The 236975-nt window shown below is 41.9% G+C and overlaps 9 protein-coding genes and 2 pseudogenes across 10 annotated transcripts in view; 4 read left to right on the plus strand and 7 right to left on the minus strand.

Annotated features, from left to right (window-relative positions):
* nedd8 (NEDD8 ubiquitin like modifier) overlaps positions 1-3016 on the plus strand; it is a 3223-nt gene extending 207 nt beyond the window's left edge. The window contains exons 1-4 of the mRNA XM_061030788.1: positions 1-39; positions 134-181; positions 305-387; positions 1275-3016. The exon at positions 1-39 is cut by the window's left edge and continues 207 nt beyond it. Of these exons, the coding sequence (XP_060886771.1) occupies positions 22-39; positions 134-181; positions 305-387; positions 1275-1401 (276 nt within the window). The 5' untranslated portion in view covers positions 1-21 and the 3' untranslated portion in view covers positions 1402-3016. The remainder of the gene's footprint in view (positions 40-133; positions 182-304; positions 388-1274) is intronic.
* Positions 3017-3699: 683 nt separating this feature from the next.
* On the minus strand, positions 3700-24735 carry slc7a8a (solute carrier family 7 member 8a). The gene is made up of 11 exons (XM_061030781.1): positions 23920-24735; positions 17742-17946; positions 14306-14457; positions 9452-9577; positions 8675-8828; positions 8192-8315; positions 7950-8053; positions 7331-7427; positions 7087-7236; positions 6223-6400; positions 3700-5817 (listed from the first exon to the last, which is right to left on the minus strand). The coding sequence occupies exons 1-11, from the start codon at positions 24056-24058 to the stop codon at positions 5663-5665; spliced, it is 1584 nt and encodes a 527-aa protein (XP_060886764.1). The 5' UTR covers positions 24059-24735; the 3' UTR covers positions 3700-5662.
* A 20522-nt stretch (positions 24736-45257) lies between these two features.
* svep1 (sushi, von Willebrand factor type A, EGF and pentraxin domain containing 1) lies at positions 45258-131797 on the plus strand. The gene is made up of 49 exons (XM_061031582.1): positions 45258-46330; positions 70372-70627; positions 71982-72158; positions 88624-88782; positions 90135-90314; positions 92524-92703; positions 94936-95130; positions 97401-97519; positions 97681-97810; positions 99291-99401; positions 102617-102748; positions 102946-103137; positions 103281-103402; positions 103699-103804; positions 103885-104088; positions 104184-104417; positions 104512-104673; positions 104777-104938; positions 105245-105406; positions 106348-106436; positions 106714-106810; positions 107010-107123; positions 107438-107551; positions 107640-107841; positions 108030-108187; positions 108553-108751; positions 108867-109042; positions 109153-109277; positions 109361-109490; positions 109675-109845; positions 110102-110275; positions 110393-110512; positions 110620-110796; positions 114089-114173; positions 114291-114482; positions 114905-115072; positions 115892-116564; positions 117414-120151; positions 120906-121140; positions 121504-121659; positions 122303-122366; positions 123601-123774; positions 123865-124041; positions 124742-124912; positions 126577-126747; positions 127954-128049; positions 128972-129067; positions 130737-130830; positions 131533-131797. The coding sequence occupies exons 1-49, from the start codon at positions 45779-45781 to the stop codon at positions 131561-131563; spliced, it is 10902 nt and encodes a 3633-aa protein (XP_060887565.1). The 5' UTR covers positions 45258-45778; the 3' UTR covers positions 131564-131797.
* A 103-nt stretch (positions 131798-131900) lies between these two features.
* Positions 131901-137605, minus strand: LOC132958629 (thioredoxin-like). The gene is made up of 5 exons (XM_061031585.1): positions 137148-137605; positions 135390-135494; positions 134817-134882; positions 132590-132655; positions 131901-132251 (listed from the first exon to the last, which is right to left on the minus strand). The coding sequence occupies exons 1-5, from the start codon at positions 137169-137171 to the stop codon at positions 132186-132188; spliced, it is 327 nt and encodes a 108-aa protein (XP_060887568.1). The 5' UTR covers positions 137172-137605; the 3' UTR covers positions 131901-132185.
* Positions 137606-141074: 3469 nt separating this feature from the next.
* LOC132958930 (uncharacterized) lies at positions 141075-144585 on the minus strand (annotated as a pseudogene).
* Positions 144586-147056: 2471 nt separating this feature from the next.
* On the minus strand, positions 147057-152513 carry LOC132958374 (thioredoxin-like). Its single transcript, XM_061031124.1, has 5 exons — positions 152332-152513; positions 150546-150650; positions 149973-150038; positions 147746-147811; positions 147057-147407 (listed from the first exon to the last, which is right to left on the minus strand). Exons 1-5 carry the CDS (start codon positions 152353-152355, stop codon positions 147342-147344), a joined length of 327 nt encoding a protein of 108 aa, XP_060887107.1. The 5' UTR covers positions 152356-152513; the 3' UTR covers positions 147057-147341.
* A 3748-nt stretch (positions 152514-156261) lies between these two features.
* LOC132958931 (uncharacterized) lies at positions 156262-159769 on the minus strand (annotated as a pseudogene).
* Positions 159770-162271: 2502 nt separating this feature from the next.
* Positions 162272-166868, minus strand: LOC132958145 (thioredoxin-like). Its single transcript, XM_061030775.1, has 5 exons — positions 166713-166868; positions 164792-164896; positions 164220-164285; positions 162937-163002; positions 162272-162598 (listed from the first exon to the last, which is right to left on the minus strand). The coding sequence occupies exons 1-5, from the start codon at positions 166734-166736 to the stop codon at positions 162533-162535; spliced, it is 327 nt and encodes a 108-aa protein (XP_060886758.1). The 5' UTR covers positions 166737-166868; the 3' UTR covers positions 162272-162532.
* Positions 166869-168334: 1466 nt separating this feature from the next.
* LOC132958144 (prostaglandin reductase 1-like) lies at positions 168335-172902 on the minus strand. 2 transcript variants are annotated; one of them, XM_061030774.1, is made up of 9 exons: positions 172764-172902; positions 172010-172134; positions 171880-171925; positions 171718-171777; positions 171173-171340; positions 169931-170204; positions 169745-169850; positions 169205-169323; positions 168335-169115 (listed from the first exon to the last, which is right to left on the minus strand). In XM_061030774.1, exons 2-9 carry the CDS (start codon positions 172113-172115, stop codon positions 169005-169007), a joined length of 990 nt encoding a protein of 329 aa, XP_060886757.1. In that variant the 5' UTR covers positions 172116-172134; positions 172764-172902; the 3' UTR covers positions 168335-169004. The 2 variants fall into 2 exon arrangements, with proteins under 2 accessions (XP_060886757.1, XP_060886756.1); XM_061030773.1 differs by having other exon boundaries at positions 171880-172134.
* A 719-nt stretch (positions 172903-173621) lies between these two features.
* Positions 173622-178017, plus strand: haus3 (HAUS augmin-like complex, subunit 3). The gene is made up of 5 exons (XM_061031887.1): positions 173622-175231; positions 175340-175549; positions 176032-176264; positions 176527-176812; positions 177776-178017. The coding sequence occupies exons 1-5, from the start codon at positions 174206-174208 to the stop codon at positions 178001-178003; spliced, it is 1983 nt and encodes a 660-aa protein (XP_060887870.1). The 5' UTR covers positions 173622-174205; the 3' UTR covers positions 178004-178017.
* A 150-nt stretch (positions 178018-178167) lies between these two features.
* poln (polymerase (DNA directed) nu) lies at positions 178168-231925 on the plus strand. Its single transcript, XM_061032009.1, has 24 exons — positions 178168-178707; positions 180519-180585; positions 184700-185467; positions 185801-185964; positions 186069-186181; positions 186700-186836; positions 187089-187157; positions 187253-187313; positions 187426-187490; positions 191487-191570; positions 191817-191912; positions 192166-192222; positions 192903-192959; positions 194315-194380; positions 202411-202468; positions 205378-205455; positions 212333-212444; positions 215574-215656; positions 222807-222938; positions 228034-228144; positions 228931-229009; positions 229432-229499; positions 229822-229883; positions 230330-231925. The coding sequence occupies exons 1-24, from the start codon at positions 178553-178555 to the stop codon at positions 230420-230422; spliced, it is 2835 nt and encodes a 944-aa protein (XP_060887992.1). The 5' UTR covers positions 178168-178552; the 3' UTR covers positions 230423-231925.
* Positions 231926-236975: the final 5050 nt, after the last annotated feature.

Raw genomic sequence — 236975 nt, forward strand, 5'->3', positions numbered from 1 at the left:
GATAAAGGAACACCAAGAAAGATGCTTATTAAAGTAAAGGTAACGTAAAGCAAGTATATATGCTGAACACTTATCATTGAAACCAGCCTGAAGTAAAACAAAAAATAACCTGAAAATGTTTTTATTGTCTCAGACCCTCACAGGAAAAGAGATAGAGATTGACATAGAGCCCACAGATAAGGTAGAGTATAATATTTTATATTTATTGCATGTCTGCTTTCTTTAAGTTCATTTAACCAATGTTTTTTATTTTTTATTTTTTATTTTTTTATTTTTATTTTTTTTTACAAATATTTCCATCCAGGTGGAGCGGATTAAAGAGAGAGTGGAGGAGAAAGAAGGGATCCCTCCGCAGCAGCAGAGGTTGATCTACAGTGGGAAACAGATGTAAGTAAATGTAGGATTTTCCAGAATACATATAGCTTAAAACACAAGAAACATAAAAAAAAAAAAAAAAAAACACTCAAAAAATATTTTAAAAAACTTTTTTTTTCTGCTATCATTTGCATATAATCAATCAATCAATCAAACTTTATTTATATAGCACCTTTCAGACAAATTAAATTGCAGTTCAAAGTGCTTAACAAGAGTGCAGAAAAGTTGTTGACAAAAAGTAGTTTATAAAATCATTGAGAGACTAATGCACACCATTATTTTAGTTTTTTATTAGTTTCTTTTGTCTTACAGTTCGCGTGTGGGGTTTTGGTACGTTCTCTCCCACACCACTAATGTTCACAGTCATTTCTGTATCTACCTGCTGTGGATGTTTTGGTTCAAATGTGTCGTTGTGCCGTCTAATTGCAATGTGAACATGCATCCAAGAAAAATCAATAAAAATATTTTTTTAAATTGAGAGACTAATGCACACCAATAAGAATTAAAAAATAAAATATATATGTATAAAAATAAAATGCAATAAAATACAACACATAAAAGCAACAAGATATTAAAATAAATACACAAGAGGAAAATATTTAAAATTGTAGTAGGATAAAAAAGACAATACAGTAATGTTAAGATTTGAATTGATATAAAACACTATATAAAAGCCAGACTGAATAAATGAGTTTTAAGACGGCGTTTTAAAAATCTCAATATTCTGGGCTCCTCTCAGACCCTCAGGAAGGTTGTTTGAACGTTTTTTATGCAGGATCTGCACCAGAATAACCTCTTGTGTCAGATGATTTTTAATTTAACTGGTATGGCTTTCTGTTTTTCAGAGCAGTGATTCATGCTTTCTCGCACGTTCTCACCCATTTTGTCTCTATTCTCAGGAACGATGAGAAAACTGCGGCAGACTACAAAATCCAAGGAGGCTCCGTTCTCCATCTGGTACTAGCTCTGCGAGGAGGGCGGGCTCCCCACTTTCCCAGAAGTCTGTGCTCAGAGCCGGCTGTGTAGCCATTACTTGAAAACATGCCTTTTGCCTTTTTTTCGGATGCCTACAGGAAGCAGATACGCCGAAGACACACAGTTTACAAGGCTGCTGAGTCGCATCTTGGCACTGTTGGGTTACACTGAGCCGTTGGTAGAAAGAGTTAGATCAGGTTCTGCTTGCTTAAGCCACTTTTTCTACTGTTGGCTTGAAACACTCCCCTCCCTATGTAACACTGCCCTACAGAGACTTTTTGTGTTTAAGCTTCCATGGCAGAAAGGTCACAGTTACTGTCTGAAAGATTGACAACAAAATAGTTGTTGGAGAAGTTACTGTAGGGCACTCAAGCCACTCTGTCTTTTGACGGTTTCGCAAGTGAGCACAGAGGTTGTCTTTGCTCCCCTGATCATCAATCAGAGATAACTGTAGCTCAAAAAAGACCCTTTAGACACCAACCCTTTAATTTAAGTCTTTGCTGTCAGAGTCTTTTCAGTTTCTTCTTTCTATTCTTTACAAATTACTCCAATTAAGGCGTAGGCTACTAACATTGAATGAGCGTCCATGTATCTCAGTTTGATGTGTAAAAGATGGACAAGTGCTTATTTAAAAAAAGATGGTCGACATTCGCAATAATGAAGTATTAACTTGCTGTGTGAAACTTTGATGTGAAGATTGATACCACACACACATTTGTATGAGAAATGCTGATGGCTATGTACAGCCTGGCTAGTTGAGAAGCTAAGAAGCTAAATCCTCTTTGACACCGCTTATAAACTTCACTTATTAAGAATTTAAATCGTGTTTGTTTATCTGTATGAAAACCAAAGTTTGAATTACATTTGGTAGCTTTACAGACATATTTTGGCTTCACAAATATTCAGTGGAGACTCCTGGATGTTATTGATCCCAGCCAGGAAATATGCCGCCTTCCATATTTTCTCAGAGTCGTAATTACGTCTTCAGGGGGCGTTGCAGTCGACACTTCTGCAAGGGAACTCGGAATTTCCGACTTCCGAGTTCCCAGTCGGAAAAAAAAAGTAGGCCGGGTTCAGATCCAAGACGGCTGCTAGGTGCATCGAAAGGGATGTTTTAAGCAGCTAAGTCGTCTTTTTGTGTAATTAAATCAATCAGAACGATGGTATCGTGCAAGTTCTCTCTGTGGAGGTGTTTTCATGTTATTGTCGGTCAGAAACTATCACAGTGTTATCGTCTGGTATTAGCTAACAAAACAAAGGTTCTCCTGGAGGCGTCCCGTGTTGCTTTTTTTCCGACTTGCAACTGGAACGCAGTAAACTCGGGTGTGACGTCATTCCCAGTTCCGAGGTTATGCCGCGTTCCATTTACCTCGGAACTCGGAATTTCCGACTTCCGAGGTAAATGGAACGCGGCATAACCTCGGAACTGGGAATGACGTCAGAATACACGCTATGCAAGAAGAGCGACGGTGTACATTATTATTATTATAAATGCGTTGTTTAATTTCTTATGAATTAAATTAATTCATAACGTTTTGATTTTGTGCCAACCGCACGTGCTACTGTTCTGAAGACGAGAGATAAGCCTGCTGTGGATCACCCTCGATGTGTACTTAATGCCGTGGGTCATTGTGTCGCTACAATAAAATTGAAGCTCATGACGAAACCGACTCACTTTTGCTGATCTGTGTTCCTCATTAAATGTCTAAATGTTTTGTGTACAGTTGCACAAAAGAGGCACAAAATAGATCCACTTATGCATCTCCTTTTAATTCTTGTCACACACTCACCACCAATATGTACATTTACATTTTTACACAGAAAGAGATGAGAGTTTGGCTTTCTGTTTAGTACGTACACAGCATTAGAGACTATTGTGTACACACAATGATATACCAGCATGGTCAGATTACTTCAGTACTGTAATGTTTAGCAAGGAGAAAAGTCACTCACAGTAGATTAATGATAAACATGGTGGCTGACAGCATTGTTTCCAACATATTTAAGGCCTGTTTTGGTCTGCATTAAAGCAAGAAATGAAGCTTATAAGAGAAACTCAAGCAGCTCGAAAGAAACAAAACACACCAGCAAAGTTGAACTTTTAGATTTCTGGTATAGTGCACAGGCGGGAAAATCCGTTTTTTTTTTGTCTCATCTGTTTAAAGTCAAACTTAGCAGAAAAACCTATTCTACAAAAACAGTTGTTTTATAAATCAGAGGTGGACACATCTTTAGGCCTAAGTTAGCAAAAGTCATGGGGAAAATGTCTTCTCATTATTTAACAGTCATAACAAGAATGACATTCATTGACAGGATCGCACATTGAATAAAAGAAAAAGACAAGGTGTACTTGTTTTAAATATATATTTGAATGAGGCCCTGAAGTACAGATGCAAACATTAGTCAGTGGTTTTTATTAACTGTGAGACAAAATACAGTCTGTCATGATGTGAGTATCTACACAATAACCTTACAGGCACAAATAAACAATCACTGTACTCATAAGACATCCAAGACACCCTGTTCTCCTTAACGTTTGACAAGAGAAACCTAAACAATACTGGCCTTTCTTCATGATACTTTCTTAAAGATTATCAGGGGCTAGCTTCTTGTATCGAGTCTCCTGAGGAAATAAATCTGTAAACGCACCGCCTACAGACTTTTAGCAGAGAGGCAAATCAGTCGGATGAGTTGAGTTTTCATTGCCCAGAGGTTTAAGGTAGTGTGTGTCAGGAGAAGGCAGTGGGGATGCCCTGAGACACCCTGAGATTATAGAAAGACACAAGAGTACACAGTGTGTGTGTGTGTGTGCAGGAGTGCTGTTATGACCACATACAGCATACATGATGTAGATACATTACTTTAAACAGATGACACAATGGATTCATTCATGGGTGCATGTTCAGTTTTTCTTGCTGGTGCCTCTACTAACATTGCACTAAAATCTCTTCTTGTGAAATTGATGAATAAACTTTTTTTTTTCTTTAAAAGTAAAGCTCTATTTTTTTTCCTAAATTAGTGAAAAAAAAAAAAAAATCAAACACAGCTAGATGGCAAGATACACAACTGTTACTCACACAGGCATTCACACATGTCGGTGCAGGGGTTTGCACTTTTTCAATGCAAATGTGGTGAAATCTGTCACGTCTTGCCGATTTTATCCTCTCTATAGTCATTTATGTTCTTGCAGTTCAAACCGTTTGCTCAAGTGTAGTGTCCTTACAAGTATCCATAACTCAAAGTTTGCAATAAAAACACACACTTTTTTTTTTTTGTTGCTTCCATAAACATTAAAAACTGCTTCAAAAGTACAAGGACTTTGCTCCACGCAAGACAAGACAGAGCTGCCACAGCACCAAAATACAGAAAGTATTCTAATTAAGGCAATTAACAATGAGACTGTGCACCTTCCAGAGATACAAAGCTCAGATCACACATCCGCTTCAGGTGTACACCTCTGTGGGTTGCAAGAATAAAAAAAAAAAAAAAAAAAAAAATGCCCAGATGTAAATGATATTGAATAGAAAAAAAAATATCAACAAAATTAGAATTAACATATTTAAAAACTAAAATAACACCAAAGGCAAATGATATAAACAATTATGACAATTATGTATTTATATATATAAAAAAAAGAGGAACATTTCGGAATCACAGTCACGGTCAAAACAAAACACACTCTTAAGTGTGCTTCAAGGACATGAAATGACTTGATCTGGATGTGATTCTCTGCCTCGACCAATCAAAATACAGCTTTGGTGTTGAATGGATGAAACGTTTTACAACAACAACGAATGAAAAAAAAAAAAAAAAGGAGAAAAAAAATGTTTGCGCAGCCATCACAGTAAGAGTCCTTTAATAAAAATAAAAATAAAAATAATACTAAAAAAAGTTGACGCTCTTACAGCAGGAGTGTGCAGGGAATGTGTGGCAGGAGAGGGATTATGACGACGATGATGATGAAGAGTAAATGGTCAAATGTGTTTGTTTTAGCATGTTCGAGGATCTTTGAAGCTGCTGCCCTTTTCGTCGCAAACTCGAAAGACCTCAAATAAAAAAACATTTCAAGGTCCTATTACTCTAAACATCTCACGCTAAATATTTGGCACAGAAGATGATTGATAAAAGGCTCAGATCTAAATAAAAACATCAGAGACAAAGTTTGGGTGCACAGGTGTTGATCAGCAAATCCACTTTGATATGTTTGCAGGTGTGTTTTGAGTGTGCGCGCCAAACAGGTGCGACCACACATGGCTGTTTTCTTTTTTTTTTTTTTTGGGGGGGGGGGGGGGGGGGTGAAAAGATGTGCGTTTTAGCAGTCCGCTGATTTATGGTTTTCTCCGTCCTCCTTGGACAGAGGAGACCTTGCTTCCTTCATTTCCTCTCCTTCCTCTGCGCTTTCACTGCTACTTCCCATGGCGGGGTAAACCACCACACAGAACTTCTGGCCCAGGTACGTCATCTTATCTGGAAGGATAAAGAAAGAGGGAAGTTTAGGCCGTGCTGTTAATTAATTTTGTATTTAGTAGTCTGATTCTTGGGAACATTGCTTGATTATTTTGCTATCTCAAGACAAAGCTAGTTTTCCCACCAAAAATGAGGCCAAGGTTTACATAGCTGGATAGCTTAGCTTAACTTAGTTTAACAAAAGGGATCAGGGTGGTGGGGGGGTGGTTCGTTTTAAAATATGCTTACCAGCAAGAAAAGCAAATGGCAGACATATTTTTAACCTTTGCACTGTTACCTAACTCTGCTAATATTCTTTATGCTAAGCTAAGCTATGTCTATCTCTCGGTAAGGCAGTAAATATACCACACCCTGAACTTCAATCAAAATGTCAAATATAATCAAACTTGTCATGAGCCAACTTACCAACAAAGGCATCGAAGCAATGTGGCTTGTTGTCCCAGTAGACTCCCAGGAAATAAACGGGAACGCCGGTCAGCATGATGGCCAGGCCGATGCCACACACCACGGGTTCGGAGTAAAGGGAGAAGATAAGCAGGAAGGCCCAGAAGATGAGGTAAATAACCGGCCAAATCAGGCTGATCTGGAGAGAGAACAAATCAACAACGCATTACAATCACGCAGAGAGGGGGATATGAATGTGAGGCAGTAATTATTAAATTGATCCTTTTCCATTTTATTAGTCTTTACTGTCTGACAGTTCACCCTTCCCAACACTAGAGGGCAGTTATAGAGAAGTTTATGGCTTAATGACTAAAATAAAGCAGAATTACTGCATAGTGTGAGTTTCTTCTTTCACTTGGGACTATTTTTAAGTCACAGTTTTAAACTACCAGGGTCCATAGAATCTGTTTTTTGGACCGGTTTACTTTAAAGACACGGCTTTACGTTCAAACATCAGCACCCGTTCTTTATTTAAACATTATAAGACAAGACGTTCATGACACTTAGAAAGCAGTTTGAAAGCTTGATTCAACAGAAGAAAAAAAAGAACTCAATTATTTGGATGATATCACATAGTTTGAAGTTATTATGAAATCAGTTTTCTGCTTGTGTCATAAATAATTAAAATGATCTATTCCCAAAGGAAGCGGTAAATCACTAAGAAATGACAAAAGTAAAGATTAAATATTTGCTCAAACTGCTGAGAAAGGAATAAGCCACATGCTGAGAGTTTAGGACTATGATGCATGTTTGCCTAATACAAGCAATAAAGTAATTGATGTCCTGGTACAAAAAAAGTCAATTTGAATCAAGAGATAAACAAACCTTGATTGGTCGGTGCATATCGGGCTGTTTGATGCGCAGCACGATCTGCCCGGCGACAGTGACTCCATAGAAGAGGTAGTTGATGAAGCCCACGTAGTTGATGAGAGTGTACATGTCGCTGGTGCACAGCATGAGCAGGGTGGACAGGCACTGAGGAGGAGGAGGAGGAAGAAGAAGAGGACGCTCAGAGGTGGAGTTTGAGGACGTGAATAAAAATGGATGTGTCTGAGGGAGAAATACTCACAGTGAAGAGAAGAGCAGGGATGGGCGTGCAGCGTTTGACGTGAATCATGGCCAGCAGGCTGGGCAGGTGGCCCTCTCTGGCTCCAGCAAAGAACAATCTGCGGGAGGACATTGCAGTTAAAGCTCGCATATGATTTCATTGATTTCTAATGGTTATTAATAATCTTCACTTTTACTAGAGGCATTCCCATTTAGATACTCCCTCTATTCGATATACTGAGAATTCCCCAAAACGCTGTTATGACAGAGGAAGTCAGTGGCTTGCTCCAATTCAGGGATGTTGCGGATCAAGTGCGGCACCTTTTGGACTGTTCCAACAACTGTGACACTGAACATGTTGTGTTCTTTCAAACAGGCCAATGAACATGAACTCTGAACCTCAACTTTCTTTTGTAAAAATAAATCTTTTCCAAGTAGATTTTTCAAGTTGAGCTCCCGTTAGTACATGTTTTTTTTTTCCCCCACTCTATCACTTAAATAAGCAGCAGAAAATGAAATCAGTATTATAAGTGACTAACAGCTTGTTGGGTGTATTTGAGTTTGATTTCTTTCTGGTTGGTAGGAAAACTCTTAAGACAGACCTGTAAAGTCGTTTTCACTTATCTAGTTGCACGACTTACCGTGAGGAGGTGAAGAGGGAACCGTTGACTCCTCCGAAGGTGGAGAGAGCCACAGAGATGGGCATGATCCACGACATGACTCCCAGCAGCTTCTGACCAAACGTCTGGGGGTGGAGGAGACAGGAGAGGGCGGACGATAGGTTAGACTTCACAAGAGCATTGACCGATGCGGTCACTAGAGGGCGACAGAGTCCTTCCACCAACGTGCGTTTGTTTGTGCGCGAGACTGATGTCACACTCACCACGGCAACAGCATTGGAGGCGAGCAGCTCCTGAGGACTCATGGCCGTGACGTAAGCGATGTTGGCGAAGACGTAAACGAAGGTGACGAGGGGGATGGAGATGTAGATGGCACGAGGGAGGTTCCTGGAAGAAGATTTAAAGAAAGGAAATTAAAAACCTGTACCTCACGGGGAGATTGGTAAATTGAAACCAAGGTTATTAAAAAATGAAGGCGCGTTAGGAAGAACAGGAAATTAAGAAATAAAGCGTTTTATAGCACAAGAAATGCTTCTGGGTCAGCGGCCATGAACTTAGAATGAAAGTAAGAATTTCTCCCTTGCTGGGTTAAATAAACATCAGGAGGCTTTCAGCAAAAGGATCAGGGATTAGACCTGGGAAGCCGAGTCGATATGTTACAGCTTAATACTGAAATAGCAGCTTTAAAAAAAAAATAAAAGTCAGTCAGTTTACACAAATATTTCCAGAGAGTCATTTTTTCTTACACGTAGGGGTCCACCAGCTCCTCTGTGACGTAGTTCAGGAAGTTCCACCCTCCGTAGGCAAAGGAGCCTTGTAGGAAGGCTAAGGCTATCAAACCCACATCGTAGTCCTGGAAGGGCTCAAAGGCATTGGCCGGCTCCAACCAGTAGTACTCTCCTACAGGTGGAGAAGAAAGAGCAAGCCATTAGGTGACGTTTTGCATAGTCGTCGTATAAAATCTCAGCGTCTTTTTACCCCTCATGTCGTTGTTGTCGTCGTTGTTGCTGTGAGGGGTAAACAAAAAACGGTTTCCACTCAAGTCTGGGCTTCCTCCGTCTGGAAACCATCTTCTTAACGAGCCCATAAACGAGTCGTAAGAGTCACGCCGCTTAAATCCTAAAGTTATGTGACTTACTCTGAAAATCCACTGAAAAATCCGCTGGGGTTCGTTATCCTTTGTTGTCACATATTTCCTGAAATCCCCTCTCCCTTACTGTTTGCACTGAGTTAATACTTTCCCCTTATGTATGACCCAAAAAGTCTCCGAGCAAAAACCACTAAAAACCCCTTCATGTACCTTGAAACGCTCACACAGAAATCCCTATTTTGTTGTCTCAGGGGCCCCACTCATTGTGGCCCCTGAGACAACTGGCCCTCAGCCATGTTGTGACAGTGAACCCACGCAGGCGTGCTGAAATGAGCAATGTGTGGGCCCCCAGAAACTCACTGACCCGACGATGTCCGCAGTGGCCCGGGTTTAAAAAAAGTCCATTCTCCAGAAACCACCGGATCAAACGTACCTTTGCAGATCTGCACAAAGCCCATGATGATGATGAGGGCGAGGGCCAGGAGCTTGCCGGCGGTGAAAATGTCCTGCACCCTGGTCGCCCACCTCACACTGGAGCAGTTCACCCATGTCAGCAGCACTAGACACACAAAAAAAAGACACAGAATTAGCGCTTGATTGTACACCTTGAAAATCCAATCTTAAGCCTGACGTGGTAATATCTTTGGAGGTGTTGCGCGTTGCAGTTTGTGCTGACTGTGCTGAAACGGTTGGAGACGATTCAGCCACAGAGAGAGATTAAAGGTTTATGTTTTTATTGTTCCAAATGAAGTGTCCTTGCATTGTCTGGTGGATTATGTCTTAACAGAAGAAGAAGAAGAAGGAGGAGGAGGAGGAGTAATAAACCTTATTACTGTCATCGCATGATGAACCTGTTTGACACCAGAATTCCGGTCAAAGTCTCTGAAGTTTTTCCTCAATGGAGAGTGGAACTGATCTCAGGTCAGCGGATGGAGGGAGATGAAAAAGCTGAACGCACAACGTGACGTGTCTTAACGCCTTTGACGATCCGCTGCGAACTTTGACTCCGCTGCATGCTTCGTCCCATAGACCTTCAAACCGTTATCTCAAACACCTCGTGTCAAACATGCAGAGGTTATCTTTTCTTCTGAGCTACTGAAGGTAAACGATATTCAGTATCTTTTCAAATGTGTCCTCTATCAATACTTCCTACAGTGTTACGTAACAGGAAGAAAAATTTAAATGAATTAAAACACCAGAACAAAGTTTGATATGCATCTCGACTCGAGGCAGACCTTAGGCGGACAAAGTTAATGGATTTGATCTGTGCTGCTGGGTACGACAGGGCCAGTGGGTTCAGGGCCAATAGGGTGCCATTAACCAATTACCCAGTTTGACACATTAAATAACTCTGAGCTGGGCTGCGGGGAGCCGAGGCGCACGCACAGACGAGCCGTCGCTGTCGTGCAGATGTTTTTGTGATGTGGGTGCGTGGGTGTTTTGAAGGGGGCAGAAGAGGGAAAAAGTCGTGACTTAAAACTCCCTCCGGAAACAAACCAACGAAAGCAGACGGGGGAAGAGTTGTGGCGAGGGAGAGAGCTACACTACCAACTAAGAAAAAAAAACAGGAAATGAGAAAGCACGCACGCAGTAGATCAGCTTATGATTTGGTTTGATACACAGGCACAATTACATAACCTACAACTGGACCGACCAACAGAGTTGTTTTAGGAACCAGGAACAGCACATGTGTACCCTCCGCTTTGACTGACAGGCTTCAAGTAAACACCTGAGGAAACATTCTAAGAATTGGAAGGGCTGCAGGGCCGCTCAGCTGTCTGTAAGCTGAGTATACAAAATGTGTCTGTGTGTGTGTGTGTGGGGAAACTTGCTGAGTTAACTATGAGCCTGCTGGAAAAAACATGACTGAGTTATGACCTCGCCCTCCGCCATCTGTAGGAAGAGACGGACCCCAGGGAGAGATCCCTCACACAAGCTCACATGTTTTTGTAACTGTACACCTTGGAAAACCTTTACAGTTCTTAAAAAACCCAGTCAAGAACTGGCTGCGTCTAGTTTCACTGTCTAGAAATCTCTGAACTGAAAACAAATAAGGCTATTTCCTGCACGCTATCAGGCCAAATTTAGGGAAACCACAAACGCAGACAAACAAGGATGACATCACAGTTATGGGGAAACAGCTAACCTCTCACCCACTTTTTCGCCCCCAAACAACAACAGCAGCCAAACAAGGATGAAAGTCTATTAAAAAGGTTTTCTGCCTCACAACATGTGTGCGACTGACTGACACATACAAACAAAAAAAAAAAAAAAAAGAAATCCTTGCTGTGCTCGCTCAGCCAGTCTGAGTCACTTCACTTCAAACAAAGAACCTGGGCGAGAAACGGCTGGCAAAACATTAGCGTATTTTACCTCAGGGCGTTCATCATGGAGGTGGGACAAAATAAAAAGCATGTAACTCGATGTAGCTCATATTTAATAATTATTTATTTTACTAATTCCAAACAATGACGACAACGCTAAGAAGCCTTGAGGGTGCCAAGGTTGTGCCACTTCCTAAACTTCAATGCCAAGTCTGATGAAGAGGACGTTTGTCCATCATTCCTTTTGTGTGATGCTGAGCAGGATGACGAAATATTTCATCGTAAAATAAAAAGTAGGTTGATGCGTTTTTGGGCTAAACTAGACCAAAAAAAAACAAAAACGCTTCAATACGAGCTAACCTATAAACAACCCCACTTAAGGAATAGAGGAGACTTTGTATTTTGACTGAATGAAACACCTGAAGACAAGGCCATTAAAGCTCTTTGCCATTTTAATCTCTGCAGAACTGAACAGATTTCATCGTATCTTCCACAGGTTTTTGGTCTATCTGAAAGGTTTACATACATTAAGCTTTACCCCCTCGCTAAATTCATTGACTGTAATGTAAAGTAGCTATCAGAGTAGGATTCCGATGACTCATTCAATCTCTGCCCGACTGACTGACATAACGTGTTTGTCAGCAGTAGTTGATCTCTTGGTTCACTGAGTACAAATGTGGTATTACTGCACATTCCTTCTTAAAGTGGGGTTTCCATATTGTGAAATCATACGGGGTAGGCGACTGAGGCCAGCTGCTCGCGGAACGTCCTCCACAGGGAGTAAAAAAAAAAAAAAAAAGGACATGGAGGCAAAAAGTAAGCACTGCCATTTTTAAACCTTTCTACTCATGAATAGTGACAAAAAAGTGACAGAAAATATTAGTAAAAGCTAAAACTCCAGCTGCTAATGTTTTTCTATTTTTCGTTGTCGATGTTTTGTAGAAAAAAAAACAGTTTCCATTTTTAACTCAGAGGAAATAATTGATTCATAAAAGTCTAAAGCACTTAAAGGAATATCACATTTAGCATTCAGAAATGGTTTAAAAGATGACTTAAAGATGTCATTCATTATTAGTTCATAAAAAAGTATTTACTATCGCACTACCGTTTCAAGCAGTGATTGCGGAATACTTTTGGAGATCTCCAACTTAGATGTTATTTGACGGGTCAGATGAGGGTATCGACAGAGGATAGTCTTGTTTTGAAATCCTACACAGGCTAAGCACTCGCACACACACACAATACACACAGTCTTCTCCCGCTCCGTCTGAAGACTACCTGCAGTATTTTGCCCGTGTGTGTGAACTTTGTCGAGGGATTCAATTCAATCACTGTCAAGTCAACGGCGACACATTTATCCATTCATCTTGTCTCACATTCACTGCCTAGAGCTACACTTCTTTAGCCGCTTTGCTAACTCTTTCTCTTCTGTTTCTTCAAACTGACTGAGGGTTAAAAAAAAAAAGCAGACGGACTAGAGGAGAGAAACTGGGTCAGAGAGTGACATAAACTGGATAAATCCAGTCAGAAATTGAACTTACTTAAATAGCTTTCATGATGTAAACAACAAAGTAATGCTGCTGCTTAAAGGTTAGCACACAATGACCTGTACAGTATGCAAGCTACTTTGACAGTCCAGCAACAAACCTTTAACATGTTTCTCTTTTTTTACAGTGTATTCTTGGATTTGTGAGGTCAGTCTTTCAATATTTGAGCAGGTCTCAACCTGGTTTCCACAAGCACACTACTTTTTGCTGTATTTCTTGAGGTTGTCGGCGTGAATTCATCAGTCAGAGCTCTTAGACCGTTTACCTGTGACGTGTTTATTTTTAAGTTGAGCTTTTTTGCTTTCTTGCTCATTGTCATACGAGAAGATGAATTCCACTCTCGTGTATAGGCTAATCATTAAGCTAGAAACGAGCAGCCTTATCTTAGCTTAGCGTAGATCAGCAATTAGCAATAGCCTACTTGAAAAACGAGGAACAGCCAGAGCAGGGTCGTTTCAAACAGTAAAAAGCACCTCTTAGCTTAAATCAAATTTTTTAAGGTCTATTAACTGTATTAATACTGAAATGTCAAAACAACAATATGAAAATCTTATGGTTGGCTAACTTCCTGCAGTCCGACGTAAAACCCTCGAAAAACTCTGAATTGTTTTTTTTGGTCTCTTTAGTGTTTTACGTCTTGAACAAATGAGTCGAGTTAATTTGTAATCTTCAGAGGTGCTGAAAGGTGGACTGTTTATTTTTGGACATAGGCTTGTCTAACTATGGTTCTAATCTTTTTGGCAAGTTAAGCTAGCAGCCAAGTGAAGCTAGCTAACTTTTATCTTTCAGTGGAAACACAAGAACGTTGTTATCAGTTTTCTCTTTTTCTAAGACTTATTTTTTGCTTTCAATATTACTGTAGAGGACAATCGATAGAGTAGGACAGAGTGGGGAATAATGTGGCAAAGTGCCAAGGGTCTGAATCTATAGCCTCTGTAGATGGGGCATGCAATAAAACCGCTAAGCTATCTGGTGCTCCGTTAGTCTTCTCTTCTAACTTGGGTTATTAAATAGGCACATTTCTAAAAGGTCAAATTACACCCTTATTAGGTCTCTCTTCTTCAGTTTTCCTTTGAGGGGAAAAGTTAGGACAAATAAAGAGAAGAGAGAGAGAGAGAGAGAGAGAGAACCCCTAAGGGATGCATGAACTTCGTTTTTCTGACATGTTGAAATTCCTATGATAAGTATTCCTGTCATAGTCCTGACACACAGCGAATACTGGTTTAACAGGTAGCCTATCACACAAAACAAGCACTTTGTTTGTTTACTTACTTATGTTGACTTGCAAATTTCTATAAATCTAGCAAAGATGTGTGGAGAAGAACTTTTGAAACGAGGGAGACGTTTCAAAGTAAAAGTGCTAAGCTTTGAGTTTACTGTCATTGTGGACACATTGGTGTCAAATGTGTCACTCACAGAGGCAGACAGCAGCCAGCAGACGCAGGCCGCTCTCCGGCGGGAAGCAGGTCGGGAACAGAGGCTGCAGAACGTAGTTGGAAAAGGTCAGCGCGATCACGGCCTGGTTGGTTGGGTAGATCACCAACACGGCGATCCAGAGACGAAGGAACCTAAAGACACAAAGGAGGAAAAAAACACAGATCTATTTCAAGCTTTTTAATCTCAACTTTAATTATGTGTCAAAAAAAAGCTTGAAGAACATTTGATAAGTTGAATAGTTGTCAACAGATATGGACAAATCAATTTCTAGACAAACTCTAAAAAGGGCAAAAAAGGGAATCCACGTGCTGTTAGAGGTTTACTAAAATTGAAACTTGATTCAAGTTTCAGTTCTGTTGTGCAGTTTTCTGGTAAATTACGCAAATCTGTGATCCACTGCAGAAGTTCGTTTTATGTCAGAGCAAGAAGAACTTCCGTTGAGATATTTTCCAGGTTTGATTGAACATGTTTTAAAATCCTGGGCCTTCATTTAAAAGCGGGTATAAAACGTATTCTGATACTTCTTTCAACTGTGATGTGTTTTTAACCTTTCTTTGGAACAATTTTGTATTAAAGTTGTTGTTTTTTTTGCCTTTCAGGGCTTCTGTAGCAAATCTTTTGAAGGTTTATTCAGACGAAGCAGTTATTAAAATAAAATAAAAAGTCCACTACAGTCTACACAAATGAAATTTCAGTTGTGGTTTAACTGAGGTGACTCATGCAATGACAGCATGGAGCTCCATGAGTCATCTAAGTGGCAACATTATACAAATATTAGTCAGCTTCCTTCTTTAATTCCTGATAGCAAGCTTTCTTTGTATTTTTTTGGGGGGATTTTTTCTCTGTAAGAAAGATCTTCTCTTGTCTCCAAGAGAAGATCTTTATCAACATTCATATCAGAAGCCAACATTTCATTGCCTCCAGACAGCAGCTGAGACTGATGGATGATCTTTAATAAAGGGCCTTTATTAATTTTGGCTCATGAGTCTACGCAAGAAAAAAACAAAAAGATCCACAAATAGGAATCAAGCAGGCAACGTCTCAAAGTAGTGGAGATGACTCACACACACTGATGACATAGATGGTGACTGGCGCTCAATAAACAGATTAATGTTTGGGGGGGGGGGGGGGGGTGATGAAGGAGAGCAAGAGGGTTTTAGCAGCAGAGACTGAGCAAGTGGTTTTTCCATGAAATTCTGTGAAAGCTTACAGAGGGATCATTACACCTGACTGCACTAATGGGATTGCGTCTCTGGAATGTGTGTGTGTGTGTGTGTGTGTGTGTGTGTGTGTGTGTGTGTGTGTGTAATGTAAAAAATGTGGTTTCAAATGTAGTCTGATAAAGAAACCAATTAAGTTTTCTATCAGAAAAGACAAAGAATTAAAGCACATATTTACATTTCAGTGTTTGGAACCAGGTCATTTGTTCTTGATTGCAAAATTGGTTCAACTTGGATTAAGAAATGTACAGAATATATCAGTTGGCGTTCTTAGATACAAAACTCAGTGGAGCCTGTGGTATCTATAGTAGTCTATATACCACACAGTATGGGTGTAACACAGTCCTCATTAGTCTGACATAACAAAAAGCCTTTGTGCAGAAACACTGTCCATTCAAGCTGTCTTTGAGCAAACATATTTGCAAGTGCTTCCCTTTGGCTCGCTTTCGTCCAGCTGCGACAAGGGGATGCAAGTATTACAGTCGATGCAGTTATCGACTTAAACGCACATGCTAACACAACACGCCCCCTTAAACACATACACATAGGGATAAAAGGAGCAGGCCAACAACAACAAACACACCTTGAATGCGGATTATTTATCCTAGACAGAGGGCACAGGGAGACGTCGTGGCCCCCGACACTTCTAAAGCTGTGAACTACAAAGTCTCTGGAGGTAAAACTTCATTGATGTGTATTGAGAGCCCGTACAAAGGGACGAAAACAATCAATGGCTGTTTTGTCTGGGTGAATTCCTCTCCCAAAATATCCTGATAATACGTATCCTTGTGATAGTTGAAAAAAACAATGGTCTAATCTGTGTTTACAGTCCGGGCAAAAAGGCACTGTGTGTGAAATCGACGCTAACAAACGATATTGTTTTGAGGGAAATGACCCTAGTGTGGTTCCCAAGCATTTACTGTAAGCACATTTACCTTAAAGCTGACCATTTACAGACGTACAGACGAATGGGAAAAGGCGTTGAGCTGAGAGGAAACTTAGACCGTTGAACCCCCCCCCCCCCCCCCCCCCCCCCCCCCCCCCCCCCCCACAGCTTCCTGACATTTGTAACTCTTTCTGAAACTGTACTGCGGTTGTGGGATCAGTGGCCATGTGCTTCACAATACAGTATAACTAAGTAACTTTCTACCCTCAGTGGTCCATGGCTATATAAGGAACTTCCTGTTACAAAAAGCTAATTGAAAATCAATCCAAATTGTATGACCGTATGCAACAATAATTAGCAAGTGGATAAAGTTTTGAAACTTTCAGTTTGGTTTGTTTTAGGCGCAAAAACAACTTGGTTACATTTGGGGAAAGGGTTCAGATTTGGATTTCTATCAGTCCTTCCACCAGTACAGTCGTGTTCCTAACATGGGAGCATTACGCTAGCTAACAAACTTCTACCAGAAGAGTCCAATGTTTGTTTGACCAATCCAACTCTCCACCACGCCAAGAAGACGTTTGTGCAATTAATGCTAAATCTACAGATGTCAATGCCACATCAAACACTAAGCTGGAGGACAGATTGCAGAACTGACGATAGAGGGGTGTGCAGCCACTGTCCAAACTGCCGTATTTGATTAGTTAGGACTGTGAACAAGCTGATTAAATACATCTTATTTCAGTGCTTAAGTACTTTGTCACATGAAATGTGGCTTACATAGGCTGGCCCATCCAACAGGATAAAGAGAACTATCCAGACATGTTGGTATGCTCGCCCTAATCCATGTCAAATTATCTTTGACTGTTTCAGAGGCCCCTTCTTCTAGAAAACTGGGTCATGTACTTATTAGAAAGCACTTCTGAACTGGGCTTAACTTGGAGAACCTCAGTGACCAAAGAGTGAGTTCAAATGTCTGTTTTAGATCAGACACAAAATGCATTCAATAAAAGCTTTGATAGTCTGAAAGATTGAACTCAAAATGTTTTTAAAAGACATAGCAGAAGCGAAAAAAAAGGCTGAGTGAGAAACTGCTCAATCAACAAAGCTCCACCTTTGCTCGAAAACCACAAACACATGCTAGTTTCCTGGAAATGGCACATATTCAGTCAGGTTTTCCCCTTTTGAAAAACGGCTTTTCATTGTTGAATGTCAGTCTCCGTTGATGTAATTTGATTACTGACTCAAAACACCCCTCTTCACTGTATGCAGATGACTGAGTGTCTTATATGAATGTTGAGTGCTCACTCACCCTGCCAGCCCACCAAAGATGTCCTTGACATAAGAGTAGTCACCCCCAGACTTGGGGATGGTGACACCCAGCTCAGCGTAGCACAGCGCTCCGATGGCAGTGATGACACCTGTGACGATCCAGACAATCAGGGCCACGCCCACAGAGCTGGCATTCTCCAGCACCCCCTTCGGACTGACGAAGATACCTGAGCCGATGATGTTACCTGTGGGACAGAAGAGGTGTCAGATTGAGGAGGAGGGTTTTGGTAGCATTTTTAGTCATAATGTTTATGAGTGAATAAACTGAATTTGAAGCAATGGATGTCTTCTTTTTTTATTGCATTTAAAGGGATATTCTACCAGTATGTCATTATAAACACATCGCACTCGTCTTAAAACATTATCACCAAGTATAAAAGTGCTAAAAATGAACAAAAACCTACTTACAAATTGAGCAAAATATTGGAGAATACATTTCTTCGGGATATTTTATCTGTACAGTAAGTACTGAGTTAGAACAGAGTGGATATTAGCCTAGCTTAGCATAAAACAGGCTGAAACAGCTAGCCTTGTACATGAATTTGAGTCTACCAACAACTCTGAAGCTCACAAATTTACTCCAGGAATATGCATGTTGTAGCTATTACTTGATGGTAATGAACGACCTAAAGCTGTTCAGCCTTCTCTTGGCAAAAGTTGTCGTAAAATTTGTAGTAGGGCAGTCAAATCTTCCAACTTGGATAGTCCTTAAAGTTTGCTACATCTCTGTTTGTAGTGCCTTTATTTTGGTTTGTTCACTTTTAATAGTTAATAAGGGACTTCTTCTAACAGCATTGAGGGCAGACAGACAAAATGACCAGGGAAGAAGAACGAGTTCATGAGTAGACGGTGAGACTTGAAGAGGAAGAATAAGAGAACAGCAATGAATCAGGGGAACCTCTAATCTGCTGACTCTGCAAAGACAAGACTTATGAGCAAATGAAGCAAGAGAGCGAGCGGGGTGAAAGAGTGCAACAAGGGAGGAGGTATGAGAGGTAGGGGTGGGGGGGGGGGTAGGGTGGGGGAGAATAATGCCCTGACAGGTTCAATAAGCATCAGAGTGCCAGGCGGTTTACACAGGAGGTAAAAGATGGAGGGACGGACGATTGAGTCCTGGTCCAACATAAAGAAGATGCTCCTTTTTGATGAGGCCCCGACAAAGTAGAGTTCAGAAGTCAGGAGCCTGTGATCAGATCCAGTAGGCTGGGTTGACTCAACAGCCAATAAAGATGGCACTATAGGGTCGAAGGTTGAAGGTTTTCAATCATAACATGATGATAGGCTTGGTGACATTTCACAGTACAAAAGTCAAAGGTATAAATGATAATGTTTCTGCCAATGAACGACAATATTTAACTTGCAGCTATTTGTGGAGCTAGGCGCATTATGTGGCTACATGCTAGTGGTCTATTGCATCTCGTGTGAAGTTTTAACTTGGTCTAGCAACTTTTGTCGGTTTCTTTTCCTTGCAAGTTCAATATCTTTTATCTTCTCTTTTTCTATTGGTTAAACTTTTCACAACTCATGTTCAAACTGGGATCAGAAACATTACAAATGGACTTCAGAACTATAAAATGATGATCGAAACTACTGCGAGGGACTTCCCGTTTGTCATGATTTTGTGGACAAAAGTGGTACATTTGTTCTCTCTGCTGATTTTGTCCTTTACATGTTTCAGTCATGTTTTCTAAAAAAAATAATTGCCATGAAAAGTGTCAAACAAAAAGTCTGTTTCAGTAGCACGCAGTTAATCAATTTGACTGACACCTCCCCCCCGACAGCAGCTTTAGACATTACAAATCAGTACAAATATCTATCTTGTGACTGATGGACTCGCCTGCATTTGTAGGTCATAGAGAGGTATTAATATTTGTTCTACTTTAAGAACATCAATAAGCATCACGTGCAGGACACGATAGGAGCTTGTGTAACTCCAGTTAAAGGTAAAAGGTATAAAAACTCGACAACATCATACTCCTGATTACGTTGACATTTTTATGGCTGCAGCGGTCTTCACTGTGTGACCTTACAAGGGACCTGTGGGGGGGGGGGGGGGGTAGGCAATGCACTGACTCAGCCCTTCTACAGTACAAACTCCCTGATGTGCTTCTGCAAGAACAAGTTTTAACCACTTTGCAGAAACAAATAAAGGGAACCTGTTGCTGCTGGATGCGTTAAATGTGTTTTTGAAGGGTGGGGGAGCAAATGTGCACACTTGCATGTTGTGCGCTCCTGTCATGTGCACCGTTGCACAGTGTGTGAGACATGCTGACTAACATGGAATCTCCTCATGTTTCCTGTTCAGTTTTCACATCCTTTAGTCTCCACACAGGCCAAGAGGGAAACATGACTATGTCAAAACGCTGTCACTCTCTCTCTTGACCTTCATCCGAGCCCAGCTGCATGTTCGAAACAACTATTAGAACTAAAGACCAAACTGCGGCACCACTTGAGGTCAAATCTGTCCGTGTGTCTTTGAGAAATTTCCGGACAGAAACGTACTCTCTGCAGGCCTCGAGCCGCTTTTGTCGCAAGATACTTTGATTTGCTCCTTTGTTGTTGGATTGTTGTTTCAGAGCGGAAGAGGCTTGGTTTCAGGCATGCTCTTTCTCTTCCTCTATGACTTTGTTTACCTAACGCTGGTCGAGGCTCAACTGGAAGCTTCACAGAATTTAATTTTAATATCTCATTAAAGCTATTTTTATGGCCTATTTCAGACTAGTTTTAAATGAACTAAAAATCAGTTTTATTTATGATTAAATCTGCATATTATTTAGTTGCTTAATTAAATGTAAAAATGTTAGAAAACAGCAGAAAAAATGTCAGGCTGCATAACCAACATTTACCTGACAGACTGAACCAATAAGAGACATGACACGCTGTGTTTTTTGTCAATGCCTCCATGACTCTACTCACACCAGCAGTAGCAGCGGACGGGATATTAACGAGCTCTTTGTGTGTGTTTTTTTTTTTTGCAGCATTATGATATAACGCTAATCAGCCTTTAAAAAAGCCTTCAAGATTAGTTCTTGCATTTCCTCTCTGCTGTAAATCTCTGTTCAAACAGCCGACAAGCCGAGGCAAGCTGCTGCTTGGCCCACAACCAGACCCTCACAGACCCTGCAGGCCCCTGTGTGCTTCTGTAAATGGAGTGTTAGTTATTATTACACCAAGGTAATTCAAGAAAGAGGAGGAAGCAAAAAACTAAAAACGAACATTAAGTCTGCTAGCTAGTGATTTGGCCTTTGGGGTTAGAGTCATGAATACTTTGATGAAATGAAACTGAGCTTATTATTAATTAATTTATCAAAGTCGGTCTGATACCTTTCTTCCTTTTTGATTCATATTAGAAAAACCTAAACTTGAATATTATCCGTTACTGTATAAATAGAATTCAAGTGGTAGTTTTACATTTATATCTCGGCTGTGGGCATCGCTCCTTACCTTGTATGGGTGTGATATGATCGCTGTCTTGGTTGTGCATCCTAAACTAGCTCAGATGTTCTAACCTTACAACAAGCTGAGCCTCCATCCGTCTGTTGTCCTTTGACCTTTACATTGACTGGAGAACTTGCTTAAACAGGATTGCATTCCAGGCAGTATTGGGGGCATTTTCAACGCATGATTCAAAAAGTATCCCAACATTTCTCATCAATTCAAGCTCAATTTTGTTACGCAACATGATGACATTTCAAATAAGAGTTCACTTGAGACATGGCTAAGCTGGGTTAGGTTTTAGGGTTCGGACGGGGCTTCTTCCAAGTGGCCAAAAGTAAACCTCTAATCGCAATTCCTGCCTATTATGTTTAGCTCTACGGTACAATGGCCCAAAAAACTGTAAGCCCCCCCCCCCCCCCCCCAACACACAAACACACACTCCCCGCCTTTTATGTGGAAACCCAGTGGGGCATTTTTCCCAGGAAAGGATCAGACGAGTCACCTGAGCTAACGTCTTCCTCACACATGACATGTGACAAGGACGAAAAAAAAGAGGCTCGAGGCCAAGAGCAGTCTGGTGACTTAGCGGAGATGTTGTGTACTCTGGACGGCCATAAAACTCTCCCTTAATATGGCCGAACATGTTTTTTAATCAGTGAATGGCTAGAGATCAATAAAGTGATTAAATCATCTGAATATTGCAACACAGAAATGATCAAAGGTAGGGCTGCAGAGGAAAGATTAACAGTATCTGTGGGTTTAAATGAGGCATTTTATAGCTCTTTAACGACTTGTCGATAATATATTTGCAATCATATCAGAGGATAATCATTTATTAAAGCTTCTTCTTCTGTGGTAAAACGGCAGGATGAAGGGAGATTACAACGTTGTAGTGCCAAGGTTGCTCCTTATCTCTCCCTGTTTTCTCTCTCTCTCTCTTTTAGGTCTTGGGAGTTCCCACACTCTCACTCACTCTTTTTTTTCCTCCTGTTACCGTGGAAACAACCCCTCCTCTCTCTCTCTCTCTCTCTCTCCCTCTGTCTTCTGCTCAGCCCTGTGAAGGTCAACACTGAGACCACACGCTCGGCCGTGCCCACCTGGTGCAACCTGGGCCACATTCATCTCAATGTTCGTATCCATCGATTGATCCGTCGCCTGATGGTGTTTGGTGTCTGTGATGAATGGTAAACAGTCGCTCTCTGAAACTCTGCTGCTGCGCTTGTGTCACACGGATAAGGTCTTAAAGGCAAAATGAACTCTTTTTTTTTATATGCAATTAATCTAAATAATCTACTAGATTGTTTGCAGACAGGTTAATTGCAATTATCTTGATTATTGATTATAATAATAAATAATAAATATTGCTTTTTTGGAGCTTCTCCAATCTGAAGATTTGCAGTTTTTCTTTGTCTTATGTGAGATTATGTTAGTTGCACAAGATGAGTGATTTAAAGTCAGGCTTTTGGAAATGATAAAATACATTTTTTACTCTCTTCTAGCGACCAAAATGTCCATTATATCAATCAGGTAATTAAACAGTCTTCAAAATAGCTGTTGGCTGCAGCTTTGATTAGAATACAACCAGCGTCTTGGCCTCTTCTGATATACCAGTTTTACATTTGCTGTCTTTTTAAACTTTCTGTACGAGACCATATAGATAAAAGAAGCATTTATTTTCTATTTAAAGTATAAAAATGACACAATTTCCTTAAAGAGTTGCACAAGCACATGTCTGTAATATAAGCTCCTGTCTAACTCATTCCATATATGTAAGTAACTCATCTCAACTACCTAATTAAAGATGTTCAAAAACTAAATTTAGGCTAGCCAAGTAAAAAAGGACAGTCTATTTTGGTTCTTTAAAACTGAGGCAATGGACTTTCAGGCTAATCAGTTTTCTTCTACTACAGCAAACAAGCTGTTTTGTCATCCTGTCCAATAATATATTACGACTAATTATTTCATAAAATGATTAAAAAGGGGTCTTTAACCAGGTCTTTGATGGCACCCATGTCTATAAAAATTATGCAATCAAAGAGTAGAGTAAGTCATGAGTCCACATGTTGCCAGCCAGCCACCTCACTGAGTCCAGGTCAGTCATGTGACCGAACAGCCTGCTCTGAATGGACTAATCCTCAGACATGAGTAAATGTGACGACATCTTCATCCTCACTATCATCAGAACTGGCCATGCTGCAATGATGAAAGCCTGGCTGATGAAAGACTGCAGACGGGTGTGTGCTCCTTTTTAGGATGTCATAACATGTGTATCCAATTTTTAAAAAAAAGAACACACCTTTGTAACACCCTAGTTAATCCCGGTGTTCAGAACTGTGTGAAAATGTGTTTTTATCTTAAACTTGATGTAAAGTTTGGTTAAATATGACAGATAAGGTCCCTGAACCTTTGTTCAAATACAAAAGTTAGATTTTTAAGCTCCCAAATCTGACATAAATATGAAGTGAATGGTGAAGACTTATCCTAATGGAGCTCTTAAACTATCCATCCCTCCTGTTCCTGCATATTTCACCTCTATTTCTCCTCTCCTGTCACTCAAACACACCTTCATACTTTCTGAGACGCATTCAGGAACTGTAGAATATTTGAAAGGCACAGACCGTAGAGAGGGAAATTTGAACGCCTATATGAACCGTTTTGGGTGATTTAAAGACAAATGGTGGCTGATAGTCTGTGGTATAAATGACAGTAAAACGACTTACCAACAATAATACCACAGGCGCTTACGAGCCCGATCTCCTTCTTGAGCGCAACACCTCCTCCTCCAGACTCCTTCTCCCCGTCGGCAGCATCCTTTGCAGACCCCGACGTGCTGCTACGCTGTCTGGCACCGTCTGTCATCGTGATGGCTGGACTTCACTTGTTTTATTTCGGTTGTGTTTCTATCTTTGTCTTTCTCACAGCACCTGATGCCGGCAGAGCGCTCAGTCACCTTTGAGCGTAAAAAAAAAAACCACGTTCACTGAAACGTGGAGTCCTTTCTCTGAATGGGGAAGTTGATTGTAGTTGCGCTGTCAGTGGTCTGTGACCATGAGGTTTGGCAAAAAAATGTAAGGAATTCAAAACAATACAACAGCAGCTAAGGTTTTGCTTGTGCGTAAAGATTGTCCGTATGGGTGCGTAAAAGGTGCAAAATCCCCTCTGCGGCTTTAACTGTAACGTATCGTCAACTGCCGGTGACACAGGTGGTGCCTCACGTCACAAGCTACGCAAATATCAAGTCCGATAGTGGGGCGAGAAGCGCATATTCCATCGGCCTTCATTCAACGTTAAAAAGTAAAAAGAAATGACTTGGTCCTTTATGCTGCTTCTAAAAAGTGAGCAGCAAAAAACAGCAACCAAAGAAAAAAAAAAAAAAGCTCTCACTGCTTCTTTGTTCCAGGTGTGAGAAGAAGAGACAAAAACATCCTCTCCAAAAGCAGAAAAGTGCACTCAAATTAAAAAGTCGCCCAGGTCCGCTCAATATATCGGACCTGTGTTTGGCTTGCAGCTATCGGTGGTTGTGTTTAAATAAATACATGTTCTCCCTCTTATGAGTACAGTAGCCACGCCCTCTTTCTTCCCCTTCCTCCTCCTCCCATGCAGAGCTTGTTTTCTTCCTTCAAAAGACCCTCCCTTTTTCTCTCCTTTACCCCAACCATCAGCTGTTTTTTTTTTTGTTTTTTTTAAAGATTTTTACTCCTGCTGATTCCCCCACACACCTTCCACTCACCAAAATCCTTCAATTTGTAAACAACCCTGCCTTCATTTTTGTGTGTTTTTTCACCTTTTCTGTCACTACTACTACAATTTTTTGACAATCATCTGTAGTCTCTTGCGCTCACGTGCAGGCACAGAGGCTCTCGCTCATTCACACTTATTATTCAGGATGTAGCAGAAGCAGGTGTCTAAATTTAGCCCCTCAAACCAGACCACACTCAACATGATGCAAGACTGCTGATGTGTTTCCATTCTGTAAGCGTATGGTCCCATTACGCAGGATATAAAAAAGGATTCCTATCCCACGCCTGTAGCTGTGGCTTTTTAGCAACACACCCTGCATAGAGCCAAACAAATCTATAAGAAAGAGCTTCTATCTATTGTTGTTTATTGACAATTGTTGTGCAAATTCAATATTGGCACCCTGGAGGTTTTACTTGTGGGCATGCAGGTATTTTTTCGTGCCCTTTGTTCATGATGAAAGCTGAAACCGAGCAGTGAAATTATTTCACACTCAGGTTTTGGTGGTTCAGTCTAACCCTCGTTACTTCCTTAAATCGCTAAAGTGACAGTTTCTTTTGGCTTTGAAGTTGGATTTGCAGGGAAAGAGAAGATGTTATTTCCTTTTTTTCAGAAATGTACAGCAAAAGGATGAAAGTAAAACAGGGACTGCTTTTACAAAACGGAATAACATGCAGACATGCAAAAGAACCAACAGATGGCTCTTTTACTGTTTCAACTCATACCTAATCTGATTGTATTTAGTCTATATTGTATTACCCATTTATATCTGAATTTGATGTATATCTTTCTTCTCTATGCTTGTGTATGAATGACCCATTCTAATCCTGTTCATGTCATGTTTGTTTACACACAGACAATGACAGGAAACTTGCATACTGCCCTGACATTAAGGAGCTGAATTTCTTCTAATAAATAAAATGACTGACAGCATTACGAGTCAGTATTTCCTTCAGAAGGTTCAGTGTTATGTTCAAGGAAGCTGCAGCTGCACAGACGCTTGCAGGGAAGTGTCAAAAACATTTTGCTGTTTTGGCTTCAGATTAATCCGAAAGACCCCCATGCTTCCTCAAAAACTGTTGCCTCATGATACACAGCGCCGAACAAATGCCAAACGAGTGACGCAACTTTAATCTCTCCAAAACTGAGCGTTCCAGTTTTTGTGCTTTGCTGAGTGGACACAACAACAAAGTCACCTGAATCACCCCGACTGACTCTAAAATACCGCTCGCTATGCTTGTGTTTCCTTTAGTCCTTCCACCTCTGACCCAGATTCTTGTCTTCGACTCTCTGTACTCTCCCTCTCTCTGAATGGTTTGAGTTCTGCGGCGTAGAAATGGCTCTAAATGTACTCATCAGTCAGTGAAGCGCAGGACGGGGTACACATTGCGGCGACACACCGCTCACTCGTAGTGCACGTGCTTGACAATTAGGAAACAGGTCAGTGGGCCAGTTTGTTGACACTTTCGGGGCACACATCACCTATCTGGAACATTTTTTAAGCCTGGTGTTGGTGTCTCGTTGTCGTGCATTAACCTCCTTTGAATGCTTCTTTACTGTAACCACAATCATAACTTCTTTTTGTTTCCTGGTTCATAGATCTGGCCTTCACTGACATCTGAAATACGGTTTCCTTCCATTGACATGATCAATCAACTATCAGGATGGCTTTACGATCAAACACAATGACCCTTCAAACAGCTTCCTTTAATCATTGTTTACATGATTAGATTTCTACTAAGTGCATCATTTCTAAAAACAAGACGATTGCTATGCTTAAATAATTACCAGGTAATAGTAAGAGGTAATAAAGCACACCGCGTCATGCTAGCGATTAAATGCTAATGTATTAATTTCCAGTCCCCCAATCCTCACTCACTGTCATTCATTCAGTTGAATGTTGTTTGAAGTCATTTCCACACTTGCATGTACTAAAACAACGGTGGGTGTTGTTGTATATTTTACAAGTATGTATTAATTTAGCCCATTTGTTGAGCTAAAGTTCCTACGTGCCTTTGTTTTAGTTCACACATCTCCCGGGGAAAACCTGCTGATCACTTTTCAAGCTAACGTACCAAAAATGCTAACTACAGTTCTAGCACAAGCGCCTAGCCATGCCTTCACAACGTTTTTAAACTTGAAGATTACTACCTAAAATGTTTGATATTTTGCTCTCATTATTTTTCTAATAGGAAGAGACATGCTAGTAAATTCACTGCTAACACCTTGACATTATCAGAATCAGAAAGTCGATAAATTATCGCTAGCAGAACATGCACGCTAGCATTTAAGGCTTCATTTGGGAATATTACGAACATTATTTCCAATTAGCACAGGTCAGGGGTATGTACTTCTCTGATTTTTGAATGTGTCATGTGGCCCGAAAGCACTTAACAGATTAAAGAAGGGGAAAGTGTTGGCAGAGGAAACCAGGTATTCCAATCAATTAATGACTGGCACCGTGTTGGTTAGATGTGTGTGTTTCCAGGTGCTTCTGTTCCTGTGTTTGTGTGTTTGATTAGCTCACTGGACCATTAGAGTAAAGAGATAAGACTCAGAGTTATGTGCCAAAGCCCTGAAGACAAAGACCAGAATTCAGAGGGAAAATGGACAGGGAGGAAAAAGCGAAACAAAAGAAACGTAACTGAACGTTGTTTGGTCATTTTTCTCTGATCTTCATCCCATTGGGTTTAAAATAAGCAGCATTTGAAGCTAAAGAACTGACTTCCTGTTTTAATTTAGGGCGTTTACATCCCCATCAGATGGAATATCAATATGTTGTTACCATTTAGCGAGGCTAACAAGCTAGCTAGGCCCAGTTATTTGGCTGTTAGTTTCTCATTTCACCACTTTGAACTGGTATGAAGTGTCATGATTTGGTTTCTTATTTTCAGAGTTTAGGTTTTCTTGTTGTTTTTAGTTCTCATTCTTGTCTGATGGTGTTGTTTCCCTTGTGTGTTTCCTAGGTTAGTGTTTCATGTGTTATTTTTGTAACTTCATATCCGAGTGTTTCTTTATGTTCTAGTGTGTTTTGTTTCATTCTTGAGTTCTGTGTGTCTTCAGTGTTTCATGTATTTTATTTTGTAGTTGTCCTCAGTGTTGTGTCCATTCCTTCCTCTGTGTGTTTCCCTCCAGTGTGATTGTCTTCACCTGTGTCATTAGTCTCACCTGTGTTTGATTACCCCTGTGTCTATTTAGTCTCTGTGTTTCTTCCCTCCTGTGTCAGTTCATTGTATGTTAGTTGGAATGTCAGTTTTTGCTCGTGCTCCTCCGTGGCTCCCTGTTTTTGATCCCCGTGTTTTTCGTTGGACTTTTGAAATTAAGTTTTGTTGCCTTTGGCCTTTTTGTTTAATTAAATATTTTTGGTTTCTGCACTTGGGTCCACCTCCGTTGTTTTCCAACCGTCCGTAACAATGAGGTATCTAAAAAAAAGTTTTAATATTGTACCAACATTCTTGGCAGGAACTTAAAAAGGTGAAAAACCAAGGCGCTCCTCTGGTAAAAGAAAGGCCTTTATCCAAACGGCTATGTTAACAACAAAGCTGAGTCATAACCCAGCGCACCAATTGCCTTCTTCCTCAAGTTGAGTTGCATGGCTTCATGTCGTTTTGTATCAGAAAATATTGTATTACTGTCTTATATTTTACTCTTAAGGCCTTATGAGCAATAATAGCAAGCAACTAGCATGCTAGCTTGTAAAACGAAGCTGTGCCTTCCATGACAATCTAGTTTTTGCCTCGTAAAAATCTAGTTTGACTTTTGTGCTGATCTTTACAACCTTTATTCTTGGCCACTGTCCTTAAACTGCAATGTCACAAATCAACTCCTTATTGTATATTTTAGTTGCAAGTATCCTGAAATATGAAGCTGAAAGTCATCATATTAACCTTGTACTCATTGGGGCATTTAAGATTTAAGTGCATGAGTTCAAATCAAAAATGGTCTCCAGCACAAACAGCATTCAGAAAGTACTCGTGTATGAAGGAATATTCGGCCATAGGCTTCACGAGTCAACATAAAGGTTTGTGGGAAATTGCTAAGGACGTACAAATGAAATGAAGAGGAGTAAGACGAGTGGTTTTCTGAGGAGACGGTCGAGGAATGGCGGCGAAGTCTGAACTTCAGAGGTATGTCCTGAGTCAGCCGTTACTAGTATTTTATCACCGTTGAAAGTTGACCCTGGTCGTCTTCCTCCGATAGCGCTGCACACTTCTGCACGACTGTGTGTGGAGGACGAACGCGTGGAACATCATCCATAACCGTAAACACATTAGACTTTGTCATTCTTCGTCTGTGGTGAAAACATTTAAATCCCTTAAATTAGATTTTCCTAAAAAGACAGATTTAACGACGGGACCTCGCTCACACACATTCCACCTGGGCATGATGTAATCATCCTAAACATAGAGGACACACACATAACATAACATATGTCCGCACACACGAATACACACCCCCCGTGGCAGGTGACAGATCGGCTGGGGAAAGGCATGGAGATTCTCCAGATAAGGCTGTTAATGAGTGACCCTGCTGTTTCAGGTTGTTTGCTGCTCAGTGGCTGGAAAATTGGAACAATAACACGCAAACACAGAGGTAATGGCTGTGGAGCTGGGAGGACAGACTACAGGGAGATGGAGGATCAGACCATAACACTAATAGCAAAGGCTGGATCACAGAAGCACTTTTTAAAATGAGTGACCATGTAAGGGCAGAACCAGTTATCTAGACTGATTATGTGTGTTGTAGACATCTAAATGTATCTATAAGACCCAAACTGAGCTCAGAGAAATGCTTAATAGATCTATTGAATGGCATAACCAGTGTTCACAAGTGTAATAAAGACATGTTGGCTTCTTCTCAGGATCTGACACGTCCTTTCCAACAGATAAAAAAAAACAAAGCAATGGCTTGAATTAATAAGCAACAATTGCACATGTATGCCTTTTTTTTTTTTTTTCTCCCCATATCTTCAGATGAGTAAATTGAAACCACTCTCATGTCTGCCCACTTAAAACAATCCAGTCTTTTAGCCTAGCTTAGCATAGCAAGACTGGAACTGTACGGACACTGCTGGCCTCCTTCAGTCCAAAAGCAACAGAAGATGCCCACCAGAAGCTTTAAAGTCTATGAATAAAAACTAATTACGTTGTTGTTTTATTTACTTAAAAAGCTTAAAGTTTAATCACGACTGTTTCGTGAGAAGCTCCCAGGAGGTTAGTGTGACTGACTCTTAAAGTACAGCATGTTAGACGGCAACTTGATGTTTTTACTCTTTGTTTTTTAACAAGTAAAGACGAATTAAAGAAACGAGATACGCTGTATTGATCAGTGAGCTTAGAAGGAGGTGGAAATAAAATGATGTCACTATCTGGACAAAGCCAGGCTAACTGTTTCCACTATTTTTCTACCTGCAGGCTAAGCTAGGCTAACTGGCAGCCGGGGGTTGTTGTGCGCTCACTGGACAGACACAAGAGCGGTATCAATCTTCATATGATTAGAACAAAACAAGCCTCTTGTATTTTTGCCAAATAGTAGCTCTGCTGTTTTTTTAAAGATTTCTTTTTTGGGGGCTTTTTGTGCCTTTAATGGATAGAGTCTGAAACCAGGGAGAGAGAGAGTGGGGAACGACATGCGGGAGGGAGGCCACGGGCGGGGGGGGGCGAGCCCGGGCCGCCCGCTTAAGACAACAGCCTCCATACATGGGGCGCGCGCACTAACCACTGCGCCACCAGCGCCCCAGCTCTGCTGTTTTTTAAGATCTTGGAACCTAATATTAAAAGGTCTTGGAGACAATTTTTTAAAAATATAAATGTAATTTTCGCTTAAAATGTTCAATAGCTTTGGGAAAAGGAAGTCGTAACGTCAAACTAACATTTCAGTCCCGGCAGAAGTGACAAGAATAAGAGCGGACATCGCAGATACATGTCGTCTGCTCATCTAAGTTCACTGAGGCTGTAGGTGTTGGAGTGTGCAGCTGACTGAAACAGTAGCACGATGTACTGATTCCACGTTTTGAACGCCACACTAGTCTGCACAAATGTTTCTTATAGTATAAGCCTCTATCAGATTTATTCTTTCTTTACAAGCACTACTTTCATCCTGATTGATATTTACCATGTTTAGAGGGTTAAAATCTTTAATTCTCACTCGTGATTATACAACAAAAAGTTATTTTAAGTCGTTTCTGCATCATGTAATGTAATCTGACATTCAGTCATAAAACCTTACTTTAATGGCTCTGAGCCTTGAGACTCTCACTTTGGTCTTATTCAGCAGAAGCCAATTAAAAGAGAGATGAAAGAGGATAGATTATTGCTAGTAAAAACAGGTAGTGACACACCCACAGAGTGTGGGGAGAAAGCAGGAAGAACTTTGTTTAATAACCGGCCTGATAAACGGAGAGTACAGAGCCTGGAAGTGAGCCAGAACAGTTAGAGTTTACCTCACTGAGCCGACTCGTCTGTACACATGTCACAACAGAAAGTTAATTTTCAACATGGAGTACATTGAAGTTACCTTTTGCCTCAGAATACGGAGTAGAGAAAATGACCACTGTGATGTGATTGGAAGTGTTTTTTTTTGTATCAGAAAGAAACGCAAATGTGTTTTCTTCCAAACCGAAGACAATAAAGTGTTAAACACAAGAAGTGTTGTTGAGAAGTGTGTCAGCTCGCATGTGTCATATACCACCGCATCACGATTATCTTTAGTGTCTCAAGCAAATTGGTGAAATCAAAGTCTGAGTGACAAATTTAGTTGAAGGTATTCAATGTTTTTTGAGCAGAGACTTCTGTTACACTCCCGGTGATAAACTGCATCCACAACTTTATCCTTAAATCAATCGTAAAGAATGAGTCATAAAATAATCACCTCATGTTCAGTGTATATGAGTAGAAACCGTAGCTTTTAAGACATAAACTGTTCTCTAATATCAGGCTATTAACATGTATTTTTCTGATGTGTTGATCATTTCAACTTTTTATCTCATAATTATTTTGAGAGAGAGTGGGGAATGACATGCAGGAAAGGAGGTACAGGTTGGATTCAAACCCCAGCTGCCAGCTTTAAGGACTCTGACTATACTACTGTACATGAAATGCACAAACTAACCACTAGGCCACCTAATCACTTGGCCACCTAGTGGTTAGTTTTGACTTTGAATCTACTACAAACAACTTTTAACAGGTAGGTTTTGGATGTTTATTTTGAATCATTTTCCTTTGACTGGTGAAATTCACATTTCACACATTGACAAAGAATGCAGCCCTTGATGTTTTGGCTTCTTGTGAAAGAAAGAAAGAAAGAAAGAAAAAGATCCCCCTATTATGCAAATAAAACCCTGGACCCCTCCCCTTTTCCTGATACCTCAGATTATTTCCTGCGATTCCAAATTAGATTTTTTTTCTTCTCAATATTAGAGACTTCAATTTTCCACATGTCCAAATGTAGTTTTGTTCAAGTGAAACCAGCAGAATGAAGACAAAGACTGAGAATCAGAACACAAGAGGCTAATCATCGGGTGATTGGATGATGTGCAAACAGCTGATAATTACTGCTGTTACTTAGCTATAATAATAGCTTCACATTGATGAAAGAGTCTTTACCTCTGTGATGGTTTTAATGGGATAATATAACCTGTTAATGGAGGCTAATCTTAAATGTCTTTTATGATGTATTCAGGGTATTGTTCTTATGTTATTTCATTTATCAGTCATTGCTCTTTGTTGATTGATCATGGTTTCCTCTGGTTACAGTAAATGTTATTCTCCACCTTCACTTCAAGAAAAATGATCCTGTCTGTAATTTGATCGTGCTCCAGTGTTGCTAGGAGAACAAAGACGTCTCAGAGTTAAAACCCTGCACGTTGGCATAAGGCGATCAACCAGGAGCACAAGTTAAAACCAGCTTTTCTTGGGATAATACCTCAGGGAGAAGGAGGAGAAGGAGGTGGAGGAGGAGGCGTATCTGTTATGTCATTACCCCCAAATAAAAAAAAAGTTGTTGTCTATCTGGGGAAACATTGTGTAACAATTTAATAGAAAACATGCAAACAGCTCTTTGTTTTTCTGGGGCAGAGACTGCAACACTTTTGCACGTTTCCAGCTGCGCTCATGTGTGAAACAGGGCAACACATGCCACTTAATACTTGAACATTTTAACTGTTTACTTGTTTTGTTTTGTCTTGTTTCTGCTTTGCATATTGTCACCAAATAAGGAGCAGAAAGATGACGCCTGTGCAACGGAGTCAACGCCCTTTTTTTTTTTTCAATAAAATCTCCAAGACTTCCGGTCCCGAGCACATGTTCATTCACAGACATGTGTGCGCGTAATGTGACAGAACCTTCACTCAGTCCCGTTATAGCTATGAACACTTCAGTTAGAGAAACATAAGCTGGGGTTGCCCAATGGCAGAGGAAGGAGGGGGAAGTCTGTATATATATATAGAGAGAGAGAGAGATGGATGGTGCTAAAAGAGGGGGGAAAAAAAGTCATTTTCTGACCTCTGCAAGAAAGAGAGGAATGTGTGAAATTACAGTAAAGGTTGAAGAGGGGTGAAGAGAGGAGCAAACGGGCGGTGGTGAGAAGGGATAGAAGAGGAGAGGAGTGACAGAAGGGGGTGTGTGAGCGTGGGGCGTGGAGAAGGTAATAGGAGCCGTGTGTTTATGTCCTAAAAAAACGTACGAGTTCTCGGGACAATGTGTTCAAAAACACATGCGGAGATCAAGACCCAAACAAACTTACTCATTCTCCTGACGTTCCTGAAGTGAGCATCTTCCAGCTGTAAACACAGGAAATAAAGACGACTGTTCTGTTCATTCACATGAGGTCTGGGCTGCATCATTTCTCCTTTCAGGTCCAAAAATGATCATGAAGTGTAAAGTGCTCAATTTATGTGTTGTTTTGTGTTTTTTCTTTATTGCAAATGTCTGCACCAGTTGTTCTGCGTTCTCTCACTTTGAGTCATGCACTTGTTGAAACTCATCTTTTAAGGGGGAAAAATACAATCTGACAGTTTTCTGAGGGTTTTTGTAGAGATGCACTGATCCACTTTTTTAAAGTTCTGCTCCCGATACTGATTCAGATATTTTTGTCGTCATAACTAATAGCACAAAGCTGTAGTAAACCCGGCATTGCATGCAAACAGGAAGCATGCAACAAATGTCAGGTTTTCAAAGTGAATCTCTGAAACTGAACAGTAGAAGGAGCTGTTCCATCTCGTCTGAACATCGTCACGGAGACGATTTGTGGACACATCTTAGAGGTGAGTCTGAACGTCTATAAAGTGAGAGTGTGCTAGCTGAGAATGTTTAAAGTGACCGATTATCTTTCTTGATCGGTTATGTGGATTGAGGCCGTCAGTGCGATATCAGATACGTAAGTTATGTCAATATCGGACCCGATACCAATATAGAAGATTTTTTGGTCCACTGCACAGGCATTTCTTTATTTCTATACTTATTCAATTGTATAAAGGAAGCTACACAACTCAATACTTTCAAGTACAAAAATGCATCCTATAGTTGAGTTTCCATTTTCCATTCAACTGTCAACCGAAACATCGAAGCAACCTTTTGAAATGTCGTAATTTGTTACACGGCTGAGTCATCAGTAATTTGAGTTAAATTCTAATTACATTTGAAAACAGCTTTTCAAATGTGACAATTCAAAATGCATTTTAACAAGCTACAGTCATGAATGTGAAAGGGTTTGCTTGTAGTGAACCCAACTCTGCAGCTCCCTCGACTGTGCAGTGTTCTAGCGTCTTTCAGCTCTTTGTTTTGGTTAATGCGGCCCAGAAGTCGTCTGTTTTGATTCACAGGTTATTATTCTTTTAGATGGTAGCTAATAAACCTGCTGTATGCTACCCGTGACCACAGACATAACAGCCAAAGTTAGCCACTAGTTGGATATCATAGAGAAGCTATTTGCAGCTAAAGAGCTCGATCTTTCCCTCAGGAGCTGGTGGAGACCAAAATTAGAGGCAAAAGGGAAAAACACTATAATGTCCATCTCTCAAATCTTCAAATAGGCAACTTGCTACTGACTGTTTTTGCGAATGGATTTTGCTATGAGACCGTGATGTGTAAATATTGTGTTTGAATGATGTTGCTGCCCCCTAGTGGCAAGAAAAAAAAATAAACGCAGCTCTAATGGTGTGAACGTTCATCCGCGTTAAGTTTTTCCACATTTGGAAAAACTAAACGCAGTGTAGTGAAGACTCGAACATCATCCGACAACCTTGATGTACGCACAGGAAGACTTGCCAGTCAAAACAATAACCCGCCAAAATAAAAGCACACTGGATTAAAGGCAACAGAATCTGGTGTCACCTGGGACATCGGTTGCCAGTTTTGTTTCTGTGGTTGTAATGCTTGTTGTTGATTCTCGTATTTGGTGGTGAGGTTATTATCGTGTAGTTAAAAGTCTTATTTATAGGGATGATGATGATGAACAGCGTTAGGGCTATTTTAGGGTTTATTTTGCTAATGTGTTCAGCTGCTTCTATTTATGGCTCGTTATCATTTTGTTGTTCATTCCTTTGGGAAATCCGCCACTCATCTACTCACGTGTATCCTGATGAACTCGTTTGGGGGCGACAGCTGCTCTAAATAAACAGACGTTTCAACACAATCATGTGTCATTTGCAATTTTCTTGTCTTTTTCTAAAAACTTGAGCCTTGTCTGAGCCTCGTCTGCGCCTTGTCTTATCAGGAGGTCACACCTTTTAAAAATAAATAAAACACTCTGCAGCTGTCACACTTCCGTCTCTCTCATCCGGCTCTTTGTTTACCCAGATCTGCAATATCCCTGTTGACTTTAAAGATCAATAAAATCACTTTTGCACTGGACAAAGGACACAACTTAATATAAGGGTCATGCAAACAAATACTTCAATTTGTATGCCACAAATGCCTGTGCACGTTTTTTTTAACTAACTACACAGATTTCTCAATTAAGTGTATTTTTTTTCCACAGATATTCTCCAAAGAAAGCAGCACTCAGCCTATGAGGGAAACAAGTGATTTGATGTGTGCAGTAATCTTGATCAGCTGAGTCAGCAGCTGAGTGTGTCACAGCAGTTTTGTGTGTGTGTGTGTGTGTGTGTGTGTGTGTGTGTGTGTGTGTGTGTGTGTGTGTGTGTGTGTGTGTGTGTGCTCTCATAGCTCCTCGACCCTGAAAACAGCTTCCTCTTTCAGGGAGAACTGAGAACGACTTGTACAGATAAAAACATAGGGTGTATTTTCACACGAAGAAGCACGTAGAGGGTCTTGTGTTCATGTTTCTCATGTTTCCAGCTCCTGTCTGACTGTCTGACTGGACGAGGCTATCTTTTATAAATCTGGCTAAATCCAGTTCACGCTGCTTTAAGAAACAGCCTCCTCAGCTTACCCGCTATACCACTCCTCCCACCTTATCTATCTGATGTCATCTCCCCCCTTTTTCTGTTTGATTGTTCAGTTTCTCCGCTGTACTGCTCCATGTTCCTTCATTACAACTCTCTTTAACCTGTTAGCGGTTACCTGTCGTAACCAGTTGACTGATTGTTTTTGTCTCTCCCTTGGGCGTGTACGGTTTGGTTCAGTGTGTTAAGCGATCCTGTGGCTTGTGGTAGAGGCTGATAGTTTTGATCTGCTGGTTCAATTATTAATGTTGTTAACAATTTCGGATTGTAAAAATAAACCTTTTTCTTGAAATGATTTAACCTGACTGGTTGATTTATGTTCGACTCCCTGTAAAACGGGTCATTAATTTAGGGGTCGTAACAGTCTTCTTTCTCATTTCTTCCTTCTACTTTTCTGCATCATCTCCTTTTTTTAAATTCTGATTGTTTTCTACTTGATTCCATAAAAAAAAAAAAATAAATAAAAAAATCTCCCTTTTCTTTGAAGATTTGAAGGATGAAAAGACAGCAGCAAGTCAAAAACAGAAAAAAAGTTTGAACAGTTTAAGCTTTATATGTGTGGTGTGTATCTGCAATTATTTGGTCCAGTTTGGTTAAGAACAGTTTGCTACCTTATGTTACGGTAAACCCTGATCTTGCTTGCGTTTTCACAGCCACCTGTAAGCGAAGTGCAAGCCGGATGGCGATAGCCGCGTCAGCTATGTAATAGTGTGACATAGCAGAGCGTAGCCCGCCAATTAATTCTACGCAGAAGAAGAGCCCAACCCAGTAAACAAAGAGAGACAATGTAGGACGTCCACCAGAGGTCTGCACCTAAGGTTGTCCATGGGGCAGTGGTAGTTTAAAGCTTTGGTCAGATAACAGGCATCTTAGCATTTAGCCGTTAACCAGCTAATATTACTTTAAAGTCTTTATATGTGATTTTTCACACTTAAATGTAATAGAAATCAAGTATATCCTCTGAAAATAACTCTGTGAGTCATGACTGTCTACAATGGGAGTCCCACTGTCTGTGATGTTTTCAGAGTCCTATCTTCAGTTTGTTTACATCGCCAGGACGGCCGGCTGACTCCTCCCCTCACGTATAAAAATTGTTTAATTGAGGGATTAGAGAAAAGAAGAATAACATACTGTACTCACTGCTTAACTGTGTTTCTAGATCACGCTCATTTCAGGTACATTTACATGCAGTGTGAAGATACGAGCACAATAAAGATCACTAGCATTAGCATGCTAACCCACAATGCAACTGAGTTGTTTTGGTTTCATGCTGGTGCTCAAGGGGTGACATCTGCTGGATCAAAAGATCGCATATAAAGCCTTTAATCTAGTGACTTAAAAGTGCCTTTAATTGTTTTACATGGAAATATTGATGGTTTATTGTTAATGTTAGCTGTACTCAAGCTGTTGTGACTCATTATTAAATATGTTGTTTTACTTAAAAAGGTTTCAAATTTACAAACAACTTTTTACAAATCACATTTAAGCGAACATCAAAAATGTGAAGAAAAACAGCCTTACCTGGACGTTCTTTTGAGTTCCTTTGGTTAAAAACAGGACTGCAGTAAGTCTGAGGTTGAGGGGGGATGCTGTCGCTTGTATTTGTATGTTTTTGTGTTTGCTTCTCTCTCCGTGTGTACAATATGATGTATCACTCTTGTGGAGGTGTGGAATCTCACACTCTCCTTCTTTGTGGACATTTCCCACGATGACACTTCACTCAAGTCTCCAAAACACTCAGGCCTCATGGTATGTATACGTGTGTGTGTGTGTGTGTGTGTGTGTGTGTGTGTGTGTTTTGGTGTAGATGTGGGCATTTAACGGCCCTATTCATTAATTACACAATCACCCCCAAAAGCTAAGGACAACGCTCCCGTTTTCACATCTGCTGACACCTTTGTGGTTGATGCCTGAAAATGAAAGGTTATAATACGTGTTTGCATGCCTGAGCGCCTGTTTTGAATGCAAATATCTCGACATTTGCATGCTTTAATTAGTTTTCAGGTTTTGTTTCGTTTGATGACTGAGTGATTGATTACTTGCTTGGGGTGATTTTTAAAGAATGATGGCCACTGATTGAATCTTTGTGGATGCATAATGATGCATCCACAAAGATTACCCTTGGTAACATGTCAACAAGAACTGTCACTTTTTCAACAATATGAAATATAGCCTAGTCGTTTTTTGTTTACTGATTCTAATCTGGTATCAATCAAAACTTGCGTCTATTTCACAGGTGGACTGTCTTTTTGATTTGGTACAGCTGCAGATTGTGATGTCGCTGTGTGAGGTTATTTGGTAAAGCATGATAAATCTCAGAGTGCGTGTGGTCGATCTTTCTGCCTCAAGGACGTCGCTTTTCTGGCAGCCGGGTTGGACGAATAAAATATTTATGTGGCGTGCGAGTGAGTGTAGCCCAGGCTATGAATAGTTCCAGCCAAACATAAAAGCATTAGTTTTCCCTACACAGCTTCACGTCTCTCCCACAAACACACACAGATGTAAATTCATAGCTTCACTGACTTACGGGATGCACGCTGCATTCTGATCATGGAGGCGTATTGATATTCTGGATGACTCTGCAGAAGGTCACGTTCGATACAAGCTGCAGTCTGTTTCTCCGTTAGGCCCGATCGTCGATGTCATTCTGTGGAGATTTATGAATTGGAAAAGCTATTAAAGGAGCATTTACGCAAAATGTAAATTCAAGCAGATATCAATCAAGCCTGTAGAGTAAGACACAAATTAAAGAGGTGCTCTCACAGATCTGTGCTGCTGTTTTGGTCAGAGAACCTGAGAATGAAGCAGTGAAGAAGGCTTCTAAAAAGGTGCAAAGGGCGTCACAGGACAAGTAATGAATTACCGCCTTGTGGTAGTCTGTCAAAGCAAACAAGTAAAGCTGCAATTTAAATCATGTGTTTCAAATAGAAAGACAGGGCTATACTACAAACAAAAGTGTCATATGTAAGCCTTCAATGAACAGGAGAGGTTGCACCACAATAATTCACTCTTTTTTTTCAGCAGAGCAGAGTTCAAGTGGACATAAATGCAAAAGTTGAAACAGTCCTCGAGGCATTCTTGAAACATCACTTTCAAAAGAGCAGTATTGATGGACAACCAGAAATATAATAAAGCATGCAATCGTTAATGCTGCTATGCTGAAAAATAAACATATAAAACAACAACCGAAAGAATCCCTTAGATCCAATCAAGCACCTGTTCTCCCCCTGTACACCTTCACATCCTGCTTTGCAAATTCTTTATTAGACAATCTTTATTATGGTAGATATTGAGCTCTGCAGGGGAACAGTGATATACCTGATATACCAAAGACCACCGCCAAAGACATGCAGGGTTAAAAACTCTTACAAAAAAAAGTGCTTTGACAGCTGCTGACATTATTTATATATATATTATATATATATTTATTTATCAACTAGAGCAGAACTTCTGGAGTGGATGTTAGAGCTGTCGTAAGTCCTTTACTGCATGTACTCACACTAAGACGCCAACTAACAACCACAAACACCTCAAAAAGACACTGCAGGAAATCATTCTAAATATCTATCTTCTATCTATCTGAGGATAGGGGTGCAAGGCATCAATGAAGGTATGGGGAAGGGTATCAAAATATATCATAATTTAAATGTATTTTTGTCTGCAGGTCTTTGTAACTAACATAAGTCAAGTATTTAATGTGTCCCCCCCCCCCCCCCCCCCCCCCCCCCCCAGTAAAACGTAATCCATCAATCCGCACAAATGTTGATACTAGTGCGACACCTACTGGCCGGATGTAAACATAGCATCCACAAGGCGTTTGTGGTGTAATGACATGCAGCCGCCTGCAGAGGGCAGAGTAACACAACTCTGCAGCACCGTGTGGCCTGCTACTAATGCAGACATTTGGAGAATAAACTCCTGTAAGTGAGTTTTTAATTTAACTTTTATACTCGTAGGAAGAACGAGTTAAACCATCAAAAAGGGTGAGGTTTCTCATTCGTCGCTCTCTGGCAACTGAACAGGCTTTGAAGAGTTTATCTCCATTACCCTGGCGGTGCTAATTAAGCTATAAAACGGTTTAATGCGGTGAAAGACGGAAAGCTTCGTTGTTTTCGGGCTATGGTGGATCATTTTGGTCGTTTAAAGCTACTTGTAACAGTCCCAAAATGATGGCATTAGCCTTGAAATAATTAAATTCATTTCGCTTGCTGTTAAATTTACCCTAAAATGTATATCCCATTTATTTTCCTGCCAGGTAAGTTTGCAAGCAGGTAATTAAAGGAACACTATGAGAACTGGCCACGTAGCGTTAATGTGTGTAACAAATCTGTTTAAAACATACATGTTTGTACAGGTTAAAGTCAGGAGGCAAATGTTTGAGCTCAAAACTCATAATTACCTGCAGTAGAGTGCACCTGTGCGTTCTCTCGCAAGTACTCCTGGGAAATGAAGTTTACCTTCGTAGTTCCCTTGATGAAAATACATAGGATGTTTGATTAATACGTAAAGTGTAACACAAAATGAGCATGAATCAAAACAAAATGTATTCAGGAAATTAGTATATTTGAGTACTTCATTTTTTTATTATTGATTAATCTGTTTGATAATAATATAGTCTATTCACTGTATGCCTTAAAATCGTTTTTAAAAAGCCAATGTGTGATCTTCAATTGTCTCTAATAGTCTGACCAGGAGCCCCTTATAAAATTGCATTGAAATAAAGATGATGAAAAAACCTAGACAATTGCATTAATACCACATCCACGCGTTCAAGGACAAATCGACGTACAGTATTAGCATTTATCAGCAGTCATAAGGCGGTAAATAAATATTATTATAAAGCATAGAACCTCTAACAAACACAGCAATGAACGCTACATAATTAACATTTATTTCACATGATGTTGAGAGCCTGAAAATTCTTTCTTTTCTTCCTTTTAACCTGATTCCAGATCAGACGGAGCCCAGGAGGAATTTACTGGAAAGGTCATCCTCCCGGTGAGATATGGGCTTCATCCTTCAGGCCAGAAATGCAAGACGAGGAATGTGTTGTCACCTGCAGCTACTGTATCTGGTTGCTCGGGGAAAAGTTTACAGACAGGTGAGAGAACAGGTGTGAGGGAAGAAATGTAATATGTTGATATTCTGTAGTCTTTTTTTCCTGTGAGGTTTTTTGCCTTTACAGAGGAAGAAAAGACGTGAATAGAGAGGATGAGTACAAAGTGTCTTAACCTCCCAGTTACATAATACAATTCCAATTCCAGATACCGTTTAGACTTTAATCTGCCATTTATGTTTGTGTCCTGTCCCAGTATTTATTTTTCTTGTGTGTACGTTTGTGGACATTTGCAAATATAGCATGTGAAACTTTGCACACATCCCACGTCCTGTGCTCGCACGCTCCCCCACAGATCCTTAAAAAGTCTTAATTTTTGTTTTTGAAAGTCTGCGTCTAAAAAAAGGGGCCTTAAATTGTCTGGAATTTTAGAAAGGCAGGCATTAAATTTGATCTGCGGCCGACTAAATTGGCATAATGTCTGCTTATTTGTCCGGTTTTTGTTGTGTTTTGTTTAGCCTTGTGTCTCTCAACGATGTCAATTTCCACCGCTTTATTTGGATTATAGAAGCTTTTGACTCTGGTGAATAGGTGGCTGCATGCTCTGACCGGCCTCACTGGATATATTTAACTCTTATGAAGCAAAGAGGGAAGTGTCTCTGATGGGGTTTTGTTGGTCACCTACTTTTTTTTTTTTTTTTAGTTATAAAAGGACATAAAAGTAAAACCTGCACTCAAGCCTTGTTTAGGATATTTCAGTTGTATCCTTTTGCTTGAATATTCACTGTGACCAACACAAAACCCCCTCCTCCCCCCATCACCGCACACTCCAAATCCTCCTCTCCATCCTTTCCCCCCCCCCCCCCCCCCCCTGTCTCCCCTGGGACCCCCACGAATGTCTGCTGAGAGGTCTCTAGTGCCAAAAAGCAGGAAGTCACAGCTGTGCTCATCCCCCTTTCAGCATGTGTGAGAGTGAGCAAGTGTGTTATTGTCCCCCCTCGTCTGTATCCGTGCAAAGATCTGGGTCAGAATGTGTGTGTGTGTGTGTGTGTGTGTGTTTTCTATCTCTAAACGTCTGTGTATTGTGTCTCCGTCTGTTTATCTGGCCAGTATGATGCTGGTTTCTATTCCCACCTCTTTGCTGCACAAGTTTCCAGTGCCGTTAAATGAAAGCCGGGCTTATACAGCCTAATAAACACTCTGTGTGCCTGAGCTCTGTGTCATTGTGGCTTACAGTATACGACTGGCTGCACTGGTGGAAAGACACACACACACACACACACACACACACACACACACACACACACACACACACACACACACACACACACACACACACACACACACACACACACACACACACACACACACACACACACACACACACACACTCACTCGCACAAAGTCAAGTTTATACTTTTTTATGGTTTTTGTCACTTCTTCTTTACTTCTTCATTTCACCACTTTCTCTCCAATTTTGTTCTGAATCTGTTTGTTTTGTTTGGATTCTCTCTTTCTAAGTCAATCAGTGAATTGTCAGAAATATCACTGGCAACTATTCTGACATCGGTTGTTCATTTTTTAAGAATGTTTTTTAATTTGTATTTCTTTCAAAAACCGACTTCTGAGGATTCGCTGCATTTCTCTCTCTTTAATGCGCTTGTTCATTTCATGTTTTTGTTTCTTGGACTAACAATGCATTTGAAGGCATCACTTATAGGCTCTAGTAGACTTTTTTTAATTACACATGCAACAGCGTTTGATCAGTTGTCAACCTTTAATGTGATGTTTAGCTTTTAGAGGCACAAATTCCAGACTGTTGATAGTCTAAACAACTTATCGATTAATCTCATTTCAGCAAATTAAACAAAGACGAAATGATCATTCACTGCGGCTTTAGGGATTTTAATAGAAGTGAATATTGAGGAGGCATCGCTTGCTGTGCAGGTCGTGTGTGCACCCCATGTACAGAGGCTAAAGTCCTCAAATGCGGACGGCCCGGGTTCGAAACCTGCATGTTATTCATCACTCTCTCTCCCTGATTTTTGACTCTATCCACTGTCAGGTCTCTAAAATTAAGACATAGAGAGAACAAAAATAAATCTAATTAAAAAAAAGAAGAAGTGGATATTGCCTCTTTGTTTTACACAAAAAGCCAGTTCTGTAGTTCCTTGAACCTGCATTCTGTCTTATAGCCACCAGGGGGAGACTCCACTGGTTGCAAAAAAGTACATTTTGCAGATTGAATGAAAGGAGTGAAAAAATGACTCCACTTCTCAGTTGATTTATTACCTCAATAACTTTTCATAATCATTTTTTGTGGTCTCAATATTTACTTTAAGTTTTCTTCAACACTGCATAATGGTCCATTTTTGAGTTAAATGACACTAAAGGAAGGCGTACCTGTGATTCACAACCAGGATAGAGACATAGCAAGGTGTACCAACTCTGTTGCTCAAATGTGGTTACTTGTGGCTTGATAGACTAACAAAATGTCAGTGTCCAAAATATCACTTTTTTTTTAGTTGCATCCCAAATTTCTAACTTTGCAGCAACTCTATCTATTAAAGCGAGAGTGGAGAAAGGAAGGCGTTTAAAGATATGATTTTCTTAGTTTATCTCAGAAGGAAATTCCTAGCTTGCACCTCACCTCAGCACCGCCCAACAACATCTTTTGGATGAATTTGAACATCCGCTACAGTTGTTTAACTTCAGTGTAAGACCTCTCAGATGCTAATAGTTAAAGAAAGTCAGGTGCTTTCCCTCATTTGCTCAGGGAAGCTTACAGTTTAAAGGATATTGGAAGGAGATTGTATCATTTAAAAAACAGGTGGCATCCAAAAGTAATGTTTTTGTGTGCGTTGCTTTTTTCTTTTCCTTCTTCTTTTCTGCTGCTCCTTGTGCAGCCAGCTCTCTGCTGTAAATCTGCGGCCTCTGGTCTCAACAGGCGCAGTGTGCCTCTGTAACACCGGCTGCCTTTGTTTTGGTTACAGATAAAAATCAGCGAAGGAAAACACGACAGCGGAGCGAGAAGGAGAAAGAGGGAGAGGCTGTAAGAGTCTCAGAAAGACCAGGCTGTGAACGAGTGTGTGCCATTCCCCCGTGGTGCAGGAGGAAATAGACAAAAGTGAGTAGGGACGATCTTCCCTCCTCTTTTTTTTATTTTTTTTTATAACTTGAATAAGATACACGCTGAGAAAAAAGAGAGGGGAGGAGGGAGAGGAAATGATAGCTCCAAAAAAAAAAGAGTGATGATTTGGCAAAGCATGCTCTCAACTGCTTCCTCACTGCGAAAGAAAGATTGACATGTCAGTCACTCCAAACTTTTGATTTATGTCTTAAGTCATGTCTCGTCTGATTGATCTCTTCTGCCCTCTCCTCCCTTTATCCCACCTTTAATTCACCCTGACGGCACCTTACATGCATGCTGTGTTTGTGCACATGTGGACATATGGAGTCAATCACACCGCCTGTTGTTTGTGTTTTCTTTGGGAATGTTGACAAGTTGACAGGCAAGGCGCTTCACTGACATCTGACAGGAGAGACGCACAGATACAGGGAGGAAGGAGAGGGGAGGGGGGGCGGGGGGGGGGTAGAGACACTGAACAAGATAGGAGGAGGAGAGGGGGGAGGTGAGAGAAAAAGAGGTGGAGAGATGAAGAGGGGGAAAAAAAAAATGACTTCACGTCCCCGAGACCGGACTGCCCCCTTTTTTCCCCTCAGCCTCTCTCTGTCTCTCAACTTTTTTCCCTCCCTCCTCCTCCCCCTTCTCCTCCTCCTCCTCCTCCTCTGTGTGTTTTTTTTTTTTTTAAATGATTTGGGGATAAGAGGGGAACAAGCATTCAGAGCTTGGCCGACGGTGCAGGCAGGCAGGAGCGTCACACAGGGGCAGCACACTGGGACTGAAGAGGACTGAAGAGGCTTGGGATTTTATTTGGATCTGATGCACTAGAAGAGTTACTAACGGACAGAAGAGGCAGGAAGAAAAGAAAAAAAGAAGAAGAGAAAGGGCATTTAGATTAATGTGAGATTTTAAACAATACACTTACACAGACACGCTGTACAAAAAGAAAGAGAAAAGCCAGATGCACTGAAATGTTTTTGTAGAAAAAGGAAGGCAGACTAAACATTTTTCCAGGCGGCGATTGGAGTTTTCTTCCACTTCAGAGCGACAGAGGCACATTTTGACCGAAAAGAGAAGAATCCTCGTCTTCATCCAGCAATGCTTTTGAGAAACTCTGAACTAAACTGTTGCTGTCTCCCATCCTGGAAGCAGACGCAGGCGTAGGACACAGTTACATTTTTCTGAAAAGAGGATCCACATTGTCCAATTTTTTTCTGCAAAGTCCCGTGAAGCGCAGGTGCTGTGCTGACTGTCACCATGTTTTCTTTAAGGTTCTGTTTAAAACCATCATGGACTACTTGCCTTTTGGCGCTGTGCCTCCTGGATGTATGGATCTCAGCCTCGCCTGCCCAGCAATCCCAACCCAAGCAGAAGCCCCGTCGGACCAGGCAGATGTCACCTCTAGCCACCACCTCCTCATCAGCAGCCGGCAACCTGTCGGAGAGCGCGGAGAGCAAAGTGGAGCGCCTCGGCCAGGAGTTCAAGAGGAACGTCCGCGAGCTGCGAGAAAAGAGCTCCTGCTTGGACATGGTCTTCCTGGTGGACGAGTCGTCCAGTGTGGGGGCCAACAACTTCCTGAGGGAGCTGCGGTTTGTGAGCAAGATGCTGTCCGACTTCCCCGTCGCGCCGGAGAACACGCGCGTCGCGCTGGTCACCTTTTCTTCCAAGACCCATGTGGTGACGAGGGTGGACCACATCTCGGCGCCCAAACCCGACCAGCACAAGTGTTCCCTGTTCAACCGGGAGATCCCTGCCATCAACTACAGAGGAGGCGGCACCTACACGAAAGGAGCCTTCCAGAGAGCAGCGGTGAGTCAGACATAAATCAACATTTGTATTTAATCTCATCTTCTTTTTTCCAAAATAGCTCTTCTGTCTCTTTTTCTTTCTGCGCTTGCTTTTTTGGAAACCTTTGTTGTAAGTGTGAGTCAGTCAGTTAGTCTGCATCCTGCTGTGTGTGTGCAGGGAGTGATTGCAGCTTAGTAAGGCTGATGGTAATGATGCCCTGCGTGGCCCTTGCTGCTGCTGCCGCCGCCGCCGCTGCTACTGCTTCCTCTAAATTACACACCAGCAGATAGTGAGGGGAAGCCGCTTGCCGGGCTAATTGTCGAGGAGTTTCCAGTGATAAAAATACCGTCAAGAGCGAGCACACGTATGCACAAGCACAGACACACACACACACACAGTAGGTAACAGTAGGTGTGTAGCGAGACACACACGTCAAGTGGAGACTTTCTAGTTGGTCTGTGGACTGTGGGCAGTGTGTGTTAAGATGAAGCTCGCCTTGTGTTTCCGATTGGGTTTTCTCCATGCTCCTCCCATGTGTGTGTAACCGTAGTGTTTTCAAACAGAAGCCTTTTGGATTGTATGTGTGAATTTGTTTGGGAGGCAGGTATTCGGGGTGGTTTGTGGGATTACAGGAGGTCAGCATGTTAGCTTGTTTATGGTTTGTTTGATTTGTGCAGCCTGACACCCAGCAGCACACACACACACACACACACACACACACACACACACACACACACACACACACACACACTGAGGACATATGGCACAGTTCATCCGTCAAGTCCAAACAGCCCAGCTGTTGGAGCCGTGTTGGTGGTATAGAGACCGGTCCTGTGTAAACACACCGCCTCGGCTCAGGCCTCAGAGGGGCTCTCGGTCCCGAGTGTTAGTTTGGATAGTACAGGATTCAGGTGCGTTTGAAAAACTGCAGCCTGTTTGTACGCTTAGCTTCTGGGAATTTTCAGTCTGCCGGTTGTTGTTGCATCAACACAGCTGAAGGAATAAACAGAAAACTGTACAAAATGCTGATGTTTGGATTGGGTGCACTAGAGTCAGAAATGTTCTCTGTCTGGATCACGGGATGTAACACATGATGGTTGTATGAATAGCTAAGTTTGTTGCTGGGTAACCCCAACATCAACTCCTTTATGTCGGTGGTGTGGTCGATGAAGGGAGACAAAGACACTGTTGGCAGTATTAGTCTTTAGACATCAGTTTAAACAGATCTTTAAGCAGGTAGACACGCTTTAATGGCAATGCAAATCCATTCATGCACATAGTCAATGTTTGAGTCTCAGACAGGCAGTAAGAGACGTGAGCACGCCCGCTTAATGTTGCCGCTATTTGCTGAAACTTTGAGAGGGGAGAATACAATTTTACCTGACTGCTGGACAACACTGACACCCGCTGTGGCGCAAGGAGGAGGCGGCGGTGCTCTTTGGTCAGTGACCGTGTGAGACGCTGGCTCTGCTCTTGAGTTTCAGAACACATGCACATGCAGAAGAGCGCAGGACTTAACCTGAGCTGTTGTCAGTCTCAATAACTATTTAATGCTACTTCAACCTTTTTATGAAATGACAGGATAGGTTGAGTAATCGATGTTTCCTCATGTGTGCAACACAATCAAACAGCTGTGTTTTAACCGGTGATGACGGTATGGCAAAAATCCATGTTGTTGCAGAATGTGATACTGGCGCTGACATTGAAACGGGTTAACCGCCAACCAAGACTGATTTATCTGGGATGTAAAAATGCATCTCAATACCATTAAAAAAAAACACACACATTTTAAAAATTTTAATCGGTGAGAAAAATATTGCGATACTCTTTTTTTTTTTTTAACCAGCAGAGGGCGCTAACTGTTTGGCCGAAGATTTTTAGGGGACAGAAGTGATGTCTTTTTTCAAAGCGGGGGTGTAGGAGCCTATTTTGTATTTTAATTTTCAGAGAGACTAGAGATGTATTTATACATATTTATAAATGAATTGACTTCAAACCGACGAAAATCGAATCAATTCCTACCCAGTATGATGACACAAATAGTGTCGTTAGTTGATCAGCAGCTTAATCTGTGCATTTCTACTTCGTAATTGGTGTAAATATGGTCTTAGAAATGAGTTTGGCTGCAGGTTTAAATGTAATATATTGATATATCTATCTCACTTTGACGTCACAGTGCTAACTGTCCATGAACGTGCGTCTCAACATAAATCACATCAGCCTACTTTTATAGATAAAAGAGTGGGTTAGTTGAGTTTTGGCAGGTTTACCCTTCAATCTATCCCTGTTTTAAGCTAACAGCCTTTGGACCATATCCTCAGGCTTAGCGCTGAAAGCTTGGCCCTGAGGACAGGTTTTCAGCTCGCCCTCCTCTTTTAAGTGCTGATAAGGAGGCCGCTGGCTGCGTCCCAGCTGCTAAAGACTCCAACAATACAGAGAAAAGGCTTCCTGGGGGAACTTTAGTGGCTTATCGTCATTCACAAACACTCTAAATGTTTTGGGTGATTTATCAAGTGATGTAGTCGTCTGAAGCAGCCAAAGTTGGCTTTCGAAAAAGACGCAGGGTGCACTCCTTTTAGGGCCCTGAAGTTGGCTCTGAAACATTGTTATTGACTCATTGTCTGATTAAAATTAAGGTTAAAATGCAATTCACTAATCTTAGCCAACAAACACTCCTGTATTTCCTTTCCAGTGTGGCATCTGCATGGTGAGAGTCAGACTCGAGCCGTGTATGAGTAATGGGAAAGCTACGTGCAGCCTACACACAGCTGAGATCTTTTGGAAAGATAGATGAGCCTAACAGACTCAGACCGTGTACCGGTTGTCCAGAAACCAGCCCGACACCTGATGGATTCAGTCTGACGTTGGCTGGTTAGACACATGATCAAGGGAGTAATGTTAAAATATTAAAAAACAGCCCCTGAATGTGATTTATCGCCTGATTTCTGTTTTTTTTTTTTTTTATCCTCTGTCTGAATCTTACTGGAAAGAGAAAAATGGAATTTGTGGTCTCTTTCCATTAGCTGTATGAAGGAGGGGTCAGTTAACACTGATCTACAAGGCACATATCCTCCTGTCATCACGCACCCACTGACCTGTAGGAAAGTGTAAGTGAGGGATGAATTGGAAATTTGCAGCATGTGTGTGCGTGCTTGTAATTAGCGAATTAACGCCTGTGCCCGAACACGTGCAACGGTGTATCCATCTAATGCTTCTGGGGGGAAAAAGAGTGTTGGAGATGCCTGTTTGGTGTGTGCGACTGTGAACATGTGAAATAGAGACAGGGAAAGTTAGAGAGAGAGAGAGAGAGAGAGAGAGAGAGAGAGAGAGAGGGAGGGTAATTGATAATTGCGGTGTAATAACAATAATAATAATGCGATATTTTATTCCCTTGGCTGCTCTTGGCTGTTGTAAGTGCTGCAGAAAGCTGGGATCCATTAAGAGAGACATTTTTCCACCAGCCGTGCATGTAGAGACAGGGCTGTCCTCCAGCACTCTTCATCTCTGTCTGCTTCTCTGCTGTCTGTCTGTCTGCCCGGCTGTCTCTCTTTTCACCTCTGCAGCGTTTATATCCGTGCGGCGAGTGAATAGCCAAATGAGTCACATTTCAATTGTGAGGCTCTCTCTTTAGGTGTTGTCAGACCAAAAGGAAAGCAGCTTTTTTAGCTTTACACACAAATGAGGACAAAGACTTCTATGTGATAGGAATTTAAACCTATAAAACCCTGTTCTTGTATGTGCTGAAGAAGAAAATCAATCAATCCTGCTGAGAAATTCAGGTTTCACTCTGCCGCCAGAGCTTTATTTTCACCTTGTTCTTGGAGTCCTATCATTTTTTCCACTTGTATGCACTAAATGTGATTGATGATTGACATTGGAGTAGCTTGACAGATGTTCTAATGTAGCAAACTTTTGTGATCTGGCATAACCGGACAAATTTGCAGGAGTGAGGTACTTTGGGTTCTCTGAAAGTACCTAAAACTGGCAGACACAGCTTCCTAGAATTTTTCAAAAACCACTTCAGATATGAATAAATTCTCCAAAGCTTATAAAGACTAACAGCTGCTAATAAACTAATATATATATATAATAATATATCCTTCAAGTTAAAGACACATTTCTGCCTTTTGCATGCAATAAGTAGAAAAAAAAGATAGATTATACTATTGTATTGTAAATATGTGATGCGGGTCCTCTTTATCTTGTCATCACTGATAAAAGCCAGTTCATCATTCTGTCTTACTGTAATCCTGCAGCGATGGTTAATGTCAAACACCATGATCATATTAAGAGTGCAGACTGCTGTCTTTCCTCAAAATCACCCACACTTGATAACCTTTTAAATGGTGACGTCACTCGAGCCACAGTCGTTTTCCAGGACTTTACAGACTACCGACTACTCAGTAAACCCTTTCAGACCCCTTGAGGAATAACATCTCTGCTGTACCTCAGACGGAGGTCGCCCTGAATCATATTTCTTTTCTCTCTCTCTCTCGCCTAACTGTGACTGCCCTGAAAAAAGTTGATCCATTTTCCTGCTCTCTTTAACTCACATTTGATTTATTTTCCATGCATTTGACTTTTACATGACCAAAATGTCTTCGAGGCACTGTGGCTCAAATCCTTTGATTTGATTCTGTTGGTTTACTAGTAATCTTGTTGTTCCAAGAATTATGGCTTTTTCCATTGTTGAATTTATTATAGTTGGCCTTTGTTACGAGTACAGGGAGAGAAACGTCTGCATGTGTTATAGCCAGCTAAAAATCCCCCCATCCGTTTTTTTTTTTTTTCTTCATCTCACCAGACTTCATCGTGAAGATTCGCCTCTGTGTTGCCAGACAATAACCCCTGTTGCTCTCTGCAGGCCGGCCCCACTTTATCAGAGAAGCACTAAACTTGACTGTGCGGCATCACGGTGTCACTCTGTCTTTAAGGTTGCATAAGAAACAGACAAATGGGCAGCGTGATGACGAGAGTAGGGGGGGGGGGGGGGGGGGGGGGGGGGGGGAGAGAGATTGAAGAATGAGGGGGAAAAAAAGTTGTTGAGGAATTGATAGAAAGAATGCGGCTCTTGCACAGGGTAATGTTTATACCTGATTGTCGGTTATAGGGTCTGCCTGTATCTGGGTCAAGTTTGCTGACCGTAGCCACTTCATGAAAGAAGCTTTCTGCTAAGACAACCAGTGTGTTTCTAGGACTGAAATCTTGTTGGACCAGCAGGTGTTTTCCCAATAAGCAAACTTGATTAAGAGTCCTAATTTATCAAGTTAAGTGTACAAACAGTCCAAGCTTATGTTTCAGAGGAGAACACTCGTCAATCACAATCATATTGTCGATGCAGACTTTCCCTATTGAGTTTTTTCCAAACCACAATAAGTGGATCATGTGTTGAGGTTTTCTGAGGCCTCTGTCTCATTCCTCTGGTCAATTCAGTTTCTTCCATTCGTCCCATTTTTTTTTTTTTTTTTTTTGTTGCCTGTCATCACTCTCTCCTCCTGAGCTGCAGACCTCCCCCAGTGCAGTGTCAGGCAGGGGAATGTCACTGTCCTCCGCTTTGACGCAATTCCGCCAAAATATGCTGCATTGTTTTTCAAAACATCGCCTGTTAGATTAAATGAGGCGTGTGGAAGTTGGTCTGTGGACAGACAGAGATCATGTACTGTACATACTTTCTGTGTGAAGTGCATTATCACACACACTCACATGTACACGGGATGCTGTTGTCTGAGTTTTTAACCAGTAATGAGAAGTACAATAGTTAAATTAAGGCTGAAAATGAAAAACTTTCCGTCACTTAATGCTGGAAAGTCATGTCTACAGAAGGTCATTTTTTAGGGTTCTTTTCATATTTACTTGCTGAAGTGTTTTTCATTCTGTTGGCTGAGTCACAGGGCAGGTTTTAAACAAGCCATCACTGTTGTACTGGATTCTTACCAAAACTAAGTTCTAGCTGAGCTCTCATTTTTAACAACATTGGGAGTTACACCGTAGAGGAATGTCGTGGAGGGTAAGCTGGAGCTCCCTTCTCCGTTCTGTTCTCCCCTTAAAATAGAAGCAAGTTAAAGACTGCTGCACGAAAAGAAAAAGGGAGGACGACTAATATTCACTGAAACACAACTGTAGTGAAGAAATGCACCGCAACAAATGAAAGCAAGGTGCACATCTTTGATCCCGTCCCGGTAGGCTGAGCCCAGTCGTGATAAGCAGATAAGAAAAGTCTCTGTTTCCTGTCTGCGCTATACTGCCACTTCCCAGCATCTCACCCTTAATCATTTCCTCCCCCTCAGTCCGTCTGCTTCTGCCCCCTCCGCAGTATCAGAAGGTCTCCGAGACAGGAGGATTGGGCAGACTCACCTACCAGCCAGAACGGCCCTGATAAAGACGGAGGCCAGACAGCAGCGTTTGTAACATTTGCAACATTTCTGAGTCGTTGTATATGGCAACTCATCTATCTAAAGAGTTATTTATGGGGAAAGCTGTATCCCCCCAAATAATCAAATGTAGAGCAAATCAAGAGCCACCGAAGTTTGTCACCGAAGAGGAAATAACCCACTTGCTGGTGCAACGTACACAGATCTCAGTCCCCAAAAACACACTGGCTGTCTGCGCAGAAAGCTGCTTTTATTAAGATTATTAAGTTATTACGTGGTAACACAGTCGACAGCACAACCAGGCCTGAAGGTGTCCAAAGAAATCTTTAGTTTAGCATGAAAGAGAAAAGTCAGAGCAGAAAAAATAATAATGTGTCACGGGATATGTTCCTTCCCCAAAGTATCTTAATAATCATCATGCAGATTTATTCCGAGAGTGACTGGAGGAATCTCGACCCCCAGGTTAGAAACCACTGAGTGAGACCAAAAGCAGCTGGAAATGAGGATTGCAGTAGTTTTCGCTCTGGTTTACAAAACCTTAAGTGCTTCTTGTATTTCTGTTTCTTCCTAAGCTCTTTTCTTAAACACATAGTTTTCTAGATGACTGTACTTATTAAGGATTTGACTTTATTACATGGTGTATTGGTGTTGGAAAGCAGGTTCCTCCTGAGGCTCCACGGGTTTTCATTTGGTTTTATATACATAGATGATGATGGATTTAAAATCTTGTAAGCAGATCTCTTAATATGACTTGAACAGTGGCTGTAACAAGCTCCGCTCTCATGGCTTCAAATCAGAATGTAACCGGAACAACCTTTTTAATCCAAATAATCTGATATTGTGTGTCTACGAGTCCACACACACACACACACACACACCATCACACACACTTAACTGGACGCTCACCTGGCGCCGGTGCTTAGGGTGTAGTCGGAGAGCTTTTCAGACCTTGTCATGGTGATTGAGACAATAGACTCAACATGACTGTGTGTGTTTTGGGTGTAAGAGGAACAAACGCCTCAGTCTCCGGTGCTGCTCCTCTGGGCCTCTTCGTGCTGACAAATATTCTCCTTTCTCCTCTTTCATAACTCGTGTCTGTCCATCAAACTCAAGCGTGCTGCACTGAGGCTTTGTGGAGCGTTTTGTCAGTATTAACTTCATTAAGACGTCTCCTTGGAGAGAAGAGGAAACTGTAGCAGTTTGACTGCTCATGCAAAAAAAAAAAAACGCTAAAACATTTTTCAAACATTTCCATAGTCCAGATTTCTTGCTAAAACTATGAATGGAAGCTGGCGTGCTCACAGCGTGTCGGGTAATGGGTAGTACGAGGTGCGCTGTAGTACGGACAAAAGAGAAACCCTTTTGTTAGGTGAAGGTGTTTCTCCTGTAAATGTTCAACGATGAAAACGTGACACAGACCGTGGAATAGTTTAGTTTAGTTTATTCGGCCAAGGTCAGACAACATCAACAGAACACAAATGGCTTTCATTGTTAACCGTCTTGCTTATATTCTGTTAGCATGCACAGCCTACAAACTCCTTTCTATTAGGCTAGAAAGAAGACAGTGCCTGTACTTGAAACTGTCAGACATGTACATTTCTTCAACCTCACAAAGTCACATTTTCCTTTTCAGCTCACAACACACACTTGGCTCCTCTCCAAATAACCGTCTGCTGCTCAGATAGGTGTCTAACACACACTGTATGTATTACAGCTACACAGACCTACCTAAAAGAAGAATCACCCTAAAATAGTGGACAGATTTAAAATAATATCTCCGCACAAAATTACCAAAATGAATGAATTAATGAAAATTCATACTAACACACTTGCATATTTAATCATCTATGACGTCAAAGTGCATGCAGCCCGTCCTAATGTGGTGAAACTCTGGCTCACTGTGTCTAATTGTACTGACAGTATTTTCCTTTGTTACTTAATGGTTCCTTCTCTCGTCACACTCTGCTCACCCCTGCCCTCCCGCCTGAAATGGATACCGAATATTTTCCAGAAACAGGGGCCTACTTTCCGACCTCTGGACGTTTGGAAGGACCCCGAGGCCTCCTTATTGACTAGCTCACACTTACGCAGACGTCTCACACACACACACACACACACACACACACACAACTTAGCATGCAAGCTGGCCTGATGCAACTGACCTCAAGCTGCAAGCAGAAGGAAACATAATCGACATTTGTTTTAAAGCAGACTACAAACTCGATTGTTTGTATAAACAGATGAGTCTCAGCTGATCCGTCTGTTCTGTGAAAGCTGAATGATGACTGAGAACCCTTTGAATTCTGACTGTCACAGACTTGTAACAGGAAGTGTTGACAGACAGCAAGGTACGGCAGAGATATGTGGCCTTAGAGGTCAGCTGGGTTCAGCGGTCATGCCAAAGCTGTCTTATGCATTGGAAGCTAAACATGGTCCAAATACATGCAAAATAAAAAATGTTAAGAAAGTTCTCCTTCAAATAGCAGTTTGTCTCATCTTCCCCGACAGATGCAGCTTATTTTGTAGAAAAGTAATTAAAAAGTAATTAAAAATTGCAGATTATGCTGTCTGTTAATGGACCTTTTGTCAACCAACAGCCTCAGCTCGGAAAATGCTCTAAATAGCTCCACAATATGTTTCAATCCCTTTGTCCCAAATTGTTTTGTAATAGACTTTCCAAACTCTGGATATCTCATCTGAAACAAAAACCCTTCAATATGACTGAGTAGAGGCTTTTCTTTTCTTTTTCTTTTTTGTAGACCACTCAGAGGTCACTGTTTCCCTCCAACAACTCTCCAAGCATCCTGCTCCCATCTGTATTCACAACTGGAGACACAGACTTGGCCATGTAACGTCTTTTTATATCCTTCCTCATCCTCTTTAGATCTTTTTTTAGGAGATCAGCAGTCTTTCCACTTCAGGAAACCCCAACGAGTCCAAAACAAATGTAGGGAAACCCAAGTTTCTAATCCATGTCCCTGCCAACAAATGTCCAGGAGTTGATTTGTTTGGAGGATAGCAAACTGGCGTGATGTGGTTTCACACAATAACACCTCATTTTGACCAATTTAATCTTTGCATGTTTGATAAAATGCATTTAGCTGAGGTGCAAAAAAAAACAACCTTTTTGAGACCAGCAAACGGAGCCAAAAGCTGCCAAAACAGATTGACAGGAATAGGCTTGCTTGTTTGCATCCATATGTGAAATAGTTTCCATATCAGTGTTTGTTCCGTTATCCTAGACTGTGCCGAAAGGTTGTAAATTACTGCTCTTTCTGCTGATAAAGCACTTGGCCTCTTTAAAAGCTGCTGAGTTAGGCATCTTTCCGATCACAGTTTGAATCAAACAGTCTGCATTCCAGTGTCTCTGTTTTTCCTCAGGGCCAGGTGATCCCTCCATCTGTCTATTTCATGTCTTTCCGTTTTGTCTCCGCTTCTTCCTCCACCTTATTTTTTCCTCCCACGAGGGTACGCAGCCGTGTTTTTAAGCAGACGTCGGTGTTTGCAGTATGTGCCGCTTTGGATGCTGCTGACGGTGTCTCATTTTGGCCTGAAGCTAAAGCTGGTGTGAATAAAAAAACTGGGCTTTGTTACGGCCCAAACCAGCGAGTCCCGTTTGGAATTTAAACAGAGTTCAGATCATTTTAACATGTGTTACTGTCGTGCATGTGTTCCTAAATGATCCCTTTGGTTTCTCTCAATACAGATTCTGATACCAATAGGTAAAGCCTTGACCCAACTTTTTCGTTGCCAAGACATTATTGCGTACATCCTGTGCACGGTTATGTCCATTAATGCAATGTTTTGCAAATTTCACTTTCACTTTTTACACCTTTCTCAGATTTAGACAATTGCAGTTCTCTCTGCTACTCCCCCCACCCCCAATGAAAACGAACAGAGAACTCTCTTAATTCCCCGCCAGCCTCGACGTCATCTTTTGTTAATGTTTTGATTGATAGCCCCCTGGTGGCCGGATCTATGTACTGTGCGTTTAACTCTTTGACAGGACATCAGAGAATTGTGCAAACGACTGAAGACTTCAACGCAACATTAAACAAGTTGGTCTTTAGCTTTGCTTTAAATAGCTCCACCCAATGTGCTTTTCCAATGCCAAAGGTAGACTGTGCCACAATGAAAAAACCTGTTCACCAAACGTCTTCTTTCTGACCTTGGGGACACTCAAAGGACCGGTCCCGTGCAGACCTTGAAAAACTCAAGACATGATACTTGTGTACATGTTCTTAGAGCCATTTTCTGCATCCAACCAAAGAACCACAGTGATGTATGCCTGAAGATCGAAACACACCCAGATTTTTTCACTTTTATTGCACCACAACCCAACCCCCGGGACAATCATTCAACCAGACTCTCAGAGGAAATGACTGTTGAACTGCGGTTGTGGATTCTAATTGATCAGAATCCGCTTGATAACTGTACATAAGGATGTGGGATTAGCGCTGCATTGTATTGTTGGAACTTGAGAGAAGAAATGGAAGTGGTGCATATTTTACATGTTTCACACCAATGTCTCGTTCCTTAAGGAATGTCTTTCTCTCAAGGTTTCTCCAGATTTCTTGCATTAGGAGTCGGATAATTCACCAGAGAGGAAATGACCACGCTCCACTTCATCTTTCAACCCAGTCCTGACAGAAATGAGTCTCTTGCTACTTGCTACTCTTCAGTCATAATTATCCACTGCACCTTTTTTCACTCCTTTTAGACAAATTGGGATTTGGATTGAGCTCAGCACTCAGGTGCCTTCAGAGGTCAGTCTTTACACCTCCCAGCTGTGTAAAACACAGATGTCCGTAAACCCCCATAACGCACACATCTGTAATCTTAGACCTTTCCACTCCGGCCCTATATGCAGGCTCCTCACTGTCATTTTTTGTGCATTACCCCAACACTATACTGTCCCCCTGAGATGAGGATTTCATTTTAATTGCCGCAGAGAGGAGAAATGTGCAAGTCCTGGTTCTGTCATAAAAAATCTGATCTACTAAAAAGAGGAGTCTCTAGGAGCTGCTGCTAGCTCATAAAGGAGGATTTAACTAATTCAGCCTCTGTTGGGAAAATCGTAACAGCACAAACACTTGCAAATACATCCATCCTGCTATGTGCACTGTGCAGATTAAGTGAGCCTAAACCTAATTTAGCAGACTTTTTCGCTTCCTTATTCATTGGTGATCAGCTGTTAACAGGTGGTGCATTACTTCCCCGAGCATGAAACTTTCTATCAGTTTTGTAAAATAGGGAAATGCATCATCTTGACAATTCAGTTTTGTGTGACATTAACAAAAATTGCTTCGAGCTGACTTCAAGAAGTGATCGAGATGATCTTCCTGTTGGTGGCTCACCTCACGATGTGCGTCTCCAACTTTTTATTATTTTGCATTTTTTAAGTTTCATCTACTGTCAGTGATCTAATGCATTATAACCCTGCTGCCTATTCTCGTATGCTTACCATTTATCTTCATTTCTCTTGGTAATGTTGACGCTCAGTCTGTGATGGTGTAAACCAATTTGTCAAAACATAATGAGCTGACATTTATTCAAGTGAAAATCATTGGTATGCCGTCTTTAACTGTTTGATGCAAAACTAAAGTGTCTCCAGCTTTGCTCTCTGTGGTCAAACTACACATGTGGCTATAAGCACACTTTCCTACACACATCAAGCCAACACTCCTCACACTCTGTTCTTTCCACTCGGTGTGTATTCACACAAACACACACACGAACACAGATTTCCTCCGTACTTAAAATACTACTCAGAGATTGATAGGTGCTGCTGACACCAGCCGAACACGTGTGTGTGTGTGTGTGTGTGTGTGTGTGTGTGTGTGTCAGTGTGTGTGTGCGTGAGTTTGAGAAGGCGATAAATGAAAGCTGTAGGGGGTGAGGTGTTGAGGTGGAGAGGTACGGACGGGAAATATGTGATTCAGAAAAGAGTGGGGAAGGGCTTTGAAGAATCATTCTCTGTCGTCAGGGTCAAAGGTGAGGGGGGCGTCAGCAAGGACAGGAAGTGACTGTCAGCAGCTTTAGTGGCCTGCCATGAAACTCCACGATCAGTTATGAATGTCATTAAAAACTGGTTTCTGTGATCTCACTGGAAACGTGTTTCCACCAGAGTACTGTGTCTTGGAAGACTTCTTCCGAGGATCAAATGATGCAAGTTTCTTGTTGCTAATTTTGATCTTGACATTATTTTATCATTTTAAAGTTGACATGATCCCTCTACAGCAGACTGAGTCATTCAGTTGATAATGATATGCTCATGTAATAACAATAACGAGCAGTTTTAGTTGTTCTAATAACTATTAACTTAAAAACAAAGTTTAAAACTTGACATTCAAGCTTGGAAGCAGCAGTTGACAAAACTTCCTTCACAAAAAGTCCATTTAGTTGCAGTTTTAGAGCTTTTGATGCTTCAAATATATTTTAAAAGAACTTGCTGCATTACTATATGTGTGTCGATTAGAGGTGAGCAAAAGCTACAAGATGGATTCAATTGCTTTAAAAGTCAAGTTTTAACTTTCAAACCTAATTTGTTTTCACTTGTGATTATATTTGTGCTAAGCCAGCCGTTCCACAGCTAAACAATAAACCTGTTCTTTATTGGACTAAACTGGTACTGAGAGTAAATATTAAGCTAAAACAGTCCTGTTATTTTTACCACGCTGGCGTTTCCATTTGCCTCTAATATTAAAAGATGACGATGCAAAACCGTCAACTTTCAATTTTTTGCTACAAATGCAAAAATGTTTTAAATGCTCTTGTGTTCACAAAGCAAGTTGTAGACCACAGCTTTGCAATGGAAGACACAAATCGCTCAAATTTGTCAGCGTTCGTATTTACCTTGGCATCTTGAGATTAAGATTGACCAAAAGTCTCGTACATTGGCACCTCGGAAAACCAAAAGTATTTCCAAGAGCCAGCAGTGGCCAACTAAATAACAGCTTTTTTTATGGACTAAGGCATGTAGGTCTATTAGTAAACCACTTGCCATGTTGCGGTTTCTGTTTGGGAGCGCCAGATTCCATTTGCTTGTTTTCTTTGGTGACTGAGTGTATGTGTTTGTCTCCGTTTGTGTGAATGACTAGAAGAAGGTAATTGGTATATGTATGTAAACCCACAAACATGCCAACTTCCTGTTTTGTTTGTTTGCTTTTTATGCGATTTTATTCACATTCTTCGGGTCTTGTTGTGCAAGACTGTCGATTCTGCAGGTATTAGTCATGTTTCCAGCCTCAGAATGAGAGCCTGTTCAAGGTAGTCAGCCAAATATATAGAGACAAATACTAGCGCACTTTAACCTCATCCCGTCATGTTTGATATTCAGCAAGAAACCCGTCCCCAAGAAATAGATGCAGACCATCCAAAGAAATGTCCAGAGGAGAACACAATACCATTCAAGCACAAATAGTTTCAATTCAGGTTATCCAAACAATAAAAGCAGGCGTTTCCAAGCAACAGCATATTTGTATGTGTATTTTTGTTTTCTTGGAGAACAAGTGAGTGCAACAGTGTCTTTAGTTCCACATTTCTTTGATTTACTGTGAGGATCTTTGTAGAAATCCATGGCAACTCGGGCAGAGTCTGCATACAATGTTAAGCAATATTATGTGATCTCCTTTGAATTATCCCCTAGCTTGTGATTCCTCCCCATTAAGGGACAAGTCCAGAACAAACAGGAGAATCAATAAATTGAAAACCCTTCGTGAAACTGTACTACAAACATAGATGTCTCTCCGATTCCCTGCGCTATTAGAGGAAATATCCACCTACAGCTTGTGCCAAGACAAACAGACCCCCCCCCCCCCCCCCCCTCCCCCTCTGTAGGAGAAGAAATAAGAGGACAGAAAGAGGGGAACATGAGGGAAAACAGCAACAACCGTCAACATAACAAAGGAAAGTCTGTCTCCGCAGTGTGGTCGGCGCTAAGTCTGGACAACATGGGATACATTTTCACGGATGCTTAAAGCCAGCGACAGTCCCCAAATCATTCCCTGCGTGTAAGCACTTTCAACACGCCAGTCAGGAGTCAAGAAAAAGCATCAAACTCAACCACACTGTTGCCTTTGTTTATTTCAAAATGAAAGCTCGGCCTTGGAGATGGTGCTGTGGCTGCTGAGGTAATGATCTCATGACTCTCACTAAGATGACATAACTTGTGGGATTCTCTCCATTCCTTAACCTAATTCTTTTAAAATCTGATTTTTTTTTTTACGTCACTTGTAGATCAAATCAATTCAACCACAATACAGTTTAGTGGCAGACAGTTTTCCAGCTGTAAGAAAACTAAAAGTCGGTATCAGGGTTTGTTTCACTGAAGCTGAGCAGCAGCCTCAGTAGACAGACACTCAACAAGAAACCTCTCACTGCCTACTCCTGGTTAAATCTTAAAGTCATTATATTTTACATTCTGTCTCTCTGGTTGCTCCTATAAGCTAAAAAGACAGATAAATACTCCATATTTGAAGACTGTAGGCACAACCCCATATATATATTTCCAACACTTCAACAAACACAGCCGTGAAACTGGGCAGCTTTTTCTCAAAAACATTGGTTTTGTTGAAAGATGTTGAATATAACCAAGAAGACTTTTGTACACATTTGTGCGTAAAGTGCTTTTACATGAGTGGAATTGAAAGCCTTTATTGTCACTGTATGACAGGATACAATGAAATTAAGAGCGCTGCCACTGATTGGATCATAGGCGTTAGAAGGTCACACTTTGACACAGTGTTGAAAACATTTGCACAGACAAGCGCATTCCATACAAAGAGCACGTTCATTGTAATCCCATAAAAAAAAAAGCACATACTGTAAAGGACGCACTCATGTTAGCAGCAACCACATCACACTTAAAATATAATTACATAAAGTGCCAGAGTCAAAGTGTCGGTAGATTTAGTGCACACAGTCCCAGGTAGTTATTTTGTATTCTGATTAAGAAGCGTTCTCAGATCTGGTCCAATATCAAACAGGTTCTTTCTTGGCCCATATTCACAATTTCACCAAGTTACATGCGTTCAGCATACTTTTATCACAAATACATTCCAATAAATAACATAATCCTGGAAAATGCAGATTGATGATGCAAAGGTTTGAATAAGAGCTGAGAGCGCCATTTGAAGAAAAAGTGTGTGTTGAACCGGGGATGCTGTACCGAACAGTTCAGTATTATATTAGCCGTTTTCACATCTGCACTCCGGATAATATCTAGATATTTACAGGAGGACTTCTCCGGAGATTCTCCCGATCTAGTCGTTCACGTATGCTCCTCACAGCGGGAGACTTTCCCTGTCAGAGGGGAGGGGGGGCGGGGGATTTCCTGAGGTAAGACATGACGTAAAAAAAAAACGTAGCGGCCGAAGCAACAGAGTCCGCTACACAACGTTATAATGAGAATATTTGCCTTTATATCAATGCTATGTGTAATCCAATGGAATGACAACATCCACAAAAGAGAGGAGAACAACATGCTGACGAACAGAAAACAGAATGCAGACGTTTATTAACGTGCATGGAGATCGTAGTGGTCGCGTGCAGACACTTTAGCCGGTCATTGTATATAAACGTCATTCTCTTTTCATTGGCTCGAGTTGAAAATCTCCGGAGTATATTCGGCCGCGTTCAGACATCAGCTCACTCGGATTTTCTGCGGATAAAATACTAGGGGTCTGGCCGGAGAAACTCTGGGTAAAGTCCGCGCGAAAAATGCGTCTGTTTGCGTTCACACATAGCCTAAAGAACCTCCGGGTAGACAAATCTCCGGAGTTTTTCCAGGAGATTTCCGTACGTGTGAAAAGGGTTAATGAGAATTGTTACATCACTTTACATACATGTTGAATACCGTCTACAATCACGAAGAGCGAATTGAATTACGTCACTTAAATACTTTAAATGTCAAACACATGCTGCAACCATATAAACTAAAAGTGATAAATTAAAAAAAGGGAAGATACATGACATGAGGCAGATTGCCAAGCCAGGCTGACCCCATAATCGTCCAACTGGCACCCAGGCCCGTAACTGCTCCCGTTATTCATCCCCCCACTCAATCAAACCGGCTCACGCCGTCCAATTACCCAGAATGCTGTGTCCGATTGGAACATGGTCAGTGCCTAAAGTGTTTCTCTCAGCACTTCGTTCCGCCTGAGACCAGCGGGGGGATAATTGAATGAGTTTCTCATTTGCCAGCCAAGATAGCCTTTCCCCTTGGCATTACATTGTGGAATCAGCTTTCTCTCTTTCTCCCCGAGTCTTTCCTCCTCCTCTCGTCGCTACTGTTTCAGTTGTTGAGTTTGATGAATGGTGTTGTGACAGAAACCTTCAGGCGAACACACACAGCCGTCCACCCTACCGTGTCTGGCAATTAAACGACTGTCCTCACTCTCTTCTCCGACAGTTTGGATGCCTTTTTTTGCACTCCTCTGTCAAACTGGGCTCAGTTTGGGCCTGCCGACAAATCCACATTACACAGGCAGGCTTAAGTGAAGACTTTTAAATCATTAGGTAGGGGTAAGTACGTCAGTAGTTGCCAAATTGGGAGCACTTTCCTGTAATGGCTCTCTGTTCTAGGAAAAATTTTCCATCCCTAAAATTTTGCCAGTTTTACCCCAGACAGGTTAACAATTATCCATGTAGTCTTTATGAAACTTGAAAAACACCATTTGTGGGTTTGGAGCCTCTCCTTTAAGCACAATAATTGCACTTTAAACACAGTGATTGATGAGGGATCCTCCTTTAAAATGTTCTGATTTTAGGTTCTACTCTCTCTCTACAGTACAGACACCTAAACATCACAATTTATCTTGTATTGGACATGTTGTGGGAATGTAGGATTAGTCAAAAGCTTGATTTATACTCTTAATTTACACCAAAACTGTGATTCCTACACCATAACCTGATGTGGACTCATGGTGTTACCACATTACCACAATGCCTACAGTACCATAGCAGCTTTCATTTGTCTGGTTGGCTTGTTAGCATTGAAAGGAAACTGTGCTTCTTTGCAGCCACAGCTACCTGCTATAGCATATTGGCTTCCACCGGAGGCTAAACCTTAAATGGTGATGGTCACTCTCAGTCTGTACAAGGATACTGTGCATGCATGTTTCTGCTATACAGTGAACATAAAAGTTACTATTTTAAACTGAGCTTCAACTTCAGCACAATAGTGTGATTGCAAAGTGACATCAGTTTACAAATGTACGAACAATGTATGCCGCTTGCATAGGCCAGGACAAAGGCTCTTCATAGAGTCGACACATGTAAATAATCAGTAAACGTATGCGCTGATGGATGCATTCAACTTTAAGACCAAACACAAACTGTCGCAAATAAATCAATATGTCCATTAAGGTCCTTCTCTGAAACTCCTTCATGCTCCAGATAGAAGAAAGAAAGTCTAACCCTCCCATGATATGAAAGCTACCAATTAACCCTTAAAAGTTTTGGACTTTAACAAATCTTGACATCCAGTATAATAAATTGTTCTTGGACAGATGTGTCCACATGCCACACTTAAACAGCCATGTTTTTCTTCCCCAACACATGACGACATAGATTTTATGACTTGGAAGCGAAACTTACAAGTATCGGTTGCAGAATCAGATCCAGTAGTTTTACAGCTGTCTGGTTTATGACTCCTGCATACATTTTTGCAGAGTCTCGGTTTAATTGCAACACGTGACTGCGGCTGGACAACAGCAGGCTTGTGTTGGTGCGATGGAGAAGAAATTTACAATGGACACTTTTGTTATCAGCAAATTGCTAATACAAAACATACCTCCAATTTTTTTTTAAACGATGGAAACAAGCCTTCACCTTAATTATTCTGCCAAAAAAATGGACTGTATTGCCAACATCTCTCTTTGAAACATAAAAAAAGCCGACAGGTTGGGTTTTTCAACTTTTAATCTGAAGGCAACGTTTTTGGCAGTCGATTCACCAGAGTCAGGGATTTTTGAAACTTGCTTTAACACGACAATCTACTTTGCCAATAAAAAAAAAAAAAAAAAAATGACAGGACATTCATGAGATGGACTGTCTGCTGCATCTGAGGCAATTTTCAAGTCCCTACAAGTTGATTTGCATACCACACAGTCACGATCTGTGACTAACTGGCAGAAAGGAAAGACATGAATCTCAAAAAAACTTAAAGAGCTTTAATAACCGCTCAGGGTGAAGTAGACATGATATGCAGAACACAGGCGGGAACGTGTAAGCGTAGTCGTTAGCATGCTGGGTGGCCCTCGTGGAAACTGGTCTCCTCGCTCTTACTGTGTCCGTCTCGAGGCTACCCAGTGAGCAACATACTGTAAGTGCATGGAAAGTTTGTGTGAAGTGAAGTTAGCGAGGCAGAGATGATGTGGCAGTATGTGAGAAGTGTGGAACAAATTGAGTCAAAGCTTGAAGGCAAACCAGTTCAAGAAGATACATGTGCCTTACATGTGCTCTCAAGTCCAAACAACTCTGCATTTGTTTGCCTTCAAAATTGGATTGAACCGCAATTTTGAAAGAATTATATAATCTGAATCAGAGCCTTTTTATTAGGTAACAAAAGCTGTGCTACTCTCATGAGGCACATATTCATATTTGTGGGACAAAAGATTTTGGCATATAACTGATTTCAAGCAGGAAACAAATGATCTTTTCAAGTGACCTAGTTAATCTCAAATATCCAAAGTATGTGTCCCTGAGATGTTGCGCAATATCCAAGAGTTGAGTCTAGTGTCTGGGACTGTGTGTTTCTGTGTGCCTGTTGTTCTGTTGGGCCCCTACAGAGTTATTGCTGTTATTCTTACCACCCAGGCCAAGAGCAGATAGCCTGTCATAATAAACACTCTCGCTTCCGACAGACAGGGAGAGTGCTTTTCCCGAACGGATGCAGTTGGATTGCAATTTTTTTTTTTTTTTTTTAGATCCACTGAGGAATGGCTTGCGAATTAAAGATTTCTTTGGAAGGTAGATCTTCAGGATGTGATAAACCATTGAAGAGAATAACAGACAGGCGTGTTTATCTGAGATCCTGTCTCGTAAAGGCTAGTGCTGATGGCCTGTGAGCGTTTTTAGATGGTTAGCTGTTTTAACCGGGATCCTAATCTTTTACTGTTCCGTTCGGATTACCAGCGTCCTCTGGACATGAGCAGAACTTAATGTAAGTTGCATGTAGGAAACCAAGATGGAATTTAATCAAACAGAAATGAGACAAATATGTTGCTTAATAAAAGTGTATGAAAAGCATCTGGACTGTTTCATCACCATTTCACCCAGAAGCCAATTTCCCTCTAAAGACTTGTGTTTGTTTAGATGCTTAAACGCTGCACTCATGTATCTGTGTAAGTTTGGCAAATCAAAAAAAAATAAATAGGGAATCTGTCAATAATTTAATTATAAACTACCAGTGTCAGATCTGGAAAATCCAATGGGACACCAGGCCACCATGTCGACAGTTACGGTAGCATTAGACGATAGCATCAAACTACATCTTAATTAATATTAAATAATATGACTAACATGAATATACGGATAATGCGACTACTGTCCTACTCTAAGGAAGTGCATTTCTTTACAGATGGATTATAAAAACCTTATAGAAGACTGCATTTCATATCACAACTGACAAATCTCTGAGAGCAACGAGCAGCTTGTTCAGAGATGAGATTGATGACCAGCTAACTTTTAAGGGTTCAAGTAGCCTCGATTGCCTGGTCATGTCGATTTGCCCCGTACAACATCAGGATGATCAGACCTTACCTGTCAGAACACGCTACACAGCTCCCGGTACAGGCTCTTGTGATATCACGCATCGACTACTCCTACAGGTCTTCCTACATGCACTATCAAACCTCTGCAGATGATACAAAATGCAGCAGCACGACTGGTCTTCAACCTTCCTAAAAGAGCACATGTCACTCCGCTGTTCATCTCCTTACACTGGCTCCCAGTTACTGCTCGCATCAAATTTAAAACTCTGCTGCTCGCTTACAAAACAGCAACAAAAACGTCTCCTCCTTACTTTAACTCTCTCATCCAGGTCTACACTCCCTCCCGCCCACTACGCTCTGCTAATGAAAGGCGTCTGATCCAACCTTCACAACAGGGTCCTAAGACGCTGACTAGACTCTTCTCCTCTGTCGCCCCCCGGTGGTGGAAGGAAGAGTCCCTCTGCACCTTTAAGAAAAAGCTAAAGACCCAGCTCTTTCACGAATACCTACTAACTTAATGATGATGGTCTCCATATCATTGATGATGATGATGGTTGTGACGATTGTTTTTGTTTGATAACGACGACTTATAAGATGGTTTCTATACTGATTAGAGCTCTCAAGAACTGCAGTCAATGTTGTGCTTTGCCTCTGGTCACTTCCTGTCAGCACCTGTGTGTCCAATCAGACTCAAAGCTGATCGTTTGCTCTTACTGACATTGTTCCCTTTTTTTCTAGATCCTTGCTTGTGTTGTTCTTACTCTCTGATGTACGTCTCTTTGGATAAAAGCGTCTGCTAGGTGAATTGTAGAATTGTAGAAATCTGACATCAAGTTTAAAAGCATTTAAATAGTGCAATTAAATCAACTTGTGAAAAGAGAAGGAAGTTGTAGATAAGTGTAGAAAAACTGTTAACATTGACTCATACCTTTACTTTCATACTTCTTTTCTCAAAGTGGATTAAAAACAACAACAGCAGCTTAACTCGGTGCCAGGTGGGTTTCGGGCTGTGATCAAAGTCACAGGAGATGCTGATGGGCGATGTGGTGGAGTTGTGGGGGGAGTTCCTCATTGAGCATTCAGAATAGCTGCCATGCATATATAAGCCTTTGATTAACAGCTGGGGTACCTTGGCACCATCTTTAGCCCCTGAAGGTGTGGAAAGGTTTCCTACTCCCTTCTGCCAAATGCAACGAGGTGCCTCTTTTGAAGTTCTAATCACACACACATCTGTTTGGAGACGACAGAAAAAAAAAAGGGAACCGGAGTTTTCATCTCTTGTGGACTGAAGGTTTTATTTTTATTGTTTATTTATATTGGTGAGGAAATACGAGTATGAGTCAGGTACATGCGGCATTTGTTTTAGAAGCCAGTTCAAATGTGTTTCTGCTTCTAATTTGGTAAAATAATTAAATCTGTTTCTTTCTAAATGTTTCAAAATTCTTCATCACCTTTCCCATTTTTTCCCCCCAAGGACACCATAAAAAAAAAAAACAGGATCATGTGTATCCTAGCAGAACATTTTTGGACTTCCAAAGATAGATAGAGAAAGAGAAAGAAAGTATCTGCTGCATTCGTTTGTAGCTCTACTGTATGAAGAGTCACTTTGCATAATGCTGGTCTCTTAGTCCCTCTTTTTTGCTTGTTGCCAAAATTCAAGGCGTTCTGGATCAGCGAGAGATTCCCTGCTCTCATTTCTAATCCTTCCAGGCCTGTTGGTCCCCGCGCTATCACCGCTGCTCTGACAGATATCAACAGTTCCAAACCATTTGCGCTTTAACTGTCCCATTGCTGCCGGCTTACCATCTCCTCTTTTGGACACACGGTTGCTTTAAAGACGTTCCGCCAAGTGCGTAATTGAAGAAATGCGTGGAAAATACGGTGTAGAGAAAGAGACAAACAGCTGGTCAAGGTGTGCTCAGAGAAATGTAAGCATTGATTTCTGTACACTGCGTTTAGCCTCATCTCTGTTGTTTGGTTTTGCGGTAATTGTCAATAAGTTTGCTTTAGGGTTTCCTGGAATTAAATGTAGCACACATTAGGAAACCATACTTCTTCATGCTTGTCTCAATGTGTGCCCTGATTGGCTAGCAGCAACAAGGCAGATTCAGGGCTTAATTTGCTCTCATCCCACACATGTTTTTTTTTTTAAATAAACACTTTTGATCAGATAATTGGTTTTGCAGCCTAAACTTAATTACATTTATAATGATTCCATCATAAATCACTCTAAATGTTTTATTTTTTCTCATGCATTTTCCTGCAGCCAATATTAGCAACCTGATTGTTTTAATTACCAATAAGGTGCATGCAGAGTGCACGCAGAGTTACACTAAAGGGCAGCCCCTTCCCACACTCTGGCTGCTATGGTCGCCTTTATGTTAGTACTCTGACCTAAAGTATGTACAGGCCATTCGGGAGGGTGTCATTAGTGGGCATGCCTGCGTATGCTCCGATTGGTGGCATCTCGGCGGTTGCTAACAGAAGCCACTGACTCATGGGTAACGCAGAAACCACCGTGGCCCAAAAGCACTTTGAGCAGACGCCTAATAAAAGACCTAAAAACACCCGGAAACACTCACACATGCAATGTTATTAACACATAAAGAAGAGGACGCCATTCACTGCGGTTATAAAAGTTATACACAAATATGACATTGTTGATGGGGGGGGGGGGGGGGGCTCGTCTTCATGTTGTGGCTGCCTGATTGGATGCACTGACTGCTTGGAGCGTCCACAGCGAAGCTCCCCAGGGCTGGGAACTCGGAGCTTTGAGGATCAGAGAAACCAGGCTCTCCTTTTCCTCCATTCTGTCCCTCCATCCTCTCTTTCCCTCGCTCCACCGGCTCTGTAATTACGCCGCTTCTGCCAGAGCCGCTTGAAGTTCAGCCAATTAGACAATAAAGAGCCGAGCATTCTCTCTCTCCTGCTCTCGTCTCCCTCCCTCGATGGTCACACCCTTTGCGCGTCTCCTCTCTTTCCTCACCTCTTGTGTTTTACAATCTGTCGTGTGTAGATATTGCATCTTATTTGGGCCCAGAATCCAGAAAGGTCATCATAAAACACATCGTCCCATGCTCTGATTCTTTATGAAACATCACTGGACCTGTATGGCTTTTAGTGTGTTACTGGATATCTGTCCATCTGACCTCATCTTGGCTTCTTTTGCTCTATTCTTTTGTTTTCTCTCCACTTCTTGCTCCAGGTTCTTTCCCCCAATGTTCACTAGCCTCATAACCTTTTGACCTAATTTAAAACACCCTTAACACAGACCCAGTACTGTACACTGTTCGGTTGGCCTCGACAACAAAACTAGCAGATGTTCCTGTTGGGGTGGTTTTTTTTCTTCTTCTTCTGAACTCTAGAGAAAATAAAGATATGTTTCTGAGACTTTAATGTCCGGTCTAATTTTGTGGTGGATTGTAAACGGCGGCTAAAGTTAGTTTGGGAGCTGTAGCCGACGTCTCAGGCGGACACAGCAGGTCGGTCTGCGTTGCCCAGTGTTCTCTGGTGGTTTGAAACCACTGGCAGGCAGCTGCATAGTCTGCAAGAGGAATAATTACAATTGTGGAGCTTTCTCCTTGTCCCTCCTCCCCCCACCGTGCCCTTGTTGCCTGCGTTGCTGATGGAGGGTTTTGAGGAACCCTAGAATTGAGGGCTGCTTTAAGTGGTTGTTTCTGACGTGCTTAGTTATTCAATTTAGCCAGCGAGCTATGTTGGTAGCGTGCTGGCAGGCTGAGAAGTAGGATGTGTGGATTTGGATCATCAGCATTTGCAAAGTACACTTTTCAGTCTCTTCTGTTTGAATGTTTTCTGGCTTTACTCTGAGTAATACAAATCGATTCAACATACTGAAAAATTTGCCAAATTGTCTTGCAGAGAGTCAGAAGATAAAATTTGCGACCAATTACGCTTAAAATAAAAAATTCAGTCAGTTATTTATTCACTAAACTAGTGTGTATTTTCTCCTCTACAGCAAATCCTTCGTCACTCTCGCTCTAACGCCTCCAAGGTCATCTTCCTAATCACCGACGGCTACTCTAATGGCGGAGACCCTCGGCCGGTGGCGGCAGCTCTGAGGGAGCGCGGCGTCGAGATCTTCACGCTGGGCATCTGGCAGGGAAACATCAGGGAGCTTCATGACATGGCCTCTCAGCCCAAAGAGCAGCACTGCTACTTTGTGCACAACTTTGCCGAGTTTGAAGCGCTGGCCCGTCGGGCACTCCACGAAGGTACGGAAATGTCTTTTTACTAGCTCCTTTTGTTTTGATAGATTAAACTTGAAGTCCCCCACTATCCCTTTGAAGCTTCAGTTCTCCCATCATCAACATTTGACCTGTGGTAATATCTCTTAAGTGAAGGTTTTGACCCTTTTTTTAAATCCAATGTTTACTTAAAAGGAAGCGCGCAATATTTCAAATACAATCTGACAGAATGAATTTCACACGCTCTCTTCTGTTAAGTCCTGCCAGCAGTTGTTCGGCCTCACTTCCATACAGATACAAAAGAGTAAGTCCTTTTTTTTCCCACACTTAAGGGGGACTTCCATCAATTTGGGGCGAAAGACGGCTCAGTCATGGCTTTTTAAAACTTAAAAAACATAACCATAAAATATCACCGTTGAGTACAGCGCAGAGTGTCTAGAACGCTATAAATCATGCACACAGTGTCTGAAGTCCCAGACAGCTGGGGGTGGGGGGGGGGGGGGATCAGGCCGTGAGAGTTAAAGCCAACACACGCGGTGCTATCAACTCAGCCTCCGGCCCCTCTGTCTCAAAGGATACTCTCAGGGTTTTCAAATACAGAACCACATGTTGAGCTGATCTCGCTTGCCATGGATCAAATCGCAGAAATCCCGCAGAGACGTCGCTGTCTTCCTTCCTGCTCTATCAGTAAGAAGCACATAAAGGGAAGGACCAAAAACTTCAGTGAAAAGCCCATCTTGGCCTTCAACTTCAATTCCTTGCTGCAGCCCCGATTCTTTTGTCCCAGCCTTGATTAACGGGCTTTTGTAAGTGACTACTGCGTTTTGGAACATATGGCCCATTTGCTTCAGCCAGTTGTACAAATCTGGTTTACAGGCATTGTGTATTTTCATTCACTTATTCTCCACTTCCTCCAGCAAAAAGTGAAAAACCTGCATTTAATTAAGACACTCTCGCTGACATACTGTACTCATACGCTGCAATAATACACAGTTTATGTAAACACGTTGAAAAAGGGGGCCATTTTTTTTACCCTATCATGATGGTAAAACAATATTTATTTATTCCCAGTTCAATAAAATTATTTTGATGAAAGTGGTTCCCAAACTTTTTCCTTGGAGCCCCCATACTTGAATCTTTAAAAAAGAGGGGGCGCTTCCCCAGAACACACAAGGAAATAAAGGGTTTTACATTTGAATTGATTTAATTAAATCCTGAATTATAAATGTGGCTGACTAAGTAGCCAGATATTTCTGAGTGAGAGCTTCTGGAGCTTCCCTTTTGTTTCCTTCACTCATGCCTTGTGCAGGTCGGTAAATCCATCCAGACTCTTCACTATTAACAACCGGACACTTGAATCATTTCTGTCTCCCTCCCTCAGACCTCCCCACAGGCAGCTACATCCAGGAGGATATGTCGCGCTGCTCCTCCCTGTGCGACGCCGGCAGGGATTGCTGCGACCTGATGGCCAGCTGCAAGTGTGGAACGCACACGGGACAGTACGACTGCATCTGTGAGAAAGGATACTACGGCAAGGGTCTGCAGCACGAGTGCACCGGTAGGACCGATGGTTCCAAACACGGACCTTTACACATTTCACAAGCCTGTCCTCACACAAGCCTGTTTCACTTTGATATCCCTTTCTCAAAAGCCCTCGATTTAAATTGTCTGGGAAAAATGTGTGAGACCTGAAAATCATTGTTTGTGTTCGTAGTCCAACAACCGTTACTGAACATGCCTCGCAGGTCGTCATTTTGAGTGTCTTGTACTTTCTCTGTTTACATTTTCCTCTCCCTCTCTACCTGTCGGCTTCTACTCCAAACGTTGGCCACTCAGCCAAACGTCTTTGCTGGAATATGGGTGAAAGTTAAATAAGCAGCCTGTCTACTTAGCACAGTTTAAGCTGTCCTCAGGGCAGATCACTATCAACATACTTAGCGACGTGCTGCAGAGGCGGAGGATGGAGGCGGCGACGTCTTCATGTGTGTTCTTCCCCCGGCTCAGACTCCCTGCAGCCACACACCACGTCTCTCTTTCTACGTTTAACGCCCTCCTTTAAATCACGTCTTATCTGTTGATTTCTTCTCTACAAAATCTAAACACGCTGCTGTTGTTTTTCAGCATGGTGTCTTTTTTCTTAGTAATTGTTGCTTTGACTCCAAACAAGAGTCTCATACAGAAAAAAATATTTGTCTCATCTTGTGCCAAGTGCTCTGGTCTTACTATTTAGTTTTATTCTCCTGGTTATTTATTATGTCAGCCTCTAATACATCATAGAGCATAAGCACAGTGTGTGTGTGTGTGTGTGTGTGTGTGTGTGTTTCCTTTCCTTTGTCTGATACATTTTGAGTTAATTACTATGACATATTTTACACACATAGATGTTGAATTATAGTAAAGGGGAAACTTTGCCTGGCCTGGAAGTCCATATTGCTACACAGATATTTTTTCTACACTCTACTTTTCCCCAGATCCATGCACGGCTCTTGACAAACATATGGGAGTTTATAGTTAGATAGACAGATAGATAGAGAAAGTCAGTCACATAAAGACAACACATCTAACACTGAACAGAGAAATACATTAAGGCACATACAACCTACACATAAAATATGAAAAACTATTTTTTTAACAGAATTTAAGTTAATAATGAGACTAAAAGACGTCCAAGAGTGTTACAAGTGGTAATGTCTAAAAAACATCAATATAAAAAAGTATATGCAGTGCATATAATTATGTATTAATGTATGTATTTAAACGTATGAAGCTGTTGCTGCTGTACATAAGTGTGCATCGTTTTTCATTCATGCCCATAAAAAAGTCTATTTTCGGGGCTTTTTGTGCCTTTAATTGAGAGATAGGACAGTGGACAGAGTCGAAAATCAGGGAGAGAGAGAGAGAGTAGGGAATGACATGCGGGAAAGGAGCCACAGGCTGGACCCGAACCTGGGCCGCCCGCTTGGTAGACTACAGCCTCCACGCATGGGGGCGCGCGCCCTGCCCATAAAAAAGTCTGATGGTGTAGATAGAAATGACTTTCTCTAAATGTGCGCTGCTGCAGCTGAGCGTGAGCAGGACCGTCAGGACCTTGGTTGCTGCTCTATTCTTTGGGCGCTGGAATAAAAGCGAAAAGGTTCCACAATGCACTCGCCTCTCAGGCTTGCAGTGTGGGCCAGGAGTTTTGTTGGAAATCCCTCAATTCAGCCTTGATTTCTTTCCAATGATCCCCCTTCTGAATTGACTGATGAGATGGAGCAATGGGTTTATTTAGCTTCTTGCTCAAAATTCCTCCGCCACTGCAGACAGCAGAGTTAAAACACTTGCCAGCAGCAGCGTGCAGAAAGGACACAATCGTTTGTGTTGTAGTTATCCGTCAGTTCCTGTTCAGTGTCTCGTTTACGCAGCGCAGTGTTGCCGTTAAACGCAGGTGGTCTTTGTCGTTCAGGTTAAGGGTTGATACATTGTTTTTACTGAATATGTAATCACTTTACTCGCAGAGGACCGCTGCAGTGTGTGTGATTGTTGGAGAGGAGAACGACTTGCAGATGCTCCTCTTTATGCGTGTGTGTGTGTGTGTGTGTGTGTGTGTGTGTGTGTTTAATTCATTGCTTTGTTAAACCTCGGCCATTTGGAGAACTCGCTCTTTACGCAGGTGGGAGAGAAATGAGAGAATCAGAAGAATAGAAGATAAACAGTCGCAGTAGAAGTCTGGATAAGAATCTGCACTAATAAAAGGAAACAAAAGTCCATAATCCTTCTTGTATTCGCCCTGCAGGTCTTCCTCTGTGTGTCACATGTTTTCAATCGAGCATTAGATAACACACACAGAGGAGGAGGAGGGAAGACCGTTTCAGTGACAGATGAGTTAAGATAATTCAGATGAGAGTTTGAAGTCGGCGAGAGAAAAGAAGGCAGAAAAAAAAAAAAAAAAAAAAAAAAAGGAGGAGGATTGTTTAAAGTGCCAAACGAAAGGGCATCGGGGTCACGGTGCCGGAGAGCACGCCTCCTTAATTCGCCTCAGATGTCGTCGAGACTGGAGCCTCACTTTGCTTATTAATCTGTTTTAACGCTTTAATTAATAGCAGAGCTGCAGACTGCAGAGTTGGCTCGAGGAAGGAAGGACACAGCGAGGCGCTGCGACCGCAAGTGACGACCGCTTCCTCTGTCTGCTTCTCGCTCGCTCACATAACAATGATTCAGCGAGAGGAGTCGGCTGTTTGCGTTTGTCGTCATCTTCGGGCTTGAATGTGTGTCACTGAAGTTGCTGTTGTGGACGTATTGGCAAAGTCATGCCTCTATTAGCCGTGGTCTTCCCAGTTCTGGTTTCCTAAGTGGTGCAAAATGGCAGCGTGTACGCTCCTGAGCGCTTCACTTATTGACGTTTGTATCCTTTAATAACTCACAATGCTCTTTTGAAGCAGCACTGGCTCCAAAACCAATTAGATTTGCGGTGCGTAACCAAGAAACATACAAGTAAACTTGACAAGCTCCCGCTGCTTTCAGAGGCTCTCTTTAATATTCTGTTGGTTTAACCTCGTCGGGCTTGGCTGAACCGAAGGTGTGTTGTGAATTATGGGTACACCGTCTGCGTCAGCAATGCCAGACTCTCTAAGCGGCACACAGACGCGCTGCCAGAGGTGGAAGTTGCACAAGCTTGATGGGCCGCTGTGGCTTCAGGTGGCTCGATGTTTGGATCTTAAAGTCTTGAGAGGTTCTTTTTTGGATTTTATTTCTCACATGTAACGCTCTCTGACACATCTGAAAATAATCCGAGCAAACCTTTGGGCCTGTCTGTTGATTGTTATTATCATTGGCTGTAGGGCTCTGCTGGGAACACTATCCAAATCCCCACAGTGCACAGCGGTGTTGTTTATGAATCTGTCGACAGCCAAGTGAAACAGCCCTCTCCACAAAAAAACGACTGGAATCCCGGGCCGATAGAAACAAATGATGAACCCCGCTTCCTGCGCAGTTTGAGTTTTTTGTCGTCCCTCTTCACATACCTCGATCTCGAGCTCCCAATATCTGCATCACCGAGGGATCACCACAGGAACGGGGAAGTGGATGAATGAGAGAGTGAGGGACGTTGATTGTGCAGAGGGGTAACATGTTTTCTTCCTGTCACACATTCTGGCTTATCAACGACAGCAGCTCTGGACTGTGTTAATGTGGTGTCAGCGCGGGCTTTGTTCTCATGGACAGGCCTGCTGGGGATGAATGAGGCAGAGAAAGAGAGAGAGAGAGAGAGAGAGAGAGAGAGTGAGAGTGAGAGAGAGACGAAGATATAATGAAAGAAGCAAAGAAATAAAATCCTAAAAAAAAGAATGGAGATGAAACAAGGCAGATGTGCAGCCTGATTCAGGGTAATAAGAGTGAGTGTCAAAGTCCAAATCTACGGAAGCCCAAAGTGTCCATACAGCTTATTTACTTACTTGTAAGAATTGATTTCATAAAGAGGAGCTTTGAAGCGTTGATACTTTCACATACTTGTGGTAACCCTTTGGGCTATCCAAAGTATGGACCCAATTATTAAACTATTTGGTTTTTAATCCAATAACTATTGGCTTTGTAATGATCATCTTTGGGACTCAAGCAGTTTATACTGGATAGGACATTACTCAATAAAAAACTGGGAATCAACAAGCATTTAGCATGTGGAAGATATTACCAAACCCCCAGAATCAACAGAGCCAAAGTAAGAGAAATACTGTTTTATTAGGTCAATAACTGTGAGTATGAAAATGCTAATTTTGCCAATTAAACACTCTGTGGTGGGTAAGTTCAAGTAAGGACATCAAGTACCAAAGAATTAGATTTTAACCTGCACTCAATAGCCTTTCTTGTACCTCCAACCACATGTTGAGGAGGTTTCCCATCTGATTGAGAGACCTACAGCAGGTCCGGCTTTGAAACAGCTGAGTCATCTCCATGGTAACCAACTGAGCAAACACAGATAAAACATTTAAAAACATGGATGAACGCTGCAGAAAAGGCAAGTAAGTGAATATTCACTTTTTGAGCGTGTAATATCTTTTGTCCATCACTGGTCATTTCTTTTCCTTCCCACAAAGCATAAAACTTTAGTCCTTAGTTTTTTTTTTTCCAGAGAAGATTCACTCACAAAGAAGCATTCACAATAAATTGTTGATTTATGATCATCTGATGTGAGGGGTTATCTGAGATATGCGCTTTTCCCTGGAATAGTTAAAACAAACCCTCAGAGTTCCTACGTCAAGAGTTGCTCAATATTTACACGATTTTGTCTCGATCCTGAGAAGAGTCGTGTGGCAGAAGTGAGCTTGGACTCGACTCCGGACCAAACAAACCCGTCCCTCTGCTGATGGACTGCACTGTTTGTTTCCCTGTAACAACTACGAGACGAGAGGCGTTCACTTCCCCTAAATATTTGTGGCGTGGATGTGAATGACCGACGGATCCCGGCAGACGAGGCCTCGAGTCGGACATAAATTCAACAGAAGAATTGAAACGACAACAAGGGATGTGGAACTCGCTAAGTGTTCAGGAGAAGTGTCGAAACGGGAGGAATGTTGCAATCATTATTTATTTTTCTCTCCTCTCACTCTCGGCCTTCCTCGCAGAGGTGTCCAAAATAAATGAAGACGAGTCCAAATACAAATAAAAAGGTTAAATATTTGATTGTGACCTCAGGAGAACGTTATCAAACTTTGTTCTTCCTCCTTCAGTGTCACGCTAACACCGGCTCACACACTAGTTTAATGTCAACTACGCTGCTATTAACACATACACTCAGTCACTTGTTATTGTTGTGATTTTCACTCAGCTCCATTGAAACACCACATTCAGAGATCTGACACTCATGGGATCCTGTAAATCATTAACAAATAGATTGAAACCTGTGTTATGCTGTAACACCACAATTTCCCAGTTTGGGATCAGTAAAGTAATTCTATTCTGTTCTATGTCACACTTTGATATTGGTCGATATTAAGACACTTTAACATAAATTCTAAAAATTGGTTTGATTTGGACTTACAAATATGGCTGATATCCGTTCAATTGACTTAGTTTGTCGCCCTACGCACCTATGTCATGAGATAGTTAGAAGTGTGAACACCTCCTTAAAAATCTTAAATTACATTAAACTAATTTATGAATCTGACCTATTCAAGGTTAATGCCAAAACCTGACCAGACTGTGACTGTTATAAAAATGTTTAACGCCCGTAACAGTTACAGATTAGTAAGGATTGGGATAAAATCATTGTTTGGGCTATAATAAGGAGGAAATGTAACAGGACATTACAAATAATATTTTAGCATTAGGAGCTACCTCTCTGAAAAAAACTCACGTTCATCTATATGAATCTAATGCATCTCATTTCTGGACTATTTCACAAACTACCCGCGAGACTTAGTGCAAATCTAAATTCAGAGAGTAATCAGACTGGAAGCTTGTTTTGGACCGACTTATTAGCTGGATCGCAAAACTGACATTCGTTAGCGTCGCTGCCAGCAGACAGATGAAAGCAGCCTAACACTTGACACTGACCGGCTGTTTGCTCTGGCCTTGTGATTTGCACTTAAATGTTTTTAAGAGTAAATATATTTCTTCCAGGGAAGGGAATTCCGACAACTCGTCCAACACGTTACGTAAATATTCTTATTAAAAAAAACTCTCTCTTTCCTCTGAACTGCAGAAATCCAACCCGACGGCATCAAAAACCGCAGCAGACTGTCTGCTTCTGCACAGAATGTCTGCGTCCGTCCAACTGCCTGTCTCTCAATGTATCCGTGGTGAAGATCAAATATGCAGTTGCTCAACATAAATTCTGGTCCCATTGTCTTTACGAAGGGGGTTTGATGCCACACATTGATCGCCTAAACTGATAGATGGAAAAATCAGGTATTTTGTTTTCTTTGGTGAGCGGATGGGGGATTAGGGGATTCCTGAAGCCATGCAGCTTTTGTGGTGGATTGATGGAGATTTCAGTGACACGGCAAAAATAAGACTGGTTCTGAGCAAGACACAGATTTTTTAAAGGGAAGGGGTACTACCACTACCGATACCACTTAAAGGCACAGAAATAAATAGTAAAGGTCACATATTATTCTCCTTTTCAACATGTGTAAATTAGTCTCAGCTCAGAGCTTCCCAAAACATGTCTGTGAAGTGTCTTGTTCTAAATCCACTCTGATCCTGTATTTGATCATGTCTATAAACCCCTCTATTTCAGCCCTGCTCAGAACAGGCTGTTTCTGTGTCTGTAGCTTTAAATATGTAAATGAGCTGAGTCTGACCACGCCCCCTCTCTGGAAGGGCTTTGGGTGTCTTGGTCTTTCTCGCTCCATGTCATATTGTTTACGGTGAGAAGGCAGACTCAGAGGTTCAGAACAAACACCTAGCTGTGGGAGTGTCACCCACCTGGGGGAGGGGTTACTGCCCTTTGTGATGTCATGAAGGGAAAATCTCCAAACGACCTGTTTGAGGACACATTTTCTGAAAAATATGGAGAGGATGGACTTTTTTCACAGTTGGGGTTTGTAGACAGATTGGGACACATATTAGTGTTAGAAAAAGATGGTAAAGTGTATTTTATAAGATATGTGACCTTTAAATATAGTTTTGATATTAACCAAAGTATTCGGATTAGAATTATTCCTCTAACTAAACAAACTAAATCAACAACCAGGTTTGCTGTAGCTGCTGTATATGTGGACAGTTTCCCTGCACAGATTATTAATTCAAGTTTTGGGGGGGGGGGCTTATTTTTGATTGAAACAATGAATAAAGGTTTAGATTATACAGTTTTTATCTAGTTTGTTTTCAGCCTGCTTGATCACTTGAATCCTACCTCTTGTCCTGTTTTTATTCCAAGATCTCTGGTTTTAATCCCATGAGGAAAATGGTAATATTAAAAAATTAGAACGATGGCCTAAGCTGTAAAAAAATAAACCCAAGCTGTAATAAACCCAAGCAGGCCTTTAATAAAGAATATACGAGGGGAAATAAGGGGACAAATAAAGCCAAACAGGAGGTCCAGCAAGTGAAAGAAAATTTGGCAGCTCACCAAAAATACCCAGACGGGATTTATTTTTCTGCTGGTTTTAAAAGTGTTCAGTGTCTGAGCCGCCCTCAGGTGTTTTTCGGACACTCTTTCATGTCACGTCGTGTTTGAAGTTACTGCTTTAGACTGTGTACACGAGTGTTAAAGTAACAGGCAGTGTAGAAATCCATGTTAGTTCCTCCCTCGGTGCCACATGTTTCAGCCCGACTCCACCCTCCCTCCGCTCATTAAACGACACATATAGGTCTGTAAAAAAAGCCGTAATTGATGACTACTGCTGCACTGTTTGTAGGTCAGGGTTGCTGTAAAAAAAAAAAAAACATGACTTATGTTATAAACTGGGGCCACTCTGCATGTGTATAAAAGAGACAGAGATGAAGGAGCGAGGAGGCAGAGAGGCTATAAATCGGGCCTAATAGGAGCCTCCTTAGCAGGAGAGCATGAAAAACAAGGAGCTGTCAAACAGCCTGTGGTGCGAAGCAGGTACCTCACTGTGTCATTTACACTCCTCCTCTGTCTATCCTCTACTTCATCTTTTTCTCCATCACTCTTTCAATATGCAAATGAAATGGCCTATTAAATTTACGTCAAACACATTTATAACTCAGGGACCGGGCTGGCCTAGAGGTTAGTTTTTCATGTCCCATGTACAGGAATGTTGAGGCTACTCTGACCTCTGGCTCCTGTCCCGCATCTCGTTCCCTACTCTCTCTCTCTCTCTCTTTCTCCAGTTCCTGTCACTATCCACTGTTCTTTCCGAATGAGGCATAAAAAAAGCCCAGAAATAAATCTTTAAAAAAACCAAAACATTTATAACTTTAAAAAAAAAATCATCAAGTTTTCTCACACCATATCAGACACTATTTTTAATAAGATTTTATGATTTCTGCTTCAACAAACATGACAAGGAAGAACTGGTGTGAGAGGAAGGACAAATATTCATCGCTGTATCAGAAGTAATTCTGGTCTTGTTTGCCACCAACACCCCATCTACCATGACCGTACATACACAATTCTCCTACAATATCTTTTTCTCTATCTTATCTTCTTCCTTGACTTTTTTCACTAAAAGAATGAACTTCTTTGTTTTCTCTCTCACACATAATTAAAACTGACATATGTGCCCATGGGAATTTAAGGTGGAATCCATTCCTCTTCTAGCGTCCTGAGTGCTTTTCTTCAGCCTCTTCTTCAAGGCCTTTGCCCTTCTTCAAATCTAACATGTTTGTCCCTCGCAGTGACCCCTATTCGTCTCTGGATATTTTCACCGACCCTCTTCACTGCTCTCTCAGCTCCCTCCTACTTCCTTTCACTTTTTCATCCTCCCATCCTCTATGTGTGTGTGTGTGTGTGTGTCAGTGTGTGTGAGCTGTTGACTGAAACCTCTCCAGTTGGTGGGAGGTGATGAAGAGGGACACACGCTACGTCAAAGGTCACAGGCTAAGGAAAGAGGAAGTCAGCAGCTGCCAGATTTCTAGAAGACAAGCATCTGTCTCTCTTTTCTTTTCTTTTTCTTTCTCTTGCTCTGTGACCCTCCAATCAGCTCTCCATCTGACTTTCCAAACTTTTTATCTCAAGAAATGTCCACGCTTCAGTGCAGATTACAGAAATGTTTTCACTCCCCACTCGTCAAATTTGGCAGCTTGGTCAGTTCCCCTAAACTTCAAAATGAGACGCTTCAGGCACAGTTCTGGTTTCAGTTTGGCTCAACTGGGGCTCTGAGGACCAGTTGGTAATAATCAATAGACGATGTCCAGTAATATCTTTCAAAACAAGCAGTCAAGTCGGCAAAAATGAATAATGGACATCATTACATTTTCAAATTAAACTTTCTGACAAACAAAAATCCCATTGACGTACAGCGTCATATCTTGTCACTTAAGGCCAGTAACCTTCCTTAACCTTCCATTTTTATGTAATTTATTGTCAAACTTTCCCAAAAAAATCAGTCAAGGGAGATATGCAAAATAAAGGACACCTGTTAAGATTTCAAAAATAAAGAAGACAAGTAAGTGTAACCTACATTTTTACAAGTGTCAAGCTGCTGACCAAGCTGCCATGTTTGATGACATGGAGGGAGAATGGGCTACAAAAGGTTCTCCAGGTCCACGATGAAGACACAAGATTTGTGCTAAATCTGTCTGCAGTAGTGTGAGATGGCGATTGGGTGTCGAGATTTTGCAGGAATTTACTAAAATTGTTGTATTTTTGTACATGCAGCATGTCCTTTATGTGTACAAAACACGTGAACTGACACATAAGAACACTCTGACGGAGAACCCCAGGTGGGATTGGCGCTGTCAGTAAATCTGTTCTGCGAAAAGCATCCTTGAACTCTCAATCCCACAAGGACACATCAAATCCAAAACTACTGTGGGAACAGCGGAGTGTGTGGTGGATTAGTGTCCACCTTTCAAATCACAAAAGTCAAATCTGTTTGGAATTTGGTAAAACGATGACTTAATAAAAACATACGTTTCCCCAGTCTGAGACTTGTGCTTCGCTTTCATCGAGTGCACTGAGATCATAACCAGAGTCTTTTATCACGTTATTTCTCAGCTCAGTGACATCTGTAATCAGGCACACCAGACTGGAGACCGACCTGTGTTTGTACAGTTGTTGAGTGGTTTGCCTCGCTCTTTGGTCCAATCCCAGCGTCCCTGTAGTCTGTAATGAGTGAGCAGGACGTTCTCCCTGTCCTTGGGAATCCATACGTGGTATCTAGCAATTTGGGTGAAGTCATTCTCTTTTGGGAGTAGGATTGAATAATAAGCAGGAAAACAGCCACTGAACTTCCTCAGCTTCCTCTCCAAAGGCTGCCTTGCATCACATTGCAGATTTTCCACATTCTTTGATTTGAGGGGTCCTTGGAGGTCTATTCCCCCCCCCCCCCCCAAGATGGAAACTGTGTAGGTGGACAGCTGTGCAGCAACTACATCTCCCCCCCTATTTTTACCCCATAATCCAACTGGAGAGCAGACCCGACTTCAGTTATGCGATTTAGATCCTCCTGACTGTCCTGTGGATTGGGATTCCCAAACTTTTTTTTTTTTTTATCACTACAGGTAACCCATGAATTGAGGTTAGGAAATCCATGTGACCCTTGCCAGTGCAAACACAGACACATCGCACATCTTGGTTTTAGAGTATCTGCGAAATAGATTCTCATGCAGACATCTTACTAAACCAGGGGACCGGTGTCTGGGAGAATCCTCAGTGGATTTTACATTTTAAAGCTGCTGCTGAAAGCTTACTTTTATTATAAATCGTTAAAAACATGTTTTACACCATCAGATACTGAGCAACCCCCCCAATGCCATTGCAATGAATATAATTTGTGGAAAAGCATTGGTTGCTAACTTGAATAACTATACCTTCTCTGCAGAAGTTGGATTATTATTGGGTCATTGTAAATCATATCATAAAGAGTATGGTCTAGTCCTTCCATATTTGTAAAGTGGGTTGACTTTGTTGTTGTTGTTGTTTAATTGTGGGTAGGGTGAGGGTCACGAGTCCTTAGGAACCTCAGCCATATGGCGCAATGTGAATGAAATGCTGAATGGTAGACAGATGCCACTTTCCTTTGTTATGGTGCTTTGTAACTACAGCAACCATTAGTGCAAAGACCTATAGGTCTACAGCTGAATGTAGAGGTTTAGTCTTCAATCTGTTCTATTAGGCTGATTGTGTTTGACTCTCTGACACTTGTAGGTGTCCATCTTAGTTACACATAAGAACCCTTCACATTCTTTACATACATTTATCCCGCTGCTTTGAGCAAGCCTGGTGGTCCAGATGAATTCTGTTGAATAACCTGCAGGCTCAGAACAAATGTATATACAGACTGTGTTTACCTTCAAATGAAAGATTCAAACTGAGCTCCAGTTACTTCACGTCTCTGTAAAACCTTTGGGTGAACGAACGTCTATTTTATACCCTAGACTATACATTTTAATTGTCCGTTTCCATTGTCTATTTTCTTTCTGTGAGTATTCTTGGGAAGTCTCCGGTGAGAGTGGAAAGTTTGCTTGCATGTGAACATTGTTTTCTTAGTGAAATACCCTGGAATTGAAATCCACAACATTTCATGTGTGAGACCACAAGCGGCCAGGCCTCTGTCCAGATTTAGCAGCTCATTCGAAATATTGCTGGGCTTCCTCTGTCTCTTTTATTTGGCTTTGAAGACATACAGACTGACAGAATTGGGTCATGGCATTGCAAGTTTTAAACGAATCACATACGTATTTATTACTTTGTCTGCACATAATGCCCATAATATGAGCTAACCATTGACAGTTACAGTAAGTTCCCGTAATTTAATTTATTTCTTGTCTGTTATCTGGAGGAAAGACAAGTGTTTCCAATTGTACAATATTGAGTGTTACTTACACAATTGTTTGCTGAGGTTAAATTGTTCATTGACTAAATCCCCATGAAAAAATAAAGCAGAGAAAGCCTTCTGTGATGAAAGCCGAAGACCTAAAACTATTCTTACATAACTCGGATGCCAATCCAACGTTGGCTCCAAGAAAAGCAAGAGTCTGTGTATTGAAATTCCTTAAATAAATTCCTTCAGGATCTTGACTATCATTGTCCCAAGTTTGTCCAACAGCGTTCAAACTCAGGAAAATTGGAACTAATTATGTTAGCTAACAACATTGGCAGTTATTTCATTGGGACAACCAAACACAATGCAATTAAACATGTATTAAAGTGACTAAATATACAGTACATGACTATGATTTAAATACTTTACCAAGTCATGGACCACAGCCGCCGTACAGGGGGTGCGCCACACGACCGCTAGCCCATCCTGCTTCTCTTAATACATTTCTATAAACTTTTATTATTTAACGCATCAACACCAGAGATTTGATACCCTGACCTTTTGGGAACCATCCATACCAATTTGCCATTTGCTTATTTTGGGGTTATCTGAGTGCATAATATCTATTGTGAGTTCAATGGTTTATGTTCGAGATAACATGTGGAAACCAGTGTGGGTATGCACTGTATGGATAAGCATGTGTTTTTGCAAACATGTGTTTGTGGAATGTTGTTGGTCTAAGCTGAATGTGTCCCTCCAAGAAGCCACTTTCCCCCCCTTTCTTCTATCTCTCATTGTGGCTAAGAAGGCAGATGTTCTCCCTCTCCCTCTGGATCTCTTTTCATCGTTTCCGTCGCAGTCTGTTTTTAGGCCTCGCTAATCAAACGCAGCCTTCCCCCAGAGACACCAGAGATTCTCGTGTGATAGTAACTTTGGCTCCTGGGCCTGACGTCCCAGCCACTTTAAATGACTTACTTGATATTAGGAGAAAAGACTTTAACAGATGAACTGGCTTTTCCTTGGTTTTGTCACTGTCTTTCCTTTTATTACTGCCCGTTAAACCCTGGGACTTTTTCCCCATTTTATTAAAGTGAAAGCTAAAAAGTTGGCTCTTCAGTGAGCTGTGTGTCTCTGTATTCAGAGGTTTGGAATAAATGTTATCTTAGAAGTGCTGCTTACACCTTCTTACCTTCTTATTGCTGTTATCTTTTTATTTATTTTTTTCAGCTCTTTTAGTTTCTTACATCTTTTTAAATCTTTGGTTCCTCTTGGTCTCAGCTCGTGTTGTTGGGTTCTTGTGTTGCCTGGGTTCTTATGAAGGTTCTTGTGATGGTCGGGTTATATATGTCTGTTGGGTATCGTGCACTTTGGGTTTTTTCTGGTGAATTGTATTTAATTATTTTTAGTATTTTGCATTTGTTATGTTCTTGCTGTTTTTTATGTTCCTCTGTGTTTGCTTTAGTTTGCTTTGTTCTTGTTTTTGCTGTTTGTCAAAGCACTTTGTAAACCTGTGTTTTTAAAAGGTGCTATATAAATAAAGTTATTATTATTACAATAAAGGCTGTATGAGCACTAGATAAAAATCGATTTATGTAAAAATTGAGATTCTACTCTTCTAAGATTCAAAATCTTCAATTTTTTGGGCTAATGAGTCGCTCCCTGCTTAGTGCTAAGGCTAGCTCTTTAACTCAGTAGAACGCCAAATAGAGCAACAAGAAATCCAGCCAGTCTCATACTGTAGATGACCTGAGTAGAGCCGAACCTTCCTGTAGTGTTTCAGGGGGTCAAAGTTGTTCTCCATTCTGCATGAATGATGGAGATATCTCTGTTTGTCTTACATCCCTTCTCCTCTCAAGAATGTTTGCTTTGTGAACCCACAACATTTTTATTAAAGTAATATTTCTCTCTGATGAAGCCAATAGTGAAACCTCTTAATAGGACACAACTTTACGGTTTCTTGAATTTTGCTTTGACTTGAAATAGGTTTAGCTTCTGCGCACAGAAACTTGTATTTTCCTCTCCTCGGAATATTTCTGCCTACAGTAGTCGTCTCGAGCAGCTGCTGTCTCTCCATAGGCTCACACAGCGAGTCCAGCCACAGCAGGCTCTTTCTGTTTTATGATCATCTGGTCCACTGACGCTTCACTTCCTCTCTAAATGAAGGGTACAGTGCAGCTGAGTTCAGATGGACCCCAATTGAGACTATGTATAGAGCAGTGCAGGATCCAAACACGATTAGTGCTTCAGCATGAGGTCTCAAGTAATGGAGCTGGGATACATTTTAAAGGCGATTCACACACTTTTCTTTCATATTCATCCTCCAGATTTTCATTTTCATGTCACATTAACGGCTTGATTTTCCTCATCCATCACTCAGTCCTTACTTTGTCCCAAGCCCCTTAGCCATTAAACCTGTGTGTGTGTGTGTGTGTGTGGCTCTGCCTCAAAGTGTAACCATGCATCTGTGTGTGTGCATTTCTACCTGCCAGCCCATGCAAACCTGCCCAGAATTTCAATTTTATATATTTTTTTTCGATACAATATTTCCACTGACTGAATCATTATCCGCATAAAAAGTGACGAGCTTTCCTGTAAAATCTTAAATGAAGCTGTAAAACAGACCTGAACAGAGGAGACACTTCAGGCTTATGTAAGATGCCTCCTCTGAGTGTAAAGGACTCAGGACGGAGACGCTGCATCGGCTGCTTTTGTTATCAAACGTACACTGAATGGTTTTTCTGTGTGTGTGTGTGTTTGATGTGGGTAACTGGGTGCATTTTAGTGCCAGCAGCCGGTGTCTGCTTTACAGTCGGTTAACATCTCCTGGCTGAACTGCCAGGGGAGGGAGGGATGGGGAGGAGAAGGGAGGAAGGAGGGCAGGCTGGCATTGGCTCAGCAGTGGAAATTCACACCTGGCCTCTGGCTTAGCGGCGAGTAAATGAGTTGTGAGGAGCCTTAGTACTGTGGCTTCTCTGTTGCACCTACAGTGCAGAGCGGCTTGTAGTCCAACCTGTGTGTTGAATAATGTTTGACACAGTTTACTTAAGCTTGTTGTCGTAAAAAAACGCGACTTTTGAACAGACGCCAACAAAGGACAAAACTAAGCTTTATAACTTACTTCTTCTAAATAGCTGTAAAGCTAACCCTTAATGGTTTCCAATCCAACCAGATATCCTCCGTGAAAAATGAAGTTTGTCTTGTATTTTTGTATTTATTGTAAGTGCTTAAATGATGTATGTGGGTGCGGGTTGGAAAACGTTCAGATTTTCTGCTTTAAAGTGCACAACACCAAATGAAAATGTCTGAAAAAGTCTGTCTGAAACTTTGTCGCCTGTTTCTGATTTGTAAACCCATGCAGTCGATAGTGCGAGTTTGTTTTTCCAATTAATGCAAACAACATTTGGATCGACTTGAACGGACTATGACATCAGTAACAGAAGAAACAACAACTGTCAACCCCTAATAAATTAACTGTATTTGTATGACATATTATCTCACTCTGTGGTGTACTGTAGCTTTATTGTGCCTGGTTGCAGTTTGCAGAGATTACAGATTTCCCATATGATTGGCTCAAAATAACACCTGTTATACATGCATGCCCAAACAGAGGAAAATTACATATTTACTTTAGGGAGCAACTGATAACGTTTGTTTTTTTCCCTGCACCAGTAATCCCTTTGAAGTATGGGGCCAACACAGCAAATTGCCTGTGCGAAAGTACCCGTGTAATGGCTGATAAGAGATGTTGTTGCCCCTGGAGATAACATAATTCATCATCTGATCATCATCCGAATTTAAAGTAGTTAATCTTAAAAAACATCAGAGACTCATGAGCTCACTGCAGTTGTACATGACATCACTCACGCATATTACAGGGAATCACATCAGGCTTAATCAGGTAATTTATGAACAATCCCCCATGTCAGAATGCCATTTAAAGCACAGATAAGAGCGTGTGATGGATGTTCACTCCTCTGCAGAGAAAGAAAGTGATGCACCGAGACTGTTTTTTTTATGAAGCTCGATTGATGGTGAATGAAAGAATGTTGGAGGACCTTCACATGACCCCTCGCTCCCCCATCTTCACAGCTTGACCTGTGATCACACTCAGGTGATTCTAATAGGAAACACACTGTATTGTGTCTCTGTGTGTCTGTGAGTGTGTGCAGGTGATCAAAAGGTTCCCCCCCCCCCCCCCCCCCCCCTCCTCCCAGCTAGCATGAGAACCATTCCTGGTTTTAGAAGCTCATAAACCTTTCTTTGATTGTTGCATTTCTTTGTAATGAAAATGGTCTTTCCCTGCTTGGAATAATTAAAACTCTGAGCTGAATTTGTCTTTTTTTTTTTTACCTCGCCTGTGAGATCATTTTGTCTTCTTTTTTTTTTTTTTTTTGCCATATTTTCCGCAACTCCAGTACATGTCCAGACATGAATGTGATCAAAGTCTCCACATAAATCCATAAAGCTGTTTTTCACTCTCAGTCACGAAAACAGCTTTTCATTTCAACTTAATTTTCTTTCAAACAAGTCCACCGTCCAATCTTTCCATCCAGCTGTCTCTGTCTTGGTTGCATGACATTACATACGTTTAGAGCGAGTGCTTTTGGATTATGTTGCTCACTTAGCGTCTTCTCTACCCTCTCCTACCAGCGTGTCCACCCGGGACATACAAGCCAGAGGGAGCACCAGGAGGCCTGAGCACCTGCCTGTCCTGCCCTGACCCGCAGCACACCTCCCAGCCTGGCAGCACCGCCCTCACTGACTGCGTCTGCAAGCCGGGATATCAGCAGATCGGAATGACCTGCCAGGGTAAGACGAACTCATCCGTTAACTAAAGAATTTTTGATTGAGCAGAAAATCCCTTTTCAAACCCTTTGAACTGCCATCCTGTTTGAATTTAAAACATTTAAATGAGTTAATTTAACAATTTAAGACGATCATTTTCCTGCGAGGCTTTCCAGGGAAATCAGTTGAACGGTAAAAGGAAGGCCAAGTATTGTGTATGTGCACCATAGACCGTCTATTTTCCTGGCAACAAAAACAGAAGACTCAAGCAACCACAATTTATTCTTTCTAATTATCAGACAGTGTGCAGGCACAAATGCGTTGATGATTTTGCGCTATGTAGACAGTGCAAGCTCCTCTGCTCTCTGTCCGTTTTTTAAGAGACACTAACGTAACTTCCGCATCTTCATGAGACGCCAAAAAGACGTGAGAAGCATCGCTCTCTGAGTATTTGCCAACCTGTGAATTTGAATGGACCACAGCTGTTCTCACTCTCAACTAAACAACTGACAACTAAAGGTGAAAACCATCACTATGTCTTACATCCAAGGTCATCCTGGGTCATTTAGGGTCATCCAGGATAGAGACATAGCAACGTGTATTCACCCTGTTGTCCAAATATGGTCATCTCTGATCTCTGGAAAACAAGACAGCGCCAGCAAATTAAGGTTAAAAACTGAATTACATAAAAAAGACTATGGGTGATGTCATCGTGTCTCATTTTTAAACAATACATCTATGACTCATTACGGTACTTATTTTAACTCTTCCTCTGACTCCCAGCCAGGCCAGTGAGGACTCCACTGTGCACATAACCCTGGAAAAGGAAAACTTTAAAGCACTCTGAGTTAGTAACGATGTGGAAAACTATACATAAAGACTTAAACACCTGAATAAACATGATCCATAAAGAAATCTGGGAGGATTCGCAGCCAGATACGATGTTTAGTAAGGGCAATGAAAACTATAGATGTGTAAAATGAAGCGTTACATTGAGACTAATCTGCTGGAACAAAAACAGTTTTGGTTTGAAGAATATCCTCCACAATGAATCTTCTTCCAGTTATTTCCTCCCATTCCTTGAAGAATGATTGGGTTATTTCCACGCCGCAGATCATCTGAAAACACTGTCTGTTCATTAATCATCGCTTTCATGCTTTCTCTTCCTCCCTCTGTGTAGATTTTAGAAGTCGTGTTTGACAACCTGTAATTTTCTGCTTTCACGCTTTCTCATCGCCGTTGTCAGGAACATTAACTTTCCAATGTGTCCGTATGTGTTTCCTGCGTGTGTTATGTTTATTTTTTTTTGAAACGTCAGCCTTGATATGAAATTCAGGATTTCACAATGTTTTCTCTTCTTTCCTCTTCTCTTTTAGTGGTTCACTGTCCAGCGCTGTCTCCTCCAGAAAATGGCTTTTTCGTCCAAAATGTATGCAACAACCACTTCGATGCGGCCTGCGGCGTGCGATGCCAGCCAGATTTTGACCTCCAGGGGACCGGCATCAGGCTGTGCCAGGCTGACGGCACCTGGTCAGGAACTGCTGCCAGCTGCAAAGGTGAGGCGGGAAACTAGCCTCATGAATGATGTCCAAACTTACCAGACGATATGCTGACAGCGACCGGATCATTTTTGTTTATATAACACTAAATTACACCCAAAGTTACCATGTCACACTTTATAAAGAGCAGGTCAATCATGATTACATTTGCAGAGCCCCAACTTCACTCTTCAGTTTACAAGAACTTAGAAAAAGGCAGCAAGAAAAGACCTTTATTAGGACAGAAACTTTGAACAGGATCAGACTCATTGTCTTTTTTTTTTTCATAGTTCTTTAATTGATTTAGATACAGGAACAGTTCACATTTAAAGACATCTCTGCAAATGTGTAAGTTAAGTTAATTTTTGCCATTTACATACCTTGACTACGTCTTCAAAAGACACCGTGAAGCTCCTGTGACGTACTTTCAGTTTTTTTGCAGCGCCCCTGTAGAAAAAGCTGGACGACTTATCTTATTACTGAGCCTCTAAAAAATGCAGTGTGTGCACACCTACCCTACTGCAGGGGGGAGAGGGAGGCATATGAAGCAGTATGTTTACAGTATACATAATAATTCGACTTTGTAGGTCATATAGAGACGAAAGTGTAATTTAGCCTGTCACATAACCAGTTTAAAACTCCTCACAGGAGCTTTACATACATGAAACACCAGGACAGCAATATTGTTCATATAGCAAAGCACATTTAGTTTGAGGCTCTGACAATGAGTGACTATAAACATAACTCCAGTCAAGCTGAGAGACTTTCATATCTCACTCTTTATACTGTGTCATTACTTTATTGTTGACAGTTTAATAAAGATAAAAGCACCACAGAACTGCTAATAATGAAGCCAAATTTACACGTGTGAGAAAGGAAGAAGGCTCAAAAATCAGACTGGTTGCTTTTTGCTTTTTGCATCAGATTGTATTTACATCTTTCCATGCTGACAGCTTTGTATTCTCCTGCATGAAGCGTACGGTATCTCACAATACGATGCTCCAGCAGGCTGTGTGGCGATTACACTCTTACATGCAAGCTGGTCTGATTGATCCCAGCGGGTTCCTCCACACCACACCACATGTCTCGTATCATTCCTCATGAAGCTATAGGACGTTTTTAAAGACCTCACAGTCTGCCGCTTCCCTCCTAACGTCTGTGAGCGTTCATAAACATTTATGTAGCATTAAATCCCCAGTATCTAAAGTGAGTTGATATCTTCTACTCCTACAAACCGGAGTGGGAGGGAGGCTGCGTGTGTGTGAGATTTCTCTGCTGCGCGTATTGGGATCATGTGTGTTTAGTCTGAACGTGGAGTCCACGGTTACTGGGAGACCACTGCTTTCTTGCCGAGGACAGATGTTTAGGTGGAGAAACGTTTTGGAGGAGTCAGTTGAACAAAGAGAGAGAGGGGGGGAGAAGAAAGTGAAAATGTGAGGAAGTTGAAGAGGTGAGATGGAAAGAAAGAGCGGAAGAACAAATTTGAGGGGGTCAAAAGATTAACGAGGAAAATGTCATTTTCACCAGCAGAACCAGCAGTGTGACTCACAGAAATACCAAGACACTGAATATTCAAGGGCGTGTGTGTTGAAGATTTATAGCGGTGGCTTTGGGTATATATTTTGTAAGTGTGTATGCATACGTCTGCTTGTACGCGTTACACCAAGTCTAGCCTTTTGCCACAAACTGTTGGACCTCCCAGCTTGTGAAGCCCTGAGGGAGAGGGGGTGGGGGGGGTCTACTCTCCTCCGCCTGTCTGTCTATGGGAGGCGATGAGAACTAACACACTACACACCCTCATCTAGACCTCAGTTAACTCAGAACAGAAACACATGAGGACCTTTTTTTTTTGTTTGAGTAGGGACTTTCTCATCTTGGGTTAAATGATAGGCTCCGAGTTGAAGCTGATGATGATAATTGTGTTGAACATTCCTGCAGCTGCTTTACTGCTTTCTCCTCCTCTAGTGATTTACATACCCAGTACCTGTGTTTAGAAGTTACACCTTGTGTTTCAGAAAGACAAGCATCAGCATATCTTAAAATGTATTTCAACTTAAACGATTGCTTTTTATTTGAGTTTCTATCCTTCTTGTCGCACTTTCACAAGAGCGATGAGGACAAAAGGACGTAAGAAATCAAATATAGAAACGCAAGATTTAAATCCAGTTAAGATTTTTTTTTTATGTGACTTTTCTGTGTTCATTTTGTATTTGTTTTCATCTCGCAGTGCGCTCCTGCCCGCCCCTTTCTCGGCCCCAGCACGGCTTCCTGAGGTGCAGCGATGGCGGCGCCTCCCACAGGACGGATTGTCAGGTGGGCTGTGAGCGAGGCTACAGGCTGGAGGGAGACTCCAGACTCAGCTGCCAGAACAACTCGCAGTGGAGTGGACCCCAACCTCGGTGTGTGGGTAAGCTTTCATCACCTCGAACTCACTATCTTACTCTTTGTCTTAAATATTAAAAAAAAAATGTCTGTATGTGTTAAAAACTAAAATTCTTGTTAGCTTGGTTTCCGAAGAATGCCGTCTCCCTCTTTAAAGGAAGAAAGTGCAACTTTTTGATCCAGTAGATGTCGCCCTTGAGCACCAGCATGAAACCAAAAGCAACCTGCTGACACCTCCACCATACTGAAGCCTCCGCTCTCCTCAAGCGACACACCTCCAACCCTCCTCCACTCGCGTTCACACAGAAGAGTTATCAAATTGGAATGCACCATAATTAAGCACAAGCAAACACAAAATTGTCCTTTGCTCGAGCTGCAACTGCCTGTGGCCTGCATCATTGTGTTAGCACAATGTTAGCACACTTTAGTTAGCTCGTAGCTTCACATTGCATGTAAATTGACACAGAATGACCGAGAAAAAAAACGTCTTCATTACATCCTTTAAAATCAGTGAGCAGGCTTTGTTGTTCTTTCTTTTCTCTAGTCCTGACTAAAACAGCTTTTATACACAAGGAGAGGAGCCGGCCGTCCCGTCCATGTAAACATGATGTAAACACGGCTCTAACAACAACACAGCCGGCAGGCCTCGAGCGTCTCACCCAGCCAGGACTCAGATAGACATTTATATATTCATACATGTTCTTGATTTCTGCTGTATTTAGGCCTGTGTGTAAAATGTTGCTCATTCTTCCTATACAGTAAAAACTATTGGTAATTAGTGTACTTAGATTATTGATTCTGTATTAAACTTCACCATTAAACACTTTTGTTTAAAATGTATAAACTCTAATCTAAAGTTAGGATATGATTCAAAACGGACTAAGCCCCACTGGAATGAGTGACCACTTTAAAAGTTCCTCACAGGAGCTTTAATCAGGGAATAACGTTCTTATTACTTTGATTGATAAAGAGTTTGACATTTTCCCCGTGGAACGATTCATGGCTTATAGTTTCACTCTTAAATAGCTAATGAATATGACCTCTTTTTCTGTGTGTGTTTGCATTGCTAGCTGGTTCATAATTCAATCCCACTTTAATTCACTTATCGTATTTCCTCTCAGAGTGAATGAATCAAACTGAACCCGTAGTTTTTTATATCTCTCGTCTTCATCAACAGTCATGTGTTTCCTCCATCTATGGATTTTAATTAGATTTCTTTATTTTTCAATTTGCGTTATTTTACAAGATAAACATTGCAGCCTTGGGTCTTCACAGAACACACACAACAGACTTCTCCAGCAGCTCATCTTAATTGAGACCTAACGACAAGCTCATATTATCTGCTAGACTTCTGCAAAGAGAGCCCCGTTTCTCTGGAAAAAAACAGAAAGACCATTTATCAAACCAGTGACTCCATAATAACACATGATCCGAGTGTTTCTATGTAAAAACATGTGGTTTTACACACACATGTGAATACACATCAGAACACACTCTCACACAAGCACGGTGGTTAAACATGTGTTTGCACTGAGCCACACTACATCATCCTAAGAGATACATCTGCTTTCTCATGGCAAAAAAGAAGGACAGTCACCACATTCACACACGCACACAAACGTACCCACACACTTCACAACTGATAGTTAAGTTAAAATAGTCGCACACACTCATGCCAGTCACACAAACACAGAAAAAGAGGGACGGTGTCCACAAACCTCCATCCTGCTCTGACTCACTTCCAACCAACCAGCTCGCTGCACTATTTTAAAAAACCCGACCCGATGCCTTCCGGAAAACTCTCCCTTTTATCGATAACTACCATCTGACTAAGTTAGAGTTGTTTGTTTGGTCATCTCGGCGTTCCCCCCACAAACTGCCGTTGCCTCTTTAACACAGCGAGGATGGCTGAGTGGTTTGTTTGAGTGTTTGTTTGCACTGCGGTGAAACAGGATCGCCTCGGCCGCCCGGAGAGGATGCAGAAGTTTTTATTCATCTGATTGAAATCTCCCTCTCACCGAGTTTCCCTTTATAGCTGCTGCAGCTAAAGGCAACGAGTCACGAAATTAGAGAATGAGGTCCATCCATCATCGAGTTAAAGCCTCACTGTTCTGCATCCTAAAAATGTTTAAAAAGACTCCAGTGTGTGAGAGATGACTGAGAGTCTTTTTTGTAATTTGTAGATATTTTCCTTAAACAAAAAAATCTCCCATAGAAATCAGATTAATCTCTCGGTGTCTCCGTCTTGCTTCCTCAGAGGTTCGTTGTCCCCCCATCACCACCCTGAAGAACATTGTGCTGTCGCCTCCTGCCTGCACGAAGAGAGCAGCTTCACCCGGCTCCGCTTGCCTGCTCACCTGTCGTCAAGGTTACAGTCTCCAGGGGAACAGGAGGGCGGTGTGCCTCGGCTCTGGGAACTGGACGGCTAATGTGTATAAAGCCGTTTGTACAGGTGATGAACTCTGAGTGTGTGTGTGTGTGTGTGTGTGAGTCAGTGTCCCTGACGAGGAAATAGATTTTCACTTTTGCAGTCCTGAGGTCAGAGGTCAAGGTCAGCTTTAATAGATTATAGGGATATTTAAAAAAATAAAATAAAATAGGACCAAAGACAGATCCCTGAGGAACACCAAAAGACAGAGCTTCACAGATATAAATGGACCAATCGACACATAGAAACATCATCCCAAAGGGCAACAAATGTTAAATAAAAGTTTTAAATACTTTCATAATAACCCCACAGGGAAGCGTTTCTAGCTTCAAATGTATATCATTTTAAAAAAAACATACTTAAAACATGTAAAAAACCAGAGGACCACTTGCTTATAAAAGTGCTAAACTGCCACCTTCAAAGAAAGTCTGTGCTTTACACCTATGAAACTCTTCCCAAATATACAATTTAATTACATGATACTGGAAAAGAAAATACTGCGGTTTCACCTGCAGCGGAATAGTTTTGAGTTAGAGTTAGAGAAACTGTCCAAGACCATTTCCCTCCTGTGACTGATGAATGACTGTCACTTTTTTTCTGCTCCCACCGTCCAGGTTTCCCTTTTAAGAGTTACAAAGTCCATGATAGCTAATTGGAATTAGGGCTTATTTTCCAGTGTTAGAAGGAATGACCTCTATAAACTTGGTTTATTGCAAAGCAGGAGGAGAGGGATTGTTAAAGAGCAAAAAGAAAAATGGTCCTGAATGTGTGGAGAAAGAGGAAGATGTAAAAAGAAAAGAGCAGGAAACTTGGAGGGAAACGTTTTTCCATTCTCCGTTTCCCCCTCTGCATTTTTGTCCTCTTTGTGAATGGTGAGAATCGAGCTAACTCTGTTTTGAAGCCTCAGGTCACTAACTCAAACCACACCATGTCCGAGCTCGAACTGGAGGCTGGAGATCATTATGAGAGGCTGCTGACACTCCAGATGCCTCGCAGGTGAAACAGGTGGTGCAGAGCGGCTCTGCCTGCCTCCCTTCAGATGTGCTCCTTCCTCTCATTTCCTGGAGTGTGAAAGTTTGCTAATGAATGAACTTCTGGATGGTGCCATAGAGATGAAACGGGAAGGTGAGAGAGGAGGATGAGTCATCTGGAGGCAGAAAATAGAAGATCCTGTGATCTCGTCAGGCACAAATGAGCTGAAGGAAGAAGGGGAAAAAGAGGGAAATCAAAGAGGAAATAAAGATGAGCTGATCAGCTATGTGATGAGATCATGAATTCAAAGTGCCTTCATGCTGATGACTCCAAAAATTTGAATATTCCTCCCTTGTTATGAGGATGAACGGCGGATTGGAGCTGAGTGTGTGTTCATGTTTAGCGGAGATGGATGCCTAAGTGCATGGATCATCAGGCCCAGATGTGAACAACTTTCTTACATAACACATCAAGCATGACCACTGCTGATCGATGCAAGATTCAGATTCTTGGATTCTTTACTTATTTACTGCGGGCTCCAACTATAATGAACTTTCACATTATTACAACATGCTGTTTTAAGAATGAGCAACAGAGAGAGGATTCTGTATAAACAGGTAACAGAGTCTTAAAGGTGGAAAGTGCCGCCGTCAGGCCTTTTAAGCAAATCGTAGCTCTGTGCATTACTCAACAGCAAATAAAGACAGTTTCAAACCCTCTTCTGCTTGTTTGGGAACTAAAATTCACATCCATGTCTCTCAAATCTCCATGGTACCGACTAGAAAAGCGCTCTACCCGCTCAAGTCCGTGTACCAAGTCCAATGGAGATTCCTTGGCTTGTAGAGTCAGCCTCAAGTGGACAGTGGAGGAACTGCAATTATGTGCACTCACTGGTTTCATTTTTCAACATTAAAGGTTGCCACGTAGTCATTTCCCCTCTTTCTAACACATTGTTTATGCAGAACTGAAGGGACAATTAAAAAAAAAAAAAAAAAAGGACAATAAATACAGCGACATACGTCAGTGGGCTTGAGCCTCGTTGAAACAATAAAACAACTGCTTGACTAATTAAAAGTATAGAGAGTATGATGCCTGGTGATCAAAGAGGTCTTGGTCAGATGACATCACACATGTTCTCCCTCTGTGATAACGAGCAGCAGGCTGAGGTCAGAGGGTTGAAAAGATGTGATGGGTGAGCAGCTGCATTGTGGGAATCTTACTGTGTGTACATTTTAATTGAATTAGCTGAATTCAAATGAGGTGTTTGACCTGCTCCCTTCTCTAAAGCGTGCAGTTTTCTTTTTTCCACTCTCTCTCCTCAGACACTGAACCTCCGTGGATTCAGTGCCCCGCGGACATCGTCGCGGAGACGGATGAGCGGCGCGGCATCGCTAACGTCAGATGGGACATCCCCACTGCCACGGACAACTCTAAAGAAGAGGTTTGACGCTTCTCAAAACATTTTGTTCAAAAGTCATTTACATCTTTTTGAAGCCAGCCTGAGATAATCTCTGGATTTTCGGGAAGTCCTTTTGAACCCGCATTATGAAATGACTGATGAACTTCAGTTTTTCTTATTATCCTGTCTCCTCTGTCCTCCAGGTGGCGGTGCAGGTGAAGCCGGTCTACACTCCCCCCGCACTGTTCCCCATCGGAAAAGAAACCATCATTTACATCGCAACGGACCGCTCGGGGAACCAGGCCAACTGCTCCTTCACTGTCACTGTCATCGGTGAGTTCATCCGTCTGGAGATCACATCAGGGCTTCATTTGGAGCTCAGCATGAGTCACACGAGTCCTCTCACTCTGTAGGATCACTTCAGATACATTAGTTTTACTTAAGGTTTCACTCCTTTTTTTTTTTTTTAATTCAATGGATGGAAAGATATCTGACTTTGCTGCACCCTAGTTGACATATCCTTTAGTTTGGAGAATTATTTAAGCACAACAAACTGCACAGTTGTCCCTGGGATTGTCTCATTTTCTAAAAAATTTTTTTACACTTATGCCACCAGAATAATTTAAAAGAAACTCGTAAAACAAATCTGGACGTTGTAGCTTTAACGACATCAGAAGAGACATCACGGCGTCTCCTTTATAACAGCTACATCAGCTTTTTGGCTGTGTCCACTCTTCTGTCTCATTCTTCTCCCTCTTAATGATAAAGTTAAGTACACTCACTCGAGCAGGCTTGGTATAAAACATGTGTTAGATAAGTGACATTGATAATCTCATGGCAGATCTCACAAAGTCCAAATTTAACTTGCATGCTGTTGATCATGAATCACTTTGATCCAGGTTTTTTTACCTCGTGGTTGGCATCAAAATGGATTTAAAAAACAGGTTGTTCACCATACAGGATAAATGTATATGTATGTCAACTTTTTCATTAGTCAGAGGGCTTTGAAAGACTTCCCTGCGTTTGTCACACTTTGATTTTTACCACAAATCGACCACACGTACTCTTGTGTGTTAGGTCTTAAAAGTAGTTAAAAAATGTTTTTTTTTTAGAGGATTGGAGACGGCTATATGAAAGGAGAACAGTTTGACATGCTAGTGCTACTTTAGTTTATATAAAATAACAGAACTTTAACACATGAATGAGGGTAAGGGTGATGAAATCTGATTTGAGAGTTTCATTTTGTCTGTGCAAGAGAGTCCATTTTTTTTTTTTTTTTAACCCATTTAGCTCAACTACTGACTGCTTAAATGTTTAACACTCCATCCGCCTGACTGTGCTGCGGCTTTTCTCCGTCATTCGGTGTCAAACTGATTTAATTGAAGAGTGTGTCCGCCCCCCCCCCCCCCCCAGCAGGTGCCAAACTGTGTTACTGCAGAGAGTGAAAAACAGGGGTGTCCCATGTCAACCGCTCCGTAATCACAGCAGTCAAGGGGAAAAACCTCAAGCATGGTAGCCATGAACAATTCCACATGTTATTATGACGGTGGAACAGTGTGGTTTTTTATTAGAGACATGTGTTTAACTGGTGCCCTCTGACACTGTGAACCGCTGCATCCACAAAGTCAGATCACAGTGAAAAACTCTCTGCTTCCAGATGTTTATTGTATACTTTTATCTTTTCCAGTTCTGGGAGTTACTGATCATTTGTGTTGTTAAACAACTCTTATTTCTGTTTTTACTGCATGCTCTCCACCTGTTCTTGCAGCATTACACCCCCCCTCCCCGTTAACAACCTTACATCCCCTCTTAGATACGGAGCCCCCGGTGATTGACAGGTGCAGGTCCCCGCCCACAGTCCAGGCCACAGACACGGAGGCGGCGGCGGTCGTTTGGGAGGTGCCGCAGTTTTCTGACAACTCAGGTATGTCTGGATGGTCTTTTTTCCCCTGGTGTTCCACTCCACCCTCCTCCCTCCGCCAATAATGATGGTTAAAGCGGATATTTCCGTTAGGTGACTGGAAAAAGGGGATCAGAGGAGGGCTTTTTACGTGTGTGAATTACTGTGAGAAACACGGGACGTATGGTGCAACGGCGAGAGGATGAGTTGTAATTGTGCGCTCCGTTTGCCTCATTTGTGGGGTCGGTGTTGAAGAGAGGGACAGAGGGAGAGAAAGGGACCAGTTTGTAAAGAGTCTGTTAATGTCGTTAATGTTTAAACAGACGGAGGGAGCAGGTGTTTTTGTAATAAAGAATCGTCTTTTGTGAGCAACTTTCACTTAAATAAAAATGTGAGTGCTTGGCTCACATGGGAGTTCAAAGTTTTTAAATGACCTGTCACATCTTTATTTTAATGAATCAGTGTGACCGCAAAGCTTAAAATATCAGGTTATTAATCACTGTGTCAGCCAAGGTGACTGAAGAATTACACCCATGAGGAAAGCATTCATTTAGTCCCCCATTAACAACAGGTGCAGCCAGAAGTATTCACTCTCTGAAATAGCAATGCTGCAGGGTAGAAGAACTCAAAGCCCTGTATTCATCATGCTTAAGACCCAAAAATATTCTACAGTTTCAATACACTCAAAAGATGAAGAAATGACTGACACACTTTTAACACCTTAGAAAAGATAAACCTGGGAGTGCTGAGTCACTGTTCACTTTCCAGGTCTATTTAATAACTTTTTTTATGATGCTGACTCATTTTGCATGCAACTTTATTTGTATTGCTGAGCAGAATGGAAGATGTTGGCAAAGATCCAGAGGTCTATCATATGTCATATGCTTATTTTGGTGTATTTATAGTAGGGCTGTCCTTTTTTAGTCGACTAAATTGATGAACGTCATCACCCTCACGAGTCGGCACCAGAATTACTATTCGGTTAAACAAATTATAAATATTTCACAATGCCGGTCAAATGTCAAGCGTCTGACTTCCTCCAGCAATCTAAAGACATGCTCGTTAAATAAATGTTGATTAAGGATGTTTTTTTTGTCTATGTGTCAGCCCTGTGATCGACTGACGCCCAGTCCAGGGTGAACCCCGTTTCGATCCCAAATGACAGCTTGGATCAGCTTTAGCCTCTCGCAACCTCATTTAAAAAAAAAACAAGTCAAGATATCAAGATCTATACGAAAAGACGACGCTACTTACCGGTATATTAGATTATACAACATACCAAATGTATTGTGCTTTATTCTCTTACCTAACTCAGTTTCTGCTCACAAATCACTTTCATTTGCAAAACCCTCGCGACCCTGCAGCTCTCAGATCCACTCACACACACCACACACAAACCTGTCGTCTCTTTCATACACACAGGGGCGTGTCCCGCCTCGCTCTCGTTTCTGACAATCTTCATTAGAAGTACGTTTCAATACGCGGCCCAAAAAACCCAACCTCTGTTTTCAAAAGTGTCGCTCACGATTCTGTTGCACCATATTCCTAACCTAACAGCTGACGTCTCTCTCTTTCTCTCCTTCTTTCCTACACCTGCAGATATTATGTTATCTTATATTTCAGCTTAATCTGAAAAAAAAAAAAAAAAAAACATCTGGACCACATTACTATCTTTTTATTTTCTTCTAAATGTCACGAGGCTCTTAGAAATAGGCTATTGGGAAGATTAACCTGTCAGTCCTCTTTTTAAAGCATAATCCATCTTGCTGTTAAACAGACTGTCTCGATGCTGAGCAGCTCAGAGCGATCTGTTACAAAGGAGAGCATCGATGCTGCTAACTATGCTAGCTTTGGCACGCTCTCGCCTTAGCTGTACCCAAATAGTCGTGGTGCTGACAGACAACAAACCAGACTCCTCCATCCCAATGCCAGGCCCGTGCAATTCACTGGCTTTGGCCTAGACACACACACACACACACACACACACATAATCACACACACACAAACAAATACATAACTCAAAAGCAAGTTGTTTGTGTGTGTACAGAAATGTAGGCGGGCACGGACCCTCATTTAAACACAGGCCTCAAACGTTAGGTTCCAGCGTGCTTATTACACCACCTGTCTCCAGAGGTGCACCTCCATCAAACACACACACTCATGTTACACACACACACACACACACACACACACACACTGTAATAACAGGCTGCTGCGGCTGCTTCAGGCCCACACGACGTCAGCCCAGCGCTGCTTCGACGTCAGTGTTTTGTTTTTCCAGGCCCACACCCTGATGCCAGCGCTAAATATAGCCGAAACTCATTAGACACACACACATAAACACACTTTCAAACACACACACACACACACACACACACAGGCTATATATAAGTGTAGACTCCAGGCTCCTGCAGGCCAGACGTGTGTCAGACCTGATGGAAAGGAGGAGTTGGACTGGAGTTAAACGAAAGGTCACTCCATTTTTTCGCTCTTTAATCTTGTCTGCCTCTCACACTGGCAGTGCAGATGTTTCACACGTGCAGACACACACTCACACACTTCTCTCGCCACCGCCGTCTCGCCCAGGCTTCTATCCATCACCCTCTTCTCATGCAAGCCAACCAGACTAAAGAAACGTTCCCTTTCCATTCCCGGGAGATGGATTTTTTTTCTGCGGCTGTGTGATGCCCAGACACATCACTCCCATGTCAACGTATCATTGTTTAACATAACTTTAATGGTTTACTTAGAGTGACTCACTTAGTCCTGGAAAGGGATTCAAGACCAACACTGCCCTCTGCTGGATGACTTGAGTAAAATATAAGAACCAATAGATGTGTCTGAACTTTGAAAATATTAAATATGAGAGAAAACTAGGATCTTTCTGTAGGCTGCAAATCATGCAGGTTTTCTTTTAGGTGATTATTTGAACATTTCAAATGATTCTAGGCAGTTTTGAACAGTTTGACTTTTGATAGTTGTCCAACTAACCTTTGCTAGAGATCCAGATAATAGGAGACTTTTCTTTCATTCACAATATTTGCAATTTAAATCATCCTTTGTTTTTTTTTGTTTTTTCACCAACAAGGGAATCGTTGTAGTGTCAAGCTAAGGCAGTGGAGAGTCTAAAATGACAAACTGTGTATCAGAAATGAATCTAAAATAAAAACTTTGAGCGAGTCTTTTACCCTTAGTGCTGATTGTCTGTAAAAACTCTGTAATGTGTGTGTCTCTATCAGGTGGTCGCCTCACAGTGACCAGCAGTCACACTCCCGGCTCTCAGTTCCCAGTCGGGGAGACTCTGGTCCAGTACACAGCGACTGATGCTGTAGGAAACAGCCGCATCTGCAACCTCACCGTCACTGTGCAAGGTACAGAGCTGACACATCATCACATGTTTGTAAATATTAGACCTTTTTAACCAAATTTAATCAACAGATTTAGTCTGTTTTAAGTGTATGTCCTTACTAACTGTGCGCCTGTAAGGATGATGAAATAGTGAGAATAAAAAGTGAAATGCCCTGTTTAATGTGTTAATGATGTTCATTGTGCGTTTGTGTGGGTCCAGGAACGACCTGTGACCAGCCGTACATCCCTGTGAACGGAGAGTTCATCTGCTCAGAAGAAGAGGAAGGCGTTAACTGTACTCTTCAGTGCAAAGACGGCTACAGCTTCACTCAGGACGCCGTTCACAGCTACTTCTGCGCCTACAACGGCGTGTGGGAGCCGCCGTCCTCTGCGGACAGACCCGACTGCTCAGGTAAGCAACAACACCATGTATAAAAACATGCACATAACTGTAGGATGCATGGGAAATGTTAGTGCTTTTTTTTTTAATTCAGTGAGTTTTGGCAAATGAATGAACTGCAATCTGACGAGTACTCACTTCGCTGTCTTTCTCAGTGAAGCGAATAGCAAACAACGGATTAAAGCCCTTTGAGATGCTGTTCAAAGCCTCTCGCTGTGACGATGTGGATCTGATCAAGTCATTCACAGGAGAGTTCAACACCAAACTGGAAGGCATGGTGAGGTCCTAAATATGTTTGAACGCTGCTTTAGAGGTCTTTGCTGATCCAGAATAATGGACACAAACACTAATGGACGGACCCAAGAAATTGTTTCCAAAGTCTGATTGGACCTGATCATTTTAGAGGATATCTATTACAGTGTTTTTTTTCCCCTGAGTTATTAAAGATCCAGGACCATGTTTGTCAAAGAGGAGAGAAACTTAGAGTCAGTATTTAGAAATAAACCTGACAAATCTGCCACAAGGGTCAAGTTAGACCATTCTCACACACCACACTTTCTTCTTCTCCAACAGCTCCCCAACATTTGTAGCAGCGATGATGTCATCTGCAAGCTTGAGGTGATGTCACAGGGCCACTGTCTGGAGTACAACTACGACTACGAGAACGGATTTTCTATTGGTAGGATTGAAGCAAACACCCACTGAGCATTCGACGATGCACAACGTGTATTTAAATTTGAGCTGTTTTATGTTTCCCAGCACCAGGGGGTTGGAGCAACAGCTGGGGACCTCAGGGTGCTCAGGACTATGCGTACTTTGAGTCAGGCTTCGCCACAGGCAGCCGGCAGCTCGCCAGGCCGCAGCAGGACAGCAGCATGCAACCGCAACAGCGCGCGAAGAGGCACCGCAAAATCACCGGACCCACCAGAGACCAGAAGATCCAGATCTTCTTCAACATCACAGGTACAAAGAAGGTGTTTTGTTTACCCTCAAAGTGCTCGGGTGGTTTTTTTATTCGTTCCCATCAGTTGCTCGTTAAACTCTGTCCATTCCCCCAGCAAGCATCCCTCTGCCTATATCGAGGAACGACTCGATAGAAGTGGCCAATCAGAAGAGACTCCTGCGGACCCTCGAGCAACTGACCAACCGTTTGAAGCGAACGCTCGCCAAGCAGCCGCTGTCCAGTTTCCACGTTTCCTCTGAGATGATCGTGTCTGATCCCAAATCTCTGGAGAGCAGGAAAGCGTTTCTGTCCTGCCGGCCGGGGTCAGTGCTCAAAGGCCGGATGTGCGGTGAGTTGTGGGGGATTCGATGACTTAAACCACCTTTTTTTTTTTTTAAGAGAGTGATTTTAAGATTTTTCATGATTCGCTTGTGTTGTTGCAGTCCAATGTCCGGTGGGGACTTACTTCTCTCTGGAACATAACGAGTGTGCGAGCTGCTGGTTGGGCTCCTTCCAGGATCAGGAGGGTCAGCTGGAGTGCAAGTCCTGCCCGGAGGGGACCTCCACAGCGTACCTGCACTCCCGCAGCGTCTCTGAGTGCAAAGGTAACACAATCTCACAAACACAATCTCAGCTTTTTCTTAATTCAGTGGTTGTGTTTTGTAATGTTCTTTCTGTATCTGATAATTACTCGTGGTGTTTTTTTAGGACAGTGTAAACCCGGCAGTCACTCTCTGAATGGGTTGGAGATCTGCGAGTCGTGCCCTCTGGGTCACTTCCAGCCTGGTTTTGGCGCCAGAGAGTGCGTCGTCTGTCCTGACGAAACGTCGACTGTCACCAGAGGAGCCGTGGACGAAGAAGAGTGCGGAGGTGATTCAGTCTATCAGCTTAGTTTAAGCACTGATCTTTTGTTGAAGTTATCCTAAAGGCTGCTTGGTAACAGACAGAAATATAATTCCAGCCGGAGAGACAAAATACATCTGGCATTCAAGTTCAGTTATATCAGAAATTCCTTCTTGTAAATCTTTACATATTGTTGCTGTTTAAAGTTAAATCATGAATTTTGAAAGGGAGAAAGTCTTGGCAACTTTGAAACTTTTAAACCATTTAAAGCGTCGATATTTTTCAATTGTTCTGACATTAATGCCTTTATCTTCTTCTTCATGTCTCCTGCAGTGCCTTGTTCTTCAGGTCATTTCTCCCGTACCGGTCTGGTTCCCTGTTACCCCTGTCCCAGAGACTACTACCAGCCTGAACATGGCCGCTCCTACTGCCTCTCCTGCCCCTTCTATGGAACCACCACTGTAACAGGGGCGACTACGATACAACACTGCTCCAGTAGGTGTTTGTGACCAGTGAAGAACCCAAACAAAACCTTTACAAGTGACCCCACAAATACATACAAACTAGTGAAATCTATCTCTTTTTGTTTGGCTTCAGAATAAATCCCTTGTAGTTTCTCCTACAAAAGTGTAACTGTTATTTCTTAATACCAAAATGTATGAGAAACAGATCATTGCATCCCTTAAGTTGGTACAAATCTTCACCATTTAGTGCCGATCAAAGTTCCCCAATGCACACTCAAGGGTCATACAAAAAATGACAATGAATTAACAAAGGACAGAATCAGATCTATAAAAAGTCTTACTTGTAAAGTTGAGTTTTAAGAATCAGCTATAAGTATGTCTTGAAGTATCTGCCTGGTGTTTTCTGGACTCTTTTGTTGTTAGTGACTGAGAAAAACATTGTTTAATGAAACTACACCGTCATAGTTTGTTCCACCGCATGCTCCAGTGCAAATGAGCTCTGATGAAAAGGCGATGAGAGCGGATTTTCACACAGCACCGTTTCATTTTAGCACCACTGCGCTGAGTTGAGTTGTCTTGGCATGTATTAAAAATGACTTGTGTTGAATATCTGGAAGACATGCCGAGTGAAGTCAGAGCGGCTCGGTGTCAGCCGCTGTGCGTGAGGCGGCTCTCCTGCAGTTTCAAATCTCTCTGCACTTGTGGTGTGGTGTCAGATCTGTACTCGGGCAGGTTGATCCAAGTGGAAAAGGACTTACAGCACGGGATCAGCGGGGAAATGGAAATCATTTGACTTTTATTACTCTGCTGCAGAATGGAAATGAGTTACAGTGCATGCCTGAAAGTGTGGGAAAAATAATCATTTTGTTCAGACGATCAGAATGGTTCAACAGTCTGGTAAAGAGGGGAAAGAAGTGGGTTTTTTTTTTTTTCCGTCTTTGTTTCCACATTTTCTCTGTGTGTCATTGTCAGGTTTTGGCTCCAGCTTTCTTCCCAAAGAGGAGAGTGTGACTGCAGCTCCGGAGGTGGAGGTCCATGAGGACTACCAAGCAAGCAGCCAGGTCAGTCTTTACCCTGTGCAATGTTACATTTCCTCTTACAGAAGGCTGGTGTTTAATCTGACCTTTGGCACCTTTCCCCCCCATGTCATTCCCTACCTTCTCTCTCACCCCGATTTCGGACTCAATCCACTGTCCTATCTTAACAATAAAAAGGCAAAAAAGCCCAAAAAAGAATCTTTTAAAAAGAAAAGAATCGCTGGAAAACAAAGTTCAAGACGTGATATGAGAGTGTGATTTACACCATGTGTTAGATTGATCTGATTGGCTGTTCCCGCAGGTGTTCCACGAGTGCTTTCTGAATCCCTGTCAGAACAAGGGGACATGTGAGGAGGTTGGGGCGGGGTATGTGTGCTCCTGTATGCCCGGATTCACAGGTAAGACAACAGCATAATTCATGGACATTGCTATTGAGCTTTCATTAAGAAGTGTCGCTCTAAAAATATGACGATAATTAGTTTGTGTGTTGTATTTTTTTTTCGTATTGAAATGTCAACTGGAAACTTGTGTAATCTCAACCACAGCTGTGAAGTCTGCGACAAATGTTTAACACCCGCTCTGATATTTGCCTCTCAGGTGCAAAGTGTGAGGTCGACATCGACGAGTGTGACTCTACTCCGTGCCAAAACGGAGGCCTGTGCAAGGACGGCATGGGGGACTTCCAGTGTCAGTGCAAGCCGGGATTTTTAGGTGAGGGAGCAGTGAGGAAAAACAGTCTGAGCTGATGAGACAAGAATAAAAAAAAGAAAGGTCTACTGGTAAAGGGAGGATTATGGGTCACTTGAATAATCTTAAAACAGACTTCTTTACTTGCCTTCAGATGATTTCATGAAGGGGAAACAAAATTGTACAAACAGCTTTAGAGCAACGGTTTGATTAATTTGATTTCTGCATTTGTAAACTTAGCCAGCAGGACCTGAAATAGTGTTGGCTTCCCAAAAGTAATGTGTTCAACCTTTCATTTCTGTGTGTGACTGTGTCATTTTGACCCTCGTCTGTGCCAGGCTCTCTGTGCGAGGCGGAGGTGAACGAGTGTCTCTCCTCCCCCTGTCTGAATGAAGGCGTTTGTGTGGACGAGGTCAACAGGTTCACCTGCAGCTGCGCCGGCGGATTCACAGGTGAGCGAACAGAACAAGGTCACATTTTGCTCCCTGGACACCAGACTGAGTAAAAAAGTCTCAACTTCTGTCTGCATCTCTTCCGTAGGATCTCGCTGTGAGCTGGAAATCAACGAGTGCCTTTCCAACCCGTGTCTGAACGGAGGCGTGTGCGAGGACCTGACCGGCGGTTACACATGTAACTGTGTGGTCGGCTTCTCAGGGGATCGCTGTGAGGTCAACATCGATGAATGTTACAGCGCCCCCTGTCTGAACGGAGGCTCGTGTCTGGATGAGATCAATAATTACAGGTAAGAAAGGCTCTGATTGGAAGGCGCATCTAAACCTCTTCACAGTTGTTGGAGGACAGATTTAGGATTCCAATCTATTGAGTACAGCTTATAAATTAAAGTGCCATTTAAAGCATGATGCCAACTTTGTTATGGTTTTATATGTACCTGAAGGTGGTGTTTCTCTGTGTCTTCCTCCCCTCTCCCAGGTGTCAGTGTATGGAGGGTTTCCGGGGCCGTCTGTGTGAGGTGGACGTGGACGAGTGCGATCCAAACCCCTGCGTCAACGGGGCCAGTTGTCTGGACGGTCTGGGTTCTTACACCTGTCGCTGCCTCCCTGGGTTCAACGGAACCAGGTGTGAGACAGGTACTATAGGACAGACGACACATCTCCATGGCAACTCTGACAGAAGTGACAGAAGTTTCTTGTTGACCTGGACTGAGACTTTTATGAAGTACCACTAGAGAACCGCTGAGAACTGCATTCAATTTGTAACGATGGTTTCATTTGAATTGTCTAAGGGGTTTTAGTCTTTATATAATGCAGGTATGAGAACATGTGGCCCTTCAAAATGATGGAATTGCAATGTTATAATTCTAAAAAGCTGTATATTAATCTGAGTCTGAGTTTGAGAAGTGAAAGTTTGAATCCATGATTTCTTGTTTATATTCTGAGTTATCTTTGTTGTCTTATTAATGTGAATGTTTTTTTTTTCTCCCTTGTCCTGTCAGAAATGTCTTCTGCCTTCAACCTGGACTTTGAGGTGTCAGGTATCCATGGTTACGTCATGATGGACGCAGTGATGCCGGCGCTGACAGAGATCACCTGCACCTTTTGGATGAGGTCATCGGACACCACAAATTACGGCACACCTGTGTCCTACGCTGTGGAGGGCAGCGACAACGCTTTCCTCCTCATCGACTACAACGGGTCAGCGATAAAAAAAACAGTTTTTAACTTTATTATAAATCAGAATACAAGCTTTCTTTTCTGTCTCCCTGTGTCTTTGATTAAATCTCCACTGACTGTCTTTCCCTCCCGACAGCTGGGTGCTGTACGTAAACGGCAAGGAGCGCATCACAGACTGTCCCGCGGTCAACACAGGACTGTGGTACCACATCGGGGTCTCGTGGAGGAGCTGGGACGGGGACTGGAGGATCTACATAAACGGGAAGCCCTCAGATGGAGGCAAAGGACTGTCAGTGGGCACCACCATCCCAGGTGTAGTGCTATCCTCTACCTGCTCCGCTTCCTTCTGTAACACAAAGATTCCTCTGTTTGTGTAGACGGTGAGGTGTGGTTAACCTCTGACTTTACTCCGTGCCCTGTAGGAGGTGGAGCGCTGGTGTTAGGTCAGGACCAGGATCAGAGGGGCGAGGGCTTCAACCCTGTCGAATCATTCGTCGGCTCCATCAGCCAGCTCAACATCTGGGATCGGGTTCTCACACCTCAACAGGTAAACGCAGTCACTGGTGTTTCTCTCAAGTGCCTCATGGACCCGTTTTTATAACTTCCTCTGTTCCTCTGTGCTGCCTGTAGATCAAAGTCCTGGCCAGCAGCTGCCCCGCCTCCCATGTGACTCACAGGGGGAACGTCCTGGCCTGGCCCGACTTCCTCACCGGGGTGGTGGGCCGAGTTAAAGTCAACCAGAACAGCATCTTCTGTGCCGGTAGGAACATTTGTATGAAATCACAGAAGCGTATTGCATTCAATTGAGAAAAACAAATCTGCTCAGTTTCCAAATTGTTTTGATTTAACTTTTTTAATATTTAACTCGTTACTATTCTGAGTACTTCTATTTGCAACACATAGCAACAACAGCTTTCTTTTAAAACATTGTCTGGTGTCTTCAGATTGCCCAAAGCTAGAGAACGCCGTGCCCCACCTGCACGCCTCCACCGTGGAGGTCAGCCCCGGGGCGCAGGTCCAGCTGTCCTGTGATCCCGGCTTCTACCTGCTGGGGGAGCCAGTGCTGCAGTGCCAAAACAAAGGAGAGTGGAGCCATCCTCTTCCCAGCTGTGAACGTAAGGCAGACACCCACACCGCTACCTGATTTGATTTGCTGCTGAGCGGCATTTTCTTTTTTTTTGATGTCTTTGCTCATTTAATGTTTTTGGATCTGGGATTCAGTCCCAAATCCTCAAATAAACAAATGGTTTGCTTAGGCATAGGCTTTGAAATGATAAGTATGATGATGCTGTAAAACATTGTAATATGTTCTGCACATATTCCTCTTGTTTGTAAAAGAACCTTCATTATATTTCTCTCTGTGTGTTCCAGGAGTGTCGTGCGGGCCTCCTCATCCTCTGGAGAACGGTTTGTTTCAAGGTACAGACTTCCATGCTGGCGGCTCTGTGGTGTACCAGTGTGACGCTGGTTTTTACCTGCTGGGAGACACTAAGGTGCACTGCAGCAACAATGGCAAGTGGGGAGGAAATCCCCCGGCCTGTCTGGGTACAAGATTTTTTTTTAAATCAATCATTTATGGCAAATAAAAATCCAGTTTTTTTGACACTGTGTTTTATTATAAGTGTTTTTGCATGTTTTCTGCGTGTGTTTGTGCGTGTTCAGATGTGGACGAGTGTGCTCTGGGCTCCGACTGTGACCAACACGCTAGTTGTCAGAACACAGACGGCTCCTACACCTGCACCTGCGTCCACCCGTACAGTGGAGACGGCAAAAACTGCACAGGTAACAAGACGCAGAAACTGCTTTAGAGACACTTTGAGTAACAGCTTTTTTTTTTCTTTCCAATTTCAACCCGTTTGTGTGCGATTGTGTTTTTGTTTTCCTCTCAGAGCCGGTGAAGTGTGAGAACCCGGGGTCTCCAGAGTTCGGCCATAGAGAGGGCAGCAACTTTCTGATGAGCAGCGAGGTCGTCTTTGGCTGCGACCACGGCTACGAGCTCATCGGATCCACTCGCCTCCGCTGCACTGAGACAGGAAGCTGGGATGATCAGGTCCCTTACTGCAGAGGTAAGGGAGGGAGGGGGAGGGGTTACAAGTTTACAAGTTTCTATCAACAAATATGAACCTAGTGTGATCCTGTCGGCCTTTTTAATTGTATTTGAGCTCAAACCACCAGGGCGGGACATTTTGCTTTTAGCAGAAAATGGAAGGATAAGTAAGTGAAAGATAAGTCTGACAATACAGGATATTGTTTCCCATTGTCCAAAATGCCATTTATTTAAAACAACAGTTGATCCCACTAAGAAATAAAAAAAATTATCTTTGCTTTTTTTTTTTTTTTGGCCATAGTCATCCTAAAACTATTAGGAACAAATCATTGATCCCCAGTGTTACATAAGGCATGATCCAGTGCTCTGCTGCTGTGAATACTATAAGCTTAAAGTAATCTGCAACTGAAAATGAGAACAGTGTAATCCAGTTTGAGTCATATTTGCTAAAAAAAAAAAAAAAACTACAGTTACCAGCTGTCCAAGGGAAAATACTGACCTTTAAATGATCAGTGAAATGAGCATTTATCCGCAGCAAGATGATAATAGACTTTGACTTTGTCATTGGTGTTGATTTATTTTTCATTTTACTTTTTGTTTAGTTTCAGTTTTGATGAACGACTTCTTCATGATGGTTTGTTATTCAGGATGATGGAAAGATGGATAGATGGATAGATAGATAGATAGATAGATAGATAAAGTGTACTTCTTATTTCTGAGATTTTTTTAAACTTTTTTTCTTGTTTTGGTTACTTTGTTAATTTTTGTTAGTGGTGATAACTTTTATCCACGGACAGGGAGGATATGAGATTTGATGACAGTAAAGAAAAAAGGTGTCACTTCCTTTCTTTCAGTTTTGTTGTGGCTGTGTATCAAGAACTGAGAGGTGTTTAGAGTGACCACAAATACATGTAATGAGCACATATTCAACATTTTGATATTTCCTCTTTTTATATAAAACCTTTTATGGATTTCTTATTTCAGACACTTTCAGACATACTCCATAGTCATACTAAAAGTCTCTTTATGAAAAGAGTTGCAGCCTTTATTCATGGAATGAAATCACAGAAAGCTTTTAAAGGACGCTGATTTTTTAACAAGTGACTCTGTCTCACCTTAAAGGAGTTCCCTTATGAAAGCCTGCTGCTATTCAGATCTCACTCAGACACAACAGAAGGAAGTAATAAGTAATCATAGTGTCATTATTATCATGAAGCAGAAGCACTGATACACTTCAGGACAAACACACACACACACACACACACACACACACACACACACACACACACACACACACACACACACTCTGGGATGATGTATATGCATATAGAGAAAATCAAATAGTTCAGCAGCAAAATATGAAAGCAAGTAAACACATATTATTCAGTGTCGCTGCGATGTGCTGATTATTCATGCAGCTGTCTTTTTGTGCAGCAGGCTGAAAGGCCTGACCGCTGCAGCACCTCTGTTGGTCCTAAGCCACATTTCCCCCCCCCCCTCATAACGAGAGAGGAACTGACTTACTCAGCCAGTCTGTCAGTTCAGCCTACATCAGCTGTGGCTCACCTCTGTGATGTTGTCTGCCAAAATCAATACAATGAATTTCATTGAGGGGGTTTTTGTTGTTGTCGTTGTTATGATGCAGGAAACGACACCAGAAGTTGAATAATGAATGTTGAACGCATTAGAGAGCAGCACGCTAATGCTAATAGCGCGACAAGGCTGCAGCATTTTTAGGAGTTCACGCAAATCCAGAAGCATCGCTGTGTGAGCTTTACATTTCTGCCACTGTTGTTAAAATAAGATTTATCTAAATATTGACAGAATAATGTGATGGGTGGTAGAGTCACTGTCTGTCACATGACCATTTGTGGTAAAAACACACCTTTGAGCGAAGCTTTTTAAAGTGACACCTCGGTATATATATATTAGTCTAAATTGAATGTACACATTTCCTGAATTAAGGGTTAACTGTTGTTACCAAATCTACAGATGATTGTTGTGAAAATGGATCTCTCAGGTCAAAGAAAATTAAATATTTGGGCTTCACTGCAAATTAAGTTCAAACCCACTGGTCCCTCTGTGGACAAATCGAGATGATTTATCTCTTTTATGGTCTTATCCTGTACATGTTTAAGTCTCATCCTTCTTTAGTTTGAAATGTCTAATATCAGAATCAGAATCAGAAATACTTTATTAATCCCAGGTGGGAAATTCGGTAAGCAACTCATAATGAATGTATGGTGGGTTGAATTTAAAAAAGGCTGTTTCAGTAAAGTTTCTGTTCATTACTTCGCCTGCAGGACTTTAGTATCATATAAAATAACCACATAGCGATCATCGATCTTCTTTCTGATCGCCTTGTTTGCTTTCGCAGGTCATATTGAGACATCAGTATGAATGTCATCCAACAGCTCCTCAGAAAAAGCTTTAAAAGACATACATATTCATGCCCTTTAGTGAATTACTGAAAATGTTGGAATCAGTGTTTTTGGGGACTTTCAAAAGGGGTCATGATTTGCATCCTGCTCCTTCAGTTTTGGCCTTGTTTTTCTTTAATATTTCTCTTTTAGGTCCGACTGCGTCATTGGAGTGCGTTTTTTTAATCACTTTAAGTTCCTCTTTGTTCAATAATGCCTCTCTGTAGCATATATTTGGCGTCTATCCATTTGTGTATTTATCTATCCATTTGACTGTGTGCTTCTTTCGACCCGTCTGTGGAAAATGTAATGGGACATTGATGCTGGACAAAGTCTGTGCCTGAGTCAGTACATTTAATCAATATCACTTAGAGGAGTCTGAGGAATGGAAATGTGTGCGGAGGTTCTTCATTTGCATGTAGTAAAAACAGGACTTGTAGTTGCAGCGTTCTTCGTCACTCTTGCAGGATGCAGTAACTAAATCTTAAGCAAACTTCAATATGAGGAAACAAGGCTGATGTGAAATGAGGTTTAAAGAGACAATTTAATCCATAAAAATCTACTCTTGTCAATATCAATTTATCCACACACAAAACTACAAGTTGCCTGTTACTCTCTAGGCGACCGTATGTAGACCTGTTGTTCCCCGTCCTGCTCCGTTGAAAGCTTTCTCCCCACATGCCAACAAGTGCTCACATGGCAGTTTTTGATGGCGGGACAAATTCAGGGAACTCCAGATGTCTTCACTGATCTGCATGATTAACACAAATGATATCAAAATAAAAGAAGATGAGGTGTGATTGGTCTCCAAAACTTTAGGAGAGAGGCTCATTATGTTAAAATAAACCTGATTTGCTCTGCGGCTCTAATCATCTTTGTGTTGTACTGCAGCGCTCTCCTGCCAAACGCCAACTGTGCCAGAGAACTCCGTCATGACCGGAAACAACTTCACCTATGGAAGCAAGGTGACTTTCAGGTATCATTGGAATCCCCTCCAAGACTCCATGTTGTAATAATGACAGCAGGAAATATCAAACGACACATTTAAAAAAAAAAAAATCTTCTGATTCTGTGTTTTATTCATCCATGGCAGCTGTATGAAGGGCTTCCTGCCTCAGATCCCCTACGAGTTCCAGTGTCTCTCTAGTCTGAGGTGGAGTGGAGCGCCACCCATGTGTCACCCAGTGAACTGCGGGGATCCTCCGACCATCATGAACGCTGGCTACACCCTCATCACAAACACATACCAATCCATTGTAACATACAACTGTGCTGAAGGATACAGGTATATATACATGCCTGTCATCCGCATTAAGCTCGCTCTACCACCTCACCAGAATTTAAAAAAATAGTTTTTGCAGTTTTTGTGTCTGTTGTTTTAAGCTACATGTACAACAAACTGCAAAGACGTGCTGTGATTATATATAACACATCTGTTAAATACCACTTCAGAAATAAAAAGGAGCCAATTGTGTTATTAAATGACACTTTAATGTAACTGCAACAAGTCCAGTATCACCTTAGTTGTGTATATTATGTTGTATCAATGAGTTTATAAACCATGTCACAGGGAGATTATAAACTCTCTACGAGTATTTAAGATGTCATCGGCTCTGATTTATCCGTAATCACAAGTCCTCTCTAAATCTCTGTGACCCTCTAATCGCTGCAGTGAGTGTGTGAACTAAGTTGTGTGTTTGTGCGAAGACCACAGGGCACCATGGAGGTTGTCTGTGAGGCGACGGGGGAGTGGAGCACGCCTGTCCCCCGCTGTGTGAACGTCCTGTGCAGTGAGCCTCCGGCCCTGAGAGATGCTGTGACCGTAGGAGAGAGCTATGAACTGGGAAACAAGGTGCACTATGTCTGCAAAGAAGGGTAAATGTGGTCGAAGTCTACTCAGTTATTGTGCAGATTTTATCAGTGTAAACTACAATAGTATATTTGTATTCATGTGAAGAACTTTATCTTAAAGCCCCTGTGAGAGACTCATTTTTTGTGTTTATTTTGGTGATCCCTGCAGACAAAGCGGCACTTCTGATTTCTATGTTTATTTGGTCCTGTATATGTAGTGTTTTCTAAAGAAAATTGTCATCCTGCTTTCTTTTAACTGTTAAATTAATCACTCATTTTACGTCTTTGCCATGGTAAGCGTAAAAACAAAAACAAATCTGCAGAATTCTATAAATTCCCATTTTCTAACATCAACCCCGTGTTAGGCAATTCAGACGTTAAATACTATAAAAAACTGATCAGTTCTTATGCTGTTAGTCTTGTTAGCTTTTGTAGTTCATACATAGGCATCGGTATCAACTAAATTATGTTTCACGATAAGCCTAAGGCCCCCCCTCTGGAGCTTTTGGTGACTAAAAGACACATTTTCTTCAAGTAAAACAGCCAGGCATTTATATGATGGAACCTCGTTGTTCAAAGTTAAATATGAAAATCATCTGTAACCGTTCTCTTTTGATGATTACTTATTTTTTTCTGTTAATGTTTGTAATTATTTATGTGTGCGGCCTGAATGTTCGCCTCATTTTCTAATGTTTTATATTAACCCGAGGAAAAAAACGTTTTTACTGCAGAAAATGCTAAAAGGGATCTTAAGTAAAAAAAAAAAAAAAAAATAGAGATAAGTGATTGTGTTGAATGAGACTTATTTACCTTTTCATTTAACTTCTGCTGTCTCCTTCACAGCTACACTCTGATTGGTCCAGAGATGAGAGAGTGTCTGCCAAACGGCGACTGGAGTGACAGCTCCGCCCAGTGCGTCCCCCGTTCCTGTGGCCCCCCTCCTGCCATCGACCACGCCGAGCCCTATGAGAGCCATCAGCTGTTTGGAGACACTGCTAACTACTACTGCACTGACGGTTACACCGCTGGCAACAACTCCAAGATGGTGTGCAATGCTCAGGGTGTGTGGGCGGCCCCTGATGGCGTGGAGCCCCCTCGCTGCATCGCTAACTTCTGCCTGCGTCCACCTGAACTGCCCCATGCGATTTTGGATTCTGTCAACAAACCAAAATACGTCAGCAACACTGAGGTCAGCTTTAAATGTGAGGAGGGCTTCATGCTGAACACCACCGCCACGCTCAGATGTCTGATGGGAGGAGAGTGGCAGCCTTCGCCCTACGATATCGGCTGCGCGCCCGTGAGGTGCTCGAGGCCCGAGGGCATCGACCGGGGCTACGTGAGCGGGACAAACTACAGTTTTGGAGCCGTGGTTGCGTACAGCTGCGATAAAGGATTCCTGATCAGAGGAGAGAAGAGGAGGACGTGCAAGGCTAATGGCGAGTGGGGTGGAGTTCTACCTATCTGTGCCCCTGTTTCCTGCGCCCCACCTCCTGCACTAAAGAATGGATACATACAGGTGAGAAACAGCAAAACAGAACAAAGTCATGTCCCATGTTGTGCATCTGAAATGCATCTAAAGCTCAGATCCTCAGCCTGGTTAAGACAGCAGGCAAGATCATGGGAATGTGTGCTCCTCTTACCCCCCAGGATCTTTTTGAGCAGGCTACCATCACACAGGCCAACGGCATCTTATCGGACACGTCCCATGTATTGCACTCCGAATATGTCTTATTGAACTCAGGGAGAAGGTTCAGGGTCCCTCTGTGTAAACACAACCGCTTTAAAAACTCATTAGTCCCTTTTTCAGTTAAGCTCATTAATGAGCAAAAAAATAGAGGAGGAACGGAAAACCAGGAGGCCCCCAATGTACCGGTAACTGTAGACATGTTGAAACTGTCTGGAGTGGCACGTGTATATGTGCACAGTGTGCATGCGTCTGTGACTGTAGGAGTGAGTGTGTGTGTACTGTAGCACGGAGAAGTTAAATGTTTTACATTGTAATCACTGTTTTTATGTTGTCTTCGATGTATTGTCCATGCAGCGATTTCCCAGCATCCTAGACAAATTGCTCCCTAGGGAGACGAATAAAGAAACCTTGACCTTGACCTTGGTCTGGATCATAAATGAAAGCAATTTCTTAACTGATCAACTTGCTGTGATCAGTGATTGTGCACTAGTATGAACGCAGACCAATGGGTGGGGGGAAGAGGGAACCAAACAACCGTGTCTAATATGAAAATGCTTCTAGTCTCCCTTACCTTATTCTGTAGTTTTTGCAGAATTCTCTAAATTTAGGTTGGTTTCCCAGTTGTTGTTAATAAGCTGAATGATCTTTAATGATGTATCTTCTGTCTGTCCCCCATAGGTCAGAGCACGATTCACCTTCAACAGCAAGGTGACATACGCCTGTAACGCAGGATACAGACTGATTGGTCGCCCAGAGCGGGTTTGCCAAGCTAACCGGCAGTGGTCCAACAATGACCCTCCCACCTGCATCCTTTTAACCTGTGACCCTCCGCCTGACATCGTTCACGGACACTACAAGGGCTCGGATTTCCAGGTGGGCAGAAAAGTGCAGTACGTGTGCGATGAGGGTTACGAGCTGGCCGGGGAATCCACCTGGACCTGCCTGAAGTACGGACGGTGGGACAAATCAAGGCGTCCTCGCTGCTCGCCGGTGCAGTGTCCGGAGCCCCCCCTGGAGGAGAACCATCTGGTCCTGAAGGGCCTGGACTCCGAATCTGGAACCGTGGAACTGTCCTGCGAGGACGGCTACGCCCTCGAAGGTGCCCGGATCCTGCGCTGCACCCCGTCCCAGGAGTGGAACGACACCTTTCCTGTGTGTAAGCAGGTGTTTTGTGGCCCGCCACCTGAAGTGTCGTTCGGTGGCCCTACCTCGTCCTCCATTCCATTCCCTTTTGGCTCCATGGTGAGCTACACGTGCATAGACGGCTTTACTTTAAGAAAAGAACGTTCTGTTTCCTGTACAGCTAACGGGCAGTGGAGCAGTCCTTACCCTGAGTGTATCACAGTCGAATGCCCTCAGCCTGTGGAGATTTCAAACGGTATCGTAGATGTACAGGGTCTGATGTACCTCAGCAAAGCACTGTACAGCTGTAAGACTGGCTATAACTTAGCGGGCAACTCTACAATCCTCTGTGGAGAGAAAGGACTCTGGATTGGAGGAGTACCATCTTGCCGCCCAATTGAATGCTCGATCCCTAAACAGATAGACAAAGGTAAAGTTGTTTACACAAAGCTCCAGTTTGGTCACAGTGTAACCTACTCCTGCCAACGCGGTTACCGTCTTAAAGGCACAGAGACTCTCACGTGCCTGGCCAGTGGGGAGTGGAACATGCAGCCACCTGCGTGCGTGCAGATATCCTGCACGCCACCCCAACCGATCGAAAGCGGCTTCGTAGAGGGCCAGGATCACAGTTTTGGCGTCACCATTTTCTACAGTTGCTTCCCCGGCTTCCAGCTTGTAGGCCAGGACCATCTGACCTGCGAGGAGTTTGGCTGGTCTAGTTCTGTTCCCATCTGCGTGCCCTCAGACTGCGGCCTGCCTCCTCACATTGATTTTGGGGAGTACTTTAGGGTGCCACCGCAGGAAGGAGACTCTGACGCCGCCGCTGCTTCTTCTAAAGACACGCGATCGTTAGCCTCACCTATGGACTTGAGCTTCCTTCATGCAACATTAATCGAGTACCGTTGCCACAAAGGCTACGACCTCACGAGCCCCACCAGGCTGGTCTGCCAAGAGGACGGAGGCTGGAACGGCACGGCCCCGGCTTGTGTCCCAGCAGAGTGTGAAACCCCACCTAGTCCAGATCACGGCTGGGTCAATGTGACTGATACCTCCCTTGGCAGTTCGGTCAGGTACTCTTGTGAGGAGGGATACAAGCTGGAGGGGGAGCCTGTGAGGCAATGTGTATCAGGTCGACTTTGGACTAATGAAGCCCCGGTTTGTCTCCCCGTTTCCTGTGGCGACCCAGGTGCTATCCCTAACGGCCCAGCTTTAGGGGGTACTTTTGTGTATCCTGAGGTGCTGCAGTACGAGTGTAGTCCTGGTTTTGTTTTAAGGGGTAGTGACACCATCTCCTGCCAGGCAGATGGGAATTGGAATGGACAGAAACCTTTTTGTGAACCTCTATCTTGTGGTCCTCCGAAAGTCCCCATTGGGGTTTCTTTTAAAGGAGACGAGTACAACTATAATAATGAGATAGAACTGAGCTGTCAGTCTGGTTTTGTCTTAAAAGAGAAATCTATCAGTGTTTGCCAAGGTGATGGCACCTGGAGCCACAAGACTCTTACTTGTGTACCTGCACGGTGTGGCAAACCAACACCAATACCCAATGGACAGGTGCTGGGGTCAGATTTAGGCTTTAAGAGCAAGGTCAAGTATGAATGCGATGAGGGATATACGCTTAACGGAGATCCCACACATGTCTGTCAGGCAGATGGACTCTGGGACAAACCTGCACCTCGCTGTGATATCATAAGCTGTGATCCACCCGAGGACATCAGTCACGGCTTCCTCAACGGCTCCAGCTTCGCCTACGATGACGTGGTGGAGTACGTCTGCTTCGACGGCTACGAGGTCGTCGGGGATCCCATCCTACGGTGCTCCGCCCAAGGTTCCTGGGTCGGCAAGGTTCCTCAGTGCCGCCCCTGCGTCTGCGCCCTCCCCGCGCTGAAATTCGGCACGGTTCTTGGGAGCGACCGTTCCTGCGGGGACCGAGTGAACTTCCGGTGTGGAGACGGCTACAAGTTGCTGGGACCCTCCGAGGCCGTGTGTGAGAAGGGAGGGGTGTGGAGCCCCGGCATACCTATGTGTGGACGGGGAAGGTGCAGTGTCGCCCCGCCAGCAGTTGCCAATGCTGTCCTGCAGGGCGGCATTGCAACCTTCCCAGACACAGTCATATACAGGTGTAGGCTGGGCCACCAGCCGAGGGGCTACCCACATCTCTCCTGTGGAAGAGACGGCAGGTGGGGAGAACCCATGATCAAGTGTGAGCCTTTGAACTGTGGAAAACCTCCATCTGTAGAGAACGCTCAGGTGGCGGGAGACACCTTCACCTTCCCGAACCAAATCACCTACAGGTAAACACGTATCACTGTTATCTGAGTTCAGCATGTTATTCAAACAGGGCTTTAGACGTTCTTTCAAACACACTGCCTACACTTTGGTGATTTATTGTCCCAGCATGTTTTTTTTTTGTTTTTTTTGATCAAGGTCTTTTTATTTTATATATTTTTCAAATATATTACATAAGCACAAACATAGGACAGTCAGAAAGGAAACCTCAAATCCCCAAATCCCCGAGCACTGGATCATCAGTAAGCCTGCAGCCAGACAATAACAAGAAGAATAAACTGACATATAAACAAATAAATAACAGACGGAAAATAATAAAATACAGAAAAAAAAAAAAACAGAAAAAAGGAAAAAATAATAAAACAATAAAAAGGTTACATAGTTATGTTGTTAGCTGTCATATCTTCAACAAAAGATAAAAATGGTTGCCAAGTGATATTCCCAGCATGTTTTTTGTGGGATCAGATGAATCTTTAGAACATTTTAGATTCATTCACATTGACCCAGACATTTTATTACCGTACTGATGGTGTATTAAAAAAAGACTGAAATAATAAAGAAGATTAAAGAAGAGAATGAAGGAACAATGAAAGCATAACTTCATCCCTTGGTTTGTTTTGTTTTGTCTAGAAAAAGCCCAATCTGCTGTTGGATCAAAATGATTAGCTCCTCATTGTTTTTTTGCTCCCTGTTTGGTAATGCTATATAACATCCAGTTTTCTCCTTCATGTCTCTTTGTTTTATTAACTAACTCTCCAGGTGTGACGAGGGGTATCTATTAGCCACGCCGACGGACTCCCTCTCCTGCCAGAGCGACGGCACCTGGTCCAAACACAGCGTGCGGTGTTGCCCAGCACCCTGCCTGCTGCCCACCCGCTTCTCCACCCAACATCTGGTGATCAGTGGGAAGGAGCTCACGCCTGTCGGGGGCACCGTGACTCTGTCCTGTCCTCCCGGTCTCTACCTGCAGGGGTCGGCATTAGCTGAGTGTCAGGTGGGAAACACGCTGGTTAATTATTGACTCAAGTCTTTTCACCTTGATCCTTCCTGGTGTATTTATGGTGAACAGCGCAAAGGTGATTTCTTTAGAAACGTTTTGATACTGGAGCCCTTGCATGACCTTTAACGAAGAGCAGATGTGATGTTTTTTTTCTGTTTAAGATAATGTAAGTCTTCTCTTTGAAGCAAATAGTTACCCATCGTTTGTTTATACTCTCTACTCTACAAAGAAAACAATTCTTTTTCCAAGGAAGATGTCAAATAATGTAGTATTTTCCTGTCCTGATTGTTTTTGTGTGTGTGTGTGTGTGTGTGTGTGTGTGTGTGTGTGTGTGTGTGTGTGTGTGTGTGTTTTCAGCTTGGTGGATTGTGGTCACCAAGCATCGCCTCAGCCTCCTGCGAGCTGGTGGTTTGTGAGAAACCCCCTCCTCTTCTTGACGGTGTCACTGAGGGAGAAAGCTACAACTACGGAGACTTTGTCGTGTACTCGTGTCTGCCGGGCTTTGACATGAAGGTACTCCTCTTCATCAGGGCCAACTATTGAGCGAAGCTGTTTAGTAGAAAACTTGAATCAACGAGTTGCGTCACCTGAAAATAATATCACACACAAGCAAAATAAAAGAGGCTATTTTAGAAAACCCAGTGCAAAAATGTGGATGTGTATTTCAAACTCAAACATGTGTTTTTATCTGAAATATGTACTGTCTTGTTTCCTCTTCTGTCCTGCACGATGCTTTTAAACAACAGGCTCTCCACACTGAGCTAACAATCAGATTACACAAAGTCACATGGTTTCTCCTCAGCAATCAATAGCAGTGTGCCATTACAGAGCAAACAGAAAGAGCTGAGTCACTCTATTCCTGATACACTGATATCCTAGCCCACACAATTTGAATTCAATGAGAGCCTTTTGTTACTCTGCACACACACACACACACACGCACACACACGCACACACACGCACACACAGAGTACAAACTGCTGACTTAAATGCACCGTGTTGTAAAAAGGTTCATTGTGTCTCAGCCTGAAGAGAGAAAAAAAATCTCTATCATGGATCTTCATTGTATCATGTTGTTATTTGGACCGATCAATACAATCTAAACTTAAAGAATATCGCTCTCCTTGTCGCTTTATACGTTGTGTTTCTGTCACAGGGAGACTCTATCCAGACCTGCCAGGGAGACAGATCATGGAGTGGCACCCAGCCTGTGTGTGTTGGTAGGTAACAGGCCTAACAGGTCTGACTGTAGTGGCAGCATAGCATGGGAAAACACAGCTTGAGAATACTGAAGCCGAGAAAGACTGACACCTCACACATCTTGGCTTTGTCAACAAACATGAGAATTTTATAAACGGTAGTTATGTTTACGGCCGGGTAAATACAGAGGAAACACATTTTTATGGCGTTTAGTGTGCACCTGACATTCCAGAAAGACACACTATTTTGCTTGCCTAATAAAAAAAAAAACAGTGTTGTGTTGAGTCACAGTATGGGATGTGATCAATAATGTAAGGATTGCATAATACTCCCCACAATGCACCCTGATTTAAAGTACTCAGCCATGTTTTTTATCACTAAAATCTAAGCAGTTCAAACCAATCCAATCAACTTCACAGAGCACATTTTGAATACAAAGTTTTTTACAGTAACTTTAAAACGCAGAATAAAAACACTGTCAACTACATTTAAAAAACTCTCTTGTAGAGCAAATCCTTAATACAGTATTAAAGAAAAAAAGAAAAACACACAAACATACCAAGACTACACAATTCCCATGCTCAGTTTAAAGCCAATTCATAAATTTCAATTCATGCCGCTCATACACTAAACGTCTTTCACAGCCTATGAGAAACTTTTAAAAGTCTTCGACACCTTCTCACTTCTAAAGGCAAGCCGCTGTTAAATGTGCCGTGGATTTTGTTTGTCTGCGAGGAAGGTAGCCATAGTGTCAGCTTGGTCAGCATTACGAGCGCCACTAGAAGGCCACTATGAAGGCATTTTTCTTCCTCCCTAATTCTAGCTTTCAGCGATTCACGGAGCTGGTCCTGACAAGTAGTAAGTGTGTAATTATCCGATCAAGTTCAGTCAGGAGTTTAACAGACTTCAAGATGAGCGAAGACTGAAAGAAATGTATCACACAAGACTGACACTAGACAGCTCAGACTGAGTTTATTACCGCCTTACACCAAAAGATCAAGATGTAGGGAGTGCACCATAACACCCCCCCCCCCAAAAATAAAAAATAAAAAAAACTCTTAAAATTGGATTCCCTCATTGGTTATTTGTCCACGACAGTTAAATCTCTTGTTCTCTGTAAGGCTGCAATTGGAGGCTGAACGTATACAAGGTGTAACCAACAGCTCCTTACAATGTTATGCAACGTATATTAGACATTCATTTACCCTTCCACTCCCATGACACTTTGTTTATACTCCTCTTTTGTCTGCTCAGCACAGTCCTGTGGGCCTCCTCCCATAGTAAGTCATGCACTGGTTCAGACAACAGGAGAGACCTACCTTCACAATGCCAGTTATGTGTGTAATGTGGGCCTGCAGCTGATGGGCCCAAAGATTCTCACCTGTCTGTCCAATGGCACGTGGAGCCTCCCAGCGCCGTCATGTGAAGGTATGGAGGATGACCAGTGAGCAATGAATCATTGTCATTCTTTAATTCCTGTGTTGTGATTTTAATCTCATTTATTTTCTCTCACATCAGTGGCTAAAGGCTGCAACAGCCCAAATCAGATACCGCACGGTAAAGTGCAAGAGCACAGCCTGAACACGGGGCGCGCTGTGGAGTTCCAGTGCGACAAAGGCTACAGCCTGGTGGGAGATCCTCTGGTGGTGTGCATGGGGGGAAACACCTGGAGCTCCACGTTCCCCACCTGCCAACGTGAGCAACTCTGCACACAGAACGACTGACTGAGAGTTCCACAGAAAAACGCAGACAGAATTCAGGGGAAATTTAACAAACTGCGCCTCTGTGTTACTCAGTGTGTCAGGCTTCCTGTCATGACTTGGCAACGTTCCCTGTTGCAATGGTTGCACATAGACCGCAGTGCAACTGATCGCCCACATTTGTAACTCTTGGCAAAATCTCTTGAGTTTTATCATCGCGTTTCACAACAGCAAACAGCCTGTCACAAAAGGGTCATTAGGTTGATAAGATGAAATAGGAAGACGACGTACTTCATGAGAAATGTAATTCTTTTTTGTCGTTTGGAGCTTGAGTCAGAGCTTTTCACTGGAAAACTTCTTCTGTTCTGAGTCTTGGATCTCAGGATGTGTAAAAATGAAACTTAGGCTCATAGAAACTTCCTCAACTCTTGAGTAAAGTTATTTTACATGAGCCACACAATAAAACTGTCTGTTAGTATGTCTACACACTAAGAAAAATAATAATATGATGAACTAAATCACTTCAATGTTAATTAAAAATAGAATCAAAAACTTTCTAAATGTATCTTGGGTATACAAGAGGGTTATACAATGTAGTGTGGCAGCTGTTAGTTGTTGTTTTGTGGATTATAAACTTTGACTGGATAAAGACACTAATAAGTTAAATATCAATCCGTCATTTCTGTCCCTCACAGCCAAGTCTTGCCCGGCTCCTCCGGGCTGGAGGGAGAATGTGTCCCGACAGGAGTTCCATGTTGGGCAGTCAGTCCGTGTCACCTGCCCCAAAGGTCAGCAGGTCAAAGGAAGCGGCACCATCACCTGCAGGCCAGACCAGACCTGGAGCCCCATCAGCTCTGTGTGTGAAAGTAGGTAAAGAATATTGCGTCAGCACTTTTGGAAAGCTTCCCGACTCTCAAACACAGAGTGGATCATTACATCATAGTTTCTTGTGTGAACATGTTTTATCTTCTGTTGCACATGAGAAAATTCAAAATGTTTCTTCCAGTCAAAGTTACAAGTTCACTCATGAAATCATGTTTATTTAAAATAAATGAAAAACCAAACACATGAAGTCCTTACAACATCATCCTTCTGATACGAAACCCCATCAGTCTAACAGTTAAAATAGACAGAATAGTTTCTGCTGTATCAGTATCACTTTACTTATCTACCAAAGAGGAGCTGCAGTACATGGAGTGACTGGTAGACTGACTGTATTCAGTTTCATTATTCCTGTCTTTTTGAAGTGTTTGTATTCATTGTTGTCTATTTCACAGTTTCTAGTTCTTTAAGGGGTTAAATGATCATATTATGTAACATCACATTGAATATTCCTTTAACTTGTTTAAGTGTGAGATTCATTTATGTAACCTTTAAAGATTTTTTTTTTAGACACAAACACTAAAGAATGGTGAACTGTTTTTGCTCTTTCATACATGATTTTAGCTTTTTCTAGCTCGCTGTGAAGTCCTGATTATGTGTTGTAGCTGAGTTTGGGGAAAGGATTCAAATGTAATTATAAGGAGAGGACTATACTCTTCACTCTTTTAAGAAAATGGTGTCCTTAATCACAAGATAATCAAGTAAAAATGGTGTATTTAATAATTCACAGCTCTGCATGCACCCTGTGTCTTGTCTACATTCGTCTTGTCTATGGCTTCAATTTGCCAAAGTACCTTCTCTCTCTCTCTGCTGCTGCTGTCTGTGAGCTGCTCTCTAAACAAATGAGTCTGCTTCAAACACTGTGTTGGTGTCCTGTGCCTGGCCTAATTATGGGCACCTCTGTGGCTTCTATGGCAACCTTTGTCTCATGATCCTCTGATCTTTCTTATGTGCAGTGGTCCTGAATATTCAACCCCAACGGTGCTTATGTTGCTAATGCCGTCTGCTTGTGTTTGCATGCTTTTTGTTAATCTATATGCATGTTTACTGTGATCCTTTTAGTCCTGTTTTGATCCTGAAGGGGGTTCACCGACAGCATGAATATCACAGATACAGAAAACACAGCTCGGGTTTCATTGATAGATCATAATCTGCTGGGCACACTTCAGTATGTGCTGTGGATATACAAGAGATGGAATAAATTACAGAAATGTCTTTTAATATCATGTATAAGCTCATCAGAACAGTTTCTGTAACTTTTGTTTTAAACCAACATAAGATAAATCATCATCATCATCATCAAGTGGCTGCTTGATCCTGATTGGCTCAGAAACAGAACGCATAGATATCAATATGCAGGGATTGATGACATCTAGATTAACAAACATTAAAATGTCATTGTCACTAATGATATTAGTTGATTTTTAATTTTGTTTCATTTTTCAATCTCTTCCCTCCAAGGCTAGGAAACCCCCCTAGTGCCCCTTGGCCACGCCCACTTAAAAAAACAACTTGATTAGACTGTCAACACAAAAATTTCAAAGGGGGGAAAAAAAAGTCCAAGGCATCGTTAGTATTTAAGGGCAGACGTGTGTTTAATAAATGTTTAGTTAGTAACTCTTAGCGTTCCATCTGGGCTGTTGTGCAGGGGTGTCCTGTGGTCCCCCCCTCCACGTGGCCAATGGGGTGGTGCGGGGGGCCGTGTTCCAGTTCGGGGACATGGCGGCGTACTCGTGTTTTGGCGGCTACGTCATGGAGGGTGTCGGGAGGAGCAGGTGTCTGGAGAACGGCACCTGGACGCCGCCTCCCACATGCAGAGGTAGAGAGAACACACCTCTGTGTTTGACAGAAAAAGGACACTTCCTGCTTGATCTGAATGACGCCTGGCTGCTTCTTAACGCTCCTCTGGACTGCTCCTGCTGCTTCTCTGGAGGCTTATGAACATCTCTATGTCTAATTCCTCAGTCCTCTCTTCTCACTTCTACCTGGTGTACACCACTAGCATGGTGGAAAGTACAGAGAAGGATGTGGTTTAAGAAGGATTCAACCTTTAAAAAACCACAGCTTCAACACCAGCTGGTACTCTTTCCTTTTCACTTCTGTACAGGTTCACACTTAACCAGATGAGTCATTTCTGAAGCCTGGATCCAGCCCTGTTAGGAGAATAATAAATGTCTTTAAATAAGGTGAAAAACCCGATAAACCATCAGATAAACATTTCTGTCTGGGTGTGTGTACCCAACATTTCTCAGACTTTCCGAGTTGCTGTTCCACTTTGATTCTGCCTTCACATGAATTTTAACCGTCAGGAAATAGTGTTTCCATTCATTCCAACACCACAGAACAACACCACAGTTCTGTATGTTTGTGAATAAAACAGAAAGTTGACCCTCCTTCTCACAATTGTAATTTTGACGCTCAAAGTTGAGTTCATCGCAGACGAACAGGAAAGCTGTTACCGCGACAGACCAATGAAATCTAACGCTTCACAGAGTCCCAATGCATTTGTTTTACCTCAGTAACTTCCTCCGCCACCACCTTCAACATGTTATCTTATGTCCTCCACATCTATGAGCTTCTATTTCTGGAAGTTAAAAAAAAAAAAGAAACGACGGATGCGACCGTAGACTGTAAATAAAGGACACTCGTATATTTTAAGTCCGAAACAACAGACTGGATCCAGGCTCACCTTTTCCTTCCTCAACAGCTTTTCTGAGTTTGTGCAGCCCCCTGTCTTCACATCCTCACGCACACTTGAGGGGCTTTTTTGTTAATGTATTTGATACATTTGCACTGAGGAATTTAATCTGGGATTTATGAATGCTTCCTTTGTTTGAGCGCATATTTGCATGTCCAAGAAGGGTTCATTGTTCCTTGTTCCTTGTTCCTGAGGCTGCAGGATAGCAACAACCTGTAAAAAAGCCTGTTTGAGCTCTGTGCAGTATTGTTAACTTGATATGCCTGTTTCTGTGTGTGTGTGTGTGTGTGTGTGTGTGTGTGTGTGTGCGTGTGTCTACGCCCTCAGCGGTGTGTTGGTTACATTGTCAGAACGGAGGAGTGTGTCAGCGGCCCAACACCTGTGCTTGTCCTGAAGGCTGGATGGGTCGACTGTGTGAGGAGCGTAAGTAATATTCCACCATGAGGCATTATCGACTGAACCACACTGACGCCACATTAGCATGCGGAACATGAACCTCAAATGTGAAACAAATCAAATACTCGTTAGCACTTTATATGAAGCCACCACTCAAAATGCTTCATCAGCACATTTATAAAGTGCATTTATACGGCTCTATAACCGTCCTCATAGGGGATTATAATCAGTGGTGATTCTAGAGAGTGTTCAGGCCCTTGGCAAACATTTGCAGGGGGGGGGGCCTTTCCAACCAGCATTATGTCATAAATAATCTGACAGCAACTTAACAAAATTGTGCTAAATGTTCACATTAGTATTCTTTTCAAAAACTACATCTATATTACAGTTAAAAAAAAAACAACAACATAATTTTCCTTCTGTGACTTGCATTGACAAACTTAACAATGCAACCAGATTGAGTGCTGTCAGGCGGGGCCCCCTTAGGGAGGTTTCCTACTGTGATTGCAAACTTTGCACGTCTTAAGCCGCTGCTGTGGTTTTAAAGTTTGTTGGCCTTTGAGGCCCCTCCCCCTCCCCAATAGCGATTAGCACAAAAGTCCCTTTGGATCCTTTTGGCTCCACGAGGAGGATGCCTGCTGCTGGCGTCTGTTCATTTTTTTATCCAAGTGCATCAGCACGTCAGTCGCCAAATGTTTAGTCAAATGTTTCAACATCAACTTTGCAGATTTGCATAAAATTCACTCCAGACATTTATGGTTACCCGAGGGAGAGTTCTGACTTCTTTTGGGTCGTCAACATAAAACCTAATTGGATCCCTTCTTCATCAGCAGCCTGTCGTTTCAACGTTCTCCATTTCAAAAGTGAATCAGGAGTCTGGTGTTTTTCACAGAGAGAGAGATGAAATGATTTCCTGTTTACACTCCCCTCTGTCTCTCTTCAACAACAGCGATCTGCATCCTGCCATGCCTGAACGGCGGGCGTTGTGTGGCACCCTACCAGTGTGAGTGTCCCACAGGGTGGACGGGGACACGCTGTCACAGTGGTGAGTTTGTGTGTGTGACTCATTGATGCATTTGCATTTTAAGGCGGGTCATGTGTGCAATAACCTGTCCTACCAGTCCAGGAATCCAGCTGAGGGGATTGGAACACTGACGCCATAGATTTAATCACTTTATAAACACAGGCCTGTTTTTAAATTGCTCTGAACACACAAGTTAATATTAAAAACTGTTGTCAAGGGTATAAATGAAAAATATTACAGATAAATAATGTAGTTTGAATCATCCAGGTGCATTCAAATAATGTTTCTGAATGTGCATAATAGATGATGATAAGAACACTAGAACAAACAGCACACAACACAAACATGTTAACACAAAACAGAGGAGATTAAAAAGAGTGCGAATAAGGGGCGTCGATGGCCTAGTGGTTAGGTCGTGCTCCATGTACAGAGGCTATCATACTCCAACCGGGTAGCCCGGGTTTAAATCTGACTTGCGGCTCCTTTCCCCACATGCCACCCCCAACTCTCTCCCTACTTTATCCACTTAGAATAAAGGCATAAAAGCCCCCCCCCCCATATATATATATATATATATATATATATATATATATCTCTTAAAAAGTGTAAAACCCATGTCATAATTCTGAATGTAAAGAGGAAACACACACTGGCGAGCATGTTTCCATCTTTTAGTGACAGAAACCAGCCCGAGACTATTAACCAGGTAGCCAAAAGTGATGATGTCACTTTGTCCCTTTGAATGCTAAAATGTGTCAACAACATTTAATAAGAAAGATGAAATTATATGAATTTTTACTCAAATCTTGAAGTTGAAGGACCCTTTTCAGGAAGTTAAGGTAGTTTATACTACAGCACTTTACACTTTTAGTCCCGTTTCCCGATGTTTATTTTTGTTTAACCGTGTTGAAACGTGAAATATTCCTTCATAACTACTAATTATTTCCCAGCAGCCACCTCTCAGTGGGTTCACTCAATTTAGGCGCGTTAATGAGGGTAGATAATGGCTGATGGCATCATGGAGAGAGAGTGAGTAATCACTTAACCATCTGTGTGTCACGTCAGTATGTGACAGCAGCTTTTGTGCTCTGAGAGCTCAAAGCTGGAGGAGGTGAATCAGCCTCCTTTAAAGGGCACTTCCACCAAAATATAGACTTTACTCTGCGCAATCTCCCAGACCTGGTATGTGTGCAAATGATGAAATCAAGCATCTATAGTACCTCAGAGGGTTATTTATTAAACTACTAATTCATCTTATGTAAAGATACTTTGCAACAGAGCAAGTAAAAGACCGCGCTCACTGTTTTATTATCTTCAAAGACACGACATGAATCCATCAGGAGCAATGAGCAACATTTAGCAAAGTTACAGTGGCAAAGACAAACTTCCTTTAAGAGGCAGAAACCTCGAGAAGGACCAGACTCATGATGAACAGCCATCTGCTGAAAGTGTGCTGGGCTCAGAAAGAGGGATAGAGGGAGATGCAGGAAGAAGGATAGACACACACAGAAGAACAACAATATTAGAAATATCTGCTTAGTTTCATTTTTGCTCACATGTTCAAAGATCATGACTAGAACAGATGTGCAGCATTTTTCTGTCTTCCTTGGAAGTTCTCCTGAGCACAGTTACAGTCATGCTGGTGACACTGAGGTGTGTGTATGTGTGTGTGTGTGTGTCATGTCCACAGCTGTGTGTTCATCACCTTGTCTGAATGGAGGCCGCTGCATCAGGCCGAACAGATGTCACTGCAGTGCAGGCTGGAGCGGACACGACTGCTCAAGGTATTTAAAAAAAATCTTCAAGAATAATGATGGAAAACTGTCAATTTATTGAAATGTTCAAAAAGTTTTTTTTTAGTTTTTTTTTTAATCTGTTATAATAATTACAGTGATCATTAATGGAAGTGGGTTTATAGAGCTCGTAGAAACTATTTCTGTGCATTTTCCACCAAAAATAAATCAATATTCTGATTACATATTACATGTATAACAGCTGCTGCATGAGCTCACGTCTTAGTTAAACAAATATACACGACAAGTCCCAAAAGTTTCTGATGAGTCATCCACCATGAGCGCTTCAGTCAGAGTTTTCATGACTAAGTGATGAATGGATCCAGTGGAGAGAGCTCTTTCCTGCTTGGAAATATACTCTATTGATTACAGTAAAGTGCAATAACCCATCTTATGACATTTTTTCCTTGCAGCTCGCCGTACTTCTGTAAGAGGTGAACACTGAATTTGCACTGAAGTGTTTTTTTAAAGCTGTAGTCATAGGAACTGGAAAACAGCTAATAGTTAGCATTTACTTTAAATAAGAGGCTGAAAATGTGAAGCAGATTTCTCCATGAGCGTAGTAAAACCGATCAAGTATTCCAATTAAATTCCTCATGGATGGTTGCAGTTATAGCTCCAATGTTTAGATGTGTAGTTACTTCAACAATGAATATTATACATGACTATTCAATGTGTTGTCTTCTCCTGCAGGAAGAGGAAATCAGGATACTATCACTTCTAAAACACCGCCACGTCTCATGAAGGGAAATCTTGTATATTTAACTGACTCACTTCATTCTCATCTCTCTGCAAAGATCCATTTTGTAAAATAAAGCTGTATTTTTTCATATAGAGACTCGAACAGTATTAAACGTATGCTGCTATACACTTGTACCATGTGTAAAAACTATTGATGTGATTGTCCGATGTATATGTGTAAACTATTCTCACATTTTTATTAAAGCATAAAATACCATTCGGTGTGGAGTGGTCTTTGCTCTTAAAGGAACAGCGTCACGTGTGTGTATATGCTGAGTCATGATTAATGCATTTTAAACAGGAATGACCAGAGACAGCTCTTCTGTAACTCATTTCATTTATTGAATCCACCTTGTTGGACACAACTTAACAAAGAAAGTTCTGCTGTTGGTCAGGAGCAAAGCCAATTCTGCCATAAAAAACTGAATTAAAAAGTCATCAGGTTTTGATCCAATTTCAGTCAATTAAAGACAGACGATACAAACACTGAGCGGACTCTGATACATGAGTGGAATAAATGATTGCCTGTGTGGGATAAAGAACCTGGATTTTAACTGTACATGAAACTGGATTTTTTTCAGCACATACAGAGAGCAACGGTGGCTTTATGTTCTGTGATCTTGGATTTTCTTGACCAGCATGGCGGCATTAGCCCCGGAGAACTCGTCGAGCTGAAAGACAAGAAATAAAGCATTCATTAAAAATGATCCACTGACGGTAATGCTGCTTTTCTGATGGATTGAACAACTTTTTTTTATATCCAGTTTAACTTCTCAGCTCACTTCGATCCTCATGCATGGTAATAGGAGTTTGATTGAAATAAGTACACATGATTTCTTAAGACATCAGCGGTGTTAAAGGACCACTTTGTTGTTACTCATGTTTTAATAAGAGCAGAGCAAATCATTCTGATTAAATCAAGTCAGTGATGAGTTGTTGGGGAACAAAACCAGACTCTAAACAAATAATGATGTTGCTCCATATTTTCCATGTTTGAGTGTAGTCTTACCTTCACGCCATTCTTGTAAAATTGGAATGTTGGCATGGACTGAATTCCACAATGTCCACTCACATCCTTGAAAGAACAAAGAGGACAAACGTTAGATCACTGAACTGAGTCCAAACTAAATACTTAAAAAGGTGTCCAAGCATGAAACAAACAGGTTTATACGTGATGACAGCATCCAACAAAAAGTTAAAGTCTGACTCTTCAATAAAAGGAGTATAAACTCAACACAGGAGATAGTAGATTGTGTCCAATCCACAGGGGTACCTCAAGGGTCAGTGCTTGGTCCCCTTCTCTTCTCCATATACACAAGCTCACTTGGTTCAATAATCCGCTCTCATGGCTTCTCATACCACTGCTATGCTGACGATACCCAGCTCTTCCTGTCATTCCCGCCAAACGATGTTACAGTCTCCGCAAGAATCTCATCATGCCTTGCTGATATCTCAAAATGGATGAATGAACGGCACCTTCAACTCAATCTTTCAAAGACTGAGCTCCTTGTCATCCCAGCCAGTCCCTCTATGCAACCACAGATCAATATCCAGCTTGGAACAACCAAACTCTTGCCCACAAAGTCTGCCCGGAACCTGGGTGTCATGATTGATGACCAGCTAACTTTTAAGGTTCAAGTAGCCTCGATTGCCTGGTCATGTCGATTTGCCCTGTACAACATCAGGAAGATCAGACTTTACCTGTCAGAACACGCTACACAGCTCCTGGTACAGGCTCTTGTGATATCACCATCGATTATTGCAACTCTCTACTGGCAGGTCTTCCTACATGCACTATCAAACCTCTGCAAATGATACAAAATGCAGCAGCACGACTGGTCTTCAACCTTCCTAAAAGAGCACATGTCACTCCGCTGTTCATCTCCTTACACTGGCTCCCAGTTACTGCTCACATCAAATTTAAAACTCTGCTGCTCGCTTCCAAAATAGCGACAAAAACGTCTCCTCCTTACTTTAACTCTCTCATCCAGGTCTACACTCCCTCCCGCCCACTACGCTCTGCTAATGAAAGGCGTCTGATCCAACCTTCACAACAGGGTCCTAAGTCTCTGACTAGACTCTTCTCCTCTGTCGCCCCCCGGTGGTGGAATGAACTTCCAAACTCCATTCGATCTGCAGAGTCCCTCTGCACCTTTAAGAAAAAGCTAAAGACCCAGCTCTTTCACGAATACCTACTAACTTAATGATGATGGTCTCCATATTATTGATGATGATGATGGTTGTGACGATGGTTTTCGTTTGATAACGACGACTTATAAGATGGTTTCTATACTGATTAGAGCTCTCAAGAACTGCCGTCAATGTTGTGCTTTGGCTCTGGTCACTTCCTGTCAGCACCTGTGTGTCCAATCAGACTCAAAGCTGATCGTTTGCTCTTACTGACATTGTTCCCTTTTTTTCTAGAGAATAAGAGTAAATAATTCAGATTCCTTAGATTTCTACATTTCATCCAGGAGCGCAGCAGCATGACCTCACAGCATTTGATCGGCCCACCCTGTGTGTGACACCAAATGAGAACGCTGACCGTTTGATTATGGGTCAATAAGTCCTGTCCAATAAGCAAGCCAAAAGTCAACTCAAGTCAAAAAAGAAAATGGGGGGGGAGCCTCTTAGTAATGCCTCTCAACAAAGCTGTGAAAAACCTGATGGTAATTTAGGTTAAACTCTTGTCCCAGATTTCATTTCTGTAAGAATTACAAAGCTGCCTCTTATGTCACTTGGTTGCTGCTGTGAGAGGGAGAAACGTTAGTCACATGAAGCAGCTGGGGATCCACATGGCTTTGTGGAGTGGATTTTAGAAATAGTCCACATTGTTTTGAGTATTAATGACATCGTTACCAGCGAAAGGGAAAACCTTTGTCTCAACTAACAACAGGTTCAATGGCAATTGCCCAAAGATGATTCACCATTACAAAGTCCAGAGTGTTACTGGTTTGGGACGGAGACCTTGATTGGGAATAAGATACAAGTTGTTGTGTTGAATGAACACTTGAAGTGACGCCAGTAAAAGCTCAAACGATGCTTTGCTGGTGGAGTGGCCGTGTACTCAGATCAATATGTCGCATGCAAAACTGCAGACTTACATCTCTTATTACAGCATAAAAGACAGTTTGATCTCTATACATTTAAATCTATGTAAAGATTATCATCACTTGAGTTAAATTCTATGGTTCTTATTGAAATCATTTACAGTCCCAGCCCTCACACACACTTACGTCAGCCTCATCCACGTCCACCTTCAGGAAAATCACATTCTTGTTTTCAGGTTTTTTCGACTCTTCCTGCGAGAGAATCAATGATCAGTGAGTTAGAAGGACTGAACATGATGACTGCTGCCACATAAGTCAGGGGACGAACATACTGGGGATTTCTCTTGGATAATTAAAAATACAGTGTCAAAAAAAATAAAAATAATTCTCTATCATTTCTAAAAAGGTTTTCCAGTCATCTAATGTTTCCATTAAGAAGGTTGACAAAAGGTTTCCACAGCAACAAGCAGCCTCTCCAAAGAGAAGCTTTAGCTGCTACAAGAGTCTCTGATGACTGGAGAGGGCTCTTTAAATAACTAACAGACTACAAGCATTTGTGTCTGTAACAAAAACACAAATATCCACACAGCTTTTAAAAGGTACCAACACCATCTCAAAAACATTTTACATCTCTCAGCTCACAAAAGGATTACGGTCATTTCCAGCTAAGTAATTTATTTTTTCTTTTCCAACAACCTTTTTTAAAAAAAAACAAAAAAAAAAACGGTTGCTATGGCACAATGAAAACAATTCACTCACAACAAACTTTGGGCCGATCTGTTGACAGGGGCCACACCACGTGGCAGTGAAGTCCACCACCACCAGCTTGTCTCCAGCCTCCTTCAGGATGTTTTTGAAATCCTCCTACAAATGATGCAAGACAGAAAACATCAGTAAAATGGCTCTGATTAACCAAGATGGACTTCCTTATTTCAGCTTATATATTAACCTAAGGCAGCCGGCCAGACTTGAAGCCGGAAGACCACAGCCTCCGTACGATGGGATACAACCAAACCACAAGGCCATCTGCGCTCAAATGTACTTTATATTGGCCGATGGCGTGGTGATTATCTGCAGTTGACAGTAAGGGTGCCTGTGATTTTTAAACGAACATTTCCTTTATTTACATGAAAGCTTTCACTTTGAGTTTGTAGAACAGGCACATTAAAACTCAAAAGAACCAGACCACAACAATCATTCACTGGCATCTTATTTATAGAATTTAAAAACACAAACATTTGTTTATCCATGTTGTGTTTCTAATGTCCTTTTTTTTGTTAATCTCAACATAAAGATATCTGTTTACATCAAGCCATAACAAAAAAAACATTGCAAATACACAACGGCTAACAATAGTCAGCACCTCGTGTATGCTGTCGTCTTAAAAATACAAATTGAACATTGGTAACTTGAAAATTACAGTTAACCCCCGTTATGTTAAAGGGCGTATTAAGTATTATAATACTTGTAATTCTAGAGCACATTACAGTCCTCATCCAACCACCACCCTGAAACAGGGTGGCAGGGTAAGGCCTACTACACAACATTAAGCAACAGCACTTACATTGGCTATAAATTGGCAGGGCTCTCAAGTTTTGAACTGAGTTCAGAGTGAGATTTTGGCTGCGTAAAATCTGATAAAAGACAAATAAATTTGTACAAATAAAACCATTTATTGACAAAATTTCTTAGTGCAGGGGTGCTTATCTGCCCTCCCTGGTGTGTGTGTGTGTGTGTGTGTGTGTGTGTGTGTGATTATGGTTAGTGTTGTGGTTTAATCTCGTAAATTTACGAGAATAAAGTCGTAAATTTACGAGTTTATTCTCGTAAATTTACGAGTTTAATCTCGTAAATTTACGACTTTATTCTCGTAAATTTACGAGTTTATTCTCGTAAATTTACGAGTTTATTCTCGTAAATTTACGAGTTTATTCTCGTAAATTTACGACTTTATTCTCGTAAATTTACGAGTTTATTCTCCTAAATTTACGACTTTATTCTCGTAAATTTACGAGTTTAATCTCGTAAATTTTCGACTTTATTCTCGTAAATTTACAAGAATAATCTCGAAATTTAAAAAAAAAATGTTTTTTAACGTGGCCCTAATCCTCCGTCGTAAAATCTTACCCGGATACAGCAATGCTGCTTATTGATTGGCTGCTGGGTAGCTATATTTATTTTCTTAATTAGCTGGTTCGTGGCAAGCTCCTTCTGAACTCTATGGGAAACCCACTTGATTCCTACATGTTCCATAGTTTAAAAAAAATAGCGGAGCAATTTGGTGGGCATTATCCTGGTAATTTATCTGCGTGAGAAATACAAGGTGTGGCGTGAGAACAGGTTGAAATGCGCTTGTCTCACGCCCAATGCGTGAGACTTGTAGTAGTTTAAAACCAGTACTTTTACTTGAGTAAAAAGCTTGAGTTGATACTTCAGCTTCCACAGAAGTCTTTTTAAACCCTAGTATCTCTACTTCTACTTGAGTAATGAATGCGAATACTTTAAGACAAAACTCACCATATTTTCTACTTCGCGAACCATGATGACTGATGAATTAACCTGTCTTTGTTGTGGGCGATAGAGAGGTAAAGTTTGGCAGTTCCTTTTTCCTTCACAGGGAACGAACTATTTTATTAGAGTTGCATCAAGCTCGTCGCCGGCAGTACGAACCAAAGCGGAAGTTGGCAGTCGTTGTAAGAATAAAAGAGAAAAGTGATTATTGTACGCAACAGTGAAGCGCTGGTCTTGCATCGTACAAGTAAAAATGAAATTTCATTACATTTCTTACACCGTATAAAACCTTAAAATTCATTCTTTCTGTTTCTTTGTATGTGTTGTAAATTATTTGTTGTATTAAATACTTTTATTTTGAAGGTATTCAGTAACCAAACGTTATGTATTTCCCGCGTAATGACACAATGGCACTATTTAGCTTTACAAGGTTTGGGTGGTGCCACTACAGACTGTTGCCACTGTTTAAGTAAACCATACAACTAGTTGTTGCATGAATATTGTTAGTTCAGAAATGTCTTTTAATATCATGTATAAGCTCATCAGAACAGTTTCTGTAACTTTTGTTTTAAACCAACATAAGATAAATCATCATCATCATCATCAAGTGGCTGCTTGATCCTGATTGGCTCAGAAACAGAACGCATAGATATCAATATGCAGGGATTGATGACATCTAGATTTACAAACATTAAAATGTCATTGTCACTAATGATATTAGTTGATTTTTAATTTTGTTTCATTTTTCAATGGCTTCCCTCCAAGCCTAGGAAACCCCCCTAGTGCCCCTTGGCCACGCCCACTTAAAAAAAACACTTATAGTCACTTGATTAGACTGTCAACACAAAAATTTCAAAGGGGGAAAAAAAAGTCCAAGGCATCGTTAGTATTTAAGGGCAGACGTGTGTTTAATAAATGTTTAGTAAGTAACTCTTAGCGTTCCATCTGGGCTGTTGTGCAGGGGTGTCCTGTGGTCCCCCCCCCCCCTCCACGTGGCCAATGGGGTGGTGCGGGTGTAACGGAGTTAATGATTCCACTTGCCACCACTTGGAATAGAATGTCTTTATTTGACTATTTCTATTGTTTAAATACTGTTTATAATTAATTCTAATGAGTATCCACTGGGACTCTGTGTAACATGAGCGCCCTCTGCTGGTAGCCCCTGCAGACTTGAGCGGTGCAGCCCGTGTATCTTTGCCAGTCTGCACTATGCTGTCCCCGTGGTAAGTTTATGTGTAAGTGAGCTCTGCTAAAATACTATAAAATATGTTCGTTTTTCTTGATAAAAGTCACATTTTTCCATTTCACATGTTTGAGAGAATCTCCCTGAAATTATTGTAAAACTTTTCTGTGATCATATTACTATGTTTTTGAGTCATTTAGGCTCATCACGTTGTGTGTTTTGCTAGCTAAAATGTAACTCTGACCTCCGTGGTGTAGCTTGCTTAACAGGCTGCTCAATTATTTGTTCTTATGTTTTAGCAATGTTGGAGCTTATTACTACAAGAGTGGCTGTGAGAGACCGTATGTGCTTCTGTTGTTATCAGATTAAACGGCGTGCTGGTGCCAAAAGTAAAAGTGTTTGCCTGATTCGTCACACAACGCAAAAGAGAGAGTACACGGGTGGCCGTTCCAGTTCGGGGACATGGCAGCTACGTCATGGGGGGTGTCGGGAGGAGCAGGGGTGCGTTCGAATTGTCCCTCCTATCTCCTTTCACTATCCACTTTACCTTAACCCCGGGGAAAACGTCATGAGGTTAAGGAAAGATGTTAGGAGAATTCATAAAGGACTTAGGGAAAGGCGATCTCGTTGCTCTGACAATGCGACCACATTTCCACTAGGCAATGTAATTAAATGTGACGGGCCGGCGGAGGTTAATGACGTGGGTCCGCCGTGGTAAAACTACAATGTTCAGATAATGGACTACTAAAAGCGCATCTAAAAAACTTTCCCCTGTGCCTTCTTGCCGGTGAAATAATCCTAATTACCACGAGGTTGGGATTGAAATAAAATAAATATAGACTACCAGGCTACAAATAACAAAAGTGAAACCATCACCTTCCTGTCCACTCAGAAATCAACATCAAAATAAGTATGATTGGATGAAATTAATAGCCTACACATAATGTTTTAAGCATCCAAATGTACAACTGCACAAAGCATTCTTAAGTGAATGAAATACGTTGAATAAAACATGATCTGGATAAAAATGTCTCTTATGTTTTTATCCCTTACATGATCTGTGTCACTTTACAATCATCGTTAATGTTCGTGAACGGTCGGATGCGCGACTCGCTTTAAATGTTGCGGCCGCACGGAATTGTGGGGCATCATTTCTCATCTCCTTTCGTAAAGGATGGTCCAGTGCTATCCTATGCTAAAGGAGGTTATAAAGGAAGCATTGACCCACCTTTCCTTAGCTTTTAGAGAATTTGAACGCCTCTTATCATGGCTGCCACTTAAATGCTTCCGGGTCATTTCACTGACAATTCGAACGCACCCTATAACAGATTATCAGAAAGATAACGGTCATATTCCGTCCTGCAACGACAGGACATCAACGGACACCTTTCCACTCGACGGAGAACAAATCACGGGCAAAGCGATTGACAAGTGAGGCTTAATTAGGTCTGGGCAGAATTAGCTTTAGAGAGTGTTTTTATTTTTTTTACAATTGATTGATTCATGCGAAAACTGTAATTTTTCTCTTTGTTTTTGTCTCTGAGTTTTACCTGTTTAAAACTTTAGGTTATTTACTTAACCCCGGTTCTCTGAGTAGCATGAGTGAGTGTCTCACTATGGGGAACGCCTCCTGCGTGACCTCGTCAGAAGCTTAATAACACTACGCCAACCCTCATTGGCTTGCAAGGATGATGTCTATGTCTGGAGGGGAGGGGACCCTCCCCCTCTATAATATGCAGGCATAGCATCAGCCGTCATTCAAACAAGCTCACCTCTTCCTCCCTTCCATAGCAAGGAGGGTGGTCCTGGTGAGACACTCACTCATGCTACTCAGAGAACCGGGGTTATGTAAATAACCTAAAGTTCTCTTTCATAGCATTCGTTTCGTGTCTCACTATGGGGAAAATACTGAGTCCCGTATTGCCAGACAAGCCTGATATGAAGACAACTGTCCCCAGTGGCCCTTCTCACAATGGGAGTCACGCCCTAAGAAGAAACTGAACTGAGGACTGAATGTGCCATGGTTGGCGCCGTGACATCCAATTTATAAAATCTAGCAAAAGTGTGGGGTGAAGCCCAGCATGCTGCGGCACACACCTCTCGAGTAGAGACTCCTTTAAAGAGAGCCCATGAGGTTGCTAACCCTCTGGTGGAGTGTGCCCGTAGACCTGCAGGGGGCTGGAGGCTCACGCTAGTGTAAGCCAGAGCAACAGCCCCCACAATCCAGTGGGACAGACGCTGTTTGGACACTGGCTTTCCCATGTGTGGGTTCGCCCAAGACACAAACAGCTGGTCGCCCTTCCTGAAACTCTGGGTCCTTTCCAAATAAATGTGCAGTGCATGGACAGGGCAAAGAGTATGCAGATGCCTGTGTTCCTCAGAGGAAAAAAGCGGGGGGTAAAAGGCAGCCAGCTCTATTGAACCTCAACCTCTATTGAGCCCATAACCTTGGGTATGAAGGCAGGGTTAGGCAGTAAACTGACCCTGGTGTTCCCCGGGGAGAACTTAGTACATGCACGATGCACAGAGAAAGCATGTATCTCACCAATGCGTTTAGCTGAAGCTAATGCCAGCAATAATGGCACTTCCAGGGACAACATCTTCAGCTCCACCTGTTCCAAAGGTTCAAATGGGGGGCCAGAGAGAGCATCCAGTACCGTGGGGGGATCCCACGACGGAGCTAGTGGTCTGGATGTAGGCCACTTATGCTCATACAACTTCCTAGTTGAAGAGGCCCTGGCGCACTGAATAGTATCAATAACACTGTGGTGGAGTCCCACCACATTTAGATTGAACCACTCACGGGCCAGGCCCACAGGGCCAGCCTCTCTGGGTGAGGGTGAAATATCTCTCCCTGCGCCTGAGACAGTAGGTCCCTGCGCACTGGTAATGGCCACGGTGGGCCAGACAGGAGTTGAAAAATCTGTGCCATCCAGTGCTTTCCTGGCCAATGTGGGGCTACCAGAATCATTGACAGGGCTCCTTCTCTCACTCTGGCCAGAGTGGGAGGAATGAGTGCTACTGGTGGAAAGGTATACAGGAGGGTCTTCGGCCACTCGTGTGCCAGTGCATCCACTCCCAGCGGGGCTCCCTGATCTCTCAGAGAGAAAAACATGGGGCACTGAGCTTTGTCCACTGTAGCATAAATGTCCACAGTTGCCTGACCAAATCGTGACCAAATCGTCCTCACTACCTCGGGGTGAAGCTTCCAGTCTGCGTACAGCGGGTTGCCCCTGGATAACAGACCTGCCCCGTAGTTCAGAATGCCCGGCACATGCGTTGCTCTCAGAGACAGCAGGTGTGCACTGCCCCACACTATCAGTCTGTGTGCCAGTGTGTGTAACTGGGGGGACCTCAGTCCGCCCTGTCTGTTTACACAGGCCACCACGGTAGAATTGTCCGTTCTCACCAAAACATGATGACCCTTTAGCCACGGGAGGAAATGTTTCAGAGCCAAGTGAACAGCCAGCAGCTCCAGACAGTTTATGTGAGCAGAGCGCATGTGAGAGCCCCATTTCCCATTCACTGTTCTACCCGCGTGAGTGGCCCCCCCAGCCCAACCAAGAGGCGTCTGTCGTGATCACCTTCCTGTTGTGGACAGTTCCGAATCTGACCCCTTGAATGAGGAAAACTGGGCTCCTCCATTATCTGAGAGCAAGAGAGCAGTCTGCAGTGACCCTCGTACGATGGTGACCGTCGCGGTGAGGGTCTAGCCCCAGAGAAGCCACCCAGCACTGAATGCCTCTCACGTACAGACGTCCCAGAGGTATTTCCACCACAGAGGAGGCCATCAGGCCTAAGAGCCTCTGGCACTGTCTGAGGGTAACTACGTCGCCCCTGCGAAAAAGTGCCAGACATGCTTGCATCGTCTGCACTTTCTCCGGGGACAAAAAGGCCTTGGGCTGGACCGAGTCCAGGGTGAGCCCTATAAATGTGACCCGTTGAGCAGGCATCATCATGCTCTTTTCCACATTTATCTGAAAACCCAGACCCATCAGGTGTTGTGAGAGAACCTCTGTATGACAGGCCGCCTCTTGTTGGGACGGAGCTGCCACCAGCCAGTCGTCGATATATGTGGCTACTCTGAGAGGTGCTACAGCTGCCTCGGTGCATTTTACAAACACCCTTGGGCTTAGAGATAGGCCAATGGGAGGACCATATACTCGTAAGCTATCCCCCGAAAGGCAAATCTCAGGTATTTCCTGTGCGGGGGATAAATCGGAATATGGAAATAGGCGTCCCTTAGGTCGATTGATGTGAACCAGTCGCCCGCGCATGAAATGCAGCAGCGAAGCGTGTGTGAACATTTTGAACCTGTACTTTCTTAGATGACGGTTTAGGGCTCGAATGGCTCTCATACCCCTCCCCCCTTTCTTTGGGACAAGAAAATACCTCGAGTAGAAACCACTGTGGCTCTCCTCGGGAGGCACAACTCTTATGGCTCCTTTCTCCCTTAGTGTGGAAATTTCTTCCAAGAGAAAATCGGCGGATTCGCCCAGAGCTAGTGAGTTGATTATTTCTTTGAAACGAGGGGGGGCGATATTGAATTGGCGCCTGTAGCCTTTTTCTATCGTCCTCAACACCCATTCTGACTCGGTGCAGGCAATCCATCTCTCTCTGTGCTGAGAGAGAGGGCTGACAGCCCAACCTGTCAACTCTGGTGTTTTGGCGCCCTCGTGCGGCTGGGATGCACAACACACACTGTCCGAGCGCCGGAGCGCAAGGCACGGAGGAGTGTGAGCACCGTGCTTCACAGCTGCGGGAGTGTTCAACCCCACAGGCTGTGTTATTGCAGATAGTGATCTGTTTTTCAATATTTTTATTTTCTGCAAATTTTTGATTTGTTTGGACAGCGCCCTCAGCCTTTTGCCTGGATGTGCCTGTCGGGACATTTTTATTACAGAGTGCATTAAAATGCTTGCATGACATTGACCGTTTGGTCCTGAACATTGTCTCTGCTTTTCCCTGGGTGGGACTTTGCACTCTGAGTGGAACACATCCCTCTGAACCGGAACCGGAGCCGGAACGGAGCTGGAAAGTGAGCGACCCGTGAAGAGGGCTGACAGGGCTCGCTCTCTCAGCGAGGGCAGGCTATCAGGCCGCCCGCTTCTTCTGAGGTCTGGCCTGAGAAGACTGCTTCCTTGCCCATGGGGTCTTTCCACCTCTGGGGGCCTGGGAGGCTACCTGCGGTTTGGGCGTTTTGGGGATCCTAAATGCAGGGGCCGGGTGGGAGACAGCCTGAGCATAAGACTGGCGCGGCGCACTGGAATGCGGCGGGCTGCGTCTTCCTCGGGAGGCACAGTTTCAGCGCCTCGTCGTCTCTCTTTTTCTCCTCACATCTCTTCTGCATGGAGGTGACCGCTGCACCAAAGAGACCCTGTGGAACGATAGGAGTGTCGAGGAGCTCCTCTTTTTCCTTCATCGACAGGTTGGTGAGCGTGAGCCAGTGTGCTCTCTCCTGGAGGACCATCAGACCCATGGATCTCCCCGTAGCCTGGACAGCTACCTTGTGGAGGTGGAGGATGTGGTCTGTTATCACACAGATTTCTTCCCACACGGAGGTATCTGGTTTAAGCGTCATGTCTTCTTCTAGTTCACCCTGGTAGGTTGACAGAATGGCGGAAGCATTTATGGCTCTCGCTGACAGCGCCGTTGCCTTGAAACACTTGAAAGCGGTCCGTCTTGAAAGGGAGAGACGGAGCCCGCGCGGCTCCATCCCTTCACAATCCAGCAGTGAACTTCCCACAATGGGGTATTTCTCGCTGTACGGCCGGTCTTTCCACGTGACAGCTATCTCCTCGAGTAGCTCCGGGAAAAACGGCAACAGTTCCTTTCCCGTCTTTTTCGTCTTTTTCTGCAGTCTCTTGCCATCAAAGCGGGACTTAGCAGCTTCGGCTTGAGCGACGGGCCATGGGATATTCAGCCTGCCAGCCGCTCGTCTGCACATATCTTGCATGCCGAGATCCAGGGGAGATGATGTCGGGGGCTGGTCACCTTCATTGGCGCCTCCTCCTCATCATCCGACAGAAGGAGCTCCGAGTCTGCCGACTTTTCATCCTTATTGGCATCTCCCAGGGTAGAACGGGCGGCTGTGAAGCCTCCGAATCCCCCTGCCTCCAGCTCCGGGAAAACGATGTCCGGGGGTGGAGGGGCTATATGCGCCCAGCTCAGCCCAGGTGTGACGGCCAGAGCCTCGGACATGACAATGTTTCCCTGCGGCGGCGCGGCAGCCTCGCCAAGAAGCGGGTCTCCCCCGGACATGTTAGCCTGGCGGGCTAGCCGGCGACGGAGAAGCTTTTGGGGGAACGCAGCACAGTGGATACACTCATCTGTTGAGTTTACGGCGGCCCGGGCGTGGGAGAGTCCCAACTGGAGATTTTATTGCCGCAGGGGCATAGCTTATGGCTTTTGGCGGCATCACTGTTGTTAGCCGTCTCCATGGTTAGCCAATGGGCTACAGGTGCTAGCGAAACCAACTACAAGCTTGTCGACTGGGAGGGTGTAAATATCGCTATTTCCCGCTAGCGTTTAGAGTGAAAATGGTGTTAACACTTTTAAAATTTAATCGGTATTGCTACCTATGACAGAAAAAAAACAAAACGGTATTGCTACCTTTATTGATAAGCGGAGTATTGCTACTCTGGGTGAAAAGTATTGCTACTTTGAAGCTAAAGTGTTGCCACTTCAACCACGAACTAGCTTGAAAGAGTATTGCTACTGCTTCAGGAACTAGTGACACTGTATGACCAGCAAAGCGCCCAGCGACCGAGTTGTGCGCTCAGTCTGCGGACAGTTCAGCTTAGCTAAGTTAATACAGGTGTCGAAAAGGCTTCTGTGAGAAGCGAGAAGAGGTTTTTGAATGACGGCTGACGCTATGCCTGCCTATTATATAGGGGGAGGGTCCCCTCCCCTCCAGACATAGACGTCATCCTTGCCAGCCAATGAGGGCTGGCGTAGTGTCATTAAGCTTCTAACAAGGTCACGCAGGAGGCGTTCCCCATAGTGAGACACGAAACGAATGCTATGAAAGAAAACTCTTGTTGTTCCCGTTTCGGACCGCTGCGTCCTATATGTGTTTAGCGTAACCGCGTTATAACCGGGTATTATTCTTCTGATCAGAAAGGCCAGTGTAAACCGTATTAACTTGAATTCGGCCATTGGTTTCTTTCTGTGAATGAAGGGAATTACTCCGAGTTGTGGCGCGGGATTCGGACTGTGATCCAGCCTCTTCAGGCACGCATTTCTCTCTCTTTCTTTTCTCCCCCTTTTACTAACACACACAGACATATTCCCGTGTAGACAATAGACCACGCCAGGTCTTTGTTAGGTGTGCGCCATCGGAAGGGCGACCACTTGGGACGAAGCAATCCCCCCCTCTCTCCCCCTCCTCTCTCTCTTTCATCCACAGACACACACACCCACACGCACACTCCCACGTCTTTGTTAGGTGCGCGCCTTCGTGAGCGACCACGTGGGTACGAAGCCATCTCCCCCCTCTCTCCCCCTCCTCTCTCTCTCTCTCTCATCCACACACACACACACACACAACTCCATTCTTACTCCCCTTCCACAAGCCTTGCTTGATAATGTTTGTTTGCTTAGATTAGTTTGTAATAGTTATTTGTTTGATTAAGTTCATTGATTTTGGATTGATGTTGCTTTGTTTAAATAAATTCTGTTATATTTTAAGAGAGCAGTTGTTTGTGATTACTGGTGTATTTGCATTGCGATATAATGTGGATGTGAGGGCTTTGTGTACGGATTTCACGCCTTCAATTTATTAAATATAGTTATTAATTATTAATAACATTAGTAATTAAGTAACTAAATCAATATTCTGATTACATATTACATATAATTACGTATAACAGCTGCTGCATGAGCTCACGTCTTAGTTAAACAAATATACACGACAAGTCCCAAAAGTTTCTGATGAGTCATCCACCATGAGCGCTTCAGTCAGAGTTTTCATGACTAAGTGATGAATGGATCCAGTGGAGAGAGCTCTTTCCTGCTTGGAAATATACTCTATTGATTACAGTAAAGTGCAATAACCCATCTTATGACATTTTTTCCTTGCAGCTCGCCGTACTTCTGTAAGAGGTGAACACTGAATTTGCACTGAAGTGTTTTTTTTTAAAGCTGTAGTCATAGGAACTGGAAAACAGCTAATAGTTAGCATTTACTTTAAATAAGAGGCTGAAAATGTGAAGCAGATTTCTCCATGAGCGTAGTAAAACCGATCAAGTATTCCAATTAAATTCCTCATGGATGGTTGCAGTTATAGCTCCAATGTTTAGATGTGTAGTTACTTCAACAATGAATATTATACATGACTATTCAATGTGTTGTCTTCTCCTGCAGGAAGAGGAAATCAGGATACTATCACTTCTAAAACACCGCCACGTCTCATGAAGGGAAATCTTGTATATTTAACTGACTCACTTCATTCTCATCTCTCTGCAAAGATCCATTTTGTAAAATAAAGCTGTATTTTTTCATATAGAGACTCGAACAGTATTAAACGTATGCTGCTATACACTTGTACCATGTGTAAAAACTATTGATGTGATTGTCCGATGTATATGTGTAAACTATTCTCACATTTTTATTAAAGCATAAAATACCATTCGGTGTGGAGTGGTCTTTGCTCTTAAAGGAACAGCGTCACGTGTGTGTATATGCTGAGTCATGATTAATGCATTTTAAACAGGAATGACCAGAGACAGCTCTTCTGTAACTCATTTCATTTATTGAATCCACCTTGTTGGACACAACTTAACAAAGAAAGTTCTGCTGTTGGTCAGGAGCAAAGCCAATTCTGCCATAAAAAACTGAATTAAAAAGTCATCAGGTTTTGATCCAATTTCAGTCAATTAAAGACAGACGATACAAACACTGAGCGGACTCTGATACATGAGTGGAATAAATGATTGCCTGTGTGGGATAAAGAACCTGGATTTTAACTGTACATGAAACTGGATTTTTTTCAGCACATACAGAGAGCAACGGTGGCTTTATGTTCTGTGATCTTGGATTTTCTTGACCAGCATGGCGGCATTAGCCCCGGAGAACTCGTCGAGCTGAAAGACAAGAAATAAAGCATTCATTAAAAATGATCCACTGACGGTAATGCTGCTTTTCTGATGGATTGAACAACTTTTTTTTATATCCAGTTTAACTTCTCAGCTCACTTCGATCCTCATGCATGGTAATAGGAGTTTGATTGAAATAAGTACACATGATTTCTTAAGACATCAGCGGTGTTAAAGGACCACTTTGTTGTTACTCATGTTTTAATAAGAGCAGAGCAAATCATTCTGATTAAATCAAGTCAGTGATGAGTTGTTGGGGAACAAAACCAGACTCTAAACAAATAATGATGTTGCTCCATATTTTCCATGTTTGAGTGTAGTCTTACCTTCATGCCATTCTTGTAAAATTGGAATGTTGGCATGGACTGAATTCCACAATGTACACTCACATCCTTGAAAGAACAAAGAGGACAAACGTTAGATCACTGAACTGAGTCCAAACTAAATACTTAAAAAGGTGTCCAAGCATGAAACAAACAGGTTTATACGTGATGACAGCATCCAACAAAAAGTTAAAGTCTGACTCTTCAATAAAAGGAGTATAAACTCAACACAGGAGATAGTAGATTGTGTCCAATCCACAGGGGTACCTCAAGGGTCAGTGCTTGGTCCCCTTCTCTTCTCCATATACACAAGCTCACTTGGTTCAATAATCCGCTCTCATGGCTTCTCATACCACTGCTATGCTGACGATACCCAGCTCTTCCTGTCATTCCCGCCAAACGATGTTACAGTCTCCGCAAGAATCTCATCATGCCTTGCTGATATCTCAAAATGGATGAATGAACGGCACCTTCAACTCAATCTTTCAAAGACTGAGCTCCTTGTCATCCCAGCCAGTCCCTCTATGCAACCACAGATCAATATCCAGCTTGGAACAACCAAACTCTTGCCCACAAAGTCTGCCCGGAACCTGGGTGTCATGATTGATGACCAGCTAACTTTTAAGGTTCAAGTAGCCTCGATTGCCTGGTCATGTCGATTTGCCCTGTACAACATCAGGAAGATCAGACTTTACCTGTCAGAACACGCTACACAGCTCCTGGTACAGGCTCTTGTGATATCACCATCGATTATTGCAACTCTCTACTGGCAGGTCTTCCTACATGCACTATCAAACCTCTGCAAATGATACAAAATGCAGCAGCACGACTGGTCTTCAACCTTCCTAAAAGAGCACATGTCACTCCGCTGTTCATCTCCTTACACTGGCTCCCAGTTACTGCTCACATCAAATTTAAAACTCTGCTGCTCGCTTCCAAAATAGCGACAAAAACGTCTCCTCCTTACTTTAACTCTCTCATCCAGGTCTACACTCCCTCCCGCCCACTACGCTCTGCTAATGAAAGGCGTCTGATCCAACCTTCACAACAGGGTCCTAAGTCTCTGACTAGACTCTTCTCCTCTGTCGCCCCCCGGTGGTGGAATGAACTTCCAAACTCCATTCGATCTGCAGAGTCCCTCTGCACCTTTAAGAAAAAGCTAAAGACCCAGCTCTTTCACGAATACCTACTAACTTAATGATGATGGTCTCCATATTATTGATGATGATGATGGTTGTGACGATGGTTTTCGTTTGATAACGACGACTTATAAGATGGTTTCTATACTGATTAGAGCTCTCAAGAACTGCCGTCAATGTTGTGCTTTGGCTCTGGTCACTTCCTGTCAGCACCTGTGTGTCCAATCAGACTCAAAGCTGATCGTTTGCTCTTACTGACATTGTTCCCTTTTTTTCTAGAGAATAAGAGTAAATAATTCAGATTCCTTAGATTTCTACATTTCATCCAGGAGCGCAGCAGCATGACCTCACAGCATTTGATCGGCCCACCCTGTGTGTGACACCAAATGAGAACGCTGACCGTTTGATTATGGGTCAATAAGTCCTGTCCAATAAGCAAGCCAAAAGTCAACTCAAGTCAAAAAAGAAAATGGGGGGGGAGCCTCTTAGTAATGCCTCTCAACAAAGCTGTGAAAAACCTGATGGTAATTTAGGTTAAACTCTTGTCCCAGATTTCATTTCTGTAAGAATTACAAAGCTGCCTCTTATGTCACTTGGTTGCTGCTGTGAGAGGGAGAAACGTTAGTCACATGAAGCAGCTGGGGATCCACATGGCTTTGTGGAGTGGATTTTAGAAATAGTCCACATTGTTTTGAGTATTAATGACATCGTTACCAGCGAAAGGGAAAACCTTTGTCTCAACTAACAACAGGTTCAATGGCAATTGCCCAAAGATGATTCACCATTACAAAGTCCAGAGTGTTACTGGTTTGGGACGGAGACCTTGATTGGGAATAAGATACAAGTTGTTGTGTTGAATGAACACTTGAAGTGACGCCAGTAAAAGCTCAAACGATGCTTTGCTGGTGGAGTGGCCGTGTACTCAGATCAATATGTCGCATGCAAAACTGCAGACTTACATCTCTTATTACAGCATAAAAGACAGTTTGATCTCTATACATTTAAATCTATGTAAAGATTATCATCACTTGAGTTAAATTCTATGGTTCTTATTGAAATCATTTACAGTCCCAGCCCTCACACACACTTACGTCAGCCTCATCCACGTCCACCTTCAGGAAAATCACATTCTTGTTTTCAGGTTTTTTCGACTCTTCCTGCGAGAGAATCAATGATCAGTGAGTTAGAAGGACTGAACATGATGACTGCTGCCACATAAGTCAGGGGACGAACATACTGGGGATTTCTCTTGGATAATTAAAAATACAGTGTCAAAAAAAATAAAAATAATTCTCTATCATTTCTAAAAAGGTTTTCCAGTCATCTAATGTTTCCATTAAGAAGGTTGACAAAAGGTTTCCACAGCAACAAGCAGCCTCTCCAAAGAGAAGCTTTAGCTGCTACAAGAGTCTCTGATGACTGGAGAGGGCTCTTTAAATAACTAACAGACTACAAGCATTTGTGTCTGTAACAAAAACACAAATATCCACACAGCTTTTAAAAGGTACCAACACCATCTCAAAAACATTTTACATCTCTCAGCTCACAAAAGGATTACGGTCATTTCCAGCTAAGTAATTTATTTTTTCTTTTCCAACAACCTTTTTTAAAAAAAAACAAAAAAAAAAACGGTTGCTATGGCACAATGAAAACAATTCACTCACAACAAACTTTGGGCCGATCTGTTGACAGGGGCCACACCACGTGGCAGTGAAGTCCACCACCACCAGCTTGTCTCCAGCCTCCTTCAGGATGTTTTTGAAATCCTCCTACAAATGATGCAAGACAGAAAACATCAGTAAAATGGCTCTGATTAACCAAGATGGACTTCCTTATTTCAGCTTATATATTAACCTAAGGCAGCCGGCCAGACTTGAAGCCGGAAGACCACAGCCTCCGTACGATGGGATACAACCAAACCACAAGGCCATCTGCGCTCAAATGTACTTTATATTGGCCGATGGCGTGGTGATTATCTGCAGTTGACAGTAAGGGTGCCTGTGATTTTTAAACGAACATTTCCTTTATTTACATGAAAGCTTTCACTTTGAGTTTGTAGAACAGGCACATTAAAACTCAAAAGAACCAGACCACAACAATCATTCACTGGCATCTTATTTATAGAATTTAAAAACACAAACATTTGTTTATCCATGTTGTGTTTCTAATGTCCTTTTTTTTGTTAATCTCAACATAAAGATATCTGTTTACATCAAGCCATAACAAAAAAAACATTGCAAATACACAACGGCTAACAATAGTCAGCACCTCGTGTATGCTGTCGTCTTAAAAATACAAATTGAACATTGGTAACTTGAAAATTACAGTTAACCCCCGTTATGTTAAAGGGCGTATTAAGTATTATAATACTTGTAATTCTAGAGCACATTACAGTCCTCATCCAACCACCACCCTGAAACAGGGTGGCAGGGTAAGGCCTACTACACAACATTAAGCAACAGCACTTACATTGGCTATAAATTGGCAGGGCTCTCAAGTTTTGAACTGAGTTCAGAGTGAGATTTTGGCTGCGTAAAATCTGATAAAAGACAAATAAATTTGTACAAATAAAACCATTTATTGACAAAATTTCTTAGTGCAGGGGTGCTTATCTGCCCTCCCTGGTGTGTGTGTGTGTGTGTGATTATGGTTAGTGTTGTGGTTTAATCTCGTAAATTTACGAGAATAAAGTCGTAAATTTACGAGTTTATTCTCCTAAATTTACGAGTTTAATCTCGTACATTTACGACTTTATTCTCGTAAATTTACGAGTTTAATCTCGTAAATTTTCGACTTTATTCTCGTAAATTTACGAGTTTAATCTCGTACATTTACGACTTTATTCTCGTAAATTTACGAGTTTAATCTCGTACATTTACGACTTTATTCTCGTAAATTTACGAGTTTAATCTCGTACATTTACGACTTTATTCTCGTAAATTTACGAGTTTAATCTCGTAAATTTTCGACTTTATTCTCGTAAATTTACAAGAATAATCTCGAAATTTAAAAAAAAAATGTTTTTTAACGTGGCCCTAATCCTCCGTCGTAAAATCTTACCCGGATACAGCAATGCTACTTATTGATTGGCTGCTGGGTAGCTATATTTATTTTCTTAATTAGCTGGTTCGTGGCAAGCTCCTTCTGAACTCTATGGGAAACCCACTTGATTCCTACATGTTCCATAGTTTAAAAAAAATAGCGGAGCAATTTGGTGGGCATTATCCTGGTAATTTATCTGCGTGAGAAATACAAGGTGTGGCGTGAGAACAGGTTGAAATGCGCTTGTCTCACGCCCAATGCGTGAGACTTGTAGTAGTTTAAAACCAGTACTTTTACTTGAGTAAAAAGCTTGAGTTGATACTTCAGCTTCCACAGAAGTCTTTTTAAACCCTAGTATCTCTACTTCTACTTGAGTAATGAATGCGAATACTTTAAGACAAAACTCACCATATTTTCTACTTCGCGAACCATGATGACTGATGAATTAACCTGTCTTTGTTGTGGGCGATAGAGCGGTAAAGTTTGGCAGTTCCTTTTTCCTTCACAGGGAACGAACTATTTTATTAGAGTTGCATCAAGCTCGTCGCCGGCAGTACGAACCAAAGCGGAAGTTGGCAGTCGTTGTAAGAATAAAAGAGAAAAGTGATTATTGTACGCAACAGTGAAGCGCTGGTCTTGCATCGTACAAGTAAAAATGAAATTTCATTACATTTCTTACACCGTATAAAACCTTAAAATTCATTCTTTCTGTTTCTTTGTATGTGTTGTAAATTATTTGTTGTATTAAATACTTTTATTTTGAAGGTATTCAGTAACCAAACGTTATGTATTTCCCGCGTAATGACACAATGGCACTATTTAGCTTTACAAGGTTTGGGTGGTGCCACTACAGACTGTTGCCACTGTTTAAGTAAACCATACAACTAGTTGTTGCATGAATATTGTTAGTTCAGAAATGTCTTTTAATATCATGTATAAGCTCATCAGAACAGTTTCTGTAACTTTTGTTTTAAACCAACATAAGATAAATCATCATCATCATCATCATCAAGTGGCTGCTTGATCCTGATTGGCTCAGAAACAGAACGCATAGATATCAATATGCAGGGATTGATGACATCTAGATTTACAAACATTAAAATGTCATTGTCACTAATGATATTAGTTGATTTTTAATTTTGTTTCATTTTTCAATGGCTTCCCTCCAAGCCTAGGAAACCCCCCTAGTGCCCCTTGGCCACGCCCACTTAAAAAAAACACTTATAGTCACTTGATTAGACTGTCAACACAAAAATTTCAAAGGGGGAAAAAAAAGTCCAAGGCATCGTTAGTATTTAAGGGCAGACGTGTGTTTAATAAATGTTTAGTTAGTAACTCTTAGCGTTCCATCTGGGCTGTTGTGCAGGGGTGTCCTGTGGTCCCCCCCCCCCCTCCACGTGGCCAATGGGGTGGTGCGGGTGTAACGGAGTTAATGATTCCACTTGCCACCACTTGGAATAGAATGTCTTTATTTGACTATTTCTATTGTTTAAATACTGTTTATAATTAATTCTAATGAGTATCCACTGGGACTCTGTGTAACATGAGCGCCCTCTGCTGGTAGCCCCTGCAGACTTGAGCGGTGCAGCCCGTGTATCTTTGCCAGTCTGCACTATGCTGTCCCCGTGGTAAGTTTATGTGTAAGTGAGCTCTGCTAAAATACTATAAAATATGTTCGTTTTTCTTGATAAAAGTCACATTTTTCCATTTCACATGTTTGAGAGAATCTCCCTGAAATTATTGTAAAACTTTTCTGTGATCATATTACTATGTTTTTGAGTCATTTAGGCTCATCACGTTGTGTGTTTTGCTAGCTAAAATGTAACTCTGACCTCCGTGGTGTAGCTTGCTTAACAGGCTGCTCAATTATTTGTTCTTATGTTTTAGCAATGTTGGAGCTTATTACTACAAGAGTGGCTGTGAGAGACCGTATGTGCTTCTGTTGTTATCAGATTAAACGGCGTGCTGGTGCCAAAAGTAAAAGTGTTTGCCTGATTCGTCACACAACGCAAAAGAGAGAGTACACGGGTGGCCGTTCCAGTTCGGGGACATGGCAGCTACGTCATGGGGGGTGTCGGGAGGAGCAGGGGTGCGTTCGAATTGTCCCTCCTATCTCCTTTCACTATCCACTTTACCTTAACCCCGGGGAAAACGTCATGAGGTTAAGGAAAGATGTTAGGAGAATTCATAAAGGACTTAGGGAAAGGCGATCTCGTTGCTCTGACAATGCGACCACATTTCCACTAGGCAATGTAATTAAATGTGACGGGCCGGCGGAGGTTAATGACGTGGGTCCGCCGTGGTAAAACTACAATGTTCAGATAATGGACTACTAAAAGCGCATCTAAAAAACTTTCCCCTGTGCCTTCTTGCCGGTGAAATAATCCTAATTACCACGAGGTTGGGATTGAAATAAAATAAATATAGACTACCAGGCTACAAATAACAAAAGTGAAACCATCACCTTCCTGTCCACTCAGAAATCAACATCAAAATAAGTATGATTGGATGAAATTAATAGCCTACACATAATGTTTTAAGCATCCAAATGTACAACTGCACAAAGCATTCTTAAGTGAATGAAATACGTTGAATAAAACATGATCTGGATAAAAATGTCTCTTATGTTTTTATCCCTTACATGATCTGTGTCACTTTACAATCATCGTTAATGTTCGTGAACGGTCGGATGCGCGACTCGCTTTAAATGTTGCGGCCGCACGGAATTGTGGGGCATCATTTCTCATCTCCTTTCGTAAAGGATGGTCCAGTGCTATCCTATGCTAAAGGAGGTTATAAAGGAAGCATTGACCCACCTTTCCTTAGCTTTTAGAGAATTTGAACGCCTCTTATCATGGCTGCCACTTAAATGCTTCCGGGTCATTTCACTGACAATTCGAACGCACCCTATAACAGATTATCAGAAAGATAACGGTCATATTCCGTCCTGCAACGACAGGACATCAACGGACACCTTTCCACTCGATGGAGAACAAATCACGGGCAAAGCGATTGACAAGTGAGGCTTAATTAGGTCTGGGCAGAATTAGCTTTAGAGAGTGTTTTTATTTTTTTTACAATTGATTGATTCATGCGAAAACTGTAATTTTTCTCTTTGTTTTTGTCTCTGAGTTTTACCTGTTTAAAACTTTAGGTTATTTACTTAACCCCGGTTCTCTGAGTAGCATGAGTGAGTGTCTCACTATGGGGAACGCCTCCTGCGTGACCTCGTCAGAAGCTTAATAACACTACGCCAACCCTCATTGGCTTGCAAGGATGATGTCTATGTCTGGAGGGGAGGGGACCCTCCCCCTCTATAATATGCAGGCATAGCATCAGCCGTCATTCAAACAAGCTCACCTCTTCCTCCCTTCCATAGCAAGGAGGGTGGTCCTGGTGAGACACTCACTCATGCTACTCAGAGAACCGGGGTTATGTAAATAACCTAAAGTTCTCTTTCATAGCATTCGTTTCGTGTCTCACTATGGGGAAAATACTGAGTCCCGTATTGCCAGACAAGCCTGATATGAAGACAACTGTCCCCAGTGGCCCTTCTCACAATGGGAGTCACGCCCTAAGAAGAAACTGAACTGAGGACTGAATGTGCCATGGTTGGCGCCGTGACATCCAATTTATAAAATCTAGCAAAAGTGTGGGGTGAAGCCCAGCATGCTGCGGCACACACCTCTCGAGTAGAGACTCCTTTAAAGAGAGCCCATGAGGTTGCTAACCCTCTGGTGGAGTGTGCCCGTAGACCTGCAGGGGGCTGGAGGCTCACGCTAGTGTAAGCCAGAGCAACAGCCCCCACAATCCAGTGGGACAGACGCTGTTTGGACACTGGCTTTCCCATGTGTGGGTTCGCCCAAGACACAAACAGCTGGTCGCCCTTCCTGAAACTCTGGGTCCTTTCCAAATAAATGTGCAGTGCATGGACAGGGCAAAGAGTATGCAGATGCCTGTGTTCCTCAGAGGAAAAAAGCGGGGGTAAAAGGCAGCCAGCTCTATTGAACCTCAACCTCTATTGAGCCCATAACCTTGGGTATGAAGGCAGGGTTAGGCAGTAAACTGACCCTGGTGTTCCCCGGGGAGAACTTAGTACATGCACGATGCACAGAGAAAGCATGTATCTCACCAATGCGTTTAGCTGAAGCTAATGCCAGCAATAATGGCACTTCCAGGGACAACATCTTCAGCTCCACCTGTTCCAAAGGTTCAAATGGGGGGCCAGAGAGAGCATCCAGTACCGTGGGGGGATCCCACGACGGAGCTAGTGGTCTGGATGTAGGCCACTTATGCTCATACAACTTCCTAGTTGAAGAGGCCCTGGCGCACTGAATAGTATCAATAACACTGTGGTGGAGTCCCACCACATTTAGATTGAACCACTCACGGGCCAGGCCCACAGGGCCAGCCTCTCTGGGTGAGGGTGAAATATCTCTCCCTGCGCCTGAGACAGTAGGTCCCTGCGCACTGGTAATGGCCACGGTGGGCCAGACAGGAGTTGAAAAATCTGTGCCATCCAGTGCTTTCCTGGCCAATGTGGGGCTACCAGAATCATTGACAGGGCTCCTTCTCTCACTCTGGCCAGAGTGGGAGGAATGAGTGCTACTGGTGGAAAGGTATACAGGAGGGTCTTCGGCCACTCGTGTGCCAGTGCATCCACTCCCAGCGGGGCTCCCTGATCTCTCAGAGAGAAAAACATGGGGCACTGAGCTTTGTCCACTGTAGCATAAATGTCCACAGTTGCCTGACCAAATCGTGACCAAATCGTCCTCACTACCTCGGGGTGAAGCTTCCAGTCTGCGTACAGCGGGTTGCCCCTGGATAACAGACCTGCCCCGTAGTTCAGAATGCCCGGCACATGCGTTGCTCTCAGAGACAGCAGGTGTGCACTGCCCCACACTATCAGTCTGTGTGCCAGTGTGTGTAACTGGGGGGACCTCAGTCCGCCCTGTCTGTTTACATAGGCCACCACGGTAGAATTGTCCGTTCTCACCAAAACATGATGACCCTTTAGCCACGGGAGGAAATGTTTCAGAGCCAAGTGAACAGCCAGCAGCTCCAGACAGTTTATGTGAGCAGAGCGCATGTGAGAGCCCCATTTCCCATTCACTGTTCTACCCGCGAGTGGCCCCCCCAGCCCAACCGAGAGGCGTCTGTCGTGATCACCTTCCTGTTGTGGACAGTTCCGAATCTGACCCCTTGAATGAGGAAAACTGGGCTCCTCCATTATCTGAGAGCAAGAGAGCAGTCTGCAGTGACCCTCGTACGATGGTGACCGTCGCGGTGAGGGTCTAGCCCCAGAGAAGCCACCCAGCACTGAATGCCTCTCACGTACAGACGTCCCAGAGGTATTTCCACCACAGAGGAGGCCATCAGGCCTAAGAGCCTCTGGCACTGTCTGAGGGTAACTACGTCGCCCCTGCGAAAAAGTGCCAGACATGCTTGCATCGTCTGCACTTTCTCCGGGGACAAAAAGGCCTTGGGCTGGACCGAGTCCAGGGTGAGCCCTATAAATGTGACCCGTTGAGCAGGCATCATCATGCTCTTTTCCACATTTATCTGAAAACCCAGACCCATCAGGTGTTGTGAGAGAACCTCTGTATGACAGGCCGCCTCTTGTTGGGACGGAGCTGCCACCAGCCAGTCGTCGATATATGTGGCTACTCTGAGAGGTGCTACAGCTGCCTCGGTGCATTTTACAAACACCCTTGGGCTTAGAGATAGGCCAATGGGAGGACCATATACTCGTAAGCTATCCCCCGAAAGGCAAATCTCAGGTATTTCCTGTGCGGGGGATAAATCGGAATATGGAAATAGGCGTCCCTTAGGTCGATTGATGTGAACCAGTCGCCCGCGCATGAAATGCAGCAGCGAAGCGTGTGTGAACATTTTGAACCTGTACTTTCTTAGATGACGGTTTAGGGCTCGAATGGCTCTCATACCCCTCCCCCCTTTCTTTGGGACAAGAAAATACCTCGAGTAGAAACCACTGTGGCTCTCCTCGGGAGGCACAACTCTTATGGCTCCTTTCTCCCTTAGTGTGGAAATTTCTTCCAAGAGAAAATCGGCGGATTCGCCCAGAGCTAGTGAGTTGATTATTTCTTTGAAACGAGGGGGGGCGATATTGAATTGGCGCCTGTAGCCTTTTTCTATCGTCCTCAACACCCATTCTGACTCGGTGCAGGCAATCCATCTCTCTCTGTGCTGAGAGAGAGGGCTGACAGCCCAACCTGTCAACTCTGGTGTTTTGGCGCCCTCGTGCGGCTGGGATGCACAACACACACTGTCCGAGCGCCGGAGCGCAAGGCACGGAGGAGTGTGAGCACCGTGCTTCACAGCTGCGGGAGTGTTCAACCCCACAGGCTGTGTTATTGCAGATAGTGATCTGTTTTTCAATATTTTTATTTTCTGCAAATTTTTGATTTGTTTGGACAGCGCCCTCAGCCTTTTGCCTGGATGTGCCTGTCGGGACATTTTTATTACAGAGTGCATTAAAATGCTTGCATGACATTGACCGTTTGGTCCTGAACATTGTCTCTGCTTTTCCCTGGGTGGGACTTTGCACTCTGAGTGGAACACATCCCTCTGAACCGGAACCGGAGCCGGAACGGAGCTGGAAAGTGAGCGACCCGTGAAGAGGGCTGACAGGGCTCGCTCTCTCAGCGAGGGCAGGCTATCAGGCCGCCCGCTTCTTCTGAGGTCTGGCCTGAGAAGACTGCTTCCTTGCCCATGGGGTCTTTCCACCTCTGGGGGCCTGGGAGGCTACCTGCGGTTTGGGCGTTTTGGGGATCCTAAATGCAGGGGCCGGGTGGGAGACAGCCTGAGCATAAGACTGGCGCGGCGCACTGGAATGCGGCGGGCTGCGTCTTCCTCGGGAGGCACAGTTTCAGCGCCTCGTCGTCTCTCTTTTTCTCCTCACATCTCTTCTGCATGGAGGTGACCGCTGCACCAAAGAGACCCTGTGGAACGATAGGAGTGTCGAGGAGCTCCTCTTTTTCCTTCATCGACAGGTTGGTGAGCGTGAGCCAGTGTGCTCTCTCCTGGAGGACCATCAGACCCATGGATCTCCCCGTAGCCTGGACAGCTACCTTGTGGAGGTGGAGGATGTGGTCTGTTATCACACAGATTTCTTCCCACACGGAGGTATCTGGTTTAAGCGTCATGTCTTCTTCTAGTTCACCCTGGTAGGTTGACAGAATGGCGGAAGCATTTATGGCTCTCGCTGACAGCGCCGTTGCCTTGAAACACTTGAAAGCGGTCCGTCTTGAAAGGGAGAGACGGAGCCCGCGCGGCTCCATCCCTTCACAATCCAGCAGTGAACTTCCCACAATGGGGTATTTCTCGCTGTACGGCCGGTCTTTCCACGTGACAGCTATCTCCTCGAGTAGCTCTGGGAAAAACGGCAACAGTTGCTTTCCCGTCTTTTTCGTCTTTTTCTGCAGTCTCTTGCCATCAAAGCGGGACTTAGCAGCTTCGGCTTGAGCGACGGGCCATGGGATATTCAGCCTGCCAGCCGCTCGTCTGCACATATCTTGCATGCCGAGATCCAGGGGAGATGATGTCGGGGGCTGGTCACCTTCATTGGCGCCTCCTCCTCATCATCCGACAGAAGGAGCTCCGAGTCTGCCGACTTTTCATCCTTATTGGCATCTCCCAGGGTAGAACGGGCGGCTGTGAAGCCTCCGAATCCCCCTGCCTCCAGCTCCGGGAAAACGATGTCCGGGGGTGGAGGGGCTATATGCGCCCAGCTCAGCCCAGGTGTGACGGCCAGAGCCTCGGACATGACAATGTTTCCCTGCGGCGGCGCGGCAGCCTCGCCAAGAAGCGGGTCTCCCCCGGACATGTTAGCCTGGCGGGCTAGCCGGCGACGGAGAAGCTTTTGGGGGAACGCAGCACAGTGGATACACTCATCTGTTGAGTTTACGGCGGCCCGGGCGTGGGAGAGTCCCAACTGGAGATTTTATTGCCGCAGGGGCATAGCTTATGGCTTTTGGCGGCATCACTGTTGTTAGCCGTCTCCATGGTTAGCCAATGGGCTACAGGTGCTAGCGAAACCAACTACAAGCTTGTCGACTGGGAGGGTGTAAATATCGCTATTTCCCGCTAGCGTTTAGAGTGAAAATGGTGTTAACACTTTTAAAATTTAATCGGTATTGCTACCTATGACAGAAAAAAAACAAAACGGTATTGCTACCTTTATTGATAAGCGGAGTATTGCTACTCTGGGTGAAAAGTATTGCTACTTTGAAGCTAAAGTGTTGCCACTTCAACCACGAACTAGCTTGAAAGAGTATTGCTACTGCTTCAGGAACTAGTGACACTGTATGACCAGCAAAGCGCCCAGCGACCGAGTTGTGCGCTCAGTCTGCGGACAGTTCAGCTTAGCTAAGTTAATACAGGTGTCGAAAAGGCTTCTGTGAGAAGCGAGAAGAGGTTTTTGAATGACGGCTGACGCTATGCCTGCCTATTATATAGGGGGAGGGTCCCCTCCCCTCCAGACATAGACGTCATCCTTGCCAGCCAATGAGGGCTGGCGTAGTGTCATTAAGCTTCTAACAAGGTCACGCAGGAGGCGTTCCCCATAGTGAGACACGAAACGAATGCTATGAAAGAAAACTCTTGTTGTTCCCGTTTCGGACCGCTGCGTCCTATATGTGTTTAGCGTAACCGCGTTATAACCGGGTATTACTCTTCTGATCAGAAAGGCCAGTGTAAACCGTATTAACTTGAATTCGGCCATTGGTTTCTTTCTGTGAATGAAGGGAATTACTCCGAGTTGTGGCGCGGGATTCGGACTGTGATCCAGCCTCTTCAGGCACGCATTTCTCTCTCTTTCTTTTCTCCCCCTTTTACTAACACACACAGACATATTCCCGTGTAGACAATAGACCACGCCAGGTCTTTGTTAGGTGTGCGCCATCAGAAGGGCGACCACTTGGGACGAAGCAATCCCCCCCCTCTCTCCCCCTCCTCTCTCTCTTTCATCCACAGACACACACACCCACACGCACACTCCCACGTCTTTGTTAGGTGCGCGCCTTCGTGAGCGACCACGTGGGTACGAAGCCATCTCCCCCCTCTCTCCCCCTCCTCTCTCTCTCTCTCATCCACACACACACACACACACACACACACACAACTCCATTCTTACTCCCCTTCCACAAGCCTTGCTTGATAATGTTTGTTTGCTTAGATTAGTTTGTAATAGTTATTTGTTTGATTAAGTTCATTGATTTTGGATTGATGTTGCTTTGTTTAAATAAATTCTGTTATATTTTAAGAGAGCAGTTGTTTGTGATTACTGGTGTATTTGCATTGCGATATAATGTGGATGCGAGGGCTTTGTGTACGGATTTCACGCCTTCAATTTATTAAATATAGTTATTAATTATTAATAACATTAGTAATTAAGTAACTAAATCAATATTCTGATTACATATTACATGTATAACAGCTGCTGCATGAGCTCACGTCTTAGTTAAACAAATATACACGACAAGTCCCAAAAGTTTCTGATGAGTCATCCACCATGAGCGCTTCAGTCAGAGTTTTCATGACTAAGTGATGAATGGATCCAGTGGAGAGAGCTCTTTCCTGCTTGGAAATATACTCTATTGATTACAGTAAAGTGCAATAACCCATCTTATGACATTTTTTCCTTGCAGCTCGCCGTACTTCTGTAAGAGGTGAACACTGAATTTGCACTGAAGTGTTTTTTTAAAGCTGTAGTCATAGGAACTGGAAAACAGCTAATAGTTAGCATTTACTTTAAATAAGAGGCTGAAAATGTGAAGCAGATTTCTCCATGAGCGTAGTAAAACCGATCAAGTATTCCAATTAAATTCCTCATGGATGGTTGCAGTTATAGCTCCAATGTTTAGATGTGTAGTTACTTCAACAATGAATATTATACATGACTATTCAATGTGTTGTCTTCTCCTGCAGGAAGAGGAAATCAGGATACTATCACTTCTAAAACACCGCCACGTCTCATGAAGGGAAATCTTGTATATTTAACTGACTCACTTCATTCTCATCTCTCTGCAAAGATCCATTTTGTAAAATAAAGCTGTATTTTTTCATATAGAGACTCGAACAGTATTAAACGTATGCTGCTATACACTTGTACCATGTGTAAAAACTATTGATGTGATTGTCCGATGTATATGTGTAAACTATTCTCACATTTTTATTAAAGCATAAAATACCATTCGGTGTGGAGTGGTCTTTGCTCTTAAAGGAACAGCGTCACGTGTGTGTATATGCTGAGTCATGATTAATGCATTTTAAACAGGAATGACCAGAGACAGCTCTTCTGTAACTCATTTCATTTATTGAATCCACCTTGTTGGACACAACTTAACAAAGAAAGTTCTGCTGTTGGTCAGGAGCAAAGCCAATTCTGCCATAAAAAACTGAATTAAAAAGTCATCAGGTTTTGATCCAATTTCAGTCAATTAAAGACAAACGATACAAACACTGAGCGGACTCTGATACATGATGAGTGGAATAAATTATTGCCTGTGTGGGATAAAGAACCTGGTTTTTAACTGTACATAACATGAAACTGGATTTTTTTCAGCACATACAGAGAGCAAGGGTGGCTTTATGTTCTGTGAGCTTGGGTTTTCTCAATCAGTTGGGCGGCATTAGCCCCGGAGAACTCGTCGATCTGAAAGACAAGAAATAAAGCATTCATTAAAAATGATCCACTGACGGTAATGCTGCTTTTATGATGGATTGAACAACTTTTTTTTATATCCAGTTTAACTTCTCAGCTCACTTCGATCCTCATGCATGGTAATAGGAGTTTGATTGAAATAAGTACACATGATTTCTTAAGACATCAGCGGTGTTAAAGGACCACTTTGTTGTTACTCATGTTTTAATAAGAGCAGAGCAAATCATTCTGATTAAATCAAGTCAGTGATGAGTTGTTGGGGAACAAAACCAGACTCTAAACAAATAATGATGTTGCTCCATATTTTCCATGTTTGAGTGTAGTCTTACCTTCACGCCATTCTTGTAAAATTGGAATGTTGGCATGCACGAGATTTTACAATGTCCACTCACATCCTTGAAAGAACAAAGAGGACAAACGTTAGATCACTGAACTGAGTCCAAACTAAATACTTAAAAAGGTGTCCAAGCATGAAACAAAGAGGTTTATACGTGATGACAGCATCCAACAAAAAGTTAAAGTCTGACTCTTCAATAAAAGGAGTGTAAACTCAACACAGGAGATAGTAGGAGGCGGAGTCAAACATGGTTTTGAAGCTTCATGTTAGCAGCATCATAGAGCACAAATTCACCATTTTCACATGGTGAACATTTGCCAACACAGGCTATAAGCTAAATACACACACAAGTGGCTGAATGCTAATGTTGGCGGTTGTCTGCCAGGTTATCAGGTATGTCATTTTCACCTTAACATTGTCTAGATTTTCACTCTTCGTTGTATTTTCAGTTACTGATTAATTGAGAATAAGAGTAAATAATTCAGATTCCTTAGATTTCTACATTTCATCCAGGAGCGCAGCAGCATGACCTCACAGCATTTGATCGGCCCACCCTGTGTGTGACACCAAATGAGAACGCTGACCGTTTGATTATGGGTCAATAAGTCCTGTCCAATAAGCAAGCCAAAAGTCAAATCAAGTCAAAAAAGAAAATGGGGGGGGAGCCTCTTAGTAATGCCTCTCAACAAAGCTGTGAAAAACCTGATGGTAATTTAGGTTAAACTCTTGTCCCAGATTTCATTTCTGTAAGAATTACAAAGCTGCCTCTTATGTCACTTGGTTGCTGCTGTGAGAGGGAGAAACGTTAGTCACATGAAGCAGCTGGGGATCCACATGGCTTTGTGGAGTGGATTTTAGAAATAGTCCACATTGTTTTGAGTATTAATGACATCGTTACCAGCGAAAGGGAAAACCTTTGTCTCAACTAACAACAGGTTCAATGGCAATTGCCCAAAGTTGATTCACCATTACAAAGTCCAGAGTGTTACTGGTTTGGGACGGAGACCTTGATTGGGAATAAGATACAAGTTGTTGTGTTGAATGAACACTTGAAGTGACGCCAGTAAAAGCTCAAACGATGCTTTGCTGGTGGAGTGGCCGTGTACTCAGATCAATATGTCGCATGCAAAACTGCAGACTTACATCTCTTATTACAGCATAAAAGACAGTTTGATCTCTATACATTTAAATCTATGTAAAGATTATCATCACTTGAGTTAAATTCTATGGTTCTTATTGAAATCATTTACAGTCCCAGCCCTCACACACACTTACCTCAGCCTCATCCACGTCCACCTTCAGGAAAATCACATTCTTGTTTTCAGGTTTTTTCGACTCTTCCTGCGAGAGAATCAATGATCAGTGAGTTAGAAGGACTGAACATGATGACTGCTGCCACATAAGTCAGGGGACGAACATACTGGGGATTTCTCTTGGATAATTAAAAATACAGTGTCAAAAAAAATAAAAATAATTCTCTATCATTTCTAAAAAGGTTTTCCAGTCATCTAATGTTTCCATTAAGAAGGTTGACAAAAGGTTTCCACAGCAACAAGCAGCCTCTCCAAAGAGAAGCTTTAGCTGCTACAAGAGTCTCTGATGACTGGAGAGGGCTCTTTAAATAACTAACAGACTACAAGCATTTGTGTCTGTAACAAAAACACAAATATCCACACAGCTTTTAAAGGTACCAACACCATCTCAAAAACATTTTACATCTCTCAGCTCACAAAAGGATTACGGTCATTTCCAGCTAAGTAATTTATTTTTTCTTTTCCAACAACCTTTTTTAAAAAAAAACAAAAAAAAAAACGGTTGCTATGGCACAATGAAAACAATTCACTCACAACAAACTTTGGGCCGATCTGTTTACAGGGGCCACACCACGTGGCAGTGAAGTCCACCACCACCAGCTTGTCTCCAGCCTCCTTCAGGATGTTTTGGAAATCCTCCTACAAATGATGCAAGACAGAAAACATCAGTAAAATGGCTCTGATTAACCAAGATGGACTTCCTTATTTCAGCTTATATATTAACCTAAGGCAGCCGGCCAGACTTGAAGCCGGAAGACCACAGCCTCCGTACGATGGGATACAACCAAACCACAAGGCCATCTGCGCTCAAATGTACTTTATATTGGCCGATGGCGTGGTGATTATCTGCAGTTGACAGTAAGGGTGCCTGTGATTTTTAAACGAACATTTCCTTTATTTACATGAAAGCTTTCACTTTGAGTTTGTAGAACAGGCACATTAAAACTCAAAAGAACCAGACCACAACAATCATTCACTGGCATCTTATTTATAGAATTTAAAAACACAAACATTTGTTTATCCATGTTGTGTTTTGTTAATCTCAACATAAAGATATCTGAAGCACTACTCAAGCCCCCCCACCCCACCCTGAAAATGTATGTTAGGAGTATTCCCTTATAAAGATAAGATAAGACAATCCTTTAGAATATAAATAAGATAAGATAAGATATACTTTATTCATCCCAGCAGGGAAATTTAGGTGTTCCAGCAGCCAGCATACAAACACACAACACAACACATATATACATACAAACACACAACACAACACAACACATATATACATACAAACACACAACACAACACATATATACATACATATCCCACCCATACAAAAAAACATGAGCCCACAATACAGTTTGATATATGATATATGCAGCTCAGGCTAAAATCATAAAATTATCTTATTTATCCCACAACGGGGAAATTTACATTGTTACAGCAGCAAAGAGCAAAGATTGCAGACAAAAAGTGAACACAGTACAATTTAAATAAAAAAAGAAAAAAAATTAAGAATGTACAAAAAAAATAGATACTAAAAAATAAAAATAATCAGCTATTTGACAAAAGTGTAGTCCGTAATATTCAGTGTAACACAGACATGCACACAGCATAATATAACATTATTATTGCACAATGTCAGAGTGAATTGTCCGGGTGTGTGTGTGTGTGTGTCTGTGTGTGTGTGTGTGTGTGTGTGTGTGTGTGTGTGTGTGTGTGTGTGTGTTTTGGGAGCAGGCTTGGTTAAACAGAGTGACTGCAGCAGGAATATTATTCCCATTATGCTTCAGTTTAGTCTGTGATGTCAGGCTTCAAAATAATGCAATATATGTGATCAAGAACCTAAAACTAGTAAGTTACATTCAACAATGCAGAACCAACTGGCTGCTCAGGATAGGTGCAAAAAAACTCACCTTGCTTAAGTAATGTGTATTAGAATAAAAACTTTCCATCTGTTTACATCAAGCCATAATAAAAAAAACAAATTTAACATTGGTGACTTGAAAATAACAGTTAACCCCCGTTATGTTAATTCTAGAGCACATTACACTCTGAAACACACGGTGGCAGGCTAAGGCCTACTACACAACACGGTGCAGCTTCAGTAAAGTTCTTTTATACTCTCTTCCACAACACACCTTATATTGAGCCTCTGCAGCATATTTACATGAGTTAACATGTAAGGCCTCCGTCCTAGCATTTTTTTTTCCACCTCAGCTTAACATGAATAATTTTGGTTTAAACGACTGTCTAGGAAAATGTTCAAAGTCCACACTGACACACACACATTCACACACACACACTCTCTCACATGGTGGCGGATAACGTTATTCACCACCATCCATTTCGCTCACATGTCGCATTCATCTGTTAACCCCCGTTAGTGCAGCACTGTCTGAAGGTTAAAAAAAGAGAAACACCGCTTAGGCTTCACATTAATCAAGACAAAACTCACCAGATTTTCTACTTCGCGAACCATGATGACTGATGAATTAACCTGTCTTTGTTGTGGACGATAGAGCGGTAAAGTTTGGGAGTTCCTTTTTCCTTCACAGCGAACGAACACAGCGTTTTATTGGAGTTGCGTCAAGCTCGTCGCCGGCAGTACGAACCAAAGCGGAAATTGGCAGTCGCTGTAAGAATAAAATAGAAAAGTGATTATTGTACTTAACAATGAAGCGCCTGTCTTGCATCGTACAAGTAAAAATGAAATGTCATTACATTTCTTACACCGTATAAAACCTTAAAATTAATTCTTTCTGTTTCTTTGTATGTGTTGTAAATTATTTGTTGTATTTAATACTTTTATTTTGAAGGTATTCAGTAACAGAACGTTATGTATTTCCTGCGTAAGGACACAATGGCACTATTTAGCTTTACAAGGTTTGGGTGGTGCCACTACAGACTGTTGCCGCTATTTAAGTAAACCATACAACTAGTAGTTGCATGAATATTGTTAGTTCTATATTACTTGTCTGAATGCTGCAAAGTATTTTTTTAATAGTTTGGAATAACAGTAGTCCATGTCGATTCTAACGGAATATTAGTATTTTAATTGGCAATAACATTAATTCCTACAACAACAGGTGATTATATATATTATTATTATTATTATCTATCTGCTATTTATTTCAACAATTAAAGGTAAATATATTGTACGGTGACTCAAGTCACAATGACTTGACAAATTCTTGATTTACCGTAATCGACTCAGTCAACGCGCCGCCCAATTCTTGTGACGTAAACAATACCGCCCCTGTGTGACTTTCCTTTACAACATCATCTGTAAGAAAACCCTTTCCACTCGGATTTTATTCCTCACTTTAAGATCAGGACACACAATTTATTTGAACCCAAAATTTAATTTACTATTGATAAGATATTCGTTTTAATATTCCTAATTTGTTGAACTCTTTTTGACACTTTGTTCAGACATGTTTAACTTTGGACTTCAACCTTGTGAAATTCTGGACTAACAGATCTGTAACCATGGAGCCGTGTCTCTAATTACCACCGCAAACTAATGAATTTCAAATTAGTGTCTAAAAATACCATCTATTTCCCTGATCAAACAAAAAGCTGCACTTGGCAGGAGGAGGCTAACAGAGCCGGCTCTATTATCCAGACCAGGGGTGGGCAACTGGCGGCCCGGGGGCCACATGCGGCCCCCATCAACCCTCAATCCTCATTTTTACATATCAATTAATTGGAAACATGAAGAAAACATGACTAAATCTGCCATGAAATCATGAAAACCAGAAAAATTTCCATAATAATATTTGATCACTGGTATATGTCGAGTTAAATTTGAGACATAATTGACTGTAATCGTTTTTGTATTCTACAATTTGGCCCCCTGGCAGTGAGAATGAAATGAATGTGGCCCTTGCTGTGACCAAAGTTGCCCATCCCTGATCCAGACCCTGCTCACTTCTGGACTGAAAGAAGCACACGTTCAGTTTATACCCCTGGGATTAAATGAATACCGTAATAACAGACTTTCTACCGTAAAGACACAGTACGTTTGCAATACGAAGATCAGCACACAAGTAAAATGAATTATGTCAAGACAAAACATTTAAAAATGCCACAAAATTTTATTATCTATAGAAAAGCTCCTACTAAGTACAAAGCACATGGTTAACAATGTCACAGTTAGTAATGCATGCACTGATCATCCTGGTTCAGTCTTGTGTTGTGCATGTAAAGGATGAAGACTATTCCATGGATGATGGTCGAAACTCACCTTAAAACGTGCGAGTGCTACAGGCTCTTCATTTTTACCAACATATGACAAGTAAACAACAACAGGTTTTATTCTCCTATCCTGACTGTTTTAAAAGTCAATAGTTTAATTTTGTTTTTATTTTGTAATGCATTTTGTAAAAGTGTCTTGAAACCCGAACAAATGAAACCTCAACAAAATACGTTTCATTTCACAATCACAATTTAAAGAATGGATTGCTTCTGACATCAGGCCTGAACAAGAATATTTGCCCAACACTGGAAAATATAATTCACATTATATTCCCTTCATGTCTAAGTTGCTAGACTAACTGTGTGGCTGCCTTCGAGCTGCTAACATCCACAATTCAATGTTTCTATGAAACTAATGCGCTACATGGTCGTTATGTTAATGTATCTGGTTAGTTATAAGTATCTAAGGCTCAATCCTTCATGAGTATAATCTGTAATAATGTGTAAACCATTTATTGATCCTGATTTACTGATCCTCCTTGCCTCTTGATCACACTGCAACAACAGCCTTGCCGATATTTTCTCCTTGCAGCAACCCCATAAAAGCAGCTGGCATGTTTTCAAAGCCTTTTGTGATGTGCTCCCGAAACTGCAGCTTGCCCTGTGGATTCAGAACAAATACAATTCAGAAATGACTCTCAATCAGAAACATGAGAAACCCTAATAACTGAGATTCAAACTGTCACTAACCTCCTTTAACCATCCCATCAGCCTCTTGATGGACTCAGGATGCTTGTGCTCCCACCTGCTCTGCATGAAGCCCTCCATCTTTAGCTGTTTGACGATCATGGCAAAGTGGGGGTATGGGCCTAAGAGAGTGTTGGACGGAGTACGGAAAAGAAATAAAACATCCAGTTATATTGCAGGGAAATGAATTATACCAACAAAAAGGGTCTGCTTATGCAGTCCCTTTGATTTAGTTAACACAATGCTGCCCTCTAGTGGCAGAAAAATAGTCAAAACATATGATAGATGGGTATGCTTACAACATAGGGAAAAACAGGTATTTTTTTTTAAACAAATGTTTATATTTATTGTAAAACTATGGAAAAAATTCTCATTTTGATATAATGAAAGCTGATCTAATGTTTTGGTTATTTTGTTCTATGATTGAATTGTGCTTTGAAGCTTTTGCAAAATTGTATTCACATTTTTTTCTGCCACTACCAGCATACAAATAATAATAATAAAAAGAAATGACATAGAAAGTGTATAGAGGGAAGTAAACACCTGTTTGGGGGTTGGTGTCATTGTATGTAGAAATGGTTCCACAAACTGCTATTCTTCCAAAGTCCTTCATTTGTTGCAAGGTAACGCTTGAAGAAGCCCCTCCAACCTAAAATCAAACCGAGTTAAACCACTGAAAGGGCAATAATGACATTTAACGTGCTCAAAACCGCAACAAGCAATGCTCACATTTTCAAAGAAGCAGTCGTATCCCTCCGGAGACGCCTTCTTCAGAGCCTCCTCCAGGGAATCAACAGTCTTGTAGTTGAAGGCCTCGTCGAAGCCCAGTTCTTTGAGGAAAGCCACCTTGGCATCAGATCCTGCTGAGCCGACCACCTTGCAGCCTTTGATCTTCGCAATCTGGCCAACCACGGAGCCCACCGCCCCGGCTGCAGCGTTCACAAGCAGGGTTTCACCTTTCTGGAGACCCAACACTTCTTCTATCCCGTAGAGAGCTGTCAGACTGGAGAGGATGAGAAACCAGTTAAATCCTGCACCAGAACCTGAGATACATGACTATTTCCCCCTCTGTGCCCTTCATAATGTAAACTGTTTATTATTGCTTGAGGTGACCTCAACTCACCAGCTGGACAAAACATCTGACGCCTTGTCTGTTTATTTCTCAAAGGAAGACAAATGTCAGCTGTTCATGGAGGACAGTTACACAAAGACTTAATGGTTTCAGTCCAGTACTAATTTAGAGCGTGCATTCCTCTAATAGAAGTTAGAACTTTTACAAAAAAAAAAAAAAAAAGGGTCTGATTGATTGTAGGCCAAAAATGATAAGACTGCTCCACCTAATGAGAGCTGATTCACCAACAGTCCTTTAGAAGAAACTTCTTCAACTCATTCATGTAGTGTTCGGAGAAAATTCTAATGTTCCAAAACGTTTTCCTGTCTGGTTGTTTGTTGTCTAAGAACAAAATCTAAGTGCAAAATGTAGTCCTTATTAAGAACTGTTTGTGTGTGAGAGACCCTATGGTGAGAACCAATGTTGAATCTTCAAGGTTCTGAATGTGGTTATTAGGCTGGCCAAAAAGACATGATATACCCAGATTGAACCATGTAGACCAGAATTAAACTGCTTTGTGCAAATGGCTGGAACTAGCTGTGTTCCATCCCATAAGCTACATCCAAATTCTATCTTTGTGAAACTAGCCCACACGTGGGAGTAGTCGGGCCTGCCAAATGTTATTTACACTTAGAGCCAGCTTCCTGTATCTCTAAAAACTGTTAAGTCTTTCATCTTCTTTTACTTCTTGTTTTCTGCACTTTTGTTTTGTCCTCATGATTCAACTCAGACACACCGGTGTCTGTCAAATTGTTGTAAACAAGCAAAAGTAAGTTGTGGATGTGTAAATGATTTTCAACTTCTGGCTACCAGATGTTACTCCTCTGCAATCAGTTATGTCTGTTTAATATGTGTCTCACCCCGGCATGCCAATGGAACCCAGAGCCAGGGACAGGGACACGTCCTGTGGCCATTCGGGCATTACAGGAACGAGGTCTGTCCCGTCACTGACTGAGTGGGTTCTCCAGCCGCTGCGGCTGACAACATGGCTCCCCACAGGAAACGCTGGGTTCTTACTTTGAATCACTCTGTAGAAAAAAAAAAAAAAGAACAGAGAAAGAATTTATGTGTTCGTCTGTTGTGGTATCCTCGACAACTGCAGTACGTCAAACCATCTGGCCAAAACATGCAGGCATGTGGGTTCACAACACAGAAAGAAGATACACCACATCTGGTTTTAAAAAACAGTTAACTTTAGTCACTTAGAAATTGATTTAGCATGCTTATCAACAAAAAAAACGCATTTGAACTTCCAGCCAAGAACATTTTGTGTTTTTTCCTTTCGGTTACTGTGAATCAAAGGCTTCAGTAATTAAGAGCAGGTGCAGGGTTCGCTGTGTTTGCGCGGTGCAAAATGACGCATGAAAGGCATTTCTGTGTGTGTGTGGTAAATGTGCGTTCTTACTTGGCAACTTGAGTTCCAATCATCACGTCGCCCTCTTTCATGCGAAATGCACTGAAGGGCCTGGACACACAAATATTACATAAATATGCAACATTTTTTGGGGATTCAAAAATGTTAAAGCAATAAGAATCTGAAGGTTTTCAGATGCATCATCCCGCTCACCTCATATACGGGTCGACACTAAGAAACACGGCTTCCAAAAGAACCTCTAAAACAAAAGAGATACGAAACAACAATATGTAGGTGCATGATGGCTCATTGAAAGTGGAATCAGACATAGACATCTTCCTACCTCCATCTTTGGGCTCAGGGAGCTCCTCCACTTTGAGCTCAAAGTTGCTATTCTTCGGGAAGCCGTCAAAGTGCTTGATGAGGACCCATGTCTTAGCTTGGACCATGGTTCTTTGTTTATGGCAGCTGTTAGTGCAAGAGCAGTTGTTTGATATGAGACAGGTGGTCACATTTGGTACATTAGTGCAAAATGCAAAACACTTCATGTAGAGAGTGAATTACTGTAAATGTTATTTAGGTGAGCCTAGTTCAAACATAAAGTTGTGAAAAAAAGGGAAATTTAGATTGATGATTAAACATAATATGTGTTGGTGAAATTAACTTGTGCAAGGTTTATTTGAAGTGTTAATGTAATTACGAATTATGCAATGCATACATGTCATTGAATAGGAATGCATGATACACACAACAGAAGAATACCGCACACTTGCACACAGTCATATCAAACAGGAGGAAACAAGTCCAATACATGTCACAAGTCACACACCTTACTAATGATTTCGAAACAATGTAAATGTTATTTCCCAAGAAAAGTTGACGGTGATCCAAAGTTAGTATGGTGATATTAAATTACCAGTCAGGTATGAGATAAGATACAAAGCCGGAAAGGAACAGCATAGGACTGTTAGCATGTAAAAGAGAAGTGAACTTAAAGTTGCTTTTCACTGCCAGTCTGTTTTATTTTCATCCGTATTTTAAAATAATACGCACCCTAAATTGTCCTTTTTAAATCAAACATATCGATGTCAACTTACCAGATGTTATTCTCCTTAAAGAAATGGAAGAAGTGGCCTCTGAGTAAAGAGCACAGGGATAGGAGACAGACGAAGCGGTGGTTTGCTTAAAAGCATGGAGAGGAGAGAACAGTGGGCGTGCGTTAATATTCAAAGATTAATCTGATTGGTTGGAGGTAAAAACGCAGCCTCCGACGTGGGGACGCGTGACGGAGGACGTCACGTTGTGTTTGCGTGCCGACGTGCAGTCTGTTTGGATCTAGGCGCGAAATTAAAACCAAACAGGACAGACAGCAGGCGTAAAACTGTAAGTATTTCAGCGACAGTGAAAATGAATAAACGACTGTAGGTGATATGTCAACACGAGAAACTGTACATTAGACGAATGCGCAACGAGTAATGTTAGTTAGCAGGGTAGATATTGTTTTAGTTGTTTTACAGGGTTGTGTTCCGTAAGGGATAATAACCCGTTTAGCTAGCGTATCTGTTAGCATGCTAAAAACAACAGAGGGAAGCTTAACAGTAGCTTGACTAGAAGTTAGAAGTGAACATAGGCGCTTATACACACACACATTTCTGGAACAACTGTTGAAAGTTAACGTTAGCCTTATATATATAGAGAGGTGTTCTTTAACTTCGGCCTCAGTACGGGTACCAGTAAGGACCAACTCCGGTGGAGGTGCAGGACTGACTGGAGCGTACTGGAGTGGGAAACAGCAGCAAAAACCGTGGCACAATTATAGTTTAATGATACTGTATTTTTATTGTGTTTTTTGAGTTGCAAGATGGTTTACCACCCAGGTGAAACTTTTGTGTAAACTACTATGGAATTGCTTAAACGAGTAGCCAACTTACTCTTTTCACCACATTTACATTCAGTTCTTTAGTTGTGTGGCCCTAATCCTCTTCCGTACATTAGTGCATTAGTGACCAATGCAAACTGTGTAAAATCAGACATTAAAAATAAAGTATTTTATCAAGTTTGTCTGTTTAAAATGTCTGCATTAAGAATGTAAAACCTACATCACTTTTTTCATTTCATGTAATGGTTTGCTTACTTGCTTTCTTTGGTATTCTGTTGGATACTGGAAAAAGAAATGTCACCGCTGAGCTGTTAAAGCCAAAGTTTGAATAAGATTAAGATGGAGACACCTATGTAGTACTAAACGTGCACATGCAATAAATCTTGGCTTGATGAAGGCTATATAGTTTAGGTTTGATAGCTGGATTACCTGAAATAAAACAAAAAAGGATTTGTGTTTTGGATGTGATCGCTCTAGCTGATACGATTTTTAATGACTTTGAATGTCAGGCGATTCAGCTTATCTTCTGTGCTAAGATATCATGAAAAGTATACTTCTTTGAATATTATCTCACTTGTATTATCTCACTCCATAACCTACATTGTTTCACTGTTTGACTGACTAGCACAGTAAAGGAGGGGCACACATTGTTGAACCACCATGTTAGACGGTGGCCAGTTTGTGGAAGCCCTGGGCCGTCTAGGTTATCCTGGTGCATCGTCATTGAAGGGGGCTGAGTTTGACTGGCTGTTTGACTGTGCCCCGGAGAACCTTCACTTCTTGCGTTTCGTCTGTCGGACCCTCAACCGGAGCAATGTTCTCACCACAGAGGAGGCACAGGCTTTTAAGGAGCTACGGAAATCCGGAAGGCCAATTCTGGATGAAGCAGCGTTGGGCGAGGTCCTGAAGACCATCGGTCCTTCAGACAGAAGCAGTGCCAACATATTAGGGCCCTCTTATTCATCCTCATCCTCAGTGTTTGCAGCAGAAGGGGATGTGGCCACAGAGGACTTAGAAGCAGAACTTCAGGCTCTGCGTAAAGAGAAAGACCTGAAGCAAAGACGCTATAACAGGTTGCAGGTTGTAGCCACCTCCCGTGCAGATGTTGACCTGCGACTTTCAGCAGAGCTTGAGAGTGCTACATGCAAGCTAAAGGACACCAGTGCTTCCATCGGAGCTGAGAATGCTGGCACCAATGCGCTGTTACAAGACCTTACAGAAGAGGTGTGCAAGCTTGCTTCATACCTTCCAGGTCTGGAAGCCAAGCAAAAAGGAAAGGGAGAAACTGCAGACGCATCAAACCTTTCTCTCTCCAAACACCCTGCTGTGCTGATCTCTCAGATGTCTTTGGATCCCTACCTGCATCAGGAGGAGCTCAACACGAAAACACTCACTGCCTTCACACAGAAGCATTTCTTTCAGGGGATCTCTGACATTGTTGAGACTTCCTGCTCTGAGCGCTTTCAGTTGCTTGACCTCAGTTCTTGTGAAGATGGAGAAGAGGAAGGAAAGGAGCATGAGGATGGAGAGAGGGACGTGAGGGTGGTGGAGCGGAGGAGGACAGAAATGGCCAGACTTCAATGGTCTCATATTGTGGCTCAGCACCAACTGATGCAGGCCACAGCTGAGGAGAAAAGTCTCAAAGTTGGACTGGACTGGCTCTCTGAGAAGTCCTGTCATACAAAGGTAAAGCAGACCTATTCAGTGTGTTTTATTTTTTGTAGTGTGTACTATTGTTACTGTTCTTGTAACACTCTTTAGTTTTCCTTCATATGTATCTCTTCACTCAAACAGAGCATCTCAACCTCCTCCTCACTGCATGTCCGTGAGGTTGTGTCCCGGAAGGAGCTGCAGGCAGTGGAGGCTGAGCTGGAGGCTCTGCTCCATGGACCTGTACCTGCGGCCCTTAGGGAGTCAGCCAGGCTGCTTAATGTGCCTGTAGTGAGGGGAGACCTGGACCTGCAAGTTGCAAGACAGGAATACTACACCTCCAGACAGAATCAGGTAAGTCGATGGGGATATCACCTAATCAACTTGAGTTTATCTGTATACACGTCTTTTATGGAAAGGTTAAAGATCAGGGTAAGCCATTAATTCCCCCTAATGTTTCTACATAGGACTGAATGGTCTTGCTCTACATCAATTTAAAGTGATGCCTGAATGCATAATAATTTTTAAGAGTGACCTTCTTACTGAATAGATATAATTCACAAGTCACTCACAGATAAAAGTCATGGTTTCGATCATCTACTGTATCCACTGAATTTGAATCATGCTACAGACAATGTGGAAACAAGTGGCAATAAGTAACGTCTTTTACCTGCTCTTTTGTAATGTTAACAGACAAAGAGTAAGGTATTTTACCTGCTTTTTGTAAAGTGTCTCGCGATAACACTTGTTATGAGTTGACGCTATACAAATAAAAATTGATTGATTGAAATTGAAGTGGCAGCAAAGTAAAGTTGAACTTAATTTTTGTCTACCAGGTACGTGACTACCTACTCCGCCAGAAGGCCTCCTTTGACCTGGTACACCTGGCTCAGGAGATGGAGCATAGGAGGTGGCGGACGTGTTTTAAGCAGCTGGAAGATGTTAACAGCAGACTGACAGAAGAAGGTGAAGCTGCAACCCTGAGAATTGAGTCCCTTGCACACCCTGACCTTGCTATCAACCACAGGCCCAACCCTATCATCAGCTCCAAGGATTCAGCCTTCAGCAGGTAAGGGACTCAAGTCCGATATAAGACTCAACTTGGAGCTCAAATTATTCAGAGCTTTTTCTAACATGAGTTGTGCCTTAATATCAGAATTTTAGATGTCAATTTTAAAATGATAATACTTGTTTACTTCATTTATTAATTGAGTATCTTAATCTATAAGGGAAAAGGAAAAACAGAATTAAAATTTCCACTCAACTACGCTGCAATATTGTAGTGCATTATAGGTTTGATGCCCATGGAACTCTTTAACCTCTTTCCCCAGACTGCTCCAGATCCTTGACCATGATTCAGACCACAGTCGATCAGAGCCCTTTCGGACATATGAAGCACTGGACCAGGCTGCTCACGACCTTGCAGGAAACCTCCAAGTGACCAGAGAGGCTCTGGCAGGCGCCGGCCGTGAGCAACACTACACAGCTGCTCGACTCTACAACGACTGTGAGGCGCTCCACAGGGCCATGTACACCGAGCTCCAGCAGCTGGTCTTACGGGCGCAGGTACGTCAAACGGCCTCCACTGACCAGGAGCAGCTCTGTCCCAATGCACAGGTGGGTTTGTTTCCTTTTACTTCACACACCATGGTCAACAGTACAGAGAGTAGAAGCAATCATAAATGTGAGTCAGCTGATTTTTACATTATTCATCACTTGTGGTGAGGGAAGCTGGTAGCACTGTGTTTTCTTTTGCACATTGTTCACATATATCACAAGGTCAATAAAAAGGGATAAAAGCACTGTATGATGCATGAAACTGCGTTGCTGCATGACACACTTTTGGCTGCTCTGTTGAGAGTTTTCATAATTTCTTATTTAACATCTGAAGAGGATAGCTTTCAAGTTTCTCATATGTAAAACTGTGTTGTTGTATTTTTTGGGGAAATACAATTGTCAAAATACAAGAATAAAAACTTTGAAACGCTACAAGTAAAAATCAAACTAAACCCAATATTACGGTAGGTCATTTTTTGTTTTAATTCTGAAAAATTGCAGGCAAACTTCTGCACACTGCCTGAATTGCTTGTAATTTTGCAATTTAGATAATGTCTCCTGTGTTATGAATGTCACCTCCTCTGCAATGTATGTTTGTAGGAAATACATGACTATCATTTTGCATCATAATGAGAAAAAAAGGGTTTTAGAGACCTCTGTATTTGCGGACCTTTGAATCTGAGTGGACCACCGCTATAATTATTATTGGGGAATATGTTTGCCAGCAGTAGATGAAGAATTTACACATAAGTGCATACATTAGATAAACATTTTTAAACCACCTATACTATTTTATTCCTCGTAATTTCACTTTTAGACTTTGCTTTAAAATGACATTTTTTTCCCGAGGATAATTTCCTCATAAAATCATTGATTCTGAGAGAGTACCAGTAATGTTTGATGTTCATGATATAAACCCTGCCGTTGGTCAGTTCAGGTACATCCATAGGTCAATGTATATGCTAATATATACTGCAGTTTTTAATTTCTTAATTTCTCCTCCCTCTTCCCCTATCTCTACAGGAGCTAACCTCAAAACTTGTGGACGCAGAGTCCCAGCTGCAGAGTTTGCAGCATGTAATGCAAGAAATCATGGGGGAAGTCAAATCTAAGCGTTCCCAGCTGGAGCGCAATGCCAACCTCAGGCGGGAGAGGGATTTATATGTCTACTTCCACTTGGATGCACGGCTACTGAAGAAAATAGTGGAGGATGTGGAGGGCAAAATGACTGCAAAGAGAGGGCAGCAGTAAAAAAAAACCACAAACCTGCCAGAATGAGTGAGGAGAGCGTATCACCAGCTCAAAAACAATGAACAATGAACAGTGACACGCAGACACATATGCAAGATTCATCTCCTGACTCTGTATTGACTCATTGGGAAAACACTCAACCTGGGAAAAGCGTATTCATATAAGGATTGAGATTTTGTTCTGAATTTGTTTAATTGAACTAATAAGAGATTAATTGTTGAATTCTGTGTTTTATTCTGACTTGTGATGCTCCTAAATATAATATTTTAATTTTTACTTTGAGCCTGCTGATTAATAAAGTAAAATGTTTTGTTAATCGATATTTAAGTTGTGAAAGTTTTTTTTTTTTTTTATTGTTGAATTCTATTTCAGGAGGGCGATTAATCTGCTGTGCACGAGACCCTAGTGAATAAGCTTCAGCACATTATTGGATGTCTCTGTGTAACTGACCTGACTCTCCCCTTTGCCCTGTTTAGGTCATATAGAGCTGAACAGTCAAAGATCGTCAGATGATCACAAAGAGTAGACAGGCATTCAGACAGAGAGGAGATGGAAGAGTCTAGCAGCAGGTTGTACTCAGGACCTCTGTCTCAGGCGGTGCAGAAGATCCTGGCTGTTCTGCGGGCCCAGAGTCTACATGAGGCCAGACCCTTCCACAGCGTCTCCTCAAATCACAGACAAAGTCAGTCAGGGCGTAAGCATTGAAGTACTCCAGTTTAGATTCAGTATTAACCCCTGACAGCAAAGATTAGGAACTCTGTGTGAAGTCAATTGATTCATTTGCCTTATTACTTACTAGATAGTCCTTCTGTAACTATTTTACTGACATGATGGAAACAGTAGGAAGACACTGTTGTAGCTAAGAAATATTTGAGGAGATTTTAACATTTATATCTCTGCAGCAACAATTAGTAACCTTCGTTTCTGTAGATATGAAGAATCAACATGATATGCCCTACTATTTTATCAAGCCTGTTTTTTTACAGAGTAAACCTGTAAAATAAAAGAAACTACTTCACTTTGTGGGCTGGTATTGTATGTATAAGGTATTACAAATGTACTTATGTATTATTGATAGGTCTGAATGTTTTTTCCCCGTACTTTAGCAGCACAATTAATCAATGCATGCAAGTTCTTTAAAACTTAATGATTTTGTTTATTTCCCAAATGTTCTGACAGAGTTGATGGTTTTCTCCTTCGTTGTGTGTGTATATATCAGTGGGGAGGTTTTATGGCAGCCAGAGGGAGCCCTGGGCTCAGAGCAGCTGGAGCATGAGTCAGGAAGAGAGCAGAGACAGAGGCACAGAGCGGTGAGGCAGATGAACAAGAGGCCACATTATTATTCAAACAAGTTATCATGTTTAGCCAGAGTATTTTATGGAAGCACATTTCTAGAAAATGTATAAATAATAAAGAAGAGCCAGGCTTGATATAAAACATGTCCATAGTTGTTTGTAATTTACTTTTTATCACAAACATCTTCTATCATCACTTTTTGTGTATTTCGTAATTGGATTTTTAAATCTAAACTACTTTTCATCTCATAATTATGACGGTTTAATCATCGTAATTATAATGCATCAACTCATAATTATGTTTTCTTATCTCTCTCATCTCAATTATGACTTAGCATTTGACATTTTAGTTTTCTATAACTGGAGAAAATGGGCTTCTGCATATTGGTGCAGAATTGTCTTGCAGTGAAACAGTAATTGTCAACAGTTTAATAGATCGTATGAGTATTAACAAGTACAGAAGGACATTGCACTGGATTTTTGACAAAAGAAAATGTAATTATATTGGTTGAACTTTGGTGTAATAGGCAATTGATAATGCTTATGAATAAGGTTATTTTCTACCCGTATTATTATTTTACTTTGTGAGTGTAAAGCAGAAGAAGTAATAGGATCCCCTTTCATAATGTTCTGGTTTAGGCCATGGCCCCGGCCCCAGACTTCCTCCATTTCAACCTCATACCATAACTCCTCCAACCAGTGGCAGAGCTCTCAGACCTCGGCTTACTATCAGCCGCCCCAGGCCTCCTCCTGTTCCTCCTCCTGCTGGGATTCAAATCTCCAAAGAGAGGCTGAAGCCATTCATCAGGGCTCGCCGATTTATTCCCCAAGAAAGTACTCTGAAACTCCCATGTACCAGTCCAGCCAGAGTTTGTCTTTCAGTCAGCGAGAGATGAGTGAGACAGCAACGTCATCCTCCCATAGAGACAGAAACACGCTTTCCCATCAAATACCCGAGAGTGCTTTTGAACATCAAGCTGCAACATGGAGAAAGTAAGTGACAAGAGGGATATGAGAAGTATTTCATGGTTTCTAATAAATGTATGCATTTTCAAACACAAATGTTTGTATGTTAGGAAAATTCTTTGACATTTATCTTCATACGATGAATCAGAACACAGTTTAAATTCTTGGTATTCATTGATGATATTCTGTCGTTGTTTTACAGTGAAAGGCATGTGTTATAAATGAACCACACTCTTGTCTCTACACTCCCACAGCACCATTGAAGAATTCAGGCCGTCTTTCACCCTCAGTCTCTCTCCAGATGTCGACGGTACAGATGAGGTATTGTTCCCTTCAACAAAACAACATAACACCCATGAGGAGAATCCCGCTTTTGCTTTCCCCCCAATTTCATCCTGCTTTGAAAATATTGAAGAGATGGAGAAGAACATGTCAGGTGCACAGAGAGAAAGCGTTACAGGGGGCAAGAGCCTCCAAAGGTATGAATTAACTTCAGACATTCAAGAAAGGTGGAAGCAGCCTCTACCTAATGAAGGAGGAATAGTCTATCAGAAACCACGCTCTGAAACTATCAATACTGGAAGGATTCATCTACCTACAAGACAGGAGACCTGCTATGATGCACATGTACCCATGTTGATGAGAAATCCAGTCAGGGAGACAGACACAGGACAAATGTCACGCATGGAGTATATATTGCAGAATGGTGCTTTGCTTAAAGAGAGAGGATATCCAGATGTAACCCTGCCAGATGAGAAAAGATCAGCCAATGACATGGGAGGATTACAGCTCAATGAAACCAATAAGAATGCTGATCCAGAGAGGAATTTGTTGTCTACAAGTAAGGATACAAGCTTTGACTGTGACGCTGAAACAAACAAGCTTGTAGAGAAAGAAGAGTTAGACTTTAAAAACAGGGTGAACATATTTGACATCAAAGATTTCCAACCCAGCCTTGAGAGTGAAGAGCCATCAGTGGGATGTCACACTGAAGGTCAAGAAAATATCTTCTCTTCAGAAAGGGAAGACCACAAGGTGATCCAAGATGAAAACACTCAGGACATGAGTCAGATTGCGATTGAAACAGGAGAGAGGCACCAATCAGAAAGACTACTGGAGCAGTGTGAAACAACCACTTTACTCCAGAGTGATAACCTGGAGAGAACCACAGAGGAGGAAGATGCAGAGAGCAGGGCAAAGGCAGGCATCAACACGAGCACCGGAGATAAGATTAAAATAGAACAGCTTTGTTGTTCTGATGTCCAGCTAAGAGGGAAACATTGGGAGAGCTATAACAGAGAAGTCAGTGAGTTATCTGGTGGAGACACTGAGTCAGAAGATAGGGGGAGAGACGGAGATGAGTCAGTTCTGCCTCATGAAGATGGGGAGGGTGAGTGTGCATTCACATTTGGCAACGTTTGTTTTGTTTTGGTTTCCTTTGCAGTCATAATGAAACGGACATACTTTTTCAAATTAAAACAGAAAAGTTGTTTTTTGCCTTAGAAGTGCTACAGATGCAAGATGAGGTTATAAGGAATCTTAGCTTTTTAATTCATAGAATTCATAGATTGTATGTTGATTTGAGTTTTACCCCAGTATGACTCAAATCTCAACAGACGAGACGGTTTACATAATCTACCACTAGATGGTGCTAGAACACTATTCTATGAAGATGTTTGAACCGTTACTGTCTACAGCAGCAGTAAATGCTCTTCTATAAAAACATAATTTTGTTGTCAGCTAACCATACTAAGCAGTAACGAAGTCATTGTATTAATTAAATAAATAGTTACCACTTTATGTTTGTATAGAGGAGAGGGACTCCACTAGTCAATGTCAGAACACTAGACCTTAGGGTTGTCAGAATACCAGAACTTTAAACTTCAATACAATACTTGTAGAAATCAGAGATTATTGATACGTCTTTCAATACCACTGGAAACAAAATAAGACTAATTCATTAATTAATTAATTTCTTGATTTTGACGCAGTGTTGGTTTTAGGAGCATTTCAAGTTAGGTATAAACTCTTGCCAGTGTCATCTTTTTTATCATAGCGGAGGCGATGATGCTGATAAAACTGAGCACTGACGGAGGGTGTTGTGTGTCAGCTCACATTACAGCTGCAGGAAAAAAGCTTGAGTCTCAGCAGCTGGGACAATGCTGAGTCACACACACTATAGACTTTAAAAAACACACACTCAACAACACCAAGTGTTGTAACAAAGTGTCAGTTCGATCTCTGCCAAGATTTCTGGAGTTGGCCGACCTTGTCCTGTCACACCCCTGAAGTCGTACACACAGACGTACACAAATGCTTACTCATACACATGTTTTACATAACACAGCAGGCTCATTGATTTCAGGGTAAATCTGAAAAGTGATGTTCTGATAGAAATTATTTCTCCTCGTCCTATCTCTTTTTCTCTAGAGGCCTCAGGTAGGGAAAGCTGTTCTACACCGACATTGTCCCAGGAGAGCAGGGCAGAAAGATCAGGGCTCAGTGCTCCCTGTCTCCATGACAACAAACAAGTGAGTCTCTAAGGAACTATGTTAGAAGTTGTGTTTGATACATCACATACGGTCAGCAAGAGGAAACAGAGGGCTTGAGGCAAAGATCTTAAGGGACATTTTAATACATTTATTAAAATTAATACATTTATTAAAATGTGTTCCTACCTTGCTGGGACTTGTTTAATTCAGATTTATTATTGTGTCTTTATTTTTCCTCCTTGTTGTTTGCCATCCACTCTACCTCAGTAATTCCTGCAAGCAAAGACAACATTGTGTACAGCAGGAGCAACCCGCTGAAAAGTCCTCGGTTTTTAAAATCTGTTTTCAAAAGCATTCAGTTTTTATTTCCCTGATGCATATAGAAATCAATCTAGAGCGTGTAAAACAGGGTGCCTTCAGCAGTTTTGCGGCATGCTGACAAGTGATAGCTCCCCAATGAGTCGTAAAGTAAGACAAAAAAAAAGCTTGATGAAGTAGTCCCTGTGCATATTGCAGAAAAGGAGAGGTAGAAGAGCTATAAAGGGAGGAGAAGAGAGGTAGAAAGAGGTGCAGGACTTCACAGTATTGCTCCAATCAGCAGCAAACACACCAAGCTATTCCCTCACTTCTCCCCATCATCCCGCTCTTACACCTTCCTGCACCCAGCGCTGGGCGACGGGCCACGGCCTGCCTCCGTTTTCTATCTATATCCTGTAGCACAGCACCCTGGGGGGGGTTCATGACTTTGTCAGCAGGAAAAAACGGGTTGTGTTTACAGAGAAATGAGGAAGACTCTCCTCTGGGAGCTGAGTCACAGGAATTCCTTACATACCGAACCCTCTGCTGACGAGTCTACAGAACCATGTGCATACAGAAACTCACAAGAATGAACGTGCAGACTCTCTGTTTTTTTTTTTTTTTTTTTTTTGCATAAATAGAGAGAGGGTATGAATAATGGAGATGTTTTGAAGATGATGGGAAGGTTACAGAGAGGTGAAGGTGTTCTTTTGGGAGAGGGGAATACATTTTCTGTCCATCTCGTTTTTCCCTTTAACTTCTGCTCACATTACCCTCGTCCATGTCAGTCAGTGTCGATACGGTGAATCAAATTGGCAGGGAAATCTGTTGAAAAATATTTTAGATATGGAAATTTGGCACCAGATAATCAATGTTGATCACAGAGTCCGGACAACGGTATATTGCCACATCCATATTTTGTCCCACCCTTACTGTGAACAAACCACACTACTTTTTTAATTTAGTTGCACCTCTATCGCTTGCATCTCTGTAAACTAAGAAAATAATTCTACATTTATACATACACAGCACGGCCCACATACTCGTAGACATGTCCTACACATTTAACCTGCCAGTTCAGTTAATTAAACGCTTTGATCTATTTGAGTTTGAAATGTTCATTGTCATTGTTGTTTTTGTTCCTGTCATGAAAAATAAATGAGTAGGAACAAGTGTGAGTGGCACAACTTCAGGCAGCCTGTCACACAAACACTGCCTTGACTGTCTGTCTTTTTTTCCTTTGTCTGGTACACAGCGCTCAAGGCTGAATGTGTGTCCTCTCCTCACATCCTCCCCTTTTTGTTTTGCAGCTTTTTCGGCTCAGCTTTCACTGCCTCTTTTACAAATTTAGTATCATCCAAATAGACGCAGAGCATGAATGGGAATAATTGAATAAACCATGGATTTGTCACTGTGTTAAAGCTAATTATGCGCTGCCAGAAATTTAAACTTCATTCAGCCGACTTTTCTAAACTGATTTGCTGGTATGTATTGATTCTCTGTGTAACAAAACTAACACAGACAGCCAGAGACTGTTTTCTGGGGCCTTCTTATATTGCAGAACGAGTCCTTCTAAATCTATTTTTGCCTCTCCGTTTTCCTCCATCTCCTCTATCCGTGTCACCTCACCTTTTTTTGGTGTGTAGACTGCTAATGGAGGTCTCAGCGGGAGCAGCTCAAGCGTGGTACTGACCCCAGCAAGCACTTATGCTGCTGGACAAAGCTCCTCCTCAGTGCTGGACTTGGCCTCAACTGTTCTAAAACCAAGCACAGAGCAGGCAGAAAGCAGCCTACTTGCTTTTAAAACTCAACCCCCCTTGATCCCCTCCTTCATCTTAAAGTGGAAGCATGAAGTACATCGTCAAGAAAAAGCTCACCAACCTCCTAAAAACTACCTGCCAAGGCGTCATCCTAAATGGGAGCCACCACGTTCTTCACAAGAAAAGGCCAGGGATATTCATGGACTGAAGGAAGCCAAAGTCAAAACAGCAAACCCTGAACTCACAGCTACATCCATACACCCTCAGAACACAATTAGCCAGTCACATAAATCAAGAAGAGGACATCAAGACCCATGTGCCTTAAAGCAAAGCCAACAAAAAGCTGAAAAAAAGTGCTGTGAATCTGATTCTGCAACCTGCAAACCACCCAAGAGCAAGCGGGCAAAACGTGAGCCTGATCAGGGGAAAGATATGACAAAAGTATCGCATGCACAGGCAAATGGTATTGAACTCCAGAACCAATCCAAAGCTGGCTGTTTGACAACTTCCCTGACATCTGACCCCAGGGTGAAGGATTCTGGGAGGATGAACTCGGAGGAGAAGATGCAGATGCTTGAGGAGGCTGGGAAGGCCAAAGCACTGGTACTTACCTTGGTGTACAGAGACGGGACAACTCAGTTAGACCCAGAACAGGTGAGTAGAGCTCTCTGAAACACTATCTTAAAACAACATGACTGGTGCAAAATGTTAGCATCCATCACAGGGGTATTTTGGTTTTACTTTTGTACAACATGAGGAGTTGGAGATGTGTTTTTACAGTCAGTTGTCTAGCCCTTTGTTGTGAGTATACTTTGGATAACTGCAAATTATTGTTTCACTTTCACTTTGCAAAACAGACTTTGCTTTGCCTTGTACAGATAATCTGTTCCAGTCTTTACAGGATTAGTGTAAACCATTTCACATGTTGTTTTCTGCTTCATTAACGTTTTACTCGCATTGATTTCCCTCTTCGGTTCCTTGACACAGAAAACGACTCCTCCAGTGTGTGGCCTCCTCTTACTGATGATGAACAATCTGAGCTCACCAGAGAACTCGTTTGGACCAAACGACAGTCTGGTCTACCTAAAATTAGAGCACACACCTGCATGGGCCCAGCAACACACACACCAGAGCCAGGCGCTCTTTGCGAGGTTTGTTTGTGTGCAGGTGGATGTGTTGGCATTACAGTGAATGTGAAGTGATTAATGCTTATCTAGTTTAAAACAGCAGGAATGTGTGTGTGTGTGTTCCACAGAGATATGCTGCTACAGGTGCTATCAGGATCTCAACTAGTGGTGTGCTATAAAGCCAAGGATCTGCTGCGAACAGCTCTGCAGGTTTACAGAGGAGACCTCAGCTGGAAACAAGGCAGTGCACATGAATAAATGCACAAACATGTAGTCATGTAACTCTGGTTCCAACTGTTTCATTCTGCTTTAAAACAGTTTTTTGTACATTCATAATCAGCTTTATCACGCGCTTTGATTCAAGAAGCCTTTGCTCAAGTAGTACTCTTCAAAGATGAATCTTAAAAGTGTTAAACACTTGAGCCTAAAAAGTGGCTGTTTGAAGTTTTTTGGTTTTAATATTTCTGCCTGGAGTGTTTTCAACAAGACCACCTGAGTTATACCTGGGTTGTATGATCATACTCTTTAACAAAGAAAAAGTACAAGTAGTTTACTAGATTTTAAAAAACAACATTTTTAGACGGGTTATATTAGGTTCTTAAAGATTTAATGAATGAAGGTCTAACTGAAGAAAACAGCTACGTGTCAGACCATGCCTACTGCAGACAACATTTTCATAGATGTGTTGTTTTTCCTCCATTTTTTTGCCAATGTCACATCAGTAAAAAGCCCATAATGTGCTGTCCTCTCTCTCTGCAGTGGCAGGCTGTCGTATCCAGGACCCACAGGTGTCAGGCTGGCTCCTGGATCCTGCAAATCCCTCCTCTTGCTACAATGACCTTCTCAATAAACACCGCAAAACACCCTGTGTTATACCTGCCCTGGGTACCAAGATGGTCAGTTACGTGACGATAGGTTTTAAAGTTGAATAGTGTCCCGTTACGACATTAGGGTCACTTTCAGGCCCATACTAGTCCATACTTCATATTACCCTCAATCTATTTATCAGACAGTCACTCAAATCAACATTCAGATACATTGACTGCCTTTTCCTCCTTGAACAAATCTGAATCTTCTTCTAAGAAAGCAGCTTCTCTAAACCTGCTCTACTCGATGTCTCTCTATCGGTCTGTCTATCTCACTCTCAGGTTTCTCAGGTCATCTCACGTCTCTGTTTGCTTCACTGGCTTAACATGGAGCTTTGCTCTAAACTGCAGGTAAGGTGATGTGTGCTTACACACACAAACACACACACACGAGTAAATGTGTATGTACAGTATATACACATACCTGACTAACTTTGTGTGTGTAGAGCCGGGGGCTGTGGCAGCTGTACTCAGACATGGAGCTGAAAATGATCTCTGTTCTGGCAGGTGAGGACTCTGAATCCTTATTGTCAATGCAGTGAAGAAATAGCCGTGAATACTATCAAAAAAAAAACAACTATCAGGTCATGTTTGTCAGTAAATACTCGGGTTGTTTCAGCCATGGAGAGCCATCGCATCCATGTGGACAAAGAAGCTCTCAGGAGGACTTCAGACCTGCTGGGGGTAAGACACAAAATCAAACACATTTAAAGGCTGGCGTATTTTAAAAGTTTTCCTGTTAATGTTATAAATAAGTAGAGCAGAACAGTTGGAGTTTTTTTTATTTTATTTGGCTGCTGGCAGAGTTTGTACTTATCTCTCACAGCCAGGAGTTATCAACACTCGCCTCATGGTTAATGTTAATTTCCCACCAGAACACAACAACGGAACCGCAGCAGGGAACATAAATACTTTCTGTATGTGTTAAAAGATAGAAAGGAACAGATTTGATTTACTATCATTTCGAAGTAACACACTGCAGCAGTACCTGGCTGAATGACAAATACACCTCTACTATTGCAATCAATGTTTATGGTAATAATAATAATAATCATCATATTAATAATTGTCATGTACATATATATATATATATACAGTAGTATATATATTTATATGAAAGTGAGCCAATGCTTAAGCTAGTTCTCTGTATGTATACATACAAATGAGCCTTAACATTAAGACCACTGACAGGTGAAGTGATTAACATAGATTACTTCTTCATAATGGCACCTGTCAGTGGGTGGGATATGTTAGGCAGCAAGTGAACATTCTGTTCTCAAAGTTAATGTGTTGCAAGCAGGAAAAACAGGCAAGAATAAGGAAGTGAGCGACTTTGACAAGGACCGAGTTGTGATTGCAAAAACGACCTTGTCAGAGTATCTCCAAAATTGCAGCTTTTGTGGGTTGTTCCCGATCTGCAGGGGAGCGAAGCTGTGGTCTGATCCAACTGAAGAGTAACTGGAGCTCAAATTGCTAAAAAAAAAAAAAAACTTCATGCTGGTTGTGATAGACGGTTGACAGAACACACAGTGCCTTGTCGTTTGTTGAGTATGGTGCTGTGTTGCCACAAACCGATCAGGATGCACATGCTGACCCTGACTGCTGCAGAAAGTGTTTCCAATGGGCATGTGGCCATCAGAACTGACCAGTGGGGAATCAAAGAGAGTGACCTAAAGGATTGTGACAACAGGCTCAAGGTGTTCACTTGGCTCACTGTGAGATACAATGTATAAACAAATCTGATTCCATGGAAGCCCTCATCACTTTCAGGACTTAAGGGATCTGCTGCTAATGTCGTGATGCCAGATACCACAGCACACATTCAGAGGTCTGAAAGGGGTCCATGACCTGGTGGTTGGTGCGCGTGCCTCATGTTCAGACGCTTGAGTCCTCGGGGGGCGGGCGGTTCCGGGTTTGGGTCCAACCTGTTGCTCCTTTCCTGCATGTCATTCCTCACTCTCTCTCTCCCTGTCGAAGAGCCCTGACCTGGCGCCTACACAATATTAGGCAGGTGGTTATAATGTTATTATGGCTGATCTGTATCTAAATGTTATAAATCTCATAGGTTAATCAGGAGATCCTCTTAATTTTCTACACCAAGAAAGGTTTTTTATAAAAGGTATTTTTTAATGCCATATGTTTTAAGCCATTTATTTCCTTTTGAATTAGCTTCTTTCCATAATGTTTGTCACTTTAAATAGTTTATAAATCAGGTAAATAGCAAACGTGACACTTATCAGTGTCTTGTTCTAAATAAAGCCTCTTTTTGTTTATACCTAACAAAATGAATGAATACTTAGTTTCAGCCAGGCGAGATGTTCAGGGTCAGCTCAGATTTGCACCGCATCACTCTTAGCTGATTACATTTTTTAGTCTGGCTGCCGAACCACAGTGCGGTCGACAGCTGCTGTATTAAAACAAATGGGAGCAAAACAGTGGGAGGATGTGAGAAACAGAAGAAAACCTCCCTCCAGAGCCAGAGAAAGAGAAAATAAATATTTCTCTTCTCTTCTTCTGGGGAGGATTAGTGATGAGGTGGGTGGACTTTCTCTGGGGACAGTTCTGTTTGCATGCAGATAAAACCCAATTCAGGAGACTACACTTGGGAATGGTCTGAGACACACCAAGACACACATATGATGCTTGAGAATGCACACATGTTCCTAACGGAGAGACGCACACACTCTCAAACCCAGTTACAAGTCTTACAGGCGCCAGCGGGGGTGTTGTTGTGGAGCTTTTTGGAGTGGTTTTCTTGCCGTGTTACTAAAAATAGGAAAGAGAGTCTGTCTTTTTCCTTCAAGACGCTGTGCTGCAGGAAGGAGCATCACTGTCTGCCTCAGCACACACACACACCCACACTCTGAGGCACTGAAGTTTCCGCAGGCTGCTGCAGAGTTATGTGCGCGCACGCTTGTGTTTTTGTAATAGGTGCCTGTGTGAGTGCAGCCACGTGTGTCCCCACTGTGTCATGTCAGATTTCTTTTTATCCGACCTGTCAAGTTCCTTCCGCCTGAACACCAAACAGAGGATCTCTCCTGTCTGTCAACCTGCGTCCTAAAAACACACTCGCATGGTCTTTTTTTGTCTCTTTTTTGTTTTTCTAAACTCTGTAGGACAAAAGTTATGTTTGTTTGTCCGACACCACTTTTAAGGTCAGTGAAGCATCCTTTGTAAATATCCATCATGCCAAGATGAGACTGAAAGTCCAAATTTTCACAAGATGCATCCAAAAAGATGCCCTACAATATTCCACCACACCCGCTGTGTGTGTGTGTGTGTGTGTGAGAGTGTGAGAGTGTGTGTCTGTGTGTCAAACAGCACTAAGGGGGCTAGCATCCAATATTGATGAGACAGTCTGGAGGCTGCTCTGGGCGAAGAGGGAGACAGAGAGAGGAAGAAACACATTTTGGAATTTTGGGGATATGTCTGCCAGCTCCATTTTGTCCGACTTCCCTGTCTTTAAAAATATCTGCGTTTTCTAAGGGAGGAACAAAATATCGATACGGCAATATATCGTCATCCTGACTCGCGTGATACAATTATCGAAGCGCAGTTGCCAAATGTGGATCTTTCAATTTAAAAATAAAAATGTGGTGCCCTAAATAGATTTCCACTGCCAGTTGGACTGGCCATTCTCACCACCTCATGACTCCTCATGGTGGTGCTTATGACATGAATGAGGGTGACACGAACAAAAGGGAATTGGCCAAAGAAGAAGTTGAAAATGGAACAAATTGAGAAGAAGACGGAAGAAGGTATAAATACAGAAAGGTCCAGTCTTTTCATCACAACTCAATTATATTTCTTAAAGATTATTTGTAGGGGAGAGGGAGTAGGGGATGAGATTCACCAAAACAGCATCAGGATCAGGAGTCAAAGTAACCTCTGTACATGGGGTGCCTGCTCTTCCAGCTTAGCTACACCCTGGCCCCACATTTTAACATCTTTTTGAACCCTGTAACTGTCAGTATTCTTCTTTCCCTTAAACATTTCACCCAGTCTGCCTCTCTTTTTTCCCTATCTGTTAACTCTCATTTCATCACCTCAGCGCGCCTCACCCACTCCCCTCCCTTTTGTGTTTCAGTTCTTATCTTGTTCTCTTTGCTCTCGGGTTGTAAAGCAGTGTTTGCAACTTCTCTCAGGCTTGAAATTAGCCACTGTGGGTGTCCCCCACAGCACACCCTGACAGGTTCATCATGGTATACAAGTGTAGTTGGCTGTTTCTGTGTGTGCTGCTATGTACATACAGATTTATTTAGGAGTCTGACAGGCTAACAGGCTTGCTGTGCGACTGTATCAGACACACTAACAGAGTGCTCCTCCTCTTGCCTTTTAAAGGAAGTTCTTACACACATGAACACTCCTCTCCTCAGACAACCTTTTTTTTCTTAACTGTAGAGTTCACACCCAGTCCTGGAAAGCGTGTTTGATAATGTAAAGGTCATAAAAAAGTTTTACTCAAGCTAACCATCAGAGGCGTCATGCGAGGCCAAATCCTGGGGGGGCTAACTTAGAGTGGGGTCAGAGAGCCTTCTGCATTTTGAAACATATATAATCAAAGGCATAAGGTCTGAAGGTCTAATGAAAACCTCTCTGAAGGGTTTTCACATCCAAAATGTTGTTAGTATTTGTGGCGTAGATAAATCTCTTCGTCTCCTGTTTTTCTCTTCCTGTCAGACAAAGATGAAGCAGTTGGAGCAGGATGCCCACCGTGCAGCTGGAGAAATATTCTTGGTCACCAGCAGTGCTCAGCTACGGACAGTGTGTACCTTTGTGTTTTTGCACTTATAGCCTCTACATCAGCAGTTGTGTTTTACGTGCAAAACTAACAATCACAACGTCTAACAGCCTCACTCGTATTTTATTAAAGTCAGAAAATTATCCTTTTCCCTCATAGTGTTTGTGTGACTGTATTTAATAAATGTATACACTTTTCTACATGTGTGTTTCTGTGTGTTTTGTGTATGTTGTCATGTTATGGTTATGTGGATGTTGTGGTTTTGTAAGGTCCTGTTTGAGAAGCTGTGCCTCCACGAGCGCTGCGAGAACAAGAAACTTCCCAAGACCGTCAACAAACAGCAGCAGTCAACATCAGAAGCTGCAGTACGGCACACACACACACACACACACACACACACTCACACACACTTGCACACAAACACACACAAGAACCTATCTATCAGTTTTGTCCTCAAATCAATGTTAATCAAATCTAACAAAACAAACGGCCAAAAGGAACCATAGAACATAAGATGTTCAGCTAATCTGCAGCTAATAACAAAATATTTGTTTAATAAATCTATTTATATTCTACAAAGACAGCCAATCTTTTTTCATCTTTGTCATGTTTCCACAGTTGTTGCAGCTTCAGGACCTGCACCCTCTGCCAAAGATTATTCTAGAGTACAGACAGGTCAGCCATGTTTGCACCTTTTCCTTATTCTAGTGTTGTAGTCAAGACCTCCAGAGTGCTCTGATACTGAGGAAAGACCAAGACATTTAGGGATCGAGACCGGGGTCAAAACCAAGACCATAAATATGCCTGAAAAATCACCATCTTGTGTGCAGCAGGCGTGTCACTCACTTGGACCGTAACATCAGGAAGGTTGCCGCCGTAACCAGGGGATAAAAATCAAACTACAAATGAGTTGAAGTTATTCGTTCTTTTAGAAAGAGGCATTTTCCTTAGAATCAAAGTAACGACGTGGAAAAATAGCCAATCAGTGGTGGTCTTGATTTAAAATCCAGAATCTGCCCAGTCTGAGACCGAGACAAGACCGAGTAAAAATACTTTAAATTCCAAGACAAGACCGAGACCTTCAAAAACAACACAAAAACTCAAGATCGGTCTTAAGACTAATATCGATAAGTCATAATTGTCAGAAACCGTTTAGTCAGAAGTTTTCTTTTCTGATTAAAGTCTCTTGCTGTCTTAATCAAATGGAAAGCTAAATGTTTGTTCTGGATTCAGGCCAACGTTCCTCCTTCAAAACTCTTGGTGTAAATTGTAAGGATACATTTTTGCAAAAGTAGAAAATCTTGAATTATTATCCGTTCTTTTTTATTAACAGTTGTCTACATTGTAACCTCTAGGTTCACAAAATCAAGTCCACTTTTGTTGATGGGATTCTCTCATGCATGATGAGCAAGGTGAGTCTACATTAAACTGCTGGTTTTATGCAGGTATATGGAAATCACTCAAATATGAACTTATAAAACCACAATAAAGTATCACTCTCAAGTCTGGAGGACTCCACTCTGCTATCACAACAGTAACCTGGATCTCTCCTGAGCTGGTCTCCTCCACCTCTCAGTCCTGTTTAATGCCTCTGCTGTAGAGAAAAGATCCGCGTCAGTGTCTTTACAGTCTTCTCATGGACTCTGTTTTCTTCTGTATGGAAGCAGCAGCTTGTGTTTGTAAAATCTGTGCTTACTCAACTCTGCAAATGAGTGTGTCTGGCTGTCAACAGAACTGTTTGGCTTCTGATGGTGAATCATTTGTTGGTCTCAAAGCCAGAGTGAACAACAATGCCAGCAAGAGGAGGGGGCTGCTGACAAAAACTTTATTACTCATAGCTGGGATTCAAAACATGGAGTGCTATTTGTGCTCAATATATACTATATGTAGCCTCTTTGATGCAAGTTAGAAAAAAATAAGTTGATTTTTCTCAGACTGATCTTAGGTGATTTCTCCGCTTTGTGAGGAACGGTTGAGAAAACTCATTTTCTCCATCTTGATCTTTGTAATTTTGGCGGAATAAAACGTTTTTCAAGATGAAAAAAAAAAGTTTATCCTCATTACTGTTGATTCTTTTTTTTCCTTCTTTGAAAACATTTAAAAGAGAAGTTTTAAGCAGTCAGATAAAGTTTGCCAGGATCATTTTCAGAGTTTCGTTCTTGGATCTCTAAAGAAAAAATGTAGCGGGGGAACAGAAGTATCCTGGGACAAAAAATGTTCTCCTTTGAAAAAAGGTGAAAAAACAAGTTACAGCATTTGTTTTTGTTTTTTTGTTACCAGTATGTAGAAGTCAGGAGGTGGTTCACTTCAGCCTCCTTGAATAGCCTGCAATTAAAAAAAAAAGAGTCTTGTTTTCACTGACAAAAAAATAACTTAGAAACTAAAAAGATAATCAAGGTAAAACTTTATGTGCAGCTGTACTTCATCTATTAATTTTCTACTACCAGCTGAACATCAGCCACGTTGACAGCACTTTTCTTATTAATCATGCTGATAAATACAAATGTATGATTGCTCAGTCCGCTTATTGCACCAACTCTACTGGCACTTCATTCTGCAAACAGATTGTTCAGACTGGGCAGCGCGTAGTCTTATAGCGCTGACAATGTCTAACAGTCCAAAAGCAGATCAGAGTGAAGCTGTCGCTGTATGTATTTGAAAAATGTGTTTTATGTTTTGAAAGTATTCAACTTTAATATGTTTCATTGATCTGTTTCCCTCTGTGTCTGACTCTCTTTTATCTCCTTCCTTCCTGACAAAACATCAGAACTACATTTCCTCTACATGGCACCAGACCAGTGTTGTGACAGGGAGAATCTCAGCAAAGCACCCAGTGAGTAAGACCCGTCTGCTTCCCCTACACACCATGTCTTTATTTACTTGTCTTTCTCTGGTCTTGAAACACATAACATACATAGCTGCTGTAGACTGAAGCTGCTGTGCTTTACCAGAGCTCTCCATGGTGCTGAACTAACCGTCTAAGAATAGTGTTTGCTTTTCCAACAAAAGGCCCTCAAAAGTGACCCAATATTATCTCAACAATGATCAAAAATGCAAAAAAAAAACCTCTTAAAATGTCACAAACATAAGAAATCATACTACCTTCTATTTTATAAAGAGGAAACAAATACTTTGATGAAATCACAAATAAGACACACATCAATGTGAAGTGATAAACAAAGAGGTCGTCTTGAAAAGGTAATCATAAATCATAAGTTCCTCATGCATAAATAAAGGTTAATAATTAATTCAGAACTTTTCATGATTGAGATAGACTTGTTTGTCAATATTTTGATAATGAAAATGTTTTCCCTTCATTCCTTCACATACAGTCTCTGAAACTCAGACACAACGTGCTGGAGAACAAATTTTAAAAATAAGAGAACCACAAACAAATGCTTTTCTCTCTGCTCTCTCGCTCTCTCTTTCTTTCTCACCCCTCCTCAGTATGGGACTGAGTCGATAACTCATTTTGACATAACCCAGCTGTCAGGGTCCAGTGGAGCTGTCAGGGTCCAGTAGTTCTGTCACTGAATACTGCTGGGACACACACTCACACAATCAGCCATGTATATATAAAACAGTGAACACACTGAGATTTCCAATCTCATTTAGGAATTTGTGCAAAATATATGTGACTGCTGTGCAGCTGCTGTTCAACACCACTTTGTTTCGTTCATTAGGGGATGATCTGTGCAACAGATTTCTAAAAGTCTTCTGTTTCGTCTGTGACAGAATAGAATGAGCTCTGCTGCTTTACTGGTTGAAACATAGAGCTAACATTATGCAGCAGAGAGGGAGAAGAGTCAACTCCCACTGGTCTCCCCTTCTTATAATTCCAGCGTATGAATGAAGTTCACTCATTATTTGATAACCAATGTGTCACATGAAGGACAAAAGCTGCAGTTTGTTCATTTTGGGTAAAGGGGGAAAAAAAGGAGCTGCTCTGATATTCAACACCCTACTCACACACACACACACACACACACACGCATTCAAATGAAGAGCGTTGCAGAGGGGATAGCTTTCATCTGCTGTGGGTTCAAACAGGGTGAAGCCAGACTGCAGTAACAAACGGGTGCCTGATTTAAAGCAGGGCAGCATTACGACTACTGCTCAGCTTAAAAGTGCTGCAAGAAGCGAGAGACGCTGCAGGGAGGATTTTTTTTCTGCTCTTCCTCTTTATAATTTTATCGGCTAAAAGCCAAAATATATGTGCGAGTCTGCATATACCAGCTTTGCGCTCTGCATCTACAGTGTTTCTATCTCTGGGTCTTTTGTTTCTCCTCTGCTTTTTCCTCTCTTTCTCTTAACCTTAGTCTATTTTTTGCCATTCATCCTTTGCTTTTAACGCACATTTTTTTTGTCGCTACATTTTTTGCTCCACCCACCCCTTCTTTCTTGTTCATGTGTTACTAATCCTCCCCTTCCCTGCATGAAGCTCATACACAGTCCCTTAAATAAAACTTTTTAATTGCATTACAACAGGGAATATAATATTTAACGCTTCCACATGCTTTGAAGCATCGAACGCTCATATAACTCTTCCTTGATGCAGGAATCCACCTTTTATCTTTTCCATGAGTCTTACATGATGTTCAAACATTTATATCCTGATGCCTCCCAAAAGTGCATCAAGTTTACTCAGTCATGCACATCCAACAGATTTATGAGCTGTTCATATCTGGCCCCATTTCTCTCTACCTATTGAATTAGCAACCATGCTGTAAACCTTTGGCACTATTTTTTTCTCAAGCCAGATCTGTTTTTTGTAGATGAATTATGGCCTATTGCAATATCTAAGACTCCTGCTTAAGTTTGTTATTGATCAGTCGTTGTATGCTAAGTCTCACAACTTTCTAGGGGTGTGTGCTCAGTTTCCTTCAGAGCTTCTCAAGCAGCTAAATGCTCATTTAAGGCTGCTCTGCATTCATTCATTAAATGTCTCACACTTAGTGAAAATCCTCCCCGGGCTGATCTAAGCTCTTCTCTGCAGTGTGAGTGTGTCATGTTCTCCGCTGACTCCCTGGCAGTCTGGCTGAACCCTCAATGACTGACATATAAAGTATCATACATTTCTCATCTTTTTTACTCACATTAGGGAGAGAAAAGTGGGTGCTGAGTAGGAGTGTCGTTTAGTAATAAACAGATAGTACCATTAAAAAAAAAAAAAAAACTACTGCCAAAATACTGAAATAATTTAAATACCAAAATCTCTGCAAAACGTAGAAAAAAAAGTATGTATTCATTGGATACACACTGAGTAGATTGCAAACATGTACTAACCTATTCAAAGTAAAGTTTTAAGTGAAAAGCCTGTTAGAGAAAGCGTCACATTATATGATGTAACATGTGTTCTTTACCTGATGCATACAATTCATGACACTACTGTAGCTGAGAGGAATTTATTTATTCATATTAAATGTCTTACCACTGGGTTTTAAGGCTGTTCCGATGTGTTTCAATAGTAACCCAGTTTTATACTAATGCTGACTGGCTATAAATAATTTCTCTGGCATGTCACACTGCGACCTCAGTTACCCATGTGCCACAGTTCTTCAGACAAGGCCACTGTCATTTACACTGGTTTCGTTCAACGTTGCTACCAGGACTGATTCAGGAGTTTAGAATAAGGTTGTCAAAGTGTTTGATACTTTTCGATACCATGAGTTTTAAAATCATGCAATCTCCATTATTTATTGATAGATAGTATCGTAAAAGTTTTACGAGTTTACAGTCATATTTTGAAATGCAGCGAGCAAAAGAAAAGTGGAATGTTTTGGTAAGAAATGTTGATCATTTAAAACAAGGAATTACCCTATACTAGGTGGCTATGACAACTACTCTATATCCGTTGCCATGGTATCGCAACCAGTATCAAAGTCGTATCTGACTATGAATTCTGGTATTGTGACAACTGTAGTTCAGACAGACAGCTGTTGATTGCTTGGAGCTTGGATCTTATTCCCCTTCGGTCAGACGACTCACTCCACCTATCGGCTCATGGTTTAGCAGCCAGGTGCTGACCCATCTCTATCTCCTCGTGTTGAGCATACAGATTATGGCGAGTCTGTGTTTGCTTCTTGTTACAGTGTGAATGGAGATAAATCCTACAGTGTGTGCATGTAGCAATGTGTGTGTTTGCATATGTTTCTCTTAATGAGTCATAAAATTGGTGCAGTGTGATTAAATTACCCCCACTCCAGCGTGGTGATTCAGTCGTCCCCATCTGTTTCACCAGGGAGAGCTCCTCTGACTCTCTCGCTCCATCTCTCTGTGGGTAACATCAGGTTCATGAAAACACACGGCAGCGCAACTTTGATTTAATGTAAGCACTGCAATCTGTGTGTAACTAGTGCTGGATGAACTGCTGCAGCAATGTGGAAATGGAATTGGTTATTAAGGTGTTTATGTAATGAAGTAGTACCATTTATTAATTCATAGTGAATGCAGATTTATAATGTTACATTCAGGCATAGTGTTTTACACAGACACATCCTTCCACACTAAGTTTGTTGGAGGCTTAATACAAGCTGAGCAGCTGGGAATACACCTAGGTGCAGAATTTCTTATCATTCCAAAAGAAATGACAACAAAGCGATGCTGCTTAGAAATACTGTGCTGACAGCCTGTTTAATGTAAAATTAATAATTATAACTAGTATCTATATAAATGTACTTATACTCACAAAATATCACAAAAAAGTTACAAGATAGTTTAAGAGTTACAGTATATATCCAAAAGCTTTGTTCACATACCTGTAGGCATATGCAACATTATCAGGCCCAATCTGATCCCAGATGTAGATTGTATGAAACCCTTTGCATGTCAGTTTTCTGACAGGCGGTTCATTTTGTTGTTTGAACAGAAGTTGCTCCTTTACAGCAAAGCTGCAGAAAGTCATTATCAGAGTAGGGTTGACGAAAGGCATCCGGTATCACATCGGACAGGAAGCAGACGGTGTGCAGATTTCATTTGATGCAAAGTGTTCTGATGTTCACGCTGGTGTGAGTCATGGAGCTAGATCTGGAAATGCTCTTCAGTTAACTAACTGGTTCATGAGCACAGGTGGTCTGGGTGTTCAGAATACATAAATGTGGTTATTCTTAAATCAAAGAGAAGATTGATCTTTCCGAAGGAGGAGAATAAATCAGCCAAATATGCAAGCCTATAGGGCTGTCTGTGTTAATGCTGTACTTAAAGAAGCAGTAAGCAATATGATCATTCCAGTGCAAGAAGAAATAAAGCGACAGGTTTTCACTGACACATATCAGATATTCAAAGGAACGTTGGTATTTTACCCAGAATTCTAATGAAATAATGCTGCCTAATGTAGCATTAAAGGCTCCTTGACCAACACTCATTATGACCCATTCATGCATATTGACACAGCCTTGCCCTTTCACAATAAATATTTCATGTGCTTGTTCAGTTATCTGCATATTACCTGCTAATGAAGCAGCCTTCATCAATCAGCATGCATATGTCAGCTGATCTAAAATGCTAAGCGCTGCGCTTTTGCAACTAGTGTCATTGTCCCACTCTTCTGGGGTCCATGTACACCCACTGGAGTAGCGACATGTACCAATTACGAGTTCATTACCAGGCCATTGTGAGTCCGTATTAGCACATGGGGATGGGGGTGAAAAACACAAACTCTTGGTTGTTATTGAGAATAAGGAACAAGGCTGAAGGCTGAAAGAACAACACAGAAGAGAGGCACATCAGCATGATGAAGTGGCCTATTCAGAGTACATGAGTGCAGGAGAAGCGTTGGTGTGTTTGGCAGTCATTGGTGCAGGCAACCCAGGAATATTTATGTATGTGCTGTTTTCCAACAAGTATTCATGACGGCACGTTGATGTAATTAGGGGAGGAACAACAACATCAGCCAACATCTAATGGAGCCCATCCTGTGCCAACGCTCATGTGCATGTCTCGTTTGCATTTTAATAGGCCATACATACTGTGGGACGCCATGCTTGCTGATTGCATTTCATACCGATGCTTACCTGGTGTGTTGGTGCTCCTGCTTTTCTTTATTTGTAAAATAATTTAGAGACTTAAGAATGAATGTAAGATGTAAGTGAAATACACAGATTTGTATTATTTTTTGTGTGCGTGTTTTTCTAATTCTTCTCTCTCTGTCTGACTCACACAGCGTCTGCTAATGAACCGGTTCTCTGTTCCTCATGACACAGTCGGGGGGATAATGACTTTGACCACTCACTGTGCAGGTGTAAACGGTGTGCGTTCTCATTTGAAGTTGTATCTATGTCTCGGTCATGTACACATTCTGTCTCTTTGTGAGTCGTTGTGCACATTCAGTACATATGTACTCGTCTTATCTGACATACAGCCCCTTATTCGGTAGTGTAGTGATTTTTTTATTCCAGTAGGTGATGCTGTCACAAGAGCTGTTGGTGTCATGCATACTGAAGGTCATTGAGCAACGTATCACCTTGTGCTTATGTAATTGCAGCGTCTTTTTGTGAAGAAAAAAAAAGGAAAACATTTATTATTGACAATAAGCCTCGTTCATGCTGTTTATCTGTGTGAGAATAACAGGCTGATCCTCTGATGCACTAGAGGTTTTCATGTATATTAAAAACTGTGCAGTCAGCAGTAAACACTGCAAGCTAACCCAGAGTGATTCATATATATTTATTTTTTTTAAACCTCTCATTCATCTTTTCTCTCCCTCTCAAGCTGCAGTGACGCAGGGAAAACACGCTTGAGCTCCTCTTTGATTCTTTGATTCTCTTCCGGCTCTAATCTCTTATCCCTTGATTTCTGTTTGTTTTTTTCTCCCAGCTTTCCATCTCTTTGATTGCCTTTCTCTTTTTCACATGCTAGCATCCGACGTCCCGCATGAAAGCAAATGGACGTTTTGGCTTTGTATCTAAACACAGGACACTGAGGACAGTACTCACTCTTGAGTAAAAGTAGTCGACTTCAAGTGTAAACAATAACAGACATGTGGTTTCTAAACTGTCGGTCCATTATCTGTGCTCCTCTGTTGGTCAATAATTGAGTTATTATTCAGCAAGATACATAATGAAGAGTTTGTGTAATATTTGGTGCGTGATTTGTTGCTTGAATGTGTGTTGAAGACTTTATACTGCTGTCACAACCAACATGTGCATGATGGGAAAGCTGAGTGTTCCACCTCCATCACACTAAATCACCAGTCCAATCACAGGACATGAGAGCAGCCACACACACATTTATAATTATCTGCCCTTTGCTTATTCATCTACCCAGGGTACACACCGCAGGTCTCATGTCTTATGTGCACAAGGAGCAACATAGCTGAACCTGTGTGTGTTTTTGTGTGTGTGTGTGTGTGTGTGTGTGTGTGTGTGTGTGTGTGTGTGTGTGTGTGTGTGTGTGTGTGTGTGTGATTGTTTCTGGCTCCTGGTCCCTGTTGTATATTTTCCTCTGTCCACACCCTGCCACTGCAGTCCTCTCTTTTCATCCTCCCCTCCCTCCCTTCCTCTCTTGTGAATAATGAATGAGTTGTGAAAGCAGAGAGCTGTTTTCTCTCTCTGGATCACACACAAGCGCTCACACGTACTGTGGGGTCAAGCTGACCACATACGAGCGCCGACTCATGATGGGAATCCCTCTGATGTTAGTGTGTGTGTGTGTGTCTTTGTCCTGCATGTCCTTGGTTTGAATATCCTCCTTATGCACTCCTTGAGTTGTGTGTGTGAATGTGTGTGTTTTTTAAAAAGTGGATACAGTGGGATTAACATGGATTAAAATGGAACTGCTGAGTCTAAACCCTTTTTTCCCTTTATCGAAGGCTTTGTTATCAATTTTCCTTTTTTCCTCTTTTAGGCAGAAAAAAGTTGCATATGTGTAATATGGTACATGTGTTTTTCTATATCAGCAATGTATCGTGTTACTCAGTGGGTCGATGCAGGGTCGATGCAGGGTGGGCCAGGAACGCAGTTAGTATCAAGCTGTTCCTATTTTCAGATGTCTTATCTGTTTTTTTAAAAGACCTGAGGTGTTGCAGGAACCTTAGGACTCCCAGTAGGGACAGACTGCACAAATTCAATACGCCTAGAGAGAAACACTGCCCAGCTCCACTGGTCAGTTGTTATCTTGAATCAAGGAGTCTTTAAGTAAACCAGCACCCAACAAGGTTTATTTTCTTCACAATGTATCACCGTTTTCTTTGATTATGACAGACTGAGGGAGAAAAGCTGTTAAAAAGTCGCACCATCAGCCTGCTCTATGCCGCAAGCTATCTCAGCATGCTTGTTCAGCAAGGCACAATGGCTGGGAGCTATGGTTGCGTCTCAAGGAGTGTGTCTGCACCATCAGGCATTTTGTGTTTTCTAAAGTCAGACAAACAAAGCAGCTAAACACACCACTCCACTGGACTTACATAAAGGTGTGACGAGAATAAGCAGGACAGGCGTTTGATGTTTAAAACCTTTGCATGTATTGCAATGGGAAACATTCACTTTAACTGATCATCAAAATCAAAATTAAATCAATTACAGAGATAAGACATATACTTGGTGAAAATAAATATACTTGGTGATGAATTAAGCACACACAGTTGATTGTCACCTCTATCTTTTTATTACAGCCTCAAAGAGAGCATGCTGGGAGCGGCTGCAGCTACATACAGCTGACCTCTCTTCTTTTAAGTGGAGCTATTTTTGTTTATTTAGGTTTCCACACAGCAGGACATTTTTATTCTGCAGAAAACAATGTGGAAAATGGAAAGACCCACTTTAACAGAGTAATGACACTCTGTTCCAGTACAACTTTCTATAAGTACACACTAAGCAGGGCGACAGTTAACTCCTGCTGACTAACAAATTGTGTCTTCTTCCAAACCAGAACTTCCAGGCCCTGCCGAGACAGCCGCTTCAGATCATCAAGAAGCAGCACATCCAAGGTAAAGTGCTCACACTCTCAAAAACACACACATGCAGAGACACTCTTACACATCCTAGAGGATTAGATAGTGGCAACTGCCGAAGTATGAGTGTGTTTGTGTATGTGTGTGGGAGAGGAGTCTTTTCTGAGGGTGTATAAAAACTGATGAGCACGGAGCTTGTAAAGATTGTTTATGAGGATGATAAAAGTCTGCAGCAGCAAAGGGGCTGGTCAAAAGTGTTTGTTTGCTGAGTACAGTGGCCTCTGATGTATAGTTTGTTTGGGTTGTGCAGCTTCTGTTTGCTTTGAGGACAGTAATATTCAGAAGTGCATTGTAAGCCTCATACAGTGATAACATGCACTTTATTGAAGTATTGAAATACTTTACATTTTATATTCATCCTATGCAGACGCCTGTGAATACAGAGGACCAAAAATGCACACATTTCCTTTTTGATGTTGTTGCTTTGCCTCCTAATTCTTTATTTTAGAGTTTCGAATTGTAGAACGTTAGATTAAAATATATATGTATATTTTTATTACACCAGTTTAGATGCTTTAAAACCACATTGAATTATCAAATGCGAGAAAGAAATGCCTGCAGTCCTCATGCACTGTGCTTCTAACCACCCCGCAGGGTTTCGATAAGGTTCAGATGGCAGAGCGTGCATTCATTCAGTCAGACATTCCTCAGCATGGGCAGACTTTTATGTGAGAAAACTTGGGCTGTGAAACGATCCATTTTTATAATAGCGATTAAAAAATCAAATTCAGCAATTAATCGCTATAAACTGTATTAACTACGAATGCGACTCCCACCCCTACCAAACACTGCATTATTTCAAGTGATAAAAGCAGTTGTATCATGCACAGCCCTCCAAGGACTACTACTTTTATGTCTGAAGTACTGGAGCATTTTGATTGCATTTAACTGTCTTTTAGCTTGGTTCAGTTTTTAGTGAGCTCAAAAAGCCCTGTTTGTCCAAGATCAAACTTTCTGCTATTTCCAGAGCTAAAAGGTAACCTTGAGGTGCAAAACTACTTTGAGATGATCTCCTGGTACTTGATCCATTAGCATATATTCTAATGGATATCACAACTTTATGTTCCTCTGGCTTGCACTTATGTTGGTTTGATGAGACAGAAAATATGGCGGACAGTAAAGCAACAGATTGAAATCTCCATGATTCACTGGGAGCATTGTTGTCTTAAAGTATCTACCTTGTTACAGAGCCGGATGAAAACATCCAAGAAGATGAACAGCTGTACTTGGCTGATATTGTATTTGATTATTTCCCATCACTTCCATCACTTCTTCCTCACCCGTCTTCTTTCCGTCTCTTTTTTTTCAGAGGAAAATTTTAATTACCTTGTCTCGCCCTAGTTGCACACAGTCATTGTTTGATAAAAAACTGCCATACTGACACTTTGGGAAGAAGGCTGACTGTTCATTTTCGGAGACAGTTTCTTTAATGCTCCATGGCAGTTTTATTACAACAAACCTGTAAATCATGGTATAACCTGGCTAAAGAAATAAGCTCTGCATTGATCACACTTTTTAAGGTTAGTGCAGAATACTTCTTGCCTATCCTACCTCCTTTCTTTCCTGGAGATTTTAATTATCTTATATATAGACATTTATTTTCAACGCTCATCTGAAAGGCTTTTAATACTCATCTGCTCCAGAGGCAGCAGATAAGCTGCCTGACGGTGTGACGAAAAGAACAGTTCTCCATTTGCAGATGAATAAAACATCAAAACAAGTCCTTCCTTCTGTTGGCCACACCGTATCGCCCGTCAGTCACAGCCAGCGGTGCAACACCCTGCTTTATAGCTCTATTTCTGTCCCTCACTCTTTGAGTGTTTCTTTCTTTCTCTCTGTTTGAGTGATTCATAAGAGCTAACATCAGCACCTCTGCACCTCACTCACTCAGATTCCCCAGAGCCCCTTGTCATCAAATCCTCTTCTCTCTGTATCCCTGCTTCATCTCTTACATCACCCCTCCTTTCCTTCTCTCTTGCTCTTTATCAGTTTGTGTCGTGAGGTGAGAGGTGAGGCCCCATACACAAGTAATTACATTGCCAGGTTGTGTGTGTGTGTGTGTGTGTGTGTGTGTGTGTGTGTGTGTGTGTGTGTGTGTGTGTGTGTGTGTGTGTGTGTGTGTGTGTAAGAGAGCAAGGCCACATTTCAGTGTCAGCATGTTTGCGTGTGTGCTGCTGTCAGTGGATTTTCATCGTGCTGACGTGGGATGTGATGGTTCATCGTTGCCCATCAGTCCTCCTGCACTGCGGTCAGCACTTCAGTCCGACTTCTCAGAGCAGAGAGTACAGTGATAGACTGATCTGGATCGGATTCTGATTTGCCTTTGAACAGGGCGTTCAAGTTCTCAACATAGCTTCTCATTAAGTCAGATGTCGTTAGCCGCCCACTATCTCTGTCTCCCTGTGCCTCTATTTCGATCAAGCCGACAATACACCCAGGTTATTAGAAATAAATTACAAGGTATGCTGTGTGTGGTCGATAAGATTGTTTTTAAATCTGCTGTGAAATAAATCAATTTGTTACTTTATAAGATGCTCTGCTTGTTTGTAGGAATACAATCTAGTTTAAATGTGTTTTTTTTAATTATTTTTTGAGACTATCAATCATGAAAAGGTTTAGGGCTGATGATAAAACCAAAAGGTTGCCTTTATTGAATCCTGTAAATATTTATTTGATTAACAATTAATGTATCCAAAAGGATATAACACTTTTATTACCGATGGGTTTTTTTTTCCACTTTGTTAATCTTTTTTTTAATTTTTTAAATGAGTTATTTTTGCTCTATAAGCAGGTACTAAAATTTCAGCTACAGGAATACTGTGTAGTAAATAGTGAGAAATATTTTGCAGAGGTGTACCTCAGGGCTCTATGTTTGGTCCCCACAGGAAAGGAGGAGGAGGTGGTGACTGTTCATCCTCGGGCAATGTTCATTCCTCAGGACGGGTGGACTTTTCTCTCTGCAGGTAGGACAATAAGTAATGTTATATCAGAATGTTTTGGGTCTTTTAAAAAGCACTTTTTTGAAAACGTCAACCTCATAAGGGTTTACGTTTTGTCACAAATTAGCTTCAGTCTTGATTCAGTTGATTCAGCTGCTCATGCATGTTATTGCATTTACTGCTGACCCAACCATTTACTAAATGTGAGGGAGCAGAAAATGAATTTACAGCAACATTACTTCAGTTTTTATGGTTCAGCCGTTTGGATAAAATGGCAGTCCTTGTGAAAATTGATACAGCTTACTCATCAAAGATTTATGTAGTTTGTAATCAAAGTCAGACCTAAAGCTGACCCAACCGAGCCCAGCTGGCATTATACAATAACTTAAGGGTGTAGCTCTGGTCCATGCCGTGCAGACCGGGCAGAGCTGGAACGCTGTCAGGCTGGGAGGGCTTTGTGGAGGGGACGCTCCGTGTCTGCTGGACCTGACAGTGTGACACGCACTTACATAAGCAGGCAGAATGAAGCCGGGTTAGCAGGAGGACAGTAGCAGGATTCATAATCGCACACACCCACACCAACACACACGCACACATGTGCTCAGGCCAGGTTGCCATGGAAACAACCCCTTGTAGGGACCCCTCGCCAAGTCACCCCCTTCATGTCCTGCAATGTCCTTCCCAAACTGGAACAACAGCTGTGCGTGTATGAGCGTTTCAACTACTATCACTTTGCACAGTGTCCTCAGAAAAAGTTCAACTCAGGGGCACGTCAAAAGGTATTATGTGTCAAAATGGTTCCTGTCTTTAAAAGCGTTGTGTGTTTGTGTATGTTTAGGGGGGTATGATGCAGTTATTGTCTTCATTGTGAGTTTATCGCTCCCACCCTCCAGTATAATCAAAATCATGGCGTAATAAAAAAAGAGAAACAGAAGAAAACAAACTGTTCTTTACAGTACATTTAAAACACGCTGCATGTCCTCAAGTAACCTGTGAGTGTCTAACGCTTGTGTGTGTTTATATTTGCAATTGTCAACTCAGTTATTTTTCTGTTTGGAGATGTCTGCTGGGTGTGTGTGGGCTGGAGCTGACAGAGAAAAAGAGAGCCTAGCCAAACTAAGAACAAAGACAGGCCCTCATCCTAATTCCCTCATCAGCCTGTTAGTTTAAAGTCAGCCTTTCTACTTTGTTATTTCTCCAAACTAGTTTAGTTCGGCCGAACACATACAGTTGTTGTGTACTGTACAACACATACACATCAATATATGTTGTGTTAGTAGTAAGCAAGATCTTAATGCAGAATAATGTGTTGGTATCTACTACTGTACAAAAGTGCTACTTGACAAAATCACTTACTGTAGAGCTTAACGCGTCCATCTAACAGGATGAAGCTGTTACCTAACAGTGAGGGTAACAAAAATGTTGCATATCAGGCGTTGTCATGAAAGAGGTCATTTGGCAGATTTATGGATCGTATGTTATATAGCCACGTCAAGGTGGGATATTTACACTTATGTAACATCTCGCCTTCAACGTGAATGCCACAGAGGCTTAATAGTTGAACCAAGTCGTCCCACCGTGTTGGCTTTGGAGCTAGTAACAGAGGTGTTACAGGGTGAGATGGGATCAAGGTACAACATCAGAGCTGGCAGAACACCGCTGTGTGTGTGTGTGTGTGTGTGTGACTGAGAGAGTGTGTTTGTGAAGCTCCTGCTGCTTATTTACACGTCGTGCATCTTGTGCTTCCTCAGTGCTGTGACACAATGTAAATTCACACACTGGGGCACCACTATTATGTTGTTGAAGAATCAATATAAGAAGAACAAAGGTTAAATGATGGCGGGGCTTCGTTACAGTGCTTCTGCAAAATTGCAATCAAGAAAGGGGCTCAAGAATGGATCCGTCATTCATCAGAAGGGCTTTCCTTTACATTGAGCTTTAATCTAGACACAAATTTCAATGTTGGACATTATCTCAACAATATCTCAAGAGATAGACCTGCAGGATCTTAACTGAACTGACTGGAGTTATCCTGGCATTAATTGTAGGATTTATTTGTCATTTTGGGCCTGTCCCTCCTCCTCCTGGGTTTATAGGTATGAAGTCAACATGGTCTGTATGCTGTTCAGTTCAGTCTTCCTTGACGCCTCTTTAGACCGGCCACAATCCCCAGAGGACACTTAATGTTCTCAATATGCAGCTTTTAGTCGAGCTCTAACGCTTTTATCCATAACCTTCATACTCCACTCTGCACTGCAAAGCATCACTGAAGGCTGTTCAGGGTGCTGTGGGTGGTGGCATTAAAAATGTATGAGGCGCGGCTTAGTCCCCTAAATTTGTTCGTATGCTGTCCCAAGAACTACAGGAAAAAAGTGACAACTTCTCTATTCTGTTTCATTTCAGCAGTCTCGAGTAAAACACGACCCTGTTCTGTCTGGAAAATGAAGAGGGCCATGACATTTGGAGTTAGAAAGTCATTTTCTGCTCTTTTAGATTTAATCACTTCAGTGCATAGAGAATTTGCAAACGTTTTATTACAGCTATGACTAATGAAGGTTTTCATTAGAGATGAATAATTATTCCATACAAAATTACAGATATAATCAGAATCTGACAGAGACCAACATAATTTTGTTTATGCACAATGTTTTATTCAAAGTAATATTTTCAGCTATTTTAAGCTCCTGCAAGAAATGTAATGATTGTGGACAAAGCAGACTTTGCTGATCATGTCCTGTACATGTGTAAGTGGTGTTTTTTTTCCACAAAAGAATTAACCTGGCTTCTATTAACTGCCAAACATTTTATCCATCAGGAGTCTTTGCCGGGGTAAATGTAAAAAAAAGGCTGCTTCAGCATCACACACTGATGTTCTTTGTCTGGCAGCTAGAGATGGGTATTGTAGGATTTTATCGTTACGAGCAAAAATGGAGACATGACTTGAAAGATGTCTAAATGTATGTGTATGTAAATTATTCAAAACAGGCGGTTGCTTCTCAAATGTACAGGAAAAGCGAGTCCTGATTTGTTAATTTAAACTATTTTGTTAGATTCAACAACAGAAAAAAAGGAAGACGACTGTATGACATCACTAGTGGGCTAATTAGCCGACAGCCGGCGCTTATGGAAAGCCCTGCATTAAATAAAAGGGACTGTTAACGTTGATACTTACTGTATGGGAGAACCGTTTGTCCATGAGCATCGGTACTTTGGGTACTGACCAATCACGTTTACTGGTACCAAAAATTAAAACGGTTCTCCATACTCATTCACTGTGGAAGCTACCCCGCGGCAGCAGTTTTAGACTTTAGAAAAAAGAACAAATGAGGTCATCAGCCTTCTCACTCATGGTCTTGTTTGCTCTCAAAGGTCTAAACGAGGCATCAATATTCATGACAGTCTGTTTCATAAGCAGCTAAAAAATCTTGCTTTGAAAGAAATGAATATTCCCTTAATGAGAAGTTCAAAAAGATCTGACCAGGTCTAGCATCTACATAAATCTTTGGCTTTACAGTTTGTGTGGGTCATAAATAGAACTGAACTGAGAGATAGCAAAGAGATAGCTTACTGTACGTCACAGTTATTTCTGTATGGATCAATACAAGGATCTTTATTGTGGCACTTTTTCTGCACCGATAATCTCGATCAGAAGAACACCTTGAGGAACACACACACATTTTTACCCACAATTAGACATGTGCATGCATAGTCTCATAAATGTACTTCATTTTCTTTGGAGATCCGCCTCAGTATTCTTCCTTTCTATTTCTGTCCTGCACACATACATGAATTTAAACACTCTCTTGCTCTATCTCTCTCTCTCTCACACACAAATCCTGGTCAGCAATATGTTTCTAAAGCTGCCGGCCATGCTGGGAGGAAATGTGATCTGGCTCATAAAACATGGATGGGATGATATCTTTAGAAACTGCCTTCCTCACCTCATCACAAGCACAAGCAGACGTCTCTGTTCCTCCAACTGGTCACCCAACCATTACCCCTCCTCCTCTCCCTCCTTTTCTCGCTGCCCCTTTTATCATCTTTACTAAAATCGTTAAACTGTAAATGTTGTTTGCTTTAAGCTGCTGGAGTATTCTCCCCTTTCACTTTGTCTTGATGACACGGTCAAAAATCTGTGTTACATAACATTTGATCTAAGTTTTTATAAATGTTACTATTCCTAATTTGTCTTTGCACGATATTTTCCCCTCGCAATCCCATGCAGCTATCCCACGTAATTCTCCTTTTCCCATTCTAGTAGAAACGTATTACAGCTGGTTGCTTCATCCAGGCTGAGAGAAAATCCCTCAATTTCCTGCATCCGTATGAATCATTTGCCCTGCCTTTAGAAGGGTTTAATTCGGCTTTTAAGCAGCCGAACAGAGGAGAAAATGTGTCGGGGTGAAATGCACTTTGTGGATATAAGTGTGTGTCTGTGTTATGTTGTGTGAACTTGTGTGTGTGTGTGTGTGTGTGTATACCTGCGACTACATCTTGAGAGATGTTTCATTTAAGATCCGACAACTGAGCTGTCAGTGCAGGACCTGTCACTGTCACCTTCCACAAAGATCTGTGTGTGTGTGTGTGTGTGTGTGTGTGTGTGTGTGTGTGTGTGTGTGTGTGTGTGTGTGTGTGTGTGTGTGTGTGTGTGTGTGTGTTTACAAAGTCCATTATCAGTGAACTCAGGTATATTATAGCATGTTTTGAAGGAACAGCTATCTCTCTGTCAGTAAGTGTGCCTCATTTATTCCTCCTGGTTATCTCTTAGCGTACATAAGTGCCCCGAGGCCAATTTCTTAGACGATTTGCTCTCAGACGCCTTTAAAGACAAGTTGTTAATGTGTCTGTCCTGAAACGTTGTCCATCCTGCAGTCATCCGTTCCTGTCATATATTCGATTTCACATTTACTGCTTCAAATCTTTTAACAACGAATAATCCGTTTTTGGCCAAGAAAACAATTGACTGATATGAGAAAACTTTGCAAAGTCATTGAGCTTTATTGCTTATTATGAAAGCTTCACTGACACACATGAAAAATGGTTAAAACACCTGTTCTTTATGATTACTTTTGTTGTAGTTCTTCTTCATTTATTAATTGAAGTAATAATACAACTTTTAGTGAATTGTTTTTTTTAGTTGCATCCAGTATTTATTGATATATCAGTTTATTTGTAAGCGCCAATACATGGAGGCATTGCTACAGTACATGTAATGTGCAACAGATGCGATGTATCTAGGACTTCTAGCCAGGGCTAATTTGCAGTCCTTGTCCCTGATTTGGCTTTTAGGAAATAACACACATGATACAACAACACTGTGAAAGAGACAGCAGACATAGATAGACAATGACACAGATGCATAAAAACAAACAGTAAAGCAGACATAAACAGGCAGATTGATGAGAGTAAGAATCAAGAACAATAACTGAAATTACAACTATGAACAAACAAAAAGAAAAGAGAAGTAATGCTGTGCTACAAAATGCTACATTAACACTCACACAATCCTCAGTTCTCTAGAAAGACTCATATTAGGGTTTTAAAGCAGCATTTATGTGACTCACTGTAACCTGATTTTCTTTAATAACCAAGATTTACATGGATTTATTTCACCGCAGCGTTTGCTTACGGCTGGAAAAATTGGATCACAATCTTGGCATTTTAAACATCAGTCAGAACATTTTGTTGGATTGCATAAAAGCTGTCAAAGTATTTCCTGATGTAAGATCTGTTGAGCTCACATCTAAGCACATGTCCAAACCCTATTGGATACATTTAGTCATGTTCTTTGTTAACTTTTTTTATTCAAGATAATGAGATCAAGGTATGTAGGACATTCTCTCAACTTGTTGTTGAATGCAATAAAATTCTACATCCACTTATGATCATGATATTTGATCCTGATGTTGGAAATTACACTTTGAACCAGCACTGTGGTTGGACAGAGTTGGAGAATAAGTTAGTAAGATATAAATAAATAGTTTATTTTTATGCATTTTTGAGCTGCTGTATGTTTGATTCTCTGACTGCTGTGGACAATCATCAGGTTTTCAGTCCAGCTCAGGGAGTTAGAAAGCGAGTTAACATCAAAAGCGATCATTAAGCTTTGAGGTGACTGACTGAAAAAGAAGCCGTTTCTTTCAAGACCCATCATTTGGCAGTGCCGTCTGCAGTAACACGGGGAGAATCATGTAGGAGGAAGAGACATCCATTTCTCCTCAGACAGTGACCTTTGCTTTTACACCGGGAGCTGTTGCTCTCTGCTCTCTTCACCTTTTTGTGCACTTACAACCTAAAGGAACTTTTCATATTCATTTTTCTCACTCCAACATCCATGACGGGGCCCAATATATGGAACACATTTCACTATAATGCACCCCAGTAAACCACCACCACCATGACCTCACTTACTGTATATCCATAAAGTTCAGTTATCACCTTTGTTACCATGTCAGGATCGTACAGGTGGTCATAATGTTACGGCTTGTTTGGTGTATATATTTATTGTTACATTGTGACAGTTTAGTTTAGTTTAGTTTATTTGCACATTATTTGAAAGAAGAGTCAAACAGAAAACTAAAACAAATAAAAAATAAAACACATGTGCAGGTGAGGAAGAAACCCATTAGGGCTTATCTCAAAACCTCACCTTAAGAGATTAAACAAACTTAAAATAAAATACAGTAAAAATAACAAAGTAAGAATATTTACTATCACAAATAAAATTTGCTCAATTGAAAATTACAAACAAACTTTGACTAGTCCACTCTTCTGTGATTTCACAGACAGAGCGATAGATTGATTATATTATCCCAAATGGGATATTGATGTTTTCAGATTGGTTTAACTGGGAGTCAACTGGTAACATATAACATACCAGTTTGTTGTATGTGTGTGTTAGATTTCTGCCAGGTGGAGCTGCGTCTGCTGGCTCACCTCTCCTGTGACCCTGAGCTGCTCCGCGTTTTCACCAACCCCCGGGCTGACGTCTTTGCCATGCTGGCCTCTCAGTGGTATGTCTTACAGGAACACACACACACACACACACACACACACACACACACACACAGACACAGGTTCTCCCCTGATCTCCGCCAAGGTGAGTGTGGATCAGTGCTTTATAAGTAAGTCCTTGGATCCCGGAGCACAGCGGGAGTGCTGTTTCAGCGGGAGACCAAAAGGTCAAGGAATGCATCAGAAAGTGACAGAGCCTCGGGGACAACGGAGCATTCACAATAATCGCATAAAATCAACCGGAGAGAAGCTCGTAGAATCAGCTGTTCATGGCGTGCTCCTCTCTCTGAGTGATATTCTGTCAGTCTGCCAGTCTGCTCTGCTTCAGCACTTTGGACAGCGACACATTTACACACACTCATTTGGCCATTTTCTTAGTAAAATATTCATAGATCATCGCAGCATAAATTCCCACATGTACAACACAAAAATGATTATCAAAAACCATTTAGACGCCAAAAGCTTTAAACCACTTGCATACACCTACATACGTGGAGCATACAATCCCACGCTTATTGGCCCGATGCATTTATAATCAGCATCACACTCGTCAATCTTACCATTAATGATCAACACTAGACAGACACCTGTTTGTTTGGCCAAAACAGCCCACAAAGCGGCCATCAATCCCTTGGCCTTGACCAAATTACAGACAGTAACATCAACTTAGCTCCCCTGATGCACACAAAACTATTTAAAAAAAGAAGATTTAGAAATGCATATGAGCAGGAAAACAAGAGATTCCTCAGTAATTTAGATATAAAATAAAATAATTACAGAAAAGATAACATTAAATATTACACAAATTTATTTAGAGATTTTAGTGGCAGAGGAGGAGGTGCTGGATCTAATCAAATAGGTGCCGGTCCTGGTCTCTGAGGTAGCGACAGGAATTTTTTTTTACAAATGTTTAGACAAAAGAATCCACCGTTCATGACAGCCCCTTAAAATACCCTTTATCTCTGTCAATAAACGATTGGGAAATGATTTTTTTTTTGTACTTTTCTAACCAAACGTCAGTCATTAAGGCAGAGTAACACTGAAATATTTCACAACCTCCATGGGCAGGACACCACTGGCCTGTTGAATGCAATGTGTCGCTGTTAGACTATTCTTGTGTTGTAATGTTTTATCTCCGTCTTTCTTACTCCAAAAGAGTGTTAACGCTTACTTATAGATGTGTGTAGTGGTTTCAGTTATTGTGTGTATCTGTGTGTATTTGTTCAACCTTTACTCCTGTAATTCATCTCAGTGCAGGCTGCGGCAGAGGGCAGTCAGTTAAACAGATTACCTGGTCCCACAGACCATGTTAACAGCTCCACAGAGGCTCTACATTGCGTGTGTCTCTTTCACCTTTAAACAAATTAACTTGCGTCACAGCAGCTCTGCTGGGGTTAATACAAATTACTCTTTTTCTCTTCCTCTTTTTGAACCCTTGGATTCTTTCTTTTTAAAGTCTTCTGTTTCTTTCCTTTGAGCTTTTTTTTTTCCTGAGGATTTGTTCAAGTGGTGTTGGTCTTTTTTTTCTTGCCCTCTCTGTCCTTCCTCTGACAGTTCTCTCTCCCTTCTTATACCCATTCTACCTTTTTTTTCCATCACGCTTTTCCATTTTAATTTCACACTTTCTTCCTCCCACAATGTTCCAGACTTATTTTTTCTTTGCCTGTGTAGCTACGAAGTTGATTCCTTTTAACTTGGAGTATTACTCAGATTTTCTAAGTCTCGTTTTAATATACTTATAAGTTTGATTTTCTTTAAGCTGGTGTCAAGAATTAACAATCAACAGCAAGAAGGATTATATCTGGAAGGTAGAAGCTTTTCTTAGATCCAGAATGTGACGTAAAACAGGAGGCAGTGGATTGATGCCTGTCCAGCAGGGGGCAATAAAAACCCAGTGTGCATTTTATCCTTAGCCAGAGACAAAGTGGGAAGGTTGACCTCTGGGTCAACCACTGGAGGTTAGAAGTTACCTACCAACAAGTACCAGAACTCATCAGCAAAATATTTGTCAGTGTGTTTCTAAGAGAGAAAGTCAACAGCAAAGAGGAATTTGAAGCATAATTACCATACTTCAAATTCCAGAGTCATTATCACAAGGCTACAGACACCAAGATGTTTGACCTCATAAAACTCTGGAGTCTTTGAACACTGACCAGCAGTGGCAGCTCATCGTCAGCCCCCTCCAGAAATGCCATGTTGCAGACTCGTCACCCCACCCAGCCTGATCCCCTGTACCACTGCTGTCTACAAGTCAAGTTACATAACTGTCTGTCTGTCTAGCCCTGCCTCTCTCCCCTTGTCTCTGCACTTTACTTAAGCACCGCTATCCTTCTGCACTTCATGTGACCTCCAGTCTGGCATTATTTCTTCCTTTTTTGATCTTTCATGTCCTAAAGCATTTCTTCTGCTGTCTTTTCTTTCTTCTCATTTTCCTGTCCATTTATTTGTCTGTACTTCTACTTCCTCTTTGCTCCACCAAACCACATCTCAAGTCTTTTCTTCTTCCACTACATCAATCACTATAGTATGATTTATAAGTTAGTAAAAAATAATCCAACTTTTGTCATGGTTGTGTCAATATAAAACCTTAACCTTCACCTGTTATGTTTATAGAGACAACAAGACTATGCAAGTAGTAGAGATAAGAGTCATTAGTGATTGAAACTGTAAAAAATAAGTACTTTATTATATGCAATTTGAGCAGAATTCAACTTTAATTATTTCAAGAATTCAGAGAGAACAATTAAACTTTAATTATTAAAAAAATTATACAGTACAATCTGCTGAAAATTCTCCGGCCGGGGACATCAGGAGCAAGAATCCATTGAAAGTTTCTTGTCACCTTTCACAGATTTTCTTTTTTAATTAATCAAAATGTCTAAAATATCAGTGTCTCTATGCAATTTGAGCAGAATTTAACTTTAATTATTTCAAAAATTATACTGTAAAATCAAAATGTCTTAAATATCTGTGTCTCTATAATTACACTTTAGACAACTCCTTAATTTTCCCTTGGACCTAACTTCTCCAAATTTAATTGCAACCTCTGATAAATACTGTGTGTGTGTTTGTTTTCATTTATCATCGCTATGCCCCTCTCAGCCTGTTTATGTCTGCTTGTCTCTCAGGAAGGGGGTGAGAGAGGGTGAGGTGACTTCTGAGGACCGGGAACATGCCAAACGTATCGTCTACTCTGTCGTGTACGGGGCAGGTGAGTTCAAATACACACACACACACACACACACACACACACACACACACACACACACACACACACACACACCAGTGGAGATAATGAAGCTACAAAGATTCATTGACCTGTTTGTTCGTTTGTCGTTTAGCAATTGGATACGACTTTAAAAGTTGATTGTGTTAATGTTTTAATAATGAAATAAAATACCAAAGTCAGAAAGAAGTGGGGGGGGGGGGGGGGGGCAGTACCTTAAAAATGGGATTATTTCTCTCAGGAATTTAGTTCATGTAAACTCCAAAATGCCCTCAGATTCTTAGCGGGAGATCACTGTTTTCTGAGTTTACTTTCATCTTTTGGATCACATACCGGGGCGGAGGGGCAGGAGGAGATAAAAATAGAGGGAGTGGGAAAGATAAATGTTAATAACACTCCTGTGGCCCATAAAGAGACTTGTCTGTGTCACTTGTGACCCATTTTTGTATCGCACACACATTAACATTGAACATACACAGGCACTCACACATGCACACTCAGGACACCTGTGTGTGTGTGTGTGTGTGTGTGTGTGTGTGTGTGTGTGTGTGTGTGTGTGTGTGTGAGTGGACATGTTGTAGATATCTGGGCCAACCAATCATAAGCTCTGTATTAATGTGTGTATACAGACCTGAAAACGTGAGCATGTTTACGTTTGCATTGTGCGTTCACCTGTGTGATAGAGGCGTGTTTCGTTTTACAGGCCGCTTACACTCTTCATCAGGCTTTATTGCCTCTGGTCAATTTAAATGCTTTTGTAGAGCTACATTATTTTCCATAGGCTCACGTCATGCACAGCGCCACCTTCTGCTTCACTGACAACATCCTGACTTCTAGTTTCACTGTTTCATCTTCACACCCCTGTAGCCTGGTTTAATTACAGTGTTGACGACTTCAGAGCCTGCTGTCAAAGCTACTCTCTCACCACTCTACATCGTCTGCTCCAAACACAGTTACTCACACATTATTAATTACACAGAACTGACTGCATGGCTTCTGCTCTAAATGAAGGGCTCGTTATTTTCATATTTCACAAAACACAGAATTGATCACTATAAATAACATCATGTCTTTTAGCAAATGTAAAAGACAAAGAGTTTCCACAATGTTTCCCTTGGATTCAGTTCATTTAGATATAGATTATTTGAATTAAACAAAAAAAATTATTTGATCTGAAGTCTGTGGCCTCAAGCTAAAATACAATAAGAACTCAATCTAAAGGGGGGCGCAGGTAGCCCAGTGGTTAGTTCGCCCCCATGTACAGAGGCTGTAGTTCTCAAAGCGGACGGCCTGGGTTTGAATCTGACCTGTGGCTCCTTTCCCGCATGTCATCCCCCACTCTCTCTCTCTCTCTCTCTCTCTCTCTTCCCAATTTCTGACCCTGTCCCCTGTCCTATCTCTACATAAAGACATAAAAAGCCAGAATTAACTTTGAAATAAAGAAATCTAAAGAATAATTATCTACAGGCAGTTATTAGCAGATCACAGACATGGGCAGCAACAAACAGGTGATAAAGGTTCAACAAATCAAAACACAAACAAACACAGTTAGGATAGACATTTAGGTAAATATAGTTATAGAACAATAACAGAAAGCTTTGCTATAAAAACATGTATAAAAAACATTTTAACTTGTCTGCTACATTTTGAAAAACATATTCTGAGGCTTACTCACACGTGGACGCATGATTTGAGAAAGCATGAATTCTTGCACAAAATGTTTGGATGCAGATTATATAACTGATTGTATAATGGGATTATTTGTGGTTAACTGATTTGACATGAGGGAGCCACATTTAAGGACGGGGAAAAGCAACATGTGGCTACAGTAAGTCACACGCGTATTGATAAGCAAATCATTTCAGCAAAAGTAACAAGATGGTACAAAAAACTCTTAAGATTAATAAAGACATGATTTTATATAGTGGACAATGTCCCATCTGTTAAGGTGGAGGAGGCGGAGCTTATGAGCTTTACTGCAGCCACTCAGCGGGGGGAGTTCGATATTTTGGCTTCACTTTTGGGCAGTTTTACCATCCATTGTTTTGCTCTTCATCTTTAAATTGAAATGAAAGTGACTCCCCCCTTTTGAAAAACTACATCAACAAAATGACAATGACTTAACTGAGCCATCCTATAAACTCACATTATCTTAGAGTAGGCTGTTTATCTTAATCAGCAATATCATTACCAGCTGTTATTTCCGCCCGGGTCGTACTGAAAACACAAAATTATAAACCTTCTTGGTCATATTGTCCCCTCAGGTGTTCCACTATATTCTTAGAGTTTGGCATTCATTGTATCACTTTTATCAGAAAAATAAGCTTCACTTGATGAGGCTGGCATAAACCTTGAGTAGAGGAGGACAAAAGACTAAAAGTCATGGAGATTTACTGTCCTTTTATTTTTCTAAGGTAAAAAGAAAACTCTTTTTATATAACATGCTGCTCCAGTGGATTTGTTACTCTATGTTCTTTGACCCGAACACAACATATATTATTAAAACAGGACATTCACTGTTCTCCCTCCACAGAACATCACGATAAAAGAAGAAATTGTGTTATACCAATCAGCAGTGAACCTAAAGCGCATGGTTTGCATCAGATTCTGCAGGGAACAGGGCCAGTAGCAATCTGCCACTGTGGATTCAGTATGTTTAGAGTGCATTCAAGAGGTCAACCAAATCTGACGCTCTCAGGCTCATCATGGAGCGCTCTGCGGTATTTTAACTCTAGAAGGAGTCATACAGCTCAGCGGGAGAGAAAACAAGCATTAGCACACAAACAACCACAAACGCACACTGATGAATGAGTCAGTTCTTGGGAAGTCAATTAACAGTAATAGCGAAATGTGTAAAAGCTATTCATTTGAGACTTGTAGGGCGGCACAGGATGCAGTTTAAAAAGCAGAAAGCCGGGGCTAAAAATACAGAGATGTAAAATACAGCGGAAGAGCTGAGGCAGATGTAGCAAATGTAGGCTAAAGGCAAGGAAGAAGAAGAAGAAGAACGGGGGAGGTGTCGGAGGAGAGAGTAATGTAGGGGAAAGGGGAAGAGCGGAGAGGCGGGTTGGGTGAGAAAAGCAAGGGGGAGGGGGGGATGAGGAAGAGTATGGAAGGAGCTCCTGATCATCATGGACAGACAGCTCTCAGTGGACGGATGCGTTGCCATGGATGCCAAATACTGAAAGGAAGCTCTCCTGCAAGACATTAATCAGGGCAGGGAGGAGGGGAAAAGTGCTGTGTGCTGTGGACTCCTGCACACAATCATACATAGAACATACATTCACAGACAGAGAAAATACATTTTCAGGGTTCCCACTCTTCCTGGAAAACAGTTGACAAATTTTCCAGTTCTGGAAAACACCTGGAAAATGAGAGAAAAAGTAAAATGTCCTGGAAAATCACGTGTTGTCCTGGAAAATTATTCTAACACTCTCCGCCACACGTTAATAAAAGTAGCTGTTTGTTACATAATACACAACGCAGATTAAGTCGAATTCTATAGATAATGTCATGGCTCTGCCTCCCCATCGTGTCAAAAGCTAATATTTATTTACAATTTAGTTGAGAGGATGGAGGTAGAATTGTGTTTTCTCGTTGGTTTGAGGTCAGCACATTAACAGTAGTTAGTTAACGTTATTAATGACATGTGAGCTTGCACTGAATCTCTCTGTCTACTCGGTCTTTCTTGCGAGCTGCTGTCTCACTTCCAGGGCTGTGTTCTGCTATGACTTTGTGCCTGACAAAAGTGATAGTGAAATACAATTATTTAATACGTTTGATAAATGCCAATTGGCTATGTTTATAAACTGCAGCTTGGAAAAGATAACCGCGTCATGTGTGGAAAAAAATGTGTTCATATGCACAATGAAAGATGTATGAGTCAAACACGGGCCGAATACTGGCTAATGGGATCTTTTACTTTGCTAGCATTGTCTCTTTAAATGCAATACTGTGTTCTTAAGGGTACAAAATGGACCATAACATGATATTAAATGTTTAACCTTTGTAGCGGTAGCTCACAGTGGGTGTGATTAGCCTTGTTAAAGACTTCACTTAATATTGTTATGGCACGATCACGGACTGTCAAACCAGCTAGATCATTGTCAGGAAAAGTGAAAAGTCCTGGAATATGATCTCTGGAAAAGAGTGGGAACCCTGATTTTTCACATTAGGGTAAACAGATTTTGTCAACTTTAGACTTAAAAGAGCTTAAAAAAAACTTAAACTAGCTAATCAGCAGTCTTTTTGAGTTGATTTTTAAGTTGGAATATAAATCATGTTTTATTTTAGGGAACAGAATAAAAACTGGTGAGACAAAAAATTGGACAGCGGTCCAGAAGAGAAGAAGAAGGCCAGGGAGTGTCAGTAGGAGTAGGTTAAAGGTCATTTAAGTGACCTCATTCAGCAGGAATGTGGGGCTTCATACACTCATACACTTGACACATTCAGAGTGAGTGGACTACACACTAACTTCATGGTAACTTCAGTCACATCGCTGAAGGGCACTTTGTTCCTGACATATTTCAGTGACAGACGTGTCAACTCGGATGAATTCAAACATCCTACACTCTGTCTGACTAGGGCTGACTTTCCAGAAATGAAGCACATAATGATTACATAAAAAAAATCTATTTTACTTTTTTACAAATGCTTATTAATTGGATTGACATTTCTGCCAAAAACAAAACTGTTGATTTCAATACTCTTGGGCATTTGTTCACAAACTTTTTTCACGCTAAGGGACACATAACTTAAACAAAAAGAACCTTAATTTATTACAGACAATGTATGAAACCCATGACCAAAAGAAGTAATTTAAATGTCATTGGGGCATTTTTAACATCTTGTAGTGAAAATAAAATGCTTGGACCCCACTTTGAGATCCACTGCCCTGTGATGATGTTCGTGTTTGGGAAATAGAGTTAAAACTGTTATCACTTTATTGCCTTTTTGCCATGTTAACAGTTTTTAAGACTTAAAAATAATCTGCTTGGGATAATAATTAGTTTCTGATGATATTTTTACAACACATGTTGAATAATGTCCTCCCTGAGTTAAACCTGTTTGTTCCAACTGAGCAAAATCAAATAAATTCCCGTTTAACCAAAAGGGGCAGAGGGAAGAATTCCCCCTTCAGCAGATAAAATGTCAGAAAAACACCTTGTTTATCTCCGCACGTGCACCTTTTTGCACATTGAAGGTCGAACATACAGAAAAACATCATCATTAAGTGAAGGGAGACTTGTTTTTGTGTCTGTTGTATTGTGGTGGTGATTTCTTTTTTTTTTAAATCTTCGCAGACACCACTGTCCCCCAGCTAACCCTCCGTCCACCTCTTTGGCCGTTTGGCATGACATTACTCATCACCAACAACACTTCAACACACACCCTTATAGCTGGAACCACAAAACACACAAAGAGCGACACATCAGCTGTGGCGCCCATTACCTCACCCTCTACACCTCCATCGATCTCTTCCTAACCTTAAAGCCCACTCCTGCTACACACTGTACACCTTACACTTCCTTTGAAAGCACATACGCATACACACATTTAAGCTCTGTGCTCTTAGCTTCATCTTCATTTTACACACACACACACACACACACACACACACACACTTACCTTGCAGTCTTCCCCTGGTCGTTGCCCACCTTTCCTTTTATCTTGTCCTCTTCTATCTTTCACCCTTCACTTGGCTCTGCTTCTTTTTTTTTTCCTTAATTTCTTTTCCCCTCCGGTCCGGTCTGTCCTCTGTTCACTCTCCTCTTTTCTCTGTTGCCCTCGCCTCTCCCATCACTTTTCAAACACTTCAATCCATCATGATAAATGTTGTTTCGCCCCATTAAAATTCACTGCTTGTTCATTAGTCTCTCAAGGTTTTCGACAGTTTAGACGTCAACTATTTAGATCTTCACAGAACTTTGACATTGAATGGATAGTCCGACATTCAGGCTTCAATTTCAAGACTTAGTTATAAGATGAATACCTCTCGTCTTCTGTACAGTTGATGTGCAGCCACATCTGTAAGCAAGCTAGATAACCTTAGCACAAGGACAAGGAGGAAAGCTAGACTGACAACCACCTTGAGCACTTCTTAAGATCACTAATTAACAATCTGTATCGCATTTGTTAAATCCAAAATACAGAAAACAAACTGAGGCATAATAACGGCACTTACAGCCATATTAGGGGGTGTTCAGTCTGGAATAATTTCTACAATTCATTTAGCAGACGCTTTTATCCAAAGCAACGTACATCAGAGAGTAAGTACAACACTAATCCATTCATACACTGCCACGAAGCAGTAGGAGCAATGCAGGGTTAAGTGTCATGTTGCTCAGCTGGGGATTGAACCCTTGACCTTCCGGTTGAGAGGTGACGACTCTACCAACTGAGCCACAGCCGCCCGAACAGAGAGTAGAATTGTCGAATTGTAGAATTGTTCAGTCTGGAATAATTTGTAGAAGAGACAGTAACTCCCTCTGGAAGTCTTCCCGGCATGTCAAGCAGGGAGGAGACTCAGGGGTAGACCCAAAGCTTGCTGTGCCTAGAAGCACCTTGGAATCCCCCCCCCACCCCCAAAGGAGCTGGAAAAAATTGCTGTGGAGACGTCTGGGGCAACTTGCTTAACCTACAGCTAACACGACCCGGCCCCAGATAAGCGTGAAGATAATGAATAAACAGTAACTAGACTCTACCTCCCAGCTAAAAGAATTTACGTGTTTCCCAACATATCAAAACCATACCATAAAAAATGATTTAACCTCCCCCTAGTAAAATTGTTGAAAGTCATCAGAATCAATTTGGTAGTTAAATCTAAAAGTATTCATTACCATGACTGGCATGGATTATCAGATGTGTTCAGATCCCACACAATGTGAGTGTTTTTCACATGGAGTAACTATGTAATGACAATAGACAGGTAGCTGCCTTCACATTGTAATCAATAAATAAAAGACAAAAAGACAATCAGTAGATATGGCACATTACCTACAGTGTATTAGGGCTGCATGTTGCTGCGTCACAGCAAGAAAGTTCCTGGTTCCAATCCCAGTCGATCATACGGCCTGCTTTTAAGATTGCATTCTTAAAAAAACGAGTTAATACACAGTACTTTGTTTTCCTGCAGGTCGTGAGCGTCTATCTGGGATCCTCGGGGTGAGTGCTGAGCAGGCCAGCAGATTCCAGGACAGCTTCCTCCAGACCTACAGAGAGGTCCAGGCCTTCATCCAGAAGACCATCCAGCAGTGCCACAAACGAGGTCTGTGTGTGACCCACTGTGTCTCCTGTATGAAGTGTTAACTCAAGATTATGTTGAGTCTTAAAGCTGCTAAAGGAAGAGCTAAAAGAGAAATAGTGTTTCATACTATATAAGAGCTTTCCAAACTCATTCACAACATTTTTATCAGTAAGATCATAGAGTCCATGGTTGCGATCACATATTCAACACAGATAAATGGGATTTAATGTTGAGGATTTAAGAGGAGAAATCAGCAAAATGTCCTCACAAATACACTCAAAACGTTTGTGTATGTCTGGGTGAAGGTCTGCACTTTTGACATACACTACGGAGTTTGAATTTCCCATGCTTACACATACACACCCACGCTCTCTTGGAATGCCTGTTTGTGTTTGGCTGAGGAGGAAGATGTGCTTGCATTGGCAGGAATGAGACAAACTGCCGTGGGTCAATACATGAGGGGGGATGGAGGGGTGTGGGTGTGTCGGGGCTGACGGTTCTTATGGGACAATCTATTTATATTCGTCCTGAACTGCCAACACAGCACACCTGAGACTTGAACATGCTCACACAGAATAGTGTAAAGTCTGCACTTTAACCGTCATTGCACACAGTACATGAGCCTAGCATTGACAAGCGGAGAGATGAGGTCAGTCCAAGACAAAACACTGAGGCCTGTGTGGGGGTTAAAACCCCAGCTATCTTATATGTATTCTGTGTGTACCGAGTCAACTAATGAGTTAAGTATGAACCAATTACAGCCAAATCAAATAAGTAGAAATATTTGAGAAAGAGCCACTTGTGTGTGAGTACTAAAAAAATGCCACAATGTCGACTTTAGCTACTCTCTCAGGCTGTTTGTGCAAGGAAAACGATGTCCTCAGTGACTATATCTTGTATAACAACCTTGTTTTCTCATCAATAATTAGGTCAGGGCTAATCTCCTTTCGTAGATTCAAAATAAAAAGCAGAGCCTGAACTGGGGTCTGGGTTTTTAGAATTGGAAGTGATCTTGTTTCAAGTTAACTTTGCAGCCAGGGTAGTATTGACCAATCAGCAGGCTTTGGTGGAATCAAGAAAAACAGTCAGTATGGGGAGCAGAATTGGCAGAACTGATGAGGCTCGCATTGGCTGTAATTTGACATCAGTTATGTTATCTCTATAAACAGATATCTGCGTGCAAAGGCAGCTAATGATCACACATTTCAATTTGAGCATCAAATCTGCAATTTTTATTTCATCTTTATGTGGCATTAAGAAAATGTGTGTGCTTGTCCTCTTTCTCATGCTGTGTTTACGTTGCTGACATATCTGCAGGGGAGATTTTTTACTTGACTTTTGATCTTGCTAATTGGACTGCAAACGTTGCAGTGCTCAGAATCGGATGTATCGGCTGTAAGAAGTTTGACCCCTAACCACTGGCTACCCTGTAATGCTCCCTACATAGGAATCACGGTGGGATGATAGCCGAGTCTGGGTTGGGGCAGTTCATGTTTTTTATGCCACCTTTGTCCCAGACACTGCCCCGCTGACACGCACAGAGGGGTGCTCCATCATCCACAGCAACCTATCACCCATGACACACCCCGACTCATTTCTCCCCTCCCTCTCTGGAGTCAGCTTCCTAATCGTAGTACTGTCATGTACTCATTAACAGATCACCGTGGAAACTCCTCACTCTTAGCAGTACAGCGATGGTTGCGCCAAATAGTCTGCATTAATTCAGCTCATCACTATGGTGATCCTCCCGTTTGAGACAGTGCAGAGATGTATCTGCCTGGCTCGTCCCACTGTCTCTTTGTCTTATTGTCCTTCAGTCGGTCTCTTTCTTTTTGTTTCTCGTCTGTCTCTGCTCTCTTGCTTTCTCTTCCTTTTACTAGACACTTGTCTTTTCACATCTCTTTTCCTTTCTCTCTCCCTCATTCCATACCAGGAATTTAGCAGAAGGGTAAAATACTCCTGTGTAATCTGGAAAGAAATCAACAGTTTCTCACTAAGCTTCCTCTACACGGAGCTTGGAGATGATTGGTATCCGATACGGTGATATTTTGTTCAGAACCGCTGCATGCTGGCAGGCTGAGCAGAGATGAGGTGAACTGTGCCGGCTCAGCTGCTGTCATATTTGTTGGAAATGTGTCGGGAAAGGGCAGAGTGAAGGTGAGGTCAGTATCACAGCGTGGGTGTTACAGCAGCGAGAGAAGAAAAGAGGCTGAGGAGTACAGAAATGTAGCAGTGAATACAACAAAGATGAGAGACCAAACAGGAATATTTTCACTGTTTTCATTTCATATGCTGCAATAAATTAATTCTGTGAGTGGTTCACACTCTGTTTGACACTCGCCGTCTTTTATTTTGAAATGGAATAAAGCCACCACTCGGGGTGAGCCTGTCCTGTCGTGCACATTTCATCAAAGCTCTTGGGCCGGCTGCTGCACCTTCACTTGTAAAGACTGCCGCAGATAAAAGGAAAAGGAAAGAAGAAGGACTTTTTTCTTTCTTTTTGCGAAACAACAGGGGGAATCGCAGACTTGAAAAAGTGTCCGTGACTTCTAAAGGCCACAGCAAACACATGGAAGCCTGGATCTGCGTCGATATATAAACCCCCTGCTGTGCTAGCACTCACACAGTCAGACCCTGGCTCTCAAACACTGTCAGACTGTTCCTGCACACACACACACACACACACACACACACACACACATGGAAACTCAACCTCAGACTCCTGCAGACAGAGGAGCTGGCAAAGGCCTGTCATGGATAAAAAGGAGATTTGCTGTTAGCTGTCGCTTCAGCCTCTTATGCTCTGTCATGGATAAAAGCACATGGCAGCACAAATGGCAGCAATACTCAGTGATGGGAGCAGCGGCGGTTCAAACACTTTGCTTAGACGCTATTGGTCTCTGGAATGTCACTTTAGTAACAATTTCAGATATTTATTTAAGACAAGATTTACTTGCAGGTGACGACTGCCAATCTTACATCATGGGTGTTGAGATGTAGAACATATTTTAGTGTTACAACTGAACACTCTTTATTTTTCAATATCGGCAAAATCAGTACAACCCTTGTGACCAAAGTGCATTTTCTAAAAGGTAGTACCATAATTTATGTTTAGGGCAGAATCATCTTGTTTTAATTTTAATTCATGACTAAAAACCGACAATATATATTTTTACTTTATTTTTATATTTTTGAAAACGTACCACCAAATATTGTCTGTGTTGAAAAACTGTTCTTAATAAAGACTGATTGGAAAATAATCTTTCAGGGTCTCTAATGCCAACATTTCTAGTAACTGATGAAATTAATGAACTTGGTTAAACATAACAAAACGAAACATTACCACCAACGTTTGATGAAGATACTGTTGAATAGCTTCACATTCTTTGTTTCTATTGTGTAATATATCTATAGTGTACAGCCTGAACTTAGAAAGCACTGGCTTTACAGCAGTGTTTCTGACCAGCCCATTGGCTAACAAAGTGCACATTCCTGTTGGAGTCAAGGTCATACCTGTCCATAGACGGACATAACGTTTGTCTGACACATAGTAGACCCTCAGTCTCTGTCATCGGGCCCCAGAACAAAGGTCACATTCCTGGTGGAAAGGTCACACGCATGTGTCATGGGTCGGAGGCAGAAGGTTTTTTTGTGTGTTTCACTATCTGTTGTGCGCTCATTTCCTATTCATTTGTGACTGTGTGTGTGTGTGTGTGTGTGTGTGTGTGTGTTCTGGGAAGCGGGTCATTCAGGCTTCATGCCCTGCTCGGTTTTTTTCCTCACAGTAAGGGATACTAGAGGGATTTAGCTCCTAAGCCCGCTACATTGTGTGGCTGCTGGAATGTACTGGTCCACTGTGTGTGACTGTTTTTGACGATTTGTTTTTGTATGATGTGCGTATCCCGTCAATGAAATTCTGATGTGTCCTTTCATGTGCGTGCCTTTGCTTCAACTAAGAATTTCCCTCTGTTTCTCTTTGCTTTTGTTCTTGAGTCAGGTGGATTCCAGGGATGTGTTTTCCTGTTCCACAGAAAACCTGCGGTTACTATTACCAACAACAATGACATGTGACTTCTCTTCCCACTGTTCTCTTCAAATCACACTCTGGATTTATCAGCGTGTGATTATGGATGAATTACTCGACAGAAAGGACAGAGAGGGTTCAGAAAAAGATAATTGTTTCCTCCAAGAGACTTACGCTGGACTAAGTTACAAGAAAAACCTGATTCATCCTCCAGGATTGGAAATTAGATTGTCTCAGCTTTAGATGAGCGTCCTCTTCATTGACATGCTGATGTTGGAACTGCACAAACTTTACACGTCTCCTTTCATATCCATCTCTTTACGGGTCTGTAATGGAGCCTGACCGATAACAAAATGTGACTTTCTGTTTGGAAAACCTGGACACATCACTCTCTGGGTTAAAGAGGAGACTGACTGCCCGGCTTGTTTTCAGTGCAGCTTTAAAGCCAGCATCAGTGATGGTCTGGGGGTCTATTAGTGCACATGGCATTGGGTAACATGCACATTTGTAAAGTCACCATTAATGCTGAACCATATATACAGCTTTTGGAGCAACATCTGCTGCCAAATAGATAACTTCCTGTTCAGGGAAGGCCTTGCTGATTTCATCAAGAGTGATAAAAGGTGATAAACTGGCCGTCGAGCAGTCCTGACGAGTCACCAATTTAAAATGTTTGGAGCTCTATGAATCAAAGAACATAAGTCTTATAATATATATAATATATAATATATATAATTTATAATATATAAGACAAAGGAGACTCTGAACTGTTGCACAGCTGAAAATCCTACATCAAGCAAGAATGCTAAAAGTTTCCACTTTGGAAATTACAGAAACTGATCTCCTCAGGATGTTTGTTCATAGAAAAAGTGTTTTAACAATTGATAAACATGACCTTGCCCCAACTATTTTGAAAATGTTGCTGGTATCTAATTGGGTACATCATTTTCCCAAAACCATTACATTTCTCAGTTTGAACATCTCTCATGTTGTCTTGGTGCTATTTTCAATCGTATACGGTGTATCAATGTGTTGTAAATCATCATAGTCTATCTTTATTTACATCTTGTTATTATTTCGTTGTTTGTTTAGGTTATGTGCTTTCCATCATGGGTCGGCGACGCACCCTCCCGAACATTAACTCTCCAGACTGGGGCATCCGCATGCAGGCTGAGAGGCAGGCCGTCAACTTTGTGGTCCAAGGTGAGATGACTGACAGTTATGAGCCCCTGGGTCAGCTTGTTCCCTGGTCACGGACAGCTTTATTTTACTTCTGATAATCGAGTAAAAGAAGGTGTTTATGGATAAAGTCAGTCATTGTATCTGTATTTACATTTAGCTTTAACTCTATTTAATCAAGTCAGCTTCACCACGTTAGCTTACTTGTGTCTGGCTTTGTTGTCAGTTTGTCAGTGGATGTTTTCTGTTTTCTGGTGTGCAACTATCTGAGACTGAGAAAACAATGATTGATTCAGAGGCATGTTTTGTTTCGCATTGTAAAACACTACAATGCTCTCAGCACCGCCATGCATCCTTTAAGTGTCCCTAATCTGAGGAGAACGGTCTTTTACTGTCATGGTTAAGGTTTGAGTTTCCCTCGGGATCAATAAAGTATCTATCGATCTATCGTTAGCTATCCATGTATAAATTTAATGAAAGTGACAAAATGTAATCTTTGTCTGAATCAGAGCCAGGCTGATGCTGGTCAGCACTATAATTGGTTGGCAGGGTGTATTAATTATATATAGCCTGCTAAGAACCTGTGCATAGCCATACCGAGGTAAAATCCTCGTAGAACTATTTTTATTTTGGTTTAAAAATGCAGTATATTGGTCACCATATTGGTTATTTATAACATTTCCCTCCTATATTAATATCCTATATTATGTATCCTCAAAATGACTTTATCCCATAGCTTCTTCTGACTCACCTTCTCAACATGTTCAGGGTCAAACAGACGTGTGTGTGATGTGGTTTATGTGAGCACAGGTTCAGCTGCTGATCTCTGTAAGATGGCCATGATCCGGATCTTCAACCTGGTCTCCTCCTCCAGCTCGCTCTCTGCCAGGTACGTCCAACAAATGCATCACTCCTGACTGAAGATGCTCGTATTAGAAGCACAGGTCGTAGCTAACACACTGTTGTCATTCAGCCTATTTAACAACAAACTCACCGGCTCCTCTGAGTGTCTTGCACTCGGCCTTGATCCACATTTGCAAAGTGCTTTATTAATGAATCAAAACTCTGAATGAAGGGTCACTACTAGCCACAGTCATTTGAAGAGCAAGCGCTTGTAGGCAAGAGCATCAAAATAACAGAACTAGATTGGTATGATGGGAGAGCAGGGTGCTAAAAAAAGAGAGGACAGAGCTGAAGCCCTCATCGTGGTGTGTTTCTAAAGATCCGTTTGTTCATTAGCTGTAGTTGTAGCGGTAGCCGATTAGCTGTCGGTGTGTTTAATATTTCTAAATAATGTTTTTGTAACTGTAGGCTGCTAGCCCAGCTGCACGATGAGCTTCTGTTTGAAGTGGAGGACTCCCAGGTGGAACAGTTTGCAGGTTAATTTTCTACTTTATTTTTATTTTTTTAAAGGAAGAATGTGCAACATTTTACACATTAATAAAGCAGAAATCAAGTCTTATATACCTACTGGGTGTTTTAGCACCATGTATGCTATTTTTGTGTTTTATATGTCTTTTATATTGAATGTTGACACTTAAGTGTAGCCTCTTTTCAAACCATTGTACCTGAATAACCCGAGGGAACATAAACCTCTTGAACCTAGAAGTCTGACTTTTTGTTTTTTTACATGAAATGATCAAAATGTCTGTGGCAGAGTAAGAGACGTGGTCTTTTCTGTCCCACTCCTTTTGTCTGCAGCTCTGGTGAAGAGCGTCATGGAGTCCCTGCAGCGCATAGACCAACATGGAGCACATCTCAAGGTGAGTTAACTGTGGATGGAACACTTCTTTGTTGCTATGGGACCCAGAATAACAGAGGGGGTACCTGGCCCAACAAAATGAACTATTTGTAGCTCTGCTTTCAAAATCAAGTGTAACTGTTGAAAATCTCAGTAGAGGGAATAATATCAAGCAGAAACTTCAATGTTTGACTGGGAAAATGTATTTTTCATTTCATGGGGACTTTAAGCCTCCAGACAAACCGCTACAATGCGTCAGTGCGATCAGTCACGCCCCTGATTATGCATAACTTGTATCCCGCAGAAAATCACCTTTTTGTTTATACATCCATTGTTGTCGCCTGTTTTTGTCAAACAATATACCTTAAGACAATTTTTTTTTAAAGAATCACAAATGTATGCCTGACTTTTTGTTTCATAAAAAACAGTCTGTATATGTCCTGATTTTCTCATGTGTGTGTTGCCCAGGTCCCCCTGAAGGTGGCGGTCTCCAGTGGCAAGTCTTGGGGATCCATGTCTGAGCTTAACATCCCTCCAACATCTCCCTCTCAGGCTTCCTGACTCATTCCTCTTCCCTCGCTTCCTCTTTCCTCCATCTTTATCGAACACAATCTCCCTTTTCTGCTCCTAGCGTTCTCCCTCTGCTCTGTCAGTGTGCTCTCGTCTCTTTCTGTTCCATTTCTCTCGTCGCACAGTCTCTCTCGGTCTTGCTCTCCCTCATTCTTCACTCGTCCTGCATCCACATTGCTATGGAAACCAGGCAGTATCTGGGGGCAACGGCAGGAGCCACAGACTGGATCGCACCAGTTCTTTTTTTTCTCTCTCTCTCTCTCTCTCTCTCTCGCTCTCTCTCTCTCCATCCCAGAAATAAGACTCCCTTTCCTGCTCCTCTGCTTAGTTTTCACACTCTCCTGTTAAGACTGTCCTCTCTGCTTTATTGCCAAGGTGACGCTTCATATTTCTCTGGTTGTTCATGTGTTTTTTAAAAAGGCAGATCGGTTGACCTACTGTATACATGAAATATGCTGTTTTGTTTCATGCAGAAAATGTCCCTTTTTCATGCTTTGCCACATTAGCTTGAATTAGTCTGCGAGCTAACCTGTTGCAGGTTCCCACTTCATGCACGTAATGACCTTTCCTTCAGGCGTTTTTTTATGCTCAGTTGGCGCTAGTCCTTCATTTTCAAGTTTGCACGTTTTATCTAAGTGCATTTTTAAAGGCTGATGTACTGCATCATAACCTTGATTTTAACAAATGTTATGAATCCTGTTCCAGAGATAAATTGCAGGAAGAAGAAGAAATAAAATACTTCGAAATCAGGTCTGATTTGTTGATATAATATTTTGTAATGGCATAAAGCTATTATATTTTCAGTGACATTCTCTTTAATACAATTTATCTTTGGCTTTCCTTCAAAGCAGATGATCTAATTTTGCTCAGCCCTTAACGTCCAGCCCCTTGCTCTCTGCAGCTCATCTTTTACCCACTTACTCGGCTCCAGCCCACTCTCCTCTTTGTCTTGCTCATGCCCCTCTCTCTCTCTCTCTCTCTCTCTCCCTCTCTTTCTTTTTCTCTCTCACACACACACATACATTCCATGAATGCTCTTACACACACTTGAATATCAGTCCCCGGCTTCCAGGCACACTGACCGAGTTTCCTTGTCCCTGTCAGACACTTCTAGACTGTTTTTGCCCCTTTTTGTTTTATCCTCCAATTAAGACCCTGAAGCAAAATGGGTCTAGTCAGTGACATTTCAGACAAAGACTAAACCCCCTTACCAACTGGAAACATCAACCTGCTAATTATAGGAGCTGTTTCTTGTTAAGACAGCATGAAGGTGCCATGTGGGATATTGAGTGTATCCACTGAACAGTTCTGTCTTGTCATGTTTTAACACTCCTCTAGATTTATTTTTCCGCAGCCCTTCAGTCGCTGCCTGTTGAACCCGCTGACAGCACCGTGAGCTGGTGTGAGAGCAGCTTTTCTCACCGGGTCAGTACGAGCATTTCAGAGCCAGAGCAATGGACAGTGTTATGGAAATCTCCCCCTCTATTATCTCATTGTTCAGCAGTTTAGGGGTGCACGGCCGCCCCCCCACCCCTCTTTGAGAGGGGAGTGTGAGACTGGTATGTGAAAATTCTAGAGGGAACTCTGCACTTTTCGAGTAGTGTTTCAAAAATTGGCAATGAGGTAAAATAAATACTCGTAAAGCTCTTTTGAATTTTCAGCAAGTCAAAAGAATTTGTCAGAAAGTCATGTGAGGCGGAGGAGTCTGTCAAGATGAAAGTTCTACTACCACTTTGTGTTGTCCCTCTGTGAAAATCAGCACGCTTGTGAGGGATCAATTACGTAATTTCCATCAGTCCACATTTCTGCAGAATTACCCAGAGTGCATAGCAGACACGGCGAAGGAAAAGGATGTGATTTTCTAGCCTCCCAATAAATAAACAAATGCTTGTATACTGAAGAAGGGTTAATAGTTATGTTTTTTTTTAATGTAAACATTGCGAGTATGGACAGGAAGGGAACATAGCAAATAAGTGTGTCTGTAAGTGAGCTCTCATTGGCTGGCTAATCACTGATGTAGCTATATGTAGCATGTTTGTTCAGTCTTGTTTTTTTTCTGTTTAAGTCCCCATGAAGCAGAACTTTGTGAGAATCTAACTGGTGTTGTGATGTATTTCCACATCAACAGAATAGAACCAATCACGAGATAGGAGGCGGGACATAACGTGAGGCTTAATCTGACTGGATCATTAGCTTCTTCAAAGCTTTTTAATTGGGTGAAAAAAATGTAGTAAACGCCCCTGAGTGCAAGATAAGTGCTACAATATTTAAATGCTCCAAAGTAAGAGACAAATACCTTCTGGATGTCATCTTATTTTATCTTTTCAAAGGGGGATTTTGTTTTCAGACAAACTGGGATTTCATGATAGTGTCTCTAATTACATCAATATTTATTTCTGTCTCTTTCATAAGCAGCTAAAAACTCCTCACAGGAGCTTTAACTGAGTTTAGCCTTCACTCTAATAACCTGTACCTCTTTGCAGGCGCCCATGCCTGAGGGTCCCTCTGAAGCCTCCAGTTGTCAAGGGCAACAGCATGAGCTTCCCTTGCTGCCATGGTGACCACGGGATGTGTAAGTAGACCCTGCAGCACACATCCTCACTGCTGACACTTGCATCGCTTCTAATCGAATATCTATCTGGATTTATTCCCACTGAGTGTCGTTCCCTCTTTTACTCTGTGATGAAAAACAAACTTTATACTGTTGCAACATATAAAAGCTTTATGCATCATCATTTTAATTGATACAGTATATGTACATCCATGTTTCAATCATCGTCATAATGCAGAGAAATGCCATCTTTACATCTATACAGTGTTCCAGTTGTCAGTATAAAAGAAAGGGTTAATAATCACAATAATAATACCGTATGGTAAAACAGCAGGCTTCCAAAGGAACGGCAGAAAGGGAACTGAAAGCTAATAGACCCCCGATTAAAACCAGGTTGTCACTGCAGGCTCACTGAGGTTGGGCAGAGCGGTTGTACCAACAGCTTCTACACCGGGACAAGCTTTGTCTTCTTCTTCTTCTCTCCTAATAAATCTTCTAAATCAATACATGAGAATGTTCTCGTTCAATAACCCAGGCACTATCTCACAGTGGCTCTACTAGACATACAAGAGGACTCATTTCTCATATTCCAAACCGTAGCTGAAGCACCCCCCCCCCCCCCCCTCCCCCCCCCCCCCCCCTCCCCCTACAAGTCCCCAACACCTGGTTTTCCAAATTCCCTCTGTTAGAATTTAACTCCCTCCTTCTTTAATCCATCCATCCATCTATCCCTCCTTCCATTCCTCTTCGAAGGCCGGCTGGTTGACCCGCCTGCCTCCCCACAGTGCGTCTGCATATCACTCCCCTGCTGTGCTTTGTGCGGGTCGGTTTCGTAGCAACATACAACTGCCATGACATGCCTCCAGGGCAGAGAGAGCCTCCCTTTGCGTGGCAGCAGCAGCAGCAGCAGCTTTGTGTTAACTAGATAGCTCCATCTAGAGCTGTGCTAGAGTGTGCTATGAGCTAACAGAGCTGCTGCTGCTGCTGCGTTCGAGGCTCTCTCTGACATTGTGAGAGTTCAAGCAGACAAACAGGACAAGGGAGGCTGTGTCAGTGCCGGACACCAAGGCTAAGATGGCGCGCACTGTAGCTCCTGAAAGCAGCAGCTGTTAGTCGGTATGGGATTGTCATGAGGTAATCCAGATGAAGACACCTGCATTACTGTAGAATCTCTTTATTAGTGCTGTAAATATCTTTAAAATATATTCTTATATATTTTAAATCCAAAGTTTCTGTTACAAAAGGAGTAAAAATGACCCCCAGATTCTATTTACAGTAAAATATACTTTACAACTTTACAGTTCCTAACTTACAGATTCAAAAAAAGACTTTGAATCTCCCTTGTAAGAAAAGTCAACACGGCTGAGAGTTGCGATTGTGGCAGCTGCAGCGTGTTTTTGATTTGATTAGTTTGTCGATCAGAGTGGTGGTTGTTGAGTTGCAGTGCATGTCTCAGTGGTGCAAGTTAACCAGGAGTCTTTGTGGTTTGATAAAAGACTGAACAGCAGATTTCACTTTCAGACCGAAGCTACGCCATCTTTTTCTTCCCCCCTGTCTGCTTGAACTGCTCACTTTTAGCCTCCATGATTCCCCCTCTTGTCTTTCCCCCCTGTTTCCTTTTGACATCTGTACAAATATGCAGAGGTACACCTGTGTACTTCAACTTTAAAAAATAAAAAAACACACATCTTTGACACGTCTTTGTAAAGAAAAAAAAAAAAAAAAAAACAGAAACATTTTACAATCAAACACCCTTCAGGCTTGGATATTATGAGTTGTAATGCGTCACTGCCACTGTTAGGTACATTTTAAGGTATATTCAGATCAATGCAGCATTTCATGTTTTAGTCATATCATCGTTGATAGTGTGTCATGTTTCGGGTATTTCTCTGTTTTGTATTTATTGCTTGATTGGATGGCACGTGGGGAGGATTTTTGTTGAAGAATACCAAGTTAGTACAGGATTGTGTTGAAACAAAGCAGCCACATAAGGGACCAAAAACGCAGCAATTACCAGTACTGTCACCTTTGGCAAATATTCATCTCCAAAAATAGCTGTGGGTCGTAGTGCGAACATGGTGGATTGTATATCTGCCTATGATGCGTACAATCCATAATACAGGTGAAAGAGAAACTGGAATCCATTTTCTTCATAGGAAAGGTAAAAAAATCAAACTATCTGTACCGTAATAGCAAAACAAGACACAGTTGTGCTACAAGTGCTTTTGTGTTCTTGGCACCTGTGGCCTCAGTCCAGAGTGAGTCCTTCTGTATTTTTTGCCACAGTGGAGCGAAGTCCTCACCAGAGGTAGAGAGAGAGAGAGGGAGTCCATGCTTTGGAGCTCTGTGGCCACAGACCTCCTCCCACCACACGCCCACACAACCCCCCCCCCCAGCCCCCTGTTTAACTGCCAATGTGGCACATTCCTCCCTCACCCCTCGCCCTCCTCGTTAGGTGGAACATTCCAGACGATAGCCATCTTCTGAGACAAAAAAAAAATGAACTCCATCGGGTCGGTTAAATCCAGCAAAGATGACAGGTTGCAGTAAAAAATAATACAATTACAATGTGTAGAGATACGGCTATTTACAATTACACAGAATGTCTAACATCTAATGCAGTGGTTTAGTCACTGAATGAAAGAACACAAAGCTGCTTTTCATCCTTTTTTTCCCCCCATCGTCATTCTTCTCATTCACAAAGTAAAACAAACAACCAGGAAAGATTTAAAACAGAAATCTTTCTAAGACCGTAAATGTTGGCAGTTTACATTCATGCCTGTGAGTGTTCCCCCCCTGAGGACACACACCATCAGAGGAACACAACACATTTGTGCACTTTTAATGCGTCTTCACCAGTAGATAAACTGAATGAAATATTGATCGTGACAAATACTGATTTGTTTTTTTTACCGTCTGGCTGGTTTAACCGCGAGAAATTCTTTGTTAAACTTTGAATCACTGCTGAAGTTGTAGCGTCGGCTTTCAGTCGCCTCAGCTCGGGCATCACATGATCATTTTTTGGGTTGTAAAGCACTCATGACTTAAAAGAGCCTCCTCATCATTCGAGGCCTTTATGCAGCATACCTTCTCAATCCTCTCAACACACTCGCACTCAAACAAATCACAGAAAAGCAAATGAAAAAAAAAGGTGTTTTTTTTTTTTTCTTGGATTGTACATCAGCAAAACATTTCCGAGGAAAGGTTTGTAACTTCATTTACACACTCTGGTAGGAGTTGCATTCGGTTTAACTACTACATTCTAACATGAAGTTATGTGTTTTCAACGGGAGGTGAGAGTTTACAGGGCATAGCATCCACATGAAGTAGAAAAACAGACATTGCTTGGACTTGAAATAAATGCATTATAGTAAGTCAGTGCACTTCATCTTTACAATTCAAAATCCACCCTTTAGGTACCCAAAGCCATGCAGTCCACGCGATATGACAACTCCAGTGTTTGATTCCAGTGCATAAGGCCTTAGCGAAGGCGTAATGATATCGTTTGGCTAATGTTCTTGTACGGATACTTATTTCATCCCCCCCAAAAAAATCACCATGGAGTATTTAAAATTTCATCTGGCAATAAAACAAACATTTGCAGAAGCAGAAATGGCTCAGATTTGACAGACTTCACATGTTGTCATCAATACGCCAGACCACAGTTTATTTTACAATCCACCTCAGCAAAAGCCCACCTCTCACTCTAAACCTCCAGACCTCACCCAGGTCTATTTAAGAGTCATACAGGATGAGCTTAAACACACTGACGGCAATCACTGACACGAGTTATATAACACTCATAATGTTTGTTCTAGCGATTCTATGACAAAATCTAAAGCCTCAGTGACGCTGACAGCATCATTGGAAACTGTGAGATCAGAAATAAGTGCAGATAGATGGTTTACAGTCTGCTATGAAGTCTGATTCTGTCATCTATCTCCTGTCACCTGTTATCCTATCGTTTATTAGTTATGTAATGTCAGCGCTTTC

The sequence above is a fragment of the Labrus mixtus genome, chromosome 23 (genome assembly GCF_963584025.1).
Source record: "Labrus mixtus chromosome 23, fLabMix1.1, whole genome shotgun sequence".
NCBI lineage: Eukaryota > Metazoa > Chordata > Actinopteri > Labriformes > Labridae > Labrus > Labrus mixtus.

What these genes read in the sequence shown, in the direction of transcription:
- slc7a8a (XM_061030781.1), bottom strand. Translation starts at nt 24,058, where the DNA reads ATGACAGACGGTGCCAGACAGCGTAGCAGCACGTCGGGGTCTGCAAAG. An exon ending in CGCCTGTGGTATTATTGTTG is followed by an intron (nt 17,947 to 23,919) that starts GTAAGTCGTTTT and finishes TCTGTCCCACAG; the next exon opens with GTAACATCATCGGCTCAGGT. An exon ending in TCCCTCTTCACCTCCTCACG is followed by an intron (nt 7,428 to 7,949) that starts GTAAGTCGTGCA and finishes GTCCTCCCGCAG; the next exon opens with ATTGTTCTTTGCTGGAGCCA.
- svep1 (XM_061031582.1), top strand. Translation starts at nt 45,779, where the DNA reads ATGTTTTCTTTAAGGTTCTGTTTAAAACCATCATGGACTACTTGCCTT. An exon ending in CCTCACCGTCACTGTGCAAG is followed by an intron (nt 102,749 to 102,945) that starts GTACAGAGCTGA and finishes GTGTGGGTCCAG; the next exon opens with GAACGACCTGTGACCAGCCG. An exon ending in AGCGGACACGACTGCTCAAG is followed by an intron (nt 130,831 to 131,532) that starts GTATTTAAAAAA and finishes CTTCTCCTGCAG; the next exon opens with GAAGAGGAAATCAGGATACT.
- LOC132958629 (XM_061031585.1), bottom strand. Translation starts at nt 137,171, where the DNA reads ATGGTTCGCGAAGTAGAAAATATG. An exon ending in TTCGCGAAGTAGAAAATATG is followed by an intron (nt 135,495 to 137,147) that starts GTGAGTTTTGTC and finishes CATCATTTGTAG; the next exon opens with GAGGATTTCAAAAACATCCT. An exon ending in TTTACAAGAATGGCGTGAAG is followed by an intron (nt 132,252 to 132,589) that starts GTAAGACTACAC and finishes CTTGTCTTTCAG; the next exon opens with CTCGACGAGTTCTCCGGGGC.
- LOC132958374 (XM_061031124.1), bottom strand. Translation starts at nt 152,355, where the DNA reads ATGGTTCGCGAAGTAGAAAATATG. An exon ending in AGATCGGCCCAAAGTTTGTT is followed by an intron (nt 150,039 to 150,545) that starts GTGAGTGAATTG and finishes ATTCTCTCGCAG; the next exon opens with GAAGAGTCGAAAAAACCTGA. An exon ending in TTTACAAGAATGGCATGAAG is followed by an intron (nt 147,408 to 147,745) that starts GTAAGACTACAC and finishes CTTGTCTTTCAG; the next exon opens with CTCGACGAGTTCTCCGGGGC.
- LOC132958145 (XM_061030775.1), bottom strand. Translation starts at nt 166,736, where the DNA reads ATGGTTCGCGAAGTAGAAAATCTG. An exon ending in TTCGCGAAGTAGAAAATCTG is followed by an intron (nt 164,897 to 166,712) that starts GTGAGTTTTGTC and finishes CATCATTTGTAG; the next exon opens with GAGGATTTCCAAAACATCCT. An exon ending in AGATCGGCCCAAAGTTTGTT is followed by an intron (nt 164,286 to 164,791) that starts GTGAGTGAATTG and finishes ATTCTCTCGCAG; the next exon opens with GAAGAGTCGAAAAAACCTGA.
- LOC132958144 (XM_061030773.1), bottom strand. Translation starts at nt 172,115, where the DNA reads ATGGTCCAAGCTAAGACATGGGTCCTCATCAAGCACTTTGACGGCTTC. An exon ending in GGTTCCATTGGCATGCCGGG is followed by an intron (nt 170,205 to 171,172) that starts GTGAGACACATA and finishes CATCCTCTCCAG; the next exon opens with TCTGACAGCTCTCTACGGGA. An exon ending in TGACACCAACCCCCAAACAG is followed by an intron (nt 169,324 to 169,744) that starts GTGTTTACTTCC and finishes ACACTCTCTTAG; the next exon opens with GCCCATACCCCCACTTTGCC.
- haus3 (XM_061031887.1), top strand. Translation starts at nt 174,206, where the DNA reads ATGTTAGACGGTGGCCAGTTTGTGGAAGCCCTGGGCCGTCTAGGTTAT. An exon ending in AGAAGTCCTGTCATACAAAG is followed by an intron (nt 175,232 to 175,339) that starts GTAAAGCAGACC and finishes TCACTCAAACAG; the next exon opens with AGCATCTCAACCTCCTCCTC. An exon ending in AGCTCTGTCCCAATGCACAG is followed by an intron (nt 176,813 to 177,775) that starts GTGGGTTTGTTT and finishes CTATCTCTACAG; the next exon opens with GAGCTAACCTCAAAACTTGT.
- poln (XM_061032009.1), top strand. Translation starts at nt 178,553, where the DNA reads ATGGAAGAGTCTAGCAGCAGGTTGTACTCAGGACCTCTGTCTCAGGCG. An exon ending in AATGATCTCTGTTCTGGCAG is followed by an intron (nt 187,314 to 187,425) that starts GTGAGGACTCTG and finishes GGGTTGTTTCAG; the next exon opens with CCATGGAGAGCCATCGCATC. An exon ending in GGACTTCAGACCTGCTGGGG is followed by an intron (nt 187,491 to 191,486) that starts GTAAGACACAAA and finishes TCTTCCTGTCAG; the next exon opens with ACAAAGATGAAGCAGTTGGA.